This window comes from Pinus tabuliformis, chromosome X (assembly GCF_031772625.1).
Source record: "Pinus tabuliformis cultivar Carrire ecotype Pingquan chromosome X, CPIR1, whole genome shotgun sequence".
Taxonomy (NCBI): Eukaryota; Viridiplantae; Streptophyta; class Pinopsida; order Pinales; family Pinaceae; genus Pinus; species Pinus tabuliformis.
In genome coordinates, this window is record NC_142308.1 from 1,662,398,660 (window position 1) to 1,662,687,017 (window position 288,358).

The 288,358-nt window shown below is 38.6% G+C and overlaps 1 protein-coding gene across 1 annotated transcript; it reads right to left on the bottom strand.

The window, feature by feature from the left end:
* Window positions 1-935: 935 nt before the first annotated feature.
* On the bottom strand, window positions 936-2,566 carry LOC149146389 (peroxidase 66-like). The gene is made up of 4 exons (XM_089448276.1): window positions 2,235-2,566; window positions 1,936-2,124; window positions 1,662-1,824; window positions 936-1,575 (listed from the first exon to the last, which is right to left on the bottom strand). The coding sequence occupies exons 1-4, from the start codon at window positions 2,490-2,492 to the stop codon at window positions 1,160-1,162; spliced, it is 1,026 nt and encodes a 341-aa protein (XP_089304402.1). The 5' UTR covers window positions 2,493-2,566; the 3' UTR covers window positions 936-1,159.
* Window positions 2,567-288,358: the final 285,792 nt, after the last annotated feature.

Genomic DNA, 288,358 nt, shown 5'->3' on the forward strand with positions numbered 1-288,358 from the left:
ACTGAGATTAATATCTCAACAATATGTTGGTAAGTTATTGAATATATATAGTATGATGGATTGTAATACTGTTGCTGCACCAATGAAGCATAATTTGAAACTGGCTTAGAAGAGGGAAAACAGTTTGAAGATCCAACAAAGTACAAACAACTTGTTGGAAGTTTGATTTATTTATCTATTACTAGCAGTGATATAACCTTTGTTGTTGGAATACTTTCTAGATTTATGTATCATCCTTGTGATTGGCATTAGGTAGCAGCAAAAAGAGTTCTAAAATATTTAAAAGGAACCCAAACTTAGGGCATCTAATATTCCAAAGTTTCAGACTTCTATTTTGTTGGTTATTTTGATTCTAATTTTGATGGAGATACGGAGAATGGAGTCTCTACCACCGAAGCTGAATATGTAGCAGTAACTCAAGCCACTAAAAAAATCATCTGGTTTCGGAAAATACTTGAAGATTGAAATTTTGCAAGAGAAACAAAAAGCTTCAACTCCTCTATTTGTTGACAACTCTTCTGCAATTCCATTGATCAAGAATCCTTAGTTTCATGATCAAACAAAACATATCAAAACCAAGTATTATTTGATTAGAAATCATGTAGAGGCCAAAACAATTCATGTCACACATTGTCCTACTTCAAAACAAATTGCAGATAGACGTGAAATTTTTCATTACTTAGCATGATATCACTGAACTGAGATATTAAATTAATCTTACATGATTTATTGTATATTACTAGATTTAGTTTTTTCCATAGTATGGAGAAATTATTCAATGTAACTATCTCCCTTTTACTTTTTTTCTTCATATGTATAAATTCATATGTTTGATCAATAAAATGTAACGATTCATCTTTGGGAAGTTCATTCCGGACTTTGCTTCGGAAATAATGGGGTGTCGAAATGTACTTCATTTCAAGTGAAAACGTGGCTGGAATGGATAAATATACGCATTATTTTATGTATTAATTAAATAAAAGAAAGTACAAGATGGAGTGAACATAATCAAATATTATCTCTCTCCAAACAAAATCTAAACAAACAATACAATCATTATTAGAGTAAATGGCAGTTAGTTATCAAGCACCAAAAGGGAGGGGAGAATTGACGAATTGACGCCGATGGCCTCTACATGAAATTATTGTTGTTTGTACGTTTAGGAATTGCTATTCACTTTACTGCAGTTGATTCTCACTTCTCCTCCGGTGGTCAACACTCCAACACTTCCCATCTTGAGCATGGAGGTTGCAAATGCTTTGAAGAAGGCCTGCTCATCCTTCGCGAATCTCTTCACAATGGCCTTTGTTCGACCATTGTGCAAGAACAGTGCCTGGTCCGAAGCAAACACTCCCTTTCCTTCTACCAGATTTTGGTAGTAGGCGTTGTCAAATTGAGTAGCGGTGGAATCCAGAAAAGAACCTGCGCTGCGGTTGGTGTTGGGCTGTGGGCAGACCCTGCGTAGCTTCTGCGCGAACTGTGGCTCCATGGTCGGATCCACATTATGCGTGGCGTTGAAGTTGTGGACTCTGCTCTCAAAGGAAGAGCAGTGAGAGAACCCCAACGTGTGTCCGCCTGTTGTCAATAGCAGTACGAGTCATTATTCAACCAAAAAAAAATATATATTAAGTAGATTATGGGGGAGAATATTCAATTAGTACCGGACAACGCTACGAGATCATGGAGAGAGAGCCCACGGAGGGCGAAGCTTTGAATGAGTTGAGAGATGTTAAAGGTGGGAGCTGGCAAATTCCTCGTATCGTTTGCCCTCGAGACGACTCCGTCTTTTCGTCCTTTGAGTACGTCCCACTGTGGCCCTCCCGCCTGTTAAATTGTTGTTAACATTGCAATTAATATAGCTAGGTAGATCCCCTATAGAATAGGCTTTTTTGTTATTGCAATGAATTTTTAGGGAAAACGAAGTCAGAAATTTACCAGAAGAACAACATCCCTGGCTGCTATGGCGAGAATGTCAGCGCATGAAACAGTTTTAGGGCAAATGGACTCGATCTTTGTCTTGGCATCGTCTATAACGTAGAAGGCCCGGAGTGAAACGTTGGGCGGTCCATCTTTCTCTGCTTCATTGTTTGGATTAGAGTCTAGCAGCACCGATGCGTCACAACCCTACAATGTTTAAGATACAATTATTCAGATCAAGATGACATGATGAGTAATATTACAACACAAAAAGAATGGGTAAGTGGGCGATTAGGAATTATTATAAGAAGAATTACCCGAATGAAGCAGTCGTGGAAGTGCATGCGTAGAATGCGAGCAGGGATTTTGGGGTCGAAGTGGGTAGCGTTGCGTATGGTATCTCTTATCACACTCTCTGCTCTTGGGCACGTCTTCTTGTAGTAGTCTTTGCTAAGACCTATGCTTCTACTTGTCAATGCAGCTGCATCGGCCCCTGGTAATGATAATGATAATGACGAGGCGATGCAGAATAATATGCGGACAATTGTCATCATCGCAATTCCAACACCTTGCATTAATTTTCTTTTGCACTAACTATATCGAAAGTGAATATTGATATTCAAATCCACGATGAAGCAGCAGTACTGTTCTCCACAAACAACGTCTGTACTTTTAGAAAGTACCAATATCCTGGTATAAATATATAGATATGAGCTTGTTGCGTTATAATGTCGGTAAAAGAATGTTTGAATACTGGACTTCAAAGGCACTCACCAGTCCTAAGTTTTCCATAATATATTTTTGCTGGTGACGAGCACGCCTGCCCGGTAGTTGCAGCATCTCTCAACGACTTTCAAAACGTAAACATGAAAAACAAACCACTGAATGCAACATATTGTCATTTCGATATGAAACACAAACCGCGTTGTTTTTGTTTGCTGGCATTTCATATCGAGAATGATAAAGACACTGGTCTGCTTGTTACTTTGCTATCACGAGAACGCTGTGGCATTCGCAAAAGTTCAAATGAGGTCTGTCTTCCCTACTCCCTCTTTTGGACATTACGATCGCCTTCAAATCCGTAACACGGTCCAACCTTCAAATGGCACGCTACCATGGACGTAAAACCCTGATAACCGAACCTTCTTAATGTCGAAGGATCTTCCAAGCATGGGAGAGTAGCAATGAAGCAGCCATAGTCACATGAAGCTGCAGAAATAAGATTTGTAGATTGTTACCAAAGAAAAAATACATACACGTTGTTTCTTTATAAGCCCTCATCCGTATACCTTCACTCAGCATGTGTCACACATAAGACTCTCTTTATCACAATATAACAGACTTGTTTTATTCTTTCTCATGCATGTTGAATTCCTGTTTATGTTCATTAGATTTTGTCTGCCCCATGTATACCATTTCCAAAGCGCTCTTTTCAACAAAGCATTCAATAACTTGACAAGTGTATAGTATACACCATTAGAATATACATTCCTGTTATTTTTTTTCAATCTCAAATACTCGTCTTTATATTTTGGGCTTTGGACACCATTTCATGATATTGAAAGGGACTTACAGAAAAACCACATCACACTCGATAAGTGTTTCTTAATTATTTTATGGTAAATCCTTTATTATTTATTAGCAAAATACAAACACCATTTACATAATAACAATATTAATAAAAATAAATCTGTTGTATTATATTTCAAAGCAAATTAACAAGCAGAATCTTTAGAATTCCTCTCCTTTCCTTTAGGAAAGGAACATGTAGAATCTTTGGAAATTTTCTCATTTCCTTATGCACATGATATTTGGACTTAATAAAAACATATTAGGAAGTTGTAGAATTTTTAATTTTTAATTTTTTACTATTTTGTAGAGATTTGGACTTAAAACACATTGTATTATTTTATTTGTTGTTTTTCAAATTCAATCTAATAAAGTGTTTATTTGCAACTAAAGAGCAACATAGTTGAGATATTATTTTGGCGGTCGCTTGGTATGCACATGGTCCGAATCCTAGTAAGGAAACATCCTTGATGATCACAAAATCTGAGAAATATTTTCTCTTTGCTCTTACCTGAGTTTCTAGCTTCTTGATTTCTCTCCCAATATCCAAAGGGACTATATTGAAGTAGGTAGTAGTTGAGTCTTGAGTGAACAACGAGCCCTCTATTGACCTTGTGCACTGAGTGGCATGGCAGACAAGAGGGGGTAACACATGTAACAGAAACTAAAGTGACCACAACCATGGAAATGATAAGAGACATACCTCGCGTGACCCCAAACTAAAGGTGGTAGAATATCCACGCTGTCACAAGATATTTAATAAACTGAACCAAATTTAGAATCCTGGTGTGTATACCCCCCCTTCTACACGAATCCTGGTGTGTATACCCCCCCTTCTACACTATGAGTAACCTGCACGTGTCAAGCTTAAAAGACAAACAACAAAACCCCAACCTTTCAAAATGTCATTCCCTTTAGTAATTGCACCAACTTACATAAATTCTAGAGGATGAATGAAGGTCAATTCCTTGCCACCGATATGAAATCATATTACCCTTACTGATCCAGGTGGATCTTTAGAAAAGTACTAGTGGCATGACAAAAGCTCAAAACTGAAAGTGATAGAATCTAGATAAGCTTAGCATCGGATTGAAGTGCTCGTCATCCTCTATTCCAACGGTGCGAATGATACTCAAATTCGAGTCCAGATGACAAAGTTAGAGAAAGTCAAAGTTTGAGTTTGACTTGTCCAGGTAGCAGGGAGAAGATGACATAGCATAGTTTCAACTAATAAGGGAGCGCCATGTGGAAAGATGCCATTGGACCCTGCATATCGCATATCGGTGAAAAGGAGGAGTGCTTAATGAAGAATGGGCCCCTGGCGTTCCAAACTGCGATTGTGATATCGCAGCTGGAGGAGTTACGAATCAGCCGCAGCATGACTTAGTTGCGATGCGATATACATTGCATATCAAAATCAACGGTTGGTGCTTGCGATATGGTTCAGGGGGAAAGTGCGATTGTGATTTCGCGGTAGGCGCTGATTACGATACTGTGATAAGGGGCTTGGACCCGAAATGTTATATAGTGTGATTAATAAACTCGGTGGGTCCGCAGGTGTTGCAGAGTGCTAACCATTGCACCAAGGGTTTCACACCGATTGCGATAATGTGACGAGAGTGCTAAACGCGAAGACATTATGTTATATGGTGAATCTTCCTGTCGAGTCCATAGTTATCGTAGGATGCTGTGTCTGGGCATTGGACTATCCGCCGATAAGATGGAACCACTGATGAACCCGCCGCCAAGAGTCATGCATCGTTGAAATGGGTTGTTGGACAATGGCTTACTATTGTGGAAGGGTGGTTGTCGTGAATCCTTCAGGCCGCTCCTGCCTGCTAACCTTGGGTATTATGTTGAAACTGCCCTGATTTTGAGGGATGTCGCCATGATCTTATATATATGACTGTTGTGTCGGAGAAAGGCAGGGGAGGACTGGCTAAATACACAGATTTTACTGCATACAGTAGACCCTAACCCTGGCAGCAGGCCGAAACCTTGCCTTGAGCAGCAGGGAGGTTTCGAGAAGGTTGCAGAAGGCCAATTATCCAAATTGAGAGTTTGGATAGGCATTTTTGCACTATTTTTCGCCAGGAGTTCAGTGATTATGTCTATTTTCAAAGCTGGGCTCTCCATTCTCTGCCCATATATCAGCTTGGAGGTATAAGGGTTATAATTGCTTGTTGTTGTACTTTTATCTCTTTTATGCTACTAATAGAAAGAAGGCCTCCCCACTGTTAAGAAGTGCCCAGAGACGTAGTCCAAACTAGACGAACTCAGTAATCAAATCATTGTGTCATGGTTTTTGTGTTCTTCTGACTATTTCCACATTATTATGTGTTTTTTTAAGTTTCATGGTTAATTAACTATGTTATATGTAATTCTGATGCATTTGTAAGTAAAAGATCTTGGATCAAGTTTGGTATTGGAGTAGGTCTTGGTAGATGCGAATTGCATGAGTTTATGCTAACCCGAAACAAGCTGCGAAAAGGAGAAGGAACACTTAACTCCTTTCATCCTGAAGCAGGATGTGCACAACAAAGAATAAACATGGCCAATGAAGAATCTCATTGGGAAGAGGAACATAATTTCCGAAAGGTATTCTATAATATGGGTAGACAAGTTGTTCGAAGAGTATGAGAAGGCACTTGGGTATGAGAAGAAGGATGCCAATGATCATGAATCAACAAATCAGGAAGGTGGTGGAGAAGATCCTCCTCCCTCTCCTTCCTCTAGTGATAATTCTCATCACTCTCATAGAAATTCCAAACAGACCTCTAAGAAACCATTCTTCAAGTTAGATGTGAAGTTCGACCTACCCATGTACAATGGAGAATGTAGTGCATAAAAAATCAATAACTGGATCAGACAGATAGAGGTTTACTTCCGAATCCAGCAGATTGAAGAAGATGAGGTGAAAGTCCAGTTAGCATCTCTTCGGCTGAGTGGCATTGCTCTCATTTGGTGGGAGAGCAAGTTACATAAGGGCAACACGAAGTCAAGTAACCTTCTATCCTCTTTGTCTAGTTTTATTTCTACATTAAAGGACCAGTTCTACCTTCTGGGTTATAAGAAAAGGGCACTTATGGACAGGCAATATTTAAGGCAAGGTAAGGGCAAGAATGTACAAAGATTCATGAAGGAATTTCAGAAATACGCAATGAATATGGGAATCTCATTAGATGTGCCCGAAACTGTAACTAAGTAAATAGGTGTGCTACATAATTACATCAAACACTCGTTATTACTGTTCAATCCTACTTCTATTGATACAACCAATGTTAAAGCTATACATCTTGAAAGTCGAGGAAATACTGATTGAGATGACCAAACAAAGAAGATGTTATTCAAACCTCAGCATGAAAAATTCCACAAGAAAGGAAAAGGGAAGGATAAGAAGACCGTCACTACCAAGAAGGGGGACGAAGCAACATCGTTGTGCACTCACTGCAAGAAGGATGGGCATGATGAGGACCACTGCTGGAAGCTACATCCGGAACTGAGACCGAAGAGATTCGGTGGAAAGGGTAAGTAGAAGACAAGTGGCCACAACGCAGGACCTTGGATCAGATTTCGATACATTGATCACAACCGTGGGCGCAAGAGGTACTTGTTCTATTAATGATAGTTCTGATTCGAGGTACTCTTTCTATTAATGATAGTTCTGGTTCGGTTGCAAGCACTAGTTATTTGAATGAGCCTATGATTCGTGAGAAAAAGAGAATTGAGTTGTTCCACATTAGAAATTTATAAAGCACACAAGGTTGGTAACTCTGTTTGATTCAGGTTCCCAAGCAAACTTAATCTCAGATTCCTTAGTGAAAAGGCTAGGCCTTGAAACTAAACCTCATTCGAGTCCATACCCGCTTGGTTGGGTAAGCGATAAAGCCAAATTGTAGGTCACCAAGTAGTGTAGGGCGAGATTTATAATCGCTTCTAAATTAGTTGATGAGGTAGAGTTAGATGTAGTACCTTTGGACATTTGTGGAATCATCCCGGGAATCCCATATTTATATGAAAGAAAGGCCATTTTATTTTGACATGAAAATAAATACCACCTCACCAAGGATGGGGTAGAGTATATAGTTAGAGCTCATGACACAAAAGTTAGTGCTCAGTGTAGGAAAGATCAAAAGATTGGTTAATTCTAGTAAAGGGTGCATGCTCATGGTAGTTAGGGCGAAAGAAGCCGATGGTTTATGCTTTCAGAGGTTGTGATCTTGATCATAAGAAGGAATTATTTGAAATTGTTTCTAACTATGATGAATTGTTTCACGAACCGAGAGGATTGTCCCCTAAAAGGGAAATCCAACATGAGATCCATTTGCAACAGGATGCCCCTATACCATATGTTGGCATGTACAGGATGGCTTCTATAGAGACGGAGGAGATCAAGAAACAGGTGCAAGAACTTTTCTTGGAAGGTGTTAAGGTTAAGAAAGAAGTTGGTAGCCTTATCTATTCCATTCTTACTAAGTTGGGACTAGCCTGTACTCTGTGTTTGTTTCCACCTTCCATTCTACTAGAGAAGCCTTTATTTCTCAAGGACAAGACTACAAGTCCCCCTCTTTTGATGCCTTTTGTGATTCTTTAATAAGAGAACAAGAAAAACTATTACATCTTGGTCTTCTTAATCTCGGAAACTCTTCTAAGTAAGCCTTAGTTGCCTAGAAACAACCAAATTAAAAGAATCCTAAAAAGCAGTATCCTAAAAGGAATGGTCCTAAACCAAACAAGGGTCCTAAGAAATTTCAGTCTCAAAATGAAAAATCAATTCAACAAAATGATAAGGAAAATTAAAACAAAGGGAAGAAGATTGATAGACATTGAAAATTTTGTAATCGAGATGGCCACTTAGAATCCAAATGCTTTAAGAATATGGAAGCCTTGGAAGCAACAATGAATATTCATAACATCCATTTGGAGCATTCCTCATCTGCAACTTCATCTTCAGGAATAACACTTTCTGCATATGGTTGTCAAGCATCTTGGTCTGGTTCTGCACTAAATGTATATTCTTCTTCTCATTCTCATGAGTGGCTCAATGATTCTGGAGCTTCTTATCACATGGCCAAAAACAAAGCCATGTTTTCTTCTTTAAATGACTGTAACACCAAAAATATATATGTTGGTGATGATAGATCTCTTAGTGTTGTAGAGATTGGAACTGTTCATCTAGACAATGGTCAATTTAATGATGTATTATGCGTTCCAACCTTATCCTACAACCTTCTATCTGCATATCAGATAACTCATTTAGGGGACGTAAATGTTGAAAATGGCAACAAGAAATGATAAAAATAGAAATGCTATAAATAGCATTTCAGGATATACTCCAACTCTGTTGGAAATAGCAAAAAATAGAAATGATAAAAATAGCATTGTTGTAAATAACATTTCAGGATATATTCCAATTTTAATTAGTCCTTGAATTAAAATTCAAATTTAGTCTCACTAGCTGTTTGAAAAATAATTAATTAATTCATCTTGAGTTAATTAGTTGGAGAAAATCAAACATGAAGTCTTTGTGAAGACATTGAGGAAGTTATCCCTTTGATTGAGGAAGTTGTCCCTTAATTAAGGTGATAAGGATGAGTTGTAATTAGTTAGCTCAATTAACTAAGTTAAGTCAAGTTAAATTAGTTCCAAGCAATTTGTTGAACTAATTGTGAGTTTACTCAGTTAATGCATGCATGCATGCAACTAGTGTTCTCCAGTTAACTGAATATTATCTCATAAATAACTCATGCATGTTAGTTCAGAGAATAACCCAGTTGAGATTAAAGGAAGGGACAATGTACTATCAGTTGGAGGGATTTTCCTATAAAGGAAACTCATCCATGCAGAAGGAATTATCTCCTTCAGGATTGTGCAGTTATTTCTGAGTTTGGTGAGTTGTGTGAGAGGTGAATTCACACAAGTGGCAGCATTGGACCCTAAGAGAAACTGCGCAAGGAAATAGGAGGCTTGGAGGGCAAAGGAGAAGGTTTGTGAGAAGCCTTTGACTATCTATAAGCAGCAGAGGGATTGTACTGAGAGCTGGATAGCTTGTGAGCTAAAGCTTTGTGTAATCCAGACATATTTCCACTTGTATGATAATATAGAGATCGAGGTTTTTAGCTAAGTCTTTCCCCATAGTATTCTTCTATGTTTCATGTGTGATTGAATCTTCTTCTCTGTTATATGTGTTTTGTTGATCTTGCTCAAAATCGATTAAGCTTCCGCAAAGTTTGATAGTAGAAGTAGATCAAGTATTTTGCTTTAGTATATTGCATTATCAGGTGATCTACAGTGAGAATTTCTACATGGTATCAGAGGTAGCTGATCCATAGAGAAATTTCTACAGTAAAATCATTGAATTTTCACCTCATGATGTTGTTATTAAGGACCTAAGAGATCCTAGACAGATTTTAGCTACTGGCATTGCTGATGAATCTACAAGGTTGTAGACAGATTTTATCTACTGGCATTGCTAATGAATCTACAAGGTTGTATAAGTTTAAAAACTTTGGGTCATCAACTATTCCTTCGTTATTTTTTGCTCATAATGATGAAGTGAGGAAACTTTGGCATGCACGATTTGGTCACATAAACTACCACTCTCTTCAAAATCTACGTAAATAAAATATGGTGACAGGTCTTCCTATGGTATCTTGCAGAGATGGTGTTTGTTCCAGATGTGTACTCGGAAAACATCATCAGGATAGTTTTGAAAAATGTGCCTCTTGGAACGCCTCAACCACTTTACAGCTTGTGCATAGTGATTTATGTGGTCCACTTCTAGTTGTTTCATGTAGAAATTTTGTAGAATTTTTCCTACAAATCAACTAGCTTTGATACCATGAAGAACTTTTTCTACAAATCAGCTAGCTTTGACACCATGTAGAAATTTCCCACCTGTAGATCAACCTGGTAATGCAATGTACTAAAGCAAAACACTTGATCTACTTCTACAAACAATTTAGCAGAAGCTTAATCAACCATGAGCAACATCAATAAGAACACATATAACTGATAAGAAGGAATCAATCACACATAACACAGAAGAATTTACCCGGGGAAAGCAGCTGCCTAAAACCCCATCTCTGTGTTATCACATAAGTGGAAATATAGTCTGGATTACACAAAGCCTTAGCTCGGAAGCTATCCAGCTCTCATTATAATCCCTCTGCTATTCATAGACAGTCAAAGGCTTCTCACAAACCTTCTCTTCTGCCCTCCAAGCCTCCTATTTCCTTGTGCAATTTCCTTGAGGTCTAGTGCTGCCACCTATGTGAATTGGCCTCTTCACACACTCACTAACCTCTGATCTAACCACAAAAACTTGAAGGAGATAAATCCTCATCATGGATGAGCTTCCTTTATAGGAAAAATATTCATCCAACTAATAGTACACTGTCCCTTCTTTGATCTCAACTAGGTCTTTGTCTGAACTGCCATGCATCAGTTATCCATGAGAGAATACTCAGTTATCTGAAAATAACAGTTGTGACATGCATGCAAGCATCAACAAACTGTATCTCATTAATTTAACAACTTGTTAAATTAATCTAACTAAACTTGACTAAGTTAAACTAAGTCAATTGATCCTCTCAATATAGAACTCATCCTTAATTCCTCAATCAGTGGAGCAAATCAAGGACACATTCCCCAATTAGTGGAGAAATTATTGCATGTTCTCACAAAGACTTCAAGTTTGATTTTCCTTAACTAATTAACTCATTGAGAATTAATTAATTAATATTCAAACTGCTGGTAAGACCAAATTCGAATTTTACTTCCTATTTTAGACCAGGGACTATCTAAAAATAGGAATCCAACTTGAACTGCTAAAAAAAGAACTTATATTTTTAGCACTTCCATTTTTCATTCCCTGTTGCCCAATCCAACATTGATGCCAAAACTGCTATTTTTAGCACTTCTATTTTTATCAATTGCTTATTGCCAATTTTCAACACTCCCTCTCAACAAGAAAGGCTTCCTATCGAACCCAATCCTGTACCTTTGGAATGTTCTGCATGCAACACATCTACCAAGTGTGGTTGCTTCAGCAACTCTCGGAACAAAAAAAGCTCCCAACTGACCACTCTGCTGGGCTAGAAACATACTCTGATGCTAAAGCTCTACCTGCTGCTGACAAGTGCTCCCTCTCTGACCTCTATGTTACTGCAACATCTCCATGACCTCGCACTATTGCACCCTTCTCTGTGCTACCTTGCATAATGCAACACACTTGTGCCTCTCATTGTTGCAGCCTGCATGCTCTGCACTGTCCTGGGATTCCCTCCACTGTAGCTCTTCTGTCGCTCCATCCGCATCTGTCTCTACCCAATCAGTCAATTCCTACTACTCCACATCGGGGCTCCCGTAGCAAGGTCTCATCCAAGAGGTTGGGTATGTCAAGGATCCTGCCCCTCCTCCATGGGACGATCACTCCACATCACCCCACCTCCTACCTGGAGGTATGGTTGCATGTGATCCCTCTGCCCACCTGGCTCAAAGTTTCCCCTACTAGAGGTCTCTGCATGAGTAGATGTCTCTACTCGATCTCCTCTCAGCTTCCCCTGTTGTGGCTGCTCCACAACCTCCTGAAGTTGCTGCACCAATCGTGGCTCCTCCACAATTGTCTGAGTTTTCTTCTGGCTCTGCATGTTGAGAGGTAATTTACTCTCCCTCTCAACCACCAAGTATCTAACCTTTGCGTTGCTCCTCAAGGCTTTGCATGCATCTTGTACCTCAAGTGCATAAAGGTTCTTGGCTAGCTCACCAATCTATTTCCACTTTCCCACCGTCACAAAATTTTCTAGAAAAAGAGTTGATTTTAAATCAACAATATCTCCCTCATCCGAACTCCGATTTAGCCGATTTTTTTTTTTTTGATTTTGGGTATTTGTCCACAAGAAATCCAAATCTGCTATTTATTTCTGAACATTTTGTACAGAAATTTTCATATCTGCTCTGCAAACTCTCGGCACAAAACTCAAAACTTTGAAATCTCCTCTCAGTATACTATTCTCTCCTTGATCACCTGTGCTCCGATACCATGTAGAATTTTGTAGAATTTTTCCTACAAATCAGCTAGCTTTGATACCATGTAGAACTTTTTCTACAAATCAGCTAGCTTTGATACCATGTAGAACTTTTTCTACAAATCAGCTAGCTCTGATACCATGTAGAAATTTCCCACCTGTAGATCAACCTGGTAATGCAATGTACTAAAACAAAACACTTGATCTACTTCTATAAACAATTTAGCGGAAGCTTAATCAACCATGAGCAACATCAATAAGAACACATATAACTGATAAGAAGGAATCAATCACACATAACACAAAAGAATTTACCTGGGGAAAGCACCTGCCTAAAACCCCATCTCTATATTATCATACAAGTGGAAATATAGTCCGGATTACATAAAGCCTTAGCTCAGAAGCTATCTAGCTCTTAATACAATCCCTCTGCTGCTCATAGACAACCAAAGGCTTCTCACAAACCTTCTCCTCTGCCCTCCAAGCCTCCTATTTCCTTGTGCAGTTTCTTTGAGGTCCAGTGCTGCCACCTGTGTGAATTGGCCTCTTCACACACTCACTAACCTCTGATCTAATTGTACAAACTTGAAGGAGATAAATCCTCATCATGGATGAGCTTCCTTTATAGGAAAAATATTCATCCAACTGATAATACAATGTCCCTTCTTTGATCTCAATTGGGTCTCTGTCTGAACTGCCATGCATCAATTATCCATGAGAGAATACTCAATTATCTGAAAATAACAGTCGTCACATGCATGCAAGCATCAACAAACTGTATCTCATTAATTTAACAACTTGTTAAATTAATCTAACTGAACTTGACTAAGTTAAACTAAGTCAACTGATCCTCTCAATATAGAATTCATCCTTAATTCCTTAATCAGTGGAGCAAATCAAGGACACATTCCCCAATCAGTGGAGAAATTATTGCATGTTCTCACAACGACTTCAAGTTTGATTTTCCTTAACTAATTAACTCATGGAGAATTAATTAATTAATATTCAAATTGCTGGTAAGACCAAATTCGAATTTTACTTCCTACTTTAGACCAGGGACTGTCTAAAAATAGGAATCCAACTTGAACTGCTAAAAATAGAACTTCTGTTTTTAGCACTTCCATTTTTCATTCCCTGTTGCCCAATCCAACACTGATGCCCAAACTACTATTTTTAGCACTTCTATTTTTAGCAATTTCTTGTTGCCAATTTTCAACATTTCATTCTTTGGCTACAAGTATTTCTTAACTTTCATTGATGATTTCTCTAGACACATTTGGGTATACTTCTTAAAACTCAAGAGTGAAGTATTTAACATGTTCTTGGCCTTTAAGGCCTTTGTTGAGAAACAATCTGGACATCAAATTCTTAAGCTAAAATCTGATAATGGCGGAGAATATGTTAACAACAAATTCATCAACTTTTGCACTGAGCATGGAATTCAAATGCAACATATTGTTCCATATACTCCACAACGAAATGGTGTAGCTGAAATGAAGAATCACACCTTAAAGGAAATGGCTAATTGTATGCTTCAATCTAAAGGACTTAGTCTTAATTTTTGGGCAAAGGCAATTAACTGTGCAAATTACATAGTAAATCACACTCCTACTAAGGTTTAAGAATATCACTCCAGAAGAAGCATGGAGCTCAATTAAACCAGATGTAAGTCACTTTTGTTTTTTTGGAAGTGAAGCATGGGCCCATATTCCAGATGAGAAACATAAAGCCTTAGAACCTAAGAGTGAAAAATGCATTTTTGTTGGATATTCTGAAGATGTCAAAGGATATAAACTTATTCCACTTAAGTCCAAAAATTTTATCATTGGAAGAGATGTAAAGTTTGCTGAAAATATATTGGCCTACAAGCCTAGTTCGATGGATGTGCCACCTCTCTTTATCCCTTCTACTTCTGAAAATATTTCTTCTTCATATGATGACAACAAAGATGACAATCCCCCCCCCACCTTCCCAGGGTCCTCCTTCAGCTCCTCAGCTTCCAAAATGGGTTCGTGCTACTCGAGATGCAATAGGTGCTCTTGTAGGTGATCCTAAAGATCAACAATGTACACATTCTCAGTTCGACAGAGCCTCTTCTTTACTGGATCAAGCTTCATCGAATTAAGATCTTGACGCCTTTGCAGAAGCTTTAGGACATATAGATTGGGACGCAACTATGAATGAATAATATCGTTCATTATTGGCAAATGATACATGGGATCTTGTTCCTCTTCCAAAGTGATGAAAACTTGTTAGATGCAAATGGGTTTACAGAACCAAGTTTGGACCAGATGGAAAAATTGATAAAAATCTCATCTTGTTGCTAAGGTTTTTTCACAAGTTGAAGGCATTGACTATATTGAAACCTTCTCCCATGTTGCTAAGGTTTTTTCACAAGTCGAAGGCATTGACTATATTGAAACCTTCTCCCATGTTGCCAAAATGAACTCTATCTGCCTTGTTCTTTCCCTTGCCGCGTCTTTCAAATGGGAAGTCCATCAAATGGATGTTAAATCTTCCTTCTTACATGGGGACTTGCACGAAGAAATTTATATGGAACAACCTCCTGGCTTTATAAAAACAGACTCCAGCCTTGTATGTCGGCTTAAGAAATCCCTTTATGGTCTCAAGCAAGCCCCTCGAGCTTAGTATGCCAAAATGGATAGCTTTCTTTTAGACACTGAATTTCTAGGTGTCATTCTGACAATACTATCTACACTAAGAAAGTGGGTAAGCCTCTTACCATTCTTGTTCTTTATGTTGATGATCTTATCCTTACTGGTAGTGATCCCAACCTTATAAACAATGTGAAGTCTAGCCTTAAAATGAAGTTTGAAATGATAGACGTAGGACACTTGCATTATTTTCTTGGCCTTCAAGTCTTGCAAACCAAGGAAGGTATTTCCCTTTCCTAGTCCAAGAATGCCTATGATCTTCTACGCCAATTTCATATGGAAGATTGTAAGTCAGCCCCTTCTCCCTTTCAATCTGGAGCCAAAATTTCAGTCACTTATACTTCCCCTGAAGTTGATGCTACCTTATAGTGTCAGCTTGTAGGAAACATTTTGTATCTGACCGATACACGTCCTGACCTTTCCTTTGCTTTTGGCCTTATTGCTCGGTTTATGCAAAACCCACATGAAAGTCATTGGAAATCAGCTAAAAGAATACTTCGTTATGTTCGAGGTATAGTTCAGTTTGGGATTCATTACAGTGCAGAAGCATCTCCTCTATCGGTTGGTTTCACTGATTCCAATTAGGCTGGTGACCCTGATGATCGGAAGTCTACTGCAGGTTATGTCTTCACTCTTAGTTATGGACCTATTGCACGGGCTTGCAAGAAACAAAGTGCCCTTTCTCTTTCTTTAGCAAAAGTAGAGTTCATGGCATCATAGAATATAGTAACGAAGCCCTGTGGCTTCATCAGACCTGTCAGAGTTTGGATTTCAGAAGAAGCATCCAACTACACTTTGGTGTGATAATCAAAGTGCCATTCAACTATGCAAAGATCCAGTCCAACATCAGTGCAACAAACACATTGAACTACACATGCACTTCATCAGAAAGCTCAATCATGACCATGTTCGTGAAGTGCAATATTGTCCAACCGATGATCAAGTTGCAGACATATTTACAAAGGCTCTCACAGAGGCGAAGTTTACTAAACTTCGATTTATGGTTGGAGTTTAGGAAGTTGTCACTAAAGGGGGTTAAGTTCTAATGCATCCTTCCTTATCCTATTGTGTCATATTTGTACATCCTTCAATACTATCCCATTTTGTTCTTAAGGGTGGATGTTAGGATATTCCGACAAATAGGAAATAGTTAAGTATAACTTGGTCTAGTGTAGAGTTAGGTAAAGTGTGTTGCTTTACTATGTACATTTGTAACTTACAATGCGACGGTCATGATATGTTCTAGACATGAAGTGATTTGTTGGTTCATTCTCTCCTTGGTATTATCGACACTTGATCCGTGGCTTAACACCCGATTGGTCCATGATCTCTATTTAAAGAGCATGGAGGGTCATTTGTAGGGTGACGGTTCATGGGAGAAGCTTATGTAAATTTTCTTTCTTTTATTAATAAATTTCCTGAAGTGACCGCGTTGGCTCAGGCCATGGATGGTTTCCCTCTTTGAGGGTTTTAACTACGTCAAGAATATTGGTGTATTGATTTGTGATTTGTTTGTGAGCGGTTTCCTTTGGTGTTCTATCTGAGGAACTTACCCTGTAAATTCCTACACTGTTAAATCAAGGAGTCATCAGACCAAGTTCCTCTCCTTGCGCTCACCAATTGTGTTGGTGCCAAAGAAAGAAGGAACGTGGAGAATGTGAATGGATTACAGGGCACTGAACAAGATCATGGTGAAGAATTGATACCCTCTCCCTTGCATTGAAGAATTGCTAGATCAATTAAAAAATGTTGTTTATTTTTCCAAGCTGGATTTGTGTAGTGGTTATCACCAGGTTAGAATTGTAGAGCAGGACATCTGGAAAACTGCATTCAAAACCAAGCAGGGGTTGTTCGAATGGATGTTGATGCCGTTTGGACTGTGTAATGCTCCAACCAAGTTTATGAGGGTAATGAATCACTTATTTCGGCCATTTCTTGATTATTTTGTTATTGCGTATCTGGAAGATATTATTGTGTACAGTAGGACATGGGAGGAACACATGTGTCACATAAATAAAGTGCTTGATGTTCTAAAGAAAGAGAAATTATATTTGAAATTGTCAAAGTGTGAGTTTGGAAATACTTCTCTGATTTATTTAGGCCATATTGTCGGTAATGGGAAATTAAGGATAGATCCCTCTAAAGTGGAGGTGATAATGAAGTGGCCTGAGCCCACGAATGTCATAGAAGTCTGAAGTTTTCTGGGCGCGGTGCAGTATTGGAGAAGGTTCATAGCGAAATTTTCCATTATCGCAACCCCCTTGCACGCCTTGACTAGTGTGAAGTAGGCCTTTCAGTGGGGAGGAAAACAATAGAAATCCTTTGACACACTAAAAGAGAAGATCAACACGGCCCCAGTGCTAGCCTTACCAGACCTTCAACAACCTTTCGAAATTGAAACAGATGCCAACAGATATGCCATGGGTGTTGTATTGATGCAGCAAAGAAACCCTATTTGTTACCACTCGGAGACTTTCTCCCATGTTGTTGTGAATTATCCTACATATGATTGAGAGTTGTACGCCTTGGTCCAGAGTGTAAAGAAGTGGAAACACTATCTGATCAGCAAGGAAACTATCATCCACACGGATCATCAACCCTTGCAGTATCTTCAGTCACCGAGCAAGCTTCAACAAGCCCATCACTTCAGATGGATGGGATTCCTCCAACAGTTTCATTTGGTAATAAAATATAAGAAGGGCACCAACAACAAAGTAGCAGATATGATTTCTCGCCCTCCTATTTCTGCATCTGTAGTTTTGCAAAATGTTTCTTTTTCGTTAGAAAGTTATGTTGAATAGTATGCTAACAATAATAATTTTAAAGAAATCTATGCAAAACTGACTCGTGGATTGCAAGTGGAAAATTATTACTTGCAAGGAAATCTATTGTACCACCTTGGAAAACTGTGTATACCCAGTAATGAAAGGGTTCATGTAATACAAGATGTTCATACCTCTCTGGTGTCTGGTCCTTTTGGCATTGAGAAAATTTTATGTCATTTAGAAAGGTTTTGTTTTTGGCCTCATATGAAAAACATTGTGACTCACTTTGTAAAGGGTTATGTGTTGTGTTATGTTTTAAAGCCCTCTAATAGAAAACTTGGGTTCTACACACCACTCCCTATTCCAAGTCGACTATGGGAAAGTTTTTCCATGGAATTTGTAGGAGGTTTATTGATGTCTAGGAAAAGTCACAACTATTTGTATGTTTTTGTGGATAGGTTTAGTAAAATGTGTATTTTAATGCCTTGTAAAAAGCATGTTGTTGTTGAGTGGACTGTTTTTCTTTTCTTTCAGCATGTTTGGGTCCATTTTGGGTTGCCCACATCTATTATGTTAGATCGAGACTCTCGATTTCTTGGGGAGTTTTCGACCAAATTTTGGAGAATTATGGACACCAAGCTAAAAATAAGTACGAAATATCATCCACAGAATGATGGACAAACAGAGGTTGTCAACCGCACCGTGGTACACCTTTTGCGAGGCTATTGTGGGAAACATCCCAAGTTGTGGGATGAAAAAATTCCTTATGTGAAATAGGCATACAATCGAGCAACACATTCATCTACATATAGCTCACTGTTTGAGATATGTTTTGGCTAGCTACCCAGGGATCCCTTGGACATGGTCTTTGGGAAAGAGGAAGATGGCCATGGATGAGATGATAGGGACAAAGCATGAAAGTTCATTCAGCGGATACAAGTAATTCATCAGGTAGTGCAGGAGAAGTTGGAGAAGAGTCAAGCTCGGTATAAAGCTCGACATGATAAGAACCGAGTTGACCATCAATTTCAAGTTGGGGACAAGATATGGCTCCATATCAGCAAAGATAAAATGAAGGGAGAAGGGAAGAAACTAAGACCTATTAGATATGGTCCCTTCACCATATTGGCAAAGATTGGAGACAATTCTTTTCGTCTTAACTTGCTTGCTTATATGCAAATGTACTCCGTGGTAAATGTGGAAAACCTAAAGCTTTATGAACCTCCATTTATTATGGATACCAAGGAGGTTGCACAGATTCCTATAGTGGATGATTTTGCACCCGAGTATCTAGATAAGTTGCCCGAAGATATCATACTTGACCGGAGGACCAAAACTTCACAACAGGGAGATGTGGAGTACATCCGTGTTGGCTTCAAAGGAATGCATCCAAGAAAAGCTCGATGGATGGAGAAGGAAAAAGTGAGGGAGAAATTTCCTCACTTACCAATTGACTGAAAAGTCTTTTGGTGGTCCAAAAGCTCTTAGTGGGGAGGATTGATCCAGGTGGATCTTCAGAAAAGTACCAGTGGCATGAAAAAAGGCTCAAAAATCAAAGTGGTAGAATCTAGATAAGCTTAGCATCAAATCAAAGTTCTCGTCATCCTAATTCCAATGGTGCAAATGACACTCAAATCTGAGTCTAGATGACAAAGTTAGAGCAACTCAAATTTTTATTTTGACTTGTCTAGGTAGCAGGGAGAAGATGACATGGCATAGTTTCAACGAATAAGGGAGCACCATGTGGCAAGATGCCACTGGACCCCACATATCACATATCGATGAAAAGGAGGAGCACTTAAGGAAGAATAAGCCCTTAGCATTCACGGTTGCGATTGCGATATCACATATCGCAGGCCAAAGGAGTTATGAATCAGCCCCGGTAGGACTTAGTTGCAAAGTGGTATACATCACATATCATAATCAAGGGCTGGTGCTTGCGATACAGTTCAGGGGAAAAGTGTCGATTACAATTTTGCGGTAGGTGTCGATTGCGATACTGCGATAAGGGGCTTGAAACTGAAATGTTATACAATGTGATTAATAAACTCTGCGAGTCCGCAGGTGTTGCAAAGTGCCAACCATTGCACCAAGGGTTTCATGTCGATTGTGATAATGCAACGGGAGAGTAGGATGCGAAGACATTATGTTATATGGTGAATCTTCCTATCGGGTCCATAGTCATCGCAGGATGCTGTGTCTGGGTGTTGGACTGTTCGCTGATAAGCTCAAACCGTTGATGAAACCGCCGCCGAGAGTCATGTGTCATTGAAATGGGTTGTTGGATAAGGGTTTACTATTGCGAAAGGGTGGTTTCCGTGAATCCTTCAGGCCCACTCCTGCCTGCTAACCTTGGGTATTATGTTGAAACTACCTCGATTTTGAGGGATGCTTCCATGATGTTATATATATGACTGTTGTGTCGGAGAAAGGTAGGGAAGGACTAGCAGAATACATAGATTTTACTGCATACAGAAGATCCTGTCCCTGGCAGCAAGACGTAACATTTCCTTGAGCAATAGGGAGGTTCTGAGAAGGTTGCAGAAGGCCTGATTATCCATATTGATTGTTGGATAAGGGAGGTTCTTTCTGTTTTCAAAGCTTGGCTCTCCATTCTCTGCGCGTCTATCAACTTGGAGGTATAAGGGTTGTAATTTCTTGTTGTTTTACTTTTATCTCTTTTATGCCACTAATAAAAATAAGGCCTCCCCACTATTGAGCAGGGCCCAGAGATGTATTCCAAAGTGGATGAACTCCATAATCAAATCATTGTGTCATGGTTTTGTGTTCTTCTAACTATTTCTGCATTGTTATGTTTTTTTTTAAAGTTCCATGGTTAATTAACTCTGTTATATGTAATTATGATGCATATGTAAGTAAAATATCTAAGATGTCTTGCCCATAGTAATTCTAGACACAAAAATATCTCTCCAAACTAAACTGGGCCCAAGACCTAACAAAAGCATATACACCATGAGAGAGAAAGGAAAAACATGGAGTAGGCTAACATATCCAAACAAATTGCTACAAATTGCAAAGTAAAAATGAGAGGATGAAACCAACATGCTAGTGCCCAAGAGCACAATTCGCAGCCAACACCAATGTCCCCAACAAGACTCAAAAGCCACCATTGGTTTTTCGTTATTTCTCCTGAGTTTATTCACCATCCTCTGATTGCCCAAACTCCACTGTGGATATTTCTCCCTCAACTTCTTTCCAGGCTACCGTATTTGTAGCTCTCTTGCCGCACCAAAGCCTAGCCAACTAGAACCCAATTTTTGTGAAAAAATTATTTCCTTGCCTCCATAGGAACCCAGAACCCTCCACTTTTTTGGCTCCATATTAGAAACCCACCTCACAAAAAACAAATCAAGGGCGAAACTAGACCAAAATACCTACATACCATGATAATTTGAAGCGGCTCACAACACGAAGGTCGGCTCCTTAAACTCACACCTGGGCAAACTTCCTCCTTCACCACCAGAATGAAAATGTATAACATCAACCCACCATTGTTATTTAATGCCAAATGGGTTGTTGCATGAATCACCTCCTCCCTCATTTCCTCACATTCAGGTGGGCTAATTCCCCAAGCCCCCTGAATATTCCCCCTAATAACAAGAAAATATTGCAGTTTAAGGGTCACTACAAAATTTTAGATTATGTGGCAACCTTAAGTTATGTTAAAATTCTAATGGTGTATTTTTTTCAAAAACTATCATATACATTCTTATCATCATCCTTAAGTTAATGTGGTGTTTGTTTTTAAATGTATCATTTTCAAATCAATGATCCCAAACCTAAAGTTTATAACCTATATGGTGGCACTATATATGTCTCATCATATCCTTTATTTAAGTCATATCTAGCTCGAATTTGCAATCATGAATGTTCCATTGATTTCAAATGTGATATATCATTTTTGGTGATTGGTTTACGAATTTTAATTTATGATAGGTGTTGGTTTTGGTTGATATTTTTTCTATTGTGCCCAGTCACCTGCTGATTTGTGAGACTAAGCCTTAAGTGTCGAACTGTAATCATGCCAACTATCAAGTGGCTTGTGATTTCATAGCCGTCATTCATTCCTCATACACCAAGGTCATTATGGTTCTGTCCCAACCCAGTACTTGACACCTTTTTATTTTATCTTCTAATTATTCTCGAGAGGGTTTCATTAAACTATCTCATTTCGTCATTTTCATTTTGATCCTGAGGGTTTTGTGACTTAGGGGTTGATGTCTAGTTTCAAACTTCCAAGCCCTGTTCTACCTTGACCTGTGACGTTTCCTCTATAACATGCCTCCAATAGTCCAAGCGGAGCTTATTGTAGTAGGAATTGTAGAGGTAGATGAAGATTGTTTAGCTTTGTTTCATCGAGTAGGATGGTGGAAGTTCTTGCAATTGTTTCAAGGCCAAAATAAGGAAGTAGTCAAGGAATTTGAAGTTTCTTTCAATGGAAGAAGATATTACGTTGTTGACCTTGAAATTAAAATCGATTTGCATCTTGTAGCAGAAACCACCCAATTACCCTTAGAAGTCGAATGCTGGTACAAAAACGTTGCAGTCAAAAGCATTCCATGTAGGAAATAGTTAGTGAATAAGGACTATGAATAGAACGTTAAAGGTATGCCTGTATCGTTTCTCAAACCAAGGTGGCATAACTTGATACATTTAATTCGTATATATATAACCTCTAAGGGTCATTACAGTGTTGTTTTTATGTATCACATTCGACTTTTTATGCCCTTCCTAGGCTGAAGCCTTATTTACCATACTTTCTCCTAATGAGTTTGACAAGAATGCCAAAGGCTTACCAATACGACCACAAAAACCATGAAAGGTCTCTTTTCCATCATGGGTTAATTTGTATATTGGTTAGATATCATTTAGATTAGATTGGTGATGATTGGGATTTGTTTCTTACTCAAAATGGCTATGGTAAACCACCACCATTTGATCATGTCTAGTCTTCTCCCAACCTTTCGCCTATTGATTCAACTCCATCCATGGCCAAGGATTTACAATAGGATGAATGTGAGGGGTCTCATCAAATGTTAGGTTCACCCTCTTCAGAACATTTAAATTAAAATTTCCAAAATCCTAACTTCCCTCTGAGTTACTAGGAGTGCAGACGAATCTCATAGGTTCAATTTTACTGTTGAATCTCCTCCACTCAAAACATAGCCCGTTCAACTTGCAAAAAAGAAAAAAACTAGATAGATATAGGACATGGAGAAAATAAAACAAATTCAAAGAAGAATTTCTAGGGCTCTAGGAACCAGGCTCAAGGGTCCACCCGAAACTAGTCCTTTGGAAGACTTGGAAAACTATCTTGAGGCATCTCTAAAAAAGAATAAGTCGCATTCTTAGTATCTTTCTCTAGGTCACGACAATACTGTCAATTGTGGTGATGTCTTCTCTAGAAACCCTCACTCAGATGATTTAATGGAAATTATATATTGGAAACAACATTATTTACTTAGTGTACCTCAGCTCAAACATAGTAATAGCCAAGTAGTTTACGAAAATGACTAGTTAAGGGTTGCGTTCCAGAGAAGGGATAAAGAAAATGAAAAAAAACCTTCTTCTGTTGAAGGTAAAACCAAGTACAAAGACACTCATATTGTCATCAATTCTTCAAACCTCAAAGTTAAAATCTCCTTGGAATTATAGGGACCTAGTGCCAAAAAATAGTCAATTTATTTGAAAAATCGTGCAGGTAATATTTGTTTTATTTAGTTTGCTATCTTAATAGAAAAGGATGTTACAAAATCATAGATTCTATAACAACCCCATTTCAGTTTTATTGTTATGTTATCTAATTTTAGAATATGTTGTTAACATATTTTTGGAAATGGCAAGACAATTCTCTTTGGCAATACAATTCAGAATACAATCACTCACTTTATGTCTACTCTTGACCCTCTATGGGTATCCTATCTATAATATGTCTTATGTTAATTTTCTCATAGGCCGAGAAGGCCTGATCATGAAATATTTTTCTTTATTTTCTATAACTGAATGATACAAAGACAATTTTATTTTTACTTTGGAATGTAAGGCTAAGGGCCTGGGTTATATAAACTCCTGGATTCAATTGTAGAATGGATGAAGGAAAATGATCCTAAAGGGAAAACTTTGTGCAAGGAAATGTTGTTGAATTTATGACTTTGGAATACTCTTTCTTTTATAAATTTAATTGACTTGGTTGGATTCAATCTATTTCTTATATTTATGTTCCATAGTCTTACTGATATCTTCTTTAGTCTCTATAATTTAATTTATGAGCTTTAGAATATATAAATTCCCTTTGTTTAATGACTTGATCTCTTGAATATATGGTTGTTTATTATCACATTTATTTGTTAACTAAGTATTATTTCAATTTTTTATTGTCTAACGAAATTCATACACTTCTCTAGTGACTTGTCTCCTGAAAGTGTTATCCATCCTGACATTTAAAATATTTGAGTGTTTATGGGTGGCTCCCAGATGTTTAAATATGCATAATGTATTTCTTTTTCTTACAGGTTTAATTAATATTGTAACTATAACTTATTGGTAAATTATATCATCTCTTTTTTCAAATGGTTTATTGGTTGTATCCATTGATCAAGAGATTGGAAGTATATGAATTCGATAGACAATCGATTAGAATGTTTCTCCTATTTACTTATCTTGGCCAAGTAATATACATTATATATTTATTAGTTAGCCTTTCATATACATTCTGAATGTGAAATTTTTAAATAAGCATTGCTATGCTCCGTTTATTAATGAAAGAAAGTAACTTGTATGATTCCAATTATTGGTTCATTCTTTATTCACATTGAGAATTATTTAATAGATAGTTGCAAGTAGAAATACGAGATTATCTCATTCGTTTAAATATTTTTACGAGTTTATCTACTGCTCATTCTTATATAGAACCAATTTCATTATGATATGGTCTTTGTCAATTCTTGTTATATAGCTCTACATGATGTGTTATAGTATGATCCCATAATTTAGAATTTGTATTATATTTTAATTCTAATTTATAAATGTAATCTATAAATTAGAATTATTTTGTATATCACTTTTAGACTCTCAGCCTTCTACTTGTAATTTGTTCTAATTTAGTTATCAGTGGGATTTTATTTTATTACCTAATTATAGTTTAGTGTAGAATAATATAACATAACTATGTTTTAGTTTAGTTTAGATTAGGAATCACTTTTTAGGATTCAATCCTTCACAAGAAGAAAGCATCCGAGGCTTATGAAGCCTATAAAACCGTCAAGGGTGACTTCTCCAAATGACATGGGCTATTAAAGAGCCTCGGTTCAGGTCACTGCTCACTATTGACTTAGATGTAATGCCTGCATCAACACAAGACTCCCCCTATTAGACTATTTCATGCTCACTTTGCCTTTGTTGTTAATGATTGATCACTTTCTATCTTCAATATCTCCTCCATTTGTAGCCTTGACATCAATGAAAAAATCCACCAACATGCTTAACAATCCCCCCTTTGGCATTGATTGCAACACCACCAAACATTGTAGGCCATTGATGGAAACTTCCATGAATGAACTTTTTTTGTTTTATAATATCATGCGAAAGTATAACTATTCAGTTGATCTAGAAATTCCCCATAAACTTAATTTTCTTTCTTATCTCAAATCATTAGACCCAACCTTCTACATCTTTGGACAACTTCCCTCTTTTCTTGTGATGAAAGCTAATGAAGAGAAGTATGACACATCACTCCCAACTTATGCCTTAAATACTCAAAATTTTCTTGAAAGATGCTTGGTAAAGATAACAACAACTTAGTCCTTGGTTGCAATAAATTCCAAATTTACAATTTGATCAACTACCTCTTCTATAAGAAAATGAAACTTAATAGGAATATTCTTGGTCTTTAAATTAAGAACATGCTTCTTAGATATATTGATAGTGCTTGTATTATTATAGATAACTAGAATGGGTTTTTCATACATTACCTTCATGTACTGTAATGTTTGTTTCATCCACAAGATCTAAGTACAACTTCTTGTTGTTATAATGTATTCAACTTCAACAATGGAAAGAGGGATAGAAGATTTATTTTTGTTGAACCATGCCACTAAGAAAATTCCAAGAAGAAATCTTTTCCACTTGTTCGTTTCCTATCATATATAATTCTGGCCCTGTGGATCAATTGTGTATATACTCAGTGAAAAATTTTTACCCTCTAGATATCATATGCCATAGTCCATTGTGGCTCTCAAATATCTGAAAATTATCTTGGCAGCTAAGAGATGACTTTGTTTGTGGGTTGATTGATACCTTGTAACTACACCAATAACTTGCATAGCATCTGGACATGAGGCTATTAGATACAACAAGATTCCAATTATGTATCTATACATCATTTGATTTACCTCAGGTGACTCATATTCTTTCTTGACCTTACATCTACTTACCATATGAGTACTAATAAGAACAAAAATATTCCATTCCAAATTTCATCAACATTTCTTTGTGATACTTACCCCAAGAAATGAATACACCTTTTTTTTATTGAAAAATATGTAGTCTAAGAAAGAATTGAGAGTTCAACTTGCATATATGCTACAAAGTTTTGGCTAAAAAATTCTGTATCACTACCAAATATGATATTTTCAACATAAACAACAATAATTAGAAGATTGTCGCTGTCAGATTTTATATACATGTTACTATTAGTTGCTTCTCTATTGAATCCTTGTTGCTATAAGTATTTGTCTAATATGGTATACCAGGCTTTGGGTATTTGTTTGCTCCATACGATGCCATTTTCAAGTGTTGAATTCTACCATAGAAATGCCACGAGTGTTGAAGTTAATATAGAGTCCAATACATTAAATTGTCATCACATCGCTAAGAGATAGCATAAACCGCCAAGTTTAAAGTTTAAATACCAGATGTCAAAAATCCAAGTGCCATGTAAATGTCTAAGTGCCATTGCAATCATCCATCTCTCTTGTTAAATGTCACTGTAAATCTCCCTGGACTTTTGTAGGTACCAAGCGTCAAGGAAATTAGATGTTCGGAAACAAAGGCATACGGGGCCTGTCATCTCTACCTCTCATTTGCGATAATCTCATTCTTGGCTTGGATGACCAACTTGTAAATCTATATAAACAAATCATGGTAAATATTAGAGAATTACAAGTTGTAATAATTGGGTTGTTTATATAATGGAAACAAACTGGTGGAATAGGCAGTGGCATTCAACCAAATATTGGAAAAGGACATGGAGGAGGCAAATCACAGAATGAAGAAGGTACATTAGGGCTGTTATAGTCTTTCAATAAAAATCTTGCAGTTTTCAACGATTAATAGTTTTTGTCATAAATGGATGGCTTAGATTTAATTGTTCGACCCCTGTGATTTATGGCGTTTAACAAGGAGGGGGGGTTCGCAATAGTTATTTTCCCAAAACCAATTTTATTACGTGGCATCCTGAGAACGATTGTGACAACTCCTACAACAAAACCACTTACCAACAGATAACCCCCCGCAAACAACTTTACAAACTGTTGGTATAAATTTTTGCAGGGTTTCCATACATTGAACTTCGACTGCAAATTCTGGGTAAACGGAAAGGAATTTCTAAATTCTGAGACTCCAGTTTTTTGCAGAATGACATCAATTAGATCTCTTGTAATAATTTCTGCAAAATTTTATGCGGTTTGAGATATTTCTAGGGTTCTTCGAAATGGAATTATTCAGATTTCGTGAATGGTTGGATTGGCAAACGTCCAACAAATGCAACAATTGATCGGATAACCTTAGATATTTACAAATAATTAGTATCAGAAGTCAATATCAGCTATGGCTTTGTATCACTATACTCCTTTTCTCATGGATTTGGAAGTCTGCAAATTTGTGAGGGAAACCTTTGGTACCATAACTGAAGATTCTTTGCAGGGTCGACATTGGGTTATCTCTCATCTCAACTAACATAATTCTTTTAATCATCTTTTGGGTTGTGTACAGTAACGTTGATGCGGAGACAAATACTTTAAGCAACATGGTGATAGTCAATTCATGGCAAGAGGCAATCACAAATATTGATTTGATTTACGGAAAATTCTTTGTTGGTGGGGGATGTTCTCAATGGAAATTTTAGTTTCCTCATCTACTCTTAAATTACGGAAGCTACATATTGTTTCCATTTTTTTTTTATGATTGAAGACGCTTCTGCCTGGATGGGGATGTACAAAATATTGAATCGAGATGAAGAAAGAGTGTAGAAACGTGCATGAAAGAGAAACCATACTGGCAATCTTTGTTGTATTGTTTTGAAAAGTTATAATTGTTCATGAAATGGACCATGGTTTCCATTAGAAACAAGAAGGAACTATTATCATTAAGTTTCATTTGGTTTATCCAATGCCTTACAACGTTAGACCCAATGTTACAATCTTTCAAATGCTCAGATCGAATGAATTTTTCAATCTTTTATATGGAATTGAGCTTCAAGACAAATTTCAATCCGCTTGAAAGCTAATTTCGTCCCTATTGCTTGAAAAAATATTGTTTCAAGTGTGATCTTGATAGTAGAGGAAAAATTAAAAGTACATTTTAGTAAATTTCTTTAAATCCAAATATGTCGAGTGTCTATAGTTGTGGACTACAAAAAAAAAATCTTCCATCTTCAATTACAGATATGGTTTTTACAGGAAGTTGATTGCATTTAAGATGAACTTATGAGTTTTGGTCCAACTAAATACATTACAGAAAACCATGCTTGCTGAGACCTTCTTTTCTTGTGAGGCATAAAAATGCTTATTTTCTAGATAAAGAAAGAAATAGAGCCTAGTACGGAATGAATTTTGGCACATTTTGCTGTAGCTTGATATAAATTTGAGAAGGCTAAGGTATTCTATTAATCTCATAGGTATTAAATATTTGATTTTATTATTCTAATGGAATTTTCAAGTTTGTATGCAAACAAGGAAAACACATTTTGGAATCTACAATAAGCATATTGCGAAGGTCCCATTTCCAAAAAATTGCAGCAACAAACTTTACTATGGCTCCACGAGTGAGATTAGGAGATACGATCCCACCTTGGATGTACCCAACGATGAGATTGAAGGAGGATGAAAATATTTAGACAAAAAGGACCACTACAACCAAGTTATTTTTATAAATCTGAAAGAGATGAAGGATGAAGTTGTTAATTCACTTCTTGGTTATAATTCATGATAACTATTTCTTTGCCTGAATTAGAATTGGATAAAAGGGTAGTGATCAAAACCTCAAAAGATCAGGTTTAGAGCATGTTGTATCTCTGAGCTATCATGCCAAGGCATCTAAGATGTCTGTTTTGGGGGTTTTGTTTTAATTTGGAGGACCAATTTATGAAACAGATTTAAAACAGTGATGAATAACCTTTTGAATAGTATTAATATCTAAACAGAGGGCAGTGATATAGCTTGTATGGTGGTGAGCATAAATAGGGAGATGATATGACTATCACAGTCTTCAAATTCAAAATTAAATAATCATAAGTAAGAAAACCTTTAAAATATGTTCAGATGGTTTAACAAAATATGTTTAAGCTTACAAAAGATACTGATGATTTTACGATTTAGAAGGAATTAATTAAACAAATAGTTTATGTAATTCATTCTCTTTATAGATGATCACTTCAGAAGCTTATAGGAATAAATTGAAACACAATTACTCCTACCTGGTTATCTTTGTAAAACATAAGAATATGAAGAAAACACTGTGAAATAAAACTGGAAAAACTTATAGTAAAAATGAAACTATATGAATCAGAATTCAGAATCATTTTCTTATTCACTTAAAGAGGCAATGTGCCAAGCACCAGCCTTAGCTATACCGGACTTCACAAAAACCCTTATTGTGGAATGTGATGCCTAGGAAACGAAATTGGTGCTATTTTAATGCAAGAAGAAAGACCCATTTCTTTCGAAAGTCGTCCAATCAAAGGAAAGTATTTACACAAAGCTATTTATGAGAAGGAAATGCTGGCAATACTATGTACACATAAGAAATGGCGACCCTGCCTAATGGGAAGACACTTCAAGGTAAAAACAGATCACGATAGTCTTAAATGCTTTTTAGAACAAAGATTATGTTCAAAAGAGCAACAAAAATTGGTGACAAAGATGTTGGGCTATGACTTTGAAATCATCTACAAAAAAGGGAAGCAAAATGTTGTGGCCGATGCACTCTCAAGAAAGGATGAGGATGTGGAAGCATTTCTTTGCGCCATTTCTATTATCCAACCAGACTGGATAAACGAAGTAAGGGATGGATGGAAGAATGACGAGGAAGTGTGGGCACTCATTGAAAAGATACAACAATATTCCAGTACATCTGATACATTTAGCTGGAAAAATGATTCATTATGGTACAAGGATCGGTTATACCTATGTAAGAATTCCCAACTCAAATAAAATATTATTAGGGAATTGCACATCTCTCCCTTAGGAGGGCACTCAGGATTTCTAAAAACCTACCACAGGGTTCAAAAGGATTTTTTTGGGATGGCCTTAAATCAGATATTCAAAAGTTTCTGGCAAAATGTTTGGTTTGCCAACAAAATAAACTTAACACAATTAAGACACCAGGACAATTACAACCTTTATCGATTCCAAGCCAACATTGGGAGGAGGTTTCAATGGATTTTATCACAGGTTTACCCAAGTCCAAAGGAAAGAGTGTTATCACAGTGGTAGTTGACAGACTTACCAAGTATGCACACTTTTGTGCATTATCTCATCCATTTAAAGTGAGTACAGTTTCTACTGCATTTATGGAAACGATTCAAAAGCTACATGGAAACCCAAAGATTATTGTAAGTGACAGAGATCCCATTTTCACTGGAAATTTTTGGACATAATTTTTTTCTTGTCTTGGTACTCAATTAGCTCAAAGTTCATCTTATCATCCTCAATCTGATGGGAAAGCTGAGATGGTAAACAACTGTTTGGAAAGATATTTGCATTGCTTTGTATCTGATAAACAGACACAATGGGTCAAATGGTTGCCTCTGGCTGAATGGTGGTATAACACTTCCTTCCATACTGCAACAAAAATGACCCATTTATGGCACTTTATGGATATCATCCACCATCCATCACATCATATTTAAGAGAAAATTCTAAAGTTCAAGCAGTGGAAGATCACATCGAGCATCAACAACAAGTTCTCCAACTCTTAAAGGATAACCTCACCTTGGTGCAAAATAAAATGAAATAGCAAGCAGATCAACATCGTAGCGAAATAAGTGTTGGGCTAATTTATGTTCCAAAATTAGCACAAGTATTTACTTATCAATCCGGGTTTGTTTTATTCTTAGAGGCAAATCACTATTTGTGAAGATCTAATATAATCAATTCTTGAAAGATAAATGATTAAAACTAAGAGGAAATATATCTTAAAACTCTTGATTCAATCAGCTTAAAAGAGGAAACATTGAAAGAGTTCTTGACTCAAGAAATCTACTTCCACCTCAAGTATTACTTCATGAATTAGAGATTATAATCAAAAACTCAAGATGCATAAATCATACATGAAAAAGGCTCTTAACTTAAGAGACACTTAAAGCTTTCCATAATAACTCATTCATCTCAAGATATAAATCTAAATGGAAACAAACCATTTGCATGTAAACAAAAGAGACTAATTCTAATTCACCATTTCATAGAGAGAATGCCCAACTTGAACACTTGTTTCCCAACTCAATTAGATGATGAATAAACCATTAACAAATGAAATCAATCACTATTCATAACCATGATGCAATCTGAAATAAGACTTTGAAAAACTAAAGCTACCATCAACCAGATTTGCAATGAAATAAAACTAGTCTAACTTGAAAGTGTACTTAGCTTGGAGTGGGGGCCCTCCACCCTTGCCTTGCACACTTATGAAGGTGATATCAGAAGCTTTATATCAGCCAAACATCCATGTATTGATCAGCAAAATGAGAGTAACACAAGTCTCCAACTTAAGTCTTCAAACCAAAAATATTACAGCATAATAGTATCATATGTCAATTGTGTTGAGCCATCAAAGTGTGGCTCTTAAATAAGGAGTTCATGAAACCAACTGATCTAAAATCACTCTAACAAACATATCTACTCTAATCCACCTATCTAAGTCGAACTCATCCAATCCATCCCAAGAAATATGGTCAATCCATAAAATCTCAAAACTGCCCTATTTCCTAGGGATTTTCTGGTGACTAGTCATGTTTGACCAGCCTTGACCGGGCCTAATAAAGCTTGTTCTGGCCGAACCAAGTGGAGTTAGCTTAGTCCTAGTTCCCAATCTGTCCATCCATGCATCAAACTTGAGCCCAAGTGTCCTGCAAATAGGTCATCCACATAGCTATTACGGGAATTTCTGATTCAGTCCAAAATTGCACTTGAAACTCAATTTTCATAAAAACTTCTAGAAATTGCAAAATTAAAATTAAACACCTGAATATGCATAAAATACATCAAAATGAGATGGATGTGATGGAAAATGGATGGAAAATATAAGGATTAAGTAGGTTTCCCTAAGCAAAAATAGACCAAAACTGAGGCCCAACATCTCCCCCTTGCTGATCTTCAAGCATGTCCTCATGCTTGCCTTTGTCTCATTGATCTTCTGCCTCTGTATGCTGACCTCCCTTACTGTTCTACCAATGGCTTTGTCCCTTGAAGATGAAGCTTTCTCTTATGATTTCATGTACTTCTACTCTTTTCTTGTGGATGACTTTCATTACCAATATATCATTCTGGATGAGCGACTTTAGAGAAGACAACAAATAAAACTTGAATTTTGCAACAAATTCTGACATAGGATCCATGTCCCTCTCAAATCAACAATTTTACTCAAGGCATCCAATATCCAGTTTCCCTTACATCTAATTAAAAGAAGCAATTTTTTTTATGTCTAGGCATTCACTCTCAATTTGGCCACTGATTTACCCATGCAATCTGCAAAATATGGGTTGGAATAACCATAAAAATATCCCAAATAAAAATGAATTTGAGAAAACTGCCCGCATAGAGTCTAATTAGGCTTGTTCTGAAGAAAACCCATGTTTTCATTTTTCAAATTTCATTTTCTTTTGCTTCAGAAAAACAACAAAAAATAATGGCTTCTTAGCAATTTCGAATTTTTTTATAGAAGATATGGTCCCTGATTCCTTATCTTTTACCTCCACTAGCAGTTGACTCATTTCCTTCTATCTTTGACTGCACATGTGTTTGCTGCTTCTTGAGAAATCAAAATCTTAGAGGAAATTGATTTTTTTCTTTACCAATAATCCACCTCTAGCAATGAAATCAATTTTGCTCTTTGTATACAAAGATCTGAAAAACATTTTGAACATGTTTTCATTACTTCGTGACTCATAATTCATCAAAAATCCCCTCTCTAGTTCGAATTTTTTTCACTGTGCACAGAGATGAAACGGATTTTCCCATACAAACCATGGATGAAACGCATTTTTCCCACTGTGTGTAAAAAGAAAGAACGAAAAATTCTATTCTCTGTATAAATCTTTCATGCAAACCCAATCTTCAGCACTGTATCTTTAGCCTTTAAATTTCAACGTTGTTTCAGTTACATAGACACCATAAAGAAACTCTTCTACTCACTGTTCAATGGTTTGGTCAATGTAAAAGCCTGCTCTGTTTTATTTAATCAACATATGACAGTCAATACAGTCAATATAAATTTGGCTTTGCGCTGGAAAATATAATCCTATAACCCAAACTCTGTTTTTATTGACCAATTTTTTTTCATGCACTGAAACTTGGTTTTTTTATCACACTGCTTGATTAAAAAAAACACATGTACAAGTGTAGTTTTAAGCTTGGCTAGCTATGTGTTCAAAACTACACTTAAACTTCTTGTTTCATTACTCAACATGCAATCAAACTTCAATAAGACACCCTGTTTATGGAAAATCTGATTTGTGAAGACACCCTGGCCAAGATTCGTTCTGATTTTTCTATCCTACGTTAACAAATCACATGTTAACCTGAAGTTACTTCCCAGTGCATGCAATCAATCTCACTATGTAATTAATCTACAACCATCTCATCATGTAGAAAATCAACTTCAGTATGCAAACACTGTGTTTTAGATGAAAACTTGGCGATTTTATAAAATACTTGACTGTTGTTGAAGAAGTGGGGTGATTCATTTGTATCTGGCAGTGACTTGAAGATGTTTCTGAGCTCTTAAATTGCGTTCCTCTTCATTCTACGGATTTGCTGGAATTTGTTGGCTTACTGTGTTAAGCAAAACAATTTCAGTTAAAAATCTTCTCTCAGCATTTGAAAATCTACAGGTGGCAGCATGTGGCAGCGTATATCTATGGTGAGAATTTTATTTAAAATCTCTGAAACTATCCCGTCATCCTCTAGCTGTTGATGAATTTACGGGATTAACTCTTACAGGTGGCAGAGGATTTTAATGACAAAAAATAACAAACGATTCTGGAACTAATGTCTCATATGACACATTTCAACTAAATCTGAAGTTCGATTTTGAAAATCATTTTAGTTTAATTTCTGAGGGACCAATTCTTACCCACTGGGATGTCTCTGCATGATTCAAGGGATTCTCTGCGTTTTGAACGGCTCAGGTTGTTGACTGAAATTTCCCACGAGATTCCGGGCAACCCACTTGCACTATTTACCTACTTATTTCTCCACGGACTCAACATGCTATTTCTACCCTTGACTCCGCTGTCAAAACATTTTTCTTCTTTCAAATATGGTGGATCTCTCTCTGTTAAATGCACAGGGTTTTTTTCTGCTGTCTCAAAACGTTTTTACCATTTTACTTTGGCTGTAGCTGTAGCTCTTCATAATTCTCTACGAGTCACAGCAGCTCTACGTTTTACTTCAGCTTAGAATAATATTTTTCATGGCCATGAATGTTTTACTACAGCTCCAACGTTGTTCTACAGCTCACGGGGTTTCAGAACTGCTTAATTCTCTGAGCTTCAAATGCATATTTTACTGTTTTGTTATTTGGTTGTTGTCCTTTTGACTGATATGTCGTGTATAGTTTTCATTGGGCTGTTGAATAGAACTGTTTATACCATGTTGTCGCCACCATCTCATATTTGAATTCATCTTTGAAGCCATCCTTCTATATACCAACTCATTATGCCGTGACTGCTGTAAAAAATAAATCATGGTTTTTTTTTCTACTTTCGCCATTACCTACGGCTGTTCACCATTCATTCCTTCTCATATGAACCATGCACTCATAAATTATTTCGATTTAATGGTGCATATCCTTACCCTTTGCCGTATTACCATCGTGCCCATCGAATTGTATTTCCATAAGGTTTGAGAAAGTTTTGAAAGCCTGTTTGAATCATACCCCTGCCTAACATCATTTACTCCGCCATATCATTATATGACTCATTTGCCATTTTCAGGATGCAAAAAGATTATGTTTTAATACAGCGCATATGTTCAACACATTCCTTTGTTGTATGCAAATGGATCAGCGAGCATATATTTCCTTATGAAATATTGCCTTATATATATTTTTCACATATATTTCCTTTTCTTATTGCCTTTGCGCATGTATTAGAAATGTTTCCCATATTACTCATAAGCTAAGATTGTGTGCACATGTATTGTCACTATATCGTTTCTCATTTGCTATGATGACTTCACCTTATTGCATCTAAACAAACCTTATGCCATCATCATATTCCATAACTTTACACTATGCATAATAGCATTGCTTATGATAAAGTTAATCATTTCGCTTTGCACTGATTCCATATGTATTGCAATGTATTTCCTTAATTTTAAAATGACCATTTTTTTAGGTCATGTTTAAAATTGTTTCAAGAAGGCTAATGCTTGCTTTGTTTGTGCAGGTTCAACCTTTTAAATTCTCACTTTGATCCTTTTTGCTTAGAAGAAAAATACTCAGGGTTAGGGTTTTGAAATTAATATGGAATATATGAAGGGAATGTAGAATATAAGGATAATGGCGTATTAGGGTTATGGAATGAAAAATATGTACATATGTACATTGGGCATAAAAGAATGGATATAGGATGAATGTAAATGTAATGAATATAAAATATGCATTCAGGTATTAACTCAATTTTAACAAAGTCTAAAAATTTCTACAAAAATTTGAATTTACAAGAGCAAAATTTTGTACTTACGATTCTTGTACTTCCATGTAGTATTGGATGAATGCTGTTGTTCTTTAACAATATTGGATGAAGTTTTTGTGATCAAATAGCATAGATAGATAGAAACATAGAGCTTATTTATGCTTCATGTTCTAGCATCCTTCATTGATTCTAGTCCATTGCTTGTTGATGTCGTTCAAGTCCCTCTGCAATTGATTCTTAATAACTCAGGTCCCTTCTGTCATGTACATTTTTATGCAATATATACATGTTTTTTCTAACATTTCAGGTCCCTCTGTAATTGATTTGAAAAATATTTCAGGTCCCAACTGCCAACAATACAAGTTCCGTCGTCAATGCATCTCCATAACTAAGTTTCTTTTTGTGAACCTTCCCCCTTGCTGATGGGAAGACTTGTCCTCAAGTCTTCTTTATTTTGGAGGATGATTCCTGCAAACTCAAAATGAAGAAATGGTAAAACAAAATAGAGAATTCATATTGGCCAAGCTGGTTGGTTTTCCGATATGAATTCGAGTTTGTATTGTGCCACTTTCGTGGATTTTCACAACCAAACTCCTTTATTATTTTTGATCTTTTTCTATTTTTTTTTCTTTTTTTTTGAATGGAGGTGGGGTGTAATGGAGTAGGGAAGTATGAAAAGCTTATGGAAATAGGTTATATTGAAGTCATGATGTAGTAGTAAGGTTGGACTTCAACATGCTTGGTCATGGAACTTAACATACAATATGGATGATGAACAAATCATGAACAATATGAATTCAATATGAAAGGCTTCTTTGGAGATTGATGTGACTTGACATGGTACTAAACTTGACTGCTTCTTCTAATGATTGTCTTCATGTCTTTTTGCTTTGATCTCTATCATGTTGTAGGGTTTGTGGATGTTGTTGGTCAACATTGAAGAGCAAGATTCAAGAGTTTGAGTTTCATTGAATGAACTCAACATCAGGTGCATCTTCACTTTTCTTTGACTTGAACATTTGTATTCATATTTTTTAATATGAATTTGACTTTTGAAAATTACTTCATCCATGGAGTTCACTCCTTCATTCTTCCTATGACCTGCAAAAACATAGCACTTGCCTGCAATACAACATTAGATGATGGAGGAAGAGAGTTGTACAGTCTCTCTTCTTCCAATATATATGTAAATCATTACAAGCATTGCTTAGAAAACAAGTCCAAATATGATATACAAACATAATGCATTTATTTACCCCTTTGAGGAATGGTGGCCAGCCTAGACCTCCTAGTGGTATTTTGTTTACAAAATATTCGTTTGATATCCTATTAGAGTGATTCCAAAGCCAAGTTAAAGTGAATTCAGATGGCTACCTCCTGTATAAACAGGTTTTCAAAATGATATAAAATGATATGGTAAAAATTATAAGGAGTGCCATGTTTGATAAAGCTGTTTGTTAATTTTTAACTAGACCAATAATCACTATTTGAAGCGTAACTTCTTTGATAAAGATCAGATCAATGTGATTCCACTTGGATATTAAAGTAGATTCATTTTTGTATTTCCAGTAGAAACAGATTTTAAAAAGTTCTTAGGCTTGATATCACAAAATTGGTGATGAACAGACCTAGGAGGCAGAGTTTTACTATGTTGGTTTGAAGCCATACAGTCACTAAATGTGGCATAACTTTTTCATTTCACCTCCAAATGGGATGATTCAAATTGTGTCTTAAACTAGACTTGAAGATATATCTCCCATGTAAACAGGTTTTGAAAAGAAGATGATTTGGTATTTCAAATATGCCAATGAACAGTCAAGACCTAGGATTGTCACCATGCAGATTTTTCGACAAGCAGTTAGTATTTCAAGAATAACATTTTCATATGATACCTGATTGAAGTGATTCAAATTGATTTGGAAACTAGATTCAAAGGGCTATCTTCCCTATGAATTTCAGATAAAAATGTTTCCATTAGACACTTCAAATATAGGCTGTACTAACTCTGTTTTCAACATTTCACTTGAGACCTAGTTTTGATTTTGATCACATTTTTATTTGTGATATGAATTGAGAACGTCAAAATGGATTTCAAAACTAGATTTCAATATATATGTAAAATAAACCATGATTTCAAAATGATCCTATATGGTTACCCAAAATAGGCTTGGTCTTACTGCATTTTACCATGTAGTCCTTTCAAATGAATATTGAACAATGATTTGAAGAAATTGTTTGAAACAAATTTATTATGGATGTCTTATTGTGAGTTCATTCTACTTGTTTATTGATTCTATTCTATCCTATTCTATTTTAACAAACTAATTCATTCTCTCAAGTATAAGAGAATTTCCAGTGCATCCATTTTCGTAACAAGATCATAAGTAAACTCATATCCAAATTTGAAAAGTATACTTTAATGAAATTTTGGACATGAAAATTTATTTGATCATAAGGACTTGATGAGAAAGAATGTTGAAGAATGGAGTAGTGTTGTAACCTATTCTTTAACATCATCTTTTAGATCTTGTTGTTGAAAATGGATTTTGTAGTTATTTTTTTTTTTTTTGATTTTATGTTTTTGTTGGGGGGTTTTGTTTTGGAAACCTAATTCTAGGATCTCTATTTCTAGGCCTAAAGAAACATAATTAAAGAAATGAAATGTAACTAATGTTTTTGTTTATTTTGGATTTTATCTCTCTATTGACTATGCCGATATTTTGCCTCCCCGGCAACGGCGCCAAAATGTTGGGCTAATTTATGTTCCAAAATTAGCACAAGTATTTACTTATCAATCCGGGTTTGTTTTATTCTTAGAGGCAAATCACTATTTGTGAAGATCTAATATAATCAATTCTTGAAAGATAAATGATTAAAACTAAGAGGAAATATATCTTAAAACTCTTGATTCAATCAGCTTAAAAGAGGAAACATTGAAAGAGTTCTTGACTCAAGAAATCTACTTCCACCTCAAGTATTACTTCATGAATTAGAGATTATAATCAAAAACTCAAGATGCATAAATCATACATGAAAAAGGCTCTTAACTTAAGAGACACTTAAAGCTTTCCATAATAACTCATTCATCTCAAGATATAAATCTAAATGGAAACAAACCATTTGCATGTAAACAAAAGAGACTAATTCTAATTCACCATTTCATAGAGAGAATGCCCAACTTGAACACTTGTTTCCCAACTCAATTAGATGATGAATAAACCATTAACAAATGAAATCAATCACTATTCATAACCATGATGCAATCTGAAATAAGACTTTGAAAAACTAAAGCTACCATCAACCAGATTTGCAATGAAATAAAACTAGTCTAACTTGAAAGTGTACTTAGCTTGGAGTGGGGGCCCTCCACCCTTGCCTTGCACACTTATGAAGGTGATATCAGAAGCTTTATATCAGCCAAACATCCATGTATTGATCAGCAAAATGAGAGTAACACAAGTCTCCAACTTAAGTCTTCAAACCAAAAATATTACAGCATAATAGTATCATATGTCAATTGTGTTGAGCCATCAAAGTGTGGCTCTTAAATAAGGAGTTCATGAAACCAACTGATCTAAAATCACTCTAACAAACATATCTACTCTAATCCACCTATCTAAGTCGAACTCATCCAATCCATCCCAAGAAATATGGTCAATCCATAAAATCTCAAAACTGCCCTATTTCCTAGGGATTTTCTGGTGACTAGTCATGTTTGACCAGCCTTGACCGGGCCTAATAAAGCTTGTTCTGGCCGAACCAAGTGGAGTTAGCTTAGTCCTAGTTCCCAATCTGTCCATCCATGCATCAAACTTGAGCCCAAGTGTCCTGCAAATAGGTCATCCACATAGCTATTACGGGAATTTCTGATTCAGTCCAAAATTGCACTTGAAACTCAATTTTCATAAAAACTTCTAGAAATTGCAAAATTAAAATTAAACACCTGAATATGCATAAAATACATCAAAATGAGATGGATGTGATGGAAAATGGATGGAAAATATAAGGATTAAGTAGGTTTCCCTAAGCAAAAATAGACCAAAACTGAGGCCCAACAATAAGTTTTGATGCAGGTGATTGAGTATTCCTACGACTACAACCATATAAATAAATGTCCCTCAAGCAAGCTAAGAAGGATAATAAATTATCACCAAAGTATTATGGTATGTATAAGGTCTTGCAAAAGATAGGTATTATGGCATACAAATTGGAGCTTCCTGCAACTTCCCTAATGCACCCAGTTTTCCATGTTTCATGCTTCAAGAAGGTTATAGGTGACAAGATTCCAGTTCAAACAATATTGCCATAACTTGATGATGAATGAAAAATCATATTGGAACCTGAAGCAGTCAAAGAAACAAGAACTCGGCAGCTACAAAATCGATCAATTTCAGAGTATCTCATTAAGTGGAAGAACTTACCAGTTGAAGATTCCACATGGGAGGATGAGAATTTTATACAAAAGCATCCAAAACTACTCAAGCATTGAGGACAACACTTTTTTGAAGGAGAGGGGCATGTTAGATCCCTATAATACTAATGATTCTCCCATTACTATTGTCATTGTATCCCTTATTGTTATTATTGTGCCCCATAGAATCCCACTATTCTTATTTTTGTGCCTTTATATTATTATTGTTAGGTCGGCTTGGTTATATTGTGACCCCTTAGGCCCCTATATATAGAAAGGAGGTTTTGTCATTTGTATCATCCAAGAATTGTTCATTTGTGTAATGTAAAGGAGGTTTCCCCCTCGAAGAGGCTTAATTCTAAGGCATTGATCTATCATTTCTATCTTTTTGTGAGATGGTTTCATAACAAGAATGAAAAAGGAATCTCTGAGTGCATACAACACAACCCTTGGTGTTACTGCACCTCTTATGTTTCAAACTGAAGCTGCATTGGTGCCTACCTCTGTAAGCTTTCAAACATAATCTTCAATAGGCATTAATTTCTCATTTACCACAAGCATAGAGGGCAAACACTCGCTGGTCAAGGGTTTTAACTTGCTAAAAAATCATTAAACTATGGTATTCACACTGCTGCACTTTTCCTCTAATTGAAGGATGAGGTTTTTCTTGGTAATGATCTTCTTTACTTCCAGTATAGTTGTTGTCCTATCATTTATACCTAATTCTTCAAGCTCATAGTTGTCTTTAGAATTCAGGAACTTGATTATTTCAGAAGCAATTTCTAGCATGTCCTCAAGCTCTTTAGAAATAGTTTCAACAACTTCCTGAGCTTTCTCCAATAGGCATTTTTATCAAAGATTATCTTGATATAGGGCCAGATATCCTTGATGGATTCAGTAATTTCTTCCCATAGAATCTCCTTTGCCAAACCTAGTTTGTTTCCAAGGTAAGATTCTTTGATTTCCTTATGAAAAACTTCAATTTGACTTTTTGTCCTCTGCAACTCGGCTGCATGTGAACTGTCTGCAACTTCCTTCATATGTTTTAATTCCTTCCATTCATCCTACAACTTCTTAATTTCAACTGTCTGAATGGACAGATTCTGAACAACTTCTGCAAGTTATTCAGCTCCTTCTGTTGTACCTGTAGTTGGTGTTGTTCCTAAAATAGAAACTCTGGTTATATAGACTGTTGAAAGAGGAACTACATCTATTGGAATTTGATTCCTTTTAATAGCCTCCTCTTTCTCTTTGACCAATTTTTCCATTTGCTCCTCCATCTGATTTATTTGCAGATTTGGTTAATCCTTTTCACTTGGGCTATTTTATGGATGAAATGATAGCACACTATGAGGATACAAAAAGAAACACTTTTTTTAGCCAATTGATAAATCTCAAACAAAAGGGTTCAATGATGAAGCAGATTGAGGACTTCCAAAAATTGAATATAAGGGTAAAAGATATTCCAGAGGAGAATAGGATTGATGTGTTCATAGGAACTTTAAAAGATAACATCCAACATGAGGTTCGCCTTTTGGAACCAGATTCACTGGAGAAGGCATTCAGGTTGGCAAGAAAAACAGAAAGCAAAATTATAGCAACAAGGAAGCCTACCACTCACAAGAATAAAGATGGAAGTGTTGCTGCCCCTAGCCATCCACAACCTACAAGGTTGACACCACAACAATTGGAAGAAAAAAGAGAAAAAGCGCTTTGTTACAGTTGTGATAGAAAATACACTAAAGGTCATAAGTGTGTCGAGAAGAAATTATTTTACATAGATTGTGAAGAGGAGGAAGAAAAGGAACAAGAAACGTCAAAAGAAGAGGATATACAGTAGGAACAAACCCTAGAAAAAGAAGAAATGAATCCGACCACATCTTGTAATGCATTGGCTATAATTACCACTCCTTAAACTATCAAGATAGAAGGGAATATCGAGAAGAAAGAGGTAATAGTGTTGATTGATTCGGGAAGTACCCATAATTTTATTCATTGTAAGATAGCCAAGGAATTGAATTTCTTCCTATATCCAGCACCAGAGTGTCAAGTGATGGTTGCAAGTGGAGGAACCATAAATTGCTCAGGAAAGTGCCATAATATCAAGCTATTCATGGGAGAATATGTATTGAATAGCCCAATGCTTTCCATTCCAATGAGTGATGCTGAAATTGTACTAAGAGTCTAATGGCTACAATCCTTGGGTACAATAGCTTTTAATTTTCAAGATTTTTTCATGAAATCCTCTGTAGAAGGAAAGGAAGTTGAATTAAGCGATATCGCAGGGAAACTAGGAAAGATAATCAACTCTAACGGAATGCCAAGGCTTCTAAAGAAATAACAACAAGGCATAATTGCACAATTATGTTCACTAGAGGCTCCAACATCGAAATCATCCATTTCTCCAAATCTCCAAAAAGTCTTGGACAATCATTCCAAGGTATTTGAGACTCCCAAAGGCCTCCCACCTATTCATGATCATGATCATGCCATCAATTTGATTCCAGGAAGTGTTCCTCCAGACATCAGGCCTTACAGATATCCCTATGTCCAAAAGAGTGAAATTGAACGTATGGTTGCAAAAATGCTAGAGGCTGGTATATTTCAACCTAGTCAAAGTTCTTTCTCTGCTCCAGTAGTATTGGTTCACAAGAAGGATGGATCATGGCACATGTGTCTAGATTATAGGGACCTCAACAAGATCATTATTAAAGATAAATTTCCCATTCCTATCATTGATGAATTGCATGGATCAATTTACTTCACCAAGTTGGATCTTCGTTCAGGATATCATCAAATAAAAAATGAAGACTGAAGACATTCCAAAAAAAGTATTTAGAACTCATGAGGGTCATTATGAATTTTTGGTCATGCCTTTTGACCTTACTAATGCACCTTCTACATTTCAAGGTTTGATGAATTCCATTTTCAAACCCTTCCTTAGAAAATTTGTGTTAGTATTATTTGATGATATACTAATCTACATCAAGTCTTGGAAGGATCATGTCCAACATGTTGACATGGTGCTCAAACTATTGGACTATGATGTTGGGCTATGACTTTGAAATCATCTACAAAAAAGGGAAGAAAATGGTTGTGGCAGATGCACTCTCAAGAAAGGATGAGGATGTGGAAGCATTTATTTGTGTCATTTCTATTATCCAACCAGATTAGATAAAAAAAGCAAGGGATGAATGGAAGAATGACAAGGAAGTGTGGGCACTCATTGAAAATATACAACAAGATTCCAGTACATTCGATACATTTAGCTGGAAAAATGATTCGTTATGGTACAAGGATCGATTATACCTATGTAAGAATTCCCAACTCAAACAAAAGAATCTTAGGGATTTGCACACCTCTCCCTTAGGAGGGCACTCCAGATTTCTAAAAACCTACCATAGGGTTAAGAAGGATTATTTTTGGGATGGCCTTAAATGAGATATTCAAAAATTTGTGGCAGAATGTTTGGCTTTCCAACAAAATAAAGTTGAAACAATTAAGACACCAGGACTATTACAACCTTTATCGATTCCAAGCCAACGTTGGGAGGAGGTTTCAATGGATTTTATCACAGGTTAACCCAAGTCCGAAGGAAAGCGTATTATCATGGTGGTAATTTATAGACTTACCATGTATGCACACTTTTGTGCATTATCTCATCCATTTAAAGTGATTACAGTTTCTACTGCATTTATGGAAACAATTCAAAAGCTACATGGAAACCCAAAGATTATTGTAAGCGACAGAAATCTCATTTTCACTAGAAATTTTTGGACAGAATTGTTTTCTTGTCTTGGTACTCATTTAGCTTGTAGTTCATCTTATCATCCTCAATCTGATGGGAAAACTGAGATAGTAAACAAATGTTTGGAAGGATATCTTCATTGCTTTGTATCTGATAAATAGACACAATGGGTCAAATGGTTGCCTCTGGCTGAATGATGGTATAACACTTCCTTCCATACTGCAACAAAAATGACCCCGTTTATGGCACTTTATGGATATCATCCACCATCCATCACATCAGATTTAAGAGAAAATAATAAGATTAAAACAATGGAAGATCACATCGAGCATCAGTAACAAGTTCTCCAACTCTTAAAGGATAACCTCACCTTCGTGCAAAATAGAATGAAATAGCAGGCAAATCAAAATCGTAGCGAAAGAAGTTTTGATGTAGGTGATTGGGTATTCCTATGGCTACAACCATATAAAAAAATGTCCCTCAAGAAAGCTAAGAAGGATAATAAATTATCACCAAAGTATTATGGTTCATACAAGGTGTTGCAAAAGATAGGTACTATGGCATACAAATTGGAGCTTCCTACAACTTCTCGAGTGCACCCAGTTTTCCATGTTTCATGCTTAAAGAAGGTTATAGGTGACAATATTCCAGTTCAAACAATATTGCCAGAACTTGATGAGGAAGGAAAAATCATATTGGAACTTGAAGCAGTAAAAAAAACAAGAGCTCGACAACTACAAAATCGGTCAATTTCAGAGTATCCCATCAAGTGGGAGAACTTACCCATTGAAGATTCCACATGGGAAGATGAGAATTTTATATAGAAGCATCCAGAACTACTCCAACATTGAGGAAAATAATTTTTCGAAGGATAGGAGCATGTTGGGTCCCTATAATACTAGTGATTCCCCCATTACTATTGTCATTGTATCCCTTATTGTTATTATTGTGCCCTATGGAATCCCACTATTCTTATTTTTGTGCCTCTATATTATATTGTTAGGTCGACTTGGTTATATTGTGACCCCTTAGATTCCTATATATAAAGGAGGTTTTTTCATTTGTATCATCCAAGAATTGTTCATTTGTGTAATGTAAAGGAGGTTTCCCCCTCGAAAAGGATAAATTCTAAGGCATTGATCTATCTTTTCCATCTTTTTGTGAGTTGGTTTCATAACAAGAATGAAAAAGGAATCTCTGAGTGCATTCAACACAACCCTTGGTGTTGTTTCACCTCTTATGTTTGAAACTGAAGCTGCATTGGTGCCTACCTCTGTAAGCTTTCAAACATAATCTTCAATAGGCATTAATTTCTCGTTTATCACAAGCATAGAGGGAAAACCCTTGCTCGTCAAGGGTTCTAACCTGCTGAAAAATCGTTGAACTATGGTATTCACACTGCTGCACTTTTCCTCTAACCGAAGGATGAGATTTTTCTTGGTAATGATCTTCTTTATTTCCAATATAGTTGTTATCCTATCATTTATACCTAATTCTTTAAGCTCATAGCTGTCTTTAGAATTCAGGAACTTGATTATTTCAGAAGCAATTTCTAGCATGTCCTCAAGCTCTTTAGAAATAGTTTCAATAGCTTCTTGAGCTTTCTCCAACAGGTCTTTTTGATCAAATCTTATCTTGATATAGCGCCAGATATGCTTGATTGATTTAGTAATTTCTTCCCACATAATCTCCTTTACCAAACCTAGTTTAATTCTAAGGTAAGATTCTTTGGTTTCCTTCTACAAAACTTTAATTTGACTTTTTTTCCTTTGCAACTCAGCTGCATGTGACCTGTCTGCAACTTCCTTCATATGTTTTAATTCCTTCCGTTCATCCTGTAAATTCTTAATTTCGACTGTCTGAATGGACAGATTCTGAAAAATTTCAGCAAGTTGTTTAGCTCCTTTTGTTGTACCTGTAGTTGGTGTTGTGCCTGAAGTAGAAACTCTGGTTATAGACACTGTTGAAAGAGGAACTACATCCATTGGAATTTGAGTCCTTTTAATAGCCTCCTCTTTCTCTTTGACCATTTTTTCCATTTTTTCCTCCATCTGCTTTATTTGCAGATTTTGTTCCATGATGAGCTTCATCATGTTAGATTTCTGAGTCTTGGTTTCTTCAATCTCCCTGGTCATTGGGTCCTCAGAAGCTGGCAGTTTGAGCTAATTCCTTAATGCTGAGAGCTTAGAATTTTTCTTCTTAACAACTTCTTCTATTGCATTTATGTTTGAAGGATCATATCCCATCTTCAGCACCAGATCTTCCAAGGATTTGATCTTGGTGTCCTTTGCTAGTGAGGAAACTTTTTCCAACATTAGTTGTGACTGTGTATTGGCCAAGGTGACCTGCAACTTTGAAAAACTCATGGTAGTATGAGTTAAAGTGGAAGAAATCATCTGGCTAGTTTGTTTATGCATCTCAATTTGGTCAATTGGATGTACATATTTTACATTAAACTCAAATGAGGATTGCTTGTGATAATGTGCAGGAGTCCCGGGCTATGGAATTTGAGCTTGTAGGAAATCCATTTGCATATTTCCCTTCTCAGAGTCAAAGACTGAAAGAAGTCTGGCTTGAGAGCTAGAGGAATGTTTCTATAATTGTGTATAGGTGTTCAATTTCAATTCTTCATTCATCTTTTTAATCTCACTGAAAACATGAAATATGTCGTCTTCCTTGTCCTTCTGAATGCTTCCACTGGTCTGAATTACCTGTTATTCCTGAGAAGAAGTAGAATGAGTTGGGGACTGGCTAGACTATCCACCAAATTGTGTATAGAGCACAGTCTCTCCAAGTCCATCAAATTTTGTTTTCTGAGACTCATTTGTTGCACCAACAATCATAGAGATCCTAGGTCTCTTCTTTCTATTCACAATCCTAAATCCCTGGCTTGATGCTTCAGTTGTAAGGGATGATTGTTCTTCCCTTCCTTGTTTAGTTGTATTTTCCTATGTAAATGTTGTTTGTACATTTGAAGTAGAAACTGCCTTCTCTTCAACTTCTTGAAGGGTGTTCTCTTCCCATTCCAACTTAATTTTGTACTACTTTATTTCAGGTCTGGCTGTGTGGTGATATGCAGTAAACTTATTTTCAACCCTGAGTTTAGAAATCACTCCCATTGGGTCATAAGACCAAGTGAAACTAAGACCAAACTTCATTTCCTTTAATAACTTGTCTGCTTCTTCTCCTGCTGCTCTAGTGTTGCAGATGAATGGAGCGACCTGAGCTTTTAGCTTGAATTGTGATTTCTTCTTTGCAACCATAAAGTGTACTTCATCTACATTTAACCTCTACCTAATATATTCCAATGCAAATATTCTGATGGGGAGGTACTTGGGAAGTTTGTAGGGTGGAAGCTCACAACCATAAACCCTAATTTCTGTATAGTTTTGGTAAAGACACCAATCTCATGTTGTGGCTTGATCAACTCACTACAACACTTCCACAATTTCATCACTGATTCTTGGTACTGGAGTGCATGTTAAATTGGAAATTAGGGACAAAGTTAATGTGGGTAATCTTATTCATGGCTAATAATATTTTTATTAGATTCTTCTCGTCAAGAGGCGTAGGATTGATCTATAGATCATCCGATTCCGATAAGTATTTATGGAGATATTAATTTATTTTGATTATGGAATTATTACCAAGTCGACCTACAACTCATGTAGGCTCAGAAGCCCAACATTCATATCTATTCAAACATCAACGTTGTGTATAAATACAGGAGGACTTTTCCTCATTTGCACTCACTCCTCTCATCACATCTCTCTCTCTCTCTACTGCACAGAAAAGAGTCTCTTCTCTACTACACAGAAAAGGGTCTCTCTCTCACACATGTGGAAGGAAGCTGCTGAACTTGAAGCTGCAACTGCAGATCCAAAGTTTGACTAGCGTTGACCATCATATCTCCTCCTCAGAACTGCATTGTAGGTCCATGTAGATCTCCTCTGAAGGAAGCATTTTTTGGTGGTGGAATCAAGTTGATTCGACGGTCGGTTTGTGAGATATTGACTGCCCTAGTTTTGATGATGAAGCCGCTAATGCTGATGTTGTTGATCTAGGGTTTGCTTCCGTTGATATAAATCAGATTTATTGTACTATTTCTCTCTGCTGAATTATTGAAGATAAAAGAAGATTTGATCAAAGGGTTTCCCCACAGATTATGGGGTTTGTCCCTGGCTAGCCGCCACATATTGTGTCTCTTGTCTTGGCTTGTTTTCTGTCGATCGTTTAATGTTCTATGTGCACTTTACTTTATGTACATGTGATTGCTAATCTATGGAATATAATAAGTAAAAGAAGTAAACTGTTATAAGCATAGAACATACCATAACTTAACATGGTATCGAAGCTGAGGTGAAGACAAAGCCCGAGCAAGAGCAAGAGAAATCACCGAAGAGAAGATTGGAAAGGCCATCCTAAAAGAACTATGAGGTCCTCAACACTCTTTCCTGCCGAAGACAAGCTCCGTAATAAAGCTGACTATCACGGATGGAAGATTTCTATCGATCTAACCCTAGAAGATCAAGGAGTGTTGGATGATGTAAGAGGTAATATTGTTGAGCCTCCATCAAATGCATTGTTGTTGCCTGGAACAAATGGAAAAATGGAGAAGTCAAAACAAAGAAGATCATCCGAGACTCTATAGGCAAGCACTTGGTGGCCTACATCTCTGAACTGGACATCTACAAGGAAATCTACGATAGACTGATGAGTTTATTTAAAATTAATGATGCAAATCAAGTTTTGTTTCTTAGAAATAAGCTGAGGGAAATCAAGAAAGGTAAAGATGAAAGTATGCAAGCATACTTCTTAAGAATCACTGAGATCAAGAACGATCTCCTATCTATTGGGGAGAATATTACTGATAGAGAAATGCACTCACGACTCTTGTAGGATTACCATCTGAATGGTACATGTTCAAGACTACTCTTTTGAACAATAATGTAATTCCTAGTTTCGAGGAATTAATGGCTAGATGCATTCAAGAAGAAACAAGGGTAGAAGAGCAAGAAATTCCCTTGCCAAAAGGTCCTCCTGCTGCCTTTTCTTCTCATGCTAAGAAAAGAAATAATTCCAGGTCTAAATCGAAAAGAAAGGCTGGACCTAAGGGTGGAAGAAAAGGACGATGCTACATTTGCAATAAAGCAGGTCACAGTGCAAGGGAATGCCCTAATAGAAAGCACTCACACCGAGATGATGATCAAAATCCCTCCCGCGACAATCAAAGAAATGGAAAATCTAATAGCATAGGTAAAAGGAGTTCTAGAAATCAAGGAAGAGAACAACCATTCAAGAATGCTAGAAATTCCAAGTATGAATCTAACACTATTGACAATAAGTAGGATGGATATTATCTACTAGTTTTTCTATCTACCTCTACTCCTTCGAACTCAATGGGAATTTGGCTCATTGATAGTGGTGCCTCAAGGCACTTCACTGGTTACAAAGAAGTTCTCCATAATCTAATAGAGAAAGAAACTAATCTGGAAATTGTCCTTGGAGATGACATGAAATACCCTGTGAAAGTTGTAGGCAATGTTTCTCTCAAATTGAATCAAGGTAATACGATCCACTTACAAGATGTATTATATGTACTTGATCTCAAAAAGAACCTAGTATCCATCTCGACAATGGAAGACAAAGGCTGCAAGGTAACCTTCAGCAATGGCAAGGTAGGTATATGGAAAAATAATTTTAAAAAAACTTTCACTCTTGGGCTTCGAGTTGATTCTTTATATCAGGTTGGTGGAAGTTCGCTAGGTGTCATGCCTTGTGACACAACTCTTTAGTCTGAACTTTGGCATCGAAGGTTTGCCCACCTTCATTATAAATCTCTACTCGGTGTAAGAAAAATGGTGACAGGGATTCTCAAATTCCAAGTAGAGAAAGAAGGTGTATGTCCAAGATGTGCCGAAGGAAAGCTCAAAAGGGGACCATTCCCCTCAAGCCAAAGCAAGACCTCTAATATATTACAGTTGGTTCACTCAGGCATATGTGAGGTTGGCATTAAGAGGGAGACTACTACACCACATACTCCTAAGTAGAATTTTGTGGCGGAAAGGAAGAACCATACAATTGTGGAAGCTGTCTCTATGGGTAGATGATGTAACAATTCTTGATGTGGAGGAACCCATGGATCCTATTTATCCACCTAAGCCTTCCTCTTCTAGGAAGAGGCCTTCATGGCTTAGGGGGATACTTGATGATGTTGAAGGACATGCCGCACCCTGAGGAACCTTCCGTGAAAGTAAGAAACCTAACAGGTATCAAGGATACCTGACCATTATGAGCACGATCATACAAAATGAGCCTTCATCATTCTCAAATGTCGTCTATTATGGAGAATGATGTCTGGGAAGTAGTTCCCAAACCCTAGGACAAGACAATTGTTACTTCAAAATGGCTTTACAAGATAAAGCTGCAGCAGATGGAAGTACAGAATAGTATAAGGCTCATTTTGTTGCTCATGGTTTCTCCCAGAAGGAAGGTATAGACTATGATGTGATATTTACACATGTTTCCAGATATACAACCATCTGCTTGGTCATAGCCCTTGTGGCTTCACAAGGATGGAACCTACATCAGAAAAGTTTGATCAAAGAAGAGGCCTATGTGGAGCAACCCAAAGGATTTGATATTTATGATTGAAAATATCATGTATGCAAGTTGAAGAAGGCTCTCTATGGGCTGAAGCAAGCACCCTAAGCATGGTATGAGAGGATCGATAGCTACTTGATGAAGCTGGGATTCACTAGGAGTGAAGCCGATACTAACCTTTACCTTAAGGTTGAAGGTGACAAGCCTCTCATACTGGTGTTGCATGTGGATGACCTCTTTCTAACAGGTGCACACCCTCTCATTCACAAATATAAGAGGGAGTTGGCTTCTGAATTTGAAATGAAGAACCAAGGACTTGAAGTGTGGCAGAAGCCAATGGAAATTTTCCTATCTCAAGGAAAATATGTGGTGAAGATTCTGGAAAGATTTGGTATGATGGACTGCAAGCATGTGACTACTTAGAGGATCTTAACTTTCAGAAGTTATATGGTAGTGATGTTGGACCAGATTTGGGAAGTGCCTCTGAGTTTCAAAAACTCATTCGCGTTGATGTTCTTAGTGAACCTCCGTCCGAACATATGTTTTGCAGTTAGAATTGTGAGCTCATATTTGGTTGAGCCTCATTAGATTGGTGACAAGAACCTTCTGACATGTCTTTAGGACACAATCTCTCATGGATTGAGATACAATGCCAGAAATATGAAAATGCGTGTTTATTTGAATGTTGATTAAGCAGGTAGTGTGGAGGATCACTAGAGCACTTTTAGTGTTGTTTCTCTTTGGATTCTGCTTCGATATAATGGATGAACAGGAAGCAGAAGTTGGTTGCCATAAGCACCACCAAGACCAGATACATATCTACGAGTATGATCTCATATAAAGCTGCCTGGTTGGGGAAGCTCTTCAGTGAGTTGTTTGAACACATACCACTGCGATTCTCTGTAACAACTAGAGGTGGGATTTGATTATTGAGGAATCTCGTATTCGTCGATTTCTCCAGCAAATATACATCATCTGGGATATGGTAAGTCGATGAGAAAGGAGGCTCCATCGCATTAAGATGATGTACAGGTCGATACACCTTGTCAAAGCCCCGAGGAAAGATCTAATCTGTGATTTTCCCAAATGACTTGGAGTCGTCAAGAAACCCTTGTACAAGGATCCTGCATGTTGCATACATTGAACTCTTGGAGCTCTGAGTGGCTTGTGGTTCTTACTGGAGCAACATACGACCACAGGGTGACTCACCCTCCCCTGGTGGTGCGCACTGGAACAAGTGGATTCGCTCTCTTGTGGGACAAGATGATTCGCTCTCTTGTGGAACAGGATGATTCTCTCTCCTATGTAGCAAGATGATTAGTTCTCTTGTGAAGCCTAGATTGATGTGTTCTCTATGGCGATTGTAGCAAGATTGATGTGTTCTCCTGTGAGGCGTGGATTGATGTGTTCTCCTGTGAGGCCTGGATTGATGTGTTCTCCATGGAGATTGTAGCAGGATTGATGTGTTCTCTTGTGAGGCCTGGATTGATGTGTTCTCCATGGTGATTGTAGCAAGATTGATTTGTTCTCCTATGAGGATAGGATTGATTAGTTCTTCTGTCGAGGCATCCTACCCATGCAGTCTGGGACTCATGGGAAGTACCTCTCATCTGATCAATGAGCAGGGAAATGAAGTTACGAACCATAGTAGTACCGATGGACGCATCATTGTATCTACCGCACTCCCTACGCTAGGATGGCCTCCATTCATTTGGGATCAATGATGCTTGTCTGGGACCAGTGGTAGGAGTGGTATTTTCTATGACACTGACTTCGGGTCAGTTGATACTGGTCTGGGACCAGTGGTAGGAGTTGTACATACTATGACACTGACTTCGGGTTGGTTGAGACTGGTCTGGGACCAGTCGTACATACTCTGAGGCTGACTTTAAGTCAGTATGATACAGCCTCGATTGTTTCTTCTTCTTCATAATTCGGACAAAAGAAGAGCAGAACGAAACAAAGCAGAGCAGAGCAGAACAGAGCTTAGCAACACAAATCAGTACAGGGCAGAACAAGACAAAGTAGAACAGGCAGAATAGAGCAGAGCAGGGTGAGGGTTAGGCTATACAGGGCAGTGCATTTGATGGATGAATAGTAGTGACTGACAGACAGATTGCATATGAAGTTCTCCCTAGTTGAGAGGGAGTGTTAAATTGGAAATGAGGGACAAACTTCATGTGCGTCATATTATTCATGGCTAATAATATTTTTATTAGATTCCTTTCCTTGAGAGGTGTATGATTGATCTAAAGATCATCCGATTTCGATAAGTATTTATGGAGATATGAATTTATTGTGATTATGGAATTATTATCAAGCTAACCTACAACTCGTGTAGGCTCAGAAGCCCAACAGTCGCATCTATTCAAACATCAACATTGTGTATAAATACAGGATGACTTTTCCTTATTTTCACTCACTCATCTCATCACATATCTCTCTCTCTACTGCGCAGAAAAGAGTCTCCTCTCTACTGCACAGAAAAGGGTCTCTCTCTCACACATGTGGAAGGAAGCTACTGAACCTGAAGCTGCAACTGCAGATCCAAAGTTTTACCAGCGTGGAACATCAGATATCCTCCTCAGAATTGCGTTGTAGGTCCATCTGGATCTCCTCTGAAGGCTGCATTTTTTGGTGGTGGAATCAAGCCGATTCAACGGTCGGTTTGTGAGATATCGATCGCCCTAGTTTTGATGATGAAGCCACTAATGCTGATGTTGATGATCTAGGGTTTGCTACTGTTGATATAAATTAAATTTATTGTACTATTTCTCTCTACTGAATTATTGAAGATAAAAGAAGATTTGATTAAAGGGTTTCCCCACACATTGTGGGGTTTGTCCCTGGCTAGTCACCATATCTTGTGTCTCTTGTCTTGGCTTGTTTTCTGTCGATCATTTAATGTTCTATCTGCACTTTACTTTATGTACATGTGATTGCTAATCTGTGGAATATAATAAGTTAAAGAAGTAAAATATTATAAGCATAGAACATACCATAACTTAACAATGCTGCTCATAAGACTAATAGATGGATGAATAAACAATTCTATGAATTGTTTATATGTAAATTATTCCTTCTCCTTCATTCCCATTGAAGTCCAAAAGATAACTGATTGCTGGTTTCCTTCCTCATCTAGCTTCTGTAAGGTGAATGGAAACTTGTCTCCCTGAAAATATATAAAAAGGTATACAAGCACTGAAGCATACTTGAATACTTATTCAGTGTTAAACTGGACAAATTGTTCATGTATGGTTTCAGCTAGGAATTGGTTGAATTTATAAATAACAGTGGGTTTGGAATCATCAGAAAATATAGAAAAGAAACCTAAGATGGTTTCATTAACATATTGATCAGAACTGTAACCAAGCAGATTGGAAGAAATTGTGGTGATTTTCTTGGTTCTGTCAAGGAACATGGATGAATCATAGCGAGGGTTTCTTTTAGGTAGAGGACTATCTATAGCTAGGAAAAGTTCAAGAGTTTGAGATATTTTAGTAAAATATAGATTTTGATAGGCTTATATCAGGATTTCATGAGAAAAAGGATGGGTTGGTGCCATAGTTGGGGCCTGCAACATTTTTCAATGGACTCAGCATTGATGAAATAGAGGGATTTTTCCTATGGGTGAAATGATTGCTCTTTGAGTGGGATCATAGGATTCATGGCATTTCCTGACAAATTCAAGTGCTCTGTGTATCTAAGGGAAAATGTAGTGGGGAAGGTGGGAGTCCCAAAGTCCTCTTTGATATGTCTGATCAATTAATTGATCCTCCATCCAGCAGTAAATTTCATATAAATCAAATTGAGAGGAAGACTTAATGATTTTACAATCTCTGTTGACCAGGGGAGTATGATGGAAGTCAACTTGTGGATGAATAAAAGGATTTGGGATTTATGCAATTTTTTTTCCCTTAGGAGGCATCTTGTTAAGTGAATTACAGGTTGAAAGTGACAGAAAAATAGTATAACTGAAAGTAGATAGGTGGACCTCGATGTCGGCTTGGTTTTGAACAAAATGACAAATTCGTTTGATTGATGAGTCTGTTGTTTAGGCTATAAGCATGAAATCTCCAGTGATGAATTGAGTTTCATAATTATATTGCGTAACAATTTTCATGAAGTAACATGGCTTATAATGAACAAAAATGGAGCGGGCATGTTTAATGAATGGCTAAATCCTCATTAATTATCCAACAAGACTGATAAATGGGTCTATGGGGTGGGAATTTGTGGGAGTTGTGAATTAAATGAATAATGGATAGGTGGAAACTGATTGGATGGAGGAAGTGACATGGAGCGGACATGTACAATGATGTTGGAGTGGTGGTAAACAGTCAAATGTAAACCGCGTTCGGGAGAAACTTCAGGTGGTAAGTTGTTTCGGGATTTTATGTCCTAAAAGAGTAGAATGAGGGAAAAGTAGTTTAAGAGGGTGGTTTTCAAAATTGCCCACTTGGAACCTGCGTCACCCCCCCACCGATAAAGTTTGGACAACAAATGAGGGCCGAGGAGCAATGTGGGCCATCGGATCTTGTGGGAGTGTGTGGGATGTAAGGTAAGATGAAAGGGTTTTAACAACGTGAGGCAAAAAGTGATGGTAGGGTCAAGATTTATGGCGGATGTGACAATTGTGAGTTATGGGCGAATAAATGGATGAATGAAGTTAGGATATTTCCAAAATAACATTGGTGCTTAGAATTTATGGTTAATTAAAACCCATCACTGTATGCACACATTTCCAATGTTACAACTTAGGATAAAATCCTTTCATGCTCCAATTATATCTCATATGTCTACCTACCCTTTACTCTCCTAACATTTTCACTTATTTCTCCGAGTGCATTTAGACTAGCAACTCAATATTTCCTTTTAATGACTAATCTACTTCTATCCCTTATTTCCTCCATTGGCTCAGATTAAACTGTTGAGCCAATTTTATTTTCTACCTATTGACAAATAATTTAAATAAAATTCAGTTATGATTAAACTGTACAATTGGATTGTATAAATTGTGTGGCATTTAAACAATCTTCTCACAACTTTTATTTGCAAAACTAAACTAGACTAAGAGTAGTGGCATTTGGATTTGCAACACTTTTAGATTTTATTATATTTTCTTTTCTTTCTAACCTAACATTTTATTTTTTCCTTCATTTTTTAGGGCATCTATTCTAACATTTTATTTGATATGGACTTATTCATTAAATATCCCTAACATTTTTTATTTAATATTCTTCTTGTCCATATCATAGCTTAATATTGTCTGAAATATATTTTCATTTTTTGACTAATTGACGCTAACTTGCCAAAACCAAAAAAAATGCTACAACATCGGCTCCAATTGGGGACTAATTTCTCCTGTAGAATGCAAAGAACCAGAGTTTTTACAATGATAGTAATGAAATTTACCTCGAATTCTCAGTACTGAATGTAATGTTTGAGAAACCTTCCTGTCAGGCCAGGGTAACTCCAGAATGAATGAGCGGAAGAAAAAACTGAGATTGATTTATTCATTAGCTAACTATCAGTTATATACATAAATATGACGTATCAGTTCATCTTCTTGATGACTGTCCAGTTCACCCATCCGTTGAGGATTAGGTGTCAACATTCCCCCCCTTAATCTGAAGGGATGTTGGTGAGTCCAAGCATCGTTCTGAATCTTTCAAGCTTTTCTCTTCCAAGCGCTTTGGTGAAGATGTCTGCAATTTGCTCGTTTGTGGAACAATGACGGAGATGGATTGTTTTGGACTCAACATGATGTCGGATCAAATGATATTTAGTATTGATGTGCTTAGTACGATCATGGAACTTTGTGTTCTTGGCCAACTTTATTGCAGAGGTGTTATCAATCATGAGTGGAGTTGATTGTATTTGTTTTACCTGCAAATCTTCAAGAATTTTCCTGAGCCACACAATTTCTTTTGTTGCTTCAGCTGCTGCCACATATTCTGCTTCTGTTGTGGAATCTGGTGGTACTGATTTTTTGCGTGATCTCCAGGAGACAGCTCCTGATCCAAGACTCATAGCATATCCTGAAGTAGATACCCCAGTTTCTTTGTCTCCATCGAAGTCTGAATCAGAGTATCCAATCAAGTTGAAGTCGTCCACCTGTGTATACTTGATTCCAAGGTCTTGAGTTCCCTTCAAGTACCTTAGAACTCTTTTTGCAGTAGACCAATGTCCCTCACAAGGCTTTTGCATAAACCTGGAGAGGATTCCAACAACAAATGAAATGGCTGGTCTGGTAGTAGTGAGGTAGATGAGACTTCCTACAAGTTGTCTATACTTTGATGCATCCTCAAATTCCTTTCCTTCAATAGATGTGAGCTTCAAGTTTTGTTCCATTGGAGTAGAAAGAGGATTACACTCTGTCATGCCAAATATGTTTAACAAATCTCCAATGTATTTCTTTTGAGAAAGAAATATGGACTTTGGATGTTGGGTTAATTCAATGCCAAGATAGTAATGAACATAGCCCAAATCAGTTATTTCAAAAATTTTTCCTAATTCTTTCTTTATGGATGCAATATAGCTTTCATTGTTCCCTGTCATTAAAAGATCATCTACATATACCACAAGATATACAACTTTTTTGCCAACTTTCTTGACAAATAAAGTTGCATCATCAAGATCAAAATTATTGAAGTTGAGTTTCAGAAGATGCTCAATTAGTTTTTCATACCAGGCTCGTGGTGCTTGTTTGAGGCCATACAAGGACTTCACAAGTTTTCATACTTTATGTTCATGTCCTTTCACAGCAAATCCTTCAGGCTGGGACATAAAAACATTCTCTTTTAGATCTCCATTCAAGAATGCAGTTTTTACATCCATTTGATGGACTTTCCAACCGTTCTGAGCAGCTAGTGCAAAGAGTGTTCGGATGGTGGCCCATTTTGCTGTGGGGGAAAAAGTTTCCTCATAATCGACCCCTTCCTTCTGTGTGAAACCTTTTGCCACAAGCCTAACTTTGTGCTTGTCAAGTGAGCCATCAGCTTTGTATTTGTTCTTGTAGACCCACTTGCAGCCAATTGGTTTGGTTCCAAATGGAGGATCAACCAGCTTCCAAGTGCCATTCTTTATGAGGGCATCATACTCCTTCTGCATCGCTTCTTTCCATTCATCATGAGAAGCAGCTTCTTTGAATGAAGTTGGTTCAAAATCTGTAGACAAGTTCAATTCACAATCATAAGTAACATCCATATCAACAGGTGAATTAGAGTTATCTACATCACCTCCATCTTGTCGGTTTGTATTTCTGGTTCCTGTTTTTCCAATTTCATCAGGATGAACACTTTCAAGTGTCTTTGTCAGCCACTTTGGGGGACCTTTCTGAGATGGTCCAGGCTGCTCTGTTGATTGAGTTGGGTCTGAATCAAGATTGAGTCTCCCAATTCTATCAATTACATCACTTAAAGCATCATCCGTTGTTGGAGTGTCATGCAGGGGAGATTTTCCTTCAGAAGAAGATTCCACATGTTGATCTAGTATAGGAATCCCCCCTTCAAGATGTGGAATCTGATTATCAAACTCTTGAAATGATTTCGGTTTTGTGAATCTATCCAAGCGATCAAGTTGCCGCTCAACAACACTGTCAGATTTGGATGATTCAAGAAAAATGACATCTCTAGATAAAACAAACTTTTTATTTACTTCATCATATAGGCGGTATGCTTTAGATGTGTTTGAATACCCCAGGAAGATACACTTATGACTTCTAGCACCAAGTTTGTTTCTATGTACCTTTGGTATTAAAGCATAAAAGCTGGAACCAAAAATCCTGAGATGTTTTACCGAAGGAACATGTCCATACCACAATTCATAAGGAGTCTTGTTTCTTATAGCACTAGATGGACATCTATTCTTTATATATGCAGCACATAGAACAACATCAACCCAAAACATTGTCTTTACATTTTTGAAGAAAATCATGGATCGTACCATATTCAAAATTGTTCTGTTCATTCTTTCAGCTACACTATTCTGTTGAGGATTATAAGGCACAGTTGTTTGATGTTTAATCCCATGTTGGCGAAGATAGTGTTCAAATTCATTTGATGTATATTCTTTTCCATTATCAGTGCAAATAGACCCAATATGAGATTGTGCATCATTTTCAATCCACTTATGAAAATTCTTGAATGTTTGAAAAGCATCAGATTTGTTCTTCAATAAATAAACCCAACACATTCTGGTGTAATCATCAATAAATGTCATGATATATTTATTTCCATTTGCAGAAGAAACAGGCATTGGACCACATAAATCTGAATGAATGAGTTCAAGCTTCCTATGTGCTCTTGAATGTGAATCATGAAAAGACTGTTTGCTATGATTTCCTAGAATGCAAGCATCACATTGCTTATGTTTTCTAGGAATTGTAGGCAAACCAGAAACACCATTTTTCTTCAACAAGCGGAGACTATCATAGTTTAAATGTCCAAATCTAGCATGCCATAATAAACTTGATGAAAGTGTACCTTCTTCATGATGAGAAATATATGAGAAATGTTGTGCATAAGCAGAAGTTCCTTGCAGTTTAAGAAGTCTTTCTTCTTCTATACCCCTCATGACAAGTGAGTGGTCAGATGCCTTTCTTACCTCAAGCTTGCCATCAAACATATGAATGGAGTGACCTTGCTGGCGGATGTGGACCAGGGACAACAAGTTTCTTTTGAGCTGTGGGAGATATAGAACATGATCTAGAGGAAAGTCCGGAAGACCAGGCAGTTTAAGTCTGATTGTGCCAAGCCCTGATGGCTTGATTTTTGAATGATCTGCAAAGTATACTGCTCCATCTACATTGTCAGTGAAATCTTCAAAAAAATCTTTCCTATGAGTCATATGACAGGTTGCTCCTGAATCAAGCAACCAGTCATTTTTCGAAGAAGCAAGTGAAGCATTAAACAAATCTTCATTTACTCCAATGTTACATTGTGCCTCAATATAGTGAGCGGATTCAGGTGCTTTACCTTTGTCTGTGTCATCAGTTTTACCTTTCTGCTGATTTCTTCTCTGCTCAATTTTGTCCCATGGTAGCTTGCATGTAGAATCATCATGTGATCCATTTCGTTTGCAGCGAATGCAATGTAGATCTGCCTTTTCTGTTTGAGAATGTCTACCCCCCTGCCTCTGAAGTATCTTCCTCTTCCTCTTCGTCCACCTCTTCCTCTTGTAGAATCTTGAGCAGGATGCTTTTCTTTATGAGCAAGGCAAACAGTCTCTTTAGAAGATTCAGGGACTATTTTCTTTCCAAAGGCTTTCTCTCTTTCAGCAAACTTTTTCACAAGAGACTCAAAGGTTATGTCTTTAAGATTTCCATTTGCTTGTAAAGACTCAAGATAATTGGAGTAGGTAGGATAGAGTGCTTTGAGAAAGGCAATAAAAGAGATATCCAACTCAACCTTAGTGGATTTAATATCATGCATTATAGACTTTATTTCAGATGCAAGAGCAAGAGGATCATTATTTTTCAGTTCAAGAGTGAAGAGTTTAATCATGAGCTGAACAACTTCAAGTGCAGAATGTGAATCATAGAGTTCTTTCAGCTTTTGTAAAGCTTCAAAGGCAGTGGAACAGGATGAAATATGACGACTTACTTCTTCATTTACAGATGCTGCGATCAATGTATAGGCTTTGCTGTTCTTGTTTTCCCAAATGACAAGTTCTTTATCTGATGTAGGCTGCACAGGGTCTTTGTCTTCTTCTCCGACACACACTCCCTTCCACAACTCATTGTAGATGAGGGTGTGTTTTACCATCCGAGACCATTCAGAATAGTTCTCCTTGCCAGTGAGAACTATTCCTACCATAGAAATGATTGAATGCATTCTGTAAAAAACAAATTTCTGCTGATTGAAAAATACTTTTTCTGTTAATGTGGAGATGATATCACTTGTGCAATGTACCAAATAATACAACGTTTAAACAATACATATGGCTGCTTTTAAAAAATACATATGGCTGCCTTCAACAAAATACATGTGACTGCGTTAAAAAATACATATGGTTGTCTTCAAAACCATATAACAGCAGCACATCTCCACACAGATCATATAAAAATCTTCAGGTAAAAAATATGGTTCTCAGAAAAAACATGTAAGCCAAGAACACAACAACTGAAGTCATAAAAGAAGCGGTGAACGCCAAGAAGGAACGAAGTCTATGAAACAGTCTCACTGTAGTTGTTCCGTGGAGGCCGCACCATTAACTGATCAAAACACTGCGCGGATTTTAGAATACTCTGAAAATCACTTTAAAGTTCTTACAATAAAACTGAGGCCTGTTTCGGACCGGGAGTTAACCTTGGTAGAAATAGAACTGGGATTAATGAGGAAACTTAGAAACAACATTAGTGCCGCTTACGACTGAAAAACTCACGAGGCCCGATAGTTTCTCGTCTTCCGTCGAAGGTCAACAACCTTGTTCACCGAATGGCTCGCAGTCATCTTCAAGATCTCCCATTACTCGCCATGGTTCACCAATGGTGGGTGGTGATTCTATGAGTAAAAATCATGTCGGTGTTGTAACAAAAGATGTAGGTGAAGCTGCTGCTGAAGCAAGCTCTCTGAGACACAAGCGTACCAAGTATTGTCATATGGTAATTTTAACAGGAAACTCTTGATTTCGTGCAGAGAAGAAGGTATCATCGATGATTGAGGTTGTGGGCCTGGACTACATCAACACGGCCATGGAAAGGTTGGAGAAGAACGATGTCCGTTACAAATTTGTGGTGGATGTTGCTGGAAGTAAGCTAGATACCAGATAACTAGTGGAGCGCTCACAATAATCAAGGATTCGATGATATCACTTGAAACCCAAAGCAAAATGGAAGGAAATACATGAGCGATAATGGAAGATTGTTGATGAGATTTGGAAGAGAGAGACTCGGCGAACAGCCAAAAGACGAGAGTCAATGAACAGATACATTCAGGTATAACCGATACATTTAGGTATTCATGCGTAGAGAGGGGCAGCGCAGAGAGGGGCAACGTATTCAGGCAAACGTTTATAAAAAACAATGCGCAGTCTGGCAGTCAGAGAGCGCAATACCACCTTGAAAAACGCTTATAGTGCAGTCAGGGAATCAATGTCAGAGTAGCGCTTAGGACTGAGCAGCTCTCAGGACAGCAGGAGTTACAACTATTTCTGGGACCTGTGCTCTGATACCATGTCAGGCCAGGGTAACTCCAGAATGAATGAGCGGAAGAAAAAACTGAGATTGATTTATTCATTAGCTAACTATAAGTTATATACATAAATATGACGGATCAGTTCATCTTCTTGATGACTGTCCAGTTCACCCATCCGTTGAGGATTAGGTTTCAACACTTCCATTAACAAGATAAGTGGAATATAGTCCCTCAAGATTTTGTAGCACAAAAGTGTTTTTTCCCTTTACTTCAGCAATAGCTAAAGGTCCAAACCACAGGTTATCAAACTTGTCATGTTTTCCCTTATCTTCTCTTCTAGAATCCCATCTTATAACTAAATAACCCTCCTTGAAGTCCCTTTCCCTTTCTCTTCTGTCAAACAGGCTCCTAATTTTATTCTGATATTTTTTCAATTTGTATTGAACTTCATCTCTTTTTTCATTTAGTTCAATAATCTAACTTATTCTCTTTGAAAAATCAATAGGTTCATTAGTTGAATCCTGCAGGAATTTTAAAACAGGGAAGGCCGAGTTGGTAGGGAAGATTTCATCTTTCCCATAGACTAACTGAAAAGGAGATTTTCTAGTAGATCTCTTTGGAGTAATTCTGTTTGCCCATACTGCATAAATTAGATGAGAGTCCCAACTCTTTTTATGATCTACTAAAGTCTTTTTGATTACCTTTATCAGACTTTTATTTGATGATTCTGCAAGACCATTGCCTTGAGGATAATATGGAGTTGAATGATGTAACAAAATCTGATATTTCTGGCAAAACTCAATCATTTTAACACTGGAAAATGGTGTTGCATTGTCAGTAAAAATATAGGTTGGGCAACCAAATCTAGACAGAATATTTTCTTCAATGAACTTGATTACTACTAAATTAGTAGCATTTCTTACTGGAATTGATTCCACCCATTTGGTAAAGTAGTCTGTTGCAGTGAGAATCCATCTATGCTGATTTCTTGAAGTGGGATGAATTTCTCCAATAAAATCTAGTCCCCATTGGAGAAAAGGTGTTGAGACTATTGTTGGGATCAGTGGAAGAGCTGCTAGTTTTTGCTTACCAGCAAACATCTGACAAGGGACACAATTATAACCTTTGCTCCTACTTGTAAGAACAATGTGGGCCAATAAAATCCCGCCCTTAATATCTTATATGTTGTTTCTCTCCAAGCATAATGTCCTCGAAAAAATCCTGTATGAAACTGATTAATGATTGCTTCAGTTTTTTATTATGTTAAACATAATAACAAGATATTTAGTGGGTCCTTCCAGTATAGATTTGCATTTATGATGCAATGTTTGATTGGTTTCAATTTGAGAGCTTTACATTGACTTTTGGAAAATTATGTTGGACATTCAAAATGGATCAAGAAATTTACAATATCTTGATACCAATTTGAAAAAATAAATTTCTCATCAATGTGTAGAGAAATGGTCTGATTTGAAGGTAAAGGTTCTTGTGGATTCTCCCCTTTTGCATGAACAGAAGGTTCTTGTGGATTCTCCTTTAACTTTGAGCAGGTTCTTGTGGATTCTTCCCTTGTATTTCCAAAACAAAGTTGATGCCCAACACTTTACAGTTGGATTCAGCTAGAAGCTTAGCTAATCCTTGACCCTTAACTAGCTTCATGGTTTTGATAGTTAGATCAAACTCCATTATTTGAGTGATCCATCTACCTCTCTTCCCATCTGTGTTTGGTTGTGTTAAAACAATTTTTACAGCACTGTTAGGAACATAAGCAATAATAGGTGAATGTAGGACATACATCCTGAATGATTTCAGAGCTTGTAAAAGGGCATAGGCTTGTTTCTCAATTATGTCATACTTAAGCTCAGCATCTCTCATAACCTTACTGAAAAAGGCTATAAGTTGGTCATGGGAATCTTCATTCTTTTGTAATAAAACAATAGCAAAATTTGTTTCAGAGGCAAAGGAAAATATAGTGAATGGCTTGGTATAATTAGGTCTAGCCAAGGTTGGGGCTTCAGAGATAGCCTTCTTGATTTGGTCAAATGCATACCCAGAAGAGACAGTCCATTTAACTTTATGATCCTTTCGGAGCATATCAATTATGTCTTTCACAATTTCAGCATAATTTGGGATGAACCTCCTTAAAAAATTAATCTTGCCTAGAAAAGCTTGGCTCTCCTTCGTATTTCTAGGTAATGACAATGTTTGTATTGCAGAAACACGTTTGGGATCAATCCCCACTCCTTCTTTTGAGATTATATGGCCAAGTAGCTTTCCCTCTTTGATAGAAAAATAGACTTTATAGGATTGAGGGATATTCCAAATTTCCTACACCTGTGAAAAACCTTCATCAAGTGCTTTAGATGTTTCTTATCAAAATTAGAAAAAAAACAGTAATGTGTCAAGATAAATGACTACAAATTTGTTTACCTGTCCCATAAAAGCTATGTCCATATCTCTTTGAAAAGTTGCTCCAGCATTGGACGACATTCTAGAGTACATAAATGCACCCCAGGGTGTAGTAAAAGTTATCTTCTCTCTGTCTGTTAGATCAACCTTTATTTGATTATAACCTAAAAAACCATCAAGCATGGAAATTATTTGTTCTCCTGAAACCATCTGAAGTAACTGATCCATTTTGGGTAAAGGGTAATTATCTTTTAATGATGCTTTATTCAAATTCCTAAACTCCACACAAAGTTTGATTTCCCATTCTTCTTTCTGACAGGAACTAAATTAGCAACCCAATTAGAGTATCTAAGAGGGAGAATAATTTTGGCATCTAGCATTTTCTTAATTTCCTTTTCTATAGTTGGTAGAAGTGTTGGATTAATCCTCCTAAGTTTCTGTTGACAAGGTTTTGCTTCTGGTTTTAAAGGAATCTTATGTTATATCAGTGATGTATCATAAGTTTTTAGATCAGCATAGGTCCACGCAAAAACATCATTGTATTTTTCAAATAACTTAAGGTATTGAGCTTTAATTCCAGGATCTAAGCATGCATAGATTTTGATGCTCCTAATGTCATCATTTGTTCCAACGTTTACTTCCTCAATCATCTTGTGGAGAGATTGACTGTGGGTTTCTAAGGACGTCATTTTGATCAAACAATTTCTCTAAAGTAATGAGACCTTTGGGAATAAAATTGTTAGACAAATGAATGATATCATGATTGACAATTTTTTAGTTGAAATCAGATTATCGTTATCATTTGAATTTTCAATTGTTTCTATTAACAATGTAAACTTTGAAACGGGAACTATAAACTCAAAACGAGAACTTTGGCCCAAAACCCCCGAAAAAATATCAAAAACAGTGCTAAAAACGAAAGTGTTGATGCTGGAATAACACATTTTTTTTTCTTAGGTAAATTTTCAACATGTTTTAAAAATGGCAGTGAAAACCAATTTTTTGCGCAAAAATTATCCAAAAAACACCTTCAAAACAAAAAGTGTTAATTCTGGAAGAACACTTTTTTTTTTCAAAAACAAAATTTCAACATTTCGAAATAATGGTGTAAAATATTTTACCATGACCCCGAAAAACATTAAACTAAAAAAAACAAACAAACACACACACAAAAAAACACAAAACAAAAAAAGTAACAAAAAAAAACATATATATATATATATCTATATATATATATATATATATATATCATTAAAATGTAAAAAAAACAAAATTAATGGTAAAAATTAAAAAACTAAAAAAAATAAAAATTATAAACAAATAAATAGTAATATATATATATATATATATCTTATAAACCATAAAAAAAAAAATAGAAAAAAAAAAAAGAAGAAGAAGAAAGAAAAAAAATAAAAAACAAACTAAATTAAAAAAAATAAAAAATAAAAAATAAAAAAATAAATTAACAAAACAAAAAAATAAAAATAATAAAATTAAAATTAAAATGTTGATTACTTAAAAAAACAAAAACAAAAATATATATAGAAGACAAAAATAAAAAATAAAAAATGTTAAAAAAAATTATCTCACAAATCATAAAAGAATTTGGACAAAAAAATAAAATAAAATAATATCTATATATATATATATATATATATATATATAGTAAAAACAGAAAAAAAAAAAAAAAAAAAACCAACAGCAAAAACTGGGGGATCAATTTTTTTTTTTTTTAAATTAACGAAAAAAATTAAAAACTATTAAAATTAATATTAAATAATAATAATAAAAAAGAAGAAGAAGAAGAAAAAGGCGTATTTTTTATTAAAAAAAATGTAATTATTTTTTATTAAACCTATTTTTATTTAAATAATATATATATATAAACAAATTTTTTTTTTTTTTAATTAAAAAAAATTATAATTTTTTTTTTAAATTTAAAAATACAAATAATTAAATTTTATTTTTTATTTTTTTAATTTAAAATTTAAAAAATTATTAAAAAAAAATTTAAAATTAAAATTGTTTTTTAACGGATTTTTTTTTATTAAAAAAAATGTGGCCCTCCACACCCCGGGCCGATCGTGGTAGCGCGACCGTGGGCGGAGGTGCCTGCGGGCAGGCCCTTTGCCCACGGCCGCGCCACCATGGTCGGCCGGAGGGTGGGAGGTCGATTCCCGGAATCGCCCTCTCGCCCCCCGGCCAGCCGTGGTGGCGCGACCGTGGGCGGAGGGCCTGCCGATCGCCCTCCTGGCTGCCCGTGGTGGCGCGGCCGGGGGGCGAAGGGCCACAAATTTTTTTATTTAAAAAAAATAAAATAAAATAAAAATTGTTAAAAACAATTTTAAATTTAAAACTTTTTTTTAATAATTTTTTAAATTTTAAATTAAAAAATTAAATTTATTTTAAAAAAATAAAAATATTTATAATTATTTGTATTTTTAAATTAACAAAAAAAAATATTGTTTTAAAAAATATATATAATTTTTTTTAGTAAAAAAAAGATTGTTTAAAATATATATCTATATCTATATATATATATATATTATTTTTGTATTCAAATAAAAATTGTGGGTTTAATAAAAATATTATTATTTTTTCTAAATAAAAAATATGCAATTTTTTTTTTTATTTTTTATTTTTTTTAATTTGAATTTATTTTTTGATTTTTTTTAAAATAAAAAATAGACATTTTTTTATAAATTGTAAATGTTTAGTTATTTTTTTTATTTTTATTTTTATTTGAAAAGACATATATTTTACGCCATTTTCATATTTTTTTTGAGTATTTTTTTATAGTTTGATTTTATTTTTGTTTTTTTTAATATTAATTTTACTAGTTTTTAAATTTTTTTTGTTATTTCTTTTTTTTTTTCTTTTTTTGAAACTAGTTTGTTTTTAATTTTTTCCTACTTTTTGCTAATGTTTTTCGTTAATTTCTCTATTTTTACTTATATATATATATATATATATATATATATCTTTTTTTTTTTTTTCAAAATTCTTTTATGGTTTATGACATAATTTTTTTAACATTTTTTATTTTTTTTATTTTTGTCTTTTTATATATTTTTATATATTTGTTTTGTAGAGACAATTATTTCATTTGGATTGAAAATTTAATTAACGATGTATAAATATGTAGAATATCGAAAATGCAAAATATCAACCTTCTTCTTTAAATATGCAAAACAATAAAAACCTCACTACAAAAAAATAAAAATAAAAATAAAAACAAGATAATATGAAGAAGAAGACCACTTCCAAAATTATTAAATTTACAAAATAATTATTTACATTTCATACAATAAAAAAATATAAAGTCAAAAAATAGGTCTTTTAAAAAAGGGTTTGATGCAGAATAACCACTTTTTTAAATCAGCATGAAAATCACTACCATTCTAAAACGCAATGTACATAAAAAAAATTAAAGTGCCAAAAACTATGCTCTAAAAAAAACATGTGTGTTCTGCATCACCCCTTTTTAAAATAGGGTCACTTTTTTGCTATCTCTACAAAACGGGTAACAATATCAGTTCCCGTTTCAAAGTTTACGTTGTTTGTTCTATTTTCGTCAATTTGTAGAACTGAAAATTCATCTATAACCTGTAGAAAATATTTTAGCTGTTCATCATCTTCAAATATCTACCAGTATTCTAGGTTATCTGGGATGGATGGCCTGTATTTGACTTGTATTTGATAAAGCACATTAGCTTGATCAAGGATTTTAAATGAACTAGCAGAAACAACTAGGGAATCTGCATGAATATTTTCATCCCTTGGGATATAAGTCAAATTAAAAGCATTGAATAAATTTTCAACTGAATCCCAAACCTCATTTCAATAATATCTAAGCCTAGGATGTTTTGTTTGGCAAAGATTTCTAACTTGTCTAGCAATGAGCTCTGAATCAATAAAGACACTCAAGTTTTGTACTTTTAAGCTCTTGGCTAACTGTAGCCCTAAAATGAAAGCCTCATATTCAACTACATTATTTGTAACTTCAAAATCAAGTTTGCATGATTGTGTAATGTTTTCTTTTTCTAGTGAGATTAATACTACCCTAGCTCCTGCTCCATCCTATTTACAAGAACCATCAAAGAATAGCTTCCAGACATCAGTTTGATTTGGTAAAGTTCTTACAATTACATCTTCAATTTTTGCTTGAGTTTCATGTCTTTGGTTTGAAGAAAGTTGGAAACAACCAAAATCTTGATCAATTGCAAAAATTGGGATGGTTCCTTGGTTGATGTGTTTTGCAAATAGTGTGCACAAATCTCACCTCTCTATATAGCCTTAGTTGCTCTCCCCCATAAATTGGAATAGTGGCATAAGTCATGTTCATCTGAAGAGTTCCCCTAATTTTGCACAGCAAGACCTTGAAAGGAGCATTCCAAATTTGGGAGGGATATCTGTGACAACTATATCTAACACTACACTTTTTACTGGGATTTGGGTGAGAGAGACTACTAAATCCTTAATCAATCCTAGACAAGGCACCATTTTGGAACCAAAGGTGTACAAATCATGATAGGATCTAGTTATATCTAGATTTAAATGATCCAAGGTAGTTTTTGGCATGAGATTATGTGATGGTCCAAAATCGAGCATACAATTGTATAACATAGAATCATTTGTTTTAAGAGTCACGTAGAAAGGGTGTACTATTTCATCTACCATATCTGATCTAGGACCAAAGACAACTACTGGTTTTTCATCTTGAAGACAAATGATATCACTTTCAGCATCAACCGAGGTGTTTTGTATCCATTTGGAGACTTGATTTTTATATCCAGGGTTTTTCGAAAGTTCTGAAAGTGGTATAGGGATTTTAACTCTTTCTAACTCCTTTTCAACATTAAATGCAGTTAAAACAGTTTTTTCAATTTGAGTAGTATCAATTGACTGATTTAATGGTCGAATAATAGTTGTTTGAGTTTCAATAGCTTTGGTACGAGGTTCAATTGTTGGAGGTTCCTTAGGGGGTCTTCTAGGACCAGGTCTAGGCCTAATATCATATCTTTTGTTTAGTTCTGCAATTAGGAATTCAGAGAAGGCATGGTATTTGGAAGCCTGTGAGGAGTCTTGATCTTGTTGAACTTGCTTTTGTTGTGAGAGAGGAATAATAGCAGTCTGACCAAAAGAGGTATCCATATTATTAATATCTTCAGTGATAGTCATAGTATTGTCATCAGGTTGTTGATCATCTATCAGTAAAGGAGTTGGAACCTATTGATCATTACTAGGCCTTTGAAGAATTTGTAATGGTGGATTTCTTTTATATTGACCTTGATTTTGATTTTGGGGTCGAGTGACTGTTTGTTGAACTGTTCTAGATTGAGTCTCAATCTTGGAAATTCTATTAGATTGATTTCTAAGAAGTGAATTTATCTCATCTATTTTAGAGTCTTCAGTTTTAATCTCAGAGGAAGTAGAGGCCTCTTGACTTGATTTAAGTCTTCTTTGGATTTTTTCCTCTTTAGCTTTTAAAGTAGCTGAGGTGGACCTATTTGCTTCCACCTCTATAGCATTAGTTTTCATGTCCTCAAGAGTCCTTGAAGTTCTTTCTCTTAACATCATAGCAAAATTATTGTCAAAAGCTTTCAAAAACCTAGGTTTAGCTGCTGCTACAGGTGGTTTGCAATCAGGGAGCATCTTATGATAAAATTTGTTGAACCTTTTGATAAAATCAGAAACAGGTTCACCAAAGTTTCTTTTAATTTCTTCAAACTTAGTCAAAAAGTAAAGATCATTTGTTTTCACCCCCCATTGATTTTTGAATATATTTGTTAATTGTTCCCAGTTTCTAATGGAATTTGGAGGTAACTACCTAAACCAAGTCCTCACATTTCCCTCAAGAGATTGAACAAATAACCTCTTGTAAACATTTTCTTATTCTATGTTCATGTTATCTGCAAAGTCTAAAAATGCTTGAAGATGATCCTCAGTTGAGGGACCAGTTTCTCCATTATATCTAGGAAGGTGCTTTAAATATACATTAGGGAAAGCATCAACGACTAGAGGTAAAACTAAAGTTGCATATCTTGCCTGTATAATGGGTTGGAATGCCATAGTAGAAGATGATGTATGAGATGTTTGTGAATATGATGATAGGGAAGAGGAAGATGGCGATAGAAGGGGTGAATTACTATGTAGGGGAAAAGAAGGAGGAGATAAAGAAGGCGGAGAATTTCTAAATGATCTTAAAGTAGCTTTAATAACCAACTTGTGGACCTGAGAATTAATATCCTCTTCAGTTTCAAAGAGTGGATTTGAATATATAGCAAAGGTCCCTTCAGGTTGTTTAGAAGTAGAAGATTCTGGTGGTTTAGAGGTGGAATGAAATGAATAAGTTGCGGGGGATATAAAGTCTGTAGGTTTGTATTCAAGTAAATGAACATCTAGGTCAGACTCAGATTTAGGTGATCCCAGTGGAAGTGGGGGTTCTGGATGAGATTCAAGTGAATGAATAAGGAAATCTTATTTGAAATAAACTCCCCTATCCAAGAGTTCATCAACCCTTGGTGATAAGTGAGTGTATTCCAAATTGGATGGAATGATACTATAGGGATCAAATTGTAATATATCTTCAGACTATAAAGCAGAAGTAGAAGAAGATTGTTGATTTCTTCTAGAACTGGCCTTTCTCACAAGTCTTTCTGGATCTGAAAGAGGACTAACTGTGTCAGATTTAGAATGGGATCTAGTGTGCTTAAAAGGTGCCAATTTGGTACAATGTAATATCCAGGTGAAGGATTTTGACCTATCTAGACCTTTTAATCACCTTAAAGGAATATGAATAATATCATTCACCCAGGAAAACTTAATGAAATCTGAATCCCCGGCAATGACACCAGATTGATGTTGTATCTCTGAGATGATAATGGCCAGCTATCATGCCAGGGCATCTAAGATGTTTGTTTTGGGGGTGTTGTTTTAATTTGGAGGACCAATGTATGAAACATATTTAAAATTGTGATGCCTAACCTTTTGAATAGTAGTAATATCTAAACAGAGGGCTGCTATTAAAATTCACACAGCGATATAGCTTGTATGGTGATGAGAAAAAATAGAGAGATGATATGACTATCACAATCTTCAAATTGAAAATTAAATAATCATAAGAAAAACTTTAAGCTATGTTTAGAAGGTTTAACAAAATATGCTTAAGCTTACAAAAGATACTGATGATTTTATGATTTAGAGGGAATTAATTAAATAAACAGTTTATATAATTCATTCTCTTTATAGTTGATCACTTCAAAATCTTATAGGAATAAATTGAAACACGATTACTCCTACCTGGTTATCTTTGTAAAACATAAGAATATGAAGAAAACAAGGTGAAATAAAACTCAAAAAACTTACAGTAAAAATGAAACTATATGAATAAAAATTCAGAATCCTTTGCTTTTTGTATTAATGATTCAGAAAAGTCAAGTACATTTAATGTTTAGAAATGCTTCTTCAAAGGTGCAACCCGTAATAACTCGTGAAAGAGAGTTGTTTATACAATCTTAGAACTGAGTAAATATCTTAAACTATTTTACAAAAATAGATAAATACAAAATTAGGAATATAAACTGATAGTCGATCTGTCACTATTTTGGTGCTGACTTGTTGATGATTGTTGCTGGAAAAATTGAGAACTATTGAGCTGGTGATGATTGTTCCTGAAAATATTGAATGTTGTTTGATCACTCTTTTAGTCAAGTAAATCAGTTAATTCTTCCCAATGTTTCTTATCTGGGATAGATAACTTAGTTACCCTTCTATAAACTTCATCCATCTCTGTATATTTAGTAAAAGTGGGTTTTACTGGAAATGTATGTCTGATTTCATTCAGAATGAAAAAGGAATCTCTGAGTGCATTCAGCACAACCCTTGGTGTTGCTGCATTGGTGCCTACCTCTGTAAGCTTTCGAACATAATCTTCAATAGGCATTAATTTGTCATTTATCACAAGCATAGAGGGCAAACCCTTGCTAGTCAAGGGTTCTAACCTTCTGAAAAATCATTGAACTATGGTATTCACACTGCTACACTTTTTCTCCAACTGAAGGATGAGGTTTTTCTTGGTAATGATATTCTTTACTTCCAGTATAGTTGTTGTCTTTTCATTTATACCTAATTCTTCAAGCTCATAGCTATCTTTAGAATTCACGAACTTGATTATTTCAAAAGCAATTTCTAGCATGTCCTCAAGCTCTTTTGAAATATTTTGAACAACTTCCTGAGCTTTCTCCAACAGGTCTTTTTGATCAAATATTATCTTTATATAGGGCCAGATATCCTTGTGTTGGGACTCATAAATGTCATATTTTCATCCACCTTTTTCTTCACTATTCCTTACATTTCATCATCCCATTAACCTTTTATCATATCATTTTCATAAATACACTTGGATTTCACCTTCTTATTTTCCATTTTATTCATTTTTGTATTACAAGTGAATTTATGATTAAATATTAGAAAATATACATATTTTTATATATATCTCAAGAATATGTGAGTTTTGTGATGTGTAGAAATATGTGAAGAATTAATATCTCCTCCACCATATTAAGAAGATAATTATGCAAGCCTATTCCTAAGGAGAAAATCATGGAGGATTTGGTTGGCATATCTTATCCAATTCCTAAGGAGAAAATCATGGAGGATTTGGTTGGCATATCTTATCCAATTCCTAAGGAGAAGATCATGGAGGATTTGGTTGGCATATCTTATCCAAGATATGTGAGAGATTTATGCAGGATTCAAAGGGATCATATTTTGTAATAATCGGAAAGTAGTTAAAAATGCTTGAGAGATTTGTGGGATCATATTTTGTAATAATGGGAAAGTAGATTAGTGGATGATGATTATGAGTTTGTTACTCATCCCATTGTATAAATAGGAGTACAATCTCCTCCATTTGTAATCTGGAAGTTTTTGTAATCTTAGAATTTTGAAATAAAGGATCATACTTCAATTTTGCTTTTACATCTGAGTCTCCATTGAAGTAGTGTGCTTGTGGAGTTATGGAGGGCCCCCATGGCCTCACTTGCATGCTTATTTGTTTATAATTTATTTTATGTTTTTGTTTGATTTCAGCTTTCAAGTTTTGTTAAATGTTCTAATATTGGAAGAGTCTTATTTGAAGGTGTTCTTGTAAGAGAACCGTAAGATTTCATACAATTATTAGATCTAGGTTTATTTCATGTCAGCTTTTAATTTCTTATTAGATGTTTTAATGTTGGAAGAGATCTTGTAGAATATGTTCTTGTAAGAAAATCATAGATCTCAAACAATTGTTAGATCTAAGTTTGATTAGTTATTGAAAGAGATCTTAATGAATATGTTCTTGTAAGGGGACTTTAAGATCTTGGACAAATTAGGAATCTTTCTAGATCTATATATTTTAGATAAGCACTTCTAAGTTTACCTTCCCGGGTTGACATTAAATTAAACTCTAATTTGCATCCGCATTTTAGACCACACATTTTGGCGCCGTTGCCGGGGAAGTGCAGCTAGAAGGATTTAGTAATTTTTTTTATGCATTTGTTTTTATGGACTAATTTGTGGAACTTGGTGACAGTAGGTTCGTAAAGGAGTTCAAAGTTTGGAGCATTCTTTTATTTCATTTTCGCACATAGTTAATTTAAATTCGGTTTTCATTCTAAACCCCCCATTTCTCACTAATCCATCTATGGATGAGGGCTTTGACAATGTTGAACAGGTACTTCTTGGAGAGCAAGGACAATAACCTTGAGCCAACTCTAAGACATGATTCTCACATACTTGCAAAACATAATGCAAAATTTTTAAATCTTGATGTGAGCATGTTCAAAATTTTAGTCCGTAGATGGCTTCACTAGAAGCATGCTTTTACTTAGAAAACAAAACATCTTTTAAGTTAATGTAGAATAGATTAGAAAAATAAAAATGAGATCTCATTAGAAGTCATTAGAAATCGTTATCATTAGAAGTTTTTAGTTTTGTTTTCAAAAAAACACAAAAAATTCATCATGAATAAATTTTGTGGCACATCTTTGCATTTCTATGTCTTGTTTCTGTATCACGGGTGAGCCAGGAGCCTGATTATCAAAAATATTTGTCTTCTGAGAGTCTAAATTCCCCCGTGACATTGCAGAAAGAGTGTAGATAATGCAAGGTTTTGTCGCAGATCTTAATTGTGTTTTATCCATCCACGCTAACCTGCATAAATAAATAAATAATCAAGAGATTAGTATGCTCTCTTCCCGCGCTTCGTGCGATCTGGAAGATCAGAAAATCTATTGATTTATTCCAATAAAAATACTCTTTGCTGGAGAACTAATCTGCAATGCGACAATAAAGAATTTTGTGAATGAGAAAAAGATCATCTTCAAAACGCAACCCCTTAAAAATGTCAGTTTTGAAAAGCAGTTTGTGATCAAACAAAGGAAAATTTAGACAAACGAAGACATGGGTTTTTTCCATAATAGAATGAATTATATAACCCAGAAATTGTTTGCTTAAATTCCTAACGGTCTAAGACGAAATAGTGGTTCTTCGAGACCCTATTTTGGTAACTACATGAAGAAAAAACGATTTTTACAATTAGTATGGAGAGGAATTCAAAGTTACATAAAAGCCCGATTTTTCATTGATTCTAGAGGATTTTTTGTGTGTTTTTAGGATATTGAAAAAAAAATCCATTTGAGTGTTAATTTATTTTTAGAAATTTTCTATATTAGTTTTTAATTAATTTCTTTATTTAAAATATATATATATATATATTGATTTTTTTAATTTTGTTATTAAAAAAAAATTGAATTTCATTCTTTTGTTTTTTAATTAAAAAAAAAAAAAAAAAAATCACAAAATTCATGCAGGTTTGAAAATAAAAAAAAATGAAACACTTGGAAACAAATTTTGAGGATCGATTTATCAAACATTTGGAGGATTCTATAAATGATGATTATCTTGTTTCAATAGCTTCAAGTTGGCATAACATATTTCTGTTGAATGATTTTATATCACATACTAATATGTAGACCACAACAGAGCTTTCTAATGCCAATCTTTTTTCCGAGTATATTTCATCTGACCCAAACAGGGAGTATTACTTTTCATGGTTATTTTAAGAATGGATTGATTTTAATATCATGATTAAGTCAATTTCAACACTTTGATTGTCCTTAATATGTTTTATTTGGTATGAAATTTTTGCGTAAGAATCATGAAGGAAATGGCCATTTCTTCTTGAACACACTTATGTTTTCTTTCTACCAAATTTTTTTTTACAGGTTACAGGATAATCAAGTGATCATAAGGAGATTACATTGTGACGACAATTGGTCTTCCAAAGACTACAATCCATGAAAAATTCTAAAGACAAATCCAACTCCACAACCACCACCTTGCACCTCCCTTTTTGAAGCAGATTTTGAATTCCACCAATTGTAAATCCATAAAGCATGACATTTCCATATCCATTTTTCACAGCAAGAGTTCATCTTCATACACCATGCATTTCCTTACATCCATTTTTGGACGCTTGAAGGAGCTAATTCTTCACTACACATATCATGACATTTTCCACTCCACAATGATCCTTTTGCGTCATGATTACTTCCTTTTGAATAAAACTCATTCCCTTTCCATGATTACATTGCCTTGTTTTCCTCGCCATGCTGATCCACACTGCTTGTCCGTGAGTTCTTTCCATTTATAGTCCTACCAAATCTTTTTGTACAAATTCGCGTTGACTGATGTGGGATTCCTTAAGGCCCACCTTTCAACAAGTCTTGCCCCATCGACATCAACACCTTATCTGATAAATAGACTAGAGTTCCTTTTGAGTACCGAGAGGCTTGCATGCCTTAATGGCAAGTTCTCTCGTTGGCGATCATGGGAATACATCAATGTCCCTTGATCTTCAGATCTTGCAAGTGGCTCGACCTCAACACATCCATTCACACTTCGCAAGATGTACTCGGGTACCTTGGCACTCATTGACATCAATGGTGAGTTGCCTCGCATTGGTTAACGGCATAAATTAATGGCTGGTAATCCAATGATTTCTATTCATGCTCGACATCGGCACATTCTTTCGCATGATTAGAATTGTACCAAGAAGTTTAGTAGTAGGTGAAGACTATACACTTTTTCACAACTCCCTCAGCAGTTACAGCAGCATTCATTCTGATCTATGAGAGTACCACAGTTCCAACAATCTAGTTACAACAACATCAGTCACATTTTCCTGATCCAGCAACAACAGCAGCTACATTCCTATTGCATAGTTCATCATTCTTGGGTAAGTAGAGGTATGTTGTTTTCTAATCTTTAATCATGCAATTCCTTATATGCTATTTTGAATATTTTGGAAAATTCCCTCACCATGCTACATTTCCTTTCATGAGCCATGTCAAGTTGCATGAGGACATGCAACCAATTCAGTTGAGGGGGGGAGAACTATATTCACTACATATTCACTTCCATGATTCCATTTCTTCACCACACTTCATATTCACTTCCATGATTCCATTTCTTCACCACTATCACTCCATTTTTTTCATTTACCATTCACCAACATTTATTTTCCAATGATACTTTGTTGCACTTTGCTTCATACACAATATTGGCATGCTTCATTAATATTACAAAAGGGCTTTCTTATGCACATTATGATTTCCAGTGAATGTTTACATTATTATTGAAGAAAAGAGAACAAAAAACAAAATGAATGTTGTTAACACAAGAACCAACATTCTTTGTATTCATGGTTGTCACACAAGAACCAACCATAAGAAAATGTAAATTGTTACTCATGTTTTTCACATATCCTGGAAACATTCATTATTAAAAGACATCATCATGTAAAGCCAAAGTTCAAGATGCCAAATGTTCTTAAAGAGACCCATGCATGGTTGCATGAGGACATGCAACAAGTTCAGTTGGGGAGGATGTTGGGACTCATAAATGTCATATTTTCATCCACCTTTTTCTTCACTATTCCTTACATTTCATCATCCCATTAACCTTTTATCATATCATTTTCATAAATACATTTGGGTTTCACCTTCTTATTTTCCATTTTATTCATTTTTGTATTACAAGTGAATTTATGATTAAATATTAGAAAATATACATATTTTTATATATATCTCAAGAATATGTGAGTTTTGTGATGTGTAGGAAATATGTGAAGAATTAATATCTCCTCCACCATATTAAGAAGATAATTATGCAAGTCTATTCCTAAGGAGAAAATCATGGAGGATTTGGTTGGCATATCTTATCCAATTCCTAAGCAGAAAATCATGGAGGATTTGGTTGGCATATCTTATCCAATTCATAAGGAGAAGATCATGGAGGATTGGGTTGGCATATCTTATCCAAGATATGTGAGAGATTTATGCAGGATTCAAAGGGATCATATTTTGTAATAATGGGAAAGTAGTTAAAAATTCTTGAGAGATTTGTGAGATCATATTTTGTAATAATGGGAAAGTAGATTAGTGGATGATCATTATGAGTTTGTTACTCATCCCATTGTATAAATAGGAGTACAATCTCCTCCATTTGTAATCTGGAAGTTTTTGTAATCTTAGAATTTTGAAATAAAGGATCATACTTCAATTTTGCTTTTACATCTGAGTCTCCATTGAAGTAGTGTGCTTGTGGAGTTATGGAGGGCCCCCATGGCCTCACTTGCATGCTTCTTTGTTTATAATTTATTTTATGTTTTTGTTTGATTTTAGCTTTCAAGTTTTGTTAAATGTTCTAATATTGGAAGAGTCTTATTTGAAGGTGTTCTTGTAAGAGAACCATAAGATCTCATACAATTATTAGATCTAGGTTTATTTCATTTTAGCTTTTAATTTCTTATTAGATGTTCTAATGTTGAAAGAGATCTTGTAGAATATGTTCTTGTAAGAGAATCATAGATCTCAAACAGTTGTTAGATCTAAGTTTGATTAGTTATTGAAAGAGATATTAATGGATATGTTCTTGTAAGGGGACTTTAAGATCTTGGACAAATTAGGAATCTTTCTAGATCTATATATTTTAGATAAGAACTTCTAAGTTTACCTTCCCGGGTTGACATTAAATTAAACTCTAATTTGCATCCGCATTTTAGACCACACACCTTGATTGATTCTGTAATTTCTTCCCATAGAATCTCCTTTTCCAAACCTAGTTTGTTTCCAAGGTAAGATTCTTTGATTTCCTTCTACAAAACTTCAATTTGACTTTTTGTCCTTTGTAACTCAGCTGCATGTGAACTATCTGCAACTGCCTTCATATGTTTTGATTTATTCAGTTCATCCTACAACTTCTTAATTTTAACTTTCTGAATGGATAGATTTTGAATAACTTCTACATGTTTTTCAACTCCTTCTGTTGTACCTGTAGTTGGTGTTGTGCATGAAGTAGAAACTCTGGTTATAGAGACTGCTGAAAGAGGAACTACATCCATTGGAATTTGAGTCCTTTTAACAACCTCCTCTTTCTATTTAACCAATTCTTCCATTTTCTCCTCCATCTACTTTATTTTCATATTTTGTTCCATGATGAGCTTCATCATGTCAGATTTCTAAGTCTCTGTTTCTTCAATCTCCTTGGTCATTAGGTCCTCAGAAGCTGGCAGTTTAAGCTTTTTCCTTAATGCTGAGAGCTCAACAGATTTATTCTTAACAAGTTCTTCTACTACATTTATGTTTGAGGGATCATATCCCATCTTTAGCACCAGATCTTCCAAGGATTTGATCTTGGTGTCCTTTTCCAGTGAGGAAATATTTTCCAACTTGAGCTATCACTGTGTATTGGCCAAGGTGACCTGGAATTTTGACAAACTCATGGTAGTAAGAGTTAAAGTGGAAGAATTCATCTGGCCAGTCTGTTTGTATATCTAAATTTGGTCAATTGGATGTACACATTTTACATTAAACTCAAATGAGGATTTCTTGTGATAATGTGCAGCAGGCCTAGGCTATGGAATTTGAGCTTGCAGGAAAGCCATCTGCGTCTTTCCCTTCTCAGAGTCAAAGACTAAAAGAAGTATAGCTTGAGAGTTGGAGGAATGTTTCCAGAATTGGGTATAGGTTTTCAATTTCAATTCTTCATTCTTCTTTTTAATCTCACTGAAAACATGAAAGATGTCCTCCTCCTTGTCCTTTTGAATGCTTCCACTAGTCTGAATTACTTGCTATTCCTGAAAAGTAGTGGAATGAGTTGGGGACTAGGTAGACTATCCACTAGACTGTGTATAGAGCACGGTCTCTCTAGGTCCATCTGAGACTCATTTGTTGCACCAACAATCACAAAGATACTAGGTCTCTTCTTTCTATGCACAACCTTAAAGCCCTGGCTTGATGCTTCAGTTGTAGGGGATGATTTTTCTTCCCTTCCTTCTTTAGTTGTCTTTTCCTATGCAAGTGGAGTTTGTACATTTGAAGTAGAAACTACTTGCTCTTCAGCTTCTTGAAGGGTGTTCTCTTCCCATTCCAACTAATTTTTGTACTACTCTATTTCAAGTCTGGCTATGTGGTGATATCCAGTAAATGTATTTTCAACCCTGAGTTTAGAAATCACTCCCATTGGGTCATAAGACAAAGTGAAACTAAGACCAAACTTCATTTCCTTTAATAACATGTTTGCTTCTTCTCTTACTGCTCTTGTGTTGCAGATGAATGGACTGACCTGAGCTTTTAGCTTGAATTGTGATTTCTTCTTTGCGGCCACAAAGTGTACTTCATTTTCATTTAAACTCTGCCGAATATATTCCAATGCAAATATTCTGATGCAGAGGTACTTGGGAAGTTTGTAGGGTGGAAGCTCACAACCATAAACCCTTATTTCTGTATAGTTTTGGTAAAGATACCAATATTCTGTTGTGGCTTGATCAACTAGCTGAAACACTTTCACAATTTCATCACTGATTCTTGGCACTGGAGTGATGCTCATAAGACTAATAGCTAGATGAATAAACAATTCTATGATCTGTTTATATGGAAATTCTTCCTTCTCCTTCATTCCCATTGAAGTCCAAAAGATCACTGATTTCTGGTTGCCTTCCTCATCTAGCTTCTGTAAGGTGAATGGAAACTTGTCTCCCTGAAAATATATAAAAAGGTATACGAGCACTGAAGCATACTTGAATACTTCTTCAGTGTTAAACTAGACAAATTGTTCATGTACGATTTCAGCTAGGAATTGGCTGAAGTTATAAATAACGGTAGGTTTGGAATCAGCAGAAAAGATAGACAAGAAACCTAAGATGGCTTTATTAACATATTGATAAGAATTGTAACCAAGAAATTAGGAAAAAATAGTGGTGATTTGATTGGTTCTGTTAGGGAACATGGATGAACCATAGAGAGGGTTTCTTTTAGGCAAACAACTATCTATAGCTAGGAAAAGTTTAAGAGTTTGAGATCTTTTAGTAAAATCTAGCTTTTGATAGGCTTCTATCAGGATTTCATTAGAAAAAGGATGGGTTGGTGCCATATTTGGGGCTTGCAACATCTTTTCAATGGACTCAACATTGATGAAACAAAGGATTTCTCCTGTGGGTGAAATTATTTCTCTTTGAGTGGGATCATAGGATTCATGGCATTTCCTGAAAAATTTAGGTGCTTTGTGTATCTGAGGGAAAATGTAGTGGGGAAGGTGGGAGTCCCAAAGTCCTATTTCATTTTTCTGATCAATTAATTGATCCTCCATCCAGCAGTAAATTTCATATAAATCAAATTGAGAGGAAGACTCAATGATTTTACAATCTCTGTCGACCAGGAGAGTATGATGGAAGTCAACTTGTGGATGAATAAGAGGATTTGGGATTTCTGCAATTTATTTTCCCTTAAGATGCATCTTGTTATGTGAATTACAGGTTGAAAGTGGCAGAAATGGAAGAAATTGGTCTGGAACACAGTGATAATAGAAAAACAGTACCACTGAAAGTAGATAGGTGGACCTGGATGTCGACTTGGTATTGAACAGAATGACGAATTCAGTTGAATGATGAGTTTGTCGTTTAGGTTGTAAGCACGGAATCTCCAGTGATGAATTGAGTTTCAGAATTATACTATGTAATGGTTTTCATGAAGGAACATGGCTTATAATGAACAAAAATGGAACGGGGATGTTTAATGAACAGCTAAATCCTCATTAATTATCCAGCGGTACTGATAAACAGGTCTATGGGGCATGAATTCGCGGGAGTTGCGAATTAAATGAATACAGATAGGCAACAGCTGATTAGACGGAGAAAGTGCATGGAGCAAACATGGACAATGACGTCGGGGCGGCGGTAAACGGTCAAATGTAAACCGCGTTCGGGAGAAACTTCAGGTGGTAAGTTGTTTTAGGATTTTAGGTCCCGAAAGACTAGAATGAGGGAAAAGTAGTTTAAGAGGGTAGTTTCCAAAACTTCCCACTCCCCCCCCCCACCATCCCACCCCCCCAACACTGATAAAGTTCGAACGGAAAATGAGGGCCGAGGAGCGATGTGGGCCAGCGGATCTTGGGGGAGTGTGCAAGATGTAAGGTAAGATGAAAGAGTTTTAACAACGTGAGGTGGAAAGTGATGGTGGGGTCAAGATTTATGGCGGATGTGACAATTGTGGGTTATGGACGAATAAATGGATGAATGAAGTTAGGATATTTACAAAATAACATTGGTGCTTAGAATTTATGGTTAATTTAAAGCCATCACTGTATGCACAAATTTCCAATGTTACAACTTAGGATAAAATTCTTTCATGCTCCAATTATATCTCATATGTCTACCTACCCTTTACTCTCCTAAAATTTTCACTTATTTCTCCAAGTCCATTTAAATTAGAAACTCAATATTTCCTTTTAATGACTAATCTACTTCTATCCCTTATTTCCCCCATTGGCTCAGATTAAACTGTTGAGCCAATTTTATTTGCTACCTATTGACAAATAATTTAAATAAAATCCAATTATGATTAAACTATACAATTGGATTGTATAAACTGTGTGGCATTTAAACAATTTGCTCACAACTTTTATTTGCAAAACTAAACTAGACTAAGAGTGGTGGCATTTGGGTTTGCAACACTTTCAGAGTTTATTATTTTTTCTTTTCTTTCTAACCTAACATTTTATTTTTGCCTTCATCTTTTAGGGCATTCATTCTAACATTTTATTTGATATGGACTTATTCACTAAATATCCCTAACATTTTTTATTTAATATTCTTTTTGTCCATATCGTAACTTAACATTTTCTAAAATATATTTTCATTTTTTGACTAATTGACACTAACTTACCAAAACCAAAAAAAAAATGCTACAACAGAGCAACGAAAATTAAAATAGTGGCACTGATATGGACATTTCTCTACCTCGACATTTTCTTACTATAATTGATTTTCAATTGGATCATGTTATGCATTTAGAAATCTGAACCAATATATTCAAGTGGGATATACTACGTTTGGAAAAGTTCACAATCAACTAACATGGCTAACTAGGCCCCTCGTTTCCATTATTGTTTTTCGTATAAACTAGAAACTCGAAAGCCAAGAGTCATGTTCTCTAAGACTGTCAAAAATAAATTTCTCTATGTAATATATATGTGTGTGTGTGTGTACATCTGATAAATAAAAATAACAAGTGATAGGACTGATAGTATTATGTATTTATAGTGGAAAGGAATAGTGAACATGCACATGTTTATTTGAGTAAGAGAAATAAGAGTTATGGAAATGCTTAAATAAAAATACTGGAAAATAATGCACGCACAATAATATTTTAAGCACGAATAAAATACTCTAAAGGATCAAATGACAATAACAGGTCTTGGATAAAATACAAAGTTCTCATCATAAGCATTACCAACAATAACTTACAATAAATCACAATAAATACTTATACAAAAATCAGATAAATCTTTTTAGACCCAGTCATTTATACAATGAGAAAAACATAATAAACTACAAATTTATAGACCAAATAAGTTCAAACGTTAAATTATACTCGGTCCCTACCAAGGCGAACAATGTTGCAGAATAATATTAGAATTTACATATATTTTATTTTATAATACTTAATACAAAATCAACCATAGAATTGGTTATTCAGGCATGTAAGTGCTAATATTCCTGGTAGGAACTTTAGCTATGACAATAAGTAAGTTGAAGTGAGGCATGGCCATGTTAGGCTTTAGTCTTGAAAATATGTGAAAAGTAACCCCGCAATAGGAGAGGCAAGAGATAAAATAATTTGATGAGGACCTAGTATATCATATTGTAGAGAACATAAACCCTAATTGTTTACATCTCCCTCAGGTAATCACTGTAACTAACCTACACAAAAAAAGTAATCTATTAGAAATCAATTCAAACAAGGTATAAATGTAAAGGAGGGATAGAAATTAGGGTGTGATATTGTTGAATCACATGGAAAAAGAGTTGGCAAAAGTCGAGTCTTGTATCTTGTGACAGTAAGAAACCTTGTTAAAATGATGAGAGTTTTTGTTGGGATGGGGTCCCCTAGGTCAGTTTTGGGGTTAAGATAACCCAAGTTTTGTTGTAATTTTTGTAAATGATGTAAAGTCTCTATGATTTGTAAATGCAGAGGGTGTAGATGGATAGGAGTTAAAGGGGTTTAGCCCCTTTTTTATGTAAAGTTTGAGTCGGCTTTGAGACCCACCCATGGTCTGCGAACCATGGGATTGTATGTAAAAGGCTATAAATAGGTGTTTCTTAAAGAGTTTAAGGCATAATGATGTCACGATGGATAAAAAATGAAATCTAGGAATTCTTAGCGTAGAGAAGTGGGTCAGATAGGAGAGAAAGGCTCTACAGTTGAGTGCATAGAGGCCTAGGTAGAGTCTGCAGCTAAGTGCGCAGACCCCTGCAACTAAGTGCACAGGGCAGAGTCGAATCTATAAACCTAACCTAAATCTCAATAAAGAAGATTATTGAAGAAATCATGTGTATATATGTTTGTCACTATTTATTTCTGCTTACAATATATGTTGTGAATGAATATTGTGTTTATGAAATATTGATCTAATAATGTGTGATTCTATTTAATAATTGTTAGATGATGTATGCAAGCATTTTTATGTAATTCCGTGAAGACTCTGATGAATTATCTAATGTTTATTAATAACGTATGCTTATCTACGTGAACCCTAACTTAGGACTATTCTCCAATGCACGTAAGTGGGTAAATCAATTGATAAATGTCCACAAGAGCCAGTTGTAGCCCTTTACGAAGGTATGAAGGATGTTTTAACAGAGTGCAGTACTAATCCCTAAGGGCTTATAGATCTGCGTGAAGGCAAGTCTATGGCACTAAAAGACATCACACTAATCTCTGGATGCAAAAACTTGGTTCCAACATCCCCCCATACTACTTCGAGTGAGATTACAGCCTATGCTACGCAGGTTGTTGCCAAAAGGGCCAGTAGTGTAGGGTTTTGTTTGTTGACGCAACTAACTCTGAACCTCGTTCAAGAACCCCTAAGCCAAAAAATGCTTCTGTTATCAGGACAAAGATATGCTTGAACGAGATGTGTGATGTCGCATCACTGGAACCTGACGAAGAAGGAAATTCAAAAGTGGCTAGATAGAAAAATTCACGAATTTGCGGCACAAGAAAAAAGAATCTTCACTTGTCAAAGGAGCAGTGGTTGGATAGGTATTTGTATACGGAGATACATGAAAATTTCTTCTTCACCTTCCCGATCGAATTATAGGAGTGGTTAGCTAAATTGGCAGACGGCCAAGGGAGGTGGAAGTTTGCCGGTCCAATAGTGTGGACTCTAGAATTTGTACGACAATTAGAATCCTCTGAAGACAAAATTACACGGGTTGTTGATCACTGGTTTGATTGAATTAAAATAGTATTTGTTACAAAATTTGCAGTTAATACCTCAGTCAACTACAATGAAGCAGAGCGGAAATTTTTCAAAGGACCGTGAGGAAAGAGGTAAGTATTTAAGATCTTTGAATAATTGGATTAATATGATGTTATGTGAAAAATGGGTTATGTCATTTCCTTGATGTTCAAAGCTATAAGAAGTGGAAAACTCTTCAGAGAATGAGAGAGATCAGGTCCTTAATATAGCCCATTGATTGGACCTCCTTTGAGCGACGACGAGGAAGCAGTACAAGCCTCACTACAGAGTGTTATTCAGCTGATAAGATAGGGTTTTGTGTGGATGCACCATCCATCCACTCCAGTTCCACCTCCACCTCCACCTTCACCACATACACCTTCGCCCACACCTCCACCACCAACACAGTCGTTCAAAATGTCGAACAGAATGAGGTTGCCAATTTTCAAAGGTATAGGGAGTGAAGACACATATCAGTTATGGTTTGTTGCGAATTTTGTGTGGACAACACAACATATTACTGATGGCAATATAAATAAGGCACAATTGGTCAACGCTCTGCAGGATCGCACATTGACTTGGTATATTAAGTACTGCTTTGATAATCCTTTGGCAACACTAGCAGAGACTAAGACTGCTTTAAACAAAGAGTTTAGTAAGCCTAACTCATAGTCAGTAGTTGGATTTAAGGAAATTATGATGAGGGTTGATGAGATGCCTTGGGAATTAGACCAAAGGTTGAAATGTGTGATCCGTGAAGCTAACATGCATCTCACATATGGTCAGCACCGCGAGTGATTTATAGCTTTGCTTTTGCCCCACCTGAGGATTTCTCTATCACAACAGAAGATAGGAACTCAGGCAAAATCCCTAGAAATCACGATGAGGTTGCATGTGACACCTATTGAGGATGCGACCTTAGGGGTACAACAAATTCACTTTCAGTTACAGAGTCTCTGCTTAGAATTTCAAAGCTTGAAGAAAGATAAGGACACTAAACCAGAGGTGCACGCGGAAGTCTGGTGTCTAAATTGTAAGAGCCAGGGGCATGATAAAGACCGTTGTCCCATATTCGAGAACTATATCACAGGAGGGGGACCTATCCCCCTGAGGCCAAAAGCTCTAGTAGGGTCGAACATAGGGACCATGCTATGGTGCACTATTTGTCAGGTTGTTGGACATCATGCAACGAATAACTGTCATTTGCTTCAAAAGTTCATCCAAACACCATAGTAGTTTTTCTGTAAATTCTACAAATTAGTGGGCCATGATGAGCGCCATTGTCACAACTATGCGCTGATGATGGAAAGAACACCTACCTACCGAATGAAGGTAGAAACTTGGCCTCCAGAGCAAGGCGTCGGAGGAGCGCGCAAAGGATATCAAGGACGAGGGCGAGCCCGAGGAGGAGGAGGGCCCGGTAGAGGCTAAGGTCAAGTTATTTGTTACAACTGCATAACACGAGGGCACTATTAATGGAAGTGTTAGAATCATACATGTCCATCATGTCAGTACTACAGCCAATTTTATCACACTATAGAAGAATTCTTGATGCCGATAGCTAAGATGCAGGAGAAAAAGGCACAGCCTCAACAACTTATGCAGAACTTAGAAATGATGAGAGTTGAGCCCGCAAGGAGGATCAGAGCCTGAACATAGTGCTGAGAAGTGGGATAACAATTGGCGACGACAAAGGAAAACAACCTGAAGAGGACGGATGGGTCCGAAAGGCCCCAGAAAAGGAAGCTAGTTTTGATTTAGCACGTGCTAAGGAAATTTTTATGGTAGCCAAGAAAAGCTTCATTGAGGCTTCCACCTCAGGAAGCCATAACAAAGTGTAAGAAACCAACATGCCTACCAAGGTTGATCCCTCTGTGATTACCACGTTGTTGGAGACCTGCATGAAACTTTTGCGCGATAGAAAAGTTGTGAAAGGCGTGCATGAGTTAATAAAAAACGCATCGGCAAACAAAATTCCCTTGATGGACACTGCGTGGTTAGAAAAATTGGAAAACATAAGGCTAGAACAGGGTGTGAGATGAGGCTCACTATGTAGATAGGAGATTATGAGATGGACTAGGTCATCTTTGACCTAGGGTCCGATGTGAACATTTTTCCAAAACTAACATGGGAAAGAATGGGGAGACCTGCGCTAAAGTGGCCTTTGATTCAACTCAGAATGGAAAACCAGCAGAAGATCATTCTGATGGGATGATTATATAGAGTAATCGTTGATATAGAGGGTGTGAGCATGATGGCTGACTTTGAAGTGATAGAGATCATTGATGACAGTAATCCATACCCTGCGCTCCTGAGATTGACTAGGATATTGACATGAATGGGGTGATCAACTTGAAGAAGCAAAAGATGTCATTTGAAAACAAATCACTTCAAGTTGTAGTGTCGTTGGACCCTATAGAAGGGGCACACTACATTGAACCGTTCTGCGATTATGAAGAAAGTGAAGATGACTTAGATTAGATCTACAAAATAACAATGTGAGATCAAGACTGGTTCAATCCAACAATATATGGATAGATTGCATGTGACCGGGAGAGTTCCTTCACCTTTGATTCAGATGAAGAGTTGGAGCATTGGCATAATCGCTTGCATGAAGTATCTACACTGCGCTGCGACATAATGACTAAGTTGTTGCGCCGCGTTTCATTGGAGCTAAGGAACTTCCTTATTATGATGGTTTAACTAACATGGATAAGTTTTTGGATGCATTTGAACATGAAGTTCGAGAGCATCACCATTTCCAAGCGTTATATTTGGCACTGCGTGCTACACCAGCATGATGGTGGCTACACACAAGGATAGCTTTGATGGATGGCAGGATTATATAAGAATGATGAGGTTACGATTTGGGTGTCCTAACATTTGATTGGCCGATAAATATGATGGGAGGGATGACCCACGTGAGAACCTAGCAAAGTGGACTAAATATTATCGAACAAAGCTGCAGCTGGAGTGGGTGCACTTAGTTTTCCATACTTTAGATACAATCCCCATGAAATGGTATTTGGAGACGGAGCTCTGCCATGACACTGCAGAGTGGGATATATTAAGAGAAGGTTTCTTATTGACCTTCAGCTTTGAAGCTGGTTTCAAGAGCATTGATGAAGCTCTATAAGAGATTAAGGTAGTTATCTTCAAAACTCCACAAGAACCTATGGAATGGGTCCAACCAGATTAGGGCACCCAACTGCACTATGTGTTGGAATCTTATAATGTGACTACTAAAGAGGAAGATGAATATCCAAGAAATATTAATATTCTAGAGGCCGAGGGGCATCGCGAAGTCGAGGGCCCACAAATAGACAATCCAAACATCATCGCACCATTGAAAACCAAGCAAGTAAACATTGGGACTGAAGTAGAACTGAAGTTTGAAAAGATTGGAGATTACAGGGGCGATGCTACTGTGGATAAGGTTTTTGAGTTACTCCACGAATATCAGGATCTGTTTCCTACCAGGTTTTTGGACTTGAAGGGCATAATAGGAGACTTAAGCATGATGAAAATCACTCTTAAGCCAAATGCAAAACCTGTTAAGCAAAGGTCATATCACCTAAATCCTAAGTATAAGGAAAACATTTGCTTTGAGTTAGATAATATGTGGGAAGAATGCATCATAGAACCAATGGAAGAATCTGATTGGGTGAGCCCCATGGTGGTCCAAGAGAAGAAACAAATAGAGAAATAAGCATTTGTGTGGATTTGCGAAAGCTTAATGATGCATGTGTCCATGATCCATTCCCAACATCATTCAATGATGAAGTATTAGACAATAGTTGAGGGAAGGAGGCCTACGCAATCACTGATGGGTTTTCAGGGTACCATTAGGTTAATATCATGCTTGAGGATAGGAGAAAAATGACCCTTGTGATGGAATGGGGTTGTTTTCAATACACTGTGATGCCGTTTGGACTCAAGAATGTGTCTGTGATATTTTCTCGCGTAGTCATCGCGACATTCAAGGAGTTTATTCATAAGTTCTTGGAAGTGTACTTTGATGACTGGACAGTGTTCAGACTAGTAAAGCACCATCTAGCAAGCCTGTGCTTGATGTTGGATATGTGTTGCAGATACTAGATCACGTTGAATCTGAAGAAATGCATATTCTGTGTTCCCTTTAGAATCTTGTTGGGTCATGTGGTGTGCAAGCAAGGATTGATGGTGGATCCTTCCAAGATTGCAGTGATAGTGAATATGGAGGCTGCGAGGAACGAAAAGCAGTTGCGTGCAACGTTGGGACATACGGGATATTGTAGAAAATTTATCAAGGCGTATGATCAAATTACCGCACCTATGGAGAAGCTTCTGAAGAAGGACACAACATTCTGTTCAGACAAATAATGCCAACGCAGCTTAGATGTTTTGAAAGAAGAGACGGTCACCGTGCTAATATTGGTATTCCTGGATTGGAAGAATGGATTTCACGTACACGTTGATGCCTCTTGCATTGCATTAAGTGCAGTGTTAATGCAATATAGTGAAAGATAAATGGACCACCCTATAGCCTTCACAAGTAGGAAATTATCGAAGGATGAAGAACTACTCAATGACGGAGCAAGAAGGATTGGACATGGTGTATGCACTGCAGAAGTTCAAGAACTATTTGTTAGGATGGAATTTCAAGATGTACACGAATCATTATGCCTTGAAATACCTAGTCAATAAGCTTGTGTTGGGGGGGAAGATCTGTTGATGGTTGTTTTTATTCCACGAGTATGACTTTTAGGTCATTGTGAAGGCAAGAAGGTTGAATGCAGGACCTAACCATCTATCGCAAATTGAAACAGGAGAAGAGCCTAATAATTTGGAGGAAGGGTTGCCATATGCACAGCTCTTTGCGATGTGCGTAGTGGATAACCATTTTGCAGATATTATTCACTTTTTGACTATGGGGATGGCATTGGAATGGTATATAAGTCAGAAAAAGAAGAAGCTACTAGTGCGCACGACAAAATTTTCATTAATTGCTAGACATTTGTATAGGATGGGTGCAGATGAGATATTGCGTAGATGTTTGCCATATTTTGAGAGAAATGGCATTCTTGCTGAAGTTCATGGAGGGGTTGCGAGAGGAAATTATGCAGGAAAGGCGACTGTGCAGAAGGTTTTGGGCGCAGGTCTATGGTGGCCAACGTTGCATAAAGACTCCAAAGTGCATTGTAAAGTATGCAATGCGTGTCAGAGAACGGGCAGACCATCACGAAGATATGAATTGCCATTACAACCTCAAGTATCATTGCAACCATATGAAAAATGGGCGATTAATTTTGTTGGGCCAATCCATCCCCTAAGAAATAAGATAGGCATGCACTGCATCATCACCACAACGAAGTACGTAACCAGATGGGCAGAGGCAGAATAGGTTAAGGATTATATAGGGGCTATAGCAGCAAAGTTTTTGTTTGAGTATGCCTTAACCATATTTGGTTGCCTCTAGTGTACGTAAATCTCCTCTGCGGACAAAGGTGATCCCTCTATCCCAAGAGTGGGTCTAGCGGCAAACATAAAAACCTAATGAAAACTTCCTTAGACTAGAATCGAATAAGAGGGCCTACCTCTTAGAACGATAATCCGCTTGATGGTGACCTCGCTCCTTTGCTCCAGCTTCCTTTCGTTCTTCTCCTTCAAATACCTGAAACAAATACATAAGAGACAATAGCAAACGTAATAGCATACAATCGCATTCAATCTACTTAAAAAGTCAAGGAATCTTAAGCCATCAAATGTAATATGACACTCAATGTAGGAAATAAACCATTAGTTGTATTCATATAAAACTCAAAAAGAGATACAACCAAAGCCTTGACATTGCAGGTCTCCTCGGACGTATTTGGGTTCCAACACCATTGATAGCATCTCATGGTTAGCCTCAACAATGGAAGTTTAAGGCTTATTCCCTTTGGTTCCAAACCAAACCAAACACGCTATTCTCCCTTCACAAACATAAACTAGAAGGCCAAAGCTATAGATATCTTGTTGGTTAGTCAAGCTCCAAAAAATACTAGTTCAGCTTGGAAAAGCAGGAGTTTATATAGCTTTGATGGAGGGGAGATGGCTCCTCTTACAATGGGAGAGGGATTATCTCTTTGGTTTTTTCCATCTTTATAGGGGAAAGGAGCCCAAATAGACTCCCTCGGCTCTATCTAGCCCAACCATTTACCAGACTTATGTTCATGAAGCTCCTAGACCAGGAAGCTTCGACTCCATTTTTAAAAACTTGCCAAAAGAGGGTCGGAGTGAGTGATGAAGGGCTCACTTGCGTCATTTAGTGCTAGGTCTGGTTTCAAACTCTACAAATCGGCACAGGGAAGGAATTGATCACTAGCATTGGTCTTGAAAACTAGGATTGAAGGAAGATTCTTGGGAAATGATGCAAGAGGGGAATGTTTTGCACATGAATAGGGATGTAAAGGCATGCTTTTCATGATGGGAAAGCATATAGAGTTCACTGTAGAGGTCCTCCAGGATCAAGGAATGGGGAGTACGTGGATAGTGACAAAATGTTGTGTAACATATGACCCCTAAAGCGCGAATGACGAACTAGAGTGAGGGGTGAAATACTTTAAAAGTAGATGCATGGAATCGGAGACGGTCATCATAAAACTTGCAAGCAAGCATAGATACATATACATCACTAAAAACTCTGATAAATGATACATGAATTGTGGTATGGATGCAACCATCCAGAGAAAGATCGTGTAAATGGATACAAGGTATGGATTCAACCATCCAGTAAGGACGACCATATCGAACCCAAGGTATGGTCGTAGCCATCCAATAATGAGAAGGATCACATATAACAACTAATGGTATGGTTTCAACCATCCATCTGGAAGAGACATGCATATTAAAATGATCATGCCACATCGCCTTGCAACCTGGACTTTAGTAATATGAGCCCAAGGTCTTGCGCTCCAACACGGCCCGATCAAAGTATAAATTCTAACATGTGAATATATGTGTCGAAGTCGAACATGCTAGAAAATCACTTGATTACCAGTCAATGATATGAACCGTTAACAAGTGCGAGAAAAACCACCAATAATGATGATGGGTCTCAAGGTACTAGCAACATAATCCATGGAATGTAAATAAGGAACTGAAGTCGAACACCCATGAAATCACCTGATCAAAAGCCAATGATGTGAACTTGTCGTCGAGTGTGAAGAACTTGCCATTAGGTAATGCAAGCTCTAGGGTACTAGAAAGGAGTCTCTTGGCCAACTTCTTGTATAATGAGCTGAAGTTGACAAGAAGTAACCTTGTCGAAGGGGGGCCATGATGTATCCCACATCATCAATGCAAGAAAAAGGGATGTAATGATTATGGATGCTACAGATAATCAGGAATGAGTGTAACTGTAGAAGGATAACTCTTGAACATATCAGTGACACAACTCCAGAGTTTGGTAGCTTTTGGATCCATAGGATTGGAGGTCATGATAAAATAGAAGAGATCAAATGGAAAAGGCAAAAATGAATGGACCAACCCAGGAAAGTCAATGATGAACTGAGGATATCCCAACCCGACACGAAGCAAAAAGTGTCATGTTCAAGAGTAAGCTACCGACACAACTGATAGAATTGCTCATTTTCCCCCACCATTTTTGGCAAGTACCCCAATTATTTTTTTTTCACAAGTTTGAAGGGGATAACATGTGATTTCACTATAAGTCCATCCTTTGAATGAATCCAACCTAGTAGGATTAATGAGCCCCACGAATGAGAAGCTCATATCCGTCATGGTGACGAATCCGATGTCGTTTAAATTTTTAACGAGTCCAACAAAGGTGTAACTTAGTATCTTTTTCATATTTAGAGAGTTCGAAAAAGACATGGAAAAGAAAACTCCAAAAGGTCCCTTTTCATATTCTTTTGTCTCTCGAGCCCAAAAAAGTAGAAAAAAATACTTGAGCGAACCGCTTGGCCATGTCAATCAAGGAGTACCTTTTTCATAAATAGTTTATCCTAGCCCAAAAAAGGGGTAAATGTATACTATGTAAACAACATTTCACAGCCTTTAACGAGTTCAAAACGATAAGAGATCAACAATCTTTTCATGTTTTAAGGGTCAAAAAAAGAGCTGAAAGCAGACCCCCCATTTTTATTCTCTTTAACGAGTCAAAAAGGGAAAAATACTCGGCGATATTTTCATTTGAGCTTTTACGAGTCGAGAAAAGAGATTAAACGCGACTCAACACCATCAATAGCAATCCATCACCTGTCACTACACAAGAAGCAAACGTATTATCCGATTTCTAAGGTAAAAATAGGTGAAAAATGCTTTTAAAACCCTAAAATATCATGAAAAGTGAATAAAAAGGGGAAAAGCAAATCATTTTTTACCATTTACCTTTTTTACCTTGTTTGGAGCAATTTTTACCCATTGGTGCCCTAAAACTTCAGGAGCGGATTGCGGCAGATCCAGGAGGCCAATTGATGAATCATTAGTTGCAGGTATGAGTTGAGACCCTTTGCTTCATTTCCATACATGTTTTTCCTATTTTAACCATTTTTTGGATTTCTTGAGGATATTTTGGCAAAAACAATTCGCCCTTGGTTGACGCGAGATCGAGGCTTGCGATTGCGCCGATCGAGGGTTAAAAGCACAAGAACTTCATTGTCGGTGCTATTTTTTTTAAAACAGTTGTGCCAGCACAGGAAAGAGGAAAAAAATCATTTTCACCTAAATTGTTTCCTGTAAATCCGAAATTTCTTGGTCCAAGACTAATATTGACTTGAATATTTGATGTTTGCAGGCAAAATACAATGAAAAAATGTTTGCTTGGAAAGAATGTGAACACAAGGCAATTGATGCACAGACATTGGTAGATCCAAACTGTTTAGATGCTCTGAGGAATTGCAGGCTCCTCAAATTCTTCCTCACACTAGGCCTTCGGGCTCAACCTGAGCTGTTACGATATTTGATTAGTCTTTATGACGTCGGACAGGAAGTCTTTATGATCCAGGACCAAGAGTTGGAGCTAGAGACTTCATACATATACTTCATCACCGGATTGTCCCAAAGAGGGGAACCAGTCAATCTATATGGTTCTAGGCCCATTGGGGCAAGTGTGAACATGTTTCTTGTAGAACATTGTCTAGAAGCATTGAAATCAAAAAGCGGCAAGTTAGATATCATAAGTTTTAACGACCTTGTATTGAAAGCGCTGCTCTTGACCATAAAAAGAGTTGTTGGGGCTCAAGCATTACATGAGTCCAACAAGTCCAAATTCTAATATGCCATAGACTGCATGGCGCCCACTGTATTCAATTGGGTGGAATCCATGAAGGTGAACATGAAGTGCCAGTTATCCAAAGCCAAGGTAGGGAACCTGAAACAGTTTGGATATGGTTCCGTTCTGGTGACCTTCTTTTTGGAGCGGATCCCACTATTTCACTATCAGCTGGCAGAGGTAAACCCCCCATTTCCATGAGACCCACGGATGGTCCGATGGAGTGAACTGATGCCCAGAACCAGCGGGGGCCAACATATGTCATACAAGCCCGCCTTCTTTTCGTGGCTGAGGCATCAGCTGATTGTGGTAGAGGATTGGCCATATAGTGGTACTAACTTCCGTGGCAATCCTGACATGCCGCTCCCAGAGGGAGAAGATTTTGATGATGGAGGTAAGCAAAACAATTTTGATTTTGTGATTTTTTATTGTTTTTGAAATATATGTATTTGTGACATTTCGATTTTGTAATTGCAAATGTAGGACTAGAGCGACCAACCGAGATGTCCCTGATTGCTAGGCGCATTGCTCGACAGTTTCAGATTGCTCCTTATCAAGAAGGAGTTGATAATGAGGAGGAGATTGCGCGGAAAATTGAAAACTTGACCAGAGGCATCCCAAATTATGCCCAGCTGGGTGACATCCCACGCCAGTATCATCAGCAGATCGTGGAAGTGTTAGACCAGATCTGTTGTTTACTAGCTCAAGTAGTGCAAGCAGTGACGTGTTATCATGAGCACCATGCCGAGTACTCCATAGTTTTAGCATTTAAAGTTTTGAGGCCTGCGAGCCACGGATGTGCTAAACACATATATTTTTTTGGGTTTTGATGTAGACACTCAAACATTATCGACATGTATATATATGTGTGTGTGTGTTATATTTCATGTTTACTATGATACAATGTTTTGTTCTCCGGATGTTGCGTATATGTTTGTCTAACACATAATTAGATAATGCATCTATTAATGTATTCATATGCCTAGGAATATGATGATATGTGATGTAATCAAGCTTGTTAGTGTCACTCACACTAAAAACAATTATAACTCCAAATAATTAAATTAATTAAAATCATGAAAGTTAGGATTTAATCCTACCTTTCTAGATTGAGTTTGTTCCTCATGGTTAGGAGTCATTTTAGGCTTAGTTAGTTGAGAGATTCTCTCCAACTAGTTAGGCTTCTAAATTAGTGTGTAAGTTGAGAAATTGTCTCAACCAAGTGAGTCTAAGATAGACACACTATCTTAAGACCATTTACTCATGTATTTAAATGTATTTTTAAATTATTTGAATAATGTGAATTACATGAGCATGAGAGACCACATGATGGCTCTCTGCCTTTTCCACCAGTTTAATTTTTGTGTGATAATTTGTTGTGCATATGGTTATATGGATTTGTGATTCTTCTTCATGTGGTATCGGAGCCTGTGTAAAGAGTGTTCAGTAGAGCCTGTGTGCGGATTGAGCTCGCTCAATGAAAAAAAAAAAATCTTGTGAGAGCTATGGAAGACTACGATTTTCTGACAGTGGAAGAGCATTTGCTATGGAGTAATTTAGAGCAGTGTGGAAAGATATATTGATTTACTTGATATTCAGATCCCCAGATCGAGGTGCTAGCAGAGCACTTTTTGTCGAGGGCACACGCTTCACCAAAGCTAAGTTGCTCGTAGCTCAAAAGTATGCGGCATCTATGGGCTTCTGAGTGCCACTGAATGTTTTGACTCCTCACACCAAGGGTTTTGTCATAGTTGTTAGCAAATAGCGCTCATTTCTTCCAGTCATATATGATGTTACTGTTGCAATTCCTAAAGATGAGGCTTCTCCAACAATGTTGCAGCTTTTGAAACATCAACCATCGGTGTTGCATGTCCATATCAAGCGACATTACATGACTAATTTGCCTGATACAGATGATGGAGTGGCACAGTGGTGCAAAGACACATTTGTTTCTAAGGATGGTTTGTTAGATAAACACCAAAGTGACAGAATCAAGATATCCAGGTAGGAATGGAGTCGAGTCCCAGATTCCCATCCACGACACCTGGAAGAAAACTCAGTGGTTTCAAGAAATAAAAACAGGCCGCTGCAAGACTAATCGGTTGTGTCTACTTTTACTAGAGGTGATGTGAAGATCAAACCTTGGCCGATTGTAGGCATACATTGTTTGCTAACAAATCTTTACCCTCAGGAACCGAAGATGGAGCTTTGATGGAGAAAGACCTCATTCTTGCAGAGACATTTGACCTTGCTCGAGAACAAGACCGAGATCATCAAAAGCGCTCAAACTTGTGTGGCTTATTTACATAATTGTTGCATTCATATTATTGTGACGAAGGACCAACGAAAAATGTTTTAAAGCCTGGTTTGTTAATGTTAATTTGAATTCAGCTCAGCTGGAAACAATAAAGGTTTATAGATTCGTTTGGGATTATTTAATGAAGTTTGAAAGATAAATTGATTTTCTGAAGCAGCCTCATCACTCACTTTCGGCCCTCATTAGGGCATGAACATTTTGTGCTTATACAGTGAAGAAACATCATCACTTATGCGGCTTGGTTACCTAGATTTATTTGTGGATCCTTGATGTTGTTTAATGTATGATCTAAGTAGAACAAAATCAGATTTAGTAGCCCTAATCTCTGCAAATGCTTTCAGTTCTCCTTAAGGTCTATTCTCCAAAGTCTAGAAGATGATTCTTATGAGATTATACCTATGGCTTGGTCATCCTATGGCCTAAGTCTTGTTAAAGAAGCAGAACTGAAGTTTGTAAACCTAATTCATCAATCTGAACCAGACTCACTGGCCATTACAGTTGATATATGGAGCACGTTGACCTGGAAGTTTGACAAGGCTATTCATGCGGAAAAATTACAACAAGAACCAGCGAGATAAGGCCTGCATTCTGGGCATAAAAGCAGATTACTTGCAGATTAAATAGTTGGTTTTTAGCAGTGATCTTATTGACCTGGAGTAGCATTACGCTGTTGAAAGTTACAGCATTACCTCCAGTAGCATCTCAATGCAGACCTGAACGTTGAAGAAGTTCTGAGGCTTGCATATGTATCACTACCTACAGCTCTAGATCAAAAGCAATTAGGCCAACCTCACTGCAAGAAATAGTCAAAGTTTATACTTGTCACAAGAGATATGAAGGTTGTCACCAACTAATGAGGTATGGGTTGCAATTATTAATTGTTATTTCCAAAGTACAGTATCTTTTGTTTATTTTGAAGATACATCTCTCAACAGATCATGGACTGAAGATAGTATGTTGAATGTTATCTAATTCAGTAAAAATTGGAGCAACACTGTTTTGTGATTGATGAAAAAATTTGAGGTTTTTTGTCTGATTTGTGCAAAGATGGATGGAAATTTAGTATATGAAAACCTCAGGGAAGAGAAACTGTGAATTTTAATAGAACATTTAGGTGAGAATTCTCCAATTTTGCACAAAGATTACAAATGCCGACCAATAGAATGTAACAAGCACCATTGTGTAGCAGTTGTTCCATAATAGTAAAAGCATGTGAATTAAGAAGAGAGTCATAAGTGATTTTATGGAGTCATAAGGTGCATATTTTAAATTTGGAGTGATAAGTGAAGATTTTTAAAAGGGAAGCTCATTGTTGTATTTTGAAGAAAGCTTTATTTTTAGTAGATTGAGATTTATTTTTGAAGACAAGTTTTCAAGGGGGTATGAGCTTGGCATTTTCATTTTTGGAGAAATTTCATTCATGATGTTGTGAAAGTGAAGGTTGATGTAATTCACTATTTAAATAAAAACATATTTTTTGGTGGTGATTGTGTCCTAGACCTGCCTGAAAGTGAATAAGGGGATCTTAGGTACACCGTGTGTAATGAATGTGTGTGCATGACTTGTGTTAAAATTATCTCTTTTTATTATGCTTAAATAACTACATGCACATAAGCAAGCTTAAGTAAAAAATCACAAAGCATCACATCATCAACTTGATAAGATGATCTTCCAAGCAAACACATTGCACATCATGTAATCAAAGCAATCAAGTTAAGGACGCTACAAAATCAAGCATTTCAAGCCAAGACGACATCAACATAATCAACACTTTTTGTATCACTTGCAGATAAACATTTTTTAACTGAATTGTACAGGTGCATTCTCAGTTGTAATCGACACCCTAATTTGAATTGTTAAGGTGAATACATTAAGTCAAGTAAGTTTTCAACTGAGTCATCAAGATTGAACTTGTCATTTTTCTCTTGGGTGCATTTTCGACAGTGTTCGACACCCTTTCCTTTTTTTACAAATCATCACATTCAGTGATGTGATGCGGGAAAGTATTCCCTCTGCGGACAGAGGCAACCCCTCTAGCCCTAGAGTGGGTCTAGTCATAAAGAAGGACAGATCAACAATATCTTTCCTTAAAAAGTCATGGTTGGAGGCCTACCTCAACCGGTGGTTGATGGAGTTCCGTTGCGCTGCTCCAGCTTTCGCTTCCTTCTCCTCAATGAGTGATCAACCTAAAACAATGCAAAGGAAATTCAACAAAGCACATAACTGGAAAACAACAATGATCTATTTACTCACAAAGTCAAGAAGTCATGAGCTATCAAGTACATTACATACAAGACATAGGAAAACATCATTGGTTGTATTAATAATGAAATAAGAGCAAGCTTACAACCAAAGTCTTGACATCACAAGCCTTCTCAGAGGAATCCGGCTAGCATGTTCTTCAAGCATTCACTCTTTGAAGATGGATCTCCCAACATACAAAGTCTCTCTCTCACTCATAATTTTTACATAAAGTCAAGGGAACTTCATAACCTTCCACAAGCTATCAACACTCTCACACTTATCACACCCACACCAGCTATCTATCAAAAGCACTACCAGCACTGCTCAATCCAAGAATTTACCAACTAGCTTATCATAGCAAAGGTGAGTGTTTAAATAGGAGAAGGAGTCTCCATGAAAGGTGGAAGAGAGAGATTATCACCAAGGAAGGTAGCACAATTGACGGAATTGCCATCCTAGAGAAGGAAAGGCGACACAAACTATGCCAACAACCAGGTCTGGAGTCATCCAGAAGGCCGACTGTTGGAACAATTTCGCCCAATCTGGATCATTGTGAGTACATAACTAAGCTTTAGCGCTGAGATCGCTAGTGAGCAATGTAGCCAGTCAGATCATCGCTAAAGATAATAAGTAACCTCGTGCTAGAGCATGAAATCGGACCATTGTGGGAATCATATGTACTTCTGCGCTGATAGCGTGGTTGGGATGTTTATGAGCGCCCTTCAGCACGTATATTAAGTCCATAGTTGCAATAAGGCAGATAACTTAGGAAAAGTGGGTCAATCGGCAGCATAAGAGAGCATTTGTTCAGTATGAGCATGTTTGACATGGACACATGACACAGTAGAAGGACTGGGAGTGAAGGCAGTGACAAATTACTATGTAACAAGTGAGTACATTCAAGAAAGCACAAAGTGTCAGTAATCAATCAAGCAAGTTCAAGCAAGCCATTCAGAAAGCAATCATCATTCAAACAATCAAACCAAGCGAGTGTGTCAATTAAAGCAAACGAGCGTGTAATTCAAACAACAAATCAAGCAAGTGTGTCAAAATCAACTGTGAAAGTTCACAGCACGACATCTACAACAAACAAGTGAGTGTGAAGTTGATTGAAGCATTCACAAAGTGTCAGTGAAGCATTCAAGCAAAGCAATCTTCATCAAGAGAGCGTGAAAGCAAGCAAGTGTGAGTTCGAACAATCAATTGTTAAAACAAGTTCAAGCGAGCATGCAACAATCAACCAAACATCAAGTGAGCGAGTTCTGAAAATCCAACAAGTATTAAAAGAAAGCGAGCGTGAGTTCCAGCGAGTTCACAAGGTGAAAAGCATTCAGTTATTAAATATTCTTAACAATTTGATCCTCTCAACTGCTGAAGACATGGTGCAAATCAGCAAATCAACACTTGTTGATATTCAAGTGCATCTTCAACATGCACATGAAATGATTGAGTTTCTTCAACTAGATTCACAACTTCAAAGAGATGAGTTGCACCAGAAGAGTGATGTTTCCAAGTCTTTCATCCGTATCAATGAAGATAAAGATGTTGATTCCAAGTCACTGACCCAACCAACTTCAATAGTCGAAGTGGTCCCTAATCCAGTTCATCTTTCTTCCAAACCAATCATCAAGCCATGGGAAGAAATCCAAAGTAATAGAGATCGATGAGGCTTAGGATATGTCAAAGATGACACCAAATTGCATATCCCAGATTATTCAAGGCCCATTAAGTTTTTTAGTGCAAGGTTTCTTACTCAAATAACATCAACAATGATAAAGTTGCAGATAAAATGACATGTACGCAAACTGAAGTTGCAGTCAAACCAAAATGCCTTCATTATCAAAGAACCGGTCATCTGGAATGTCAGTGTTTTGATCTCCATCCTTTTCACCATTATGGCAAGTCAAATCATTCATCAACACAATGTAGCAAAAAACAACAATCAAGCAGATTGAAGATCAATTATTCATGGATTAATCCCTGGGAATGGTCATTCACAGTCAGAAGATTGTATAAGTTTTACAATCGAATTCATTCACACATAATGTAACCAACAATAAAAATGAAGATGGTACTCTCGTGTAGTTGAATGGGGGAGTACACCATTGAAACACTCATACACCTGAAGGGGGGGGGGGGGGGAGTTCAAACATAATTTGAAGCACATTATTATCTCTCCTTTCAGTTGACAAAGGGGGGGAATGTCAATGAAATTGACAGTGGTTGTGAGACTGAAAGTCTCGACAAACATCAGCGAAGCAACCCGTGAGCATTTCCATCAGCGAGTGAGCATCAACAAATTTTCTAGTGGGTGTTCGATAGAAAAGTCAGCCGTGAGCAGTTTTCAAACACAGCAAAAGAAACAATGAGTTGTTTTTCAACGTCATCACTCAGTGGGCGTTCTCTATATTTTTTCAGTGGAAAAAAGATATTGATTGCAAGCAAATGATAGATGGATCCTTTTTCAGCTTGGCATGTGATGGAGTTGTCAAGCGACATTTAAGGATGAATCAGACACGCAACTGATTCATGTTCTCTTGAGATTTGAGTTTTTTCATCATCCAACGTTGGCGGTTTTTCAAGCAGTGTTTTTTGAGGATCAACTTGAGAACTTGGAAGAGGGTTCCTTGTTCTTATTTTGGACTTATCATTGGGGGGGAATGTTAGCCTCACTCTCACATTAAAAACAATTCTAAGTCAAAATAATTAATTTAATTAAAATCATGAAAGTTAGGATTTAATCTTACCTTTCTAGATTGAGTTTGTTCCTCATGGTTAGGAGTCAGTTTAGGCTTAGTTAGTTGAGAGATTCTCTCCAACTAGTTAGGCTCTTAAATTAGTGTGTAAGTTGAGAAATTGTCTCAACCAAGTAAGTCTATGATAGATGCACTATCTTAAGACCACTTACTTATTATTAAATTATTTGAATAATGTGAATTACATGAGCATGAGAGACCACATGATGGCTCTTTGCCTTTTCCGCCAGTTTAATTTTTGTGTGTTAATTTGTTGTGCATATGGTTATATGGCTTTGTGATTCTTCTTCAAAAAATTTATTTCCAATAGAAGAATATGCAAATACATTCTCAATATGTGAGGATTTATGATGGAATATTTCCCATTGAGCTGAAGAACAACAAGCTCTGAATCAAGGTTAACAACCATTTTCCCGAATGTCAAGAGCGATGGATTCTGACAAGAGCTTGATAACCGTGCTATATTTAGCAATGTTATTAGTTGTTCGACCCAAACAAATACCTTGAAGATCAATCAAATCACCATTATGAGCATAGATAGCCCTTGTCACGGAAGATAGATTCCGAGTACTACGGTAAGCACCATCAGTGAAATCGACATAAGGAGTCATAGACATTTGCAAAGTAGGTGAAGACATAATAAGCAGGAAAGCTGCTTGAAAAAACACACCAAACCAAACTTGCATAAAAATGAATAACACACTTATGTACAAAAGTAGCCATGCGAGATGACTCAGGCATAGTACTTTTTGAGATACAGCCCATTACGGGGCTTGTCTAAGGGATTGCCCTCATAATCAATCAGCTCATAGGCCCCTTTTTGTAACACGCGTTTAACAATATAGGGCCCATGCCACATGGGTTTGAATTTACCTACCCCCATCTTATCATTATCTTGGTCATATAGCATGACCAAATCGCCCTCAGAAAAAGGACGAGGAGAAACCGACTGATCAAAATGGGATTTAACCCAATTTTTATGTGCTTCAATGACTAAAGCAGCGAGAAGGCGGGTTTCATCCAATTGTTCCAAATACAAGAGAAGCTCTCTTGAGGCAAGGTTTCAGGGAGTTATTCGACAACCAATTTGAGTGAGGGTATTTCACACTCAATTGGTAAATTTGCTTCCAGACCATAAACGAGCTAGAAAGGTGTGAATCCAGTTGTTTCTTTGGTCGAGATTTGGTAAGCCCACAGAGCTGAAAAAATCATGAGATGCCAATTGGATTTATGCATCCCAATGGTGCACTGAAGAATCATAAATAAATCTTTATTTACAAATTCAACTTGGTCGTTGGCCTAAGGGTAACACGGGGTTGAGCCATCATGACACAAGCCCAACTTAGAAGTCAGCTCAACCATCAAATCACGAAAATGGGAACCATGGTCGGTGAAAATGGCTTGAGGCACTCCAAACTTGGAAATAACGTGATTGAATAGAAATTGCACCATCATTTTACCATTAGCTGAATATGTAGCCATCGCTTTGGCCCATTTGGTGAAGTAATCCACAGCAATGATAATATAGTCATGCCCCCCAATTGAACAAGGGTTACATCTCATATAGTCAATGGCCAATTTGGCAAAGGTACCAATGGTAATAACGGGGTGAAGGAGAGTGGGTGGGGTGCGCATTTTTCACTAATAAATATGGCATTTGTGAACATCAAGAATGCAATACTTGAAGATGGAGGGATAGAAGTAACCAGCATGGAGGATCTTTTGAGAAGTGACATAGCTAGATAGATGACTGCCACATGTGCCATAATGAAAAACATTCAAGACTCTTTCATCCTCCTTGAGAGTTAAACATCGGTGAAGAATTGAATCAACGCCAATGCCGTATAAAGTATCCCTAATGATGCGGTAAGTTTTGGATTGATGCCAAATGCATCGGTGATCATCCTTGGTCAACGTAGACTAGAAGGTAGAAGTTTTGAGATACAAGATGATATCACTGTACCAAGGGCTGAGAGTGATAATAAAAAAAAAGAGTCTCATCTAGGATCTATTCATGAGCACTAGCAAGAAGAGAAGCAGAGGGAAGAGAGCAAATCAAGTCGGAAAATACAAGTGATTTCTTGGATTTAGTAGTTGTGAACACCAAATCGAATTCCTGGAGGATGACAATCCACTTAGAATACTTTCCCCCAAGTAACCGATGAGTCAGAATGTAAGTCATGGGGTTACACTCAGAAATCATGGTTGTAGTGTGGAGGAGAATATAATGACGAAAGCATTGAACAACCTGAACGATAACCAAAGCCAACTTCTCGACATGAGCATAACGCGTCTCAGGATCGAGAAGATTGTGGCTAAGGTATTAAACAACAAGCTCATGACGTTTGTCATTATCTTGCACCAACACCATAGCAGCGGTGTTAGAGGCTGCAACTACATAGAGGAAATAATCGCAATGATAGTCCAGAGGGTGCAAAAAAGGAGCGTTAATGAGGACAACTTTTAAGTCATCGAAATATTCTTGGTTAGCCTCATCCTAGATGAATGGAATGCCTTGCTTAAGCAACCAGGTGAACCCTGACGCTAGCTCAGCATAGTTACGCACAAAATGACAAAGGAAATTTTCTTTCCCTTGTAGACTCTATAATTGATGCAATGAAGTGGGAGGGGGTAGATTGACAATAGGCTCGACTTTAAGAGGGTCAATATGAATTCCATCTTTCACAATAATAAAACTGAGGAGTCATCCAGATTCAACACAGAAGACACATTTATGCGGATTCAGCCGAATGTTGTTGTGTCTACAACAAAGAAAGATTTGTCGAATATGATCGCAATGGTCATGGCGCTTACGTTAATGAGCAATAAGATCATCCAAATAAGGCTGAATCATGTTTTTAATGTCATGGAAGCATATGACATCACTCTTTGAAAATTTGCCCCATCATTCTTAAGGCCGAAAGGGAGCTTTTTATATGCAAAAGTTTCCCACGGATAGATAAAGGGGGGCTTATCTTGATCGGCTAGTGCAATGTTTATCTGGTGGTAACCATAAAAACCGTCCATAAAGGAGAAAATATCACTCCCAGCACATTCATCGATGATATGGTCTATAAAAGGAGTGGGCTAATTATCCTTTGGACAGGCACGATTAAGGTCACGGTAATCAAAACAAACCCGAATGGTGCCCTGATTCTTAGTTACCAGTACGATATTTGACACCCAATCTTTCAGAGGGATAGGATAAATAAATCCATCTTTAAGAAGTTTTTCAAATTCTGCTTTAACAGCAGCCACTTTTCTAGGGTGCACTGCACAAAGTCGTTGTCGAACAGGCTTCGCGTTAGGATAAGTCAGGATTTCGTGCACGACTATACTTGGGTCAATGTCGAGAATTTCTTCATAGGACCATGCAAACACATATTGAAACTCTTGAAAAAGACGAGTATAGAGCTTGATGTCATCAGGAGAACAAGTCACCCCAGTATGAATGTTTTCAATGATACTCGATTTAACAAAAATGTCAATGGGCATCGTTTGGGTAATATTACCCATGTTTCCTTCCGGCCAAACTTCATGAGTCATAATAGGCTTTGAAGTGGTTGGGTTGGGAAATGAGAAGAGAAATTCTCAAGATAGTTAGACATGACCGTCGGGCCAAGTAAGAACGAGGAACAATGATGAGTATCATTCCATGGTGCTTCCTCCAGAGACATAATTTCCATGATACTTTCGTCAGAAGGAAAAGTCTTGGTTAAGGAATCAAGAGAATCCGAAGAACCAAGCCACAAATATTGAGAATATGTGTCAAGAGACATTCTTGAAGTAGTATGATCAGTAGGTACTTAAGCTGAAGTTGAAACAATCTCCACATAGTTGATCTCGACAGGGCTTAACAGCATGACATCACCCCATGTATCTACAAGATCAGGAGAGGGAATGACCCAAGGATCAGACTTAATCGAGATCATGTTGACTGAGGCAAGATGCAGAGGTGGGAGAGGAAAAATACTTATCAAGGTGAGATCTTTAAAAATTATAGCCCCCACAATCTCATAAGGAGCACCGGTATGATTCACATAAGGAACATTGCCATCCGAGGAAGAAGAAGCGAAGAAAGACAACTAGTCAACCGTGACAATTTTCCCTTGATGGGGAAAATGGAGCATGCAGAATAGAGAAGAGGCCACAACATGCATAGCATGGGTCCAACTCCGTCCAAGTAGAAGATTATAATTAAGATTTGCATCCACAATTTCTACTTCGACATGTACTGTCTTGCCTTCCAAGGTAATGGCAAGATTAGGAAGGACACCGAATGGTCAAGAATCATGCCCATCAAAAGCTTCCAAAGTGTTAGGTGATTGGTTCAAGGTAGGAGAACCAATTGCCTTCCAACAAGAGACAGACATGATGCAGGTGGAGGCACCTTCATCAATGATGGTCTTGTGAATTGTCTTCTCATTAATGATGACTTGAATGAGGAAGACAATCTGATGAGGTAAGCGTGGAACATGGTTTTCTAGATCAAAACAAATGAGATTGGAGTCAGATGGATCAATACCTCTCATAGCTGACAACAATTCTTTCTAATGAGAAGGACAACTTTGAAGGACCTCGAGAGTAGACATAGCTGATGGCACTTGAGCCAAATCCTCAACAATGTTATAACGCTGAGTGGATCGAGCATTTGGATTATACAAAGACTTTCTCAGCACACCCCGAGAGGGTGGTCAAATAATGAAATCAGGATTAGGTCACTCTATTTGGAGAGGACCAGAGGTAGATGAGATAGAGGAGGAAGGGGCACCTTCTTTCTCTTTCCCTGTTGTCGGAGTAGGTGTATGATAATCTTTCAATCTGGTAGACACATTTATAAGCGTACTCGTCATAAACACTTGGGAACCTAAGGAAGCAGAAGACTGAGGTTGGTCTACCATTTGAGTCTGTTGGGATGGAAAGGGATCTTTCAAGATAGTTGGGGTCCCTTTGAGGAAGCGACTAACTTTAGACCATCGGGGACAATCTTTAGGATAGTGATCCTCTTCACAGATGAGGCATGGATACTTGGGCTTCCTTTGAGAAGCATCACCAACAGACGACTTAGGAGAGCCCTATTTTGGGACATCATATTTTGTGTTTCCTTTGCCCTTCTTCTTACCTTTACAGGATTTGTGCGCTGTAGTAGAATGGAAGCATGAACATCAGAGGTTTTACTAGGACCTGGGGAATTTCTAGAGGGATCATTGGAACCAGTTTTTGAGACCGCCTTCTGCTTGGAAGAAGATTTCACGGGGATCTGAGACACAGAACCAATCACTCCATCAACAGGTGCGGTAGCTAGAGACTTCGATGCTATTAGATCGAATGATGGTATTGGAGCATCGGGTAACATATCACATAGTGTGCCAGACTGCGAGTAGACAAGGTCTAAATACTGGGCACGAGCGATGGATTGCTCCTCAGTGACATAGCCACCCATAGCTATGTCCTTAGAAATTTTGTTGATGAATGACTTGGTAAATCATTATGTCAACAATTGATCAAAAATTTCAAACTTGATCAGGCGATGTCAACGCCTCCATTCGTGGATGAGATCGGAGATATGGGTAGCAGTGTCTTGCTTAATGGACGTAAGCATATGGTTGCCAGTTTCATAGCGAATTGGCAAATGAAAATGTGTGAGGAAAGCCATAGAAAGAGTGTTAAAGTCATTGTAGGTACCTCGATGCAATTCGATATACCAGTTGGTTGCAGCACCTATGAGATTCCATTGAAAAAGTCGGAGATGAATGGAATCATCAATGTACGAATTGGAGGAGCACCAGAGGTGATATGTCATCATGTGGGCTTATGAATGCTCCTTCACTTTTCCCTCAAACTTCATATAATCGCTCAGAATCTTAGACAGACCTCGCGGCCAGTAGGGCGAAAGAAGAATGGGATCATTCGTGAGTCTATAAACATTTGGAAGTTCCAGCGTGGCCAGGAATGGCAATTGCATATTAAAAGGCACTTGTGGCCTCTGAGCAAGCCCAGACTACATAATCCATCCTTGTTGGTAAGGATTTTTTCCCCATAGTGGAGGATTTTGTCCATATGGCATTTGATTTTGCCCCCACTGTAGGTTACCTTTCCCGTAGGGAGGATTCTAACCTGGGTAGCCTTGATACTGTTCGACCATAAGCTGTTGATAAGAAACATATGGGTTAAAAGGTTGTTGAGCCTGTTGGCCTTGGACATATAGATTTTGCACCTATTTCCCCTAGACATAAGGGTTTTCAACCTATTGCCCTTGGACGTAAGGATTTTGCACCTGTTGTCATTGGACATAAGGATTTTGAACCTGTTGCCCTTGGACATAAGTATTTTGAGCCTGTTGCTGCAAGATTTGACTTTGACCTTGCAAAGGTTGACCTTGTTGATATGATTACAAGGGTTGTTGCTACCCAAGCTAACCTTGTTGCTGCAAGGGCTAGCCTTGCTGCTGTAAAGGTTGTCCCTATGGTTGGAGAGGTTGACCATGTGAGGACATAGGTTGAGAAGCTTGGTGAAAAAATTATGTCTGTCGCTGTAAAGTTTGTTGTGATTGTTGCAAAGGTTTCCCCTATGGGTGTTGTAGTTTTCCTTGCTTCTGCCCTATCAGCCCTTGCTGCTGCAAGGATGGCCCTTGTAGCTACAAAGGTTTCCCTTACTGCTGGAAGGGTTTCGCTTACTACAGAAAGGGTACTTGGATAGTTCCTAGAACAATACCTTGAAATTTCCCAAATTGGATCTGGCCATATCCACCAAGCACAACAGATGGACCAGGATGAACATAAGGTCTAGATTGAGGGATGTAAGGTAGATTTACCATTGCTTGTGATTCATATGGAACATAAGGAGGTTGGAATGGAACCTAAGCCACATATGGCTACTGGTACTGGACATTACTTGATCCAGAAGGACCAGCAAGGTTCAAAATAATACCGTAAGAGGGATTACTCATTCCAACCATGTGAGATTGTGAGCCACTCACATTGGTTGCACTAGACATCATGTAGATATTCGGATCTTGCCCCCCAGGTGGTGGTACATCTTGTCCACTTAGTTGATGGGTCGAAGAACTTATAGAAACTTGACTCGAGACTATCGGTCGAACTGGAAGAGTCAGTTGAAACGATGAAATGAGTGGATTCAGAATGGTGGGTTGCACCGAAACTAAAGTTACTGCAGTATGCACAATTGGTTGAGAGGTCAAGTTCTAAACAAATGGACCTAAGATAGGCATAGCACCAGATGACCATATAGGGTTGTGATATAATGACGAGGCACTAGGAGTGCCCGATACCAACTGAACTAGAGAGCTATAACCATCCAACAATGAAAGCCTGCTATATTCAGGGTAAATGTTGGTTGGAATGCTTCCTATGTAAGGGAAACCTTCAGGAGGGAATTGATATCCACGTTCATCAACAATGTGAGGAGTGTGTGTAGCAGAAACCTATAAGTGACCCGGAGACGAGACTGGAATCTTGCCTTCTGATTCCATGGGTGGAAACAAATGATGATGAACAATCAAAGATGTTCAAGGGGATAATTCCAAGGAATACCCGGTTGATCATACGGACTGTACGGATGCTACAGTGATATCACAACAAGATCGAACAAAGGATTCAAAGGGAAAACGACCAGTCCTCGCTAACCTTCAGGAGTCAGCGACTATCGAGAGTCTAGATAGGAGTATCTAGAGATTCCAGGCCAGATTTGTAAGGTGACCCAGTATATGATGGAGGAGGATGAGATGAAAAAGGTTGAATACTTAGAACAATTCCAAGTTCAACACCTTGATCCTCGAGTGACTACAGGAGTTCGGGAAGAGGCTCCTCAGATGATCTTTCAAATGGAGCAGTGGAAGAGGAACAAGATGAACCTGATGGTTCTGCCACGATGACAATGTCTCAAACAACAAGAGAAAAGAGATTAATTTCAAGGTTTCTTCAAAATATATTAAAGGTATACTCATGATGTGGTCTAGAATAAGAGTACCAGGAATGTGATGTGATTGTGGGCAACAAATTTTTTAAGACGTTAAAACGGACTGGTGCCTTTTTATGTTTTAAGAATCGAGAAAAAGGCAAAGATGACTCTATCACTCTCGGTTTGAACGAGCTTGAAAGGACAATTGCTCGATGATCTTTTAAATTTTAAGATTCAAAAATACCAAAACCACTGCTCGGGATAATCTAGGCAAAAAAGATTACCAGGTAACCGTGAACTGCAGAATACCTCCCGACGAACCGAGAAGTATGGACAGGAAATCTCCCCGAATGTTTTGTTCAATGTATCACGTTTACAAGGTAGAAGACTCGGCTTCCTCTGGATAAAGGATTGAAAACCTAGTGGTATCTCCCTTTATATACACAACAATAGGGGGAGCATAAGTCTATACTAGGGTTGTCTAGTGTCGAGAGAATGACAACTACTAGGTTTAAAGATGTTGGAACACGTCTCTAGCCTAGACCTCTAAAATGTGAGCATTAGGTTTCAAATGTGCCTTAGGTTAATTGAATATATTTTAAAGTTTATCTTGAAATTATGTCTCAGTTTTCAGGCCCTATCGATGTGACTCGAAAAACTCCTATATGCAGCTAATTGAGACAAAACCCTTTCGATTCGATGAATGTTTACATTAATGAGAGTAGAGAAAACAATCAATGCAACAAACAAGCAACTGAAAGCAAGATGAATCTTCACTACTTCGCTTTTTGAAAACAAAATAATGAAAAAATATTTCCACTTCCTATATTTCTGCACTTCAACTAGTCCTTTCAATGGTAAAAGAAGTTCATTTCATTTCGAATGCAAATGATGATGCAAGTCTAGTTTTCAATGATGCTACTTAATGCAACATATCGATTCAGCAAACTAGAATTATGTATTTTTCAATGGAATGAGAAAATGAATCTTTCACATAAACATTTCAATGAAAAATTATCAAACAATCAACATCAATCATATGCAAAGCACGAAAAAGAGAACACTTTTCCAAACCAATCATGCAAAGACTTAATAGAAACAAGATGAGAAATTGGAATCTATGCTCGAAAAGAAACGTTCAACCAAGAGAAGAGCAGACGAAACTTTTCAAACTTGTTCAATTGAAACCAAAGCAATAAAAAGACTAAAACACAAAATGCATGGAGAAGTTAACCTACAAATTGACTTGTTGAGCACACAAATAGCTGAATGGAAAATTACGTAGATGCCCTAGGGCCACAAACCATCCAAAGACTCAAACAATCAAGTAAGGAAATATCAAACCAAACAAGCACACCAAACAAGCTAATGAATCTTTCTAGCTAGGGAGAACAAAGGAAAATAGGCTAAGAGGTATAAATTACGAGTGCAAGACACACAAGAATCGGCACGATTTCCTAACTGGAAACAAGCGCCACAAGGGGGTACGACGCGACTGTTTGAGAGCAATTCGCGCTGGTCGGCGTGACTGTCAGAAATTAAAATGTGTTGATCGAGGATTTAAAAGAAAAAATAAAAAATCTCAAATCTCAAAAACAGACTTGTCACTCTAAATTTCAAAACCAAAGCAGTAAACCAGAAAAAGCACAGAAAACCAATGGGAAAGGGTGATACAACAAAAGTTCACACAAACCATGAAATGAAAAACAATCAAAAGAGAGGGATGGCCCCCCAGCGAAGTCACTAATTTGTTGTGTAGGTAAATGTCCTCTGCAGATAGAGGTGATCTCTCTAGCCCAAGAGTGGGTCTAGCCACAAACAAAACAACCTAATGAAAACTTCCTTAGACTAGAATTGAATAAGAGTGCCTACCTCTTAGAACACTAATCTGCTTGATGGTGACCTTGCTCCTTTGCTCCAGCTTCCTTTCATTCTTCTCCTTCAAATACCTGAAACAAATACACAAGAGACAACAACAAACATAATATCATACAATTGCATTCAATTTACTTAAACAATCAAGGAATATTAAGCCATCAAATTTAATATGACACTCAATGTAGGAAATAAACCATTAGTTGTATTCATATAAAACTCAGAAAGAGATACAACCAAAGCCTTCACGTTGCAGGTCTCCTCTGACGTATCCGGGTTCCAACACCACTGATAGCATCTCATGGTTCTCCTCAACAATGGAAGTTTAAGGCTTCTTCCCTTTAGTTCCAAACCAAACCAAACACATTAACTATAGATATCTTACTGGTTATTCAAGCTCCAAAAAAGTGTTGGGTTGTGTTATATTCTTTCCACGACTAGCCCACGTAGTTAATCAGGGACCTAGAGGGGGGGGCGGAGCCCCCCCTTTGTTGTGTCGATTGCATGGTGGGGGGCTCACACGGGGTTTGAGGGGTGCAGGTAAACCCCCTCTATGGGGTCCGAGGCAACGCCCCAGAAAATTTTGGTTTTGAACCCTATATTAGGTTGGGCAAACGTACCTATGGTTTTGTGCATGATTTTCTCACATCGTTTTAGACGCAATTGTTTTCAGTCCATGATATTGAATGCTTCAGCATATACAAATATGTATTGTAACATTAAAAAGGAACATAATGAAAAATCAAATTGGTAGTCCCGGTTTTGGGATCCAGGGGAAAATATCTGTGTATATGTGTTTTATGTGTTATGCTCTTGCATTGTTTATTTTTTGTGTTTTAGAATCCGTATGTAGGTAAATTTTGTACGGGGTTAAAGCCTACATTTGGTATCAGATCCATTTTGGCTTAAAGGAGACGCCTTTTTTACTGAGGGGTTTCGCCTCGGGCCGGTGGTAGACCCTATTCAGTGGGATATCTGTGAGATCGGTTATGGTGGTGAAAGAAGATAGCGAACAGTGGAAAGATAGAGATCGAGAAATTTAATGGTCAGATTTTTGAGTTGTGGAAACTCAAGATGGAGCATCTGTTGGTGGATAAATATCAGTGGATCGTGGTAGACTCGGGTACTAAACCAACGGGAGTGTCTGATGAAGAATGGAAGAAGTTGGATCGGAAGGCAAATAGCACAATACAATTGTGTGTCTCAGATTTAGTATTGTTGAATGTATTAGGGGAAGCTACGGTGAAGGCTTTGTGGGACAAGTTAGGGACTTTGTACCAATCTAAGTCTCTGGTTAATAAATTATTCCTATGGAAAAATTTGTATAACCTGAGGATGAAAGATGGAAACTCGGTGACAGAGCATCTGATTGCATTTAATACTTTGGTAAGTCAGTTATTATCTGTTGATATTAAAATTTTAGATGAAGATAAGTGCATCAATTTGTTGTGTTCTCTACCAGATTCGTGGGATAGTCTGGTTATTACAATAGGTAGCAATACAACTGCCTTTCAGTTTGATGAAATAGTCTAACCCTTGCTAACGGAGGAAATGAGACGGAAAAATATGGAGAGCCAGAATGGTGATACCTTGTCTGTATGAGGACGGTCCCAGAACAGAAACAAAAATAAGTCATCAAGTGGGGGATCTAAATCTAGAAGGAGATATAAATCTCTAGGAAAACCTATAAAGGTGGTGTGCTGGAAATGTGGAAAGGAAGGGCACTATAAAAGGGACTATAAATCTAAAGCTCCTGATAAAGGAAAGGGGTCTGATGATGCTCCTTCTGCAAAGGAGAAAACCACCTCAGATGAAGGTGGGGATGTGTACTTGGATTCTTCAAGTACACATGTAGATCATGAGGCATGGTTGATTGACTCAGGTGCATCCTTTCACTTCACTCCCCATAGAGATTGGTTCTGCGAGTATGAGAAATATGATGGTGGTGATGTCTTCTTGGGGGATGAAAAGAAGGCTAGAATCGTTGGTTGCAGAAAAGTAAAGTTGAAGTTGCAAAGTGGAAGAGTTAAAACACTTCCGTGTGTTCTGCATATTCCTGCATTATCCAGAAATATGATTTCTGTAAGTAAGTTGGATGATGCAAGTGTAAAAACAGTGTTTGAGAAGGATACCTGCAAGATGGTTTGGCGGGCACTAGTATTGATGTGGGGAGTTTGAATTGGAACTCTATACAATCTGCAAGGTAGCATTGTTGTTGATGGGAGCAACAGTTATGTGGTTCCTGAAAGTGGAGCAGAAAATCTAGTGGTCTCTGTAGAGAAGACCATGTTGTGGCATCAAAGGCTTGGACATATTGGAGAGAAGGGCCTTTGAATACTTCATGGTAAAGGTATGGTAGAAGGTATGAGTAATAGTTCTCAAGATTTTGATTTCTGTGTGTGTATATGGGAAGCAGAATCAGGTGAGTTTCCCCTCTGATGGTAAGAGGGCGAAACAGATATTAGAGCTTGTGCACAGTGATGTGTTTGGACCTGTCAAGGTTCCATCACTCGGTAAGTCTGTGTACTACATATCATTTATAGATGACTTCTCAAGGAATACATGGATATATTTCCTTTAGAAGAAATATGAAGTATTTGACAGGTTTAAAGAATTTAAGGCTCTAGTGGAAAACCAGACAGAGAAGAAGATAAAGGTGTAGAGGTCAGATAACAGTGGAGAGTTTTGTAGCAAGGAATTTGAAGAATTCTTGAAGAAGTGTGCTATAGCACGGTAGAAGACTACTCCATACACACCTGAGAAAAATGGAGTTGCAGAAAGAATGAACAAGATGTTTATGGAAAGAGGAAGAAGCATGCTCAATGGTGCCGGGTTATGACAGGAATTCTGGGTAGAGGCGGTGGAGACAACATGTTACCTAGTCAACGGATCACCTTCATCAGCGTTGGAGGATAAGACTCCGCAAGAGGTATGGACTAGTAAGAAACCCTCTCTGTCACATATGAGGGTATTTGGATGTGATTCATATGTACATGTTCCAAAGGAGGAAAGAACCAAGTTGGATAGTAAATCTGAAAAGTGCATCTTTATTGGGTACAAGGATGGTTTAAAGGGTTATAAGCTTTGGAGCCCAGTAACAAGGAAGGATGTGTACAATCGAGATGGGGTGTTCAGAGAGGTGAAAGATGTTATTAAACATGAAGTCCAACCAAAGGAACCTGAGAAGATAGATTTTGATCTTATGGAGGAAGAATCAGACTCTACAGCAAAGGAGGAATCAGAAGATGAAGAGCCACAAACTCCAGGTGTGAGAAGATCGGTTCAAGAAAGAAGGCGGCTGGAAAGGTATAGTCCATCTACTTTCTGCTAAAATTTTGCTTTATCTGTTACTGATGATGATCCCAAAACTATGAAGGAAGTCGTAGATTCAGAGGATGGCAAACTCTGGAAATAGGCCATGGTTGATAAAATGGCATCTTTTCCAAAAATGAGGCTTGGGATCTGGTGGAGTTGTCGACTGGAAGGAAACCCATTGGCAACAAATGGGTGTTCAAGAAGAAGACAAATGTAGAAGGAAAGGTGAAGAAATACAAAGCTTGGTTGGTAGCAAAAGGTTATTCCCAGGTGCCAGGAATTGATTTTGGTGATATTTTTTCTCTTATTGCCAACGTGGCTTCTATTAGATTACTTTTATCGGTTGCTATTTCTTTTTATTTTGAGGTTGAACAAATGGATGTGAAGACAAAATTTCTTCACGGGGATCTGGAAGAGGAGATCTACATGAAGCAACCTAACGTTTTTGCTATGAAGGGTAAGAAAGAAATGGTATGCAAGTTAAAGAAGTCTTTGTATGGGTTAAAACAGTCACCAAGGATGTGGTATTTGAAATTTGATACATTTATATGGGGACTTGGCTTCACTAAAAGCAAATCAGATCATTGTGTGTATTTGAAATTAATTGGTGACAGTGTTATTTATCTGGTCTTCTATGTGGATGATATGTTGTTGGTTGGAAATGACAAAGAAATTATCCAAGATTTGAAGACCCAATTGTCCTCCAAATTCGACATGAAAGATCTTGGTGTTGCAAACTATATTTTGGGCATGGAAATTAAAAGAGACCAGGAAAAGAGGAAGCTCTAGTTAAACCGAAGGAAGTATGTCAAGACAATACTGCAAAGGTTTAATATGTAGGATAGTAAACTGGTGAAGGTTCCTATTACTGTAGGTTTGAGGTTATTTGATGAACAGTGTCCCAAGACACAAGAAGAGGAAGAGGACATGTCCTGTGTTCCATATGCAAGTGCAATCAGTAGCCTGAAGTATGCAATGGTCTGTACTAGAGTAGATATTGCACATGCAGTGGGAGTATTGAGCAGGTTTATGTCAAAACCAGGGAAGGAGCACTGGACAACAGTGAAGCAGGTTTTCAAGTATTTGCATGGCACTAGTGATTATGGTTTGTGCTACCAAGGAAGACCAGGATTGGACAGAGTGTTGGATATTCGTGGCTTTGTTGATGTAGACTGGGCTAGAGATCTGGATCAGAGAAGATCTACAAGTGGGTATATGTTTAACCTATTTGGAGGTGCAGTGAGTTGGATGAAGAAGAAACAATTTGTAGTGGCACTATCAACTACAGAGGCAGAATACATGGCAGCCCATCATGCAAGCAAGGAAACAGTTTGGTTGCAGAGATTGTGTTCAAGTATGGGTTTAGTACAGGGAGTTATACGGATAGACTGTGATAGCCAAAGCATAATTTTCTTGGCAAAGAACCCTGCATATCATTCAAAGACAAAGCACATTGATGTTCAGTATCACTTTGTGAGGGATATGATAGAAGACAAAAATGTGTTGCTGGTAAAGGTGGACACTTTGAAGAATACTGTAGATGCATTGACAAAATATGTGAGCTCTGAGAAGTTCTCTTGGTGTAGAGAAACAATGGGCATTGCAGGTCTGGATAAATGACTAAGCTCTCTTGTGGCCCCTTGTGGAAAGAAAACAACAAGTGGGAGAAAGTTGGGTTGTGTTATATTCTTTCCACGACTAGCTCACATAGTTAACGGGGGGGTTAGAGGGGGGGTGGAGCCCCCCCTTCGTTGTGCTAATTGCATAGCGGGGGGGTCACAGGAAGTTTGAGGGGTGTAGGTAACCGCCCTCTATGGGGTTCAGGGCAGCGCCCTAGAAAATTTTGTTTTCTAGACCCTATGTTAGGTTAGGCGGACCTACCTATGGTTTTGTGCATGATTTTCGCACATGGTTTTGGACGCGATGCTTTTCGGTCCATGATTTTGGATGCGATGGTTTTCGATCCATGGTATTGGACTCTTCGGCATGTATAAATATGTATTGTAACATTGAAAGGAAAATAATGAAAAATCAAGTTGGTAGTCCTGGTTTTGGGATCCAGGGGAAATCTCTGTGTATATGTGTTTTATGTGTTATGCTCTCACATTGTTTATTTTATGTGTTTTAGAAGCCGTATGCAGGGAATTTCTATATAGGGTTAAAACCTACAATATCTCCCATTGAATAGGGTCTACCACAGTCCCGAGCAAAACCCCTTGGCAAAAAATTTGTCCCCTTGAAGCCAAAACAGCTATGATACCAAATGTAGGTTTTAACCCCGTATAGAAATTACTTGCATACGAATTCTAAAACACAGAAAATAAACAATGTGAGAGCATAACACATAAAATACATATACACAAATATTTTCCCCTGGATCCCAAAACCGAGACTACCAGATTGATTTTTCATTATGTTCCTTTCAATGTTACAACATGTCAAAGCATCCAATACCATGGACCAAAAACCATCGCGTCCAAAACCGTGTGCGAAAACCATGCACAAAACCATAGCTATGTCTACCCAACCTAATATAGGGTCCAAAAAAAAATTCCCTAGGGCACTACCCTAGACCCTATAAAGGGGGGCTACCCACCCCCCTCAAACCCCCTGTGACCCCCCCCCACTACACAATCGGTGCAATGAAGGGGAGGCTCTGCCCCCCCCCCCCCCCAATCCCCTAGTTAACTATGTAGGCTAGTCGTGGAAAGATTGCGCAACAATTCTTACAACTTTGTGTGTGAGTGTGACAGGTGTTCACATAGCGAAGGCAACCCAAACACACAAAGACAAACCTTCAAACTCACCAGGATTAGATCACAAGCATGGTAAAGAAATCATCATATCAAAATATGACCATTGGACAAACAAGTAAAAAGGTGAAAAGACTTCACAAGAGCTCATGGGCGAGCTCGAGTGTTTGCAACCATCAAAGGAAAAACCAAGGAAGGCTCTGAAATTTTGATGCAAGAAAAAAAATTGGAGGGTGTTATAGCCGCTACAACAAAACCTTAGCACTACATCATGCTCTAGCCTTACTAAATATGCCCATGTGTAGAGAGAGAGAGAGAGAGAGAGAGAGAGAGAGAGAGAGAGAGAGAGAGAAATCCCTATGATGAATGAATGAAGGAACCCTTACCATAAAACCCTCCTAGGCACATGCATGCATGATGATGAAAAACCCTAAACCTATGAACTGATATTGCTTAGCTACATGATGAAACCCTATATATTATGCCCTAACATTGTTGAATCCCTAATTGAAGAATAATAAAACCCTAGTTATATTTAAGCTAACCCTAAATGCATTTCCAAATATAACCCTAACCTAAGCCCTAAATTCAATGCATACAACCCTAAATAAATATACATTAACTAAACCCTAAAGATGCTCATGCAGAGATAAGCAATAAAAAAATATCACTTTGAAGAGAACTCAATTAAATAAAGATTAGTAAGGGTGCTCCAAATGGAAGGCCATGAGTTACAATTCCTTATGTAGATGATTTTGATAAAGAAGAATTAAATGAGGCTACACAACTAATTGAAGAACACTTAATTTTGCAAGTGGGAATGGGACATGAGGATGTTTCAGTCAATGACTTTTTTTGAAACTCATCAGATGCTTGTCTTGAAGACATGATGTACTTTCCAAGTCATAAGAACTATGGTCTAGGTTGTATAGCCATTGTTACTAATAAACTTGTAACAATACAAAATGATTTTAAAAATGTTAGGAATCATACATGGAAATAATGAAAAAAAGGGAACAAAAAGATTGGCATATAGACAAGCCTAGGGTTGTTCGGTTCAGGACATCCACATTCGGTTCATATCTAAGACGAAGTGCGGGAGTGAGAACTAAACGAGATAACCATATAAAAGTGCGTTGGATTTTTGGATAAATTTTAAATTGTCTTGTCTCGTTTGGTTCTCAGCTCCATGGAAGGAAATTATACATCTATTGCCTGTGATATTTAATAACTGAGCACCTGTAGCACCATATTTTCGGACATGTTGTGATCCTTGTTTTAAAGGTCCATAGAAATCTATTTTCGGACCTGTGTTCCTCTTCTTGAACCCATGGGAATTGTCTGACACCTCTTGAAAACCAATCCAGATCTAAAGTGATATATAGCTAGAGATCTTTGTTGGAAGCAATGTTTTAGAATTAGTTTACAATGAACTCTTTTTGGAGAAAATGTATTTAGTGAATGCCTTCTTGCAAACAAAATTAAGTTTGATTTTAGAGTGAGAACTCTCTTGAAGACTTTGGTTGAAGGCACAGTCTTTTGAAGGTTGGACGCACAATATTTTGCAGACCTTTATTGGATTGTTGCAGATCGTTGTTGGATTGTTGCAGACCTTTGTTGGAGTACACCTTTAAAATATTATTTGGTTCCCCTTTTTGAAGAATTAGTTGTAGAAGCTTGTTTTAATAATATGTTTTGTGGGTACTCTTAAAGACCTCCTTGAAGCATAATTTGAGGCTTGTTTGAAGACTGAACTTGGACCAGACATAGGAGCATCTCTTTGAAGCATCTTGGAGTAGATTTATTGATGAAAATTGGATATACATCTTATAGTGAATCTAGAGTTGTATTGCAAATATTCTTGAGCATACCTTGGAGAGTCATCTAGAAGCATATACTACCTTGGAGAGTATTTTTGGGCAAGAACTATTGATGACCTATTAAAGACTCTTGTAGAAGTTGACCTTAAAGGAATTCTTGGAGACCTTAATGCATGTTTAAATCCATCATGTATTAGCCTTGGAGAGGACTGATCAGGTACCATGAAGAGTCTTAGAGACACCTACTAAAGTTCTCATTGACGAACTAAGTACTTTGGAGATTATTTGAGGGAATTATTGAAGGTGGTCTTAAAGATAATATCAAGACTTGTTGTAGAATAAAATGGAAGTCTTGAAGAAGTAATTGTACCTATCTTGGAGAATTGACATAGAGGGTTGGAGCCCTAGAGGTTGGAGCCTTGAAAATACCAATTGGAGCCTATATTTCAGAGATAATTGGAGTCCACAAAAAGACCAAGTTGGAGCTTGAAAAAGCACAAGCTTGGAGTCTTGAAGTATAGGTTAGAGCATGGTTTGCTAAAGATTGGAGTCTTCGTCTAGGGTTGAAGCCTTGAACAAATCATAGGTGTGATTGTACAAATTGAAATTGAATTGGTGTAATAGAGGACTAAAGTCCTTGACATTTGTTGTTAATAGAAATATTTATTTTTCTATTCAAATTATGCTCTGTTTTAAGTGATTTTAAATGGTAAAATAACAAGTGTAAAAATAATTTTGTATTCACCCCCACTCTCAGTATTTCCAATAGAACTCAGACTACAAAACAACACCCTTAGAGTGCTTGAATTTCATATGTTCTTACACAACAACACCACACATAATAATTAGATAGCAAACAAATGAATGTTAGCAGTCCAAGATCTAGGAGCACGAATAAACCAACATAAACAAATAAAAAAAATGGAGACCATTCTTCTTTTGTGCTCACGTAATTTATCATCGCACTACTAACCTCCTTGCATTCCAACTATAAAAAAAATGTATTTCATGTTGTTGGCCTCTTTTCCTTCCTAAGCTGAATCAATTTCCTTCCTCTCAACATGAGGAAAAACCAATTTTTTTCCTGACATCTTATTCTAACAGTCCATCTAGTACGGCTTGTCTTGTATCAATGCAACCAAGTGTCAATTTTATAGGTGTCAGAAACTCCACATAGCATGAGTATCAATAAACAATCCTAGGAGTGTCAATAACTTGAGAGTAGTCATCACTTTGATAAAATGTAGCTATAGGAGTAGAAACAACTACCAATTGTTAATTTTCTTAGGGCTATATTCTTCTTTTCTTTGATAATTTCATTTCTTCATTAACACATTACATTCACCCTACAACATCATAACATTATTCATATTTACAAGATTATTCAAAAAAATATGCAACTATGTAGAAATAAAAATATCATCATCATCAATGCAACAAAAACAAAGGAACAATATAAGAAAAAAATTCACGCATAGAGACACCAGGATGGGTCAGAGACCAGGGGAAAACCCACTATGGGGAAATCCCTTTCAAATTCTTCTTCTTGTCAGATTTCATCAAATAATTCTGCAAAATAAAGTACAATGATCCATGTCTTCGTCTATGTAACTAACCAGAAAAAACAACTACAACATCCATAAATGAACCCAACAAAGCTTATACTAAAAAATATGATTATGAACTCTATAATGAATAGTCATTGTCTGCAGTCAACTATCAAACCCTACAGTCACTTAGCGAAATTGTCATAAACTGATATTCCATCGTTTAGGTCTTGGTCGCACAGAGTAGGAGTCATATGAGTGACTATAGTAGCCCAATCACACCCTTAAGACTAGAATGTGAGAAACTAGGGTCGAATATGATCTCAGAGAAGCAAGCGATTGTGATTTTGAAACCCTAACTCCTAGTCACATTGATGGAGAGTTGTATGTGTGAATAGAAAGCTCCAGTCGCATGGATGAGGTTATGTGTGAGCGAATGTCATTGATTTCTACTTGTGTTGCGCCCACAACTGTGGCCCAAAACCCTAAAATTGAGATGTGAGCTTCAGACCCTGCAATTTCAATTCAGAGTGAACTTGTTCCTCCACAGACGAACCTCAGACCTGTGTGAGCCAAAAACCAAAATAGAAGAGTGTCTCATAGTTGGTTTCAAAATGAGTTAGAGATCACTTGTATTTATAGCCTTCCAAGGGTGTCCACTTTTCTTTAGGGTCGACCTTGTCAAATATGCACATGTGGGCTTTTCTTCATACGTACACTTTCCCTTATCTGTTTTAAGTGATATTTAGGTCGATTTTGTTCATCTCAAAAAGAGGAATTTAATGAAATCATTATATCCATCAAGTTAGCTATCCAAAGTAGAATTTGACCACAGTTGCATATTTTAACACCAACTGGGTGTATCAAAAACTAGCATAATAGGTGTATCAACAATAAAATATATGGGAGTAAAAACACTTAATACAAAGTCAACATTAAAAATAAATAAATAAATAAAAATGGTTGATGAGAATTGCCTGAGGCTAAGGATGTGCTTGTGTCATTTCTTCATTATGGAAAAGTTAAATAATAAGTCCATGTGGCATCCCAGTAACATATGATCCTTTTTGTGGTGGATTGAACAAGGGTAGCAATGAAAGTGTTCTAAATAATTAGTCTATACTAACACTTATGAGAAGTAGAAAACCAATCAACCAAGGAAAGAAGAATGAGAATACCACGAGATCTTCATCAAATAAGACATCCCTTATTTGACATAAATGAAATAAGAGATGCCATAACATTGTGATTTGTTGATACATAGAAGTTTTCCTTTGTGTGGGAAAAGCATCCATCAAGTGGCATCTTGTTGGGAGAAGAAATACATATTCCATAGGATGTATTGATTCCTTACGAGGGATGGTAATATGAATTATGCAATCCAATAGAAAAATTAAAGGAAATTGGAGAGGAAAAGTATGTCATATGGTCCTTGTAGTAGAAACAAAACCTTTTCCACAACTACAAATGCAACTATTGGGAGGAGATATTAATCCTCCTTGACAATTCTTAGATAAGCATGAGATCCATATGTTCAGATATGTTATTATGAACAATAGATTTTGTTGAAAATGCAACAAGATGATGGAGCTTAGTGAAAAGGAGTCGCCTTCACTAAGTGGGCCCGCAGGCTATTTTTGGCGCAAAGTCTATTTTTAGACTATGTCTATTTTTAGACATATGGATCATGGTCTATGACTTGCATGATGCTATTTATGGATGATTGGTCATGTTGGTAAAAAATATATGGACCTCTATTTTTAGACATATGGGTGGAGTCTATTTTTAGACTACCAGTCAAAAAATAGAACAGTCGAATATTATTAGCTCTTAATAATATTTGGACTATAAACATTAGCTTATCCTCTTGCAGCACTTCAGTTCGAGCTATGGATGTGGCACATGCAACTTCCAGAAGGAAATACGCTTTTCCTATGGGTTAGTGGAGCTATTGCATGATGGACTTCAGTTAGAACTCAAGTGATTGACTTTGGTGGAGTTGATTGAGGAGTTGATGGAGTTGTATTCAGTTTGACTTAGTTGAACTAGTTGTATTTAGTCTAACTACCAAATACACTAGTGATGAGTGACGTGAATTAATTATTAATTAATTCACTAATTATTAACTCATAAATCAACTAAAGAATACATCAGTTAACTCAGTGCATGGACAGTTCAGTGGAGACAAGTGTTAGAGGTGGGTGAAAGGGTGAGACTACTATCAGTTGTGACTATAGTTGTGCATGAGATTTGCACAATCATTGATTGAGATTTCCAATGAGGATTTCACAGTACAAGCCAAGGGAATTCGAACTTGGATCTGATTATTCTCAACTTGGATTGCGTAGTAGAGGCAGGCAAATAGTGGAGGAGATTTGAACCCGTGACTTGTTCAAATCTGAGCTAGTTTTGTGTGTAGCATGTGGAGATAGTACTGAGTACTTGTGAGGAGTATTGTACTATGTATTGTTACATGTTCTCTATCATTATAATATACAGATAGTTGGGGGTTTTCAGTTGTATGCTTTCCCCATTACATACTGTGTTGATATGTGTGATTGATGTTTCAATGTGCGCATGCGATTGTTTTTTTAATTCCGAAAATTGATGATCAATGGTAGAGGAGGTTATGTATTATGCATGCATTCCTCAAATAGTGTATAATGAGGATAATCTCTGTGAATAAGTGTTATATTATTCAAATTTCTATAGATTTCATGTTTACGATATGTTTGACGAAATTCCTGTCATGGCTAGCAGGGGTCAAATCAAGTTCTTGGTTAAGTGTTTTCATTAGTAACCTTGTTTTGGTGTTAATTATATTTTCGGGAAGTTTCATGAAGTTTTGCGCAGTGGCCTAAGTCCTGGCCCTAAAAAAGCGGCATAGAATCTGGGATTGTTGGCACAGAATTGCCTCAAAAAGGCCACAATTGCATGCATGCCTTGCTGAGGGAGAGAATGGAGGGTATCAGTCGCATGCATGGCTTGTCATGGTAGTGACTAGGGGTTTACATCAACAAAACATTAAGTTTTCTTAGTTGGTTTTCTCCTAAGGGTTCTATAGCTCTTGAGGAAGGTTGGATTTGTCTTGTCTTGTTGGTTCCACTTCCTTAATTATACATGAGGAGTTTAATCATATCATAGTAACTCTTCATCACATGTTTACACTGGTGGACCCGTTAGTTTGGGTAAATGTGGGAGGAGGGTGCTACACTATGCTAATAGTTGTGATGTATGGGGTATAACAATGAAGAAAAATTTAAAAGGTATTCTAACAGTTAGAAACAACTTTGTAATGCCTTTAATATCCAAGGGGTATTTTTTATACTTTGATTCTCATTCCCCTTGTCGTTTTCAATTTTGGCTCTGTGAGAGAATTCTCAGTTGGTTTTCACCACATAGTTGAACAATGAAACATCTATGTTCTCAAAGAATTCAGAGACACATCTTTGTTGTGTACCTTCATCACCCTTGTGGTATAGGGTTGGCTCATTTTCATTTCCATTTTGCTTGAAAGGGATGCCCCATTTTGATCTTTAACACATTTTCAATCCTAGGAAAAACAAAATGCGCCTCTATTTTGATGTTTTAAAATTGTCTAAATTCATATTCCAAGAAACAAGAGATGTTATTATCAAACTTTTCATCAATTTCAACATAGCCATTTTCTATATTGGGCCTAAAATAATCGCCAATCCTTCGAATTGTAGGCTTGTTCCTCATCCTTGTTGCTTGTGCATTATGGGTGTTCTCTTACCATAGCAACCACTTTATGTTCTTGATATATGTTGTGAAATCGCCAAGTCCAATATCTATTTTCAATGTAGCAATATTTTTATGCTCAAATTTCAAATAACAAATAGGTTTCTATATGTGTTTTTGATTCTCCAAAACATATTTTAGGTTGCCAATATTTATAATCTCTTTTTCAAAATCTACTTAAGCTCCAATCAAATCCTTGTCCATATTGTGTCATCTAAGACAATGGATCTCAATACATGTTTCCCATACTCCTCACTATCCCTTGTATTAATATTTTTACCATAAATCTCATCATCCACATAATAATAATGGTCTTCATCAATGACTTTGGAATTCAATTTTTCACTTCTTATTTCACCTTGGGAAAATCATCATTTGTCTCTTTGTTTGCTAGTTGCTCCTCTCTATCCACATCACTTTTATTTCTTGTTTTCTAGCATGCAGATATGTTACTGGAACTGTTTTTACCAATAGGAAGGGGGAGGATATATTTATCCTTGGAATGAACAATATGGATCAGTCCAAATTCTGGGTATAAATTTTCCTTCAGAGTAGTAAATTCATTATGAGAACCTCAATTATAAATATGGGAAACCTAATGTTTCTCATGCTAACTTAAGGAATTAATGTTATAATTTGTGTGGAAAATAACATTACCTTCTTTAAATTGTTTATCATCTTTATATTGGAACTCATGAACACCTAAAATTCAATCATGGCAATTTTTTGTCCATAAATAATAGGCAGAATATCGATCCCTTCTTTGTCAAGGACACTAGCACACAAAGGGATCCTTCCAACAAGTCAAAGTCAAAGTCTCCACAATTAATAGTCTCCACAAGTTAAAGTATCCACAAGTCAAAAATGGTCAAATCCTTCCAAACTTGTCAAACTTCAGATTTCAACCCTTGCAACAGAATCTCATGCTCCTCTAATAGTCCTACAATTTTTGGCCCTCCCGCGACTTTGAAATTTCGAGCATGTGGGAGATTTTAGGAAAAAAATCATTCTCCTTTGACCTCGCTTTCTCTCTCCTTGACTTTGAATTACTTTCAAGTATTTTTCGTTGATTTTCATCCTCCTTTCTCAAGATACCAAACTTGCTTGAGGTGTATTCCAAATGAGGCTAAGTTTCTCTTATATATACATATCTCAGGAGGTTGAATTGCCCCAAAAAAGGCTAGATTGGTCTTGTAGGGACTAAAATTAGAATTTTGACTCAAAACAAAGTTCTTTTTCCACTCTCTTATCAATGTCAAAATGGGACTTGACTTCCAAACTTATAAAAAATATTCTTTTTACATGGAAAACCCTAGAAGCATGAAGAACATGCTTGACCTAGACAACAAATCAACTTGAGCATGAAACTCATACTTAAAATAATAGTTATTTTTTCTTCATTTTACAAAAATAGATGATTTCATAAGTTCAAAGGTAATTATGAAGATCAAATTTAGTTACATTCTCCAACACTCTCCTATTCTCTCTATGTTTCTTAGCACATGAATACCTTAAATGAAGAACAAAATTCTAAAATAATCTTTCTCGGTTTTGGGACAAAGGCTTTTTGGTTGGGAAAAAAATTCCAGGGTTTTGGGTTTGAACAGGCTCCCATCTAGAGTAGAGAGGCCTTTATCCTATTCTATGAGGTATCCTTGTAGAGGGATTTCTGGCAAGAAGTAGCGAGATTGTTCGTGCTCCTGTATAATAAGGAAGAGTGAGGTTATGTCTGGGTGTAGGCATCTCTTGAAGAAGGTCTGCAAAATTTGGCCAGGGTTTTTATGGCACAGGAAAGTGATTTGAAAAGGAAACAAAACTTATTGATATTCATCTACTATAGCAAACAAAATATCTCTGGAAGGCGGGAAATTTACCTTACTAGTTCTTGTCCTAGAAAATGGGGTCCTTGTTTATCCCTTTATTGTTGTTTTTCATAGAACGAGCCTTGGTGTTATACCAATAAGCTAGAACCAAAGCGGATGGTCGGTTGGAGGCTTAAAAGGGAGTCGAGCAGTGACTCAGCACTCATCAAAAGGTTCCAAAGCCTAAATATAGTGTGAATCAGAGTTTCATGAAGTGAGGACTATTCAGATTGAGCATCAAGGATGGTTTACAATTTGCGAGGATTTGATTCTTGTCTTTGGATTAATAGAAAACCATTGAGGTTATGTTCAATTCGATATATGGGGAAGAAGTCTTGTACGGTCTAGCAAAGACACTTCCTACAATTCATGATTCCACGCAATTCAAATCCTCCAAAAGCAGGACGTAGTTTAGTAGGATACAAATTGTGGTGAGGCCAACTGTGTAATAGGTTCAGAATTGACTTCTTAGATAGTGTAAAGCCAAGGGAATGTAGGCAACATAACTCATTTAAGTTTTATCTCTTGGTTAGGGTAACTAATATTGCAGAATTTGTATTTAATGTGTGTTCAAAGTTGTCATCAGTGATGAGCTAAATTAGTTTTAATTGAATTTAATGTTATGACTTTGGGTTTATATGGTATTGAGTAATGTATTTCTAAATGCTATTTTATTGTTGTTTACCATTCCAGATACCTTTTTACACTCTAATCGCTGAAGATATAGTAGAAATTGTGAATTAAAATTTAATCACTATAATAGAAAAAAGAAAGGTTAAGTATCAATAAATCCTAGCATGAATTATCATAACATTATATATTGGTATCAGTGGTGGGGTGCATTGTTTGATTTATTTTTTAATCTATTGTACAAGAAGGAAATATTTTGTCAAAAACTAGGGATAATTTACCGTAGCACATTACATAGAGATCAAGAATTCAAATTAAAAATATGCAACATCTAGCATGCCAACTTGGAGGCCTTTAACAGAAAATAGCTTAGATTTTTTTGTGCTAGTTTTAATATAGTTGGGATATCGTTGTATTATCTTAATATAAAGATATAGATCTATCTCATTAAAATGAGGATTGTGGTTTGATTTCTATTTGGTTGTTTGTTTCTTGATTCCTGACGCGTTGCCTAAAGTCCTAATAGTTGTTTAGTTTACCTTTTAACACATATAAGTGCTTTTATGCAATGGAATTCATGATTTTTAAACATAGATACTAATATGAAGATCTTGTAATTTATCCAGGATATGAGAATATGGCCTCTTCTTTGGGAAACCTCATAGTAATTTCCATGTCTACCTCATTGGGTAGCATTTGAAAAGTTGGGTGCACTGTTTGATAATTATGGCAGACAATTGTCTTCTCTTTTAGTTTTTTTGCCTATTTCCTTTAAACACTTAAGAAAAAGATGGACTCTTAGATTAGACATAGGAGAGTAGTTAGTTAGTGCAAGAGCTATGGTTGGTTGGATTTTAATATGTTAATAAGAGCTCATTTTCCTTTGGTGTTTTCATTAGCAAATGTGCTTGTCATTATGTGGCTTTAGTAGTTGTTTCATCACTGATATAACTCTAGTTATTTGTTGGTTATGAGGATAACGATGTATGACTCTCATCATGTTTTGGTTAGCATATTAAATAGTAATGAATGAATGACCTAAAAGATAACAATGCAACTATTGGGAGGAGATATCAATCCTCCTTTATGAGTCTTAGATAAGAATGATATCCCTATGTTTAGATATATTGTTATGACCTATAGATTTCATGGTTACAATATGTTTGACGAAATTCCTGCCGTGGCTAGTAGGGTTCATATCAAGTCCTTGGTAAAGTGTATTCATTAGTAACCTTGTTTCTATGTTAATTATCTTTTTTGGAAGTTTCATGAAGCTTTGGGTAGTGGCCTAAGTCTTGGACCTGAAAAAGTGGGACAAAATCTAAGGTTGTTGGCACAAAATTTACTAAAAAAGGCCATGGTTGCATGTATTCCTTTTAGTGGGAGCAATTGGAGGGTCTCATTCGCATGCATTGCTTGTGATGGTAGTGACTCAAGGTTTAGATCAGAAAAACATTAAGTTTTTTGTTAGGGTCCCACCCTAACCCCCTTATTTATGTAATGGGATCACGTCATAGTCAAGAGTCAATAAAGCCCATATTAATAATTGTAAGTGGTTAATCCGCAATTAATGACAGAACCATAGTTAGTTGCAAATGGGTCGTAGTATTAGATAGATGGTATTAATAAAACCCACGGTATTGGCCTGTGGTATTGCATGTATGAGTCATATATAAAGGATAGAGGCTCCCTGCGAGGAGCATCGTGTCTTATTTTGTAGTCGAGCTCTGCTCTATTGGAGGTTGCCCCCTCGAAGAGGCAAGTGAACATTACTCTCTGAATAATAAAATCATTGCTATTCTGTGTTCTGGGTATATTTTCTTCGCATATTCTGTATTTGGGTATCATTTTGCAGGTTAAGAGCATAACAAGTGGTATCAGAGCACTTTCCAGGGCCGATGGGATCTCCATTTCTTAGCAAAAAAAAAAATTGGCTAGAGATGTGTTCCGGCGTCTTTAAACCACGGGATCTGCCATTGAGCGCATAAACCTGCGGATTTGGGGAGGCATGCACGCAGGAAATCCAAGAGGTGGTCACGTCTGTTGGACTCCCTTGTAACCCCTGTGGGTACCCCTTCGAGTAGTAGCGCATTAGACAGAACCGCGCACGGATTGTCTTCCACGTACCCTCTGGGTATATCGGAAGCCCCCTAGGCTCCCTTAAAACCTCGCCATAGATAAACCGTCGGCCGTCTTGCGGCTACAGTACACCGAGAACAGCACTCGGGGAGATTACTCGCCCGTACGATAGGGTAGTCGGGTTGTACGGCTAAGGGTACGGTCGATCCTCCTTAGTTAGAGCCCTGAAACATTGGGCCAAGTACTACTGCCAGACCCTTATGTATATTGCGATCTGTAGCACCTGACACTCCTCAAGACCATAGTTCCCTTTTCTATCGGGGGATCACACAGCATCTCTTCCAGATCCGCTTGTGCAAAGGGGTGCAGCAGCAGCAGACATCAGTCCCGCAGTCTCGAGTTCGCAGATCAGCCATTCCGATCTATTAGATCCATCAGATCCACAGAAGCAGTCTGTTCCGCCATCAGATCCACCATTCAGATCTCTCAGATCCACCAGATCGGAGTCGTTGTGAAGGGTTCCTATACCGAGGTATAATTTTCGCAGGACTTTTGGCCGCATTGACATTTTGAGGATTTGGCCACTGCAGTATTGATAAGGAAGGAGTAAAACTCCGTTTGGAGTTTTCAGAAAAAAAAAAAAAAAAAAAAAAAAAAAAAAAAAAAAAAAAAAAAAAAAAAAAAGGGAAGGTGCTTATTGGTGATCTAGCCCATTAGAATCAGGACGACGAGCTGAGCACGGTGGTACCATTCACTTCTTAGTGAAAATTTTTAGGCGGTCCCAATTTTCAAAAAATCTGGTTGGTGTATGGTAGAAACTAGAGCTCAAGCGATGGCCAATGAAAGGATAGACAAACTTGAAGAATCAATGCACAACCTCCACATTCAGCTTACCGGACTATGTAGCATGGTCGAGAAAATAGTCCTGAAGGGCAAGGAGCCAGCCCACGAGGAGGAGTATAATGGCACTGAACACAATGAGGGTGAGTCTAGCCACTCTCCTCACATCTGGCACACCCACCCACCACCCAGTCAGCGACCTCCCAAGTTGGATATGCATAAATTTGACGGTTCTCCCCCGTCGGCATGGATAGCACAAATGGAGCAGTATTTCAAACTGAATCACATCTTCGATGACGCGACTCAACTTATGTTGGGGAGCATGTACTTGGACAATGAAAGGTGGCAATGGTGGGAATGCCATCAACTTTGCACTGGACCTTTTAGGACTTGGACCAAATTCACCAAAGCTCTTCAAGACCGCTTTGACCAGGAATCATCTTTTTTGGGTCGTTTTACTAAGCTCTGACGGACTGGTACAGTGGATGAATATATTACAGCTTTTGAAGCCTTAGCCTTCAGCACTTGGGGTCTCTCAGATGTGTTCTACACGGAATGTTTTATCAGCGGTCTTAAAGAAGCTATCAAAGCTCAAGTCCTACTGCACCACCCTCCCACATGGACGGAGGCTTGCAAGGTAGCTCGTAACGTGGAACGTGCATTAGCAACCCAATACAGTCGCCCAAATTTCTCAGCTAAAGGTCGCCCCCCACAGGCTCACAACACGACTTAGACACTTAAGGTCCAAAAGGTGTCACCTGCGAAAATGGCCGAAAGAAGAAAGCAAGGCTTATGTTACTACTGTGATGAAAAATACTCCCCAGGTCATAAATGCAAGGAGCCCAAATTTTTTAAAATTGATGCCACTGACTACAGCTCAACAGAGGAAGATCCACCACTGGAGGAACAGGAGCCGATAGAAGAAGACAACCAAAAGGACAATGTCTCTGACGAACCAGTTATTTCGTTGCATGCTTTGGCAGGGATTTCTTCCCCTCAAACTCTCAAAATTAGAGGTTTTATTAAACATCACCCAATAGTAGTCTTGATTGATAGTGGAAGTACACATAATTTCATCCATCAAAAAGTAGCAGAAGCAGTGCATTGTTTTGTACGAGCAGTTTCTAACTTCCAAGTTCAAATTGCGGATGGAGGCACAATGAAATGTGAAGGCCGCTGTGAAAATGTCAAACTTCAAATGGGGGATTATAAGTTGAAAACCCACATGTTTGCCATACACATGGGGGGTTGCGACATTGTCCTTCGCGCTAAATGGCTCCGCACTCTTGGGCCAATCACAATGGATTTCCAGGAGTTATATATGAGTTTTAAGAAGAACAACTACACACATACCCTCCGTGGACTCCAGGCGGGAGCCCCCTCTATCATTAGCTCGCATAGGATGGAAAAATTGTTAAAAAATGGAAATCATGGAGTTGTAGCTCAATTTAATGCCATCCAGGCAGTCGAAACAAAGCCTCTGCCAATTCATCTTGAGATGCAACAGATTTTAAATAACCATATGCCGGTCTTTGACAAGCCTCATGAGCTTCCACCCTCGTGAGGGGAACATGATCATAGCATCACCTTGGTTCCAGGGGCCCAACCCCCAAATGTGCGCCCATACAGATATCCGTTCACCCAAAAGAATGAAATAGAAAAAATCATCAAGGAACTTTTGGAAGCAAGTGTCATTCGTCCCAGCATTAGTCCTTATTCATCCCCAGTGGTCATGGTGCTCAAAAAAGATGGGGAGTGGCGGATGTGTCCCGACTTCAGGGCCCTCAATAAGTTGACAGTCAAAGATAAATTTCCCATCCCGGTGGTTGAATGATTTGCTGGATGAACTCATTAGGGCTCAATTCTTCACTAAGCTGGATCTTCGCTCAGGCTACCACCAAATTCGCATGAAGGAAGTCGACATCCCCAAGACTGCTTTCAGAACTCATGAAGGCCATTATGAATTCCTGGTCATGCCATTTGGTCTTTGTAATGCCCCCTCTACATTTCAGAGCCTTATGAACCACATTCTCAAACCATATCTCAGGAAATTTTTCCTTGTCTTGTTCGATGACATCCTCATCTATAGTTGCACTTGGGTCGCACATCTTCAGCATGTAGATCTACTCTTGCAACTACTCCGCAAGCATAAATTATTTGTCAAGATGTCCAAGTGTTCGTTTGGCATGGCAGAAGTAGAGTATTTGCGCCACATTTTGGGGCATGAAGGTGTCAAGGTGGACCCCAAAAAGATCCAAGCAATGCAGGAATGGCCTCAACCTAAGACCTTGAAGAGCTTGAGAGGATTTTTGGGTCTCACAGGCTATTATCGTAAATTTGTCCGCAACTATGGTCGCATAGCGAAGCCCCTCACCCAACTCCTAAAGAAGAATTCATTCTTCTGGAATGAGGAAGCACAACAGGCCTTTACAGCTCTAAAAAATTCCATGTGTTCCACTCCAATCTTAGCACTACCTGACTTCACCAAATATTTTGTCATTGAATGTGATGCTTCGGGTACAGGTATTGGGGTGGTCTTAATGTAGGAAGGGCGATCGTTGGCCTTCACAAGCCAACAACTCAGTGGGAGGAATCTGGGCCAATCTACCGACGAGAAGGAAATGATGGCCATCTTACATGCAGTTGAGACCTGGCGACCTTACTTATTGGGGCGACGTTTCCAAATCCGCACAGATCATCACAGTCTTAAATATTTTTTGGAGCAACGCATATCCTCCCCGCAACAAAATAAATGGCTAGCCAAAATGCTGGGATATGATTATGAGATCATTTACAAGAAAGGGAAAGACAATAATGTAGCAGATGCATTATCTCTCCAATTTGAGGAGGAAAGTAATATGCTAGCAATTTCCCTCCCCATTCCAGAATGGATTGAAGAGGCTCGCAGGGAATGGTTTTCACACCCCGGGCTCTCCCAACTCATTTCTCAATTGCAGGTAGATCCAAATTCTGCCAAGGGCTACTCGTGGCAGGATGATATTCTTCGCTACAAGGACAGAGTCGTAATATCACCAACATCCACCCTCAAAAGTGGCATTTTGGCAGAATTGCACTCATCTCCCATTGCAGGACATTCGGGCTTTCAGAAGACGTATGCTCGCACCAGAAGATCATTTTTTTGGACAGGCATGAAAAAGGACATCCTTACTTTCGTAGCAGAATGTGATGTATGTCAACGCCACAAAGGGGAAACCGTCAACACACCAGGCACATTACAACCATTGCCCATTCCGGCATCAATTTGGACGGAGTTTTCTATGGATTTCATTACAGGTCTTCCAAAGTCAGGGAACAAGTCAGTCATCATGGTGGTTGTGGACCGACTGTCAAAGTATGCTCATTTCTACACCCTACCCCACCCGTTTACACCAACTTTGGTTGCTCAATCTTTCATGGATCAGATCTTCAAATTGCATGGCATGCCCACTTCTATTGTGTCCGACCGCGACCCGATCTTCACCAGTAATTTTTGGCAGGAACTCTTCAGAATAAAAGGCACTCAACTCAAACTCAGTACTTCCTATCATCCGCAAATATATGGTCAAACCGAAGTCGTCAACAAATGTCTAGAAACCTACCTTAGGTGTTTCACTTCAGAAAAGCAACACCTTTGGGTACAGTGGTTACCTCTGGCTGAATGGTGGTATAACACCAACTATCATGCCACCACCAAAATGACTCCCTATGAAGCAGTATATGGTCAACTCTCGCCTTCACCTACTTCGTATCTCAAGGGATGCTCAAAATTACAAGCAGTGGATCAACTCCTACAACACCGCGCAACCATGCTCGCCCATCTTCGAGAGAATCTTCATCAAGCTCAGAACCGCATGAAGCAACAGGTAGACCAACATCGCTCAGAGCACCAATTTCAAGAAGGGGATCAGGTCTTTTTACGACCATAACCATATAAGCAAACATCACTCAAGGACAAGCGGTGTCAGAAACTCTCTCCCAAATTCTACGGACCATATAAAGTACTTCAGTGCATTGGCGAAGTGGCCTACAAGTTGGCCTTGCCACCTACTACAAAAATCCATCCAGTTTTCCATGTCTCATGCCTCGAGAAAGTGATTGGTAACAATTGTAGAATTCAGACCAGTCTACCTGAATTGGACGAAGAAGGGTCCATCTGGCTTCAACCCGAACAGGTCCTAGACACACGAGACAAGCAACTGCGCGGCCGCATGATTAAGGAAGTCCTCGTCAAATGGAAAGACACCTCTCTGGAAGATGAAACTTGGGAACCAGCCACTATTCTTCAGCAGTTTCCGCAGCTTCAGCCTTGAGGACAAGGCTCGTCTTAAGGGGGAGGGCATGTTAGGGTCCCACCCTAACCCCCTTATTTATGTAATGGGATCACGTCATAGTCAAGAGTCAATAAAGCCCATATTAATAAGTGTAAGTGGTTAATCCGAAATTAATGACGGAACCACAGTTAGTTGCAAATGGGCCGTAGTATTAAATAAATGGTATTAATAAAACCCACAGTATTGGCCCGTGGTATTACATGTATGAGTCATATATAAAGGATAGAGACTCCCTGCGAGGAGCATCGTGTCTTATTTTGTAGTCGATCTCTGCTCTATTGGAGGTTGCCCCCTCGAAGAGGCAAGTGAACATTACTCTCTGAATAATAAAATCATTGTTATTCTGTGTTCTGGGTATCTTTTCTTCGCATATTCTGTATTTGGGTATCATTTTGCAGGTTAAGAGCATAACATTTTCTGAGGGGTTGGGCACCTAGAAGGGTTGGTTGTCTCCTGAGGGTTCCATAGGTCCTAAGGAAGCTCAGATTGGTCTTATTTTATTGGTTCCACTTCCTTAACTATACCTGGGGAGATGAATCATATCAGGTAACCCTTGAACACATGTTTACCCTGGTGGACCAGTTAGCTTGGGTAAATGTGTGAGGAGGGTGTTGCACTATCCTAATAATTTTGATGTATGGGGTAAAACAATGAAGGAAATTTAAAAAGGTATTCTAACAGTTAGAAACAACTTTGTAGTGCCTTTAACAACCAAGGGATCTTCTTTATACCTGGATGCTCATTCCCCTTGTCATTTTCAATTTTGGTTCAATGAGAGAATTATGAGCTGGTTGTCAGCACGTAATTGAATAGTGAAACATCTATGTTCTCAAAAAATTCAGAGACACATCTTTGTTGTGTACCTTCATCACCCTTGTGGTATGGGGTTGCCTCATTTTCATTTCCTTTTTGCTTGAAACGGATGCCCCATTTTGATCTTTTGAACATTTTCAATGTTAGGAAAAACAAAAGGCACCTCTATTTGGACGTTTGAAATTTGTCCAAATTCATATTCCAACAAAATAGAGATGTTATTATCAAACTTATCATCGATTTCAACCCTTACAATAGAATTTCATTCTCCTCTAACAGACCTACAACTTTTGGCCCTCGTGCAACTCCAAAATTTTGCACGTGTGGGATTTTTTAGGGAAAATGTCCTTCTCCTTTGAACTTGCTTTTGTTGTCCTTGACTTTAACTTCTTTTAAAGTCTTTTTCATTGATTTTATTCCTCCTTTCTCAAGATACCAAACTTGCTTGAGTTTTATTCCAAATGAGGCTAAAAAATTGCCCTAAAAAATGCCTTCGGTCTTGTAGGGAATAAAATTAGCATATTGACTCAAAATAAATTTATTTTTTCACTTTCTTATCAAAGTCCCAATTACACTTAACTTATAGACTTATAAGAAATATTATTTTTACTTGACAAGCCCTAGAAGCATGAAGAATGTGCTTGAGCTAGAAGACAAATCAACTTGAACATGAAACTAATGCTTAAAATAATCATTATTTTTTCTTCGTTTTACAAAAATATACAATGCCATAAGTCCAAAGGTAATTATGAAGACCAAATTTAGTTACATTCTCCAACACTCTTCTATTATCTCTATGTTTCTTAGCACATGAATGCCTTAAAGGAGGAACAGAATTATGAAATAATCTTTCTGGGTTTTGGGACAAAGGTTTTTTGGTTGGGGAAAAAATTACAATCTTTTGGTTTTGAACAGATTCCCATTTGGAGTAGTGAGGTGTTTATCCTGTTTTGTGAGGTATCCTTGTAGATTCATGTCTGGAAAGAAGTACCAACATCGTTTGTGCTCCTATACAATAAGGAAGAGTGAGGTTCTCTCTTGGCATAGGAATCTCTTGAAGAATGTTTGCAAAATTTGGCCAGGGTTTTTTTGGGACAGGAAGGAGATTTGAAAAGGCAACAAAACTTTTGGATTTTCTCCTAATCTAGCACACAAAAGATCTCTGAAAGGCGGAAAATTTACCTAACTAGTTCTTGTCCTGTAAAATAGGGTCCTTGTTTATCCCTTTGTTGTTGTTTGTCATAGAATGAGCCTTGGTATCATATCAATAAGCTGGAGCCAAAGCGGACGGTCGATTGGAGGCTTAAAAGGCAGTTGAGTAGTGACTCAACACTTATCAAAATGTTTAAAAGCCTAATACAGACAGAATTAGAGTTTCTTCAAGTGGGACCTATTCAGATTGAGCCTTAAGGATGGTTTACAAGTTGCGAGGATTTGATTCTTGTATTTGGATTTAGAGGAAACAATTGAATTTGTCTTCCATTAGATCTATGGAGAAGAAGTCTTGTATAGGCCAAAAAAGACACTTCCTACAATTTGTGACTGCATGCAATTCAAATCCTCCAAAAGCAGGACGTAGTCTAGTAGGAGACAAATTGTGGTGAAGCCAACTAGGTAATAGGTTCAAAATCGACTTCTTAGATAGTGTAAAGCCCACGAAGTGTAGGAAAAATAAATAATTTAAGTTGTAACTCTTGGTTAGGATAACTATTATTGCAGAATTTGTATTTAATGTGTGGTTCATAGTTCTCATCAATGACGAACTGAAGTTGTTTTCATTGAATTTCATGTTATGACTCTGGGTTTATACGATATTGAGTAGTGTATTTCTAAATACTATTGTATTGTTGTTTACCATTCGAGATACCATTGTTCACTATAATCACTGAAGATAGAGTAGCAATTGTGAATCAAAATTTAATCACTGTAAGTTACAGAAAAAGCAAGGTTAATTATCAATAAATCCTAGCATGAATTATCATAACATTGTATACTGGTATAAATCCCCAATTGAAGAATAATGAAACCCTAGTTGTATCTAAGCTAACCATAAATTCATTTCCAAATATAACCCTAAACCTAAGCCCCAAATGCAATGCATAAAACCCTAAATAAATATACATTGAAAAAAGCCTAAAGATGTTCATGTAGATCTAAGCAATGAAAAATATCCCTTTGAAGAAAACTAAGTCAATAAACGAGTAGTAAGGGTGTTCCAAATGGAAGGCCACAAGCTAAAATTCCTTGCATAGATGATTTTTATAAAGAATAATTAAATGAGTCTGTACAACTAATTGAAGAAGGAGGAATGGGACATGAGGATGTTTCAGTTGATGACTTTTTTTTAAGCTCATCAGATGCTTGTCTTGAAGATATGATGTATTTTCCAAGTCATAACAACTACGGTCTAGGTTGTATAGCCAATGCTACTAATAAACTCACAACAATGCAAAATCATTTTAAAAATGTTAGGAATCACATATGGAAAGAAAAAAGAAAAAAAAAAAGAGAAAAAAAAAGATTGGAACATATTCTAAAGGTTAGCTTCAATTAATTACAGGTCGACCCCTCAAATAGACATGCCTCTTCATGATACTCTAAAAACTATATATACAAGCCTAGGGTTGTTCGATTTAGGACATCCACATTCGGTTCATGTCCGAGACGAAGTGTGGGAGTGTGAATTAAAAGAGATAAACAAATAAAAGGTCTGTTGGATTTTTGGATAAATTTTGAATTGTTTTGTCCCATTTGGTTCTCGGCTCCATGGAAGGAAATTTCACATCTATTGCAGAAATGTGATATTTGATATTTGAGCACCTTTAGCACCATATTTTCGAACATGTTGTGATCCTTCTTTTAAATATCCCGTGAAGTCTATTTTTGGACATGTGTTCCTCTTCTCATACCCATGGGAATTGTCTAACACCTCCTAAAAACAAATCCAGACCTGAAGTGTTATATAGTTGGAGATCTTGGTTGGAAGAATTGTTTTTGAATTAGTTTACAGTGAAGTATTTTTGGAGGAATAGTATTAAGTGAAGACCTTCTTGTAAACAAAATTAATATTTTTCTACAATGAGAACTCTCTTGAATACCTTGGTTGGAGGCACAATTTTTTGAAGGTTGGAAGCACAATATTTTGCAAACCTTTATTGGATTGTCGCAGATATTTGTTGGATTGTTGCAGACCTCCATTGGATTACACCTTTAAAATATTAGTCAATGCCCCTTTTTGAAGGGTTAGTTTCATAAGCTTGTTTTAAGAATAGGTTTTGTAGGTACTGTTGAATACCTCCTTCAAGAATAATTCGAGGATGGTCTGAAGACTGAACTTGAACCAAACATAGGAGCATCTCTTTGAAGAATCTTACAGCATATTTCTTGATGAAAATTTTATATACATCTTAAGTGAATCTAGAGTTGTATTGGGGATATTCTTGAGCATACCTTGGAGAGTCATCTAGAAGCCTATATTACCTTTGAGAGTATCTTGGGGCAAGCATTGTTGAAGACCTATTGAAGACTCTTATAGAAGCTAACCTTGGAGGAATTCTTGGAGACCTTAATGCATGATTAATGCATGGATTAACCTTGGAGAAGACTAATCGGGTATCATGAAGAGTCTTAGAGACACCCACTAAAGTTTTCATTGACAAACTAAGTACTTTGCAGATTATTTGAGGGCATTATTGAAGGTGATCTAGAAGATATTATCATGACTTGTTATAGAAGAAATTGGAAGCCTTGAAGAAGTGCTTGTAACTGTCTTGGAGAATTGACACAGATGGTTGGAGCCCTAAAGGTTGGAGCCTTGAAAAGACCAATTAGAGCCTATATTGCAGAGATAATTGGATTCCACAAAAAGACCAAGTTTGAGCTTGAAAAATCACAAGCTTGGAGTCTTGAAGTATAGGTTAGAGCCTGGTTTGCTAAATATTGGAGTCTTCATCTAGGGTTGAAGCCTTGAAGGAATCATAGGTGTGATTGTACAAATTGAAATTGAATTGGTATAATAGAGGACTGAAGTCCTCGACATTTGTTGTTAATAGAAATATTTGTTTTACTATTCAAATTATGTTCTGTTTTAAGTGATATTAAATGGTAAAATAACAAGTGTAAAAATAATTTTGTGTTCACCCCCACTCTCAGTATTTTCAATAGAACTCGGATTACATAACAACGCCCTTAGAACACTTGAATTTCATATGTTGTTACACAAAAACACCACACGCAATAATTAGACAACAACCCAACCAACACTAGCAATCCAAGATCCAAGAGCTTGAACGAAGCAACAAAAACCAATAGAAAAAAAAAGACCCTCCTTTTTTTGTTCTCATGTAATTTATCATTACACTACTAACCTCCTCGCATTCCAACTAAAAAAAGTATTTCATGGTGTTGACCTCTTTTCCTTGCTAAGTTGAATCAATTACCTTCCTCTCAACATGAGGAAAAACTATTTTTTTTAATTGGCGTCTTATTCTAACAATGTGTTTAGTAGGGCTTTTCCTGTATCAACACGGCAAAACAAGTGCCAATTTTAGATGTGTCATCAACTCCATGCAGCATGAGTATCAATACACGATCCTCGGAGTGTCAGCAACTTAAGAGTAGTCATCACTTTTATGAAATCTATTTATAGGAGTCACAACAACTACCAATTGTTAATTTTCTTAGGGGTATATTGTTCTTTTATTTGATAATTGCATTTCTTAATTAACACATTACATTCACCCCATCACATCATAACATTATTCAAATTTACAACATTATTCAAAAACATATGCAACTATGTAGAAAGAAAAATATTATCATCATTAATGCAGTAGAACATAAAGGAACAATAGAAGAAAAATATTCACACATAGAGACACTAGGATTGGTCGGAGACCAGGGCAAAACCCATTATGGGTAAAACCCTTTCAAATTCTTCTTCTACTTAGATTTCATCAAATGATTTAGAAAAAGAGAGTATAATGATACATGTCTTCATCTATGTAACTAACCAACAAAAACAACTACAGCATCCATAAATGAACCCAACAAAGCTTATACTTAAAAATATGATTCTAAAGTTTGTAATGAACAATCATTGTTTGCATTCAATTGTTAATCCCTACGATCAATCGTCGGAAAATTGATATTCCATGATTTAGATCCCCAATGAACAAAGGAGGAGTCATGCGGGTGACTATAACGCCCCATTTACACCCTTAAGCTTGGCACAACTGGGGTCAAATATGGTCTGAGAGAAGTGAGTGACTATGATTATGAAACCCTAACTCCCAGTCACATGGATGGAGAGTTTTCCATGCAACTAGAAGGCTCTAGCCGCATGGATTAGATTTTGTGCAAGTGAATATGGTTGATTTTGTCTTATGTTGTGACTGCGACTATGACCCAAAACCCTAAAATTGAGATGTGAGCTTCAGACCCTGCAATTTCACCTCAAAGAAAACTTGTTCCTCCTCAGACGAGCCTCAGACCTGTGCGAGCTGAAAACCAAGATAGAAGAGTGTCTCATAGTTGGTTTCCAAATGAGTTAGAGGTCATTTATATGTATATCCTTCCAAGGGCGTCCACTTTTCTTTAGGGTTGACCTTGTCAAATATGCACATGTGGGATTTTCTTCATAAGTACACTTTCCCTTATCTACTTTGAGTGATATTTAGGTCGATTTTGGTCCTCTCAAAAAGAGGAATTTGATGCAATAACTTTATCCATCAAGTGAGCTATCCAAAGTAGAATTTTACCGTAGTTTCATATTTTAACACCAATTGGGTATATCAAAAACTAACATAATAGGTGTATCAATAAATTTAAAATATATGGGAGTAACAACACTTATTACAAACTTTAAAAAAAAAAAATGTTTTTGGTTGACGAGGATTTCCTCAAGCCAAGGATGCTCATGTGTCATTTTTCATTATGGAAAGGAGCAATAATAAGTCATGTCACATCCCATATGCCTATAATCCCATGTCATTTTCAAAAAGTAAATATCATTAGAATGTAAGCCCTCTTTGACTTATCAAAACCCAATCATTGAATAATGCATGTGTGGGTTTGATAGAAGATCCATCTGCTTTAGTTATCGGATCATGAGCTAAGTAAGCTCATGTGAGAGGTGGATGAGAGAGTCATGTCACATAGTTATGACTACATGGTATGAGTACAATAATTCATGTGAAGAGTGAGAATAAAAAAAATTATTGAGAGACATAAAGAAAATTCAATCTCATCATGTGGGGAGTTTTGTAAATAGAAAGAAGTGATAAAGAAGGGATATTGGTGGTTCAAGAGGTTGTAACCATATTGCATGTTGAAATAGTGGAGAAGGTAGACAAGGTAGACTACAAAATTGCAAAGATGGAAAAAGCTTTGGGTAATTATGTTAATTCCTCCTCTGATGATGATGAAAGTGAATGACAACGACATTTCCATGTGTTGGTTAGTGATGTCTAACTGTGAGGTGGAATTACTAGTTGAGGGTTGAGGTGGTTTGGCCTTTGGAAGCCTTAGTTTGGTTTTGTTGATTTGTTTCATGAGATCCCACATTCATTCTTGGAATATGGTGCGAGGGTGATTCGATGAAAGAGATATTTGGTTCAGCCCAATCTATGTTCGGGTGGTATGTGAAAGTCCCTAGCATGGTTGGATTTTCATATATTAATAAGAGCTCCTTTTCCTTTGATATTTTCATGAAAAAATGTGCTTGTCATTATGTGGCTTTAATAGTTGTTTCATCATTGATATAACTCTGGTTATTTTATAGTTATGAGCATGTTGATGTATGGTCCTCATCATGTTTTGGTTAGTAGATGAAATATTAATGAATGAATTACCTAATATATAACAATGTGGCTATTGGGAGGAGATATCAATCCTCCTTAAAAATTCTCAGACAAGCATGAGATCCCTATGTTCAATAAATGGAACCACGTTATAAAATTGCAAGTTCCATTAAAGCTTCAAAGAAGTGACTATTATTTTATTTTTTAGAAAGTGTAAGGAGGAAATCCAACTATATAAACAATTTAAGTTAGTGATATTGTAAACCAAAAAAAAGGAATTTGATGTAACCTTTGCTAGAAAATAGTAACATTATAAAAGAAAGAAAAAATGGTAATTCAATATGGCCTTTATAAATGGTAATCAGGTTGTAGTTATAGCATTGAGTTGTAGAAATTTCATCGTAGATTAAACTGATTATGCAATGTACTAAAGCAAAATACTTAATCTACTTCTACAATCAAACTTGCAGAAGCGTAATTGATTTTTGAGCAAGATCAAATAGAACACATATAACAAAGAAGAAGATTCAATCACACATGAAACACAAAAGAATACTCTGGGGAAAGCCTCAGCTAAAAACCCCGCTATTTGTATTATCATACAAGTGGAAATATCTCATAATTACACAAAGCTTTAGCTCACAAGCTATCCAGCTTTCAGTACAATCCCTCACTGCTTCTCATAGACAGAATAGACAACACATATGCTTTCCTTCAGTCCTCCAAGCCTCCTATTTCCTTGTGCAGTTTCTCCTGGGTTCTCTAGTTGTATCCTATGTGATTCTCACCTCACACACTGCTCTGACCTCTGAAATAACTACACAATCCTAAAGGAGTTAATTCCTTCTACATGGATGAGTTTCCTTTATAGGAAAATTCCTCCAACTGATAGTACATTGTCCCTTCCTTTAATCTCAACTGGGTCTTTCTCCAAACTGACATGCATGAGTTATTTATGAGAGAATATTCAGTTATCTAGAGAACACTAGTTGCATGCATGCATGCATTAACTGACTAAACTCACAATTAGTTCGTCCAACTGTTTGGAACTAATTTAACTGGACTTAACTCAGTTAACTAAGCTAACTAATTACAACTCAAATACAAATCATCCTTATCTCCTTAATTAAGGGATAATCTCCTCAATCAAAGGGATAAATGTTGCATGACTTCACAAAGACTTCTAGCTTGAATTTCTCCAACTAATTAACTCAAGATGAATTAATTAATAATTTTTCAAACAGCTAGTGAGACAAAATTTGAATTTTAATTCAGGGACTAATTAAAATTGGAATATATCCTGAAATGCTATTTATAGCAATGTTATTTTTAGCATTTCTATTTTATCATTCCTTGTTGCTATTTTCAACATTGGTACCTAAAATTCTATTTTTAGCATTTCTATTTTTAGCATTCTTGTTGCTATTTTCAACACTCTCTCTCAACAAGAATGGCATTCAACTCAAATTTGATCATGAACCTTTAGAATGTTCTGCATGCAACACTTCTCTCAAGTGTTGCTGCTTCAGCAACTCCAGAAACAAAAATATCCAACTTGAATCAGAATGATGCCTCTGTCATCAAAGTCTCTAACTGTTATTGCCTCTGTCCACTGAAAACTTTGCACCTCTATGCCCTTCAGTATCTGACTGCTCTAGCCTCTGTCACTTTGATCTCCGACTGCATCAATCACACTGATTCCTCCTGCTACATCCGTGCTGCTGCTGGGCTTATCTTCAGCACTGCATCCACGCTGCACCTCCTCTCATCATGTTGAATCGTGCTGCCCACTGTTGCACTGCAACTCAGTTACTAAGAAGTAAGTAACTGATCTCCCAACTAACCTCCCTGTTGGGCTAGAAACACCCTCTAATGCTAAAGCTTCCTCTGCCGTTGACAAGTGCTCCCTCTCTGACCTCTGTGCAGCTACAACAACTCCCTGCATCTCACACTATTGAACACCTCTCTGTGCCATCCTACACCAATGCAACACTCATGTGCCTCTTGCATTGCTGCAGCTAGCTAGCTCTGCGTTGTCTTAGGACTCCTACACTGTAGCTCTCTCTGTCGCTCCATTCACATCTGTCTCTATCCACTCAGCTAGTTCTACTACTCCTCATTAGGGCTCCCGTAGCAAGGTATAATCAAAGAGGCTGGATACCTCAAGGATCCTACCCCTATTTCAGCCTTCTTGGGACAATCACTTCACATCGCCCCACCTCACACTTGGAGGTATGGATGCATGTGATCCCTCTGCCCACTTGGCTCGAAATTTCCCCTACTGGAGGTCTCTGCATGAGTGGATGCCTCCACTCGGTCTCCTCTCGGCTTCTCCAGTTGTGGTTGCTTCACAACCTCATGAAGCTAATTCACCAATTTTGGCTCCTCCACAATTGTCTAAGACTTCTTCTGGCGCTACATGTTGAGAGATAATGTACTCTCCCTCTCAACCACCAAGTCTCCAACAGTTGCCTTGCTCCTCAAGGCTTTGCATGCATCTTGAACCTCAAGAGCATACAGGTTCTTGACTCATGAACTGATCTGCTTCACCTGTCTCATGGTGATGTGCCTAAGGAAAACCTTTCCCTTACTGAAGACTACATCATAACTTTTGTCCTCCAACATCGCGATCAATACCAAGTTCTTCTTCAGCCCTTGCACATACTTCACATATGTCAAGGTGATGTGAGCTCCATGATCCCTCTGAAAAGTAATCGTGCCCACTCCTGAAACACTATACTTTTCATCATTACCCATCTCTATGTGCTTCTGGAGGTCTTTCTCCTCTAAGGTATTGAATAAACTCTTATCGCCGGTCATGTGGAATGAGGCTCCACTGTCAAGAAAACAACCACAACCCATCATCGATGAAACCATGCATGCGATGAGGGTAAAATCCAATTCGAACTGAGAGGCCAATGCCTCACCTTCAGATCCTTCTGAGGATCCCTTCTTGGATTTATTCAATGGACAATCAGTTGCATAATGGCCCATCCCATGATAATAAAAGCATCTAACTTTAGATTTTTCAATCTTCTTCCCTCAATGAGAAGAACCCGATTTGGGATGAGAATCCTTCTCCTTCTCTTTCCTTGCCTTACTTGCTAAGGCGAAATTTTCTTCATCCTCCTTGGATGAAAAACCATCTTTGTTGCTCCTCCTGCATCAGATCTGACCACAGTCGTTCCCAATCTAGCAGTTTCTCTCTTCCATTCGCTGAGTCCTAGCAGTTATGCCACCTCTTAGGAAGATCGAGGAGAGCAAGACTTACCATATCATCATCGGTTATCGTGATTCCTACACTTCCAAGATCAACTCTACAGGTGGTCAGCTTGTTCAGATATGTAGAGATCGTGTTGCCCTTTTCACACTTGATTTTTTGAAGCTTGTCCTTCAGTGCCAGCTTCCTCTGGTCGTTGTTGTTCTGATAAGATCCTTCAATGTCTTCCACATTGAAAATGGATTCTCCTTCCCCTGGAGACTCGAGACAATATGTCTTGAACTCCCTCTAAAAGAATCCTCCTGGCTCTTGCCACACATTTCTTCCATTCTGCCAATTCTTGGGCATTAGATGTTGTTGGCTTGGGGAATTCTTGAACAATGAAGTCCTTCAAACCATTGTCCTCTAATACCTCCTCCATGTGATCCTTCCATGTTATGTAATTAGCGCTGTCATCCAGGGCATACTCGAGTCTCAAGCCATGGAACGCCATTAGTGAACTTTGAGATGTGATAAGAAATCGATTTTGTACCTACAATCAAGAACTTCAAACTTCTTTGTATACTCTTCTCCGCTTTGATCACCTTTGCTCTAATACCATGTAGAATTTTCACCGTAGATTAAACTGATTATGCAATGTACTAAAGTAAAATGTTTGATCTACTTCTACAATCAAACTTGCAGAAGCTTAATCGATTTTTGAGCAAGATCAAATAGAACACAGATAACAGAGAAGAAGATTCAATCACACATGAAACACAGAAGAATACTCTGGGGAAAGCCTCACTAAAAACCTCGCTATTTATATTATCATACAAGTGGAAATATCTCAGGATTACACAAAGATTTAGCTCACAACCTATCTAGATCTGAGTACAATCCCTCACTACTACTCATAGACAGAATAGGCAACACATATGCCTTCCTTCAGTCCTCCAAGCCTCCTATTTCCTTGCGCAGTTTCTCCTGGGTCCTCTTGTTGTATCATGTGTGATTCTCACCTCACACACTGCTCTGACCTTTGAAATAACTGCGCAATCCTAAAGGAGTTAATTCCTTCTGCATGGATGAGTTTTCTTTATAGGAAAATTCCTCCAACTAATAGTACACTGTCCCTTCCTTTAATCTCAATTGGGTCTTTCTCCAAACTGACATTCGTGAGTTATTTATGAGAGAATATTCAGTTATATAGAGAACACTAGTTGCATGCATGCATGCATTAACTGACTTAACTCACAATTAGTTCCTCCAATTGTTTGGAACTAATTTAACTGGACTTAACTCAGTTAACTGAGCTAACTGATTACAACTCAAATACAACTCATCCTTATCTCCTTAATTATGGGATAATCTCCTTAATCTAAGAGATAATTGTTGCATGACTTCACAAAGACTTCTAGCTTGAATTTCTCTAACTAATTAACTCAAGATGAATTAATTAATAATTTTTCAAACAGCTAGTGAGACTAAATTCAAATTTTAATTCTCAATTTTAATTTAGGGACTAATTAAAATTGGAATATATCTTGAAATGCTATTTATAGCAACGTTATTTTTAGCATTTCTATCTTATCATTCCTTGTTGCTATTTTCAACATTGGTACCTGAAATATTGTTTACAGCAATGTTATTTATAGCATTTTTATTTTTAGCATTTCTTGTTGCTATTTTCAACATGGGCCTCCTTTGGGTCCTAAAATACAAATAGTTATACATGTTATGAACAGATTGTGAAAAATAACTAAAGAACTGAAGGATGGTTGAAGAATTTAAGGGACAAAGTTTTGTAGGATCACCAAGGGGTGATGCAAAACATGACATCGAATTAGGAATGGTTGGTGGTGGAAAGAGTAATGTTGAAAATAAAGATTGTCAAATATTGCAAGTACCAGGGAGTTTAAAAACATATATGGATGGTATAAAAGAAAATGAAGAAAGGTTGGTCAAAGCCAAAGAGGAACAAGAGGAGATTAATGGGTACCTGTAAGAAAAATGGAAAATGAAGGAGCTAATGAAAATACATAGAAAAACATCTAGAAGTAAATCCACCAAAAAATCCAACTTAGTAACTTCTACAGAAATCCAAACAAATGAGTTTAGTGATCAAGATGAACAAAAATCAAGTAGTAGTACCTATTTTCCTAGGAAAAGGAGATCATCCTCTATGTTACAGGGAGAGTTTAAGAAAATCAGACCTCCTAATTTTGATGGTTATTATTAAGAAGAAGCGGAAGCTTGGTTCCTCAATATGTATAAATATTTCAAAGTATACAATTATCCAAGTAATTTGAAGACAAGCTTGAGGACCTACCAGATAACCAGTAAATCAGCCTTGTGGTGGGAAGAAAACAAAGTTGTCAAAAGAATTATAAGAACAAATTTAACCTAGAAATTGTTCAAGAAGGAATTTAAGAAGAAATATTTGAGTGAGAGCTATTTTGATGAAAAGGCTAGGGAGTTTCATGAACTAAAATTCAAGACTTTGTTAAGACATGTCCCCTACTTGAAAGAGGAAATGGAAAAAGTTTAAAGGTTTATCAATTGCTTTCCTTTTTCATATAGAGAAAGAATTGATTTTGACCAACCCAAAACCATGGATGAAATCATTAGAAAATAAAAAATATGTTTCAATCAAAGCAAGAAAAAGGGAGAAAACTCTAAAGGATATGTGTTAAAGAAACCAAACAAATTCAAGAGTAAGAGAAAGGGGTTTAGAAAGCCTAATTTTGCTAAAAGTGTACAAGCAAGAAATTATAATATAACTTTAATCAACAAAAGAATTTTGGGAAGAAAGGAGGATCTAGTAGAGGGAACATAAACTTCGATGAATCCATAAAATTGTCAATCAAATGTTGGGGTTGTGGTGAAAAATACTTGTGGAGAGACTTCCAACAAAATCCATTGAAAAGAAACATTAAATAATGTTCAGCAGGCATCAACTCTAAATGATGTTGAGAATGCAACAAGATGATGGAGCTTAGTAGAAAGAAGTCGCCTTCACTAAGTGGGCCCGCAGGCTATTTTTGGTGCAAAGTCTATTTTTAGACTATGTCTATTTTTAGACATATGGATCATGGTCTATGAGTTGCAGGATGCTATTTGTGGATGATTGGTCATGTTGGTAAAAATAGATGGACTTCTATTTTTAGACATATGGGCGGAGTCTATTTTTAGACTGCCAAGCTAAAAATAGAACAGTCGAATATTATTAGCTCATAATAATATTTGGACTATAAACATTATCTTATCCTCTTGGAGCACTTAAGTTTGAGCTACAGATGTGGCACATGTAGCTGTCAGAAGGAAATACGCTTTTCGTATGAGTCAGTTGAGCTATTGCATGGTGGACTTCAGTTAGAACTCAAGTGATTGAGTTTGGTGGAGTTGATTAAGGAGTTGATGGAGTTGTGTTCAGTTTGACTTAGTTGAACTAGTTGTATTTAGTGTAACTGCAGAATACACTAGTGATGAGTGATGTGAATTAATTATTAATTAATTCACTAGTTATTAACTCATAAAGAAATTAAAGAATACATCTGTTAACTTAGTTCATGTACAGTTCAGTGGAGACAGGTGTTAGAGGTTGAGATTGCTATCAGTTGTGACTATAGTTGTGCATGAGATTTGCACATGCATGGATGGAGATTTCCCATGAGGCTTGCATAGTATAACCAAAGGAATTCGATTTCACAGAGTGCTTGATTCTCCTACAGGATTGCGTAGTGGAGGCAGGCGAAGTAGTGGAGGATATTTGAACCTGTGATTGATTCAGATCTGAGCTAGTTTGTGTGTAGCAGGTGGAGATAGTATTGAGTACTTGTGAGGAGTATTGTACTATGTATTGTTACATGTTCTCAATCATCATAATATAAAGATAGTGTGGGGTTTTCAACTGTATGCTTTCCCCGGGTTACATACTGTGTTAATATGTGCATGCGATTGATGTTTCATTGTTTTTGATGCTGCTAAATTGATGATCAACGTAGAGGAGATTATGTATTGTGCATGTATTCCATAATAGTGTATAATCGGGATAATCTCTGTGAATAAGTACTTAATTATTCAAAATTTATACATGGTATCAGAGTTTTTGATCGTCAGATCTACTATTCAAAAAGTGTTTACATTTTATTTCTTCAGGCAGAGTCTGTAATTGGGCTAGGTAGCCTCTGGATTCATCCTTCCTTTGGAAGGTAAGATATCCACTAAAATCCCATACAGTCAATCTCTGTACAAGAAATACCTTGTTCTCACGAATTTTAGATCAGAAGCAGTTGAGTTTTGAGCTGGTGGAATTCGAATTTGCAGCAGTGTTTTCTTGGTATCAACGTGGCAATGTCTTTCAACGGATTGTGATTGGAGTATGATCTTGAGGGTGACTCGAACTATATTGCATGGAAGGACAGGATGGAGGCTATGTTAGATGATAATGGGCTGAAGGTTTTGATAGAGGCTGAGGTCCCAAAGCCTACTGATACTGCACAAGTTGATGCTTGGCAAAAGAAGATAGCAAAGTGTCGAAGGATTCTGTTGGAGGGCGTGAATGATCACATTGCATCCAGCCTGCATGGAAAGGCTTCTCCATACTTGATGTGGAAAGCGTTGACAGATCTATTCCAAAGAAAGAGCGATCAGAGGAAGTTGGTGCTCAAGGATAAACTCAGAAACATTAAATGCGAGAAGGGAGACAGTATGCCCAAGTATCTCACAAAGTTTACTCAGTGCAGGGATGAGCTGGGAAGTGTGGGGGTGACTGTCTATGATGAGGACTTGGTGAGCTTGGCTCTCCTTGGTCTTCTGAAGAGTTGGCATTCCTATCAGGACTCTGTCAATGGTTGGGAGAAATTGCCAGGATGGGAGAGACTTTGGTTAGATCTTGTGCAGGAGGAGATCAGGCGGAATACCAGGGACGGATCTTCATCAAAGGGACCTGATGAAGAAAATTGTGCTTTGGTTGCCAAAGCAAAGAAGGGAAGAACAAGAAAGCTTCTCATTCCGGTGCAAAAGGCAAGAAGCAGGATATGTCTAAGGTGAAGTGCTTTCACTATCACCAGCACGGACACTATGCCACTAATTGTCCGCAAAAGAAGAAGAACAAGCAAGCTGTTGGATCTGCAGCAGGAGAGGCTCTAGCCTCGCAGTTTGAGCTTGATTTTTCATTGATCGCATGCTTGGTTTCAAGTGTGATGGGATCGGTATGGTTCTTGGATAGTGGTGCGTCTTTTCACATGACAGGAGATCGAGATTTGTTTTCTGATCTGGAGGAGAAAGATCTTGGAGTGCACATCAAGATGGGCGATGATGGTAGATACAGTGCGACCGATATCGGTACCATTTCCTTTGAGAGGGAGTCTAGTAAACCCTTCGTATTGAAGGAAGTGATGCATGTTCCAAGATTGAAGAAGAATCTTATCTCTGTGGCAATGTTAGAAGACAAGGGATATGATGTTATTTTCAGCAAGGGAAAGGCTTTCCTGCGCAGCAAGACAACTGGAGAAACCCGGAAGATAGGGGTTCGAGTGAGGAACCTTTATCAGTTGCATGTAGATGGCTACGCAGCAATGGCATGCAAGGCAGAAGGATTGGTGAGCCAGGATGATGGCGAGTTGTGGCACAGGAGATTGGGTCACCTTCACCATGGAGCCTTGAAGATACTGCAGCAGATCACTACTAGGCTTCCTAAAGGCACTCTTGCGCAGTCAGATCAGTGCAAGGGGTGTACTTTGGGAAAGTTTGTGAAAGCCACCTTTCACGAGAAGGATAGTCATGCCACGACGATCCTTGAGAGAATTCACACAGACGTGTGTGGACCTTTCTCAGTAGCTTCGACAACAAAACACAGGTATTATGTGATCTTTGTTGATAATTTCTCTCGTAAGTGATGGATCTTCTTCATGCAGAAGAAGAGCGAGACATACTCAAAGTTCTGTGAGTTCAAAGCACTAGTCGAGAAGGAGTCGGGGAAGAAGGTGAAGGCTCTTAGGAGCGACAATGGTGGTGAATACATCTCTGGCGAGTTCAAGGACTTCTGCAGTACAGAAGGGATTCGAAGAGAGCTCATAGCTCCCCATAACCCACAACAGAACAAGGTTGTTGAGCGGAAGAACAAAACGATCGTGGGTGTTGCATGAGCGATGTTGCATGATCAGGGCCTACCCCTTCACTTGTGGGCGGAAGCATGCAATACAACAGTATATGTGTAGAACCGTTGTCCTCACAAGATACTTGGCATGAGTACACCCGAGGAGGCTTATTCTGGTAAGAAGTATGATCTTTCTCATTTGAGGATTTTTGGTGCTAACATTTACATGCATGTGACGAAGGATGCCAAGAAGAAGTTGGAGCCGACCGTAGAGGTTGGGATATTTGTGGGGTACACTGATACGCCCCACAAATATCTTGTGTATTTGCCAGACAGTGGCAAGACTGTTGTGCGACAGGATATAAAATTTCAGGAGGAGAAAGCCATGAAGTGCTCGCTTGAGAGGGAGCCACACTTGCATGCAGATGAGGAGCTATTAGTTCCTAAGGATGAGCTTCAGGATGTGGATCAGCCACAGGATGAAGTTCATGGAGTGGAAGAGACCACTCATGTAGCGCCAACCATCAGAGGGCGAAAGCGCTTGACAGAAGCTGAGCGATTGGCTCAAGATGCAGAGAAGGTTGTAGGACCACCTACAGCTCAACGTAGACATAGACAGTCACCTGATCGGTACACTGGATACATGGCTCTTGTGAGAAAATGTGTTGTGACTAAGCCATCCTCTTTCGAGGAAGCTATGGAGGATCCCGCATGGGTAGATGCGATGGTGGAAGAGTATGATTCAATTGTCAGAAACAGTGCATGGGAGATTCCCAAGACCGGAAGGGAAATCAGTGGTGGTTTCGAGATGGATCTACAAAGTTAAGCAGGCAGCTGACGGGAGTGTGGAGAAGTACAAGGCAAGACTTGTTGCCCGAGGTTTTTCACAAATAGAGGGGATCGATTATGAGGATACCTTTGCACCTGTCACAAGGTATTCTTCCATACAGACAATTCTTGCTCTCTCAGTGCAGATGGGGTGGCACATTCATCAGATGGATGTGAAGACTGCATTCCTCAACGGAGTCATTGAGGAGGAGGTGTACATTGAGCAGCCTGAATGTTTCGAGATCTTCAGCAGTGAGTCGCATGTGTGCAGGCTCAAGAGAGCGTTGTATGGATTGAAACAAGCACCACGTGCTTGGTACACACGGATAGACAGTTATTTCACCGGACTTGGGTTCTCAAAGAGTGAGGCGTATCCTAACCTATACCAGATTGTGGTGGAGGGTAAGTTGCTTATCATTGTACTTTATGTAGATGATTTTATTCTAACAGGTGATGAGCTGTTGATACTTTCATGCAAGGATGATCTTGCTAAGGAGTTTGAGATGAAGGACTTGGGCCTCCTTCATTATTTCCTGGGATTGGAAATTTGGCAGCGCAGTGATGGACTATTTGTTTCTCAGGGTAAGTATGCTTGGGAGATACTAGAGAAGTTCAACTTGCATGGATGCAAGCCTGTTGATACTCCCCTTCCTGGAGGTTGGAGGAAGGAGGATGCTACTTCAGCAGAAGTAGTGGATGCCACTGTTTATCGACAGTTGGTGGGGTCGCTTATGTATCTGGTCAATACACGACCCGATATATGCTATGCTGTTAACCAGCTTTCAAAAGCTATGGTTAAGCCAACCAAGCTCTTCTGGAAGGCAGGCAAGCATGTATTGCATTATCTTAGAGGCACATCGGGATATGGATTGTGGTACAAACAGGAGGATGAGGTGAAGCTATGTGGCTTCACGGATGCAGATTGGACAGGGAGCCCAATGGACAGAAAGAGCACATCAGGAGGGGTCTTCAGTATCGGGTCGATAGTAGTTTCTTGGTACAACGGGAAGCAGAGATCCGTGGCACTCAGTTCAACAAAGGTCGAGTATATGGCAGCAAGTTTGGCTGCATGCGAGGCTATATGGATGAGGAAGATCCTGGTCAGGTTATTCGGTTCATACTTGGAGCCTACTGTGATTTACTGTGATAACCAGAGTTGCATTAAACTCTCGGATAATCCAGTATTTCATGATAGATCCAAGCACATTGACATCAGGTACCATCATATCAGAGATTGTGTGCAGCAGAGAGTCATGTTACTTTCATACATTCCAACGGAGGATCAAGATGCTGATCTCTTGACGAAGGCGCTCACCAGGAGCAAATTCGAATACAACCGAGGCAGGAGAGGGGTTGCTGGTAATCCATATCTTATTGAGAGGGAGCGTTGAGAATGCAACAAGATGATGGAGCTTAGTGGAAAGAAGTCGCTTTCACTAAGTGGGTCCGCAGGCTATTTTTGGCGCAAAGTCTATTTTTAGACTATGTCTATTTTTAGACATATGGATCATGGTCTATGAGTTGCAGGATGCTATTTGTGGATGATTGGTCATGTTGGTAAAAATAGATGGACTTCTATTTTTAGACATATAGGCGGAGTCTATGTTTAGACTGCCAGGCTAAAAATAGAACAATCGAATATTATTAGCTCATAATAATATTTGGACTATAAACATTATCTTATCCTCTTGGAGCACTTCAGTTTGAGCTACAAATGTGGCACATGCAGCTGTCAGAAGGAAATACACTTTTATTATGAGTCAGTTGAACTATTGCATGGTAGACTTTAGTTAGAACTCAAGTGATTAAGTTTGATGGAGTTGATTGAGGAGTTGATGGAGTTGTGTTCAGTTTGACTTAGTTGAACTAGTTGTATTTAGTCTAACTGTAGAATACACTAGTGATGAGTGATGTGAATTAATTATTAATTAATTCACTAGTTATTAACTCATAAAGCAACTAAAGAATACATCAGTTAACTCAGTGCATGTACAGTTCAGTGGAGACAGGTGTTAGAGGTTGAGGTTGCTATCAATTGTGACTATAGTTGTGCATGAGATTTGCACATGCATGGATGGATATTGCCCATGAGGCTTGCGTAGTATAACCAAAGGAATTCGATTTCACAGAGTGATTGATTCTCTTGCAGGATTGCGTAGTGGAGGCAGGCAAAGCAGTGGAGGAGATTTGAACCTATGATTGATTCAGATCTGAGTTAGTTTGTGTGTAGCAGGTGGAGATAGTACTGAATACTTGTGAGGAGTATTGTACTATGTATTGTTACGTGTTCTCAATCATTATAATATACAGATAGTGTGGGGTTTTTAGCTGTATGTTTACCCCGGGTTACATACTGTGTTAATGTATGCATGCGATTGATGTTTCATTTTTTTGATGCTGCTAAATTGATGATCAACGTAGAGGAGATTATGTATTGTGCATGTATTCTGCAATAGTGTATAATCAGGATAATCTCTGTGAATAAGTACTTAATTATTCAAAATTTCTACAAATGATCTTGCTTGTAACATACCGAGAATTAGCATTTCATTAGATGGAATACAAGCATATCACCAATCAATGATGGTTGAAGTTCAAGGTAAATTTTTTTATAAATATGTATTTGTACCTATAGATCCAATATCTACATTAAGTTATGTTTCCCCTATTATAGTTGAAAAGCGTAAGCTTGTAAAAAAAAATGTAAACCCTAGTTAGTACAATTAGCCACCAAAACTAAGAGAAAAGTGATTGAAATCCACAAAAACAGCACAATAAATATAAATGGAATGCATACCACCCTCAATTTGAACATCTTACCGTTGAAATATTATGATATCCTAATAGGAATGGAATGGTTAGAAACACATAAAGTGATATTAAATTTCTTGGAAAAGTCCTTTACCTATGTTAATGATAAAGGGGAAGCTTGTATGGTTCAAGGGATTCCAAGAAAGAAAAAAATTAGGAAAAATTTTGCAATAGATGAATTAGTATGCTAGAAAAGGGTGTCAATTGTTCACTATCCAAGTACAAGATTTGTATGAAAATAAACAAAAACCATCATTAGAAGAATATCCTATATTAGAGTAGTTTAAGGATGTACTTCCAGAAGAAATACCTGGACTACCTCCAAGAAGGGATATTGACTTTACCATTGATCTTCTACCTAGTGTTGCTCCAGTATCCAAGGCCCCGTATAGAATGAGTATTCTTGAATTAATGGAGCGTTGAAGATTCAGTTACAACGACTCTTGGATAAAAACTACATAATACCAAGTGTGTCTCCTTAGGGAGCACCAATATTGTTTGTAAAAAAACAAAGACGATACCTTGAGGCTATGCATTGACTATATACAACTAAATAAAATGACCATCAAGAATAAATACCCCCTACCCAGAATAGATGACTTCTTTGATCAAGTTAGAGGAGCTTCTATTTTCTCCAAAATTTATCTAAGATCGGGATATCATCAAATCAGGAATAAGGATGAAGAAATACACAATACAACATTCGACACACATTATGGACACTATGAATTTGTAGTACTTCCATTTGGATGTTATGAAACCAACTCACAAATAGAAGAAAAGAGAGATCAATGACTTCAAAATCAGCGTTTTCGAGGGGGCAACCTCCTTTACATTACACAAATGAATAATTCTTGGATGATACAAATGACAAGACCTCCTTTCTATTTATAGGAGTCTAAGGGGTCATAATATAATCAGAGCCGACATAACAATAATAATGTAAGGGAACAACAATAACAATAGTGGGCTACATGGGCACAACAATATAATAAGGGGGTTGCACTAATAACAATAAGAGGTTACACTAGTAGTATAGGGACCTAACATGTCCCTCTCCTTCAAAAAGTGTTGTTCTCATTGCTTGAGTAGTTCTTGATGCTTATCTAGAAAATTCTCCTCCTCCCATGCAGAATATTCAGCAGTTAAGTTCCTCCACTTGATGAGATACTCAAAAATTGATTGATTTCATAGTTGTCAGGTTCTTATTTCCATGAATTCTTCAGGTTGCACTATGATTTTTACTTCCTCATCAAGTTCTGGCAATATTGTTTGAATTGGGATCTTTTCACCTATAATCTTATTTAAGCATGAAACATGGAAAACTAGGGGAACTCGGGAAGATGTAGGAAGCTCCAAATTGTATTCCATAGTACCAATCTTTTGCATCACCTTATAAGGACCATAGTAATTTGGTGATAATTTATTATCCTTCTTAGTTTGCTTGAGGGAAATTTTCTTATATGGTTGTAGCCATAAAAATACCCAATCGCCTACATCAAAACTTCTTTCACTGCAATGTTGATCTGCCTATTGTTTCATTCAATTCTGCACCAAAGTGAGGTTATCCTTTAAAATTTGGAGAACTTGTTGTTGATGCTTGATGTGATCTTTCACTTCTTGAACCTTTTTCTTCTTTATATGTCCTCCTAACTTGAGAGTTTGAGGAGTGGTAATTCCTACCAATGCATTATAAGATATGGTCAGATTCATTTCTTATTTTTCTGGGGTTGGTTCCTGGTTTATATCCTCTTCTTTTGACGTTACTTGATCCTTTTCTTCCTCCTCTTCCCAATCTATGTAAAATAATTTCTTCTCAGCACACTTATGACCTTTAGTGTATTTTCTATCACAAATGTAACCAATTTCTCTTTTTTCTTCCAATTGTTGTGGTGTAAACCTTGTAGGTTGTGGAAGACTAGGAGCAAAAACACTTTCATATTTATAGTTGGGAGTGGTAGGATTCCTTATTTCCATAATTCTGCTTTCAATTTTTCTTGCCAACCTGAATGCCTTCTCCAATGAATCAGGGTCCCAAAGACGAACCTCATGTTGAACGTTATCCTTTAAAGTCCCTATGAAGACATCAACCCTTTGCTTCTTTGGAATATCATTTACCCTTATATTCAATTTTTGGAAGTCCTCAATGTGTTGTGCCATTGAACCCTTTTGTTTGAGATTTATCAATTAGCTAAAGAAGGTGTTTCTCTTTGTATCCTCATAATATGCTATCATTTCCTCTGTGAAAATTGACTAGGTGACAAGTGGTTTACGAGAACAAAGCCCTTTATACCATAAAAATTGATTCGGTTCTAAATATAAAGATGCAATATGTACCTTTTATAATAGTTGCCAATCATGTAGATCAAAATATTTCTCCATCTATAGTATCCATGTTATGGGATCCTTTCCATCAAACTTCCTCATATCGATCTTTGGAATATGTTGGGTCTTCAATCCAATGTTAGATTTTATGAAATCATGATTAACATTTATTTTTTTCTCATCATGAGTTTCTTCTATTACCTTTTCGTCATTAGGAGGCCTTTCTTGTAGCAGCTTTCTCTCACCTTCCTTCAAACCCTCCATGTATTTCTTCAAATATTCCATGCCTTTCTTCAAATCTGCTTCCCTACCATCAATATTAGCTTCCATGGCACATATAAAACTATTTATCTTAGCTTTGATCACATTAATCAAATCATCCATCCAATTTTCCTTACTAAGTGTTTATATTTTCTTGATTCGACTCATTCTTTTTCTTTCTTTTAGTGGCTTGATCTTGAATCTATTTTCTCTCTAAAATTTCAGATCTCCAAGGTCTAAAATTGCAAATTGAATTAGCCCTCTGCGTACTCTTTCCAATGCCACCAGTCTAATCAAAATTCGATACTCCAAGAAAGAATTATGCCCTATCTCCCACGATGACCTAATTATATACTTTTTCAGTAGAGCGAACTTGTATGAAGTGCCACGTGTCCCTGTTTCGACCTTCAAGCCTGAAAACAATACACAAAAAAATACCATCTGTCCTATTTTTATACGTTCTTACAAAATTTCAATCTAATTCTCAAAGAGAAAGTTATGATTATTTTCCATGGTCACCTATTTGGCATGTAATTCAAGAGCCTACAGAAACCCTAAATGTCTTGGACTGTATCTCTGAAAATATAGCGAAAAAAGATCTGAAATTCAGACCCGAGCTTCACCAAGATTTCAGCTCAAATGTATTCTAATTTCAAAGTTTTAACTATCGTATCAAAAACATTATAGCGAAAATGCCACAATGATCTGTTTGAGATGGAATTCTACAGTTTGCAAAAATCCTAACTTCCTCATATCATATCTCCAATAATATAGTGAGACAAGATCTGAAATTTAGACCCAAGGTTCAAAGTGATTTACTCTCAAATGGGTCTTTTGTAGCTTCTGAAACTTTGTAGAGAAAAATTTATAGCCAAAATTCCATGATGACCTGTTTGGAGCAACGAAATCCCAGAATCCAAAGCTTTGATGCCAAATGTTATGAAACCAACTCACAAATAGAAGAAAAGATAGATCAATGACTTCAAAATCAGCCTCTTCGAGGGGTAAACCTCCTTTACATTACACAAATGAATATTATTGGATGATACAAATGACAAGACCTCATTTCTATATATAGGAGTCTAAGGGGTTATATTATAATCAGAGTCGACATAACAATAATAATGTAAGGGCACAACAATAAAAATAGTGGGATACATGGGCACAACAATATAATAAGGAGGTTGCACTAATAACAATAATGGGTTAAACTAGTAGTATAGGGACCTAACATTGGACTTACTAATGCACTTGCTACATTCATGTGTCTCATGAATAGTGTTCTTAGACCATTTCTAGATAAATTTGTGATTGTCTTTATAGACAATCTTATGGTATAATCAAAGAGTAAGGAAGAGCATGACCAACATTTGCAAATGGTCCTTCAAACTCAAAGAGATAATGAACGATATGCTAAGTTCAATAAATGTTCATTCTACTAGAAACAACTTCATTATCTAGGACATGTGATATCAGAAGAAGGAATTGATTTTTATCCTAAAAAGGTGAAAGCAATAATGGAGTGGCCAACACCCAAAAATGTAGAGGAAGTCATACATTTTATGGGAACTGCGTGCTACTATAGAATATTTATATAAATACTCTCTAATCTTAAATACCCAATCACTAATTTACCAAAAAAAAAAAATCAAATTTGAGTGGAGTCAAAAGTGTCAAGACAATTTTAATAAACTAAAACAAATTTTGACCACATCTCCCATTTTAAAATTGGTTGATACCAATAAGGATTTTGTGGTATGTACAGATGCAAGTAAGGAAGTTCTAGGGGGATTTTTGTTATAGGATGGTCATGTCATATGTTATGAGTCCATAAAACTGAAAGAACATGAGAAAATCTATGTTGTGTGTGATCTATAATTAGCATCAATCATTCACGCATTCAAAATGTGGAGACATTATCCCCCGATCGGGGTGATAATGATGGCGATCAGGGCAATTAATACATATCAAGGAAGGAAGTATGACGAGGAAAAAGGTATACAGGTAATGATGAAGGAGGACAGGGAGATCACCAGAAAAGGTATCATATCGAGGAGGGACGGCGACGAGGTAATGAAGGAAGCAGCTGGTGGAGGTAAGGCGGCAGAGATTGGACGTGGGTACGACGGCACAGAAGAAGGACGAAGGGAGGTGGGCGGTGATGAAATCGGCAGGTGGCAGGTGAAGCAGGCGAGGAGAGATGAGGAGAATCGGCGGAGGAGACATCATAAAGAAGGAAGGCGAGACAAAGAGAGGAGGATGTTAAATGAATTTGCAGAGGAGTTGCGAAGAAGCAGGGTGGCGAAAGCTCTGGGTAGGGTAACAGAAAGGCAGAGGAGGCTGAGAAAACAAGCAGGCAACGCCGGAAGGAAGAATCGAATGGCAACGAGGAGGAGAATGAGAAGCGACGGGGACGAAGACAACAGAGGATGGAGAAGCCAGGAAAAGAAAGGGAAAGGAATCGAGGATGGAGAAACGGCAAAGAAGTATCAGACAGTTCAGGACGATACTGAAGATGAAGTGGAAATGTTTGATTCGGACCAAGATAGAATGGAGCAACCGCGAAAGAAGATATGGAAGGACGTGGGGTCAACACAGGACAAAACACAGGAGGACAGGGAGTATGGAGACAGGAGGAGCAAAGGGCGAGAGGAGGGAGGTGAATTCGGAAGCACCTCGGGCATGAAGAGTCAGGGAGGCAAGGGAAATTACAGGAACATAGGAAGAGAAGGACGGGGACGAGGACGATGCAGCAGAGGAAGAGGATGGTCGGAAGGGAGACGGGAAGAGCATGAACCAGCACCAGCAAGAAAGTACAGGAAAACATTGAAGAAAAAGATACAGTTTGCGGAGCAAGCCTATTGTGAGAACACCAATAAGGACATCAGAAGGATAATTCAGCAACTGGAGGAAGATGCGACCCAGGGTCAATCAGGATCAGAAATGGAAGATTGGGAATACCTCCTTCCGGATCCAGGGAACACGAGAGGACGCATGACTCTGTATAAACAGGCCTTGCATGTATACTGGGTCATGAAAAGGCTGTTGGCTAAGGCTATGGAACAAGTGGCCATGGAGATGGCAGAACTATCCCAGGGAATTCCAAATTTGAAGAAAGAATTGCAGAACATTCAGGTCACTCTGATAATGCAGGATAAAAAACTAGAAGAGATACAGCAGCAGATAAAGGAGATCAACCCGGGCATAAAGAAAGAAGAGGAGCAGCAGGAAGTCATGGCGGGCTAATATCTGAAGATATGTACATGCTATCTTTAGTTTTTTAAAGTAGCTGGATAGTTTCGTTTCTATTTTCAGTTTAGAATGCAAACAAGAAACAGTAGTAATCTTTTCGAATGTTTAGTTTACATAGACTGGACAAGAAGAATTAGTATTTTTTGTTTTTGGATGGCTGTCAAAAACTTAAGGTGGCCAACAGACCCGGTTTCCCCTCAGGGCGGGTTGAGACCACCAGGATAATGTAATGGTTTCAATTCAAAGTAATAGAAAAAGAATGGTCCTTCCTTAGCTTACAAAAAAAAAATGTGGAGATATTATTTAATAGGGAGGAGGTTTCAACTAAGGAGAGATAATGTTAGTTTCAAGTATTTCTTTATCAACCTAATTTAAATGATAGACAAGCAAGGTAGTTAGCATTTATTAGTGAATATGATTTTGAGAATACAAATATCAAAGGAAAGGAAAATAAATATCTAATGCCTTAAGCAGAAAACTTAATCAGATTTTCACTACATCAACAATGATTTGGTCAACAAATTTAGTAGAAAAAGTCAAAACAACTGCAAATTTCGATCCAGAGTATCTGAATATTAAAGAAAAAGAGTAAAATTGATAAACTAGATGAGGAGAAAGATGATTTTTCAATTAGTAGATAATATTTATTGTTGTTTAAAGGCATAATTTATATACCTATGTAATTTGAAAACTTTTGTCTCAGATGAGCTGCATAAAAGACAAACAATTGGTCATCTTGGTTATAAGAAGTTGGTCATTTTATTAAGAATGGATTTTTATTGGGAAAATATGAAAATGAGATAGTTGAATATGTAGCAAAATGTCTAGAGTGCCAACAAGTTAAGGTTTCTCATCAGCATATTACTCGTTTGTTGCAACCACTACCCATTCTAGAGTGGAAATGGGAGACCATTTCAATGGATTTCATTATTGCGCTACCAAAAATAAGAAAAAAACATGATGCCATTATGTTTGTAGTTGACAAACTCAATAAAGAAACACACTTCATTTTATTCAAATCCACTTTTAAGGCCATAAATATTGCAGAAATATTCATGAGATAAATATTCAGATTGCATGAGGTACCTTGGGTTGTGATTTCAGATAGGGATGTAAAGTTTACATATAAATTTTGGTTGGGGCTATTTAAAAATATGGGAACAAATTTAAAGTTTATTATTTCTCACCATCCTCAAACTAATGGTCAAACGGAAAGGACCAATCAGATATTGGAGGATATGTTAAGGATGTATGAAAAAGATGTAAATGTACTAAATAGGAATATTACCTACATTTAGCATAATTTTCCTATAACAATGGATACGAAAACTCTTTAAAAATGATCTATTTAGAAGTCATGTATGGAATAATATGAAAATTACCTCTAAGTTAGGATCATCATGAAGACAAATTGGTGTTAGGACCAGATGTGTTAAAGGAGATGGAAGACATAGTCAAGCAAATTAAACAGAATTTGAAAATAACGTAAGATCATTAGAAACTTATGTAAACCCAAAAAGAACTCAAAAGGAATTTAATGTGGGAGCTCATGTGTATTTAAAGGTCAAACTTTAGAAAATTACACTTAGACTTCGTAATTGTGCTAAGTTATCTCCTAGATATTGTGGACCTTCTAAGGTGCTACTGAGAGTTAGACCTATTTCTTATCAACTAACCCTACCAAGAAATGTTAAAATTCATAATGTATTTCATGTTTCATTATTGAAAATTTATGTACATGAACCATATCATGTGATTGATTAGAATGTTGTAGAGGTGGAACTAGAGGGATAATTCCTAGCAGAACCACTATGTATTCTAGATGGAGGGTCTCCGGAATAGAGATGTAACATAATTAAAGGTTCAATGGAAACATTTCACTCTATAGGAATCAACCTAGGGGTTGGAGGAAGATTTCAAGGAAGCTTTTCCTTCTATGTTTTGATAAAAAAAAATTAAGAAATGGTTTTGAGGAAGAAAGTATTGAGTGGACACTAGGACGGTGTCAAATTTAAGCGAGAAGGATGTGATATCCCTTGGATTAATGATGTGTTTGTAAATAATTGTGCATAAGTTTATTTCTTTTGTTATTTGGTTAAGTATGCTACATGGAAAACATATGAACATTTTAATTATCAATGATTAATTACTGATAATAGTTTCTTGTAAAATTTGCAATTATGTTTTATTTTATAAATAAAGGCAAAATGGGGAATTAATGGTTGAGTATAGATGGCTAAAAGAAGAAAAAGACTATAATTTAATTATGAAAATTTATTATTATCCATCAAAAAGTCCTAGGAATCTACTCTGAATTATTAGATTTAATTCAGAAATTGTGATATTGGTCAATTAAATGGTTTCTAAAAGACAAGGATGTGCCCTTAAGAGTGGGAAACAAAAGATAATTAATGATCTTACAACTACCTGCCACATGTTGGTGAGGTGGAGGCAGTTATTAACCACTAAAAGAGTGGTAGATGAATAATATCTAGGAATTTCTTGCTTTTGTCTCATACTTTTCTCAAAGCAGAGATAGAGAGACTAAAAAGAAGCAAAGAAGGAATAGAACAGAATTGCAGGGCTAGTTGCTCATGAGGATACACAGTTTGTTGTGTTAAGGTTGGGAGGAGTCAAATACTTGTCCATTAATTTTACACAAAAAATATCCTATAACAAGTCAAAAATAAATAAATAGAATAAAATAAAAATAAAAATAAAAAAATAAAATAAAAGCGTGTAATAAGTAGGTATTTCTAATTGTCTACTTATTTATTTTCTCACGGGAAGGATTCGGGTTATATAATTTTTGTTACGCTTTATTTACATTTTGTATGAGATGGAAGAAATATTAAATATTCTGCAGACTCATAAAATATATAAAGTTAAGGAAATTAATTTTATTTAATAGTTTATTACAATGATTTTTGTATTTTCCGAAATAAGATTTTACACATGTGAGTGTTATTGACTTAATGTTAGTTTCAAACTAGATTTTAGTAGAAAAATGAAGAACACGTATTATAAATGTGTGTAAATGTATGTAGTGTTTCAATGAAATTAATCTTAAAAAAAAAAAAAAAAAAACAAACATATATAACCAAAGGCATTGTAGCTAAGTGGTGAATTATATAAGAATCATCAAACAGTATAATAAATGAAAGGAAAATTTTTTAAGCAAATATGTTAGACAAGTAAATTATTTAGAGTAAGCATCCATGAAATATATGAAAAAAATATTGAGAATCTTCAATTTTCGAGTATATAGAAAACTTAGTACAACAAGCCTCGAATCCTGTGCTAATAATATTAAAAGTCCAAAGATAAAAACCGTCTTAAGGGACATTATATGCCCTGAGATGCGCTAACAAAACATCCAAACCTATAGTCCAGAACACCAGTCATGAATACTTTTGATCTTCATGCATAATAGTAGCAAGTCCAAACACGGTAAAGGACTAAGAGATTGGAATCTTGACTTGTAATTTGAGGAGTAAATCTCTTGACTTGTAATTTGAGGAGTAAATGATAAGAAAATCGAAGACTGAATCATATTATAAACCTCAAAAGAATATACATCCATAAAGGATTATGGGTACCTGCATAGGAAGGAATTCCCAAAAGAATAAAATTTTGAAATATGTCCCTAATAATTATGAGGGAAAAGAAATAAAAAGAAAATAGAAGAAATGGTTTTACTTGTAAGAAGGAACCCTCTTGCACTATAATATGATGGTTCTATAAAGTAAATGAGAACATTAAATATTGCATGCATGTTAAAGAAGAGAGAACACAATTTTCTTTTTAAAAATCATTCCATTGGTCAATTAAACTAGAACCATAATTAATAGAAATAAATTACTGGAGGGATATTTAGAACAATCATGATTGTATTTTGTTACATAGAGCCGGAATATATAGTGCATTTAAGGTGAGCGAAAGCGCAAGATTTCTTAGTAAATTATCAAGCACAAAAAGAAAACCCTTGAGGTAAATACATTTTTTTATGCTTGTAACCAGAATGGACAAGACAATAACCTTGATGTTGATTTGATAATCAGAGTCCACATCTTGAAGGGGGGATTCCTATACTAGATCAACCTATGGAATCTTCTTCTGAAGCACTCTCTCCCCTGCATGAAACTCCAACAGTAGATGATACTTTGAGTGATGTGATTGACAGAATTGGGAGACTCAATCTTGATTCAGTCCCAACTCAATCAACGGAGCAGCCTGGACCATCTGAGAAAGGTCGCCCAAAGTGGTTGAAAAAGACACTTGAAAATCTTCATCTTGATGAGGTTGGAAAGACAGGAACTAGAAATTCAAACCGGTAAAATGGAGGTGATGTAGATGACTCTGATTCACCTGTTGATATGGATGTTTCTTATGATTATGAATTGAATTTATCTACAAATTTTGAACCAAATTCCTTCAAAGAAGCTGCTTCTCATGATGAATGGAAAGAATCAATGCAAAATGAGTATGATGCCTTAATAAAGAATGGCACTTGGAAGCTGGTTGATCCTCCATTGGGAACCAAACCAATTGGCTGCAAGTGGGTCTACAAGAACAAGTATAAAGTTGATGGCTCACTTGACAAGCACAAAGCCAGGCTTGTGGAAAGGTTTTGCACGAAAGGAAGGGATCGATTATGAGGAGACTTTTACCCCCACAGAAAAATGGGCTACCATTCGAACACTCTTTGCCCTAGCAGCTCAGAACGGTTGGAAAGTCCATCAAATGGATGTTAAAACTGCTTTCTTGAATGGAGATCTAAAAGAGAATGTTTTTATGTCCCGGCATGAAGGATTTGTTGTAAATGGACATGAACATAAAGTATGAAAACTTGTGAAATCCTTGTATGGCTTCAAACAAGCACCGCGAGCCTGGTATGAAAAACTAACTGAGCATCTTCTGAAACTCAATTTCAAACATTATGATCTTGATGATGAAACTTTGTTTGTCAAGAAGGTTGGCAAAATAGTTGTATATCTTGTGGTATATGTAGGTTATCTTTTGATGACAGGGAACAATGAGAGCTACATTGCATCCATAAAGAAGGAATTGAGGAAAGGTTTTGAAATGACTGATTTGGGCTATGTTCATTACTATCTTGGTATTGAAGTAACTCAACATCTGAAGTCCATATTCCTTTCTCAAAAGAAGTACATTGGAGATCTGTTGAACAAATTTGGCATGACTAAGTGCAATCCTCTTACTACTCCAATGGAAAAAAAACCTAAAGCTCACATCCATTGAAGGAAAATAATTTGAGGATGCAACAAAGTATAGACAGCTTGTAGGAAGTCTCAACTACCTAACTATTACCAGACCATACATTTCATTTGTTGTTGGAATCCTCTTTAGGTTTATGCAAAAACCTTGTGAGGGACATTTGTCTGCCACAAAAAGAGTTCTAAAGTACTTGAAGGGAACTCAAGACTTTGGAATCAAGTATACACAGGTGGTTGATTCAGCTTGATTGGATACTCTAATTCAGACTTCAATGGAGACAAAGAAACTAGGATATCTACCTTGGGTTATGCTATGAGTCTTGGATCAAGAGTTGTATCCTAGAGATCACACAAATAATCAGTTCTAGCAGATTCCACAATAGAGGCAGAATATGTGGCAGCTGCTGAGGCAACAAAAGAAATTGTGTGGCTCAAGAAAATTCTTGAAGATTTGCAGGTAAAACAACTACAATTGACTCCACTCATGATTGAAAATACCTCGGCAATAAAGTTGACCAAGAACCCAAAGTTCCATGATCGAACGAAGCACGTCAATACAAAATATCATCTGATTCGACATCATGTTGAGGCCAAAACAATCCATCTTCGCCATTGTTCCACTAATGAACAGATTGCAGACATCTTCACCAAAGTGCTTGGAAGAGAAAAGCTTGAAAGATTCAAAACGATGCTTGGACTCACCAACATCCCTTCATATTAACGGGGGGAATGTTGAGACCTAATCATAGGGATTGGGTGAGCAGCTATAATTAGTTTAAATAAATAATAGAGGAAATGGAGAGTCATTGGGAGATGAATTGAATAGTCACTCCCTCTTGTATATAATAATGAAAAACCTAAATGAATAATACAATTACATTCGAGGAGTTACCTCCTGACTTGACAATTTCAAAAAGAAATAAAATACCCAAAACTAATAAACCCTCACATTAACAATAGAACTAGAGAAAATAGCATAGTCGAAACATTGAGAGCGATATCTTATCATGAGCCATCTTAAATCGAGGTAAAGAACTCTGGAATTGAACTCTGAGTTTAGAAGTAGAATTCAAATTGAGATAAACTAGTATGGAATATGGTTAATAACCAGAGTAACTAGTCATAATGGCCATAGGTCATAATGTAACCCCATTATACAAAAGACGATCTAACAATAGTTAAATTCAATGTCAAGGTACCAGGAGGGTAGGTAAAAGTAATATTATTTTACCTGAGGTTGCTTGCTAGCAAAAAATTCGAACCCTTGTTCCTATTCACCATGGAGATTGTTCATGGTAGGGAAACCTTGGTACAAGTTTTAGGGATATTACCCTATAGAAACTATTATTCCAACCTGTATACACTGATAGAGAATGGGTAAGTCAAGAAACAAAAAGAGGAAATTAATATATATATATATATATATATATATATATAAGCTCAAAAGATTGAATGACCAGTGAACAAAAAATTGTGAATACCTTGTCTAGAGCCGGAAGTGGAATCATATGTATCCTTGGCATTTGAGAACTAATCATAAGAGACGAAAAACCAAAACCCTTTAGTTGTTGAACAGAAGGTATACAAGCCCCAAGGGTTAGCTCAACTGGTCAAGTCCCTGTTGTTAAGTGCCTCGCCAATCGGGAGGTGTTGTTAAGTGCCTCACCAATCGGGAGGTCACAAGGTCAATTCTCCTCGATGCCCTTGGGGTTAGGCCTTGATAGTTTTGCCGACGAGATTTGATTCCCTTCGGGGTTGATCTGCCCAGATTTTCCTATGTGAAAAAAAAAAAAGAACAGAGGGTATACTTATATATACAAGATAAAATCCTTAAGAAATATATAGATACAAAACAAGTGTAATAGGAAAATTGTATAGATGTTATGAAATTGGACTATAATTGAATTACCTTCATTGACAAGTGTGCATACATGGAGAAAATCCTCCATTTTGTTGGCAAATGGGAGATCAACACAAAATACAATATTTGTATTAAACACCAAACAAAGATTTCCTATGTGAAACCCTAGCCTGTTTTGGTGAAAAACCCTCAACACAATGACTATGCACACAAGGGTAGAAGAATATTCATTAGGGTATTTTAAACCCTGGAAAGATTACACACCATTGATCAAAATGGAGACAATGCAACAATAGATCAAGTAGATCAACATACACAAAACATGGCACTTCTAGAAAATGCCATGCCTCACATAAATACTCCTGAAATATCCCAAAGAAAATCAAAGCCTACCTTCATATATTTAATAAACAACCCTACCAAATTTAAATACTACATGCATCATAGTGTAAAGAAATTGAACATGTAAAAGATTGGGGAGAAACCGATCGTGGTATCTAATATGTGGAATGACTTCAACTCGGACCCGAGATGGTGTATACATATCAAAGATTTATATATGCATATCATAACCAATGTTAAAGTGTAACAAGGATTAATGCATAATCAATTGAAATGTTCACATACATTCCATATATACACATGTAAGTAAACTGAGGAAATATGAGTACATAATTTTAAGTCTGACACGTGAGGGTATGGACCTGAGATAAATAAGGGTTAGAAAACCCACCACTTTTATTTCTCCAAAAGAGTAATGACTTCATTTAGAATTAAGTGGTTAAACCTTTGATATCAAAACAAGTAGTGATGTTTTTGTGTAAGAATCCTTTTGCTAAAAAAGATTATCATTTTTCCATTAAAGTAGAGAAAGTGACTAACTTTTTGAAACATATACATTACAAAAAGTGACACAATGTATGTTTCTATTGATAAAGGGAACCACATTATAAAATTGCAAGGTCTATTAAAAATTATGTTATTTGTTAGAAAGTGTAAGGATGAAATCGAACTATTTCAACAATTCAAGTTAGTGATACTATAAGCCAAAAAAAGAAGTGGATGTAACCCTTGTTATCACTTCTATTATGTTATTCGTTAGAAAATGTAAGGACGAAGTCCAACTATTTCAACAATTCAAGTTCAAGTTAGTGATACTGTAAACCAAAAAAAAGAAGTGGATGTAACCTTTGTTAAATAATAGTAACATTACAGTAACAACAAAAATGGTAATTTATTAGTGATTCGGATTTAAATAGGAATGCAACAAATTACAGATATAACCATAAATACAAACATGCAGTAGAAATAACACTTCATTTCATTAATATCAAATACTAAAAATGCTTACAAACAAAATGGAAATAAGACTAACTCGGGCGATGGTAGCTTATCTTTGAGAATAGATGTGGTGGCTACATGCCTCTGAACTGTGTTACAATGAGGCTCTAAGGCCTATTTATTATTGAGAAACAATGGGAAACCATAAACATCCAAAAACGTAACCCTAGGAGATGAAGTGCCAAACTATGGGCCCCGTTTGGGTAAAATGGTACATCAACGTCTTGGGGTCGTAACTTTGGCATACGATCTTCATTTGGCACGCACAATACATCGTTAGAAATATCTATCCTTGGACTATAAGTTTTGAATGACCAACATCAATCAATAACCCATGTTGGTCCCAGTTTTCCCAAAAAAACGTCGTTGAGGGCCTCAAAATGGCTCTGAAAGTTTAGGACCCGAAAAAACTGCCAAAAATAGTAAATTGTGCTACGAATAAGGAAACTGAAAAACTGAAAGAAACAATGGTGGGGGTCCAAGTGGAATTGGTGGGTGGCCACCAATATCCACCTAGATCTCTCCTCCCCCTTAGGAAGCAATGGTCCCGATTGTGTTGAGTTCCTCCATAAGATGAGGAAACTTCTGTTGGACTTGGTACCTAGTGAGCCACTTGCCCTAGTGAAGGAGTTGGTCTACTTTGAAAACTCAATATAGTTGGATCCTTTCTTTTTAGACATTATTGATCTACATGTCCATGATCCGATTAGTTGCGGCTTGTTCCATGCAACCTGGATTTAACTCTATAGATGTGAGTTGTTCTACAACGTTTGATGTGTCTAGCAATGGTGGGAAGTATGGTCGAAGGCGGTCCACATTGAACACTGGGTGTAGGCCAAGGAATGGGGGAATGTTGAGCTCAAATGCATTGTCTCCCGTGGCCTTGGTAATGGTGTAAGGACCATATCGAAATGGTTTGAGTGTCTGATAGGCTCCAGTAAGGCGTTCCTTCTGCAAATGCAACCAGACTTTGTCGCCCACCTAAAATTTGTGTGGCACCCGATGTTGATCATATCGCTTCTTGTACTTGGAATTTGATTTCTCCAAAATTTTGTGAACTTGCTAGAGGATATGTTGGATGTGCTCAATGAATTTGTTTTCCTTATCAGCTTCGAACTGGACATGAGCTGAATCTGCCTAAGTAGCTGCAAATGGTATGGCCACATCAATGGGACATAGTGGTTGGAATCCCAAGCCCACCTGAAAAGGGTTGTGGCCATTCGAGCTATGGAGATCCCGATTACAGCTATGCTGGACATAGGGGAGGCTCTCATACCATGTGCGTGGATTCTTTGAGTTGTACATGCACAAAATGTGTACTATCATCCTATTGACGACCTTTGCCTGGCTATCAGTTTGGGGATGGAAAGTTGTGGACTTAGTGAGCTTGGTGTCCAGCATCGACCAGAGACTGGACTAAAATGTACTAAGGAACCTATTGTCCTGATCTCAGATGATAAATTGTGGGATCCCAAAGTGTACCCTACTCGTTCAAAGGAGAGTTTAGCAGTGGCTTCTGTTGTGATATTCTTCTTGTGAGAATCTGTCGATGACCACAAAAACATAGTCGTTGCCATGCTTAGTAGAAGGAAGGCCTGACATATAACCCATGGAAATGGATTCCCAAGGTCGACAAGGGGTAGGCAGCAAAGTATAGAGGCCTTACTTCTTGATGGTCGATTTGGCAATGGCATAGGCAATGGAGGATCTGATGTACTTCCCAACATCCTATCGAAAATTCGGCCAAAAGAAATACTTCTGCAGTACTGCCACTATTTTCTCAACCCCAAAATGCCCAGTCGCTCGACTGTAGTGCACTTCCCAAATCATCTTGGCACACTCGCTTGAAGGAACACAAAGATGTCCCAGGTCGCATAACAGGGCATCCTAGAGGTGAAAATCTGGTACTTTCTGACCCTCCAAGAGTGTATGGCATGTGTGGCTGAATTTTGGGTCACTTTTGTAGAGAGGTGGCCAATCAGAATTCTCGTGCCCACAAGAGTTGAGCACGGTGGTTAACACCATGATCGGTGTTCGGTTCGGCTGAGGCAATCTACAACATTATTAGTGCTTCCCTTCTTAAACTTGATATTGAAATGGAACTGTTGCAGGTATGTGGACCACTTCTAATGGTGATCATTCTGCAACTTCCCTTTCATCTGTATGAACTGCAAGGGTCAGTGGTCTATGTGGATGATCGTTTCCTTCCCCAAAATGTAATGCTTCCATTTTTTGCAGGCCTGCACAATGGAATACATCTCTTTATCATAACTGGGATACTTTCGGATTGTGTCTAAAAGTGTCTCACTGTGATATGTCACTGGATGCCCTTGTTGAGTAAGGACTGCCCCAATAGCATAGTCGGAGGCATTTGTCTCGATCTCAAATGGTTGTGCAAGTCTCTCTATGAATGCCTTTTGTTGAGGTTCAGACCAAAATATTTTTTCCTTCATTCCTCCCTTGGTGACTTGCCTCAAGGGCCAAGTGATATGAGAGAATCCCAACATGAACCTGCGGTAGAAAACCCAGAAAGTTGCAAAGCTCTTTCAAAGTGGTTGGGGCTAGCAAATCTCGAATGACTTGGATCTTGGTTGGATCCACATGCCCCTCATTCATCAATAATGTATCCTAGATACTGAACCTAGGTCATGCCAAAAGTGCATTTCTCCAAATTGGCATACAACTTGTGTTGTCGCAGTGTTTGGAGTACCTGTTAGATGTGGTGGAGGTGCTCTTCCCAACTCTGCTTGAAGATTAGTGTTGGGTAGCAAAAGCCTGCATAAAGGTCATGGGGCACAAAATCCTGGAATTTTGGGAAAAGATAAGGCAAAGACTCCGCGAAATGCACGGAGCGTGATTTGTAATAAGTAGAGTCAAAGGGGTAGTTCGCCCAAAAATAATGTAAAGAAATTTAAATGAGTCGACCCGCGTATAAATAGAGCAGGGATCTATGGGTAGGAGTAGCTTAGTTTTGGTATGTAATCTTGGATCTGATAGGTAATGGGTTTTTGAGGAGAAAAGTCTGAAAGTGTTTGTAAGTCCGAGTCGAGGGTATTGGGGAAAGGATAGAGGCTCTGCAACTATGTGTGCGGATGAGTGCGCAGGGCAGATCTGGATGTATTGGTGATAAAGTGGAAATAAAGATAAGTTGCTTCTATAATTCTGCGTTAAATCTGATCTGGTCTTTCGTATGGTTAAAACAACTGTTTAATCTATGCGCATATGCTTATGTTACGAATGTATGTGAATTGAAGCTTATTCTAAGTGTGCGAGTTGAATAAATCTAATAAATGTTTTCTTAGAGATCACAATAAGTAGATTGAATACATAAACAGCACGATAATAAGTAGCAAAGATTATTATGGGTTCGAATCTGCGAAAAACAGAGTAGTGCGAAGCTGCGGAAGGGTGCGCGAACCCTCCAGACCACATCTAGACATCCCAAGGGTGCAGAAACATGGTTCCAGCACCCTCCCTTACTACCTCGGGTGAGACCTTAGTCTGCGCTCCACGGGTTGTTGCCAAAAGGGCCAGTAGCTGCGGGATTTGTTTGGCTAAATAATTTTTCCGAACCTAGGTTAGGCCCATATAAGCCAACAAATGGTTTCGTTGTCGGGACCATGATCTGCCTAAGGCGTGTCTAATGTTGGAACACTGGAACCCTACAAAGAAAGAAATTGAAGAGTGGTGGGATCTGAAACTCCACGAGTTCACAGTTTAGGAAAACAGAAATCTACAGATATCAGAGGAAGATTGGTTGGACCGCTATATATACATAGATATTCACGAAGTCTTCTTCGCGACATTCCCGTAGAGATGTACAAGTGGATCGTGACACTAGTTGATAGTGTGGGAAGGTGCAGATTAGATCAGCCTATTGTGTGGACTCTGGAACTGGTGTGCGGGCTAGAAGCCACCGAAGATAAAATCGCACACGCCGTAGATCATTGGCTAGATCGGGTGATAGGAGGATTTATCACTGAGTTCGCGATAGATACAACTGTTAGCTATAGTGAAGCAGAAAAGTAATTTCTTCAAGGACTGCGGGGTAAGTATATAAAATCATTGAATACTTGGATAAAGATGTTATTGTGTGAAAAACGGATTATGCACATTTATTGATGTCTCGAGTAACGTGGAGCGGAAGAGGTTACCGTAGAACAGGAGGGGTAGAAAATAGTCCTTTGGCTTCTATTTCACAGGAAATCAAGGAGGAGCTCGTGAGGTTCTCACCAAGAAGTGTAGTCCGGTTGATCAGGGAGCGCTTCCCACTAATACCACCTCCGTCCACACCACCCCCCACATCACCTACATCAAATCCGTCCACACAGACCCCGACCCCTCCTCCAAAGGTCGAGTTGGCAAGTGCAATCAAGCTTCCAATAATTAAGGGTGTAGAGAATGAGGAACTAGGACGATTTTGGTTTGTGATAAGGTCTATGTGGGATGCCCAAGGCATAACAGATGAGAACATCAAGAAGGCCACCTTGGTTAGTGCACTAGAGGACTGCGCTATGACGTGCTACATAAAATACTTGACCGAACATCTGAATGAGGGAATAATAGCAATCCAGGATGCGCTAAACAAAGGGTTTGGCCGACCGAAATCAGAAACGCAGTTGGTTATTGGGTTCAAGGAGATCGCAATGTTGCCTGGTGAAACTCCGTGGGATTTGGACTAGAGGTTAAGAGCACTATTCGCGAAGCTAACATGACATTTACAGATGTGCAACACTATGCGTGGTTTGTGGCATCATTGACACCACATCTGAGGATGACTCTGTCACAACAAAAGATCTCAACCCAAGCTAAGGCACTGGAGATAGCAATGAGGTTGCACGAAACCCCAATACCGGATCTATGGTTGGGAGTCTAGCAAAGCCACACGCAACTTCAAAACCTGAGTTTAGAAATGCAAAGCTTGAACCCAACCAGAGGCATGTGCGGAGGTAGGTTGTATTAAATGCAAGACCCAAGGGCACGATAAGGACCACTGCCCTGTCTTCACGAACTATCTGGCAAGGGGAGGCCCGATGCCATTGAAACTAGAGGTACAAACAGGACCAAGTGCCGCACCTGTACTCTGGTGCACGATTTGTCAAGTGGGTGGAAAACACGCAACAGATAACTGCCACCTATAACAAAAGTATACCTAGATCCCGCAGCAGCTGTATTGCAACTTCTGTCGATCAGTAGGACACGATGAGCAAATGTGTCGAAGTTATGACTTAATGATGGAAAGAACCCCAACTTACTGAATACAGACTAAAGGGCGAGGAGGATTTCTAGGGCATGGCCAAGGAAGAGGAATGGGGCCACGGCGGGGCCACAGATATCTAATCTGTTATAACTGTGGAAGGCCAGGACACTACGCTCACGACTACACTAACCTGACCAGGATCTTGTGCCCCTATTGTGAGCAGTTTGATCATGAAATGGTAGATTGTCCAGCGTTAATTACCCAAATGCGTGAAAAGGGATTGCTACAACCACACCAACTCAGAATGTCCAGATGATGCGATCAGAACCTCACGAAGAGGACCCCAGTGTAAATATGGTGTTGATGAGTGGTGCAACCATAGGAGGTGATACGCGAAAAGAGCTTGGAGAAGGCGGGAGGAGGTACAACATACCTATAAAGGGACCTAACTCTGAGCTGGAACAAGGAATGAAGATGACTGAGGGAGCTCAGACGAGCTACGTGGAATCCTCTACTCCAGATGGGAGGGACCAACCGGAGTCAATATTGGACCCCTCCATGATTACTACCTTTCTCGAAACTTGCATGAAGTCGTTGCGTGATAGTAAAGTCATTAAAGGACTATAAGAGTTGATCACTAGGTGCGCCGGATCAGGTGAGCCGCATGTAGTCCAGAAGATAGGAAGACTTGCTCTGCGCACCAAACGATAAATGAGACTGACAGCGCAAATCGGCGACTACGAGATGGATCAAGTCATCTTGGACTTAGGCTTGGATGCGAACGTGTTGCCTAAGAAAACATGGGAGCGCATGGGCAAGCCCGCACTGCAATGGTCCCCGATTCAACTAAGAATGGCCAACCAACAAAAGATCTTACCAATGGGTCGACTGCAAGGAGTGATCGTGAACATTGAAGGTGTAAGTACACAAACCGACTTCGAAGTCATAGAGATTGTTGATGACAGTAATCCTTATCCTGCATTGCTCGGAAATGATTGGGCCACAGGCATGAAAGGGATCATTAACTTAAAGAGGCGGAAAATGACGTTCGAAAAAAAGTCACTCCGAGTAGTAGTTCCGTTGGACCCAACAGAAGTGTTGTGGAGGTAAATCCTCTCTGCGGACATAGATGATCCCTACTAGCCCAGACTGGGTCTAGCAACAATCACACAATGCTATCACGCAAGTTCCTAATTGCAAATAAAAAGTGGATGGTGAGAACCTACTTGGATTCCAACGCTAGTGTTCGTAGAAGAGAAGTCGCCCTCGTTCCTTTGCCTCGGCCGGTCACGATCCCCACGATCTCCGTGATTGGACACCTGCACATGCAAAGAACAACACGAATACAAGCATAAAATCTAGTAGATGCAATTATATATCAGTCAGAAAAGATATAACTTAACATCAAACATAAGACAATGCGAGTGGAACCATAATGATAGTCATCTATTATTAATAAATAACAAAGAAGAATACAACCATTGTTCTGACGTCAAATCCTCCTTTGGCTGGGTAGTCAGCTACACAAGTCTTGCAAAGCTTGTTGGGATGAGGAACAAGCCTCTCTCTCTTTGGGTGACAACAATCTCCTTACTTAGATTTGGCCTTATGGGTGCAAAGAAGGTTGTTGCAGCTTCAAACTCTCTATCACTATGCTGGAACTAGAACTATTGTAACTAGCTTGCTCAAGGCATAGAGGCAAGCTTTTATAGATAGAGGGGAAAGAGATAGGATCAACCACATTATTCATGGGATTGGCTTTATCACTTGGAAACTTCCATGAAAGGTGGCAAACCACTTTCCCTTCTATGGAGATTCGAAGCCAAACCATCCTAGCTCAACATAGATTCAGTTGGTGAATGGGTTGAAGAGAACCTTCAGAAGCTTGTTGGTTAAAAACTTTACTCAATTCGGTTGGCGCGAGTGCGACTCTGGGACAGAGCGCCAATGGCGCGCCCTTTTTAGAGGATTTCCCTCATTGGCGCAGGCAGTGAACTGTGGACCCGCGCTAATGCAAAAAGAGTTGTTTTCATGGGTATTTTGCAGGAGATGTCTTCAGGGCAAATGAAGCTCATACTTAGAGGAATATGATGCAAGTGGTTTCAGGTCATGTCACTTCTCACAGGTCCCGGAATGAGTCCTCCAGTGTGCGGGTGAGGGGTAATAGGGACGGTGACAAACGGTGACAAATTGTTGTGTAACAGATGCCCCCTAAAGCATGAGGCCCGAGAGAGAGAGGGGTGAAATGCTTTACAAGAACATGCGTGACTGAAAACACGGTTGCCGGAGAACCTGCGTAAAGAAGTACAACTGATATCTCAAGTACATGATATATGTGGTATGGGCGCAGCCATCCATAATAGAGTACACAATAATCTAGATCCAAGGCATGGACGCAGCCATCCCGAGAGGATCGATATAGAGACTCAGGCATGGTCGCAGCCATCCAGTGAATGAGTCATGTAATGAACATAATAATCCACAAATTGCAACCTGGATTCCAACAGACAAAATCCAAGGTCTTGCGCTCCATCTCGACCCGAACAGAGTACAAGTCCAAGCATGCGAATACATGAGTTGAAGTCGAACATGCATGAACATTGTCTGATTACCAGTCAATGATGAAAACTGTTAACAGACGCGAGAGGTACCACCAATAATGACGATGGACCTTAAGGTACTATAGGTACAATCTACGGTGTGCGAATAAGTGAGCTGGCGTCGAACACCCATAGAACCATTCAATCGGAGGCCAATGATGAAAACCTCTCGTCGAACATGAAGAACCTGCCATTGAGGCATGCAGGCTCCAAGGCACCGAAAGGGAGTCTCTAGATCAACTTCCTGGATAATGAGCTGAAGTCGACAGGAAGTGACCTTGATCAAAGGTGGGCCATAGTGTTTCCCACATCAGTGACACGAGACAAAGGAAGGATGTTGTGGTGAATCAAAATTATGTGAGGTATCAGAGGAGTTTGCAATGTTGCAGAGGTCAACTTCTCTTGAACATATCGGCGGCACGACAGTCGGCTTGGCAGTATTTGACATCAAAATGAGCAGAGGTCATGGTGACAAGGCAATGAGCAGATGAGAGGTCAAATAGGATAACCCAAACCCACGAAGGCAAGTGTAAAAACAAGATGAGATGTTTTCACCCAGACACGAATGCAGACTAGTGCCATGTTCCAGAGCGACATATTGCCGACATGACAATAATTATGGGTCCATTTTCCCCACCATTTCTGGCGAGTACCCCAGTTATTTTTAACAAGCTTGATGGGGATAACATATGCTTGTGAGCATCATTTCGACGGAACCCGATGTCATTAAGTTTTAACGAGTCTGACAAAGGAAGAACTCGGCGCCTTTTCCTATTTAGAGAGTCTGAAAAGGCAGCAAGAAAGAAAACTCCAGGGGGGTCCTTTTTCGTAAAGTTGTGTCTCCCGAGCCCGAAAAAGTATAAAAAAATGCTCGAAAGAACCCCCGACCATTATGCTCGAGGAGTACTTTTCATTTATAGTGACATCGATCTGAAAAAGTAAAAAAGCGATCAACATCACGTCGTTTCGTAACCATTAACGAACCTCAAACGACAAGGGCCCGACGATCTTTTCGTTTTTACACGGTCGGAAAAGGGTTTAAAGACGACCGCCTCTTATTTACATTTAATGAGTCAAGAGGGATAACTCGGCGATCTTTTCATTTTTAGTGAGTCAGAAAAGAGCTGAAAGATGACTCCACAGTGACTTTTTCGTGTATTTATCGAGTTCGAAAAAGTATAAAATACAACTCGTTTCACTATCGAAGTTGTGAAAAAAACCTGTCATGGCACCAAAAGCAAGCGTAAAATCCATTTTCGACCAAAAATATATTAAAATATTCAAAAAACAACTCTTTAAACCTAATTACAATTCAAAAAGTCTATAAATATGGTGAAAATGTAAAAATAGAATTACTTTTACTTTTTACCTCTTGCATAGTGGTAGTGGTCCATTTGGGGAGCAAACTTCGAGCAATGATTACTGCCAATCCGTGCAACCATTTGAGATTCCGCCAGTTCCAGGTAAGAGGTGCTCCCCTTAGCTCCATTTCCATACTATTTTTATGCATTTTGTTCCCTAATTGAGCCTCCGCAAGGGGGATTTTAAAATTTAGGGTTGCGCCCCATTAGTGCGGGAATCCCGCACGGGTCCACGCCAATGGGGTGATTTGCCCAAAGGTGTCACGCGACCTAACTTTTTAGTTGAATTTTCCCATCATTTTTTAAATATGTCTGGTTTGTAAGCTTACCAGGGTTTCAATAAGGATCAATTCATCCTTATGGGTGCAGGAAGCAAGAAAAAATGGTGGTGGAATGGAAAGAACGGGAGCATGATGTCGTAGATGCCTTGGCCATAGTGGATGAGGGATGTATGAATGCTCTGAGAGACTGTGGTCTCAAGAAATTCTTCCTCACCTCGTATCTACGAGCTCAACCGGAGCTATTACAGTTCATAGTGGACGCTTGGGATGTTGATGACCAAGTATTTCGATTACGGGATCAGACCTTAGAGCTGGATGTATCTGATGTGTACTTCATTACTAGGCTGTCACGGAGAGGGGCAACCCCCATTTTGACCGGAAGCAGGCCTTCCGGAGAGAAAATAGGTGAAGTGAAGGCCCGAGTGTGTCCAGAGGCACAATTTGGGAAAAACAGTGCCAAGGTAGATATCGCCACCATCCATGACTTGGTTCTTAAGGTGATACTGTTCACCATCACACGTGCAGCTGGGGTACAGACGCCCCATGAGGCAAGCAAGAATCATTTTTTACTAGCGACAGAATGTCTCAGCCCCACCATTTTTTACTGGGCTACAGCGATGACTACAAATATCAAAAGGCAGCTTACAAAGTGTAAGCGCGGGGGAGTGAAACAGTTCGGGTATGGCTTGATTGTGGTGTCGTTCTTCTTGGAACGATTACCCCTCTTCCAGTACCAGGGAGCTGTAGTGGCGGACCCATTGCCACGAGAGCCTAGGATGGCGCGCTAGGCAGCATTGATGCCTAGAGGAGGAGGGGGTCAGCAGATCTCTTGGCGGCCCGAGTTCTTCATATGGCTTCGCCGTCAGCTGATCGTGGTAGAGGATTGGCCATACGCCGGAACCAACTTCATGGGGGATATATACCTCCCACTGCCAGAGGGAGAGGAGTGGGAAGAGGAGTTAGGTATGACCTCTTCTTTTTGATGTTTTCATGTATTTTCATTTTTTTTGTCAATACATGCATGTTCTGATGACAGTTGTATGTATATGCAGATGTGGGCCCGGAGCGACCAGCCGGCTTGTCTCCTATAGCGCGGAGGGGCCAACCTGCAGTTGATCCTTAGGCAAGGGGTGCCGTGGGGGAAGAGCTGGCGCAGAATCTCGAGGGACTTACCCAAGGGATTCCAGGTTACGCGAGATTGGCGGACGTGCCTTTTGCATACCAGAGGCACATAGTGGAGGTGCCGACCCGCATCCATCGTCTGTTGAGACGCTTGGTGCGCGCAGTGACGTGCTATCATGAGCACCACCACGAATAGACTTCTAGGTTTCTTTCATGCATATTTTTTGAGGGACATGTTGTCTGAGGATGTATCAGGATGAACATGTATTATTTTTTGGACTTATGTAATGCACGCGGTGCAAAACTTTGTGACACACATATATATATACATATGCTTATGGTTTATTATTGTGCCTTTATGTGCTTACTTGTGTTTTGATTATAAATTACACAAATGTCTATCTAATACATGATTAGCCAATGCATCAGATAATGTGTTTAATCGTCTTGGAATATGCTAATATGTAATAAAGTCAAAATTCCTTTCCAACAATTTAACACGTAAGTACAACCTTAAAATGTGACGGTCTCTAACGGAATATCACCCATTGAGCTGATGGACGACAAGTTGAGAGTCTAGGTTAACAAGCAATGTACGAATACTGAGATTAATTGCCTCGGCTAATAATTCAATAACATTGCTATATTCAGCAACATTGTTTGTAGTACAACCTAAACAGACACCTTGAAGATCTATCAACTCACCGTGAGGATCGTAGATCACCCACGCTGCAGAGGACAAATTACGAGTGCTGCGGCAGGCACCATCAGCGAAACCAATGTAAGGTGCACCTGACATCTGCACACGAAGCAAAAAGACACAATAAGGGGCAATCATGCTTTCACACCAAGCCGAAAACATGAAAACTCACACACACAAACACACACGCATGCGAACTATGTTTGAGAATAAAGGGATGGGCATGCCCCCCACCATGATGTCTCAATTCGAGGTACATGCCCCCCAAGCTTTAGTCCATTGAAAATGGAGTGAAGGTTGACATTTATGTTATGGCATTCGAATGGCATCATATCGCTCGAGGATGCTATCTGATTAGCAAGAAGAAGGACCCACGGATCAGAATGCACGGAAATCATGTGAATAGGGGCGAGATTCGGAGGTGGAAGTGGAAAGACACCCATTAGGGCGGGATCCTTAAAGAGTCCGGCTCCCACACTCTCGAATGATTTGGAGGTATGCTCCACGAAAGGCACATTACCTTCAGAAGAGGAGGCAAAGAAGGAGAGCTGGTCCACTGTGACAATCTCCCCTGATGGGGGAAACGAATGACACGGAAAAGGGAGGAGGCCACGGCTTGCATGGCATATGTCCAGCTACGTCCGAGGAGGAGGTTGTAGGTAAGATTAGCGTCGACAACTTCGACCTCCACTTCTACCGTCTTCCCTTCCAAGGAGATGGGCAAGCGTTGGAGGATACCGTGAGGACGGGACTCTCTTCCACCAAAGGCTTCTAACGTCGTAGGAGACTGGCTCAATGTTGGAGACACAATAGCTTTCCAGCAAGCAACAGACATGATGCAAGTTGAGGCACCTTCATCAATGACTTTACAATGAATCGTTTTACCATTGATGATGACCTGTATAAGGAAAGCGATTTGGTGAGGCAGTCTCGGCGTATAGCCCTTGAGATCAAACGAAATCAAATCCGAGTCAGCCGGGTCTATGCCACCGATGGCCGATAGCAAGGACTTCCTCTGGGAGGGGCAGCTCTGGAGGACTTCTAGAATGGACATAGCAGACGGAGCCTGAGCTAAGTCTTCAACGATGCTGTAGTGCTGAGCAGCACGAGCATTACGGTTGTAAGAAGACTTCCAGAGTACACCTTTTGGAGGGGGTCGGATAGTCGTCTCAGTGCTAGGTCTTTCGATGCGGAGTGGACCAGAACTTGACGAAGGAGCGCTGGAGGGGACCTCCGGCTCTTTCCCGGCATGAGATGGATATTCTTTTACCTGAGTAGTGACATGGATGGGAATCGTCCCAGCCATAAAGACTTGAGAGCAGAATGAAGAAGAGGGTTGCTATGGATCTGCCACCATTTGAGTTTGTTGCGAAGGGAAAGGTTCTTTAAGCACAACAGGAGTCCCAGGAGCACCTTTCAATAATCGACTAACTTCAGACCGCCTAGGGCAGTCTTTAGAGTAGTGATCCTCATCATAGATAAGACAAGGATACTTAGGTTTACGTTTAGCTCCTTCCTCGGGTGGAGGTTTAGGGGAGTCCTGCTTGGGCTGTTCAGATTTATTTTTGGCTTTCCCTTTCTTTTTCCCTTTCGAGGATTTATCTGCCGTGATGGACTGAACAGCGTTAACCTCGGAGGTACTTCAAGAATTAGATTGACCCTGAGAAGTGTTTCCATTAGAAGCATTCTGTTTTTGCTTCCCAGGGTTCGCGGATGACTTCTTTGAAGATGCGTTTACAGAGCCAATAACTCCGTCAACAGATGGTTTTGGCGGAGCTTTGGATGTTCCGGGTCTCGGGGCGTCTGGCAAATAATCATATAAAGTACCCGACTGAGAGTATACTAAGTCGAGGTATTGATCATGCGCAATAGCTTACTCTTCAGTTACACAAGCTCCCATGGCGATGTCTCGCGCGACTGCAGGGACAAAGGAAGTCGTGAACCAATCGCTCAGGAGCTGATCAGGAATCCAAAATTTGATCAAGCGACGACGTCGTCTCCATTCATGTATATGATCGGATATATGCGTGGCCGTGTCCTGCTTAAGAGACGTAAGGAGATGTGTCCCTGTCTCATACCGAATGGGTAACTGAAAATGAGTTAGGAATGCCATAGCCAGTGAGTTGAAATCTTGAAATGTTCCATGATTCAACTCAATATACCACTTAGCGGCCGAGCCGGTGAGAGTCCTTTGGAAGAGGCGGAGCCGGATGGAGTCATCAAGCCATGAGTTGGATGAGCACCAAAGGTGATAGGTCATGACATGGGCTTGAGGGTCCTCACCAGCTTTGCCATCAAATTTTGGGCAATCACCGGGTATCTTAGTTGGAACTGGTGGCCAATATGGATTATGAAGAATGGGGTCATTCGTCAACTTGGACACATCTGGGAGTTCCAACGTCGCTAAGAAAAGCAACTGAGGATTAAAGGACATTTGTGGCTGTAGGAGAGAGGTAGTACCAGGGTTTCAACCAGGTGGTGGTTGCCCCCATGGACTTTGTCCGGATGGGCCTGGCCCATAAGGGTTCTGCCCATAGGGATTTTGCCCATAGGGGTTCTGTCCATATGGATTCTGTCCATAAGGATTTTGTCCATAAGCAGACTGTTGACCCTGAGACTGCCCCCCAGCACCCCATGGATTAGCAACTTGACCGGCAGGTGCAACATACTATTGCTGATAATTCTAGTAAGGAGTGACCTGCATTCGTTGATAATTTTGATAAGGGGTAAATTGAGTTTACCCCTGGGGTTGCTGGTAGCCATACGATTGCTGAGATCCATACTGAGCCTGATAAGAAGGCTGCGCTTGGTAGGAAGGTTGGGGTTGTGGCCCACCTTGCATTTGATAACCAATTTGAGTCTGGGGCCCAGAAGGATGTCCTTGGACAGCTTGAGCTTGGATCATCTGGCCGGAAGGTTGGCCTGGTTGGGTTTGGGACGGACCCGTTTGCCCAAAAGGATGAACTTGTTGGGTACCAGGTTGTCTTTGAGCAACCGAAGGTTGTCCTTGCGGAATAGATGGTTGAGCGGGCTGGACGGCCGGTTGACCTTGACGTTGGCCAGCCTGTCCAGAAGGATGACTAGGCTGGGCAGTGGGTTGGCCTTGCTGTGCAGAAGGTTGACCCGCTTGCCCAGTAGGATGACTAGGCTGAGCAGTGGGTTGGCCCTGCGGTACGTAAGGTTGCCCCCCTTGCCCAGAAGGATACCCCTGTTGGACTGCCGGTTGACCTTGTGGAATATAAGTTTTTCCAGCTTGTCTAGAGGGATAACCCTGCTGGATACCAGGTTGGCCTTGTTGGATGTAAGGTTGTCCTGGTTGTCCAGATGGGTAACCTTGCTGGATACCAGGTTGCCCCGGGTAACCAGAAGGTTGTGTCAGATAAGTAAAAGATGGACCACCAGCGGCCAAAGGTTGTCCCTGATAGGGTTGTCCTTGTAGGCCCCCAGGTTGTCCTGGGTAAGACTGGCCATAATATTGCTACCCTTGAGGGGTTTGCACATAATATGGCTGGCCTTGGTTAGGCGATCCCTGAGGCTGTGCAGGCCTTACTTCACCACCATGGAAATAGGTGGCGTTCCAAGTAACGGATAATGGTACCGAAACCTCAACAATAGGCTGAGTAGGCAAGGGTTGGGAGAGCTGAAGGTATTGTCCAGCAGAATCGTAATAATAGAATGGAACTTGCGCATTCGGATCCTGAACAGCTTGTCCATAGGCATCATATGGCCCCCCTCCTGGGACGGAACCAGAAGAGGGTGGTGCACTTTGTGCAGGATGGATAACTTTAGGTGTGTGTGCCGGCTGGCCGCTACTCACTTGACCGTGAGGGGGACCAGCACCAATGTTCAAAGCTGAAGACGCTATAAAGGCACTAACAACCGGAGTTGAATGTGCTATACAAACAGTTGGATTTGTCGGAACTGAAGTGACAGGTGTATTGTGGACTTGTGAAACAAAAGATCCCGTGGTGGGAGTGATATGGGGGTCCCACATAGTCGAAGCAGGGATCCTGGCACTTACCCTATCCCTCAACGACTGGTAGCGTGGGGGAAGTGGAGAAGTAGCTGGGATGGGAGTGTCGATATTCGATAACACAGGTGTCTCGCTCACTCTAGGAGATGTCTCATCCATGTGAGAGGTAGACATTGGAGACGAAACACCAGGGGGGGTAACAGGAATATCGTCCTCGTCAGGCTCCTAGATGGGGTTCCAATCGACTTCGTAATCTTCGTCGCTCGGGGCACGAGAGTTGATCGGTTGGATACTCGGGATAACAGGAAGAGTATCACTCACAACCGGTACCTCAGGAGCAGCGGAAGACGGAGACCCTTGATCACTTGGAACAGGAGTCGATGGCTCAGCCAAGATGATGAACTTCAAACAGGACCTAAGGGAATCTAACGATAAAGGACCCTACTCAAACTAACGCACACAAGATCTAACCAAGTAATGTTAATCATGGCCAAATAAATTTTAAGACGCATAGACACAACTTGACCTTTTAATGTTTTAAGAGTCGAGAAAAGGAAAAAAAGGTGACTCTAGTCGCCTTCGAATGTTTTGTGAGCCCGAAGTGACAAACTGCTCAAGTGAGCCTCTTCTTTTAAGGAGTCCGAAAAGGATCAAAAGTGACTACTCTGGAGAGGCTAGGCAAAGGGTTTACCAAACAAATCCATAAAACTGCATATACACCTTGGCAGTCATATGAAAACCAAGGACTTCCTGTACGGCAGTCAATCTTCCCGAATGTTGTGTTCGGTGCGTTACGGCTTGTAAGGTGGCAGACACGGCTTCCTATGGATAAAGGATGATAACCTAGTGGGGTCTCCCCTATATACACGACGGTACGTGGGAGCTCAAGTCCGTGCTAGACCACTATCGAGTCACAAAAGGAGGAATCACCCAACCGTAGTGTGAAACGACAGTGACTAGGTTTAACGACGCCGGAGCACGTCTCTAGCCTAGACCTCTAATCAGTGAGCGTTATGTTCCAATGCGTTTTTAAGTTCATTCAGTTCATTTTATGGTTGATCTTTAGTTAAGTTTCAATTTCCAGGTCCTACCATATGTAATCTCTCACAATTCCCTAAATGAAAACTATATGCCAAAAAATATCATTTCGTTCGATGAATACTAACTACGAGAGAGTTGAGAATTTTTCAAACAAAATGACCACAAACAATCAAGAACCACTCTAATGCAGCTAATGAAAAATAAACGAAACTTTTCTTTGTTTTAAATCGCTTAATCAATGAAAAGCTTCTAATTTCAATTAACTAATGCAACGCAAAAGAGATTATTCGTTTCCTTTTCAATGGCAAAGTGCACTAAACAAATTTTGAGAGATAGTAACACCGAGCAAAAAGATCAATTTCACTCAATGAGCACACAATTGAATCCCAAAACACCAAGATAGTCCTTCAAACCAAGAAGAAAACACAAATACCTCTACGAGCTATGTAATCTAAGCCCAAACGAAGTCAAGCGAAATCCAAGCGGAAAAGGAGCAAATCACTTGAATACCGACAAAAGGCTTTGACAACTACTGAGCAAGCGCAAAAAGTAATCACAAAGTCGACTGGACGATCAAAGAACCCAAGACTCCTACGGAAGGCTCGACGCACAAAGCCACTAGATACCCTAGGGCTAAAATGTGAAAACGACAGAAAAAGGAAAACACCCAAAGGATGAAGGTCTAAAACCAGTCAAACAAGGATCAAACACACTCCAGTAATTGAAAAAGACGCAGCAAAATACAAATCCAAGCTCAGAGGGCTTGAAGACAAGCGAACTGGAAAAGTTGACAGGCTTGGCGCGACTGTCAGGCTGCATCTCGCGCTTTTATGGGATTGGCGTGGGTTGTCTTTTAGCAACTTGCGCCAATTGGCGTGACTGTAAGGCTAAAAAGCGCGCTAATTGAGTTTGCTAAGTCAAAAACAAAAGCAAGCAACCCAAGGCTTGAAAACAGTATCTAGGCAAACCAGGGAGCAAGAAACAGCAAGAAATCCAACCCAGAAAGCTATCTAAGCAATCAAACGAGAAACCAAAGAGACAAGACCTCCCCAGTATGGTCGCCAAATTGTTGTGGAGGTAAATCCTCTCTGCGGACAGAGACGATCCCTACTAGCCCAGACCGGGTCTAGCAACAATCACACAATGCTATCACGCAAGTTCCTAATTGCAAATAAAAAGTGGATGGTGAGAACCTACTTGGATTCCAACGCTAGTGTTCGTAGAAGAGATGTCGCCCTCGTTCCTTTGCCTCGGCCGGTCATGATCCCCACAATCTCCGTGCTTGGACACCTACACATGCAAAGAACAACACAAATACAAGCATAAAATCTAGTAGATGCAATTATATATCAGTCAGAAAAGATATAACTCAACATCAAACATAAGACAATGCGAGTGGAACCATAATGATAGTCATCTATTATTAATAAATAACAAAGAAGAATACAACCATTGTTCTGACGTCAAATCCTCCTTTGGATGGGTAGTCAGCTACACAAGTCTTGCAAAGCTTGTTGGGATGAGGAACAAGCCTCTCTCTCTTTGGATGACAAGAATCTCCTTACTTAGATTTGGCCTTATGGGTGCAAAGAAGGCTCTTGCAGCTTCAAACTCTCTATCACTATGCTGGAACTAGAACTACTGTAACTAGCTTGCTCAAGGCATAGAGGCAAGCTTTTATAGATAGAGGGGAAAGAGATAGGATCAACCACATTATTCATGGGATTGGATTTATCACTTGGAAACTTCCATGAAAGGTGGAAAACCACTTTCCCTTCTATGGAGATTCGAAGCCAAACCATCCTAGCTCAACATAGATTTAGTTGGTGAATGGGTTGAAGAGAACCTTCGGAAGCTTGTTGGTTAAAAACTTTACTCAATTTGGTTGGCGTGAGTGCGACTCTGGGACAGAGCGCCAATGGCGCGCCCTTTTTAGAGGATTTCCCTCATTGGCGCGGGCAGTGAACTGTGGACCCGCGCTAATGCAAAAAGAGCTGTTTTCATGGGTATTTTGCAGGAGATGTCTTCAGGGCAAATGAAGCTCATACTTAGAGGAATATGATGCAAGTGGTTTCAGGTCATGTCACTTCTCACAGGTCCTGGAATGAGTCCTCCAGTGTGCGGGTGAGGGGTAATAGTGACAGTGACAAACGGTGACAAATTGCTGTGTAATAGGAAGGAGAGCGCTACACCGAACCCGTGCACGACGAGGAAGGTGACGAAGAACTAGATTACATTTGTTAGATAACAGCACAAGACCATGATCGGGTGCATTCCATAGACAATGGACGAATCTCATGGGAATGTGATAGCACCTGCATAGTGGATTCCGATGAGGAGACTGAGCAATGGCAGAACCGATTGCAGGAAGTTACAACACTTAACTGCAATATGATGATTCGATCGTTGTGATGTGTAACCACAAAGGAAAGACAGCATCCAGCAGAGGACGGTGCAACAAATGAGGGGCAGCTCATCAAGCTTAGCACTTTATGTGTAGCACACGAACAACCTGGTGCGTCGGAAGATGCGTCGCGTGCACCCAGGGGGGGCACAGATGCTGAGATGTAGGAGGCGATTCCAGGTATGGATTGGAGGACGTGCACAACAGCCATGTTGGTATAGAGTGGTCATTCTACGAAGGGTATGGATGTGCACTGGGCGACCATCAATCCAACCGGATCTGTGCGGAACGAAGGCTCGTGCAGCCGGGCAGGGAAGTATTTCTATGACCAAACGAACCAGCATAGATACAGCTCACCCTACCAGTGACAACATTTGTGAAAGGATTCAGCAACTCTGGGCAGCCATTTTGCGTGGCAAAATGAAACTTGGTAAGTTAGAAGAAACAAGGGCCAGACTCCATGCACAAAGTGCGAAACTAGACAAAGCAATTGAGAAACTGCAATTAGGAGTCACCTACACGGACTACGCGAAGGAACTAACGAAGGAAATGGACATGGTTGGCTCTCCTACACTACTACAAGCAGCGACCCCGCTAGCCTGGTTGTGATTGCACCCGGGAGTACAAGGACGCACAAACCGCAATCCATTAGTAGAATCGAGGGAACGCAAAGGGTACCCGCAGCCCGAGCTAGTTGGGAAACGAAAGACCCGCACGAGGGGTTCGCCCACCTGACTATTTGTAGGAGGCCCAGTCCCAGCACCCCATGCAGTTGGAAGAGGACGCAAGACTATAAAATAGGTTGTTGAGAAGCTACGCAACATGGCCACAGCATACATACGGAAAATGCACCTACGTACCTGGGGATCCACTACCATGGGGGAAGGATGGAAAGCGACCATTGCAGGTACCCTTCATTGATGGCCCATTTAAGGCACACTAGAGTAAGCAGTGGGCAATTAAGGCAAAAAAGTAACCGCCAAAATCGCATTTATGAGTTGCAGCAAGGGAAAACAATCAATTTTAAATTTGAAATCATATATAATCATAGTAAGGGTCACACCACTACTATTTACTGTTCCACAAGAAAGATGCCCCGGGTCCAAGACAAGTGCAAGATGAGTGACAAACAACTAGAAGAAATCCCATGGCTTTAGGCATTACCAAAACATTACCAGGAAGCAATCTTCAAGGCGACAAACCCTACCACAGATAGTTTTCAAAAAGCCATGCCACAAGTAGCTGAGCTCCCTAAATCACCCCGGACGTCGTGGACCAGGAAGGACCCTCAGATTCTAGAACCAATAAGGAGGTCACCACGACACCTGCCCTTTAGCAAGTTCACAATGGAGGAAAAGGGTAAAACGATCACAATTGAAAGCGATGAGGAAGAAGAAGGTTCTCCCACATATGTCGAAGAAGTAAACCCTGAAGAGGATCCCATCCAGCCGGTGTGATGACCCAAGTATGTGTCTCCAAGCAAGGGGAAGGTGAAGGTGCCTAAAAATCTAGATGAAGTCGAAACTATACTCATTACCCCGTCTCTCCCAAAAGTAGTCCTAGTGGAAAGCTTGGTGGTTGGCCGTATTGTGACAATGAAATTTGAAGACTGGGACTTGGCAGATATAGTAAAATTTCCCCACTTGGCAACTGACACACTGATGGAGCGGAGTGCAGAAGGGACGGTGACAACACTATAGCCAAAGGAGTGGCTGCGAAAGGTGGAAAAAGTTGGGTTGCTCTGCCTCTTGTCTATTCCTCACTTTCTCTGCCCCCCTATCACAATGTTGGTCATAAGGTAGTTGCTTTGTTTGCTCCATGAGGAAATATTATGGGTTGGCAAACTCGTCCGCATCACAGTTAAACTTGTTCATCAAGTTTCACAGCTTCCCTATGAAGGAAGAGACCCCCGGGAAATTGTTGATAGAAGTGGCAATGTCACTGTTCCTTCTATCTTGATAGTTTGAGGAGTGGTAATTCCGACCAGTGAATTACAAGATATGGCTGGATTCATTTCTTCTTTCTTGATGTGATCTTTCACTTCTTGAAACCAGCTCAAGAAAAGATAGAAAAGGTAGATCAACGCCTTATAATTCAGCCTCTTCGAGGGGGCAACCTCCTTTACATTACATAAATGAACGATTCTTCGATGATACAAATGAAAATACCACCTTTCTATATATAGGAGTCTAAGGGGTCATAACATAATCAGAGCCGACATAACAATAATAATGTAAGGGCACAATAATAACAATAGTGGGCTTCTATGGGGCACAGAGTAACAATATGGGCACTACATGGGTACAACGATATAATAAGTGGGTTATACTAATAACAATAAGGGGTTACACTAGTAGTATAGGGGCCTAACATGCCCCTCTCCTTCAAAAAGCGTTGTCCTCAACACTTGAGTAGTTCTTGAGCTTCTGTATAAAATTCTTGTGCTCCCATGTGGAATCTTCAGCGGGTAAGTTCTTCCACTTGATGAGATACTCTGAAATTGATCGATTTCGTAGCTGTCAAATTCTTGTTTCTGTGATTGCTCCAGGTTCCAATATGATTTTTCCTTCCTCTTTAATTTCTAGAAATATTGTTTGAATTGGGATATTTTGCAACTTTTGAATAAGTGGCCATACTTCTTCGTCCTTCTTCCATTCATCCCTTGCTTCATTTATCCAATCTTGTTGGATAATATAAATAGCACAAAACAATGCTTCCACATCCTCATCCTTGAAGAGTCTTCCCATTCGGTAAGGTTGACATTTTTTAAGTGCTTGTAGTATTGCCAACATTTCCTTCTCATAAATAGCTTGCTTGAGATGCAGCAGTAAAAATACCCAATCACCTACATCAAAACATTTTTCACTATAATGTTTATCTACCTGTTGTTCCGTTTGATTTTGCACCGAAGTGGTGTTATCCTTTAAAAGTTGGAGAACTTGTTGTTGATGCTCGATGTGATCTTTCACTGCTTGAACCTTTTTCTTCTTGATATGTTCTTCTATCTCTAGAGTTTGAGGAGTGGTAATTTCTTCGAATCCTTTACAAGATATGGTCAGATTCATTTCTTGATGCTCAAAGTGATCTTTCACTTCTTAAACATTTTTCTTCTTGATATGTCATTCTATCTTGATAGTTTGAGGAGTGGTAATTTCGAACAATGAATTACAAGATATGGTTGGATTTATTTCTTCTTTCTTGATGTGATCTTTCACTTTTTGCAAATTTTTCTTCTTGATATGTCCTTCTATCTTGAGAGTTTGAGGAGTGGTAATTCTTTCCAATGCTTTACAAGATATGGTCTGATTCATTTCTTCTTTCTCTCGGGTGGGGTCCTAGCGTATATCTTCTTCTTTTGATGTTTCTTGATCCTTTTCTTCCTCCTCTTCATATTCTATGTAAAATAATTTCTTCTCAGCACACTTATGACCTTTAGTGCATTTGCTATCACAATTGTAACAAAGCCCTTTTTCTCTTCTTTTTTTCCAATTGTTGTGGTGTAACCCTTGTAGGTTGTGGAAGGCTAGGAGAAACAACACTTCCATCTTTATATTTGTGAGGGGTACGCTTCCTGGTTTCCATAATTTTTCTTTCCACTATGTCACAGAGCCCTTTTACTCTTTCCAATTGTTGTGGTGTTGCTCTAAAGAAGGTGTTGCTCTTTGTATCCTCATAATGTGCTATCATTTCCTCCATGAAAATTGACCACGTAACAAGTTTTTTACGAGAAAAAAGCCCTTCGTACCATAAAAATTGATCTCGTTCTAAATATGAAGATGCAATACATACCTTTTGTAACATTTGTACACCATGTAGATCAAAATATTACTCCATTTGAAGTATCCAATTTACCGGATCCTTGCCATCAAACTTCCTCAACTTTCTTTTTCTTGATTTTAGGAGCTCTACCTTGAAACGACTATAACTCTGTACTTTCAGATCTTTAAGTTCTTAAATTGCGATCTATAGTAGCCCTCTGTGTCCTCTTTCCAATGCCACCAGTCTGATCCAAATTGGATTCTCTAAGAAAGTGTTATGCACAATCTCCCAAGATGACCTGATTATAGACCTTTCCAGAAGAGCGAACTTGTATGAAGTGCCACGTGTCACTGTTTTGACCTTTGGATTTGAAAATATATACAAAAAACTACAGTCCGTCCTCTTTCTGTACCTTCTTACGAAATTTCAATTCGATCCCCAGAGAGAAAGTTATGATGATTTTCCCCAGGTCACCTGTTTTAAATGTAATTCAGGAGTCTGCAAAAATACCAACTTCCTCAGATCATATCTCCGCAAATATAGCGTGAAAAGCTCTGAAATTCGGACCCAAGGTTCAGTGTGATTTCTTCTCAAATGGGTTTTTTTTGCGACTTCTTAAAAATCACAGAAAAAAAGTTATAGCGAAAATTCCACGATGACCTGTTTGGAGCAGCGAAACCCTAGAATCCAAAGCTCTGATACCAAATGTTATGAAACCAGCTCAAGAAAAGATATAGAAGATAGATCAACGCCTTAGAATTCAGCCTCTTCGAGGGGGAAACCTCCTTTACATTACATAAATGAACAATTCTTGGATGATACAAATGAACAGACCTTCTTTCTATATATAGGAGTCTAAGGGGTCATAACATAATCAGAGCCGACATAACAATAATAATGTAAGGGCACAATAATAACAATAGTGGGCTTCTATGGGGCACATTAGTAACAATATGGGCAGTACATGGGTACTTCAATATAATAAGTGGGTTTTACTAATAACAATAAGGGGTTACACTAGTAGTATAGGGGCCTAACAGTCACGATGATAGACAACCTGAAGAAGAAGTATAAGCTCGAGAAGGGGTAGCAAGGATACATTATTGATAGCATTTCAAATAACACAGTCTGCATTTCCACCTAGTTGCTGGCAGGGAAAGTGATACGGAAATGCCAAGGCACTGATATTCCGGCAGTAGTTATTGCACTCGCTGAGGAATGCACCGCTGGAGAACAGTTCAATTGGTCATAGTTCCTTTGTGAAGAATTTTTGACCAACTGCCAAGAGGTCCAAGAGGAAGGAAAGACCTTCCATTATGCATGGTTTCTCCTGTCCATTATGTTGGTCACCACTGACTTAGCCAAAGACAACCATTTTCTTGTCTTGGACCAGGATTGGCCTGAAGCCACCAGATACGCTTCCCTTTGGGTGACAAGGGACGCTGGATGAATCTGGAACATCAAAATCTTTTGGATACTGATGGACGTGAATGTGCGCCAATGGATTAACGTGCAACCCCGCCTGTCCAATGAGATTTATGAAAGCATGAAGCATATTGCCAAGTTTAAGGTGGACATGCATTGTGTCTACATTAGGGCGTGCAAAGACCCGGCCCGCGCATGAACCTCACTCCCATTGATGACGTTGTCGACACGGTTGTGGATACTTGGCCATTGGCTTGGCGCGGACCAGAGGCAGCAGAGCGCAATGAGGCCACTATCCGGAAACAAAAGGAGGATGCTAAGCGTGCCACACAACGCAAGCAAAATGAACAACTCGCCGCGGAGGTTCAGGCAACCCCTGAGGTGGCACAAGTGGCAGCGAGAAAGGCACCAGGAGGGGCTGTGTCGGCAATGGATAAACTAGTCAGAGAGCACCCACTAAGTTGACCGCGGAAGAACCACCATCAACTGCCATGGGTGCACCGTTGAAGTGGTCAACACCACCAGAATGGCTGAAGCCATGAAAGAAGGCGAAGGCGTCTAAAGCGAACAACGAAGTGACCACCTTAACGGAGGGTGACTTAAATGACATAGAAAACACTGTTCGGGACGCCACTCGGAATGCAGTCGACGAGGCCTTGATAGAGCAGCAGATTGTGTTGGGGGAACTCCATACGCAGCTGCAGGAACTTGGGATAAGGATCGCGTCAACAGGCACCAGTTCTACTCCAGGGGTTCCTGGTATGACAGCCATTGAACCATTGTTGAAGGCCCAAATTGCTCATTCCATTGCGATTCCAAAAGGTGCATTGATCACTGCAAATGCGGAGGACCGAGCTGTGTTAGGACGCCTTACAGGACTGGGAATAAATGTGGCTGCCCTACTGCGAGAAATTTTGCAACAGCTCCAGGACAGCGCCACAATGGAGCTCCATGCCAGAGAAGGTCGTGCAGAACAAATACTCTGGGAACAAAAAATTAATGTAGAACAACTGTGCCTCCAGCGGGACGAAGCAGTCACACAAAAGCAACAGGTGGAGCAGTTAGTAGCGAAAGCCTGCGCGAGTGCCCCTGAGCTAGAGATTGGGGTTGAGCTGCCCGTTGAGACACGAATACACAAATTCACTACCGGGTTCCATCAAGCAACGGACGAGGCTATGCGAATTCAGTTGGAGCTCAGTTTTTAGATCGAGGACTTAAAACTATAGGTTCTACCGTCGACATCCCAGAGATCACCAAGCAGCGTAGAACCATCATTACCTTGGGGTGTGCGATGCTCACATGTTCACTGAAGGAATGTATTGACCTTTCGATTATGACGCTCACCTCACTCCAGGAGGATCCCACACTGCAGCGACTAGAAACCGAGGCTAGGGAGCTCCGGCAAGCCTATGATGCGATCAAAGGCACCGTGCAAACCGTGGCTATTACGCAGTGCCTGGCTAAGATAAGGGAGGCCCAGGACCTAAAAGTTCAAGCCGACACTGCCAGACAGAAGGAAGTGGTGATTAAAGCCCATCTCCAGCCATGGCTAAATGAGGCATTTATGGTCTCGACCTCCATAGAGCGTAAGGTAGCACATCTGCAGACAAAATATGCCACCACGGATCCAGCCAAGACAGAGATGGATGTGTCAGTGACACGTGTGGAGTAGATACTTCGGATGACGGAAGAGTTTGTTGCTAGTACAAGTGAAGCATAGAGACTGTTAACTGACCTCTGTGCAAATATTTCCGCACCTGCTGAGTGACTCGGGACGAGTCATGATGATTGTGTTGGGGGACTGTTGGATAACAGAAGCCCGCGTAATGGTCACGGGGTATAAAAGCCCGGAATTTTAAGAAAAGATAAGGTTAAGACTCCGCGAAATGCATGGTGCGCAATTTGTAATAACTAGAGTCAAAGGGGTAGTCTGCCCAAAAATAATGTAAAGAAATGTAAATGAGACGGCCACGATCCATGGAAAGGTATAAATAGAGCAGGGCTCTATGGGTAGGAGTAGCTTAGTTTTGGTACGTAATCTTAGATCTGATAAGTAATGGGTTTTTGAGGAGAAAAGTCTGAAAGTGTCTGTAAGTCCGAGTCAAGGGTATTGGGGAAGGGATATAGGCTCTGCAGCTGTGTGCACAGAGGCTTGGAAGAGTTTGCAGCTATGTGCATGGACCCCTGTAGCTGAGTGCGCAGGGCAGATCTGGATGTATTGGGGATAAAGTGGAAATAAAGATAAGTTGCTTCTATAATTTTGTGTTAAATCTGATCTGGTCTTTTGTATGGTTAAAACAATTGTTTGATCTATGCGCATATGCTTATGTTATGAATGTATGTGAATCAAAGCTTATTCTAAGTGCACGAGTCGATTAAATCTAATAAATGTCTGCTTAAAGATCACAATAAGTAGATTGAATACATAAACAACGCAATAATAAGTAGCAAATATTATTCTGGGTTCGGATCTATGCAAAACAGAGCAGTGTGAAGCTACGGAAGGGTGCGCGAACCCTCCAAACCACACCTTGACATCCCAAGGGTGTGGAAACCTGGTTCCAGCACCCTCCCTTGCTACCTCGGGTGAGACCTCAATCCACACTCCGTGGGTTGTTGCCGAAAGGCCGGTAGCTGTGGGATTTGTTTGGCTAAATAGTTTTTCCGAACCTAGGTCAAGCCCATATAAGCCAACAATTAGGATGTCATCCAAGTATACCACTACAAATGAGTTGGTGAATGGCCAAAATAAGTCATCCATCAGCCTCATGAAGTCTGCAGGAGCATTTGTCAACCTGAAAGGTATAACCAACCATTTGAAAAGGCCCTCCTTGGCTTTGAAGGCAGTCTTCCACACATCGTAGGGTTCGATTGGAACCTGGTGATATCTAGACTTCAAGTCGATCTTGCTAAAATATTTTTCTTCCTTGAGTTGGTCCAGAAGGTTATCAATCTGTGGGATTGGGTACCTATTTCGGATAGTGATCTTGTTCAGTTCCTAATAGTCAATACAGAGTCTCCAAGTCCCATCCTTATTTGTACCAAAATGATTGGACTCCTACAGGGCGATGAACTCAATCAGATGTGACCTTTCTACAACATCTCTTGAATCTGCCTCTTGATTTCATCATTCTCCATAATGAAGCATCGATAGATTGGCCCATTGGGCAATGATGCACCTAAAGTCAGATGGATGAAGTGCTTGACCTGATAGTGCAGAGGCACCCCTGCGGGGGAGGCGAAGATGTCCTCGCACTCCTCCATGATCTTGTCCATTTTTTTTTTCACGTGGTGGGGCCCTATATGAAGGTTCTGGCCAGCATCTTCTTTTTTCCCTGAGGGTGCATCATCAGGAAAAAAATTCCCGGTTTTGGAAATGAGCTTACTGCATTGTTTTGCAGTAACCAAAGAGATGGTAGTAGGTGGTGCTACCTCTAGCATCTTGTACAACTTATTTCTCAAAGTAACAATAACAACACGAGGCCTTGACTCATACAAAACATGTCGCTTCCACAAGTATGGTTGGCCTAATAATACATCACAAACATCAAGGGGAGAAAAGTCACACAATACCTCATCCGTGAAGGGTTTGATGTTAAATGGAAGGCAACAGTACTGGCTCACGCGAAGATCTCATACTTGGTGAAGCCACCCAATGACGTACGGTTTTGGTCTGTTGTGGTCGATAAGCCTAGTCGCTTCCCGACCTCTACCGAAAAAAGGTTATTTTGGCTCCTAATGTCGACAAAGAACTATAGCAAGGAACCCTTTACCCACATCTAGGAGTGGAAGAGGCACTCCTCCTCTTCTGGATCTTTGGGTTCCTCCTTCTGGATCTTTGTAATGGCAATGGTGGCATTGAGCTCTGCATCGATAATTTGTTTCCCTTTATCATTCCCCTTGTCAAGTTCTGACTCAGAGTTGGAACATGCATCTGATTCTGAAGCCTTCAGCTCAACCACCAGTGACTGCTTGGCTCAACACTCACTTGTGTTGTGAGTGGATCTCTCATGGAACTCACACCACTTTCCCATCTCCTTCTTCGGCTTCGCGGTGTTTTTCTTTTCTTGTGGCTTAGGTGGGTTGTCCTGGTCCACCCCACCTTGGCTTTGTCCTTTGTTCTATGGTTTGGGATCACCTTTCCCTAGCTTCAGATTTACAAATCCAAAGTCTCGCTTCTTCTGTTTAAAATTTTGCTCGATCTTGACGATGTATCAGTACGTCGTGTCGAGCAAGGAGATGTTGAGGAACTCCATCTCGTCCTGGATGTACCTGTGTAGGAAGTCACGGTACTTGAGTACCAAATGTTTCTCAAAATCCTTAATACCCAACTTCATGTGAAGGGTATGAAAAACATTGGTAAACTTCGGCAAATCTTGGTCCCTTCCCTGCCACAGCATTGTCCACTTTATGTATTTATCCTCATAGCTCCCAACAGGGTAGTACTGCTCCTTGATGGCATCCCAAAATGAATTCCAAGTGGGTGCAGCCGAAAACAGCGAGGTCATACTTTCATCCTTCTGCTCACAGTAGGCTTCCCACTAGTCCTTGACGTGGGGGGTGGCTTTGAGAAGAGTAAAATTAATCTTTTCTCGGCTCGAAAAATCATGAAAAAAAAAATATCCTTCTAGTATATTTAACCATTTATCTATGGTGTTTGCATTTATTTATCCCAGGCTCAAATATGGGAATTTTAAAGTTTACTTGTACCTTAAAAGGAGTGGATCCTCTAGATTGGCTGTTGGATGTGGATGTGTCGTCGATGGGCAACCGTTGAAGGATCTGGGCAAAGTTATCCATCATCGCATTCCTTTGTTTTTTGACGGCCTCCTTCAACAATATTTTGATAGGATCTCTTGCCCCCTCATCTTTCTTTTCTGCCCCCATGGGCAGTCATCGGGGTTTGCAATGATGATCTTGCAAAGGTTCAACCAGATCGAGCGCTAACTCCTTATATCCCGACCTCGTTGGGGACACACAAAGAAAAATAGAGAAAGAGAAGATCGCTTTGATACCAATGATCTGGATTTAAACAAGAACGCAACAAATTACAGATATAACCATAAATACAAAAATGTAGTAGAAATAACACTTCATTTCATTAATTTCAAATACTGAAATATGCTTACAGACAAAATGGAAATAAGACTAGCTCGAGCGATGGTAGCTTATCTCTGAGAAGAGATGTGGTGGTTACATGCCTCTTAATTGTGTTACAATGAGGCTAAAAGGCCTATTTATTATTGAGAACTAATGGAAAACCCTAACATCCAAAACCTAACCCAAGGAGATGAAGCCCCAAACTATGGGCCCCGTTTGGGTAAATTATTACATCAACTTCCTGGGGTCATAAATTTGGCATACAATCTTCATTTGACGCGCATAATACCTCGTTAGAAATATCTATCCAAGGACGACAACTTTTGAATGGCCAACATCGGTCAATGACCACTATTGGTCCCAGTTTTCCCAAAAAAACATTGTTTAGGGCCTCAAAATGGATCGGGAAGTTCAGGACTCGGAAAACTGCCAAAAATAGTATATTGTGCTACAAATAAGGAAACTGAAATATTGAAAGAAACAATGGTGGGGGTCCAAGTGGAATAGGTAAGTGGCCACCAATATCCACCTGGATCAAATAGGGTCTTTACATTAAGGAGCAATGAAAGGAGTGTGTGAAGTAGTTTGGCATACGAGGATGTTTTCACATATGAAGATGTTTTCACATATGATGATGCAATATATAGAGTTAAAACACTTACTCTCCTATAATAGAGAGGTAACTCTAAAACTATTGAAAAATCATGTTTTCAATGAGTGTACCAAACATTTTAATATACATTACCACTTCATAAATAATGATGATTCTAAGTTGTAGTACTATCCTATCAAAGACCAAACCATAAACCATAGAGAAAGTCACTAGTAAAAAAAATGATATAATAAGATAATTGCTATAATGTAATTGGTGAATAGTAATAATGTATATTTTAAATTAATGTATATTTTAAATTAATTGCTAATGTAAAAGTGGGAATAGTAATCATGTATACTTTAAATTGCAATATATGTGTGGGTGCATCAAATTGTCATATTACAACATTTGAAAGTGAAAAAAAAATAATTAGAATTTTTAGCTTGATAATATATAATATATAAAATTTTAAAATAATAAATAATATATTTTTTAAATAATAAATTGTATTATTTTATTTTGTGGCTTGATATTTAGATATTTTATTAATTGAATATTAAAAAATAATAAATTATATATATATATATATATATATATATATATATATATATATATATATATATCTTTTGAGAATAAGATTACATCATTATCGGGTCAATCATTAAAATAATTGGTCGCACTCTCCCACATAAGAAACCAAAGCTTTTGGTTGGTATCGAAAGCGAAAAATGTCTACATAGATGAGTAGAAACATCAACTAAACAAGAGACCAAAAACACGAGAACCCATAGAAACATGACCAGAACATAAAACCAAATCATGTGTTACATGATAATAGTGGAGTTGGATCCTTCACACTAGAACCTGGTGGCATAGAGGGCTTGAACTCACATTAGATGTGCCTCTCAATGTGAGCTAAGTGTGCTTGCAATTTGTCTAGACTGTCCTACTACTTCCACTAATTAGGTTGATGTCATTGAGAAAGGAGATAGTGTTTTTTTTTCCTCATTCTTCTCCCTTAATACTCATATGAGTCTTTAACTACCAATGTAGTCTAACCACATGAAAATATTGATTCCTTCATCCCCTAATATGACAAGGGTTAGGGAGCCATTGAGACACCTCCTCTAAAATATCCGAATTTGAATAAGCATTCCACTCTTGTGCATCTTGGGTCTCCAATATCTGAATCTCTATGTGAGTGCTATGGGAAGTTGCAGGGTGATAATTGGTTGTTGCCTCCTATGCCTATGTATGGGCACGAGACCAGATGGATTGGCAACGTCCACCAATCCCATGACGATGGTTCACATTTTATCAAGGCATAACTCTCCCCACAGTAAATATAACCACATAGTACCCTAACAAGAGAAACCACAAGTTACCAACATCACACCCCATCAACCTCTTCTCTGGGTTTAATATAGACCACAAGCATAATTACCCCACCACCCCCAACCACTATACTTATCCACTGAGACCATTCTAGTGTTTTAACTACCAACCTGGCCTAGCCCAACAACAACCAATACTAAAAAACCACGAACCCACCTTGAGACCTAGACACGACACCTGGAGAAAAGTTCCATAAAAAAAATTGTTGAGAAACAAAAGAACCAAAAATATGAGCCCTCTCTTCAAACGCCTCACCCTTCTAAGTCAGGAAACCTAGAATAGTAACAAACTTCCAACCAAACCCAACATAAGTAGAAACACTAAGGAGATAATAGACTAAAACTAGGGAATTTGTAGTACTAGGAAGGGTGAGAAATATTACCCATTTAAGACCAGAAAATGCACCAAGGCAATATTGTTATACAATTTCAAGCCCTACTTGTAAACATATGATTTTACCTCCAATCAAAAGTACCAGTACAAATAAAATTTTCAAGCTTATGCTTGCATATTTACCCACTTTGTGTTAGGTCCCTATAATCCTATTTGTGATCATGATCATGTTATTCATTTGATTCCAGGAAGTGTTCCTCATAATATCAGGCCTTAAATATATCCTTATGCCCAAAAGAGTGAAATTGAACATATGGTTGCAGAAATGCTAAAGGCTGGTATAATCCAACCTAGTCAAAGTTCTTTCTCTGCTCCAGTAGTATTGATGCACTCTCAAGAAAGGATGAGGATGTGGAAGCATTACTTTGTGAAATTTCTATTATTCAACCAAATTTGATAACCGAAGCAAGGGGTGAATGGAATAATGACAAAGAAGTGTGGGCACTCATTCAAAAGTTGCAACAAGATCCCAATACATATGATACATTTAGGTGGAAAAATGATTCATTATGGTACAAATATCGCTTATACCTTTTTAAGTATTCCCAAATCAAACAAAAGATTATTTTGGAATTTCACACCTCTCCCTTAGGAGGGAACTCAGGGTTTTTAAAAACTTACCATAGGGTTCAGAAGGAATTTTTTTGGGATGGCCTTAAATTTTATATTCAAAAGTTTGTGGTGGAATGTTTGGTTTGCCAACAAAATAAAGTTGAGACAATTAAGACCCCACGTATGCTACAACCTTTATCCATTCCAAGTCAACATTGGGAGGAGGTTTAAATGGATTTTATCATAGTTTTACCCAAGTCCGAAGGAAAGAGTGTCATCATGGTGGTAGTTGATAGACTTACCAAGTATGCACACTTTTGTGCATTATCTCATCCATTTAAAGCCAGTACATTTGCTACTGCATTTATGGAAACAATTCAAAAGCTACATGGAAACCTAAAGATTATTGTAAGCGACAAATATCCCATTTTCACTGGAAATTTTTGGACAATTATTTTCTTGTCTAGGTACTTAATTATCTCATAGCTCATCTTATCATCCTCAATTTGATGGTAAAAACGAGATAGTGAACATTTTTTTGGAAGGATATCTTCATTGCTTTGTATTTGATAAACATACACAATGGGTCAAGATGTTACTTCTGGTTGAATGATGGTATAACACTTCCTTCCATATTGCCATAAAAATGACCCCATTTATGGCACTTTATGGATATCGTCCACCATCCATCACATCATATTTAAGAGAAAATTCTAAGGTTAAAGGAGTGGAATATCACATCGAGCATCAACAACAAGTTCTCCAACACTTAAAGGATAACCTCACTTTGGTGCAGAATAGAATGAAACGACATGCAAATCAACATCACAACGAAAGAAGTTTTGATGTAGGCGACTAAGTAGTTTTATGGCTACAACTATACAAACAAATGTCCATCAAGCAAGCTAAGAAGGATAATAAATTATCGCCAAATTATTATGGTCCTTACAAGATGTTGCAAAAGATTGGTATTATGGCATACAAACTGGAGCTTCCTGCATCTTCTTGGGTGCACCCAATTTTCCATGTTTTAGGCTTAAAGAAGGTTATAGGTGACAAGCTCCCAGTTCAAACAATATTGCCAAAACTTGATGAGGAAGGAAAAATCATATTGTAACCTGAAGCAGTCATGGAAATAAGAACTTGATAGCTACAAAATTGACCAATTTCAGAGTATCTCATCAAGTGGAAGAACTTACCCATTGAATATTCCACATGGGAGGATGAGAGTTTTATACAGAAGTATCCATAACTACTCAAGCATTGAGGACAACACTTTTTTGAAGGAGAGGGGAATGTTAGGTCACTATAATACTATTGTATTCCCTCATTGTTATTGTTAGTGTAGCCTCCTTATTGTTATTGTTGTGCCCATGTAGTCCCCATATTTTTATTATTGTGCCCAATAGAAGCCCACTATTGTTATTGTTGCTCCCCTACATTATTATTGTTATGTCAACTTTGATTATATTGTGACCCCTTAGACTCCTATATATAGAAAGGAGGTTTTTCCATTTGAACTGGAAGAAATTTTCATTTTTGTAATGTAAAGGAGGTTGTCCCCTCGAAGAGTCTAATTTTGAAGTTGTTGATCTATCCCTTCTTCTATTTTTTGAGTTGTTTTCATAACATTTTTCCACCCCCATGTTGGCATTATGATACAAGTGTTGTCCTTGATGGCAACTCACTCAGAGACAGGTACAAGTGATGGCAACTTAATGAGAGGACAGATCTCAGTACAGCAGGACAAGAAAGAGATATACGCAGGTTCATTAAGGAAAACCAGCGTGTACACGCAGGTTGGCTTCAGGAAAAGCGCGTACATGTGAAAAGTACCTTTGGTCCGTGGCGGTTAGTCCTTGGAAGTTGTGCCTATGGTTTTGGACCATGGTGTCTCGACGGGCGTGTCGATCCCTAGTTTTGAAGTTGATGGTATTGTGTTACTATGGTTTTGGTCCGTGGTATTGTGAAGTGCCTAAGGCTATATAAGGAGAAGATCATTAGGCAAAGTGGAGCAAGCAATGTGTGTCTGATGAAGTGAGAAGATCTGGTATTGCTGGTTATCTGTTTGGGACGCTTGGCAAGGGTCGGATCTGACAGCGAAGGTATAAGTAATTATTTCTAGATCTGCACGCGGGTTGCCTTTGGAGAAAGTGCGTATACACGCGGTTTTGGTATATCGAAGTAGCGTATGCATATTAAGATTTGATATTTCAGGTTGCTGTTGATTCTGGTGGTTGTTGCAGAGTTCTGGGCTCTGGTTTGTGTTCTGTGTTCTTGATGACAGGGTTTCAGTGATTCAGTATTGGGTGATCTAGAGAATTGTGATGCAAGTATAAGTTGATGATTGTATTGCAGCAGTGTTTGTTTTATACTCATGGATCCAGTCTGAAAATTGATGAAACGTGGTCCCTGTAGGAAAGAAGCTTGTAGCCTTCTGTAGGGTCAGCACCTACGTACTAGTAAATGGATCAGCTAGTACAAGAGCTGAGGGGGTTGTAGCTCCCTTCCAAAAGTAGTTGGAAAACGAGAGAGGGTTGTAGCCCTCTGCAGGTTGTAGCCTGCGTACTGGTATAAGGTTGCACCAGTACAAAAGATTGTAAACTGAAGATTCTTATTAAAGAAAGAAAGAGACGACTTGCAGCAGGTGGTTTTCACCCACATTGGGTTTCCACCTTGTTGTTGGGAAAAGTATCCAATACGGAATGACCCTATCCCACTCTAAGGGTGATAGTTCCTTAGCAACAATCAAAGCAAAGCTATTTGAGATTACTTCTTTATTAGATGTAAAAGAGGGGAGAAAGAGATCCACTAACCGATGTCTTTCGCTAATGATTGATCCAATCTTCTCTCCTTGCTGCTTTCCCCCCAGCTCCTTGCTCTTTTACTGGCCCAGCTACACCAAGATCCTGCAAAATGGCAAGAGAGGGAAACTACGAGAAGCATACATTCATAATTGATTCAAGGATTAGAATAAATCAAATACACAAGTATAACAATACACCGTTGAGACACATGCATATAGAAGAACCTCAAATGCTTTATTAATGGAAGAAGTAAGGTTCAGGAAGTGATACAACCATAAGAGGCCCAATCCAGCATCACCTTCCCAGCAGAAAGAAATCTCCTCTTCACCTCCTTCAAAGCAAATCACCCAATAGTTCTAAACTCAAACCAACAGCAATTCTTTACATTCACAAGATTCCAGCCCCTGGATCTCATGGGAGAGAGATCCATATATAGGAGTTTGGAAAGAGGATGAGTCATCCTGAGATGTGACTAGTGTCCTCTCCCACTCCAGTTCTTTTTCAGTTCTTGAGTCCACTTGGAGGTTCTTGCTTCCACTTGGAGATCTAGAACCACTTACTCATCACCAGTCGAATTCCTTGATCCAAGTGTCATTTTGGAAGCTTCCTGGGCATTGACACCTTGAGGAATGACTCTGCCACATGTCCAAACTCACCCAGCGCAGGTAGCCTTCTTTGTAGTTGACATTCAACGCAGGTAGACAGTGGAGCACTTGACATTCAGCGCAGATGCTCAGTGGAGCAGTTGACATGATCCAGAATTGCCTTGTTTTTGAGTAATTTTCAGTGGAGAACTTGTTTGGATTGCTGTGGTTTGCTGACCTTGTTCCCCTAGGGGTAGGAACAACATGTTTAGGGACTTTGGATCGCTTAGATTATGGACATTTCATGCTTCATGTTGTAAGGCACAAAAATGTCTATAACAGTTGCCCCCTAAAGTATGAGGTCATTTATCGAGTGAAATGCTTTATCAGGAGGATCCGAAGTTCATTCAATCACTGAGAGGTGACCTGTAATAAGATACAATACAATACATTATTTTTCATACTTCTTTCATGATCTAGCTGAGGCGGGCATTCCCATGCTCAGCTTTATAAATACATTTTCTGTACATAGAACAGACAATCGTCTAATGGTAGACTGATAATTCTCTGTTGAAATTATCATCCTTTGAGTAGGATGATCATCTGCTGCACATGTCAATGTCTTTATTTCTTGAATATATATCACAGCCCGGATGGAGGAAACTAGATCCGGGGTCTTCAAACTCGTCCGATCTTCACTCTAAGTACAAGTTGATCCATGTGAGAATTTCTTGGAGTCGAACATGGAAAGACATCGCTTGATTACCAGTCAATGATGTAAACTATTAACAAGTGCGAGAGGAATCACCGATAATGATGATGACCCTCAAGGTACGGCAGTACAATCCACGTGGTGTGAATAAAGGACTTGGCGTCGAACACCACACAAAATCTTTCGGTCGAAGGTCATTGATGTATACCTGTCGCCGGAAGTGAGAAACTTGCCATTGAGGCATGCAAGCTTCAAAGTACTGAGGGGGTTGTTCCCAGATCAACTTCTTGGATAATGAGCTGAAGTCGACAAGAAGCGATCCGTCAAAGGAGGGCCTTAATGAATCCCACATCAGTGACACGGAATGGAGCTAATGATTGTGATGAAGGTGAAAATGATCTGTGAAATATGATTCAGGGTGGCGGTCATGAAAGGATGAAAGATGATGTATGGTAGTGGATGGGACACGGTTGACTCTTTCTGAACAACATCTCTTGAACATATAACGACACTGATGCGATGGATCGGTAGCATTACCCCAAATGTGGATGGTTTGGCGAGACCATGGTGATGAGACCGGTGAATGAAACAACCCAACCCGATGTGGTACGGAGGAAAAGTGTCATGTTCAAGAGCGACTTGCTACCATTAAAGCTTTGAAGTTCTCCCAATTTTTCCCCAGTCATTTCTGACCAGTACCTCTTTATTTTTGTCAAGCTTGAGGAGGATAACATATGCGTGTTCTATAACCTGCCCTTCGGGCAAGCCCATCGCTATGTTTTAACGAGCCTAGCGATAGGGAAACTCGTTCTCGTCTAAAGACAAGTTTGTCGCTATTTAATGCATTTTAACGAGTCTAGCGACAAAGACAACTCGGTCCTTTTCATTTTTAGAGAGTCTGAAAAGGTACATAAAGTTAACTCCAAAGGTCCTTTTTCGTCATCTAATCCCTTAAGTCCGAAAAAGTATAAAACAATACAGAAGGGATGAATGTTCGGTAGTTTTATCGAGCCGAACCAGACAAGCGCTCGATCTTTTTGTGCAATAATCCCTCAGGTCCAAAAAGATTAAAATCTAGAGGAGGGATAGCTCTTCCGGTCATTTTAACGAGCTGGAAGGCCAAAACTCGGCAAACTTTTCATATTTTACGAGTCAGAAGAAAAGAGCTCAAAGAAGACTCGTATTTTGAGGAACGAGTGATAAACAGGGATAGCAGCAGATTCCAAGTACAGGTTGGAATTTTCCAATCGCGGCAGTGTCACAAGGATGGCTAGGTGAAATCACTCTTCGCAGCTGTTCCTCAAAATAGGTAAACAATCATATGGAGGTGAACGATCAGCCAAATGAAAGTGGAGGTGGCAGGTGCAAACACAACCAAGGTTTTTTATGGCTGATAAATTTACGATCTCAGTGGTTATTTACCGGGCTACGTTCATTTTTTATTTAAAAATGAGCTTAAACTCTGGAGGAAACATTGCTCACTGCTTATATTTATTTTTTAACGAGCATGAAGACCGCGTTAAAACTACTCGGATCTTGCGTTTATTTTTTAACGAGCATGAACTTTATGCTAAAACTGCTCGATTAATTTTGCATGCCCCCAGCATAATAATGCAAACGAGGCGCATGCCCCCTAGACTTCAGGGGGTCGTTTCATTTTTTAATGAGGTTGACACATTAAAGAACTATCCTCTTGACTCCTTATTTCATTTTTTAACGAGGTTGATATGAGATAGGAACTATCCTCGAAGCCCACTGTATTTACAGTATTTCTATTAGGGCGATGATCCATGCCGACAAAATATTTAGGAATCTTCTGAATCCATTAGATACAGAAGATTTCATTTTGTAGGTTTCCACCGTGGCCACTCCCACCAGATTACTTGGAGGCAGTAGGGCGAAAGTACCCATCAATGTGGGGTCTTTCAATAATCCTACTCCGATATCTTGAAGCGAATGGTTGCTCTCATGGATCATGGGAATGCTTCCTGTAACTTGTGAACCATTAGGGAGGAAGTTCTGTTGGTCGACGACCGTAATCCCTCCTTCAAACGGGAATGCGATCTTCCTAAAATAAGTCGACACAACAGCTGCCATGGCATAAATCCATGGTCTACCCAGTAGGATGTTGTAGTCAAGATTTCCATCGATGACCTCAACATCAATCTCTACTGTTTTTCCTCCCAGTTCAACCTTCAAGTTATTAAGGATACCATGCGGGGTATAAGTCCTTCCGTCGAAAGCTTTTAATGTCGTCGAAGATCGCGACAAGGTTGGAGATCCTAATGTTTTCCAGCAACTCATCGACATAATACATGTAGATGCTCCCTCATCAATAATTGTTCTGTGAACAGTTTTGTTGAGGGCTTTCACTTGAATAAGGAAAGCTAGTTGAGCTGGTAACTGAGGATCGTATCCTTTGTGATCAAAAGATACAAGATTGGAATCCTTAGGATCAACCCCACCAATAGTCGATAACAAAGCCTACCTTTGGGATGGGAAATTTTGTAATACCTCAAGAGTCGACATGGCGGATGGCGATTGGGCCAAATCTTCCACTATGTTATAATGTTGCGCCGCCCTGGCGCGAGGATTAAACGACGACTTGTGTACTACTCCCTTTGGCGGTTTTATTGTTAATTCAGGAATGATGGGTGGTACAACTTCTGTTGAAGTTGTTGTCGAACTACTTGGTTGATCTTTACCTTTGTCGTTCGACAGCTGAGGATTCCCGTAATCTTTGTTCCTTGTCGAAATCAAAGCATCATTCTGTTGTTTTGAAACCAACAACATAAGCACTTGAGATGGGGAAGCATTCCACTATCAACCATATTTTGACCTGGGTTGGGAAACGGATCAGTTAACACAGCTGAGGTTTGGGAACTTTTAAAGAACCTCTTTAACTCAGCTTTGAATGGGCAATTCCTTGTGTAATGATCCTCTTCATCACATATTTGACATGGATAAATTGATTTCCCTTTCTCAGGAGGGTTCGAAGAATTTTTTCTAGGAGATGACTCACCCTGTTTTTTCTTCTTCCCTTTGTTTTGCTTCTTCTTTCTTCCTGGTTAATTGGTTTCTTTGCCTTTATCTACTGATACGGCATTTACTTCCGAAGAAAGAATCTCCTCTTTTGCATTTTGATCCGAATTCTTACGAGCTTTCTTAGATGAAGCCTTTATCGATTTCGCGTTTGCCGTGCCAATCACGCCATCACCTGCATGAGAGTCACTATTGGATTTTGGAGGAGGAGGAATTGAAAATTCCGGTCTAGGGGCGTCAGGTATTTTTTCGTAGAGCGTGCCAGACTGAGTATATACTAAGTCTAGATATTATGCATGAGCGATAACTTGCTCCTCTGTTACGACTCCTCCCTTTGCCACATCCTCCGTTATAGCAGGAAGTAACGACTTTATAAACCATTCAGCTAACAGCTGATCGGGAACGTATGTTTTCACCATTCTGCGACAACGACGCCATTCATGTATATGATCAGATATATGAGTGGCAGTTGTCTGCTTGAAGTTGGTTAATATCTCTGTCCCCATTTCATACCTTATTGGTAATTGAAAATGGGTTAAGAAAGTCGTGGCTAGGGAGCTAAAATTGTCGAAAGAGGCTCTAGGTAATTCAATATACCATTTAGTCGCTGGACCTGTCAATTTCCTCTGAAAAAGGCGAAGCCTTATCGAATCGTCGTTCAGGGTGTTCGACGAACACCATAGATGAAAAGTCATCACGTGATTCGATGGGTCTTCACCTGGATTTCCATTGAATTTAGGAATGTCAGATGGAAGTTTATGAGGAATCGTTGGCCACTAAGGGGCATAAGCAATCGGATCGTTGGTTAACCGGTGTAAATCGGGTAACTCTAAAGTCGCCACGAATGGTAACTGTTGATTCAGGTTAGGCGAAGCATAACCAGGGTACGAAGGAATCGCTTGAGCAGTGGGCCTTTGCATACCAGCATAATGTAATTGATGTTGGTATGACTGATACGGTTGGTGGACTTGACCACTGTAAAGTGGTTGGTTTTGACCGTTTTGGATATACGGTTGTCCACTGTTTTCAAAGATCTGCTGCTCAGAACCTTGGTACACCTGCTGGAATTGTGGTTGTTGGTATTGCACAAGCCATGGTTGTGAAGCCATGTTCTGTTGTGCTATGCTAACCGTTGGACCGAGGTGTGGGGTAATTGTACCCGTTTGGACCTGTGTCGCCCCACCAGTTGGCGATTGTGGTTGTGACCCATGGTCAAGGGGCTGTTGCATTACAACCTGAGAAATCTAAGGTTGACATGCAACAGGCATCGCTTGAACTTGTGACACTGTTACAATAGCCGGCGTGGTTGGGATGCTCGTCATAGGTACACACTGTTGCATAGAATATACAATCCTTGGTTGTTGAGGTAGCATAGGTACCCAACTACTTGATGCAATTCCAGTATAACCTGAATACTGTTGTGAACTCCCGTATGGGTACCCTCCCGGAGGGGGTAATGAAAAGGCATACTGCCCCCCATACGGTAGCAATCTGGAACTCAAGGGGATTGATTGTCCTTGGGGACTGGATTGCCCAGATTGACCTCCAAATGGATCAATTTGGCGAGTCTCAACATAAGAGTTGCCGGATATTACTCCGGATGAACAAACTGGAACAGACCACACTGTCGAAATAGTCCCTTGGTGGACTCCTTCTAGCTGTTGTGAGCTAGTCAGGACAGCTGGTATGCCGGCAAACATTGTCGGAGTGACGGCATGGGCTTCTGCTGTCGCTGTGTCGTTTGACATAGTCCTAGATGATGACGGTTGTTCAGACATTTTAAGTCTATCCAATAGATTGCCTAGTGATTCTACAGGAACCTCCACTTGTGGTGGATTAACTTCTGATGAAGGAAATAGAGTGACCCCGACTTCAAAATGGGTTGGAGTACTTGCTTGCGGATCCTCTGCAATTTCCTCTATCGCAATCAAACCCGGTGGAAGAGGAAGACCATCAGGTCCGTAAAATATTTCTGGTGCCGAAGAAGTGGTTGTTTCGACAGCAACAGTTGTTTGAGGAACAAAACCCTCTGGACCGGTTACAGATGGAACTGGTTCAGTTATACAAGTATTTGCCCCCAGATTGGGATCAGTATTACTGTCTCTCTGTGGCTGTTGAACTTCTTCTATAGAGGCAGGGTTTCCAGAAATGTTTGGAGTAACCGGAACCTCAGATGTAGTTGGAACACTTGTTCTAACTTTTATAGGAGATTTTGAACCGGTTAAACGAGTTCACTTTGTCCGTACTATTTTCGATTCCGGAGACAAAGACGGTTGACTCGTAAGCCTCCGCGAACGACGGGGTTTCAATTGACTTTCTTCCGCGATTGCGGATTACTCGATCAACCAAAATATTAAAAGGGGAAATTTGTGTTTCCGAACTGAATGAATTTTATTAGACTCTTTTAGACACAACTTGCTTTTTCAGTTTTAAAGAGTCGAGAAAAAGCTAAAGATGACTCTAGTCTCCTTCGATGTTTTAACGAGCCCGAAGTGACAAATGCTCGGATGGACTTTTTCAGTTATAGAGTTTGAAAAAGGCCAAAATAAACTACTCTGGAGTTCTAGGTAGAGGGTGTGCCAAACTTTTCGCAAAACCACAGAATACGTTTTACGGTACGGGTGGTCGATCTTCGTGAATGTTGTGTTCACTGCATTGCGATCAGTAGGGCGGCCGACACGGCTTCCTATGGATAAAGGCTTTGTTCCTATAGGGGTCTCCCAATATATACGTGACGGTACGTGGGAGCACAAGTCCGTATTAGTGCAATCGTCCCTCAGGAGGAATCACCCACCTTCTTAGAGATCGACAGTCACTACGTTTAACGACGCCGGAACACGTCTCTACCTAGACCTCTACGATGAGCGTTATGTTGCAAAGCGTTGTTAGGTTCATTCAATATATTTTAAGTTGATCTTTTTAAAGTTTGCCTTTCAAGGTTCACCACGAGACGTATGATACAAATTCCTAAATGCAGTCTAAGATGATAAGCAAGCTTTACAATCTTTCAACTTTGAAAATCCTAGCTACTAAGGGAAAAGAGAGCGACTATCTTTTCTCAAAGAGAAATCAGCACACTCTAATGCACTTTCCCTAAATCCAGCATGCAAACTTATCAAATGCAAAATGCACAATGCAGGTATTTCTTTTCTCTTTCTTAATGTTGTTGTACTACAAAAAGAAAGCTGTTGTATAACTTTGAATTCAATTTCAAGTGAAAGCAAACAAGCTTTTATCCAAAATCAAAAGACACCTTAAGATTTACTTGTTTCAACACTAGAAATACATAAACTCAAACCATATGACGAAAGCAAAAGCTCAATCAGCTATGAACAGCAAACAAACTAACTCTTAAGATCAGAACGACACTTGTCACAGGTCTAGATCTAAGAGGCCACAGCAAGACTAGTTCACTTTCGTTATGGGAAACTGCAAATGATGTAAGAAATACACAAAGAACAAATACAGTTTCTTTATACAACCGAGGCGGAATAGTGGCAAAGAAAGGAGGTTTCAGATAGGTACATTGACTGATAACAGGCTGCAAAAACAGAGAAAAAAACAGGGCAATAAAGGACAAAGAACCCTAGCTGCACAAGGCCACACTGGTTCAGCGCAGGTAGAACACTGTCAGTTTGACATTCAGCGTGGGTAGCCCCTTCGGGACCTGCGATGAAATGCAGACTACCTTCACAGTGCCTACAATGAAGAGAGAAACTCTCGTTTCTCTTGGTTTCCGGGTCACAAAATGCTCAAAAATACACTGTTTCAGGCCAAATCAAAGCTACCAATCAAGTACACACTAAAGGATGATTCAAAGGAGGATGAAAAGATATCACTAAGAGCTGTTCAAAGTCCTTGTGGATCAGCTCTTCAAATCATAAACATGCCCAGAAACTGAGCTAGAGTAGTTGCCCTCTACTTTGCATTTGAAAGATCCAAATGCAGTTCGATTCGGTACTCCCTGTGTTTAGGAAATGAATAGCAAAAACACAAACAACCAACAAGATACGATCCCCAGTGGAGTCGCCAATTTGTTGTTGGTAAAAGTATCCAATATGGAATGACCCTATCCCACTCTAAGGGTGATAGTTCCTTAGCAACAATCAAAGCAAAGCTATTTGAGATTACTTCTTTATGAGATGTAAAAGAGGGGAGAAAGAGATCCACTAACCGATGTCTTTCGCTAATGATTGATCCAATCTTCTCTCCTTGCTGCTTGCCCCCCATCTCCTTGATCTTTTACTGGCCCAGCTACACCAAGATCCTGCAAAATGGCAAGAGAGGGAAACTACGAGAAGCATACATTCATAATTGATTCAAGGATTAGAATAAATCAAATACACAAGTATAACAATACACCGTTGAGACACATGCATATAGAAGAACCTCAAATGCTTTATTAATGGAAGAAGTAAGGTTCAGGAAGTGATACAACCATAAGAGGCCCAATCCAGCATCACCTTCCCAGCAGAAAGAAATCTCCTCTTCACCTCCTTCAAAGCAAATCTCCCAATAGTTCTAAACTCAAACCAACATCAATTCTTTACATTCACAAGATTCCAGCCCCTGGATCTCATGGGAGAGAGATCCATATATAGGAGTTTGGAAAGAGGATGAGTCATCCTGAGATGTGACTAGTGTCCTCTCCCACTCCAGTTCTTTTTCAGTTCTTGAGTCCACTTGGAGGTTCTTGCTTCCACTTGGAGATCTAGAACCTCTTACTCATCACCAGTCGAATTCCTTGATCCAAGTGTCATTTTGGAAGCTTCCTGGGCATTGACACCTTGAGGAATGACTCTGCCACATGTCCAAACTCGCCCAGCGCAGGTAGCCTTCTTTGCAGTTGACATTCAACGCAGATAGACAGTGGAGCACTTGACATTCAGCGCAGATGCTCAATGGAGCAGTTGACATGATCCAGAATTGCCTTGTTTTTGAGTAATTTTCAGTGGAGAACTTGTTTGGATTGCTGTGGTTTGCTGACCTTGTTCCCCTAGGGGTAGGAACAACATGTTTAGGGACTTTGGATCCCTTAGATTATGGACATTTCATGCTTCATGCTGTAAGGCACAAAAATGTCTATAACACACCTTATATCATGGTGTTCATGTGTGTGGCTTTTATGTGATGATCTGTTCTGTTATACTGCATATGTTTACTGTCAATGTGGTTAATAATGTTCTGATGCATTTACTGAAGATAAGCTAACTGAATCATAAGATTTCTGGATATACGCTAGTTGCTTTAGACACAGTAGCGTGTACACGCTGGTTCACTTAACTGAAGTAGTGTATATGTTTCTGAGCATGAAATTTGAAAAGTTTTATTGATCTGATAATACTGATTCACCCCCCCCCCCTTCTCAGTATTATTTCCGACAATTGGTATCGGAGCAGGTTCTTCAGAGGAAGCTTGATCGCTTGAAGGAAAAGATCCATCAGAATGGCTAATCCAGAAAGAGAGGCACACATCAGGCCACCAGTCTTTGACGGAAACAATTTTACCCACTGGAAGATAAGAACCACTGCATATCTACAATATCTTGGAGCAGAAGTTTGGGGAATCGTAGAAGGAGGATACAAATTCCCATCAGCAACTCCTACAGATCCAGCAGAGAAAAAGCAATATGAGCTCAATGCCAAAGCTGTTACTGTCCTATTGAGTAGTTTGACACAATCAGAATTTATGAAGATCATGCATTTCAAATCAGCCAAGGAAATATGGGACAAAATCGTTACAAGCTACGAAGGAGATGATCAGGTAAAAAGAGCAAAGCTTCAAACTCTCAGAATCCGGTATGAAACTCTTAAGATGCATAGTAATGAAAGCATAGCTAATTATTTCCTGCATATGGATGAGATTGTAAATTGTATGAGGGATTTGGGTGAATAATTTGAGGAAGTTGTCTTAGTTGAAAAGGTTTTGAGATCTCGGTCTGCTAAATTTGATTCTAAAGTATCTGCCATAGAAGAAAAGGAGAATGTGCAGAAAATCACCATGTCACAGCTTCACGGGATCTTAACTGCTTTTGAAATGCGACAAGAGGTACCATCAGAAGCCGCATTCGAAGCGTCAGAGGAAGAAGATGAGGTAAATTTTGTTAAGAATCTTGAACGGGGAACTGGACGGTTCAAAGATAAGCTACCTTTCAAATGTTTTCTATGTGGTAGAGTTGGTCACTATGCTGCTAGATGCCCTCATAACAAAGGAAAGATATCTGAAGAAGATGGTAGAAGCTATTATACCCATATTAAAAGTTCATTCAATGATATTGAAGATATTAGAAGTCTCATGCCACATGAAAAGAAGAATGCTTCATCCAATAACAGTGAGGATATTAGAAGTCTCATGGCACATGAACAGAAGAATGCAGAAACTGAAGAAGTTACCAAATTAAACGAACAATTGGAGACAGAAACCAGGGTAAGGGAGCAATTGCAGGATATAGTAAAGGATCAGAGCATAACTATTCAGAGACTTGAATCAAAGATCCTCTCTCTAAAAGAAGATCTTAAAAAATCAAGAGAACAGAATAGAGAAGCTCTTGAAGATCAAGAACATGAAGTGATCAAACTAAAGCAACAAGTGGAAGAAGGAAGAAAAGCTGAAGAAGACCTAAGGAATCAATATCTGAAAAAGGAAGAACAACATCAAGTTGAGGTAAATATCTTGAAAGGTAAATTAGAAGAAAAGGATAAGCTTTTATGATTTCAAGATAGTACTAAAGTCTTGGACGATATTCTTAATAGTCAAAGGTCTCCTGCTATCAAAACTGGTCTTGGTTTTCATGAATATGTTGAAGGTGAATCTAGTTCACAAGGTGAGGCAAGAAACTCTAATGAGAAATCTGAAATGCTCAACAAGGAACAACCAAGGAAAGAAATTCCTCAAGGAAGATCCTTTACTCCTAACTATGGACGTGATAGACGATTATTTCCTCCACTGAATAATGTTGAATGTTATGTATGTCATAATCTTGGACATGTTGCAGCCAGATGTAGAAGTAGAATGGTTCAAGACCATTACAAAAGATCATCGCATCCCAGGTATTTCAGAGGATATTGCTTTGCCTACAATGCATATGGACACAAAGCAATTGATTGCGATAGAAGGAACATGAAATATGTAAGATGTTATACATGCAACAACTATGGGCATAAAGCAAGGGAATGCAGGAGCAGATTTCAAAATTCAAAACAAGAGGACCATACATCATCATAGTTCCAGGAATTGAAGAAGACAGAGACAGAAAGGTGTGGCATAATTCAGACAGCTGACACAATAGACACAGGGGAATCTAAAAGTGATGAATTTCAGTATTCCATCTTGCATACGTTGATATAATGAAGACAAGACGCGTATATACGCGAGTTACAGGCTGCAAAGTCGCGTATATGTAGAAAGGGCAGCAGAACAAACCCAGGAAAAGGTTGAGTCATGGTTGGCTCAGGCTCAGGGGGAGCATAAGGGCAGCAGAACAGACTCAGGAAATGGTTCAGTCATGGTTGGCTCACGCTCAGGGGGAGCATACACTTCAAATTATTCATTGTTGGCATTATGGTTGGAAGTTGCTGATGAAACTAAATGATACATCTTGTTGTTTGATCAAAGGAATGGTATTGCAGGCTTATGCGTATGGTACAGATCATATATGATAAATGTTAGTTATTGCTGGTCTTAGAACCTGCATCTGCTCAGGGGGAGCATGGATAGATTGGTACACTTTGGCATACACAAAGGGGGAGCACATTTGGATATTTCAGCAGGTATTCAGGGGGAGTATGGACAGCAGAAGGTATACCAAAGAAGAGAATATCTTGGTCCGCCCTTTGCCCTTGATGTCAAAGGGGGAGAGTGACTTGGTGTGGTGGTTGCCATCAAGTCCAAAGGGGGAGATTGTTGGCATTATGATACAAGTGTTGTCCTTGATGGCAACTCACTCAGAGACAGGTACAAGTGATGGCAACTTGATCAGAGGACAGATCTCAGTACAGCAGGACAAGAAAGAGATATACGCAGGTTCATTAAGGAAAACCAGCGTGTACACACAGGTTGGCTTCAAGAAAAGCGCGTACATGTGAAAAGCACCTTTGGTCCGTGGCGGTTAGTCCTTGGAAGTTGTGCCTATGGTTTTGGACCATGGTGTCTCGACGGGCGTGTCGATCCCTAGTTTTGAAGTTGATGGTATTGTGTTACTATGGTTTTGGTCCGTGGTATTGTGAAGTGCCTAAGGCTATATAAGGAGAAGATCATTAGGCAAAGTGGAGCAAGCAATGTGTGTCTGATGAAGTGAGAAGATCTGGTATTGCTGGTTATCTGTTCGGGACGCTTGGCAAGGGTTGAATCTGACAGCGAAGGTATAAGTAATTATTTCTAGATCTGCACGCGGGTTGCCTTTGGAGAAAGTGTGTATACATGCAGTTTTGGTATATCGAAGTAGCGTATGCATAATAAGATTTGACATTTCAGGTTGCTGTTGATTCTGGTGGTTGTTGCAGAGTTCTGGGCTTTGGTTTGTGTTCTGTGTTCTTGATGACAGGGTTTCAGTGATTCAGTATTGGGTGATCTAGAGAATTGTGATGCAAGTATAAGTTGATGATTGTATTGCAGCGTGTTTGTTTTATACTCATGGATCTAGTCTGAAAATTGATGAAACGTGGTCCCTGTAGGAAAGAAGCTTGTAGCCTTCTGTAGGGTCAACACCTACGTACTAGTAAATGGATCGGCTAGTACAAGAGCTGAGGGGGTTGTAGCTCCCTTCCAAAAGTAGTTGGAAAACGAGAGAGGGTTGTAGCCCTCTGCAGGTTGTAGCCTGCGTACTGGTATAAGGCTGCACCAGTACAAAAGATTGTAAACTGAAGATTCTTATTAAAGAAAGAAAGAGACGACTTGCAGCAGGTGGTTTTCAACCACATTGGGTTTCCACCTTATATCATGGTGTTCATGTGTGTGGCTTTTATGTGATGATCTGTTATGTTATACTGCATCTGTTTACTGTCAATGTGGTTAATAATGTTCTGATGCATTTACTGAATATAAGCTAACTGAATCATAAGATTTCTGGATATACGCTAGTTGCTTTAGACACAGTAGCGTGTACACGCTGATTCACTTAACTGAAGTAGCGTATATGTTTCTGAGCATGAAATTTGAAAAGATTTATTGATCTGATAATACTGATTCACCCCCCCCCCCCCTTTCAGTATTATTTCCAACACCCCATCATAGCCAACACCTCATAAACTAGGGCAAAAAATCAAGTATTGATAACCACCATGATTCACATCCATTGCACCATCTTCATTCTGTCAATTCAAGTATAGAAACATCTAATTCCATTACCTGAGCTTAAGACATGATAATCCTCCCTTTTCTAGCTCCTGCACGGGACAACTAATCCCACCTACTCCAGGAAATTATCACTCACAAACTTTATATGCCTACCACACATCACATACCAAATATAATTAAAATCCAAGGTGCACCATTAAATGAAAACAATGAAGTTACTTCACATGCTTCATGCTAGAGGGGGGATAGGTCATGCCACCCCCATCTTAATGACATACATAGTTGGTGGGGTGGTGGTCATGCTCCCGAGTCCCTATCGCGTTCAACACCTAGCCTCCCACCCCCATTAGGGAGATTTCTTAAATTTATAAAATGTTAAAAAAATATTATATTTTTGTGTCTATGTACTTGAAAAAATGTAAGAGGAGTTTTCCAAGATTATCTTAGTCTTTGTGACTTTAGAATGTTAAGAAGACTGGAATCGTGATATAGGTTTTAAAATTGTGATCTAATTTGGGTATTAGGGTACTATAAGAAAATTGATTTTCATAATCAATCCTCTAAGTGTCACAAAGATGGAAAATTTTCTTACTCCATGGTATTTGAGAATTGTCCAAAACCCAGTTTCACTATGCAGCTTGTGACGATCTGTTTATATTTTAGAAAAGTTGAATTTTTTTCTTTGCACCAATAAAAAATGAGATGTATTTTGATATTTTAGATTAGGGATCATTATCTCCTTTTCATGTCTTAATTTTCTTTTATCTTTTAGTTATTTATAACACCACATATTCTCCTTAAATTTAGATGTAATTACATATGTTGAATATGAATGATATTCTAGATAATGACGTCTCCCTATATTCTCCAATAATTTAGAGAAAACTTGATATCTTTATGTTATCCCTACTTTTGTAACTTATGGTTTTGATTGGAGTTTGAATAAAGGAGTTTCTTGTTATCTATGTTGTTTATCTTGTTCTTGCACACTAAGTATCTAACCATTGTCCTGTTCTAATTGGGGGATGGATTTTTCTTATGAGGAATATAGGATAGGCATATTGCATTTAATGTTGAGATTATAAGATATAAAATTCTTTTGAATCTACTTCATTTTTCTTCATGATTCTCTAGAGATACAACATCCCCAAATTTCGCATCCATATAAGATAATATTAGTGATGATAGTCTTAAGTATGAAAAATTTTATTTTCTATAGCTAAAGCTATGCTATTTTATGAATATTTTCAAGCACATAATAAGCATACCCCCTGCGTTTATCCTTTTCTTAATGTTATAGTTCCACTCTAACTTCTAATGAATATTTATTTCAAAATACTTGTATGAATTCACTTCCTCCAATATATTTTCATATATAACATATCATAGGTGATATTGTGGATTCAATTATCATAGCATTCAGTTGTCAATGTTCACCGTCATACCCCATATTAGAGTAGAAGTACTTGACAATTCATAATTTCTTACCTAAGTCATAGGGACTTATTGTCATAAAAACAATATCATTTCCACAAAGAAGAAGGATTGAGACTATACTAACAAGAGTTGAGCTAATAAAACTTGTATCTTCCAAACAATTTTCTAACATGTCAATGTGAATGCCAAAAAGGCTACGGGAGAGGGGAAAACATTGTTTGTATCCTATATTACAATTAATTTCTTCCAATGAGATCTCACTATTCCTAATCTTAGAAATAACATTCTTATACAACCTGGCTGTGATAATCCTCAACTTGAAAGGAACTTTTAGGTCTTCTAACCTTTTCCAAATGTTATTCCTAGGCACTATGTCAAAAGTTTTCTAAATCAACGGAACAACAAAGGAGATCCTAAGTACAACAAGGTGGTTCATAGTTATTTGATAGCCTCATAACCAGGTGTCACCTTTAGATCATTTTCCATGGATTTTTAGCCATATGCTAATCCTTTTTCCCAAAATGCTTCCATATAAGTTGGCTAAAATGGGGCTAATTATATAATGGTCTCATAATTGGAGCAATTTCTTTTATCCCCATAAAATGAGGCTTTGGCTCTAGGGTTTTTGGAAGCTTGATGCTAAGAAGAAGAATTTGTGTAAGTGAAGGATGGGGATAAACACTTCAATTTTTAAGATTTTTGGGTGGTAGCCTTAAATGTCCTTATCTCCTTCACTTTCCCTTTTACTAGTTGATTAATTGGAAACTTAAGTTTTTATAGAAAACTTCATCGTTTATAAAAACTTTATAAATGTTTTCCATGATAATAGGGGATTAGTTAATGTAGGAATACATCAAATAGTAAATCCTTATTTTTATCTTAAAAACTAAATTAAAATAAACATTAAATAAGCATACTTCATAACAAGTAGCTTTATGCTTATAATAATAATAACAATAATCATCATCATCATTTTAGCTTTATGTTTATAATAAACCAGTCTAGATCCATCTTAACTCATGCTCTACCAAGCGCTAAGAGGGACCAAATATCCTTTAACTCTAGAAGAGGTTTGCATCTGAAGAGATTTGATCCCTTTAGGAGCTTGGTAGATCCGAAGTGGTGCTTGGTAAATCGAGAGTTAAGATGGATCTAGACTAGTTTAATTACTAATTATAATTATAATTATTAATTTTGTGTTTTTTATTTTATTTTTATTTTGAGTTTTATGCAATTTTTTTGAGTCAAAATATTTTATTGATAACTATATTATTAATTTTTATGTCATGTTATTTTTCTTTTTTTCCTTTTTTTTACCCGAGTCACAATGTTAAACATTACAACATCTCTACCATACTAGGGTGAAGATCATCTCTTAGCGCAATATTAATAATGGTGATGATAATGATGATTACTATATTGGTCTCAATGAACATTAATCTTCATCACTATCATCATTATTATTGCTCTAGAGGCACTCTCGAGCCTAGTATGGTAGAGATGTTGTAATGTATTGTTTAACAATTTAACTAAGTCATATTACATAAAAATAAAAATAAATAAAAGATTAATGTAATGTAATGTAAACATTTTAACTCCATCAAAATAAAATTTAAAAAAAAAATAACTCTATCAAAAAATGACCCATGGTATTGAGAACTCGTGGTATTCATGTAGAATATACCTTACTTAAAGGGATAAATTAAAACAACCTAGATCCATCTTAACTCTAAATCTACCAAGCACCGAGAGGTATCAAATTCTTTTCACTATAAAAGAGGTTTGCATCTCAAGAAATTTGATCCCTCTAGTTTAATCCCTTACTCCCTCCACCTCTAAATAAGCTATATTCCACATGAATACGATGGGTCATTTTTTTATAAGGTTATTTTTATTATGTTATTTTTTTCTTTTTATATATTAATGGATTTAAGATGATGATGATGATGATGATTAACATCCAGTAAGATCAATATGATCTATCAAACTTAAAAAAAGTAAGTGATTAATTGAGACATTTTAATATTTATTTCTATGATAAAAAATAAGAGAGAGTAGTTTTGTTGACTTAACAAGTCAAGAAGGTTGTTAGTGTGGAAAATGTTTTGAAAATGAGAATCGATGTGAGTAAGGGTCAGGCAATCCACGAGAAATTTCTTTTCATCTTTAACTCTCTTAGTACCATAGAGAAGGCAGTTTCTTTCGTCCCAAGGTGTTTTGGGAATATACCAACGCCAGATTTCAACCTTCTTAGTAAGGAAAAGCTAACAAACTCTTTCATCCCAAGGTGTTTTGGGAATTGACCAACACCTAGTTTCACTCTGAAGCTCATGAGAATTAGTTCTTATCTTGGCAATGTCCATTTTATTCTTAGCATTGGTTAAGACAAAAAGATAATTTTGGTTAGCAAGATTGGGGTTCATTACCTCCTTATAATACCTTAGCTTCCTTTTTCCTTCTAACTCCTTATCATCCCACAACTTATCCTTAAATTTGGAAGTAACAGAATTTTTAGTTTTATCCTTATTCTCCAAGATGATCTTTCATTTTATCCCCTAATGTTCGATTCAAGACTAGGTATCCTTATGCCATTGTGGCTTCAGCCAAAGGTAGGGTTTTGGCTAAAGTTAGAAGCAAATTTAGGGAACCACTTGGCTTCCATGTTGTAAAGCTTCTTCCTATACATTAGACACCTAAGGATAGACATGATTTTAATGGGGGAAAGGCTAGCTTTAATCAATAGGATATAGCAGGGAGTATTTCTTTTAATCTCGAGGTCGTAATTTATAAATTGCTTTTGGATTAGCTCGATCTTTCTACACGATTCTCTGGATATATTGCAACCTCAAACCTCACATCCATATAATATAACAGGGGTGACGAGAGTCTCAAAGAGAATCCTTTTTTAACTCCATACCTAAAGATATGTGACTTACGATTTTTTTCAAGCTCATAATAAGTTTTTCAACCCCTTATATTCCTTCTCTTAATGTTATAATAATCATCTAATTTAAAGATCACTGCTAAGATAGACACTAAATTGGTGTATGAGAATCCATGGATACTACTTTAAATGTCCACATGTTTACCTTTATAGATTGAACCTATGTGACCTCTTACAAAGAAACATGTGTTCTTAATCATCATATTTTTGAATAAGCTTCTTATACATGTTAAATATTGTGTTTTTAATGATGCTTTGATTAAATAGTATAAATTTTTAATCATTGACCGGAGAATCCACAGTTTTATCATTTTTGTACCAACGTTTCGAATCCCAAATGGGATCCATCATCAGGATATGAGAATGATATCCTGATGATGGATCCCATTTGGGATTCGAAACGTTGGTACAAAAATGATAAAACTGTGGATTCTCCAGTCAATGATTCAAAATACTCAAGCCACAGATCTCTGAAATCCAGTATAAATTTTACTAGAATTTTTTTTATTAATATTATTATTTTATTGAACAGTGTGCTTAATTTGGGAATTAGTTTGTGAGTTAAGAAACCACATTTCAAAGTATTATTGAGCCATCAAAATCACCTAGGGATCAACCCCATATGATTAATTGTGAATCAATTCCATTTGTAGAGTTAGCATCCAAAAAACATTTAAGATATCAAATTGGCCTAAAATTAACACCAATTTACAAATATAGTTTGTGATTTAAAAAAACAAGTCATATGAATATTTAACTTGTTGATTTGAAAAGCGCCAAAAATTTCTCTTATATGATTTCTACCAAAAAAAATTTGTTTAATATTTAGATTGTCAAAATCATATACACTAATATTTATATATATGAACAATGCCCAAAAAAATTACCCATTATTTTACTCTAAATTTAAATTTAGTAAAAAATTATTATATTTATGTTTTTATTATATTTAACCATTCTATTGTGCCACATGTATTATAATATAATTTATTATTAAATATTTAATAATTATATTCTGTCAAATGTATTATAATATAATTTATTATAAATATTTAATAATTATATTCTGCCAAATATATTATAATAATAATAAATTAATTAAAAAATATGTGCGAAAAACGCTGGGACAGAAATAATAAAGATATGATACCCTGTGGTATAAAACGCCTTGGAAGCAAATCCTCGAGATGTAAGGGTTTGATATCGAACGTCGCACTGAGCAATTTGTGAAGAAAGTAGAAAACTATTCCCGCAGGAACAGAAAACCTGTATTTCTTAGTGTTTCCTTCATAGCCAGGATGGTGGGCAAGAGGAGTAAAACTTTGGAATGCTGCCCAATTAGAAAAGACGACCAAATAATCAAAGGTAAGCAGTTGTTGCGGTACACGACTATTCTCTCTTGAAGTTAAATCATACCGTTAAAACCTGAAAACCTAATGGTGGTTTTGCAGCGGGAGATACGGTATTGATGCGAGCCCCAAATCCGGAAATCCCACCGTACGTAGCTAGGGTGGAAAAAATTATGACGTACGCGCGAAATCGAGTGAAGCTCTTAGTAAGGTGGTACTACAGGCCCGAAGAATGTCAGGGTGGGCGCCAACCCTTTTACGGTAGTAAAGAGGTACTACTTTCAGATCACTGGGACATGCAGAAACTTGAAACTGTGATGTACAAATGCGTTGTTCACACTTTCAAGGAGTATACGGAACTTGCCCAAGTGGGCGACGAAGATTACTACTGCCGCTTGGAGTACACCCCCACGGGCTCTCCTAAGTTCAAACCCCAAGAAATCGACGTGTAATACTATAAACTGGATCTTCAAGCTTAGGTTATTTCTTGATTTTTTGTGTAGGAAGATATAAGCAATAAAAAAGCAAGTAGTGTCACTTATTTTTGTTTTTGGAGTTTTGCTGGTTGAAATTTATTTGCAAAAAATCTCATCAGTTGTTTTTTGAAGTTTTTCAGTGGGTTTTCTCTGTCTAATTTCTCTAAAATCTAGCAATAATTTATTGAAATCACAAGTTTGATGGGTAATCCCTGCGCAATCCAGTGCCCTAGGGTTTATCATGATACTGAATCCATATATACAGTCAAAAACCCAGTTTAAATAACACAAATCAAGATTTTATCTCAAATATTTCTACTGATTTCCAAAAATTCACACTGAACACAACTTATTGTTTTATTTGTATTTTAAAACACCAATATGTAGTACTATTTTTATTATTATTTCAAAACCCCTCCATGCCAACATTTTTATTTTGCTCTTTTTCTTTCAGGTTCTGTAAATGCGAACAGCCTTATAATCCCGACCGTTTCATGATTCAATGCGAAGGCTGCGAAGACTGGTGAGTAATTTTCTTTTCTATTTTCTATTTATGTTCTTCTATCTATCGTTTACACAAAACACTATACACGCCTTTGCACAAAAAACACCTATACAACTTGCACATGCTTTCATATCATTATTATATTTTTTTGGGGCTTCAATATAAGCAATCAGTTCACAGTAAGTAGTTTTATCTCACATCAAGTAGGTCCAATCCTGGATTGTCTAGTTTAGAGATCTCACAAGCCCATCTTTTGCAGCACAGCTGTTGGTAGCCAAGGATAAAATGAACTAATAGGGAGTGGTAAGAGAATTTCCCTACACCATATATTTTGACTGTCAAAAATTGCTGTTGCATTTGATCAGACAGAGATTCATTCCAGTTTTACTGGAAATTCACATGTAGTGGACTATTAAGAATGTGGAAAGCTGGTAATTATGGGCTTGACTGCATTCCTGAGTGTATTCTTTTCGCCTGGAATAGCCGAGCCCGAAAACAATTCTAGGTCCACTTTTTGACTTGGTAAAACCTAACTTCATTTTAGGTAGCATTAATAGTAATGATAAAAACATAAAAGAAGAGTCCAGGCTGATACTTCAAAATCATATGAAATGCGTGGTCGTTTTTTATTAAGAAAACTAAAAACACGTCCATTATCGGGAAGATTGAGCTGGATAGTTTCTCTGCATGTGAATTTGCTGAATGGTTTACCAAAATTTTGGAACTTACATTGGGGGAGATCGGACTTTTTGTTATATATTAGTTGATAGGGTGTGAAGAAGCTGTGAATTTGCTGAATGGTTTACCAAAATTTTGGAACTTTCATTGGGGGAGGTAGGACTTTTTCTTATATAATAGTTGATAGGGTGTGAAGAAGTTGTTATAAGGTGTGAAGAAGTTGTTGATAAGGTGTGCAAAAACATTAATCGTAAATGAGTTGATAATGAATTCAAGGTAATCCGTTTATAAAAAGTATATAGATTTGGGTTTTTATGGGATTTATATATAGAAACATTAGATTTAGGCAATGAAGGTGATTAACTTACTCATTTTTCTCATTAGGTTCATTAGTTTCATATAGAAGGTGTTTGTCAAACTATCTCCATCTTACTCATCTTTGTGCTTGAGGGTCACACATGGGTTACATAGCAAAGGATTAGTTCTAGTCATGTTTTCATCCCCCTTCATAGGCTAGGCATCTTTGTGCTTGATTGTCACATAACAAGGGATTAGTTCTAGTCATGTTTTCATCCCCTTCATACCCTAGGTGACTTTTAGTTTCATATAGAAGGTGTTTGTCAAACTCTCTCCATCTTACTCATCTTTGTGCTTGAGGGTCACACATGGGTTACATAGCAAAGGATTAGTTCTAGTCATGTTTTCATCCCCCTTCATAGGCTAGGCATCTTTGTGCTTGATTGTCACATAACAAGGGATTAGTTCTAGTCATGTTTTCATCCCCTTCATACCCTAGGTGACTTTTAGTTTCATATAGAAGGTGTTTGTCAAACTCTCTCCATCTTACTCATCTTTGTGCTTGAGGGTCACACATGGGTTACATAGCAAAGGATTAGTTCTAGTCATGTTTTCATCCCCCTTCATAGGCTAGGCATCTTTGTGCTTGATTGTCACATAACAAGGGATTAGTTCTAGTCATGTTTTCATCCCCTTCATACCCTAGGTGACTTTTAGTTTCATATAGAAGGTGTTTGTCAAACTCTCTCCATCTTACTCATCTTTGTGCTTGAGGGTCACACATGGGTTACATAGCAAAGGATTAGTTCTAGTCATGTTTTCATCCCCCTTCATAGGCTAGGCATCTTTGTGCTTGATTGTCACATAACAAGGGATTAGTTCTAGTCATGTTTTCATCCCCTTCATACCCTAGGTGACTTAGGTTAGGCTTCATCAAGCTTACCATTATATATTTAAAGATTTTCATTTTCCACACTTTGGGCACCATGTCATTTGAAACCCTATATTTTTGGTCTTCTCCTCTCCTAATTCATTATGCATCCTACTATGATAAGAGTGCATAACTATGTATCTAGTTAAAGGTTGCAAATGTACAAAGATTCCAAACTACCAGCCAAAATCAGCTCTATACCCAGCAAAACAGTAGTGCTCAACGTAATGCCAAAAAGAGAAATTGAGTCCCATAGATAATGTTGATCTTTGCCATGCAAATCCTCTACAAAATCACTTGCAAGATATCTAGAACTCCAACCCACAATAGTTGATTCCCAGTTGCGTGAATACCTGCAATAAAGCTCTATGGAAATCCTAAATTAGACTCCTCAATTACCTCACTAGGGAGACACTCAAAGTTCTTCGAAATGAGGGTGGAATTTCTGTTCCGAAATTCCTTGTGCTAAACAACACTCGTTGACTTGGCCAAGTAGTTCAAGCAAACTCTCAAATTTTGAAATGAAATTCCAAATAGAATGCTCAAAATGAGGCTCTAACCTTCCTTTTATTATTGCTTTCCCTTCCTCATACCACTGGTCAATTTCTCTCACACTATGTTTTGATACCATGCTTTGATTCTTCCCATGGTTCGGTTTCCATTTTGGTAACCTCCAAAACTTATATTCACTTTGATTTTTCTTTTCTCCTAAGTTTGGCCTTCTTTTCTCTCCAAAAATTATATTGAGCCCTCATAACCCATTTTCCTAAGTTTATTTGCTAAAAATATTTATTATTCACCAAATTACAAAATTATTAATTGAGGACACAACAATCCTCTCTGCCAAAAATTGTTTGTCCTTGACCAGTACCTCAACAAGTGCCCTCTTAGATATTGCTGACATGAAGGAATCACTTGATACTAAGATCCCAAGTCATCCTGATCAATGTGAAGAACACCTTTCTCCATTCGTTGTCCAACTAGATAGAGGTACTGGAAGCCCTTTGCATGCTATCAATAAGCAGAGCATCGTGATAATGTAGGACTCTCTCGAACTCCCCGTGAATCTTTCCTATTGAAGAGTCCACCTCATGCACTCCAAGAGTAAACTCCTTAAGACGCAACACAATCCCTGTGGGGATGAAGTCTCTCGAGTCTCCCATATCAACTTCCCCTAGTATCCTCTCGTTGACCAACCCGTTATGTTGAGGAAATCTCACATGCTATTAGCGAGTTGCTAAATCCCCAGGGAAGATCTGAGTGATCTCCCCAAATAATAGCCAACTCATCCCTAAATGTCGTTGAGCAGTCAAGTACTATGATGGTAGGGTCCCATGCCCATCACAAAAAGAATTTGTCTTGCTGACCCTGCAACACTCTAGTCATGACTAACTTCCTATTATGCTCATACAAGAACCTCCTATTTTGTAACTCTCGACCATAGTATATGTGATGATCGAGGCTAAGCTCAACCTGCCAAGGTGACTCGGCCACGCTAACGCTTATCACTCCATGGTTGGACCCAATACTAAACAACCACCTGCCTCGCCATATGATGAAGACCTCGGTGATCCCCCATGTGTCAACCCGATAATGAACACATCATTTGATATCCTGACTACACTCACTAAGTAATGGAGTGTCCCAACAATCAACTGGATCCTTGGATCCCATAACCATACTGGAAGTCCACAACTCCCAATCCTCACTACTTGTTGTGACATGCTACTAGTTGTTAATCAACTGGATCCTTGGATCCCATAACCATACTGGAAGTCCACAACTCCCAATCCTCACTACTTGTTGTTGTGACATGATACTAGTTTTTGGGACCCCCATGTGCCTCATCTCTAACCCCTATATGTATCTAATGGATGGGCACCCAGCATCAAGGATTTTTCCCGCATATGACAAACTTCTGTTCTCTTGCCAGACCACACAATGAAATATGTTATTCCAACTCCTGATGATGTACTTGGATGTTTCTTGGAGCCTAGGCATCCTTTTACTGATGAGGACTATCATCCCCTATACCTCATTCTCACATAACACCTTGGGTTGTCTTGGTGAAAGTGCACCCTACAGCTCACTCGCGATCACCTCCCTAAGTGTGAACTCGGTGGTGGAGCATATGCTACCTCTGCAGCAAACCATGTACTCCCCAAGCCTGTACTTGTCAACTCGTGCCTTGATCAAATGAAACCATTGATAAGTCTCTCTCTGGATACTCTGTGTCCTAACTAATTGTCTCGAGCGAGCCTCTCACGTCTTGTTTCTCACGACGAAGGCATCGAAGGAAAACACCCAACTTTGTTGAGCCTACAAATGATGTGGCAGTGACACAAGCATGCAAGTCCCCGTGGATATCATCGAATGATTCTCATCATATTCCCCATCAATCTTAAGTGAGCTACAACCAAGGGTGCATGTTGTCCCTATTAGGTGGTCTCCCTAGAGGTAACGCTCCAAAATCCCAGAAGCTAGCATTACACACCACTGCATACGACCAAGTATCCCTATGCTCTTTTGCATACAAACATGCACCTTTGTGCCCCTTGGCACACAACTGCACCTAGTTGCACATATATGTGCACTACTCGACACCACTATTGGCTTCCATATCATCATGAATAAGTCGATATCCCTCTTGTAACGAAGTAGTTGTCACTCCATGTGAAACCTCAAGGTGGTGTGAATCGCTCCTGCTACTCAACAATGCAACCCTGCACAACATGACACTCCTTCATACACCTCTATGCTCCTCTACATAACATTGAACTTTGTGGCACGACTCTGTACACCGCAAACACCTACCCCAACTATCGCACCACCCTGCATCATCGGTCATCCCACATGCATCATTGCTTATACTACTCTGCTAGTGAATCCATCATAATGTGGGCTACACTTCCTCCTCTGCCCTGGTAGACCTAAGTGACCGAGCTCCTCACATGCTAACAGGGATGACATTATTTTTCCTAGCCTAAGTAGCTCTAGTGTCCAATACATTATTGGAAGAACATCATCCCCATATATTGCCCTGTCTAGTGGCATACAAATTCCATCCCATCTAAATAACTCATGTCGGGGCATGTTGGCCACTCTACAAGCCCAAGCATGAATGATGTGCCAAGACATCTCCTGAAGTCTACATACTCCTCCATCAAACAACTCGCCACTAGCACTGAATAGAACTTTGATGGAAGTGTGAAGGAACATGAGTGTTTGGTCATTGGATCAATCACCTTGTCAGCACCATAGTGATCCTTCACACCTAGTAACTGATTGAAAACCCCACATGGATTCCAATGCCAAGCAGGGTCTCAAGTATCCACTCCACTCGTGTCAACTGAACCTGGATCCTAGATCGATGTATCCTCATCTAAAATATATTTGTATCCACATCCCGTCGGTGTATAATCAGAAACCTCTGAAACATACCTCTCTACAAGTTCTAGTTCATCTAGGTGTTCCTCGTGCTCCAATGTCACAGGAGGCTTCTCTATCAAATCATGAGTGTCCCTAACATCCTCTTGTGTGATGGTTTCCATAGAAGAATGTACGCAATTCAACTCCATACAAAGTTATTCACGCAACTATGATTCTTAAAGGGCCATGTAATTTCTCTTCAAGGGACTCCTGGGGAATCTTAAGCTCATACGTAAGCTTGTCAACTTCCTTCTCTTTCCCTACTAGCGCATCATCATATATTTAAGAAAGCATGAGTAGGTGATCTATGTCAGAAAGGATGTGTAGATAGTTAGATTTCATCTCTACCAATGTCATTCTGAGGGTTAGAAAATTTGCAAGTGAAGCCTCCTGCCCTATACTATCATTTGCCACAACACTTCTCCAACAACAATTTTTCACCAATACCAGTGTATCATCACAATGCCTTGTGGTTTCATTAATCATGTTTGCATTCATCATCAATTGGTTTTCCATGTTATAGGCATGAGTAGGATTGCAAATGAAATAGATACAATATATAAATGGTTGCAATCAGTTGCCAAGCACCAACTTGGACTTTTGTGAGGCTCCAACCTCTAGAGCACCAACTCTGTTTTGCCAAGGCAACAGTCCTAGACTTAGGGGCACCAACTCCCAAGGATTCCAAGGGAGGTCTTACTGAAGAGGGGCACACACCTCTTAGGAATCATCAACTATCATGACCTCATGATTTTTTTTGTACTCATCATCTAACTCACCAATCTCACCATTGAGTGATGATAAGCATTATGTATCAATTTTTTACTCTCCTTCATCCCAAACTTTTGTTCCAACCTGTTGGGGTGAGTCTATGATAACTTCATTTTCAACGAGTGTGACTTTTTCCAATTCATCGAGGAAGGTTTGGTCATGGTCTTCAATCCTTACTTCCTAGTCCTTAGCTACCTTTTCATCTTTGGATCTGTCATTCATTTTTTATTTGCTACCATTGATGACACCCATGCTTCAATGTGACTTATCATCTTTGCAAACGTTTTGCCATAATTTTGAAATTTTTGGGCAAGGAGTTCTTGATTTGGAAGCATTTTTTCATTGTTATAATATATCCTTCAAACCCAACAGTTGTCCAAGAACATGCTCTGATACCACTATAATGTTCCAAACTAAAAACTATAATGATTATCAAAACATGCACTAAATTGTAGCCAAGAATTTTCAGACATGCAGGCACAAATTTACACAAATAGAAATAGTTGAGAGAGACATAGAATAACAACCATAAAACTAAGCCATTTTATTGATTTTAAAGTTGGAACTGAATACATTGGAGTCAATAGATAGAACCTAGGCTAGTTTTTGCAAGCATGCAATACCTAGGTGAGAAACTAAGTGAATTTTCTAACTGAAATGGCTCAATCTATCCAAATGCATTGTCCATAAATCGTTGTTGTTGTTGTTTTTGTTATTACTATTGTTGGAGGAAAACTATGAAACGAACCCTCAAAACTGCTACAAAATTTATAAAAAAATAGAGAGAGGCTCCTCACACCCCAACCAATAAAACCCAAAAAACTTTTGAGCTAATTCAAGTTGACCTGGAATTCCCAAAATAGTGCAAAAATCCTAGTTAAACCAGAAATTCGCCTTGCTATAATACTGAGGATTTCAGGCCCAAATATCACCCGAAAAATTCTAAAATTTTGACCACAAACTCCTCTCGTAAAACCTAAAAAAACCCAGAAAAATATCAAGTTGAATGCACTTGTCACCAACAACCCAAAATCAATGTGTGGCCTTTCACAGTCTGCTAGAGAACTACATAAATCGAACTGCTGCAAGAATGCACAATTTACCCAAAAGGAAACTCCTCCAAATCCCAACAAAACTCCTTCCTTAAAATACCAGCCAAAATTGGCTAAACCCCTACACAAAGAATAACTAGTAAACCTCAACGCAACTCCAAAAAGAGAAATTACAGCTTACAAATAATGTTGATATGTACCCTACAAATCCTATACAATGTCACTGGCATTAATAGGGAAAATCACCTGCAAAATAGCTGGAATTCCAACCCACAATAGTTGATTCCCTAATGAGCAACTAGAATTGCTTTTGCGCCCAAGGAGTGGCAAACTAGGCGATACCTGCAATAAATCTTTGTGGAAATCCTGTATGGACTCAAAAAATTACCTCACTAGGGAGACATTTGAAGTTATCTGGAATGAGGGTGTATTTTCCACTTGGAAATTCCTTGTGCTAAACAACATTGGTTGGCCTGGCTAAGCAACTCAAGGAAACTCTCAATTCTGAAATGAAATGCTAAATAGAATGTTGCTCAAAATGAGGCTTTAGCCTTCCTTTTATTGTTTCTTTCCCTTCCTCATACCATGGGTCGATTCCTCTCACTCTATGCTTTGACACCATGGTTCAATTTCCATTTTTGTAACCTCCATAATTTATCTTCACTTTAATTTTCTTTTCTCCTAAATTTGGCCTTCTTTTCTCTCCAAAAATTATATTGAGTCCTCATAACCCATTTTCCTAATTTTATTTGCCAAAAATATTTTTTATTCACCCAAATGGAAAAATTGAGAATTTCCCCTAACAAAATTATTAATTGGGGACATAACACTCACATTAAAGACTTGGGTATCTACTGCCTCTAACTAATTCTCTCCATATTTCTTGGTAAGTAAGAATTCTTCCCTTCAACATAGGGAACATCATGTATGTAGCACCCAAAAGTGTATTTAGGATCCAAGGATGTGAAAATAGAAAAATCCATGCCTTATGTCTAACTGGATTAGGTTACCCTTCTTGTTCTCTTACTTACATCATCCACCCATTTGCAAGATCTACCCTCCCCCTTTTTTTATCCCAAGTATATTAGAATCCTTTTTTTTAGTTATTTTTAGAAGAGCTTTAACTAACCCTAATGTGAGAACATCTTGCTGTAAGTACTCCCCCCATTGTACATCCCATACTAGAGGTGCTTCTCCTACTATTCTTGGCATAATCACAATGTTTCTCTTATGATGCCATGAGTTTGAGTATTTCTCCAAATATACTTTTTCAACCTTCTTTAGGTAGGAATTTTAGTACTCAAGGTTCTACAACAATATCATGATGCAAAGGATTGCTAAATGGCATACAGGTATCCTCATAAAAAGTGTGCATGAAATTAATATTACATGGAAAAAATAGTTGTTACTCCCTTCCTTATTTTTCCCGTTTTCACCATTCAAATTAAAATTGAATGCAAATTATGCAATGTGCTTACATAGAATGCCTTCGTACAAATTTCTTCATAATTCCTAGTTGAATGTGCAAGAAAATTTACGCACTAATTTTCTCAAAACAAAGTCTAAGAGAGTAAAAATTGATTTTATAGCTTTAGGTGTTGGGTTCAACCTAGTCTTTATGGTGTTGGTTTCCCCTCACATTTGTTTTATATGCATGTGGCTCTCTCATTTTATGTCACAATAATATATGTTTTAACTCTTAAGTGCTCCATAGTAAAAAATAAAAGTAAATTTAATTTATAACTCCTTTAAAAATAAATTCACTTGCTTTGACAAGAACAAGATGAAGGGGAGGACTAGGCTAAGTAGTCTATTGCACAAACAAAATAAAACTCTAGCTTGCAAGAATCTTCCAAATTGCCTTATGAGCCTACTAAAACACTTGCACGAAGTGGAGAATCACCTTTCTTTTAAGCTAGATAAGCTTGTCCCTATGCATTGGGATTTCCAACTTATCTAGCTATGAATTCATTCATATTAAAATCTAAATGGACATGCATTCCCCTTAACGTGATTTCTAAATCATTGGTTTGAAGACTAAGTAAATTCCAATGACGTTGGAAGGCATCCAATTGCACATTGCTTCCCATTGTTAAAATGTAGCAAGAAAAATATTCATTTGACTTGTGCCTTAGTCAAATGGAGAAATCAAATTTTCCACTTCAGCATGATGACTTGGAATGTAGTTAGCTGGAATGACATGGCTTTGTCTCCTAGTTAAGTCAGTAAATTCGATTTATATGCTAGAAGTAGAGTTGTGCATGGGTTGATTACTAAAATTTAGCAATCTAGTGGATTTATTGTTATTTAAACTCAGTTAATTGAGCTCTAGTCTTTAGTGGAGTCAGTCGGAGTTCAATTGAGTAGATATAATAGTTGTTAACTCACTAATCTCTTAGTTAACTGATCAATTTAATAAAAATAAACCCTGTCATGCATGGAATCCGAACTTCCTAGTTAGAGCAGAGGAAAAGGCACATTGTAATTATCAAATGTATACTAGTTGAGTGTACAATGTTTTTGCATTGAGTAGGTTGTCAATTCCTTTAGGATTTGAGAAAGGAAATAGGGAATTCTCCTATTTTTTAGGGGATAATAATTTCCTCCAAGATTGCGCAAGGGAATAGGAGGATGGCTAAGGCCTATTTTGTTTAAGTGTTTGTCAAAGTGTTAAATTATGCAACTAGGGTCAAATTCCACTTTGGACAACTCATTTGATGGAGATAATTATTGCATTAAATTCCTCTTTTCGAGAGGACCAAAATCAACCTAATTATCACTCAAATCAAATAAGGAGAAGTGTTTTTTTTAATTAAATCCCACACATGTGCAAATCATTAAGGTTGGCTTCAACATCATATAGGCTCATGAAGCCCAATTGACATGTATTTTCACCCTCATCAATTCATATAAATATAAGAGACCTCAAACCTCATTTGGTACTTCATCACCTCACATCAATTCTTCTCTCTCCTATTCCTATTGGTTCGTACAACACAGATTGGAAGGATTTTTATCACGCATGCAAAGAACAGGTGGTTGTTTCTGATTGGGCTGAGTTTCACGACAATTGCAAGCTTGTGGCAGGGCGTTGGCTAGGGTGGATTTGACCTCATTTGATTGCATTTTTAGGTGGAAAATTTTGATTTATGCAGGCCGCATTGAAGGTCACACAATTTGAGGAATTCTGAGCAGTTTGATTGATGTTGACTTTCAGGATTGAACACATAAAATTATAGTCAGTGACAACATAATCTCTCTCTCTTTTGATCGTTTTTGACTGAAGTAGATCGAGCTCCTAAAGGACTTTGTTGACCATTGACTACAAAGTGGTTAAGGTTGATTGTGCTTCTGTTGACTTGGACAGATTACAGGAAGATCATATTTAACCATTGTTGACTTTGTCTCTTTGTCTCTTGTTTGGATACTTTTTTTGATATTGGATATTGACATTGAATATTAGCTAGTCAAATTTTGGCCTTGACTCTTGGATGATGTACTCTCTTTGTTGAACATTTGAAGAAAATCTAATAGAAGAATATTTTCAAGGGCTTTCCCCCTAGTGGGGTTTTTCCCTAGTCATTGACCAAATATTGTGTCTCTTGTCTGTTGGTTTTCTTTCATTTTACATTTGTTTAATTGTTCTATCTACTATTTCTCTACTATCATTCGATAATTGAAGAAGTAAATAGTTAAATTGGATGCTATCAAATATTGTTGAAGTGATAGTTGCAGCATATAACAAATCGATGAAAACTTAACATGGTATCAAAGTCGAGGTGAAGAAAATCCCAAGAAACATAGAGCAAGAGCATCCATTTTCTAGCAGCTGATTGAAAAATAGAAAATCTTGTGGTAAAAATTTCTTCCTCTTTCTTCAAGGAGCATGAGAAGTTGGGTGAATCATCTAACTTTGTTGCATGGAAAGCGAGGTTGGAGATCATAGCTGAAAACAATGATGTTTTTGACTTCATTCAAGGAAGAGTACCCGAGCCTTTGGATAATGCTTTCGTTGTTGTCAAAAATAAGCATAAGAAAGGTGATTTAAAAGAAAAGTGAATTATAGTTGATGGTTTACAAGATAATCTACTTTCGTATGTTGAAATTTTGAGAAGGTATAAGGACATGTATGATAATAGAGTTGGCATGTAGGAAAGTCAACAATTTCAATGAAATCATCTCTTTGAAAGATCAACTCAAATACATGAAGATGAATAAAGGAGAATTTGTACAATCATAAATTATGAGGATATTTCGTCTTAGAGATCAATTGCAAAGAATTTTGGAAACCACACATGACAGGGAATTGGTGGTTGTAACTCTTAGAGGCCTCCGTCCCATTTGGGAAACCTTCATTACTACTATAAGCAACAACAATAGCTTCCTGTCATTTGATGATCTTGTTGGAAAGCTCACTCAAGAAGAATCAAGGATGATATCTAGAGGAAGAATTCAAGAATCAAAGGAAGAAGAGCCCATTGCCTATGTTGCTCAAGGAAAGAAAAAGAATGCAAAGAAAGGAGAGGGGAAGCAATTTGAATAAAGAAGACCTCCTCAATCTAATCGAGATTCCAAGGATTCAAGAAGGCGAGATAGAGATGTTGAGTGCTATATTTGTCATCAAAACGGTCACTATGCCCGAAATTGTTCCGAAAAGAGAGATTCTCCAAGAAGAAACTCTTCAAGCTCCTACAGCAATAATCATGGCTTCAACAACAACAAGTCATATGAAAGAAGAGACAATAGAAGAAGGAATGGAAGAAGAGGAGACTCCCTCGATGATAGTGAAGATAACTATTGTCCTCCAAAGGAAATGCTACTCATCAATCTAAATTTATTCTTATTTCTACATTATCTAATTCATCTCCTTCGGATTAATAGGATAGTTGGTTGGTTGATAGTGGGGCCTCTCATCACTTATCTGGATATAGGGATATTCTCTCTAATTTGGTAGTGAGGGAGACCAATTTTAACATTATTCTTGGTAATAGTACCACTCATCCTGTAAAGGGCTTTGGTTCTATAAAATTTCATGTGAACTCTGGGTAATCTGTCTTACTTCATGATGTATTATATGTTTTTGGATTAAATAAGAATTTGGTTTCGATATATGCTTTGGAGGATAAATAAATGAGGGTTGCATTCATTAAAAGAAAAGTACTTAGCCTATTGAAACCCACATGAGAAATGCCTTCACATTGGGATCTAGGTTTGAAGGACTCTATAGAGTCACTGGAAGACCTCTTATAGCTATGGTCCAAAATAAAAATCTCCAGAGCGAGTTGTGGCATCGAAGGCTGGTCCATCTAAATTATGATGCTCTTCCAAATTGAAAGAAGTTGGTCTCCAGGATCCCCTATGTTCAAGCTCAACATGATGGGGTATGCCCTAGGTGTGCAAGTGGAAAGAATACAAGGCGACCATTCCCCTCTGATGAAAACAAGATGAAAGAAATCCTTCATCTCATTCATTTTGATATATGTGGTCTAATGCTCGTGCATTCACTTAGGGTCATCTTTATTACATCACCTCCATCAACAATTTCTCAAGGAATACATGGATATACTATTTGAAGCACAAGGATGAGGCATTTGAAATATTCAAGGAGTTCAATGCTTTGGTTGAAAATCATAGAGGGAAGAAAATAAATATCTCGAGGTCCAACAACAATGGATAATACATCTCAAATGAATTTATAAACTTTTGCAAGAAGGGAGGAATTAAGAAGGAGACCATTGTGCCCTACACTCCCAAACAAAACGGAGTGGTTGAGAGAAAGAACAAGACCATTATAGAAGCAGCCCGAGCCATGCTCCATGATCAAAAGCTGCCAAAATTCCTTTGGGCTAAAGTAACAAACACAATGGTATAAGTTCAAAACAGGGTGCCTCATCAAGATTTGGACAACAAGAATCCCAAGGAAGTACTCATAGGCGTTAAGCCCGATATTGGTGATTTACGAATTTTTGGCTATCCCATATATTTGCATGTGTCGAAGGACAAAAGAAACAAGCTAGAAGGTTATAGGAATAAAAGGTACGTTTGGTGGATATTGTGAAGATTCTAAAGAATTTAGAATATATATTTCTAGTCAAAGAAATGTTGAAATTAGTAGGGATGTAACATTCGATGAACATGTTGCCCTTAGAAAAATAAGGGACCTCCCTCTGCTTCCTCCTCCTAAAGACAAGAGTGATGATATGGATATTCTAGAAGGTCCTTTTGTGCCCGAATCTGAGAAGGACATCATTGATGATCCCATGGAGCCTCAAGATCCCTTGGATCCTCCTCCAAGTGATCCTCCTACTAGGATAAGACCAATATGGCTCAATGACACACTATAAGATGTCGAGAAACATGTTTCATCTCATGGAACTTTCACGGGAAGAAAGAAGCCATGAAGCTACCAAACATATGTTGTAGCTATGAGAAATATGATTCAAGATGAACCTAGTACCTTTGAAGAAACCATGAAGGAACAAGGATGCAATGGCCGAAGAATATAAGTCTATTATAAAAAATGATGTATGAGATATTGTGTTGAGACTGAAGAGATCTGTGGTAACCTCCAAATGGCTTTATAACATCAAGCATCGGTCTGATGGAAGAACTGAAAAATACAAGGAAAGGTTCATATCATGTGGATTCTCTCAAAAAGAGGGAGAAGATTACGATGATATATTTTCTCCTGTGGCCCGATATACAACCATCTGTTTGATAGTAACCCTTGTTGCAAGTCAGAGATGGAATTTCCATCAAATGGATGTGAATATCACTTTCTTACATCATTCGATGCAAGAAGATGTGTACATAGAACAAACTCTAGGGTTTGAAGTTTATGATAGTGTTAACACCCAGGTTGTTCCCTTTGACTCCCAAGGGAATACGGCCGAGGTAACCACTAACCAATCTTTGGATTACAGATTCTAGCCTAACTGTAATCAGAGAGGGCTCTCTCTTTATGGTTTGTCTCTGTTTTGAGAAGAATTTTAGGCTAGCTATGATGCTCAAGGTTTGTTTTGGCCTTGGTTGGGTGATGGTTTCAATCAAGATATATATGTGTTCACTAATATGTTCTAGGCCATTGGGCATGGAGTCAGTGGTCCTTCGGTAGTTTGGTGTGCTGTGTTAATACAGTAGTGATGCTGCAGAGCTGGATAAGTGTCTGAGAAGCAATGCTTTGAAATTGTGATTAAGTGTGATGTGTCCAGTTCATGAAAGGCAGTTAAGAATCTTCCAATAAACTGATATGAAAAAGAAGTGAGAGTGTTATTTAGAAGCAGTGAAGAATTTCTAGACAACATTCACATTATAGAATTAATGAAAAACATGAGCATTTAAGAATTCATGTCCATAGTTAATTCTGAAGAAAAACATTTGCAGCAGTAAAAATTGAGCACAAGGTGTAACCAGACAATTCATGCACTATTCTTTTTCTTTACTGCTAGTCAGTGAAACATGAGTATGATTTAATAAACATAAGAAAACAAATAGAGATTAAGGAAAACTTATTATTTCATCAGACAGCACAAGAATTCTGCAACAGCACTTAAGTCATCAGCAAGACATCAAAGTTCCAGGAAATCACTGAGTTGGTCCAGCCCTTTGTATTAGACAATCTGAAAGTGTACAATAGATTTGCCTCAGAGTGAAAATCACCAACCCCTTATGAGTTGCTAAGGGGGGTATATATACAAATTTACATAAGAAAATATCTAAGAAATGAGTTAATGGCTCATTAATGTTATGCCAACTCCTGGAGCCTTGTAGCTGAGAATTTTAATGCTGTGATAACTCTTCAGGGCTTTAGCTGTCCAAAATAGTCAGAAACTGTTGACTTGGTGGCTGCTGGAGTCAGTTGAGGGTACGCTGTCCAAAAATCCGCGTATCTTCTTATCCTTTGGGCTAGCTGTCGTTCTCTATGTGCTGAGTCACCTTTCAGCTGCCTTTAATACTGACTTTATTCTATTGTTTGTCTTTTAGTGAGTTGGAGCTGTCAGTGACCGAACAATTTAGGCTACCGTGGCAAAATTTGAAGCATTGCCTGCCACCAATCCTCCTTTGGCAGTTGATGTCTTCGAATCTTTATCAGAGTTTCGTCGGCCTCTGTATATTTGTAAAAGTTTGGAGGAGTTTCAAAAAGGTGATTTACCTCATTTTCAATAAAAAACAGGCCTTCAAGTTTATCATATAGGCTTTGTCCTGTTGGAGGCCCTGTTTCCCCAGATGTACTGCCAGATGCAGTGATTTGATTTTCAATATAAGTTGCCATCCTGTTGGTGAATTGATCTCGGGAGATCAGTCTTCCTGCACCACTTAGTAGGCTGGGCAGTCCCTTTGCTTGTAGCACTGCCATCTTGACTCTATATTCCTCCACCTCAGCTTGTATCTCGTAGCACTTCCTCTCCACAGTTTGTACATAATTTCTGAGAGTTAGCACCTTTTTGGCTGTGAGGACAGCCTCTGTTCTGTTGACAATGCCAATGGCTGCCAGCTCCTCCTTTTCTTGCCTGTTCAAGAAATCTATCATTCTGTTTGCCTGTTCACGTTTGTCTCCCAGTAATGCTTTGGCCCTCTGAATTTATGTTTGTGCTTGGCCAATTAAATCCATCTACTCATGTATAGTTTTAATTGACCTCCATTGTTGAGTGATGGATTGGCCAATTTTGGCCCATAGAATTCTTTTTATATCAGGCATGGCACTCTCCAGATTTAGCTATTTCTCTAAGGCTTTTATCTTTTCTTTTAGAGCCTTTATTTCTCTACCTTGCTCTGCTACGGTCACTTTTGATTTATCATACTTGGCATCCAGCTCTGCCAATTTTTCCTTGGCCTTTTTTATCTCATTTGCCTGGAGCTCCATTTCTTTGATGGCCTTAGTCAATTCTTCTACACTTGTGCTGGAATCTGGAGTTGTTGTTGTTGCTGTTGCTTCTGTTATAGGGGCCACTGCTGCCTCTGTAGTTGTTGCAGTGGTTGAAGTAGTTGGAGGAGCTTGGGATGTAGATTCTCCCTGTTTATCTTGTAATGCTCCTTCAAGCTCTTTCTCCAAATCGAGGACCTTTTGGTTTAGCTGCATTATGAGGTCCAGTTGCTCATCAACCTGTTTTTCCTTTTGTAGCTCTGCTGTTTGAGGGTGCTCTGTGGGCTGCAGCTTTAACCTCTTCTTTAATGCATTGAGGTCATCTTCTTTTTTCTTCATAAGGGCCTTTACACCCTTTGGATCCTTAGGATCATGTCCCAGGTCGATAATAATGTCCTCAAGTGACTTTATTCTGTTATCTTTGGCTAGGGAGGACATTCTCTCAAAATCCAACTGAGTGTTGGTATTTTTCAGTGATTCTTTCAGCTCATGGGCCATGGTTGCCCTGTCTACCAAGGTTGCGTAGACCATTTCTCCTGCCTGCTTATGGAGTTCAATTTGGTCCATGGGATGGATGTCCTTGGCCAGGACCTCCACCCTTGTCTTCACATAATCTGCCCCTGATTTTGGATTGGGCACTGTAGGTTTGAAATGGTTGAGGATCATTTTCTCCTCTTGAATGTCATATACTGACATTAGCCTTTCTTTTTGGGCTGGTGTTGCATTAAGAAATTGTTTGTAGACTTCCACCCTCAGCAAGTCATTTTGTGCCTTAATTTGCTTGAAAGAAGCCTTAGTGCTTTTGGGCTTCTTGCTCTGCTGAGAGGAGGAGGACACCTCTAAACCAAGTTGTAATCCTTGCTCCTGCTGAAAGGAGCTTGTCCCTGTATGTTGGCTGCCCTCCCTGTCTTTCCTTGAACTATCAAGGATTTCTTCAGTGATGTCTTCTACCTCTGGGGAGTTAGCCCTTTGCCTTTTGGCCTGGGGTTGTTGGGAGGATCCACTGGCAGGAGTGGACTCTTCTCTGTCTCTTTTTGTACCCCTCTCCTCTTGTGTTGGGGTCTGCATGATTGGAGCTGTTTGTGGCTCAGTTTGTGGAGGTGGAGTCTGCTCTTGTGGCTACTCTTGTTGTCGTCCTGGTTGCTGCCCTGATTGCTGCCCTGGTAGCTGCTCACTTGAAGGGGCATGCTTTTCTTTCACGGTTTCTTCTTCAGCACCCATTATTCCTTTCCCTTTGTCTGTTCCTGGTGCTGCTGTAGATGGTGCCTGTGTGGCTGGTGCTGTTCTTGAGGCCGAGATCCCTTCTCCTGCTGAATGCGGTCTTTTGAAGGGTACCTGCTGCACATAATCTAGGTCAAGAGTCTTTTCCAGTTCTTTGACATTCTTTAACATTGTCTCTTCTTCAGTTAATTTTTCAACTAAAGTATCCTGCTGCCATTCTTGCTGGTTGGCATATTTTTCAATGTGTGGATATTTGCAATGCTTATAACCTAGTAGCCTGTACTTGACCCTTCTAGCAGTAATGAAGCCTTCAGGGTCATAAGGGACCCACCGGAAACTATGTGATAGCTTGTATTTGTTTCTGAGGATTAGGTCAGCATCTTCCCATCCTTCTTTTTTATTCATGATGAAGGGGCCCACCTGGTGCTTGAACTTGAGATGGGCTTTCTTTTTGGAGCTGTGAAAGTGAGTGAGGTCAGATTGAATTAACTGCCTATAATACTCCAAGGCAAATATCCTCATAGGCACATATTTTGGGAGCCTGTATGGACAGAGCTCACAGCCATAGACTCTGATGATTGTATGCTCCTCATATAGGTACCAATCACCTATTTTGTAATTTTTGGAGAGTTGGAGGACTTTCTGAATTTCAGTTGATATTCTGGGAGGAGGGGACCTCATCAGTAGAGTGGCCCAAGGTAATGTGAAATTTGTGGCAGAAATTCACCATCCTCTTAGATCTGAAAGCAGCAACATTGTCTGTTATTATCTTATCAGGACAACCAAATCTAGAGAGAATATTGGTCTCAAGGAACTGAATGATAGTGGAATCATTTGCTTGTCTTCATGGAACAGCTTCAATCCACTTAGTGAAGTAGTCTGTAGCTGTTAGAATCCATCTATGTTGGCCTGAAGATGAGGGATGAATTTCCCCAATGAAATCCAAGCCCCATTGTTGAAAAGGTCTCTCTGTTGCAATAGGCCTCAAAGGAAGTGGCAGTAACTTTCTCTTTCCCTCAAACACTTGACATTTATGACATGAGGTGGTAAATTTCTTGACATCAGAGAAAACGGTAGGCCAATAGTAACCAACCCTCAGTATCTTATCCACAGTGGACTTCCAATACAAGTGTCCACCACAGTCACCTGCATGAAATTCTTTGGTGACATTATTAGCTTCATTCTCAATCAGGCAGTTTAACAATATACCCTCATGGTTTTTCCAAAGCAAATTGCCATCCATAACACAAAATCTTGAAGCTTTCATTTTTAGGAACCTACACTTAGTTCTGGACAATCCTGGTGGAGCACACAGGTTTTGTAATACATAACATATATCAGAGTACCAAGGGGATTGTTCAAAGGCTACATTGATCTTTGGAGTCGCCAGCTCCGGTTCATTGTCCAGCTGGTTTATGTCTAAGGCTTGGAAGTTTGCTTCTGTCATTAATTTGGCCAAGCCTTGCCCTTTTATTAGTTTTGTAGGTTTTATTTCAATATCAAATTCTAAGATGTTGGCTATCCATTTTCCTCTTCTACCCTCTAAGTTTTCTTGAGTGAGTATGTCTTTTACAATGGGACTTGCCACATAGGCTATAACATGGGAATAAAGGATGTAAATCCTAAAGTCTTTAATGGCCTTGACGAAAGCATAAGCTTGTTTCTCCATGATTTGATATTTCAGAGGTGCATCTCTAAGAGCTCTACTAAAGAAAGCAATGGGTTTCTCATTTCCTTGGTCATCTTTCTGTAATAAAACAGCAGCAATGGTATGCTGGGAGGCAAAAGAGAAAATGATAAATTCTCTGTCAAATTGAGGATTTGTTAAGACTGGGGTTTGGGTAAAGGCCAATTCTATACCTTCAAAGGCTTGATTTGCTTCAACTGTCCATTTCACTTTTGAATCCTTCTTTAGCATGTTATTTAGTAATCTGATTAATTCTGCTAAGTTTGGGATAAACCTTCTCAAGAAGTTGATCTTACCCAAGAAGGCTTGCAATTCTTTGATGTTTCTTGGGTGGGGCATTTGTAAGATAGCTTGTATCCTGTCTGGGTCAATTCTTATGCCATCCTTTGAAATAATATGCCCTAACAGCTTACCTTCTTCCAAACCAAATTGAGACTTCTTGGGATTCAAGGAAATTCCATATTTCCTACATGTTAAGAAAATCTGCCTCAAGTGCTTCAAGTGTTCTTGGTCTGATTTTGAGAAAGGTGTAAGGTCATCCAAATAAATGACAAGAAAGTCATGAATCTCTTTGGCAAAAGCAATATCCATTGCCCTTTGAAATGTTGCCCCTGCATTTTTCAATCGAAAGGCATTTTTACATATTTGAAAGTTCCCCATGGGGTTGTGAATGCAGTTTTGTCTTGATCATCAGGGTGTACTAGGATCTGATTAAAGCCTGAGAATCCATCAAGTAATGAAATCCTTGAGGCCCCTACCACTCTTTGGAGAATGTGATCCATCTTAGGTAAGGGATAGTTCTCTTTGAGGGAGACTTGGTTTAGATTTCTAAGATCAACACAAAGTCTTATTTCACCAGTTTTCTTTCTTGTGGGCACCAAATTTGAGATCCAATCAGAAAATATGATTGGTGCTATGATACCAGCTTTAAACATTTTTTGTACCTCTTTCTCAATTGCGGGGAGAAGCATAGGGTTTATTCTTCTCAATTTTTGCTTAAATGGCTTTTGATTTGGCTTGAGAGGGATGGTATGTTGGATAACAGAGGTGTCATAGGATTTTAAGTCCTCATAACTCCATGCAAAGACATCTTGGAATTCTTTGAAGAGGTCAATGTATTTGGGCTTCTGATTAGGAGGTATGGAAGCAGACAATTTTATTATCTTGGGCTTTTCCATGGTTCCAATGTTGCACTCTTCAATGGCAGAGTTAAGGGGCTGCATTTTTGGTTTTCTAGGGACATCATTTGAATCAAAAATATCCCCTAGTGGAGTTAGGCATGTTGGAAGAAAATTGTCTGTCAATTGTATCACTTCAACCTCAGCATCAACCACTTCTTCACAACTGATTTGTTGAATTTCTTGTATGTTGTCTTTGTTGAAAATTGTTGGATGTAGGATTTGGTTAGCTGTTTTAGGTGATATTGGCTTATATTTCTGTTGATCAAGTATTTGTGATTGACTTGCTCCCTCAAGTATTTGTGATTGACTTGCTCTTTCAGTGTCAATATTTAGTCCTGCAAATTCTTGTTGCAAGGTCAAGAAATTATTTATTTGTGTATCATCTTCAAATACTTGCCAGTCCTTGACATTGTTTGGGACAGAAGGTCTGTGTTTTACCTCAGCTGTAAAGCAATGGTGGGGCTCAAAAGGTAGCCTGCAAGTACTTGCAAATGTGGCCAAACTGTGAGCATGAAGATTATGGTCTCTAGGGATTTTGGTGATTTGGAATTCAATGAAAGAGTTTAATATTTCAGCAGCAGCAGATCTATAAGATCTCAATCTTTTGTCATTAGTGACAAAATTTCCCTTTACTTGTTGGATAACTAGGTCTGAGTCTCCTAGATATGAAACCTTTGTGGCTTGTAAGAATTTTACTAGTTTAAGGCCTAGTAAAAGAGCTTCATATTCTGCCATATTATTAGTGCATCTGAAATTTAGCCTATAGGCTCGACCTTCTGCATGATTGTTCTGCTTGTTATGTATCCAAACTCCAGCTCCTGCCCCTAATTTGTTGACTGACCCATCAAATTCAAGGAACCATAGGACTTCTTGTTCTAGGGGAGGCTTAATAACTTCTCTGTGATCTGGGTTTGTGAGTTGAAGTTCTGTTTCTTCATTTAGTTTGTCTTTTAGGACAGTCTCATTGGTTGATTGGATCAGCTTTACTTCTAGAGCAACAGCTTGTTCATTAATGTCTTGATCTTGTTTGAGTGTCTCGGTTTCTTCATCATTTGTAAGACCTGAATTATCATTGAAGAGAATATATGAATCTATATCAGAATGGACAGCATATATGGGAAAATTTTGAGGTTTTTCTTCACTACTGACCATGTATTTCATGAGTGACTCTCTATATAACCTCTTGGGTTGACCAAAGACCGAGATGGTTGCATACGACATGTCTAGTTGTAGGGAACCTTGGAGTTTAGCCCCCCATGACCTTGATAACAACATCCCATATTTGGGTGGGATATCAACAACTACAACATCCATTAGAATTGTTTTAATTGGGTATTGAACTAGGGACACACAAAGATCTTTTATCAGACCTAGACACTTAACTTGGCTGGAGTCAAATGAGAATAGGTCCTTATATGGTCTTGTAATATCTAAATTCAATCTCTCCATGACTGATTTTGGCATCAGGTTGTGAGAGGCACCTGAGTCAAACATTGCATTGTGTAATATCTTATCATGAACATGTAAACTGACATAAAAAGGTAAGACCCCTGCGACTGCTGTTTTTCCATCAACTTCCGGACCGAATAGCAATTCTGGGGTGTCATCCAACACATTGACATTATCTTTATTACGAGTAATTTGAAGGGACTTCTTGATTTGTTGTCTATAAACGTCATGCTTGGCTAGTTCTGAAAGAGGAATAGCTACTTTTAGTTTGCCAATTTCAGCTTCTAAGTCAAAGGGTCCTTCAGATGGTATCTTGGTGTTGTGGGTGACAGCCTTTTCCTTATTCACTAAGTCTTCTTCTTGTTTCTTTTCTTGATCTGGAAGCTTGTCCTTCTTCCTCATTTCTTGAGGAGTTTTACTTGAGTTGTGTTGGAAGGGTGTTGTATCTACTGGCTACTGTTTTGAGGGGGATGTTTGAGTTACTTCTTCAACTGTTACCTCATCTGTACTTGGACCAGTTTGGTCCCCTGGTTCTGTGACAATAGCTTCCTTAGGCTGCTGGCTATCCTTTGTTTTTTCAGGCTGTGTTACGTTTATAGTTCTGCTTCTTAGCTTGTATTGCTTCTTAGCTGTTTATGAACTTCATAAACAGCTGTGTCATATCCTTGTTTAAAGTCAAATGATTCACCTGACCTGGTCTGGAATTGCCGAATGTCATCATCCCTATGATCTTCTTGACTCAGAAAAACTTGTTGCTCATCATTCAGGCCCATTAGGTTAATGTGGGTGTCATTTGTTTGCTCATTTGAAGTGGATGCCTCAGTATAGTTTTCCTGGAAAGGAGGCCTTATGTCTGGATCAGCACCGGTTTTGCCAGTGTTTGGGTTTTGATTTCTCCTAAAATTTGGATTCCTGATAGGGTTATTTTGTGGTGCTTCCCATGATGACTTTCTCTCAACTGATTCTACTCTATCACCCAATCTCTTCATACCAGTAAGTATTGCATCCAATTTTTTATCAAAGGCTGAGGGTTCTTCTTTAAAGGCGGTTCTCTTTTCCAATATTGCCCTGTTTCTTTTGGCAATCAGGTTAGCCTCTACTGTGACAGCAACCTTTTGGGCATATTCAAGGGTTTCAGGAGCTCTTTCCTTCAACTGATATGCCATATCAGGGTCAAAACCATCCGGAAATTTGTACAAGGCTAAATCAGGAGGAGGTCTTAAATTCTGTGGTATTGCGTTATATACATTGTTGAATCTTGCACAATACTCCAAAACGGTCTCTTGAGGACCTCGTTTGATTGTATCATATTCACCAAGTATGTGCAGGGGATCTTTCTTTTTCTCCCATCTGTTAGTAAAGGCTTGATAAAGCTCATCAGGGGTTGTAATGGTATTTGCAGCCAGTGATCTAAACCAAGTTCTTACATCCCCTGTAAGGCTCTGAACAAAGATTCTCATTCTCACACTGTCATCATCTATTTCATAGTTCTCAAAGTGGTCTTGCATCCTTCTGGCATGCTGAATTGCTGTGAAAGGGCCAGTGGAGTCAAAATATGAGATCTTGGATTGGTAGTCATGCGGTAGGGCTGCAGCATTGGCAGGTAACTGCAGGGGTGCATATCTACTAGCCATACTTGCAGGATTTATAGGATTAACAGGGATAACTGGGATAGCGTGAACAACTGGTACAACAGGGGGATTAGGAACGGTAGAAACTAGATTATTGGTCAAGGGAATATGTGCAGTGGATGGAGGTGTAAACGAAGGACTTTGAGATGTGGATGGTGAACTGGGGGAATCAAGGCTAAACCGAAATAGAACCTTGATTGGAGTTGGAACAGGGTTTGGATGAGCTGTCTCAGGACTTGAATCAGCAAGAGTTTCATGCCCCTGCTGCTTCCTAATGATCTTAGGGATTGTATTAGGATTTTCAAAAACAGCGGGTGGAATTGGGTCAGGATTTGACCTTGTATATCGTGGATTCTTCTTGGGAGCCAGCGTCTGAACTGTGTTTCAGTATGTTTTTTGGAATATTTTTGTGTCTACAAGGGCCAGACAAGATTTTGGAGTGACTGTGTATATCTTATGCAGAGATTAGAAAATCCTGAGGAACTCCCCAGTGGAGTCGCCAATTATGTTAACACCCAGGTTGTTCCCTTTGACTCCCAAGGGAATATGGCCGGGGTAACCACTAACCAATCTTTGGATTACAGCTTCTAGCCTAACTGTAATCAGAGAGGGCTCTCTCTTTATGGTTTGTCTCTGTTTTGAGAAGAATTTTAGGCTAGCTATGATGCTCAAGGTTTGTTTTGGACTTGGTTGGGTGATGGTTTCAATCAAGATATATATGTGTTCACTAATGTGTTCTAGGCCATTGGGCATGGAGTCAGTGGTCCTTCGGTAGTTTGGTGTGGTGTGTTAATACAGTAGTGATGCTGCAGAGCTGGATAAGTGTCTGAGAAGCAATGCTCTGAAATTGTGATTAAGTGTGATGTGTCCAGTTCATGAAAGGAAGTTAAGAATCTTCCAATAAACTGATATGCAAAAGAAGTGAGAGTGTTATTTAGAAGCAGTGAAGAATTTCTAGACAACATTCACATTATAGAATTAATGAAAAACATGAGCATTTAAGAATTCATGTCCATAGTTAATTCTGAAGAAAAACATTTGCAGCAGTAAAAATTGAGCACAAGGTGTAACCAGACAATTCATGCACTATTCTTTTTCTTTACTGCTAGTCAGTGAAACATGAGTATGATTTAATAAACATAAGAAAACAAACAAAGATTAAGGAAAACTTATTATTTCATCAGACAACACAAGAATTCTGCAACAGCACTTAAGTCATCAGCAAGACATCAAAGTTCCAGGAAATCACTGAGCTGGTCCAGCCCTTTGTATTAGACAATCTGAAAGTGTACAATAGATTTGCCTCATAGTGAAAATCACCAACCCCTTATGAGTTGCTAAGGGGGGTATATATACAAATTTACATAAGAAAATATCTAAGAAATGAGTTAATGGCTCATTAATGTTATGCCAACTCCTGGAGCCTTGTAGCTGAGAATTTTAATGCTGTAATAACTCTTCAGGGCTTTAGCTGTCCAAAATAGTCAGAAACTGTTGACTTGGTGGCTGTTGGAGTCAGTTGAGGGTACGCTGTCCAAAAATCCGCGTATCTTCTTATCCTTTGGGCTAGCTTTCGTTCTCTATGTGCTGAGTCACCTTTCAGCTGCCTTTAATACTGACTTTATTCTACTGTTTGTCTGTTAGTGAGTTGGAGTTGTCAGTGACCGAGCAATTTAGGCTACCGTGGCAAAATTTGAAGCATTGCCTACCACCAATCCTCCTTTGGCAGCTGATGTCTTCGAATCTTTATCAGAGTTTCGTCGGCCTCTGTATATCTGTAAAAGTTTGGAGGAGTTTCAAAAAGGTGATTTACCTCATTTTCAATAAAAAACAGGCCTTCAAGTTTATCATATAGGCTCTGTCCTGTTGGAGGCCCTGTTTCCCCAGATGTACTGCCAGATGCAGTGATTTGATTTTCAATATAAGTTGCCATCCTGTTGGTGAATTGATCTCGGGAGATCAGTCTTCCTGCACCACTTAGTAGGCTGGGCAGTCCCTTTGCTTGTAGCACTTCCATCTTGACTCTATATTCCTCCACCTCAGCTTGTATCTCGTAGCACTTCCTCTCCACAGTTTGTACATAATTTCTGAGAGTTAGCACCTTTTTTGCTGTGAGGACAGCCTCTGTTCTGTTGACAATGCCAATGGCTGCCAGCTCCTCCTTTTCTTGTCTGTTCAAGAAATCTATCATTCTGTTTGCCTGTTCAGGTTTGTCTCCCAGTAATGCTTTGGCCCTCTGAATTTTTGTTTGTGCTTGGCCAATTAAATCCATCTGCTCATGTATAGTTTTAATTGACCTCCATTGTTGAGTGATGGATTGGCCAATTTTGGCCCATAGAATTCTTTTTATCTCAGCCATGGCACTCTCCAGATTTAGCTCTTTCTCTAAGGCTTTTATCTTTTCTTTTAGAGCCTTTATTTCTCTGCCTTGCTCTGCTACAGTCACTTTTGATTTATCATACTTGGCATCCAGCTCTGCCAATTTTTCCTTGGCCTTTTTTATCTCATTTGCCTAGAGCTCCATTTCTTTGATGGCCTTAGTCAATTCTTCTACACTTGTGCTGGAATCTGGAGTTGTTGTTGTTGCTGCTGCTTCTGTTGTAGGGGCCACTGCTGCCTCTGTAGTTGTTGCAGTGGTTGAAGTAGTTGGAGGAGCTTGGGATGTAGATTCTCCCTGTTTATCTTGTAATGCTCCTTCAAGCTCTTTCTCCAAATCGAGGACCTTTTGGTTTAGCTGCATTATAAGGTCCAGTTGCTCATCAACCTGTTTTTCCTTTTGTAGCTCTGTTGTTTGAGGGTGCTCTGTGGGTTGCAGCTTTAACCTCTTCTTTAATGCATTGAGGTCATCTTCTTTTTTCTTCATAAGGGCCTTTACACCCTTTGGATCCTTAGGATCATGTCCCAGGTCGATAATAATGTCCTCAAGTGACTTTATTCTGTTATATTTGGCTAGGGAGGACATTCTCTCAAAATCCAACTGAGTGTTGGTATTTTTCAGTGATTCTTTCAGCTCATGGGCCATGGTTGCCCTGTCTACCAAGGTTTCATAGACCATTTCTCCTGCCTGCTTATGGAGTTCAATTTGCTCCATGGGATGGATGTCCTTGGCCAGGATCTCCACCCTTGTCTTCACATAATCTGCCCCTGATTTTGGATTGGGCACTGTAGGTTTGAAATGGCTAAGGATCATTTTCTCCTCTTGAATGTCATATACCGACATTAGCCTTTCTTTTTGGGCTGGTGTTGCATTAAGAAATTGTTTGTAGAATTCCACCCTCAGCAAGTCATTCTGTGCCTTAATTTGCTTGAAAGAAGCCTTAGTGCTTTTGGGCTTCTTGCTCTGCTGAGAGGAGGAGGACACCTCTAAACCAAGTTGTAATCCTTGCTCCTGCTGAAAGGAGCTTGTCCTTGTATGCTGGCTGCCCTCCCTGTCTTTCCTTGAACTATCAAGGATTTCTTCAGTGATGTCTTCTACCTCTGGGGAGTCAGCCCTTTGCCTTTTGGCCTGGGGTTGTTGGGAGGATCCACTGGCAGGAGTGGACTCTTCTCTGTCTCTTTTTGTACCCCTCTCCTCCTGTGCTGGGGTCTGCATGATTGGAGCTATTTGTGGCTCAGTTTGTGGAGGTGGAGTCTGCTCTTGTGGCTGCTCTTGTTGCTGTCCTGGTTGCTGCCCTGGTTGCTGCCCTGGTAGCTGCTCACTTGAAGGGGCAGGCTTTTCTTTCACGGTTTCTTCTTCAACACCCATTATTCCTTTCCCTTTGTCTGTTCCTGGTGCTGCTGTAGACGGTGCCTGTGTGGCTGGTGCTGTTCTTGAGGCCGAGGTCCCTTCTCCTGCTGAATGCGGTCTTTTGAAGGGTACCTGCTGCACAGAATCTAGGTCAAGAGTCTTTTCCAGTTCTCTGACATTCTTTAACATTGTCTCTTCTTCAGTTAATTTTTCAACTAAAGTATCCTGCTGCCATTCTTGCTGGTTGGCATATTTTTCAATGTGTGGATATTTGCAATGCTTATAACCTAGTAGCATGTACTTGACCCTTCTAGCAGTAATGAAGCCTTCAGGGTCATAAGGGACCCACCGGAAACTATGTGATAGCTTGTATTTGTTTCTGAGGATTAGGTCAGCATCTTTCCATCCTTCTTTTTTATTCATGATGAAGGGGCCCACCTGGTGCTTGAACTTGAGATGGGCTTTCTTTTTGGAGTTGTGAAAGTGAGTGAGGTCAGATTGAATTAACTGCCTATAATACTCCAAGGCAAATATCCTCATAGGCACATATTTTGGGAGCCTGTATGGACAGAGCTCACAGCCATAGACTCTGATGACTGTATGCTCCTCATATAGGTACCAATCACCTATTTTGTAATTTTTGGAGAGTTGGAGGACTTTCTGAATTTCAGTTGATATTCTGGGAGGAGGGGACCTCATCAATAAGCAAGAGACAGGGTATACAAATTGGTCAACAAACTCAGAATAGGAATAGGGTGAATTTTGGACTTGATGGTAGACAGATGTCCAGAAGATAACAGATCTTCTTTCCCCTTTATAATCCAGCTTTTTGATGTAGCATGGAAAAACCTCAGACTGATAGTACATAAAAAGGTGGTAGATATAGGATGAGTACTTGAAGACACCCTGTCTGTCTACTTTGCACAGCTGATCATGAATCTTGTTAGCTATGAACTTGGCAAAGTTATATTTGTGGGCAGGGGGTTGGCCTGGGTTGTAAGCAGCTAGCAACACCAGCATTGTTTCATCCACATGCTCACTGGTTCTATATCCCAACACATAAGCAATCATGTCTAGCAACATTCTCCCTACCTCAGTAAAATAGACATCCAAGTAGGGAGGTGGCCCTGTAGGTTGACATTCAGGTTTCATAAATGTCCTGGTGACCTTCTGAATATCCTCACTGGTCATCTTGGCACCAGTGTCCAGCAGATAATTCATGGAAAATGGAAACAGCAGCTCAGTTTGCTCAAATTGGAGCATCTTATTGATAGTTTCAGGATTGATGTGAAAGAGGATGCTCCCAGATGGAGACTTAATAGCACTTTGTTGCACATCATAGTTTTCAGCACAGAGGCGAATGATCTCAGGAAAGACATTGACAGAGGGGAGACAGTAGTATGGCAGATTTGACTCCCATATCCCATATGTATCATGACCATTCAGGTAGTCATCTCTTAGTTTCCTGAAGGTCTGCAAGAAGTCCCTGTTACCCACAAAGTCTTCAATGAGGTAGTCCCCGTCAGCAAGAGGCAAGGACTCCAAGTCTTTGTTTGGTGCATTTAGAGGAGCAACACTGAGGGCTGAGGGTGCAGGAGCAGCCATTGTGTAATCTGATTTTGAACAAGGTGAGTGCAATGGTTTGCAAGGTTGGTCAGAGCTTGAGTGAGAGGCTCACTGCAGACAATGCTTGAAATCTTCTTTACAGTGGAAAAGGCAGGCTTGGCAGACTTGTTTCTGCTGTTTTTGGTAAATTCACAGGGATTGTGAATTGCTGGGGATGATTGCAGAGGATGAGCTGGCTTCAATTTGGTGACATGCAGCCTTGGGCCTCCACCTGACAAAAGGGAACAATGCCGGGCAAGTTCGAGGCCGAATTTGTAACTTTCAATCGCGAATTATCGTTTTAATAGCGAATTCTCGGGGCCAAGGGTAATGCAGGGGGATTTAATGGCAAATTAAGTAATAGATAGTGTGCAATTTAGGATTTGTCCAATGCTTATGGGAGAATTTGCATAAAAATGGTATGCACAGGGGCTAAACAAAGAACTTGCGGTGAATACCTGGAAAAACGCACAGAACGCCTTCGGGCCGAAAAGGGGGAGCTTGCTGCAGCTGAATTGCCAAGTTATAGCGGCCGCAACTTCGAATTTGATGGCCGAAGGCAATTTTGCGGCAAACAGGTCGACAATGGCTGCGTCGTTTTCGCGTGAAAATGACAATAAACGGCTAGTTTGGGCCTTTTTAACGATAAATTTGGACGAAACGGGTCATTGGCGCTTTTTCCGCCAATGATGTTAGCATGACGTCATGGCGGGCCCGGGTACGGAGGTGACGTGGACGCTGAGCTAGAGGCCAGCGTGGCTGGACGAGGTGGCAGGCGGATGCGGTGGCAGGGCCACGTGGAGGGCCACGGGGCGCGGGGGCGGATGGAGTAACGCGACATTATAGTGACGTGGGCGCTGACGTGCGGGAGGGGTGGTATGGGGAAGGCGGTAAGTGGTCTCCCCGCACCGCTTTTGGTGATAGGCGGTATCGGGGAGGGGGGCTCCGAACAACCCCAGCGCCTGCCACGCGTCCAGGGTATGACGCCCAATACCGCCCTTCCCCGGACGTTAAAGGGAGGCAGGTCGGGGAGCGAGATTGACCGCCCACCGTTGGATCGGGGGCGGCAGAGATCGGACGGCTGGCGGGTACTGCCGTCGGTTGCGCAGCTCTGGGTTGGGTCCCGCTCGGCCATTAAAATATTCAATTTAATAATTATGCGCGGGACCATAGGTTTAAGGGTTTTTGAGGATTTTTGGGTTAATCTTTAGGAAAAAGAGGTTAAAAGTGGGTTTGAGCAGAGGGAAAGGGGTTTTTTGTGGAATTTTTGAACAGAGGGGAGGTGAGGGCTTAGGATGAGGTTATTACTCCAGCCAGAGGCTAGAGTAATCCCATGACAGGGTTGACCATAGTCCCTGGTGGACTAATGTCTCCCTCCAACAAACTTATTTAGCTATAGTGCTAACAAAGGGGGATATTATAGATGTTTAGGGGTTTATACACCATGGTGTTATAATAGTAGGGGGAAAGTGGATCATAGGGGATTTAGATAATAAGCAGTTAGGGGTTAATACGAGGGGGGGAAGGGACGAGAGGGTGAAACACTAAGTTTATATGAAAACAACTTAGTTTAGAGAGTAGATCAAAAATAAAAAGATTTTTAGACAAGAAATGTGGCTCTTAAAGAGCTAAGAACCCACATAAGACCTTGAACTCTTTCATGAAAGCAACTGGTGAAGGGATGTTAGAAATGAATGTGAAAGGGGAGAAAGGAAGTTAGACATGCTCCTTTACTTTGCTGCAACATGATGGATAAGAGGACCTTCTATATCCACTGATATTCCTTTGAAAACAGGTTACCAGACACTCAATTGAAAGGAATGACATTTCTGCAACCCCATCTGCTTACCCATCTACTTGCCTAGCATTTTTTGTTTCTTCATGAAGGGTGCACTTAGACTTGCAGACCCTTATGTGCCTTTTCTTTTCTCTTGGCTTTTCTTTTGATTTTCTATCTAGAACTACCCTTATTGCTTCCAAGGTCCCAGATTAAGCAGTTGGGAACCTTACTTCTCTACCTAAGCTACTGGTCTGCCAAGGTTAAACAGTTTGGACAAACCTCTTTCTCTATTCTACAATAGAAAATTAAAACATGGCATGATCCAGATTAGGCTGTTGAACCACCCATCAAAATTGAGTCAACATCAAGCTATGTACACATGTTTTCTCTTGGAAATATGGGATCTTTGCATCATCAAAGTAGAGCATATTTGGACCTTTCTTTGCCAATCATGAAATATGAAACCTATTGGTATAGGTAGCTAACAGATAGAAAGACACATGTATGTTTATTAAAGAAATATCTCTATGGATTAAAGCAAGCCCCTCATGCTTGGTATGCTCGTATCGACAGTTACTTGATAAAGTTGGGATTCACAAGGAGCAATGTTGATCCAAACTTGTAATTCAAAACAATCCAAGGTATCCCTCTCATTTTGGTATTATATGTCGATGACTTATTCATGACAGGTGCATAACCTCTCATTCTGTAATTTAAGAGGAAGTTGGCTTCCAAATTCGAGATGGAAAACCTTGATTTGATGCACTATTTCCTGGAACTAGAAGTATGGCAAAAGTTGGGTGATATTTTCCTTTCACAAGGAATATATTTTGTGAAACTTCTATAGATATTTGGCATGGTTGAGTTCAAGTCCTTGCATGCACCTATAGAGATGAATTTCAAGAAGCTATGTGGAGAAGTTGTTGGACCGGACCTAGGAAACCCTTCTGAGTAAAGACAATTGGTTGGTGCTCTGATGTTTCTCGTGAATACTTGCCCTGATATATGTTTTTCAATTAACACCTTGAGCCAGTCTATGATCGAGCCTCACCATTGGGTTGCCGCCAAGCATGTATTGAGATATATACATGGTGCTGATAAATCTAGGGCATATAGATTAAGTGATTTCTCTTCTATTAGTAATTGCTTGTGAGTGATTTTTACTTCTTTAAATTAGGATCATCTTTTGCTTAATTTGTTAGTGTTCTTCTTCATCAAACATCTACCAATTCATAAATCATAAAGAGACAAGAGACAGAGAATATAGGTTATCATCCGGGGCCAAAACATCTCACTCTTTGAGAGTAAAACTCGAATAAATTCTTATTCTTATATAGATTCCAATTGACGAATAGCAAAACCAAGACCCTTGACTTATTTGAGCTCTCCAAGACCAAGACACCAAGCTTCCTATCTTTCCCTTTTGATTCAATGATAGTCAACTACCAGCTCCTTCCTTATACATCGACTTGCTCTTTGGAAACTCAACTTTTTTTGCACCTCAATTTTCTCCTAGATCCGACCTTCAAGTATCACAGTAGAAAGGTCTCTACTTTTTTTGCAGTGGACAACACCCTTTCCTTGCACGTGTGAAGTGGATTATCCTAAAACAAACCCAAAAATAATACCACAAACTTCACATTTTCTTTCCTACTCTTCGCTATTCATGAGACTTATTCCTCGCACTTCCTATTGTATAATGTTCTTTTTCCAAAAATCTATCTCAGAAGTGATGTCAAGCAACCCTATTTATAGTTTTTTCCCTATCAAAATAAGCCGACTTGAAGAGGGTGAGTGACATGTCTGTTGTAGGAGATAATTAATTCCACTTTGAAGTCGACTTGAGGTTAATCTTTGTACTTGGTCTTGGAGGGCTACTTGAAATTTTCATTGACTCATATACAAATATAATATGCCCAAGAAGTGTCCTTCATACATGACACAGACTCAAATTGATTTGTATGACTAGATGACAAATCCTAAAGGCTCATAATGGGAGCCATCACTAAAATAAAATTCCTTTCTCATGAAACGCAAGAGACAAGCAATAATAATACTTTTATTTTTCTTCTTTTTATTAATTACATAAAATCATATTTCGACATGTCATTATGAAGACCGAACCTAGTTACATTTTTCAACACTCCCTCTTAACTAGGGAGGTATTCATAATGGTACTTATTCATTCTCAATTTGAAGAATTTCTCATAAGAAGAGTCAGATTGGTAACCCATCTATTTAGAATCATATCAACCAGCATTGTCACATAGCAAGGCTTTGACGAACAACTCTATATCTCCACGAGATTTGAGCACAATACTGGAGAGACCAATTATTTATAGACACCCTCATCATTGTCTCTCTCATAACATATCCCACCTGGGTTCTCAGGGTGTGTTCCACCAGGGCTATTCTTATCTTGGATTCCTAGTCCTCAAAGAATATCAGTCCTCTACGGCTACTCTTGTCTTCAATGCCCCAATACATCCTCAAAGAGCATCAGATGAGATATGCTTACCCAGTCCTCCATTTTTTCTTTGTAAGTGAAGACAAGAATGATGTGTATATCTCTCCCTCTTAATTAGGGAGTACATGTCTATTCCAATAAAGGAATGTACTCATTCCTACGAAAGGAATGTACCTAAGCTCCCTCTTGGCTTATGAATTTCCAAGTTTCTTCCATGTAAGAAACTTGTTTTCAGGTTCCCTCTTAATTAGGGACCTACAATAGCTCCTCGGGTGGAGATGATGGAGCAATGAGTTGCTTGAAGAAATCCTCTTCACGATGTCATGAAATTATTTTCATTATCTAGGAGTTTTCATGTTTGGGACTTTTACAAAGGCACCGACCCTCCATCACTTTCATCCATGAGTCAGCGATGTCATCATCAGAAAGTGATCCAGCAATCCATATATGGCCTTCCTTCATGCCATGGTGCTTTCTTCATGCCATGTTTACTTAAGGATCTTTCATCCTACTACATGTGCATCGGTGGTGGAACACATCCATAGTTCTTCCCTCGGCAACCCTGCATAAACCCATCCAGATATTTGTTTAAAAATAAAGGAATGAACATTAAAATCAACACTACCTTTGTGATGGTCTTTCATCATGGCATCGTCTAGTTTGCATCAACATCCTAGATACATATCGAAACATCTCCCAAAGATATATATTGTCAAGGGTCTCTTTCTTTTTCAGACTCTATCATAGTCTTCATATCCTCCATGGAGATATCCTAGTCAAATCTTCTTGGTTTATCAAATGTTGATTTCCTTTATCATGGTTGCATATTCCATGATCTCTTCCTTCCTTTCTTCACACATTTCATTCCCATGAGTTTCCAATCATAATTCCTCAATTGTAGTCAACCACCTCATACTTCATATGAGGACATGATTTCATCTAGTGAATGTGTGACCCATGCATTCTTGCATCCCTTTGAGGAGGAAATCCTTTCTTTTTATCATGCTTCTTAGGATAGAGCATGATATCTGCAACCATCTGACATGACTTCCATAATATCAAAAGTAAGCATAGATACTTCATTTTTCCTTCAGGTCATCCATACTTCCTACAATAGCTTGATTAAAAGAGCTTCAATCCCTTGATCTGCTTCACTTTTATGTCATCATACCACATGTTGTGAAGAAAAATCCCCTTTGCAGACAGAGGCAATCCCTCTAGCACAATGAGTGTATCTAGCAACAAACTAAACAATCTAACGTACACTTTCCTAGCTTACGTTTGACAAATGCATAGAGAAGGAGAAACCTACCTCGCTCTAATGCTAATCACTCGATCCTTAGAGATGGCTTTGAATCTTTCGCTCCAGGCCTCACTCCTTAGATTTTCTTCACATTCTGGTACCTGCAAGGAAGATCAAATTACTATGCAAGATACAAGAGCATATATGGGATACATCAAACATAAACTACTTAACAGATCAAAGAACATTAAGCTAATAGCATAAACATTTACATAATTATGGAAAGTGAACATCAGATGTATATACTAATAAGCTAAAAAGGGAAGCATACAACCTATGCCTTGATGTTGGAGACCTCTTTTTGGTGGATGTCCAAGTCCAAGTAAAGACTCATCAAACACTCCTTCTCCAAGCTAGAATGGGTAGAATGTAAGCATAATCTCAGAATAGGGATGCAACAATCAATGACCAACGATTTGGGAATGGAAGGGAGTGAATTTATAGGAAGGGAGAGGGAGTTAGGGACCCACAAAAGAGGTAGGAAGGTCCACTTCTCAAGGGGAAAGCCCATGATGATAAGATCAAGAGGCCCAAATGAGAGAGCTTGATCATATCAACAAAAACCAATATCCATATCGTTGTTCCCAAAGGTTCTAGTGAGCGAAGCGTCTCCTCTAGTTTGGGAAAACCTACCGGAAGAGGTTCAGTGTGTGTTTTCATATGAAAACCTGTGCTGGCAGCACGAGTGTATAACTGAGCAGCTTGCCATAAGCACGAGCAGGCAGTGGAGAAAAACACGCTAATGCCAAAAATTAGGTTTTTAGGAAACCTTATCCATAATAGATTCAGGGTAGTTTTCCTTTGTTTCTTCAGGGAGGTTTTGGTTTGTATATAATGATGGATATGTTGCACATTAGTCAACATTTTGGCACTTTGGGATATGGAACGGGAAGTGAACAGGAGGTATGACAAATATTGTGTAACACCATCATCCCATGAATTCCACAAGTTTGGAATTCTTGATGAAACACTTACTTCCCCTCTTGATTGATGAACCTTTCAATGAAGATTCCATCAGAGAATCTTGAGGACCTAAAGTATCCCCATTTGATAGATGTATGACTAACCTCGTATTAGATGACCTTGCCACTTGTGTTTTCATTGATATCCTAAGAGATATATCCTTGACTTCCATAGATTCTAACTGTCTTTCATGCTTCTCTATGATGATGTCCCAAGCTCTTACTTTCAATGCTTCTATGATGCCTTGATGCATCTGATTATTTACATAGTGAATCATGATATCCATATCTTAGAAAACTTAGTAACTTGAAAAAAACTTATGTGAGAAAGACTATCTCAATAGTGGAGATCTATTACTTCCTCCTTGGATTTATTCTTTTCAGCTTCCCCACTTCCTTAGTGATGTGGGCTTCTTCCCTTCCTCTTTTATTGTTGTCATTCTTGAGATTAGGACAATCTCTCCTATAGTGCCCATATTCTTGATACCAATGGCATCGTATTTTAGCCATGTTCTTCTTCTTTTTCTGAGGACCAAACTTTCCAAGTTGTCCCTTTCTTTTTGTCATTGTTGCATAGGCTTGATTTTGCTCACCTGCTCCCACATCAGATTTGGCCTTTAGTCTAGATTCTTCAATCTTGCACAGTGACCATAGATCCTGGAATGGAGCAGCTTCTTTCTTCCCATGAATACTTGAAGTAAAGTTACCCCACTTCTCTGGTAGTGTATTTAATACAATTGTAGTCATTTCTCTATCAGACATGACTTCCCCCAGATCTTGTAGTTGATCCTAGATCTTATATCCTCATAAAGTATGAGGCTATTCCATCTTCCCTTGACATCTTTAGCTTGTAGACTTCTTGCATTAATGAGATGACTTCTCTAGTAGTGCTTACAGAATAGAAATCTACCAGTTTTTCATAGATTTCTTTTGAAGTTTTGAGCTTAGATACATATGGGATGAGTAGATCCTTTATGGATTCTATGAGAATCCTTTGAGCCCTAACTTCCCATTTCCTATACTTGGCAAGAGCTTGAGAATTTTCCTTTCTTGGTTTAGTGATAGAACCTTTGACATGTTCCATAACCTTATTTTCAAGATTCACATCTATCCTTTTCTTCCATGCAAGATGGTTTGAAGCCCCAACCAATTTGTTGTTTTCCTTGCAAAAAGGCATTTTGACTCATTTACATGTGGACATAAATATACTTACTTGATAGGGTGATCCTTCTTCTTGATTCTTCCTTGATGTTGATGATGATATAGAGGATAAAAAACTTCTCCTTGATGAAGGTACTTTTCTTCAAGAATGATCCTTGATCCCATAGAGAATGAGATGGCACCTCTTTTTGATCTATCTTCTTGTGGATGTTTAGTCTTCAAAACACTTTAACTTTGAGTAGATGTATGGTTTTGGCCTTCTTCTTCTTGATGATGATCCTAATACTTCTTTGTAGACTTCTTTGATCTTGCGTTATGATGCTTATTTTTGACTTCAAGATGATCTTCACTTTGATGCCTTCTTTGAGATTTGATCCTTGAATGTCCCTTGATAAGATACCCTTCCTTGGCTTAGTCACCTTAGCTTTGATACCATGTTGAGAAATCTAGGGCATAGAGATTAAGTGATTTCTCTCCTATTAGTAACTACTTGTGAGTGTTTTTTACTTCTTTAGATTAATATCTTCTTTTACTTAGGTTATTAGTTTTCTTCTTCATCAAACAACTACCAACACATAAACCATAAATAAACAAGAGACACTGAATATAGGTTATCAGCCAGGGCCAAAACCTATCACTCTTTGAGAGGAAAACCTGAACAAATTCTTCTTCTTATAGAGATTTCAATTGATGAATACCAAGACCAATACCCTTGACCTATTTGACCTCTCCAAGACCAAGACACCAAGCTTCTTATCTTGCCCTCTTGAGTCAACAATAGTAAAATTCCTGCTCCTTCCTTCTGCTTCGACTTCCTTTCATATCTCCGGTTCCTTTCCTCTACTTCATGACTAAAACTTCTTGGCCCTAAATTAGAAACCCTAGCACATGTATATGACCATCCTTTCTACCTTGATTTCCTTCGCTTGAGGTGGAGGATTCCTCTTTGGCAACTCGACTTGTGTTGCACCTCAATTTTGTCCTAGACCCAAACTTCAAGTATCATAGTAGAGCCTCAGCTTCTTCTACAGTGGACAACACCCTTTCCTCGCACGTGTGAAGTGTATTATCCTAAAACAAACCCAAAAATAATACCACAAACTTTGCCTTTTCTTTCCTACTCTTCGCTGGTCATGAGACTTCTTCCTCACACTTCCTATTGCAGATTGTTCCTTAATCGAAAATATATCTTAGAAGTGATGTTGAACATCCCTATTTATAGTTGTTTCCCTATAAAAAAATGTCGACTTGAAGAGGGTGAGCTGACATGTATGTTGGAGGAGATAATTAATTCCACTTTGAAGCTGACTTGAGGTTAATGCTTATACTTGGTCTTGTTGAGCTACTTGAAATTTTCATTGACTCATATACAAATATAATATTACCAAGAAGGGTCCTTCATACATGACATAGACTCAAATTGACTTGTATTAATATATGACAAATCCTAAAGTATCACAACGGGAGCCATCACTAAAAATAAAATTCCTTGCTCATGAAACCCATGAGACAAGCATTAATAATAATTTTATTTTTCTTCTTTTTATCAATTACATAAAATCATATTTCCACGTGTCATTATGAAGACTGAACCTAGTTACATTTTTCAACACATGGGACTATTAACCTTGGACTAATATATGTCGATGGAGACGTAAGACTACATGGATATACAAATGTAGATTGGGCTAGCAACGTTGTTGACAGAAGAGTACTTCTAGATGTTGTTTTAGTCTGGGATCTTCCATGATATCATGGGTGAGTAGGAAGGAGAATATGTAGCCTTAACACTGTTATGGCTGAGTATGTTGAAGCCATTCTTGCGAGTTGTGAAGCATTTTGGTTGAGGAAGCTCTTTGGAGAGCTATTTGAGCAAGTTCTAGACACGATAGTTAACTATTGTGACAACAAGAGTGGGATTCATTTGTCAGAGAATCCTGTGTTCCACAACAAGTCCAAGCATATATAGATCATATATTATTTCATCTGAGACATGGTGTAGAGAGGAGTCGTGAGACTTCTTCACATTTCGACAGATGAGCAGATAGTTGATATCCTCACCAAGGCTTTGCCGAAAGGAAAATTCTTGGTCTTCAGAGAGAAGCATGGATTGATTGAGATGACCCTTTTAAATAAGGGTCCGGGCTTATCAAGAACAAGCAATGAGCTTCACCCCAGGGTGTGGAATGGAGCTATAGGGCTCCTGGGGATGAGAGACCTATGACTGATAGGATGTTGAGACCCGAGATCTCCCTTAGGTAGAGTATGCCCCAGTTAGTGCCTTGCCCACTTTTGTGGAATAAACTCTCCCATCTGGTCAATTGGTTGAGGGACATGGGATAAAGTGTGATCCCTACCCTTGTAGTAAGTGGATCTCTCTGAAGTTGGTGGATGCATGTGTTCACCATCTAACTCTTCAGGGTTAATATGGGTGATGAGGGACTATAGGGTAGAGTGTCATCCTTACGTTGATCTCACCTATTTTCGGGGACTTTGGGATATAGTGTGATCCCTATGCTTGGGGTCGGTTGGTCTCACCCATTATATTTGGTTTCAAGTGATATTCATGGCTTCCTGATGACGATGATGATTATGGGTGGTAGTTGAGTCTCCCCGATGGTGATAGAGACAGGATTGTAGCTGGAGCTCCCCTCCAACATTTTTTCTTCTTTAGATTTGAGAATGTTTAGCATCATATGAGCAAAGACAAGCAAAGATGGTACATGATGACATGATGATCGATGGATAACTATTGACAAGTGGATCCCTATTTGAGAGTTAGTGTTAAATTGTGCAACTAGGGTCAAATTCCACTTTGGACAACTCATTTGATGGAGATAATTATTGCATTAAATTCCCCTTTTTGAGAGAACCAAAATAGACCTAAAGATCACTCAAATTAGACAAGGAGGAGTGTTTTTTTTGAATTAAGCCCACACATGTACAAATTGTCAAGGTCGGCTTCAACATCATGTAGGCTCATGAAGCCCAAACGACATGTCTTTTCACCCTCATCAATTCATATGAATATAAGAGACCTCATACCTCATTTATCACGTCATCACCTCACACCACATCTTCCCTCTCCTATTCCTATTGGTTCATACAACTCAGATTGGAAGATTTCTCTCACACATGCGAAGGGCAAGTGGTTGTTTCTGATTGGGCCGTGTTGAAGGATAGTTGCAAGACTATTGTAGGGCGTTGGCTAGGGTAAATTTGACCTCATCTGACTGTGTTTTTAGGTGGAAAAGTTCAATTTTTGTAAGCCGCATTGAAGGAAACATAAATTTAGGAATTCTGAGGAGTTTTACTTGCATTGAATTTCAGGAATGGCCACAAAAAATTGTAAACTGCGTCAACAAAACTTCTCTCTCTTTTGACCGAGTTTGACTATGGTTTTGAGGACTTTTGGGAAAAAATTTACCAACATTTGAGGCCGAGTTTGACTGAAGTAGATGGAGCTCCTAAAGGAATGTGTTGACCATTGACTGCAAACTGGTTTGGGATGACTACATTTCTATTGATAGTTATCTTGAGAATATTACAAGAAGACCAAATTTGACCATTGTTGAATTCATCTCTTTGTCTGTGGTTTGGATATTTGTTTTGACATTGGATATTGGCTAGTCAAAGTTTGACTTTGACTCTTGGATGATGTACTCTCTCTACTAAACATTTGATGGCAATATAATAAAAGAAGATTTGCAAGGGTTTTCTCCCTAGTGGGGTTTTTCCTTGATCATTGACCAAATATTGTGTCTCTTGTCTCTTGGTTGTCTTTAATTGTGCATTTTTTTAATTGTTATATCTAGTATTGCTCTATTGTCATTGGATAATTGAAGAAGTAAGTTGTAAAATTAGATGCTATCATTTATTTTTGAAGTGATAGTTGCAACATAGAACAAATTGATGAAAATTTAACACAGAGCAGGGCAGTGAGCAGAAGATCAAAATTCCAGTGAACGGTGTGCTTCAGGATTGAAGCAAGACATTGTAATTTATCCATTTTCTCATCTAAATTAATGCAAAGTAGTGAAGGGTTTTTTCACAGTTGGGTTCCCATGTAAAATCATTGTGTTTCTTGTGTTTTGATGGTTGCATGTTATTGCATGTGTTTTTAGAGTGTGTTTTCCTTTTCACAAAATAGTAGAGAAAAATTGTCTCTTGATTTCATTAGCAGTAGTATTTTTTTTGCAATTTATACATGGTATCCAAGCCAAAAAAAACTACATAAAAACCTTGTTCCAGATATTCTCTCAGAGAATTTTAATTTGTAGAGTTTTTGGTGTAGATTCTCTTCATTGTAGGAAAAATGTCTTTCAATAGATTGAGGCTTGAGTATGCATTGTGTTATAGACATTTTTGTGCCTTACAACTATAAGCATGAAATGTCCATAATCTAAGGGATCCAAAGTCCCTAAAAATGTTGTTCCTACCCCTAGAGGAACAAGGCTAACAAACCACAGCAATTCACAGAAGTTCTCCACCAGAAACTGCTAAAAAACAAGTCAATTCAGGATCAATTCAGAGGCTCCACTAGTTGTCTGCGCTGAAATGCAGAGATTAGACTGGCTAGGTGCACCCAACGCAGGTAGAAGCACTACCAGGGTGCGTTGAGCGGGAAATGACAAATGGCAAGTTCATTCAACGAGGTGGAAAGACCCTGGAAGCTTCCAGAATCTTCTCCAATGACACTTGCCTCAATGAATTCGACTAGTGATGAGTAAGAGGCTCTTAGTCTCCAAGTGGAAGCAAGAACTGACAGAGGGAGAGGACACTAGTCAGATCTCAAGCTGACTCATCCTCTCTCCAAACATCTATATATGGATCTCTCTTCCATGAGATCCAGGAGGCTGGAATTTTGTTATTGCAAAGAATTGTTGTTGGTTTGAGATTGGAATCATTGGGTGCTTAATGCTTTGAAGGGAGGTGAAGATAGGAATTTCATTTGCTGGGAAGGAGATGCTGGATTGGAACTCTCTTGGTTGTATCTCCTCCTGAACCTTGTTATTCATCAATAAAGCTATCTTGGTTTCTCCTATATGCTGATGTGTCTTTGATGTATGATTGCATTAGTGTATTTGGTTTATTTCTAATCCTGAACTAGTTATGAATATGAATCTATGTCTTTGTGTAGTGTTCCCTTCTTGTGATCTTGCACAAACCTGTTGAAGCTGGGCGAGCGAGAAGGCAAGAAGCTGGGAACTCTCAAAGAGAAGAGAAACTGGATCGAGGGACAAACGGAAGACACCGGTTAGTCCATCCATCTCTCTTCATTCTTAATTCATAAAGGAAGAATACTAGAATAGATATTTCTGTTTGTTGCTAAGGCACTGTCACACCTTAGGTGGATAGGATCGTCCTGCATATGCATTTTTCCCCACAACAAATTAGCGACTCCACTGGGGAGATCTGTTTAGTCATTTTATTTGTATTTCTATCATTGTTTGTTTCATAGACTCAAGAGCAGCAATCGAACTGCATCTGTTATTTTCAGATGCAAAGTAGACAGCTGCTGCTTTGATCCAATCACTGGATTTGTCTATGATCTGAAAAATGGACTCACAAATGATTTGATGATCCTTTGTGATAGATCTTAGCCCTCCTTCAAATCATCCCTTTGATTGTACCTTGCTTGTTGCTTTTATTTGGCTTGAAACCGTAGATTAATCAGCAAATTGTGACCCAGAACCCAGTGAGGAACTCTCGTTTCTCCTTCAGCGCAAACTCTGTGAAGAGGTTATGCATTTCAACGCAGGTCCCGTGAAGGCTACCTGCGCTGAATGTCAAAACCTCTGTGTTAGGGGTGTGCTGATCCAGCTTAGGCCTTATGCAACTGGGGTTCTCTGCTCTGTTTTGCCTTGTTTTGATCTCTGATTTCTACAGCCTGTAACCAGCATACGTACCTGTCTGATAACTCCTTTTCCCTGCTTAAATTCCGCCTCCTTTTGTACAAAAAGACTGTGAGTGTTTTTATGTGTTTGTGGCGTCATTTACAGTTTTCCTTTCTAAGAGTGAAATAGTCATCCTGTAGCCCTTGATTCAGATCTTGTGATTGTGATCTTAGGAGAGAGTTCATTGGCTGTTTACAGTTGATTATACATTTACTTTTGCTTTTGGTTTGAGTTTGTCTCTTTTAAGTGTCGAAACAAGTGTTCGTTTCGAAAGTCGTAAAGTGTTGTATTCTCTTCTACCCTTTCTGATTTCGAAAAAGTAAACTTGTTTGTATTTGTCATTTAAAAGCAAATTCAAAGTTGTACAAAAAGCTTTCTTTTTAGGCATCAATATTAAGAGAGCGGAAAACAAACACCTGCATTGTGCATTTGCATCTTGATAGTTTGCATGCTTGATTTAGGAAAAGTGCATTTAGAGTGTGCTGATTGCTCTTTGAGAAAAGATGGTGTCTTTCTTTTCCCTTTGTAGCTAGGATTTTCATTGTTGAAAAGATATAAAAGCTTGCTTATCATCTTTAGACTGCATTTAGGAATTGTATCATACATCTCGTGGTGATCCAAAAAGGCAAACTTCTGAGAAAGATCAACCTAAAATAAATTGAATGAACTTAACAACGCTTTGTAACTTAACGCACAACATAGAGGTCTAGGCTAGAGACGTGTTCCGGCGTCGTAAAGCCTGGTGACTGTCAATTTCGCTGATGGTAGGTGATTCCTCCTGAGGGACGATAGCGCTAGTACGGATTGTGCTCCCACGTACCGTCGAGTATATATTGGGAGACCCCTATAGGCATAAAACCTTTATCCTTAGGAAGCCGTGTCGGCCGCCCTACTGATCGCAATGCACTGAACACATCATTCAGGAAGATTGACCGCCCGTACCTTAAAAAGTATTCTGCGGTTTTGCGAAAAGTTTGGCACACCCTCTACCTAGAACTCCAGAGCAGTTCCTTTTGGCCTTTTTCAGACTCTATACCGGAAAAATTCCATCCGAGCATTTGTCACTTCGGGCTCGTTAAAACATCAAAGGAGACTAGAGTCATCTTTAGCTTTTTCTCGACTCTTTAAAACTGAAAAAGCAAGTTGTGTCTAAAGCATCTAAAAAATTCATTTAATTCGGAAACACACTTTCCCCTTTTGTATTTTGGTTGATCGAGTAATCCGCAATCGTGGAAGAAAGTCAATTGAAACCCCATCGTTCGCGGAGGCTTACGAGTCAACCGTCTTTGTCTGCGGAATCGAAAACAGTACGAACAAAGCGAACTCGTTTAACCGATTCGAAATCTCCCATCAAAGTTAGAACAAGTGTTCCAACAACATCTGAGATTCCGGTTACTCCAAACATTTCTGGAAACCCTGCCTCTACGAAGAAGTTCAACAACCACAGAGGGACAGTGATACTGATCCTAGTCTGAGAACAAACACTTGTGTTACTGAACCAGTTCCAACTGTAACTGGTTCAGAGAGTCTTGTTCTTCAAACATCTGTTGTTGTTGATTCAACCCCTTCTTCGGCACCAGAAATATTTTACGGACCTGATGGTCTTCCCCTTCCACCTGGTTTCATTGCGATAGAGGAAATTGTAGAAGATCCGCAAGCAAGTACTCCAACACATTTTGGAGTCGGGGTCACTCTATTTCCTTCAACATCAGAAGTTAGTCTACCACCAGTGGAAGTTCCTGTAGAATCGCTAGGTAATCTCTTGGATAGACTCAAAATGTCTGAACAACCGTCAACATCTAGGACTGTGTCGAATGACACAGCGACAGCAGAACTCCCTGCCGTCGCTCCGACAATGTTTGCCGGCATACCATCTGTCCCGACTAGCTCACAACCGCTAGAAGGAGTCCACCCAGAGACTATTTCGACAGTGTGGTCTGTTCCAGTTTTTTCCTCCGGAATAATATCCGGCAACTCTTATGTTGAGACTCGCCAGATTGATCCATTTGGAGGTCAATTTGGGCAATCCAGTCCCCAAGGACAAACAATCCCCTTGAGTTCCGGATTGCCACCGTATGGGGGGCAGTATGCCCTTTCATTACCCCCTCCGGGAGGATATCCATATGGGAGTTCACAACAGTATTCAGGTTATACTGGAGTTACATCAAGTGGTTGGGTACCTATGCTACCTCAACAACCAAGGGTTGTGTATTCTATTGAACAATGTGTACCTATGTCGAACATCCCGACCACACCGGCTATTGTGGCAGTATCGCAAGTTCAAACGTTGCCTGTTGTATGTCAACCTCAGATTTCTCAGGTTGTAATGCAACAGCCCCTTGACCCTGTGACTCAACCACAATCGCCTACTAGTGGGGCGACACAGGTCCAAACGGGTACAATTACCCCACACCTTGGTCCAACGGTTAGTATAGCGCAACAGAACATGGCTTCGCAACCATGGTTGGTGCAATACCAACAACCACAATTCCAACAAGTATACCAAGGTTCTGAGCAGCAGACCTTTGCGAACAGTGGACAACCGTGCATTCAAAACGGTCAAAATCAACCACTTTACGGTGGTCATGTCCACCAACCGTATCAGTCATACCAACATCAATTACATTATGCTGGTATGCAAAGGCCAACTACTCAGGCAATTCCATCGTATCTTGGGTATGCTTCGCCTAACCTGAATGAACAGTTACCATTCGTGGCAACTTTAGAGTTACCCGATTTACACCGGTTAACAAATGATCCAATTGCTTACACCCCTTGGTGGCCAGCGATTCCTCACAAACTTCCTTCGGACATTCCTAAATTTAATGGAAATCCAGGTGAGGACCCATCGAATCACGTGATGACATTTCATCTATGGTGTTCATCAAACACCCTGAACGATGATTCGATAAGGCTTCGCCTTTTTCAGAGGACGTTAACGGGTCCAGCGGCAAAATGGTATATTGAATTGCCTAGAGCTTCGTTCGACAATTTCAGCACCTTAGCCACGACATTCTTAACCCATTTTCAATTACCAATAAGGTATGAAACGGGAACGGAAATCTTAACCAACTTCAAACAGACGACGAGCCACTCACATATCTGATCATATACATGAGTGGCGACGTCGTCGTAGGATGGTAAAAACGTACGTTCCCGATCAGCTATTAGCTGAATGGTTTATCAAGTCGTTACTTCCTGCTATAACGGAAGATGTGGCAAAGGGGGGAGTCGTAACGGAAGAGCAAGTTATCGCTCGTGCGCAGTATCTAGACTTAGTCTATACTCAGTCTGGCACGCTCTACGACAAAATACCTGACGCCCCTAGACCGGAATTCTCAATTCCTCCTCCTCCTAAATCAAACAATGACTCTCACGCCAGTGATGGCGTGATTGGCACGACAAACACGAAATCGACAAAGGCCAACTCCAAGAAGGCCCGTAAGATTTCGGATCAAAATGCAAAAGACGAAATTCTTGCTTCGAAAGTAAATGCCGTATCAGTAGATAAGGGCAAAGAAACCAAACAACCAGGAAGCAAGAAGAAGAAACAGGGTGAGTCATCCCCTGAAAAAACTTCTTCAAACCCTCCTGGAAATAGGAAACCTCCCCCCTCGGGGTGTCAGATATGTGATGAGGATCATTGGACGAAAGAATGTCCATACAAAGCTGAGCTTAAAAGGTTCTTCAAGAGTTCGCAAACCTCAGCTGTGTTAACTGATCCGTTTCCAAATCCAGGTCAAAATCTGGTTGATATTGGAAATGCTTCCCCGTCGCAAGTGCTTATGTTGTCGATTTCCAAGCAACAAAATGATGCTTTGATTTCGACAAGGAACAAAGATTACGGGAATCCGTAGCTGTCGAACGGCAAGGAAAAAGATCAACCAAGCAGTTCGACAACAACTTCGACAGAAGTTGTACCACCCATCATTCCTGAATTAACAATAAAACCGCCAAAGGGAGTAGTACACAAGTCGACATTTAATCCTCGCGCCAGAGCAACGCAGCATTATAACATAGTGGAAAATTTGACCCAATCGCCATCCGCTATGTCGACTCTTGAAGTACTACAAAATTGCCCATCCCAAAGGCAGACTTTGTTATCAGCCATTGGTGGGGTTGATCCTAAGGATTCCAATCTTGTATCCTTTGACCATAAAGGATACGATCCTCAGTTACCAGCTCAACTAGCTTTCCTTGTCCAAGTGAAAGCCCTCAACAAAACTGTTCATCGAACAATTATTGATGAGGGGGCATCTACATGTATTATGTCGATGAGTTACTGGAAAACTTTAGGATCTCCAACTTTGTCGCGATCCTTGACAACATTAAAAGCATTCGATGGTAGGACGTATACCCCATATGGTATCCTAAATAACTTGAAGGTTGAACTAGGGGGAAAAACGATAGAAATAGATGTTGAAGTCATCGATGGGAATCTTGATTACAACATCCAACTAGGAAGACCATGGATCTATGCCATGGCAGCTGTTGTGTCGACCTATTTTAGAAAGATTGCATTCCCTTTTCAAGGGGGGATTACGATCGTCGACCAACAAAACTTCCTCCCTAATGGTTCACAAATTACAGGAAGCATTCTAGTGATCCATGGAAAACCCCATTCGCTTCAGAATATCGGAGTAGGCCTACTAAAAGATCCTATACTAATGGGAACTTTCGCTCTTCCACCTCCGATCGATTTAGCGGAAGTAGCGTCGATAGGTACCTGCAATATGATATCTTCCACGAAGATTTCAGAAGACGATATCGACATGGATCATGCAATGGTTTTGTCCCCAAGCCCAATAGAAATATTGTAACAATCAATGTTTCTGGCATGGGAGGCGAACCCAAGTCAACGCTCATCAAGCGTTTGCGTAGATCATTGTTTTACAAAACGGGCGGGTTGAAACGGAAACGGCCGTTTCTGACCGTTTCATTAGCCCACAGGTTGACCCGGCCCATGACCCGGCTCGGCTGACCGAGTCAGAAATGACTCGGTCAACCCGGCCGGGTTTGTATTGACTCGGCCGAGTCATGGAAAGGACGGCTGGGCAGCAATTTTAATAAAAAAAATTCATGTTTTTGCTGATATTTGGTAAAGGTAAGTAGGGGTCAAGCAAATTTTCACTTGGATGCATCAGTGGGGTTGCACATCAAAAGAAAATCACACTCAAATAGCCAATGTGATGCAATCTTACACACTCTATGCACTCTTTTGCTACATTGTGCTTCATTTATGGTTGTTTAAGGTTCCAATCTTTCCTGTTAGTTTGCCATTCACATTTTTTTGCTTGCCCAGTGACCTCTTGCTTACCACTATCTCATGGTATCCTCATTCACCATAGATGCCTATACCACAATCAGTATTTGACGGTATCCTTGCAAACATTTTTGCACAACCTTCAGATATGATCTGTTGGGTAAAATGAAAAACACGCAAACTTATTAATTTCCAGGATGTAAAGCTGGCACTCTTGGTCATACTAGTCTGTGGACTCTATAACAAATTGAAGATTAAAGGAATCAAAGTTAATTGTCTGACACAATCAAAATTAACTGTCTGACACAAGGCAAAGATTAAATGCTAGTCAAATACTCAAGTGCATGGCTCTTTAAACTTTAAAGTCTTTCAGCAAACTAATTCAGGCAGCTTTAGGGAAACCTGATTCAGCATTTGATTTTTGAACCTTCTATCTACTGGATATAACCGTGTGAAATGTTCATTTATGTGACTCACCTCTTAATATGGATTCAGAAGACCCTTCACCATACAACTTTATTTAGGGGACAGTTCTTGAAGAATTACAGTGCACAGTATAAGAGGAACCTGGGGTAGCTCCAGTGATACAAACTTTAGTTTCTCAGTCACTTGTTGAGTGGTTTTAGGATTGTCATCTTCAGGTATAATGGCTCCTAGATGGTTGTGAACTCAGCCCTTCTTCCACCGAGATACATGCCAATAAACAGGCTGTTTATACAGTCTTCTAATCAGCAACACGTCCTCTCAAAGGTTGGCTGTAGCTGGACCTCCAAAACTGATAAATCTAGCCCCTTTTTACTGCATATATCAGTTCCGCGAACAGGCACCAAACTCAGCCCAGGTCACAGCTCAGTATCTCACAAACACCCACAATAACTCAGTCTCCATGCAGGGTATGTTATTATGGAATTGAATGGTTGTCTTCCATGTATATTATAATGTTGTGTGTTTGGAAACTTGAATGAAAATCTTTAAAATTATGTTTAAAATATTTAAAATTATGTTTTTTTATAAAAAAAATAAATATTTAATGTATTTTTTACAACGACCGAGTCATTGAAATCGAGCCGGCCGAGTCATTACCGAGTCCGAGTCCGAGTCGGAGTCGATCCTCGGCCGAGTCCGAGTCCGAGTCCGAGTTGTAAAACACTGGCGTAGATAGGTCTAGAGAATATGGTACCCCTTCAGATGCTTGGTCGCGAGTGCATGGAACCGACGAAGGAATTCTACAATCAATGTTGATTGAAGGGGCACCATGGAATGGTTGCCACCATCGTTCCCTTCTTCCAGATTATGAAGAAGATACTCAAGATGACCTTTATCACCCTTCAGTTTTTGAATTTCTATCAAATACTGTAAACACGGTGGATTCCGAGCGAAACTTATCCAATATTGAAGAGACTATAGCCATAAATATCTCGACTAAAACAAATGTTGTAGGGAATATTTATGTCGGCAAAGGATGTTCTCCTTCAGAACTTGAAATATATAACGCTCTTTTTCGCGAGTTCAGAGATGTCTTTGCTTGGTCATATGATGAAATTCCAGGCATCGACTCGAGTATCGTTGAACATGAAATTAAGATGTATCCAGATGTCAAACCGGTAAGACAACGGCTCAGGCAGGTGCACCCCAAGAAAGCCGCTACCATTAAGGAAGAAGTTGAAAAACTTCTCCATGCTGGTTTCATCTACCCGGTTCCTCTAACCGATTGGGTATCGAATATTGTCCCTGTTATGAAGAAACAAGGGACAATTAGAGTGTGTGTCGATTATAGGGATGTAAATCACGCTTGTCCAAAAGACAACTACCCTACACTCTTCATTGACCAGATAATTGATGAATGCGCCGGATGTGAGATCTTTTCATTCATGGATGGATTCTCCGGGTATAATCAAATAAATATCCGCCCACAGGACCAGTCAAAGACTGCATTCATTTGTCCGTGGGGCACATTCACATATCGAAAATTACCCTTTGGTTTAAAGAACGCAGGGGCGACGTTTCAGAGGGCAATGAATTATGCTTTCCATGACATCAAGAACATCGTTCAACCATACCTCGATGACCTTCCAGCTCACTCGCGAAAGCAGACTGATCATCCGCAACATTTAAGAGCGATATTTCTACGTTGCCGACACTACAAGATACGACTCAATCCACACAAATGTGTATTTTGCGTCAGTTCTGGTCGTTTACTTAGCTTTGTAGTCTCCAAGGATGGGATTCGTCTCGACCCTTGCAAGGTTCAGGCAATCATCAATTTGCCTCCACCTTCAAATTTGCTTCAGATTCAGAAACTCCAAGGGAAAGAAAATTTTCTGTGGAGGTTCATTCCAAATTACGCAGAACTTGCTAAAGGTTATACTCGTCTTTTGAAAAAGAATGTACCTTTTGTCTGGGATCAGGTGGCGCAAGCTTCCTTTGATGCTCTGAAAGATTCTCTAGTAAACCCATCATTAATGTATGCCCCGGACTATCAAAGAGATTTTAACCTGTATCTGGCTGCAGCGGATACGACTATTGCGATGGTTTTAGTTCAAGAAGTCGATGGAATTGAACATCCTATATACTATTTAAGTAAAAACTTGAATGATACAGAAAGCAAATATTCTTACGTTGAAAAGCTAGCACTCGCTGCTGTTCAAGCGATACAAAGATTTCGACATTATGTCCTCTTTCGGAAAACTACCATTCTATCAGATTGCAACCCCATGACTTATATATTGTCGCGACAGTTGCTGGGGGGAAAATATTCAAAATGGATAGCGATCCTTCAAGAGTTTGATCTGGAATTTGTAAAATCCAAATCAAAGAAAGCTTTGGTTTTCGCAGAATTATTATGCGATCTCCCATCGTCGTCCAACGATGAAACATCCCAAGAATCAATCGTGGACGAAAGTTTGTTTCTGATATCCACAAGCGATGAGTGGTATGGAGATATAATCGGTTATCTCCAGACCCAAAAGTTCAGGCCTAACACGTCTCACTCAGAACAGAAACGTATACGATACCGAGTGAAAGACTACATGATCGTCGGTGATACGCTTTACCGTCGTGGTATCGATACAGTTCTGAGAAGGTGCCTCACCCATGAGGAAGTCGAAAAAGCCCTGAATGAGTGTCATTCAGGCGCGTGTGGGGGGCATCAATCTGGATATGCTACAACACAAAAAATCTTACGAGCAGGATACTTCTGGCCAACCATGTCCAAAGATTGCATAACCGCAGTCAGAAGTTGCCATGCTTGTCAAATTTTTGATAGCAAAACCAGAAGAGCACCCGCACCCTTACAGCCAATAGTTGCTGTTGGGCCTTTCGCCAAATGGGGCATCGATTTCATGACATGTAACCCCACCTCGACCGGGGGGCATGGGTATATTATAGTCGTCGTTGACTATTTTACCAAATGGGCCGAGGCGATGCCTACATTAGATAAAACTGGTGAAACAACTGCCCTTTTCTTTTTTAATCATGTAGTCGCCAGATTCGGCGTACCACAGGCTATAGTTACGGATCATGGATCGCATTTTCGCAATCACATGATGGTTGAATTAGCTGCCAAGCTAGGGCTATCTCACGACAGCTCTACTCCGTATTATCCGCAAGCCAACGGACAGGTTGAAGCGATCAACAAAGTCCTGAAACGTATGTTGCAAAGGATGATCGGAGTTCACAAAAGAAGGTGGCACCTAATCCTGTACTTAGCCTTGTGGGCCTACCGAACATCGGTAAGGAATGCGACCGGGTTCACGCCTTTCCAACTGGTATATGGCCTGGAAGCAGTCTTACCAGTCCAGTGTGAAATCTCGTCTCTTAAACTCGCAATTGATCTTCTCCCCGGAACTTCAGAAGAAGAGGCCCGTTTCTTGGAATTAATCCAATTGGATGAAACCCGTCGTGATGCCGCATTGGCTAACGAAGCCCATAAGAAACGAGTCAAGGCGCAGTTCGACAAAAATGTCAAACCCCGTGTCTTCTCAGAAGGTGACTTGGTCTTGCTTTATGACCAAGAATCCGATAAGTTGGGAGCGGGTAAATTTAATTCTTTATGGATGGGCCCCTGTATTGTTAAACGAGTGTTAGCAAAAGGAGCCTACGAGTTAATGGTTTATGACGGAATTCCACTGGTGCAACCCCATAATGGGTTGTACCTCAAGCGTTACTATGCTTAAATAGTAACCTGTATGCTTTTGTTGTATTTTGTTTTCGCTAAAGTGTTTGTTTTTGTCGAGTAATCCACCTTTTTACATTTATTTCAGATGTCAAACCTTTTGGAGATATGTGTTGGATATGCCGACGGAGCAAGTCGTAGTTCGCGGAACCTGTCCTCCGCAGCCTGGGCCATTTTTGATCCAAGCGGCAAGTTAGTAAGTTTCAGAGGTGTATGTATTGGGCAATCAACGAATAACATCGCTGAGTATAGCGCGTTGATAGAACTACTCTCTGATGCCATCACCCATGGTATACGCCGACTAATCGTCAGGCTAGACTCACAACTCGTAATACTACAACTCAATGGTATATATTCCGTCCGCAGCCCAGATATTTATCGCATGTTCCTAAGGGTTAAGATTTTGGAAAGACAATTTGATACCAACATATTTCCAGAAACTTAAACACATTAACCGACTCATTAGCAAACTATGTGTTAGATAGACATTTGCGACATTTATAAAAAGGAACACATCATCAATGTTGTACATATGGATCACATAACTCAACCAAAATAAAACCCCGAAAATCAAAATATATATATATATATATATATATATATATAGTTGTTTATGGTTTACATATAATGTTCTGTAACCAAGACAAAATCGGTCACATGACCCAAAATTCAAAAATGCTAGGGGGCACCCTAGTCTAGTGATGCTCATGATAGCACGTCACGGCCTGTGCGATCATGCGTAAGAGACGAGTAGTATGCCGCTGCAACTGTAAAGGTAACTCGTCGATCCTCACATCTGGAATGCCGAGTTTAAGGCTCTCAACCTGCTCCTGCACAGTTGTAAGGGTCTCGGCCACATCAAGGTCACGAAGAATAACCCTCCCAGCAGTCTCCCCTGCTGGGGCAGCGGCGAGCGCTCTCAGACGAACTGCTGGACGAACAGGACCAACATCTGCATGCACACATGAGTTTGATTAAAGTCTTGATAGAATAAAGCACAAAGACATTATAAATAAAAACAGTAAACAGTGATATGGTCGAAGATTTTACCAATAGCGCCCCACTGCTCGCCGTCCGGCAGTACCAAATCCGGATCACCCCGGAAGTCCATACCAACATATGGATACTCGGAATAGACCATCTCCTGACGCTCGAACCACCTGAAGAAGGTATCAGTGAAATAAATCTGAGATTGACCGGCATGCCTAGACATGTGATCAACCCATCTCTGCGTACGTGGTTCAGTAGGAGAAGGCAAGTCGAGTGCAATGTACTGTGGCTGCATCAGTGGTATCTTCTCCAAAGCAAAGGTGGTCAAAATAGAACCAAACCCAAAGTTCTTCAGCTTCCCGTCCTTTACCTTGGTTAACTGACTTTTCATCTGAAGAAGTACTGCATCACACCAGTTGAATATTTTCGGTTGGAGACACTCCAAGGCATGCTGCACATAGGATCTGTTGGCTACGTGAAGAGACGCGCTACCGGCCATCCTACCAATAGTATACAAGATAGACCTGAGGGACCTGTCAGCAATCTCACGGATAACGATCTTGCCATCTCTGCTCGGCTGAGATCCTTCCCTGCAATACTGGCGAACATAATCTCTCACAGATTCACTCCTTCAGGCCGAACCTGACAAAGAAATGGGGGCACCCCGCCTCGACAAGCCAGTCAAGAAGTAAATGTCTACTACGGTCAAGGGGATAGATTTGCCCCTAATCTGAAATACTTGGTTGATAGGATCCCAAGCGTCGAGCAAATACTGCAGTAGGTTGATCTGCTGTCTCATGCTAGAGATGCGGAAGAACTTCAGCAAGCCACAGTTCCTCACAGTGTTCACTGTAACTGGATCATGTAGGGCAATCATGTCCTCTTCTTCATGCTCTCGTTCTCGCCATGTAAGGGTCATTTTGCTCAAAGATCCCTGCAAAACAAACAAGAGAAGGAGTAAGATCCTGATTTTGATGCAAAACAGGCAAAATTTTCATCAAAAAATGTGCAACAAGTTCCTCTTTTTCGCCCAACGCACCTGCAGGAGTGGTTCACCTGCGTTGAATGTCAAACTACCTTCATACTGGCTGACATTCAGCGCAGGTTTCGCTAGGCACAGGGTGCGTTGATAGGAAAACGAGCTCATGAAACCCCAGGGGCTCAAAAAAACAGGAAAAGAGGCACAGAATGCAAAAAGGAAACCATGAAAAGAAAGAGCTAGGGTTTAGCTCCTACCTGGTCCAGACGGCGCTGAGAATCATCCACAGAATCTCCTGAAATCAGCTGGTGAAAATCAAGGGGGAAGAGGCACCTCCAAAGCTCCAACAAATCAAGTTCAAATGAAATGGTAAAATGAGAGGTAAAAACACTTTTTAATTGTTTTTTACGTAGTTCAAGGCAAAATATTAGGGTTTTAATCTCATTTTCAAGCCAATTTTATTCATTTCTAACTAGTTTGATGCAGCAATTGAAGGTACAGTACTATCTTTGAAAAGGGCAAATCTAGTTATGGTAAAAAATCAAAATTAGACCATGTTTTCGAGCAGTTTTAGCACACAGTTCATGCTCGTTAAAAAATAAACGCAAGATCCGAGCAGTTTTAGCACATAGTTCATGCTCGTTAAAAAATAAACATAAGACTGAGCAGTGTTTTTCCGCGTTTAAGCTCATTAAAAAATGAACTATCTTTCGGTAAATAACCACCGTGAATGTAACATTATCAGCCATTAAAGCCTTGGTCGTGTTTGCACCGTCACCTCCACTTTTCCATTGGCTGATCGTTCACCTCCATATGATTGTTTACCCATTTTGAGGAACAGCTGCGAAAAGTGATTTCACTAGCCATCCTTGTGACACCGCCGTGATTGGAAAATTCCAACCCGTACCTGGAATCAGCTGCTAACCCGTTTTATCACTCGTTCCTCAAAAGACGAGTCTTCTTTAAGCTCTTTTCATCTGACTCGTAAAATATGAAAAGATTGCTGAGTTTTGGCCTTCCAGCTCGATAAAGTGACCGGAAGTGCTATCCCTCCTCTAGATTTTAATCTTTTTGGACCTGAGGGATTATTGCACAAAAAGATCGAGCGCTTGTTTTGTTCGGCTCGTTAAAACTATCGAAAACTCATCCCTTCTGTATTGTTTTATACTTTTTCGGACTTAAGGGATTAGATGACGAAAAAGGACTTTCGGAGTTGACTTTACGTACCTTTTCAGACTCTCTAAAAATGAAAAGGACTGAGTTATCTTTGTCGTTAGACTCGTTAAAAGCATTAAATAGCGACAAACTTGTCTTTAGACGAGAACGAGTTTCACTATCGCTAGGCTCGTTAAAACATAGCGATGGGCTTGCCCGAAGGGCAAGTTATAGAACAAGCATATGTTATCCTCCTCAAGCTTGACAAAAATAAAGAGGTACTGGTCAACAATGACTGGGGAAAAATTGGGAGAAACTCAAGAAAACTTTGATGGTAGCAAGTCGCTTTTGAACATGACACTTTTCCTCCGTACCACAATCGGGTTGGGTTGTTTCATTCACCGGTCACATCACCATGGTCTCGCCATACCATCCATATTTTGGGTAATGCTACCGATCCATCGCATAAGTGTCGCCATATGTTCAAGAGAAGTCGTTCAGAGAAGTCACCCGTGTCCCATCCACTACCATACATTATCCTTCATTCTTTTCATGACCGCCACCCTGAATCATATATCATCAGATCGTTTTCACCTCCATCAAAATCATTTGCTCCGTTCCGTGTCACTGATGTGGGATACATTAAGGCCCTCCTTTGACGGATCGCTTCTTGTCGACATCAGCTCATTATCCAAGAAGTTGATCTAGGAACACCCCATTCAGTACTTTGAAGCTTGCATGCCTCAATGGCAAGTTTCTCACTTCCGGCGACAGATATACATCAATGACCTTCGACCGAAAGATTTTGCGTGGTGTTCGACGCCAAGTCCTTTATTCACACCACGTGAATTGTACTGCAGTACCTTGAGGGTCATTATCATTATCGGTGATTCCTCTCGCGCTTGTTAACGGTTTACCTCATTGACCGGTAATCAAGCGATGTCTTTCCATGTTCGACTTCAGAACATTTCTCACATGGATCGACTTGCACTTAGAGTGAAGATCGGACGAGATTGAAGACACCGGATCTAGTTTCATCCATCCGGGCTGCGATATATATTCAGAAAAAATAAAGACATTGACATGTACAACATTGCAGCAGATAATCATCCTACCAAAAGGATGATGATTTTGTCAAAATCATCAGTCTACCATCAGACGATTGTCTGTTCTATGTACATAAAAATGAATTTATAAAGCTGAGCATGGGAATTCCCGCCTCAGCTAGATCGTGAAAAAAGTATGACAATAATGTATTGTATTGTATTGTATTGTATTACAGGTCTCCTCCCAGCATTGAAAGAACTTCAGATCCTCCTAATAAAACATTTCACCCGATAAACGGCCTCATACTTTAGGGGGCAACTGTTATAGACATTTTTGTGCCTTACAACTATAAGCATGAAATGTCCATAATCTAAGGGATCCAAAGTCCCTAAACATGTTGTTCCTACCCCTAGAGGAACAAGGCTAACAAACCACAGCAATTCACAGAAGTTCTCCACCAGAAACTGCTCAAAAACAAGTCAATTCAGGATCAATTCAGAGGCTCCACTAGCTGTCTGCGCTGAAATGCAGAGATTACACTGGCTAGGTGCACTGCAACGCAGGTAGAAGCACTACCAGGGTGCGCTAAGCAGGAAATGACAAATGGCAAGTTCATTCAATGAGGTGGAAAGACCCTGGCAGCTTCTAGAATCTTCTCCAATGACACTTGCATCAATGAATTCGACTAGTGATGAGTAAGAGGCTCTTAGTCTCCAAGTGGAAGCAAGAACTGACAGAGGGAGAGGACACTAGTCAGATCTCAAGCTGACTCATCCTCTCTCCAAACATCTATATATGGATCTCTCCTCCATGAATCCAGGAGGCTGGAATTTTGTTATTGCAAAGAATTGCTGTTGGTTTGAGATTGGAATCATTGGGTGCTTAATGCTTTGAAGGGAGGTGAAGATAGGAATTTCATTTGCTGGGAAGGAGATGCTGGATTGGAACTCTCTTGGTTGTATCTCCTCCTGAACCTTGTTATTCATCAATAAAGCTATCTTGGTTTCTCCTATATGCTGATGTGTCTTTGATGTATGATTGCATTAGTGTATTTTGTTTATTTCTAATCCTGAACTAGTTATGAATATGAATCTATGTCTTTGTGTAGTGTTCCCTTCTTGTGATCTTGCAGGAACCTGTTGAAGCTGGGCGAGCGAGAAGGCAAGTAGCTGGGAACTCTCAAAGAGAAGAGAAACCGGATCGAGGGACAAACGGAAGACACCGGTTAGTCCATCCATCTCTCTTCATTCTTAATTCATAAAGGAAGAATACTAGAATAGGTGTTTCTGTTTGTTGCTAAGGCACTGTCACACCTTAGGTGGATAGGATCGTCCTGCATAGGCATTTTTCCACACAACACAATGGAGGGCACTTCAAATTTTTGTGTTTGGAAAGACAGGATGGAAGCTATCTTGGATGGCAATGGAGTATAGGAATATACACAAACTGATACTCTAAAACCAACAATATCAGATGCATAAGCACTTGCTCAGTGGAAGAAAGCCGCAAAAAGAGCTAGGAGGATTATTTTGGACGTCCTGGTGCAAGATCTGCAAAATCTAATTGTAGATATGGAATCTTTGTGAAAAAATACCTAATTTCAAAAACAAAATCAGTCGAATCGGAGTCCGGATGAGGGAGATATCGCTGATTTAAAATCAACGCTTTTTGCAGAAATTTTGGTGACGGCGGGAGAGTTGCAGCGCAGATCTGAAATTCTAGTGCCTGTATCAAGATTTCTATCACATGGGCAGATGCAGAATGATTGTTCCATTTCCGAAAACAGGTCATAATACGAATTCTGAGCAATATTGACTAAACTGTGACAATTTCAAATTTTCGCCAAGTAAGTGAAATTTTTCCAAACCTTCATGGCTTCTAGCAAGGAATTTTTTACAGGGAAAGATAATGGTCCTACTATTGAAGAATACATAAAAGAACAGAAATCATTATGGAAAAACAATTGGAAATGGTTTTTAGTGCAATTCTTTAGAGATGATGCAGCCACATGGTGGGGATTACTTAACCAAAAGAAGTGTTACAACTTGCCTGATGAAGAATTTGAAAAATTCCTTTTAGACCGATGGTCTCATACTAGAAAACAAGATAAGGAGAAACATATGGGGTTATTTCCTACTGGTATATCTTTATTGCAGGTTCATGGATTGATTCAGAAGGAGAAAATCGTTGTGTCTATAAATCCTAGTTGCAAGCAAAATCTTATAAGTGTTAATTTGGAAAAAAGATTGCAAGTTCCAGCAAAACACATTGAAACTGCACAGATTGATAATGAGGATGTTCAAATTTATAAGGATTTGAAGCTTTCTATGGATAAGTATGTGTTTCATGGTGATTTTTATGCTTCAGATATGGATAACATGGATGTTGTTTTGGGATACCCTTGGATGGAATCAATGGGTACTATCAATATTAATGTACAGAAGAAATTCTTGAAGCTCTGGTATAAAAAGAAGAAAATTACATTACATGATATTTCCATTAATAAACAGGTAGAGTTCAAGGAAGCTGAAGTAGAAGATGTTCCAGGGTCTGACATATTAGATGATGAGCCAGTGATGATCGACAATCAAAAAGGGTATTCGTGCATCTAATATAGAATTTGAATGCGGGAATTTATCCTCTAAGAAGGGAAATATTGAATGGATCGACCGGAAACTCTTACATTCATTCATCCCTTCCACAGAAGATTTTGACCATATAGAGAACGGAACTTCCAGGACCAATGAGTTAAGTGGCTACACAACCTTTTAATCTTGAGACTCTTTGAGCTCTTCGAAGATTAAAATTTGATCTATTAATGATATTGGAATATTATACAGTTTGATAGCAACTCATTCATGGAACCCGTAAAGCAACACAAACAGAGGCTGAAGAAGAAAAGGTTACATGTGCTGATACATCTGAGGAGGGGTCAGTGGTTGAAGTAATATTGGAAGATAAGACACCACAATAGGCACCACAACATAACAGTCAGGCTCCAATAAGGGGTGAATTAAAGAAAAAGACACCGTGGGTTAAAATTTCAACATATCATCACCCACATCACCCCGCAAGACAACCATCAAGATGGCAACCAATTAGCCACAAGGACAACAACCCCCGCAGGGCAGATAGAGAGGAGCGAAGATCCACCTACTACACATCAACACAGAAGAACTACCACGATCAACTTCCATCTCAAGCGAGCGAGGCACCAGCGAGACCGAGGGTTCACCTTTCTCTTGGATGGCTAGATGCACATGCATGGTACCAGTGGACTACTCTTTTGAGTAGATATTATTATTCGTGTTCTTCCCATGTTTCGGGGACGAAACATGCTAAGGGGGATGGAATGTTATATACCTAGGGGGGATAATATGGGGTACCAACGGAGCTACCCAAGGTAATAATGTAATAATGGGATGGGCCATAATAATAAATAAGGTGGTTAACCCATATCATGTAAGGGACCACAAGTAGTTAATAATAATGTAATGGGCCCATGGTATTAGTTTGATGGTATGAGGGAACCATGGTAATGACCCATGGTATTGTATGTATGAGGCCTATATAGAGGCTAGAGACTCCACATGAAGGGAGTCAAGGAATATTGCATGAACAAGCATATGGCTTGTGGAGTGTTCTCCTTCTTTAAGGAGTGAATGTATGGTGTTGCCCTACCTTAAGGGTTTTGATCAATAAAGAATCATTTCATATTATTTCTGGGTTTATTTGCATTATCTTATATTCTCATATCAGTCTATAATATATCCAGGTTAGATCTATAACAAGTGGTATCAGAGCTATAACAAAAGCCGCAACAAGAGCTAGGAGGATTATTCTGGAGGGTGTCAAAGATCATGTGGTTTCTAACTTCCACGGAAAGGATACTCCTTTTCAATGTGGAAAACTCTCATAGATCTATTCCAGAGCAACAGTGATGCTAGGAAACTTGCATTGAGAGATAAATCCAGGAGCATTCGAATGCAAAAAAATGAAACCATTCCTTAGTACCTATCCAGATTCACTCAGGTTCAAGATGAACTTGGAGGAGTAGGAAAAAATGTGCCATCATTCGAACTTGTGAGCTTAGCACTCATTGACCTTCTAAAATCCTAACACAATTATCATGATTCAGTTAATGGAAGAGACAAGCTACCAAATTGGGAGAAACTTTGGTCTGATTTGGTGAAGGAGGAGATCAGAAGAAACACTAGAGATGGTGTCACATCCATTGTAGATGAGGAAGAATATTGTTCTCTAGTTGGAAAAGGAAAGAAGACCAAAGACATGAAGGCCCAAGGTGAGACAAAATCCAGTTAGAACCATGGCAAGAAGAAAGACCTCAATAAAATTAAATGCTTTCATTGTCATGAGTATGGACACTATGCAACCAAGTGTCGGCACATGAAATCCACTAAGGAGCATGAAACAACAGTAGGAGGAGATGTTCTTGTATCATTATTCGAGTTAGATTTCACCCTCATTTCTTGCATGGCAAACACAATAAGAGGGAGTGAATGGTACCTAGACTATGGTGCTTCATATCATATGATAGGAAATAAGGAGTTCTTCAATAGCCTAGAGGAGAAGGACCTACAATTACACATAAAACTAGGGGATTATGGAAGGTATAGTACTAAAGGTATTGGCACTATCACCTTTAAGAGGGAGTCGGGTTCCCATCTTCACTTGAATAATGTAATGAATGTGCTTGGGTTGAAGAAAAATTTGGTTTTTGTAGTTGTGTTAGAGGGGAGAGGATATGATGTGATTTTTAGTAGAGGGAAGGTATATATGTAGCATGTTTCTACTAGAGAAGTAAAATAAATTGGTGTTAAAGTTAAAAATCTCTACAAGCTAGAGGTAGATTTCACGATGCATGCATCATACCTCTAGGAGTGAGGTGGGGCAATGTAGAACCTTAGTCCCAGAGTTGCAAATATTTGGGTAGGGTCCATAGGAGAACAAAAAAATTGCATTATACTCTTCTCATCGATCATTACCCTTGCTACTAGGGCCCATAATATTTTGTAGCAGAGGGATCAATCTCAATATCTTGGGAGACAATTGGAAGCTAGTGGTAGTTAGACTCGGGAGACAATTGCAGCTCAGAGACACACTTAATTCAATATTTTGGATGCCTCTGAGTTACAATTGTTGCAATAGAAACAACAATATTGAGAAGGATTTGTCTTACAATACATTCCGATAGGAGCAGGACCAGGGTTGCACAAAACCCTTTTATTTCTAAGAGGGAATGTTGAAATATAGCAATAAAAGTCTTCATTTGACTTGTGCCTTAATCAAATGGAGAATTTGATTTTCCACGTTAGTAGGATGACTTGGATTGTAGTTCGCTGGAGTGACATGGCGTTGTCTCCTAGTGAAGTCAGTAAATTCAAGTTATGAGATAAAATTAGAGTTGTGCATGGGTTGATTGCTAAAATGTAGCAATTTGGTGGAGTTATTGTTAGTTAAACTCAGTTAAATAAGATTTAGTCTTGAGTGGAGTCAGTAGGACTTTAGTTGAGAAGTTATAACAATTGTTAATTCATTGATCTCTTAGTTAACTAGTCAATTTACTAAAAATAAACCGAGTCATGCATGGAATTCGAATTGCCTAGTTGGAGTGGAGGAAAAGACACATTGTAATTATCAATTGTATACTAGTTGAGTGTACAATGTTTTTGCAATGAGCAGGAGGTTGATTCCTTCACGATTTGCGCAAATAAATAGGGAATTATCCTATTTTTAGGGGCTAATTTCCTCCACGATTGCGCAAGGAAATAGGAGGAAGGTTGAGACCTATTTTGGCTAAGTGTTGGTTAGAGAAAGTCAATGAGCATGAGATTAGAATTGCAGTGCAGGGTGTGCTTCAGGATTGAAGAAAGACATTGTAATTGATCTGTATTCTCATCTTAATTAATGCAAAGCAGCGAAGGAGTTTTTCCCATTTGGTCTCCCCTATAAAATCATTGTGTTCCTTGTGTTTTGATGGTTGCATGTTATTTCATGTATTTTTATAGTGTGTTTTCCTTTTTGCAGAATAGTAGAAGAAATTTATCTCTCTTGATTTCTGTTCGATTTCATTAGAAGTAGCAAATTTCTTGCAATTTCTACATCTATATACTCAAGGGGGAGTAACTAACAATCATCATTGCACTCCATTCAATTATCCCCCAACAACCGATTGGGAAATATTTAATTTTGTTATTAAAAATACAATTTTAATAAAAAAACTTGCTATATAATTTAATATTATATTATTAATTTAATATAAAATGTCTAAATTATATAATATTTAGATTTCTCTATTATTATTATTATTAAAGTTAAAACATAAAAAATTATCAATCTTATCATTACCTAATACATTTATTAACCATATAACTATATCATAATAAAAATTATAAAAAAAAAATTGTGCATTAGTAATCATTAAATTACTTTGCATTGGCTTAGTGTGACTTAGAAAAATAATATATGAAATGAAATGAAATTATTTTAATGTCCACGAGGCTAAAAATAGCATATGGGACATATTGCTTCTCCATCTGGTTCTTGTATTCGACCCTTTTCCTGTGTAGTCTCACAATAAATGCTCCCATATTCTCGACAAACCCCTCGCTTAATAGATTATCCCAAGAGCTAATTGCGAGAATATTTGCATAAATTTCCCTGATGTCTTTGAAGGAACCACATTCTAAAATGAAATTTTTTTCTATTTACACTTTTCCAGAAGAGAAAAAAATCATACTCTTTCCGCCCACACTTCTTTTGGCCTTTTCCAACACTCTGTTTCACAACGAAGTTGATGAGAATTAGTCCTTAATTGAGCAATAAGAATTTTGGCTCTCCAAGAAATATTGGCCACTATGTACGCTTATTTTTGTGATTATGAGTGTAATTAAACTCTTCAATATAGTACTTCTTCGTTATCCCTAACTCCTTCTCCCAAGTACGTGTGTGGAACTTATCCATATCGAAAGATTTTTATCTCTTTATTGTTTGTGGGACACATGCTCAAGCAAATACCTCATTTACTAAACCATTTGTTATTTTATGCATCCAAGTCTTCTTTCTTTTGCACAATATATCATTAAACACAACCTTAGGCCATCTACCCTCACAATTATTTTTAAATACTTATGACTCGCACCATAGAAATTGCTTCAATAGGAGCAACCCATGTTTCAATTAACAAGATAACTTAAGGAACTACACTTTTAATTTTGAATTTGTTTGTAACCAAATGCTTTTGAATTTTCTTAATTTATTTCCACTGCACTTCAGATGTATTGCTGCCCACAATTCACAACTATAGAGAATCACCAAAATCACTAAAAACCCAAAAAGAGTTAAAGTGGTTTTCCAGTCTCATATCTCTGCCTCTCTACACCTGTTTTGAAAAGCATAAAATGCTTTCCACCCCCTCAAACTTATTTTCTTTCTACAACCATCCCAGCTTAGATTTTTGTTAAATTCAATTCCGAGGTATTTGTAATCCGCAACTTCTTCTGAAATGTTTCCTTCAAAGTAAAACTTATGTTGGGTATGCTTTCTTTTGTTAGAGAAAATCACTACCTTCATTTTGCTAATATTGACTTGCATCCCCACCCTTCTACAAAAATGCTCAAGGGAAAGTAAGTTCTCTTGCAAACCAAGAACAGTTTTAACAATCAGAATAAGGTCATCTGCGTACAAAAGAAGCCTTATAACGAACTTTCCCAAATGGATACCGTCACTCCCTTGCGAATTTAGCCACTCTTCAAGCTTGGTGATATATAAACCAAAATGGGTAGGAGATAATGGGCAACCTTGCTTGACCCTAATATCGCTTCTAAAATTTTTAGAAATGACCACTGAAAATCTAATTTTGACTTTCACCTCTTCATACAGCCTATGCACAACTGCTTTCAAATGCCTGGGAACCATGAGTTCCTCCATTCTATGCCAGATCTTATCCCTAGGAACCTTGTCAAAGGCTTTTTTGAAATCAACAAAGCAACAAAAGGCTTCTTCCTTTTTCTCCCAAACATTTTCAATGATGTGCCTTAAGGTTATACCATGATCAATTGTGGAATGTTTACGTCTAAAACCTGCTTGCCCTTTAGCACATTTATCTCTTTCTTCTGCCCACTTGTTGATTTTATTTTCTAACGTTCTTCCAAATAACTTTGCAAACAAGGGGTTTGTCATTA

What these genes read in the sequence shown, in the direction of transcription:
- LOC149146389 (XM_089448276.1), bottom strand. Translation starts at nt 2,492, where the DNA reads ATGCAAGGTGTTGGAATTGCGATGATGACAATTGTCCGCATATTATTC. An exon ending in TCCACGACTGCTTCATTCGG is followed by an intron (nt 2,125 to 2,234) that starts GTAATTCTTCTT and finishes TAAACATTGTAG; the next exon opens with GGTTGTGACGCATCGGTGCT. An exon ending in CCAGGGATGTTGTTCTTCTG is followed by an intron (nt 1,825 to 1,935) that starts GTAAATTTCTGA and finishes ACAATTTAACAG; the next exon opens with GCGGGAGGGCCACAGTGGGA.